Raw genomic sequence first — 288,358 nt, 5'->3', positions numbered from 1 at the left:
TTTTTGTAATTATATTCAATCCAATGAACCAACTGGATTTGCTCTACATTTTAATGTCTCAAATATTGCCTTGTGGTCTAACTCGTGAACCATCCAAAGAGTCTTATTATGTGGTTTCCAACCATATTTTATCAAGTGGACATTTGACATGACAACAAGGTTTGAATAATGAAGAATCTTTCTCTCTGTTTTCCAATCCTTGAATAACCACAAGTTGGGGTTCTTCATAAAATATCGTCTAAGCCATGTGTCAGTTACAACCACCGCACCTATATGGTACTCTAAACCTTCACCATCTATTACCTAAGTAATCCAAAAAAAATTGGCTTGGACACAATGATACAAATAATAATTTTTTCCTTCTTCATTGTCTTCAGGTGCAATAATAGCAAAAACATGGCCTGAAGTGATAAATGTATAAAATGTGGTCATTAATTCAACAAATACTTAGGCAAAAGTTATAAAGTTACATATTAAATTTACAAATATATTTATTACTGGGTTGCACTAGAGTAGACGAGTAATCAAAGTCAATGGATAAATCCATCTCTACCATTTTTAGTGCTTATGGGGGATGATAGGTGTCAATTGGGTCCAAAACTCGCATATCCCATTTGTCCACCCATTCAATCAACTCACACTCATCCCAATTTTCCTCTATAAATGATGGACAATAACATGTCATTTTTCATGTGCAGATACTCCATGAACCTGCACCAAAGCTTCTAAAAGAGTGCAACTCACTTGATCCTATTAGTGTGCAACAATCCTCATATGGTGCAATGTTAGTATTATCTATCAACAAAAAAAAATATACATACCATAGACTCATGTTCCTTACCTGGACCCATTGTAGCATTACACCACTGATTGATAGATTTTTCATCTATCAATATTGCTCCATCTTTTTACTTTAGTTCTTCATGAGCTAAGACTCTTTTGATGCATGTGCAAGCACCATCATGCTCTCCCTTTCCATGACCAGCCTCAGTGAAATTTCACATATATTGAATTCTAGACAACCTGTACATCTTTCTCAACCAATAGAACATTTTTGCATTCTTGAATTGAGATGTGCAATTGTATAACCAAATAATGTGTTGGCAATATGGTATGCCCCTATTAGCCAAATCTCCATAAAATAGTTGAAAACAACCATGTACAAACTTCATAGAATATGATCGATCATTGCTGATGTAGAAATGGTACTCCCTCAATATTTTAATGTCATCCTCTATACTTGAAGGTGAATGCATGAATGTTATTAGAACAAATATGGAAACCTATTGAGAAGTTTAATACTTTGCTTGCACTTAATTTTGTGGTTGTAGTTTGTAGTTCTCTACGAAGTCTATAATTGAAACAATGGTATCAAGTGGAAATGTATCCTTCCACAACTTGAATTGGAGATTGAGTCATCGAGCTCTATATGTATACTTTGCATACTCGTAAATAATCTTTTCATAAAAAATCTTCATAAACTCATACACTAGAATCTTTTTAATGACTAAATCACATCTTTTAACCTATTTCACATCTTTTAGAGCATATGTCGCTATCTTATATTTTTTATAATCTATTATTTCATTTCCAATTGCATGTGTACTATTCATATGTTCACAAGTTGATAAAAGCTACAAGAACCACACAATAAACATGTGGCATCCAAGCATGACATCTTGTAAAATTTTTGACCATCCCCTATTTCACATAAAATGTTGGATATGAATTCCCTTGAAGATCTAGGTGGCTCATTCATGTCACAATCTTTCAAAACAAACTTAGAATGCAAAAACACCATATATGCCTAAAAACATCAAAATGGTTAGATAATTCAATATGTATCCTACAAAAACAAGTTGTGCATCTGTGATTTATCTTCCTCAAAAGATCATTGACTTATTCAAATTTGAGGATACATACTAATAAATTTTGAAAAAAATTGTGTCTGAGTTTAGTCCAAAAAATGTTTCGCATGTAGGTCATGATTTCAGATACCAATCCTCCTTCTAACATCTCTTTGATTAGGGGAAATACATGTCTTATTTTTCCAAAAATCTTCAATCAATGATTTCAAAGCTTCCCTAATGTTTTTATCCTTTTATTGTAGTCTACCGCTAAATGTTCATAACCATTTTTTTGTTAGATCTTCCAATCTCGCATGCCTTACCATGGCTCTCCTTAGAGTACCTCTATCGATTTTCAATATTTTTCTTGTCTTTCCCATGAGTCAAGATTTCTTCATTTGGGTACTTACTATTGTCAATGTAAGTATGCGTCTTGTGATAATACTATCTTTGGTGCATGATTTAGAACCCACTTTGTGATATGCACTCATTAGATTCTTTACAATTATTTTTTCATTTGAATTATCCATCATTCTTAGTCCAAGAATCTTCATGATGAGCCTAAATTTCAAATTCCTCATCATTTCAACAAATAATTGGCATTGACCTATAATATTTAATTTTTCAAAGAATAATCTCCACATATGATTAACTTTTCTTTGACAAGTACACTTGCTAATCTTGTCAGTCATTGATTTCAAAATGTTAGTATCAATATCAATCAAATATTTTGGTCTTCTAGAATGAATTCTAGAAGGTTCTATAATCTCTTCCATTCCCTCAACATTTTGAACATCAACATAAGGTTGAGTGTTTTGTGTACCTTGAACTAAAGATGGTGTACCTTGGCAATAAGATGAAAAAGATGGAATATCACCTACTTTATATGTTGATGTTGTGCCTTCAACATGACATGATGGAGTGTGTACATCGTCAGACATAGAAATTAATGTTTCTTCAATATGAGATGATGATATGACTCCAACATTAGAAGATGGTGTAGCTTCACAATTCAATTGTCTTCTTGAGCATTGTAGTCACCTAAAAATGGGCATCTATACTATTAGCCCCTTCTCAGCATGTTGGCTAATTTAATTAATTATTTACCTAGACCAAATTGTTAATAATCAATTAATTTGATTATAACCTATAGTTTGACTATGCTATCCTAAGCTCATTATTTAATTGAAAGAACATGTCCCCTTTTAATTAAATAAAAGACCCCATTCTTCTAACCCCCTTAAAGTGCACACATTAAGTCCTTTTTCTAGTTTTCAAATTAAAAGAAAAGGCTTTATGACTTTTGTCTCATATGGAAAGTCAACTTATATTCTATTTGTTAACTTGTGTATGCACATGGATTATTCCTCTTTTCAAACTCCACCATTGATCATCCATCATCTTCACCTTGATCTCTACCATTCATACAACTTTAAAAGGGAGATAACTCTCCCCCTTAATGGATCCACGCTCTTGAGTATTGTTATGCTACAAGTTTACCATTCAAATTCTTGAGAGGTCTTTGTGGAGAACTTCTATTTCTTGTCTACATTCTCTCATCCATGGAATTTTAGCATATAGCATTTTAGCATAGTTGCATGTTAATGTAGTTTCTTTACAATAGTTTAAATCACATAGCATAATAGTGGGATTTATAACACTTGCATATTGCTTAGAATAGTTGCATTTTGAATTCTCATTCTATCTTAGCTTCCATCTTGCATTGCGTCATTGAGGAACTCCTTATGGACATTTGCACTCTTTCATATCATCTTTGGAACCTCTCATTATATGGTTTAGTAGCACAAAGAATATTCCTAAGGCTCAGCTGAGAGCTCTTATACATGAAACACACTCTCTTGCACTATGTCGATAAGGAGCTCTAAGATGGCATCCAAGCATTCCAAACTAATGGAATCCCTTAGATAGAAGGGTTTAGAGTGGGACACTTTCTTAGTGTACATTTTTGGCACCCACCGTAGGGAAAAATATTTAGTTTTGTTCTCTACTTTTCTTTTTTCATTGCATTTTTTGCTTACTATCTACACTTTCATTTTTTTTATAGTCACAATTTTTGAGCGACATTTTCCCAATTTCATATGACAGTTCTCATAACCTTTGGGCGATACTTTTTGGAAATAGTGTCACATGACTATACTATACTTTTTCGCACCAGTTAGAAAGTTTTGTCATTTTCCTTAGGAATAAATATCGCATAGGAATGTTATGTCACACACTCGTACTGAGAAGTATCATAAAATAATCCTCCAACAAAAACTATCACCAGACTTGAATTTGCTTGTTGTTTAGGGTGATTTTGTTAGTTTTTCAAATGTTGCTTGTTTCTTACTAGTTTTTACAAGTCCTTAGTTGTTTTATAGAAGTTTTTGTTTACAGATTGCATATTGTTTTTGAAGATAACTTGTGGGGCTAACAATTGTGATTGTAGGGTCTTATCTTGAAACACTAACATTGCATAAATTGTGTTTAAAAGAATACATATCAAAGATTCAAATGCACAAGGGCTACTAACACTTGTTTGCAAGGTTACCCAATGCATAAAAACCCAACTTGCTTGCTTTTCTTTATTTCATGTGTGACATCTACTAGTTGTTCATTTTTTGTAGGCACATTAAACTTGCAATTGGGATTCCTTGGTGATTGGAGAGTATGCTCTTCACCCTTGCAGTGAATCAAAAATTTTGGCCCACCTTTGGATTTTGAAAGCAAGTGGATAATTGAAGCTTCTTGATGTGTTTGGGGAAAGCAATCAAGATAGGAGAGTATGCTCTTCACCCTTGAGGTGAATCAGAAATCTTAACCCTTGAGAGTGGATCTAATCTATGGTAGTTAGAATCCTTTAGAGGGCCTACTCTTGGACAACCTACGAGGAACGACCCAAGTGGGGACAAGAAAATTACCCTGCTCTTCCAACCCACTATAAACTCAAGGCTATCAAAGACACAAAACATTGGAAGACATAGTGTTTGTCTTCGCTTAGTGTGATCACTTATGGGATGTCGACCATGAGGAAATCACTAGGCAAGAATGCTTAAGGTGCTCTTATGACCGTGAGGTCTATTACCCACCGTAAGGTGGAATGTCCCTTAATTGGGTGTAAGAGGAACATTACAAATAGAAGCCCTTTCTAAACACCTTAAGTTAGTATCTACCCTATTTTTCCACTCAACTTCTTGGTGCAAGGATCGATCCTAGTGGACCACCTGGATCACCCCAATATTTACAATCACCATATGTGTTCCCTTGGTTGTGCTTATAACACTTCCATTAAAAAGCCAATATCTCTTGTGGGTGACCACTTGATGTAAGGAAAAAGAGCATCAAGCATGGGCCAAGTTGTTGAGTAATGAACCATGACTCTAAGGTAGATTGCTTGGCTACTATTTTTGAATGTGTTGACCAATGTTAATGTTCTTACAAATAAAACATCTTAGTAGCATTGGTAGGATGGTTGTTCTAATATCACAAATGTGTGTTGGCAAGGTTTTTTTTTCCCTTATTCAATTTTTTGAGACATGTTAAAACCCCTACTATTTGCAAACCTTGCTGATAATTGACACAAACTGAAATCTCACACTATCTAATCTAAAAATTACCTGATTATCAAACTGAAACATAAAATTTTGTTGGTCTCAGAATGGTTTTGACAATTGAGTGTCAAGACACTTAACCAATTTTCATATAGAAGCCAAGTACACTATATATGTTGAGCCATAGTATGTGTCAAGCTAGAATTCCAATAGGTGTCGAGCTACTTCAAGTGCCGAGCATGATATAGGTATCGAGTGACTTCAGGTGCTAAGTGAACCATATGAGCCAAGTGATATATAGGTGTTGATCATACTTGATGCCGATCAAGCTAGAATGCAATAGGTGTTGAGCAAACCAAAATCATGTATGTGTCATGCACCAGTAATCCAGTATGTGGTGAGTAACATAAAATCAACATATGAGTTTATGCCTTCACAAACTCAAATGTAAATTATTTTTTTAGCTGACATAGAAGAATCTTGAAGGATATTAAGGATAATAACAAATCTTTTATATTTCCTATGCAATCAGCATGCAACCAATAAGAAAAATGAAGAAGGCATGCAACCAATAAATAAAGTGCAAGGAATGAGTAGGAAATAAAGATTCAATATGGATCGTAGATCCATACCTAACCCTAAGTCTTCATAATCCTTAAAAGGAGGATGAAGCCCCATTGTATGTGTGGATGAGAGCAGTGTAAGAGTAAACTATAAAAAAATTCAAAGGGAAGAGTGAAAAGACTTAGAGGAATAGAGTAGCATAGCAATATTTAGTTGATGAGAATAGAGCAAGAGCATCAAACAAATATTGGATCTCAGAGGATCAAGATTAGAGAAGAGCAGATCAAGTGCCTGAATTCGAAAATCAAGGATTGTAAGCTATTAGGTTTTTTAGTCTAATACTCTCTACCAATTGTATTAGAAGGAAAATCCTATGTTGATAGGTTAGCTTAATAGCTAGGTTGTAGATCCTTTGAAAAGGTGATAACATCCTTTAACAGGGTGACACTTCATGTAAAGTGCTTGTAAATCCTTTAAATAGGTCACTATTGATACAGTGTAAAGCCTTTAATAGGGCAGACCATCAAAAGTGGTCAAACATTATTGTTGCAGTGATTTTGTGGGTATCATCCCCACCCTAGTTTTACCTTCTCATTTTGGAGGGTTTCTAGGTTACCAAATTTGGTATTATGTGTTGTGATGCATGTGTTTACTTTATGGTTGTTTGATATGTTTACATGCATGAAGTTTATTTTCAGTTAAAAGTTTTTAAGGTTAAAAGTGTGATACTTCTGATTCAGCCCCCCTCTTAGAAGTATTCTTTCCATTTGATTATTCCAACAATTAGTATCAGAGCTCGGTTCTCATAAGGAGAAGCCTAACAACTTAGAGAAAAGATCTAAAGATGGAAGTCTTCAAACTTGAGAAGATTATAGAGAATCAAGTGATTGATGTGCACCTCACTCTACACAACTTGGAGGAAGCAAGAGAAGAATTGAGAAAATCCTTGAAAAGAAGGAAGGATATAGAAATAGCTGAAAATGATATACACTACAAGGAAGCTAATACCACAAAAGTGTTTGCCAATGGAGATTCCAAAGAGTTTGATGCAGCAATTGCAAAATTGATGGAGAAGAATAGATTTCAAGTAGAAGAAATCATAATACTCAAGCTTGAACAAGAATCATAAGCCATAATGCTTTGTGAGGTAATTGAATAGAAGAAAATAGCCATTGAAGAAAAGGCTATGACAGAAGATGACAAGAGATATGTTACCAATAGACTAGAGGAAAAGATAATTGAGTTTGAAAGAATTTCAAACATGCATCTAGACACCTTAAGCCAAATGATGAATGCACATCATGAGCTGAATATGAAAGACATTGAGATCTCTACACTAAAGATATAGAATGAACTACAAAATGACCTAAAAAGAGAGAAGGAAGTTGCATAAAGTTTCAACAAACCAAATGAGGCTATCAAGTACTTTGAGAAACTATTAAAATCACCAAGGGCCAGTAATGATACTTCAGGACATGGTTACACCAGCACTGAACAAGGAGAACCATCCAAGACTGCAGAAGAAAGGAGTAACAAAGGTAAGAACACTAAACCCACTTGTCATTTCTATGGTAAAAAGGGACATACTACTAATGTATGTAGGAGTAAGAATGCCCATCAGCATGATAAGCCTAAGAATGCAAGCTACTGTCACAAGTGCAAGAAGCAAGGACATCAAGCACATGAATGCAAGACTAGGACCATTAGTACACCAAAATTTGAAGGTCACTGCTACAATTATAAGAAGTATGGACATAGAGCTTTTGAGTGTAGATCAAAGCCTACGTAGACATCAAATTAGGCAACAAGAGAAGGTAACCATTGTCATCACTGTAATTGGGACTATAACACTATGTATAATTGTCAAAACTGTTAGGAATATGGACACATCCCTAAAAATTGCATAAGGACATATTTTAGAGGGAACTACAGCAAATAGCTAAGTCAAACCACATGTTTCAGTTGCTTGAAGACTAGTCATATCAACAAGAATTTTCCAACAAAGTCAAAGGTGCCCAAGTCAAAAGTCAACAAAAGAAAAGAGAAGGTAGATGTTAAACACACTAGAGGACAAATGAATAAGGCATGGAAGAAGAAAGATGAGTGTAGCTCATCAAATGAAGGGATCACTTCACCTAACAGTTCAAGTGGTCACACTTCATCCAACTAAGCATGAATTAGTTTATGAAACTAATACACAAAGCTATATCAAACATCAGTCCCAAGACAAACAAGCACTACAAAGAAGAAAACAGCATGAGAAAAGATGCCAAGTTAAAACTTAAAATTTTTGTCGAGTTGTCCTTAGATGTTGAGTAAATGTTAGTGGATGTTGAGTAGTTAGTTGCAACCAAGTTGATAGTTGATGTCGAGTTGGGAATTTTAATGGAAGCTGAGTGAAGAGTAAAACTAGTTGAAGCTGAGTGATGGAAAACCAATGGAAGTCGAGTTATGTTGAAATCTTCAAGAGCCAAGCGTACAGCTATATATGCACTAAGAATTTAATGCTAGGGTCAAAAAGAGTATAAGGTCAAAAAATTTATCATTTCTCATCAGTTCAATGCAAAACAAGAACAAGAAAAGCGCAAAAGTGATTGAAGAGCAGCATTGAAGCCTTTTGCATGGATTTCAACATAGATCAAGTATAGATTTCATCGATCTAAGGTATTCCTCAAGTTTCAAGTTTTGCAGTCATAAAGTTTTATATCTTTTGAAACCCTAGATTTACAAAATGGCATCTAGTTCTAAAAACCCTAAGGAAAAGGAAGGTTTTGAGGTTCAGTTAGTTAGTAATGAAGTCAAACAACCAGAGTTTAGGCCAATTCTAAAAGTTGCTTATAAAAATGACCCTACTGATGCATTATCCATGATTTCACCCAAAGTTGTAATGGTGTAGGATGTAAGGAAGTGTTACAATTGAAAAATAGGTGCAATAGGAGACCTTGAGATTTTTCAAGCATATGATAAACTGTGTTAAAATTGAGTGCTTAAGGAAGAATTTCAAATAGTTGAGAAAAACGGTTTAACCTATGCCCTAGTTTTCCCCATAGTTTTTAAAATTGAATGGATAAGAATTGTTCTAAGTAGGATACACAATGGTTGTTTATGGTTGGAAGGAGGACCTATCAAAAAAATGAAGAGGATAGTGCATAGGGTTACAGGTTTCCAACCCTAGATCAGCACAAGACCCTGTGTAGTGATTCAAAGGAAGCTATTGAAAAGACCACTAGGGCTAAATGGAACAAGAGGGGCATGACCATTGATACAATCAAAAATCCCCTTTTGGACTTTGCTATGAGAATCATTTCTCACAAGTTCTATCAATCAAGTAGATTGAATAATGTACCATGCATTGTTGTGGATGTGGCATATAAACTTGTCAAGAAAGATCATAGATATGATCTAGCTGAGTTTTTGTTATAGAAAATCATGGAGAATGTTGGAGCAATAAGAAAATCTAAAGGTGTTTAATGTAAGTTTGGATCAGTTCTTGTTTGCATATTTTCTATGTTTTGGAAGAATTCCCTTCTTTTGGCAAAGTTAACTAGAAATTAGATAAGTCAACCATTACTCAAATTAATGAGTATATTGAGAAAATGGGAGACAACTTTGACTCTCTTATGACAAGTTATTTTGAGGATTTCAAGAAATCCATGAAACAAAGACTAAGGATACTAGTTTCCCTAGTGGAACAACACATCGATGATATTTTCTTCTTAGTTGATATTGATTACACTTATATCCAAGTAACAGTTCCAAGGGTGAGATGGCTAAGACCATTAGGATATGAAATAAACATTGATGAAACATCAGCAACAATCATAGCATTGCTTGCAGAGGAAAGTGATAAAGAGGCACCCCATTTTGGGACATATGATGTTGTGCATTCCAAGGTAGATATGGAGTTGAAAACTACTTCCACCTTAAAGAAGAAGGATAAAGTGGTAAGGAAACTAAAGAATAAATTTGGAGAAGGTATTGAAGGGGCAGTTGAGGAAGAAGAAGAAGATGAGAGTGAAGAAGATGAATAGGGGCAAGGTCCATTGGAAATAACTCAAGGATTAGGTGAGGATAAAGAAAAGGAAGAAGATACAGAGGAAGAAGAAGTCAAGGAAGCACCAGCTCAAGCTAAGCTCAAGAAAAGAAAAGTCAAAACTCAACCTACAACCTAGCCCAAAGCCAAGAAGGTTGCCAAGGCAACCCAAGACAAGCCAACACCAATGACAAGAGCCACTACAAGGGCCTCAACTCAAAAGGCCAAGGAGCAAGTGAAAGAAAAGAAGAAGGCTACTGAGCAGACTGTTCAAGTGCAAAAGAAACCTAGAAGAAAATGTGTTACACAACCAGAGTCTAAGGATGAGGAAAGAATAGAATCAAAGGACATCAGCCAGTTTAGAGTGGTAAGTCATCCTCCCAAGTCACATATTGCTAAAATTTGTGAAAATGTTAAGAATGCAGACTTCTCTAATTTGAAAAGTATTAATTTCAATAAATTAAGTAGAGAAGATCATAATAAGGTAGAGGAATCAGTATATGTCATGATGATAGAATTCAAGAACACACCTCTTGAATTAGATAACACTAGGCCCAAGGATTTATATGAAATTATTGAAAATATGTGGCATTATTACCTGAAGATGGAAAAAGAAATAAGAGAATCCACATTGGCACAAGTGATGCTAGAATTGACTAGAGGTCAAATTGCTAAGGATAATAAGAAACATGGGGGCAAGTTTGCACCAAAGTATAGAGCCTTTAACATTTTACAAAATAAAATTGAAGAAGTTGTCCAGCAATTAATAAGATTGTGGAAGTCTATATATAACTTGACAAATGAAAATGATGAAGAGGAGGATGTAGAAGTAAATAAGGTTGAGGTCAGTGAGAAGAAGAAGGAAGAGAAACAAAAGGAGGAAAAGGAAACAGAAAAAGGAGAAAAAGAGAAGAAAGAAGAAGAAAAAGGAGAAGAAGAGAATAAAGAGGAAGAGGAGAAAGAAAAAGGTGAAGAGGAGGAGATAGAGAAACAAGATGAAATGGCAATAGCTGATGAGCAGCAAATAGATCAGAGTGTGCAAGACACACAATTGCCACCCCCTAGCCCTCCTCATGTCATCACCACATCTGCAGATACTATAACTATGAAGGATGTTCCTGACAAATCTTGTCAGAACCTCAATCCACTAACTACAGAGGATCTCAAGAAGATCCTTCAACAATCAATGCTACAAGTTCAATTATGCACAAATCCTATATTGATGAGTGTGGATGAGTTATAGAAAGTAGTAGTAGATCTAATTAGAGATAAGGTGAATAGATAAGAACCACCTTCTACAATCTCTACAACTACTAGTGGTCAACTCCTAATGCTTCTACCACCATTTCCAGCAATTGACACATCTAGAACAGGTGATACCATGCAACAAAAGCCGAGTGCAAAAGCACATAAAGAAACAACAATAGGACAAACATGACAAATTCCTACATCTAATCCTACATTTCAAACAAAAGGTACACCCCAACTAGTTGTAATTGACTAGGGGAGATCAGATGAGAAAATGGACACATCAAAAGAAGCGAAGTAGGCCACCATACAGACATTGGTTAATCTACCAACTACTAGCACTCCTACACAAGTCCTTTAGAAGCTAAGCACTAATGTAATGCCATTGTAAATTTTTGCACCAAGCTTGAGCTCAACAAAGGTGACAAGGGTACTTCACTATGGAGACCCTAAGCTAGATGAAGAGATAGTCATACCTAGTTATGACTCAAAAACAATAAGCATTGAGCAAATTACTGAGATGCGGGAAGCCTTGAATAGGAGAAAAAGGAAAGAGATACTCAAGAAGGAGTATAAACAAATGCAAGCATTACATGAGATAAAGGACATCTTTTTGGATGCTTTCAGCTTGCAAACACTTGATGAGACCAAGCCAATAATGGAATAATTGTTAGAAATTGTAGAACATGTGACCTATGAAGACCAAGAAACTAATGTAAAACTCATGGAATGGTCTGAGAAGAAATTCTAAGGAAAAGTCAATGAGAAAATAGCCAATGAAATAGCACTATCCCAAGTTGAATTGGCAAAGAATATTGACAAAGTGAAAAAGGTACTTGAGAATGTATTCTCATTGTACAAAAATTTGTGTGACTTTTCATACTTCACACAAGAGACAAGCCAAAGAATCCTGAGCTTGGAGAGAAATCTAAAGATTTCTAACACTCAACTCCCAAAAGATCCATCTCAAAGTGAGAAGCATTTTTCTCAAACACTTCACACACAGAAGGAACTAGTTGTGTTGATAGCAGAGGAGGCCAACATTAAGGCCAAATTGATGCAGATACAGTCTTCCATAACCCCACACTTGGAAGTACTCCATAAGGAACAAGCCTATGCTAAGAATGTGTTAAAGAAATATCCTAATTTTTCTACTTCAGATGGACTTGTACTTCTTGCTCCAAAGCCTGCCATCTAGCACAAGTCATTGGAAATTGCTTTGGCAAATTGGGATGTAGCTCTTAAGATGATTATGGTGATAAATAGTAAATTTTTGGTGAAATATGGTCTTAACCCTTACCACCCTTTGACATAAGTGTCAAACAGGGGGAAATTAATAACTAAGAGGAAGAATACTAAGTAATTACATTCTTTCATTCTTTTGAACAATAAAGGGGGAGATATGAAATAAAGGGGAGACATACAAAAAGAGTGAACAAAAATTTACGTGTAGAACAAGTGAAAATAGAACAAACAGAATAGGTTAGCAAGCAGGTACAAGAAACAGAAACAAGGAAAACGTAAAGCGTATTAGATACATTAGCATGAGACAAATTCAACACAAGAATTTTGATTACAGGAATAGAAATGGCACATCAGCTCCAGGGGAGTTATAAGAATTTTGAGGTATATTGTTCTTTATAAAATTTTGAATAACTTTTTAAAATTTTGTACATATGCTGAGCAGATTGGATAATGTACTCATAAGATCAAGCATAATGCTTAGCTAAGTATTTTTGACACTCATGTCAAAGGGGGAGATTGTTGGTCTTAGAATGGTTTTGACAATTGAGTGTCAACACACTTCACCAATTTTCATATAGAAGCTTAGTACACTATATATGCCAAGCCATAGTATGTGTTGAGCTAGAATTCCAATAGGTGTCGAGTTACTTCAGGTGTTGAGCATGATACAGGTGCTGAGTGACTTTAGGTGCCGAGTGAACCATATGAGCCAAGTGATATGTAGGTGTCGAGTCAGAGTTGATGCTGAGAAAGACAGAATGTAATAGGTGTTGAGAAAACTAGAATCATATATGCGTTGAGCACTAGTAATCTAATATGTGTTGAGTAACACAGAATCAACATATGAGTTTGTGCCTTCACAAACTCAGATGTAAATTATTTTTTGAGCTAACATAGAAGAATCTCGAAGGATATTAAGGATAAGAATGAATCTTTTATATTTCTTATGCAGTCAGCATGCAGCCAATAAGAAAAATGGATAAGGCATGCAACCAATAAGAAAAGTGCAAGGAATGAGCAGGAAATAAAAATTCAATATGGATGGTAGATCCGTACCTAACCCTAAGTCTTTTTAATCCTTAAAAGGAGGATGAAACCCCATTGTATGTGTGGATGAGAGTATTGTACGGGTAAAATATAGCAAAATTCAAAGGGAAGAGTGAAAATACTTAGAGGAATAGAGCAGCATAGCAGTATTTAGTTTATCAAAATAGAGCAAGGGCATCAAATAGATATCAGATCTCAGAGGATCAAGATTAGAGAAGAGCAGATCAAGTTTCTGAATTCAGCAATCAAAGATTGTGAGCTATCGAGTTTTTTAGTCTAATACTCTCTAGCAATTGTATTAGAAGGAAAATCCTATGTTGATAGGTTAGCTTAATAGCTAGATTGTAGATCCTTTGAAAATGTGATAAAATCCTTTAAAAGGGTGACACTTCATGTAAAGTGTTTGTAAATCCTTTAAATAGGTCACTATTGATACAGTGTAAAGTCTTTAACAAGGTAGGCCTTTAATAGGGTAGACCATCAGAAGTGGTCAAACATTATTTTTGTAGTGATTTTGTGGTATCATCCCCACCCCAATTTTACTTTCTCACTTTGAAGGGTTTCTGGGTTACCAAATTTGGTGTTATGTGTTGTGATGCATGTGTTTACTTTATGGTTGTTTGATATGTTTACATGCATGAAGTTTATTTTCATTTAAAAAAATTTAAGGTTAAAAGTGTGATACTTTTGATTCACCCCCCCCCCCCCCCCCCCCCCCCCTCTCAAAATTATTCTTCCCATTTGATTATTCCAACACTTTTGGAGTCAAAACTGGTCCTTTTTGCACAAAAACTGGCACTTTATTGTCTGTTCTCTGGAGAAATATTGCATGACAGTATTTTTCAAAAATTGTGTCACCCTTTTGTTGTAAGGTCTATTGCCCTACCATACTGAGATCTATCATCTCATCTTGTGTGAATTGTAGCTCAAAAGAAAAGTATTGCACAAATGTTCGTGTTGTATGACATATTATGATATCCTACTATTGCCTAGTTTCTAAGAAAGTATCATTTGAGATTATTTACTACCAAAATAGGGTCTGTGTTATGATTTTTTTGATCTAGGGTCTTGTCACTTCAGTCTTTCTTGGTCCTGGTTGCACATCTATATGTTAGGTGTTGTCCAAAGTTGAAAAGATAGGTTTAGTTCATTAGATTTAAGTCTTGAAATGTCTTTGAGGAATCACTTGTCAAAATCTAGTTAACATCCTATTCTAGCTATTTTCTATTGATCTTCTTGCTTGCTCGCTTGTCTCAAGTCACCTGTGTTGTAATTTCTTGAGCATTGTTTAACTTGAGCCATCTATTATACGTTGACAAGTGACTAATCTTGATTGTAAGAGCTTTAAATCTGACACACTTTTCTTGTCCTATTAAGCAAAGACAAATCCTTACATGCCAATTACTACTATATTTCAAGTTGGTAGTGATAGTCATACCCTTTTTGTCTTCAAGCAATTGGAGACACCACCTAGGCATCCTTGCAAACAACCTTTTGTGGAGGACCCTAAATCTACTCAACCACAAATAGCCAATGTTTGGCATAATCCACTTTACAGGTTTGAAAATCCATTTGATTTACCCTTTGAGACACCTAAGGGTGAAAATAGTTTGGTCACCATGGTGCACCCCATTAAAGTCCAATGTCACTTAGAAGAACAAGCATGTGAGAACCAAAAGACCCTGGAAGCAATGTATGCTAGGGAAAAAGAACATCAATGAGTTGAAAATGATAATCATACCCACCATGAAGGGAATAGGAGAACCTATTCTCTAAATTTTTTTTATGGGAATAATGGCAATAATACACCTCCAAGAACTCCTAGAGTCACCGCTGACGCATGCCTTTCCCATTATGAAAGTGATGAAGAAGTAACTAGTGAGGATGTTGTAAAATTCCAACAAGATTATTTTGCTCAAAAACTGATGCTTAGAGCTTTAGAAGAAAATGGAGATCAATACTTCCAATAGATGGTAGCAAGGGGATGGAAACTCCCTCAAGATTTTGATGTTGAATGCATAATTCAAAAATGAGAGCTCACCCAGGCTGAAATCTTAAGGAAAAAAATACAAGAACCGAGGAAACAATTTACATAATTGCAAACTTCAAAAGAGCCACCTAAAACTTCATTTTTTGAATCAATATGCACTCTTCCATTTGATAGGAGTCTGTACATGCTACCATTTCCTAAGGATATAGAGGTTCCTAAGTATGACAAATATGATGGAAATGGTGACTCTCATGATCATGTAAGGCATTTTATGCTCTTAGCATGGATTTTATGCATGAAGAAACCTTTCTTATGTATCTGTTTCCTAGGAGTCTAAGAGGGAAAGCTATGGAATGGTTCACAAAATTGAGTCCCCATCTTAAAATATTTGAAAAACTTGCACAACACTTTATCCAACAATATTCCTACAACATTCAACATCCTATAACTATGCTGGACTTATGCAACATTGAACAAAAATTGAGAGAAACTTTTGCAACATTTCTTCAACGATTGAGATCCTTATACTCTCGGTACCCTCTGCAAATTCCTGAGGCTGAAAATTTTGACATTTTTGTCAATATACTTGTATTTGAGCTATACTTTGATCTAAGAAAATAGTTATTCATATCCTTCAATGCCATGGTTGAGAGTGTGTATCACATTGAAGATGTTGCTATCAAAAAGTGTGACATTGTTATAAACAAAGACAAAAATAACAATGAAAATGGTAAAGACAAAGGCAAACCTTGGAATAAAAGCAAGTATGTTGTCAATGATGGAGTAGTGGACACTCCTAAGACCAAGGAACCTATGTTTAACCTTTCTACTTCCATCTATACTACAAAGCAACAAGAAAATGTGAAACCACAAACATTTGACAAGAGCTCTAAGTTTACCAAAAAAATGATGTGTTTAAACACCAATGGTTGAGCCTTATGAAGTAGTCTTAAAAACATTAATTGCAAACAATCTGGTTACTTTACCAGATAATTTCTAACCCTATGACCCACCTGTCAAACTCCCATGGTGGAGAGACAATCATATCTGTAGTTATCATTGAAGCAAGGATCGCAACACTAAAAATTGTTTCAAGCTCAAAGACATAATTCAAGATCTCATTGAGGAAGGTAAAGTTACCATGGATGGCCTCATCAAAAATGCTAACCATAAAGCTTTTAAACAACCCTTTCCAGGATATTAGAAAGGTGAAACCTCTAAAGCTGCTAAAAAGAATCATGATGCCAAGATTAGTTATGCCTATGCTGAGACAAACAATGTTATAGGCATGCTTGAGCCCGTTAAGTATTTATGCATGGCAAGTTCTAATGATGACAACCAACCTAAGGATGAATGAGCCAAAGTTGTCACAAAAATGTACAATGCTCCTAAACACCATAATGATATCAGACCTAAGGTGGTAATCCAAGTGGCTAGATCTTCCTCTTCACAAAGTGACCCACTTAATGTCATCACTAGGGGGCAATCTAAGGTTGTCCTAAAATTTGTTCATGATCTTAAGAATGCTTCATCTTCTAAACAATCAACTACTTCCAAGATCTCCAACTATGACCTTGTCATCCAACTACAATGTACCCTAGCTCAAATTTCCATTTTTGAGTTGTTAGAATTGTCCCCTTTGCATAAGGATATTCTCAAAAAAGTTGTATGTTTTGCCAACATTCCCATAGATATTGATGAGAAATGATTCCAAGCTATGGTGAACCATATCTCTTCACCTCACTACCTCACATTTGTTGAAGAAGATGACTGAGCTCTCAGTCATCCCCACAACCTTGCTCTCCATGTCAAAGTCTAAATCTTTTGTAGTCATGTTCATTGAGCCTTCATAGACAATGGTGTAGGGTTAAACATAATTTCATTCAATGTGATTCAACAGTTGGGCATGCCTAAATTTTCCATTGACCCTAGATGCAAGATCACTATAAAAGCCTATGATGAGGTCAAATGACCTTCCAAAGGTCTAATTGTGCTTCCAATCAGAGTTAGTCCAGTTGAGAAGGATGTCCTTTTCCAAGTCTTAGACATACCACTTGCATACAATTTGTTTTTGTGACAACCATGGATTCATGACATGAAATCAGTACCCTCTACATATCATTAGTGCATCAAGTTCCCTTTTAATGGTACTAAAATTGTTGTCCTTGGCAATAATTCCATGTCTATCAACATGTTATCTACTACTGAAACACTAGTTCCACATAATCGCTCTTCTCATGAGCTGGAACTATCCTTTACAGAGTGTGAATAGAAATTGAAAATGATGAGCCTTGATATGGGTGAATACACTCTAGACTGCATTTTTTCTCTACTTGTTTCCACTCGATCTTATGGGAAACCATCTACTAAAAAGAAGCCTTATGCTTCTACCATGACCCTTTTTGGCACTTTTTGTGTAGTCCTCGGTTCCCCTAGATGTAGAGAAAGAAGAACAAGAAAATAAAGATTAGATATTTAGGGAAGAGGAAGATGAGGAGGATGTCACAATCACTACTCACATTTCTCCTAAATGTTATAGTAAAGGCTATAAAATGCTTACAAACATAGGCTATTAGGGCCATGAGTCCTTAACTGGTAATAAAAAAGCTCTAGTCATACTCAAGGTCGTGATACTCGAGCTACTACTAGCCTAGGATTTGGGTTAGAGGATGATATACCAACATTTGATCAAAACATACCCATATCTAGTGAATCAGAAGATGACAATCCTCCCTTTGTTGCTACCACTTCACAAGATGAGGACTTTATGCCTATAACCTCTCTTCTTTAGGGAGAAGAAACACTAATTACTAATGATGATGCTAAAGCTTCTGCCTCTCAACAGCCAGAACAAGATGAATCTAACCATGAAGACATGAATAGAGGACAGATTAGAAAAAATATTACTCATCTGATTACTAGAGATTAGAGTATAGACTCTCAAGAGTATGAATGGGAAAACTTGTCAGATGCCTCTTGTGAATTAGGAGTGGATGTTATTCATGCCTAGGCAACTCATTTGAATGTAGTCAAAGAGTCTAGTATCGAGTTAGATGAGCTTGGCTCACAAAATGCTTTAGTGGATCACACTGGTCCCTTTAGGTCTATTCCTGATCTGGACTCCTTTGCAACATTCACTATAGGCTCCACTTCACATGTCACCAAAGATTACTCTTTTCACATCAACAACCTTAAATCTTCCATCTCACTCTCACTGATCCATCCCAAACTCATTGATTGGTCCATTCAACTTCAAAGACCCAAAATACAATCTTGTCAAAATGACTATGAGATCACTTGTTGCCTAAATCCCATTGAACTCTTCCACTAGTGATCCCATGGTTAACATGATAGAATCATATATCTAGTACCTTAGTCATAAAATTAAAAGAAAAATAAATGGTCATATGGCAAAACCAACATTGTGGCAATATTTGAACCTAAAAATAGTAAAAACAAAGATGTATCTAATGGTGAAAACCTCCCTGAGGCACTTGCGGATGAGGTACTTGGTAGTCTGCCAAGCTATTTTCAAGATAGATACTTGGTTCTTATCGAACCTACACAACCTATCAACTTCAGGACAGAGGAATCTCCTAAATTTATTCATGTGGCTCAATGTTATCAACTGAGGAGAAAGAATAGTTTGCCAAATTCTTTCAAGACAAGAAGATCAATTTTGCATGGATGTACTCAATTATGCTAGGGCTTGACACAGATCTTATCATGCATCATTTTTCTATCTCTCCTAATATGAATCCTATTAAACAAAAACTGAGAAAGATACATCCACATGTAGCCCTATTGGTCAAAGCAAAGTTAGAAAATCTCTTGAGTGCAAATTTATCTAAGCTATTGACTATGCAGAATGGATTTCTAACATCATACTTGTATCTAAACATGACAAATCTATCTGAGTTTGTACTGATTTCATAGACCTTAACAAAGCATGCACCAAGGATGACTTTCCACTACCAAATATTGAGATGATAGTGGACATGACTACGGGTTATGGAATGTATTCCCTCATGGATGGGTTTTTTAGTTATAACCAAATTAAGATCACTCCAGCTAATCAAGAAAAGATAGCCTTTAAATTGTGCATGGGGTACTTTCTACTGGAATGTCATGCCTTTTGGGCTCAAAAATTCTGGTGCTACCTATCAAAGAGAAATGACCACCATCTTCCACAGTATGATGCATAAAAATATGGAATACTATATTGATGACACAGTAGCAAAATCTAAAAAATGAGACACACATCTTGAAGACCTTAGTCTGATATTGGACCATATAGAACAAGTTCAACTTAGGTTGAGCCCAAAAAAGTGTGCCTTTGGTGTCACTTCTGAAAAATTTCTAGGCTACATTATCTCAACAAATGGTATTGAGGTTGATCCTAAAAAGGTCCAAGCTGTCATGGAAATTCCTCCTCTAAGAAATGTCAATCAACTTAGAAGTTTGCAAGGATGTATATAATGCATAAGAAGATTTATTTCTCAGTTGGCTAATAAAGCTCAACCTTTTAACAATAATTTACATAAAGGCTCTACTCATATTTGGAATGACGAATGTCAACAAAGTCTAGACCAAATCAAAGGGTCCTTGGCAAAACCTCTAGTTTTGATGCCAACCATTCCAGGAAAACCTTTGATCTTGTATATCTCAGCTGTAGCTTCTTCTCTAAGAGCACTATTAGCCCAAAGTTACGAGACTGGTAAAGAATAGGCTATATATTAAATCAATCAAACTTTGGTTTCTTATGAAATGAACTACACTAGTATCGAGAAAGCCTATCTTGTAGTGGTCCTTTTTTCTCAAAAACTCTGACATTGCCCATTGTCACATATAGTTCACTTGATCACTAAAATTGATCCTTTAAAATATTTGTTGAACAAAGTTGTGCTTGCTGGTCATCTAGCTAAATGGATGATGATTCTTTTAGAATTTGACATTTAGTGTGTTGAATGTGAAGTCATCAAAGGATAAGCTATAGCTGATCAATTGGCTGATTTTCCACTAGAGGATACAACACCCATACAAGTTGAATTTCCAGATGCTTCAATTATGTACATCATTGAGAGAACTTGGAAAATGTTCTTTGATGGTTCTCATACATAGAGTGAAGCTAGAGCAAGTGTCTTGTTTGTATCCCCTCATGGATATACGATCCCCAAATCTTAGAAACTCTTATTCCCTTGTACAAACAACATTGTGGAATATGAGGCACTAACAAATGAGATCAAAATGGCCCTTGAATGGAGAATAACTAAATTTCACATCTATGGAGATTGTCAACTTGTTAATGAATATCAAACAAAGGATGATAAACCTTACAAAAACTTGATAAACGCTCTAAGGAACTATTTCACTTTTGTGACATTCCAACAAATTCCTAGAGCTAAAAACAAGGTTGTTGATGCTATGGCCACTCTAGCATCTATCCTCTAACTACAAGAACATGAATTGCGATTTTAGTTCTTGATGGAAGAACTGCATCATCCTGCCTATGATTCCTTAGATAAACAAGTGATCTACACTATTGTAGGTCACAATTCCTCCTGCTACGTGGCTCTCTTCTCTTACCTGTGTGATCAAATTGTTCTTGAAAACCTCACGCACAACCAAAAATGCCAATTCCTCTGCAATGCCTCACATTACACTTTGGTCTCTAGTTACTTGTATAGGAAAAGTCTAGATGGAACATTGCTTAGGTGTTTAGAACTAGAAGAGTCTAAAAAGGCACTTTCAAAAGTCCATGATGACATTTGTGGGGCACATTCTAATGTCCTTGCACTTGCTCAAAAATTGCTTAGGGTGGGTTATTAGTGGCCAACCATGCAACCTGATGTTGTTCATTATGCCAAGTCCTATCATAAATGTCAACTTCATGGCAACTTAATTCATGCTTTTGGATATGATTTGATTCCCTCTATGACATATTGGCCATTTCAACAATGGGTCTTTGACTTCATAGGAAAAATTCACCCAAGTTTATCTAGTGGTCACAAGTTCATTATTACAACAACTGAGTATTTCACCAAATGGCTTGAAGTTGTGCCACCATCTGCTGCTACAAGAAAACATGTTGCCTTGTTTATACTAAACCACATCATTTGTTGATATGGTATTCCTTCCTACAGTTCAAGAATAAGGATCTCAAATAGCTGTGTAAGAAATTTTGATTCAAACAACATTGGTCCTCTATCTAATACCCTCAAGAGAATAGCCAAGCTGAGGCCTCCAACAAAACATTTTTGAAAATCTCACACTACACAATTCACAAATCTAGGAAATATTGGCACCTATAACTAAATCTAACACTTTGGGCCTATAGAACTACCATTCATGCTCCTACAGGGGCCACACCCTTTTCTCTAGTTTAAGGCTCTGAGGTCGTCCTCCCATTAGAAGTTGAGATCCCCTCCTTGTGAGTCTCCTTACATGGGTTGATAATTGTTGAAGACCATAGAGCTATGAAAATATAGGAATTAGACACTCTTGATGAATGTTGTAAGGCTATTTTTTATCACATTAGGGCTTATCAAAAGTGCATGTCTACTCGGTATAACAAGAAAGTTCACCCACGTGAATTTCAAGTAGGTGAACTTGTGCTTAGAGAGAATTTGAAAAAACCAACAGCATAGAGAGCAGAAGGAAAAGTTTGAACCTAATTGGTTAGGCTCATACATTATTATAGTAGTGTTTGGGTCTAGTGCTTATCAACTATCTACTCCTGAAGGTGAAGAACTTGTAGAGCCTATCAATGTCCTACATTTGAAGAAATTCTATGTTTAGAGGCTCACTGCTCATCTATCTTGTACATACTTATTGATCCTAAAAGAATCCTAAAAATTAGAAAATGTCCTAAAAAATGATCATCTTAGTGAAAACCTAGCAATAGGCACTTTGATGTATCACCAAAAAAATTGAAAAATACAAAAAAATTGAAAAACATCATGAAAAAAATTGTAAAATACAAAAAAGTTGAAAAACATCATGAAAAAATTTGCCAAGTGGTAAAAACCTGGAAACAGGTGCTACTTAAGGCCCTTGTAACTATGTCTATTAGTCTCAATCATCTATTTTACTATACATTTCCTAGCTTGGAATTGTCTCTAGTCCTCATCTTTGGGGCACAACTACTTAGCTTACTTGAGGTTTGTTGGAGTAAATAGATATTTACTATTTACACTTTACTTAAGTTTACTTAGGTTAACGCATTATTTTATTATATTGCATTATTTTATTATTTATTTTGTGAGACACTTAGGAGTTTGGGTACCTTTATGAGTTGTCATGTTGACAACACAGAAGTGTGTAACTCTAATTCAGCACATGGTGTCTACAACACTAGAGTTTGCATCATTCATTGAGTTGTCATGTAGACAACATAGTTATTTGCATTCCTAATTTAGCACATGGTGTCTACAACATAAATTTGCATGCTACACCATTGTAGGCTTATCCTCTCATCATCACACTTACTTTCATGCTTAATAGAGGATAACCCATATATGGTGGACATGTACTTGGTTGTGTGACTTATCATGATGATGATTCCTAGGCATTCTAGATGCATCTCAAAGGCCTTTATATACAGGCACTTCTAGTGTACTAGTACATTGAATTGAATACTATATAGCTATTATAATCATACTTTGGTCTATTTTGTGCTTGTGTTTGATTTCCTTGGTCTTGGGTGAATTTTTCCCTAAGGAAAATTCTTACATGGTATCAAAGCCAAGTTCAATCTTGGGACCTATGAGAAACCTTTAGCTACTAGTCTGGCCTTATGCTTATCCACACTTTCATCCACTACAAATTTGGTTTGATAGATCCACTTACATTGAACCACCTTTCTTCCTTTAGGAAGGGGAACTAAGTCCCAAGTGTTTTTTTTCATCAAAGAGTTATATTCTTCCTTCATAGCCTTGTCACATTCTAGAATCCCAGATGCTTCCTTAAATGATTGTGGATCTGAAGCAATGGCTATATATGCATGTGGAAATGACTTGTGTTGTGACCTTGTCCTCTAAGTGTCTGAAGGATTCCTCACCAATGAACCTATTGCATCAAGGGTTTGTTGTGCCCAACGAGGTTTAGTGGAAGAAGAAGGAATGTCCTCAACTATTTGTGGACCCTAGGAGGGTGGTGTCCTACAAGTAAAACTTAAAGGAATATCCTCTTCTAAGTCACTATCATCAGTATGATCAATGTTCACAAAGGAGGAAGGAGGAGGAATTGAAGAAGCCAAACTTGGACAAGTTTCTTCAAAGTGAACACTCCTCTCACAAAATATTTCATGAGTCTCTAGATCCATTAGTTTGTATGCCTTGAGATGGTCAGGATATCCAACAAATATACATGGTTTTGTTTGTGGTTCTAATGCCTTTCACTTTTGTGGAGGTATCCTAGCCATGCTAGACAACCAAAAACTTTGAAGTGCTTTACACTTGGTTTCCTACCACACCATGCCTCAAAAGGTATTATTCCATTGAAGGCCTTATGCAAACTTTTGTTTTGGATGTAGTTGGCATGACACATGGCTTCAGCCTGAAACACTTGATCTAGAGACTTATGTTGAAGCATACAAGTGGTCATTTCCTTAAGGGTTCTATTCTTTCTTTTAGCAACACCATTTTTTTGTGGTGTGTATGCAATTGAATGTTGAAGATCTATACCCTCATGAGTGTAAAATTCTATAAGCTTGGAGTTGACATATTCCTTTCCATTATCTGTTCATAGGATCTTGATGGCTTTCCCTAATTTTTTCTCAACTTGAGCTTTGAAGGTGATGAAGTTATCAAGCACTTCACTCTTATGAGCAAGAAAAAAGACCCAAGTGTACTGTGAAAAGTCATCAATAAAGGTTAGAAGATAGCGGGCCTTACCAAATGATGGTACTAGAAATGGACTAGCTACATCACTATGAACCAATTTAAGAATACCAGTTGCCTTCCAAGACTTCTCCTTGTCATATTTCTCTTTAGGATGCTTGCCTACTTCACAACCTTGACATACACCCTCTGAATACTTGACTTGAGGTAGACCAATGACCATATCCTTATTGTTGAGTTGGTGAAGGTAGTGATAATTAAGATGTCCAAATCTCTCATGTCATAGTTTACTTTGAGTATTTGAATGAGTCAACAAGGTAAGGGAAGTGGACTTAGGCACAAAATGTGAGAAAGAATAAAGTCTTGTCTCATGATTAGCCTTCTCAACTACCACCATAGAATCATCTTGGAGATTTTTCACCACAACTATATCAAGGAGGAACTCTACTTTGTTGCAACATCCATAATAAGTTATCTGATAGATGGAGAGAAGATTGGTGCTAAGATTAGGAACATGAAGAACATCTGTGAAGATGCCATTTTCTAGCTCAACATTTCCTTTACTTTCTACTTCCACTTGAGTATCGTTGCCCACATACATGTAAGGTAAATTTGATGGTTTCAAAGAGGAAAATTGCTCCCTTGAAGCACCCATATGATTTGTTGCTTTTGAATCAAGAACCCATTCCTTAGCATTGTTTGTACTTGCTACCAAAGCTTGTCCCTTACCCTTTCAAGTGTATGAAGATCCCTTATCCTTATATGCATTTGGTGCATCAATTTTTTGTTTCCTCATTATGTTGATAAATTCATCAATCTACTTATCCTTGCACTCATGTTCATCATGACCATTCCTCTTAAAATAGGAACAAGTTTTCTTCTCCTTTTTGTTGGAATTGTTCCCCTTTTGATTATTTTTGGAAGAAGACTTGCCTTTTTGTGAAGAAGATTGATTTGAGGAATATTTTTGTTTTTAGGAGGATTTTTGTGTGTCATCTTGTGCCTTAGCCTTCCACTACTTCTGCTTCTTGTTGGAGTTTTTAACACTCGAATTATTTTCATTTGCTACCAAAGCTTTGGTCTTGGATGACTTGAGAATTCCTATACCCACTAGATTGTCATGTTCAAAGATCAACATTTCTAAAAATTTCTCAAATGAAGGCTTAATATAGGCACTGCCCATTGTTAATTTGTGTGTATTAAAACTAGAAAAAAAAGGAGCATATTTAGGTGGAAGATGAGTCATGATGTGTTTTATCATCTTTCCATCCTTGATGGGTTCACCACAATTATTAAGTTGTGCCCTATACATGTCTACTTGGGTAAGATAGCCTTTGATGGTGTCAAAATTCTTAGGATCCAACTTGAGAAGTTTGTCCTCTATGTGTAAGCCATGTCTTTATCTACTATCCCATACAATGCTTCAAGTTTTTCCAAAACCTCTATTGGATCAGTAAGCTTCCTAATGTGAAATTTGATAGGATTAGAGATATTTTTCAACAAGGTTCCTAGGGCCATCTCTTGTTTGGATTCCCAATCTTCTTTCTGAGCTTCATCAACATCAGTAGGAGGTTTCTTTGCTTCACCAATTACATAACATAGTAAATGTTTTTCCACCAATGGTTCTTTAATGTTTTCTTTAAAAGTAGTAAAATTATGTGGAGTTAACTTTGAAACAAAATCCATAATGCAAGAGCACAAGATCAAGGAGACACAATACATAGTACACCCCCCCCCCCCCCCTTCACTCAATCAAAAAATCCCCCCCAAATGAATGATTTTGGCACTTTATATATAGTGCATTTACAATAGGCCACTTGTCAAAAAGGACAAAGTGGGCTTTTGATTTTGCTAATTACAACCTCTTTGTAGAGTACAAATCTAGAATTTCACAATGTAGCTCAAAAAATATAGCAATACAATGCAAAACATGACCTATCTCTAAAAGTGGTAATTTGTCCATACAATTCAACAATCTGACTATAGATTTGAAAAGTAGACAAAAAAATGCACTTTCAAAAAAATAGAACCTAAAAAGGAGTCCAAATGAGCCCGTATGACATGTTTGAAGTTGTAGGTTCCAGGTATTGACTATACAGAGACTTTTGCACTAGTCAACAAGATGAACTCCATTTTCCTGATACTAGCTATTGTTGCAGCTCATAGTTGGGTTGTACACTAGATGGATGTTAAGAGTGCCTTTTTGAATGGTGATCTTCACAAAGAGATTTATATGGAGCAGCCACAGGGGTTTGTACAGGATTCTACTATGATTTTTAGATTGAAGAAGTCTATTTATGGTCTTAAGTAGGCTCCTTTTGCTTGGTATGCCGAAATGGATTCCTTCTTACTCTCAGTAGGATTCACCAGGTGTCATTCTAACTTGAATGTCTATATTCTTCAGAAGTATGACTCACACTTGATACTAGTGTTTTATGTAGATGACTTGATCATTATAGGGAGCACTTCATCCATCATCACCAATGTTAAGACCTCTCTATAGGATAGATTTTCTATGATAGACTTGGGTTTGCTACATTACTTCCTTGGTATTGAGATCACACAGTCTTCAGCAGGGATCACACTTTCATAACCCAAGTATGCTCTTGACTTGCTTTCTCGATTTCACATGAGTGATTGAAAGCCTACTTCTATTCCCTTTCTATCAGGTGTCATGTTAGAGGCTAAGTGTACCACTCCACTTATTGTTGCTACATTATATAGACAGTTAGTTGGGAGCCTTATCTACTTGACACATACATGCCCTAATATAGCTTTTACAGTTGGCATGGTTTCACACTTCATACAAGAACCACATGAGCTTCATTGGAAGGTCACCAAGCACATATAGCACTACATAAAGGGTACACATACACATGGGATACATTATGCAGCAGGTACAGGACTACAATTGGTATGATACACAGACTCAAACTATGAAAGGGACCTTGATTCTCACAGGTCCACTTCAGGTTACATGTTTCACCTGGGTTTCAACCCTATTTCTTGGCAGAGTAAGAAGAAAAATAATGTTTCTCTTTCTTCCACAAAGCATGAGTATTGAGGAGCTATCAATGTAGCTATAGAGGCTCTTTGGTTACAACACATCCTAAAGGAGTTTGGATTTGATCTACCTAAGCCTATAGTTATTCATTGTGACAATCAGAGTGCTATTGAGATCTCTAAGCATCCAGTTCAGCATTAGTGGACCAAACATGTCAAGGTTTGTATGCACTACATTAGAGAGCTGATACATGAGCAAATTATTACACTACAGTATTGTCCTATAGCAGAGCAGGTCACCAATATCTTCACTAAACCATTCATCGAGGTCAAGTATACTCATTTGTGAGATCTCTTGGGGGTGCAAGATGTTGCAAAAAGGGGAGTCCCTTGACTTCTCTCTTCTCCTTCTTCTGGGAGGGATCTCTTCCTCATCTAAGGTCTTCTTCTCTATCATCTTCTTTATTGTACTTATCCCTCTTTTTGGAGGAGGGTTTTTCCCATGAGGTTTTCCCTCCTTCTCTGCTTTATGAGAGATTTCATTGCATCATTGTATGTAGAGCATTACTTTTGTACATGGGTACCTAACATGTCCTTGCAGCCAGGACCCATTATGCATTTGTGAGCTTAAGTGCATTCCCCTAAGTTGCACTTAAGGGGGGGGGGGGGAGGGGGGTGTTGGTGTAAATAGATATTTACTATTTACACTTTACTTAAGTTTACTTAGGTTAATGCATTATTTTATTATTTATTTTGTGAGACACTTAAGAGTTTGTGTACCTTAATGAGTTCTTTATTGACAACACAAAAGTACGCAACTTTAATTCAACACATGGTGTCTACAACACTGGAGTTTGCATCATTCACTAAGTTGTCATGTAGACAACACAATTATTTGCATTCCTAATTTAGCACATGGTGTCTACAACATAAATTTGCATGCTACACCATTGTAGGCTTATCCTCTCATCATTGCACTTACTTTCGTGCTTAATGGAGGATAACCCATATCTAGTGGACATGTGCTTGGTTGTATGAATTATCATGATGTTGATTCCTAGGCATTCTAGATGCATCTCAAAGGCTTTTATATAGAAGAACTCTTAGCATACTAGTAAATTGAATTGAATATTATACGGTTATTTTGATCATACTTTGGTCTATTTTGTGTTTGTGTTTGAGTTCCTTGGTCTTGGGTGAATTTTTCCCTAAGGCAAATTCTTACAAGGTTTCCTTGTGCATTAGGGTTTCTTTAACAATTCACACAAAAATGTTTCTCAACACTACCACCAACTTGACATCAAGTGTTTCTCAACACTTTTAAGATAGTTTACCTATAGTCTCTAGTGTCCTAATATTTCTCACTATCAGAATCAAGTCTTGAAGAAATGGCCAAGTGACTTCCACACACACACTTAAAAATTTAAATGACTAAACTATGTTGATCTTTATCTACTTTGTGTGCTATCTACAATGATTTCTTTGCTATATGTTCCCTCCCTAATAGTCTTTCAAGGATGTCATGGACTAGAAGACTGGGGGCATAGGGCATGTTTTCTTGATTTTTGCATGTGGCTATACTTTATTTGACTATAGTGTTTAAACCATTCATGTTGATCCTATTTGACACTTTGACTTGTAAATGTATCATCCTTGACTATTTCACAAGACCACACTTGGAGGTTATCCTAGCACTTATGCCTTGATACAAGTGTATCTTGCTATACTAAACTTAGGGAATCTAATCACATAGTCATCTTGACTTATATGTCTTTGATTCTTAGATTGGATTTTCACATACCTATATGATATTGATCATATTCATATCCCCATATTTATACTAGTGATGGTTGTATGATCTCATGATATCCCTAAATAAACACTCAATGATGAAATAAGAGTCTAAACGTTATGTGTTTCTTGCTGGTAAACCACTTTTCATATTAGCTTGCATTATAGGTCCATTCTCTAGTCTAGTTTTCCATTCATGCATATGGGGAGAGCTCTCTCTTCATCCTTTTGGTAGACATATCAGCTAACTGCTTTCACATCTTTCTTTGCTTTCTTCTTTATCATGTCTTTTCACCTTCTTGAGCTTTCACTTCATCTGTATCTTGCTATATTGTTATCACAAGAGGTTAATCTGAACATCACATTCGACCTATCCAAGTGTCACATGTTTTCAAAAACATAAGTCTATATCATACACATGAGAGCCAAAAACATAAGTCTATATCATACACATGAGAGCCAAAACATCATACATGAGAGAGATACATGAGCATATTCACATAAACATCAAAGCAATGCATACATGAACACAAAAACAAAAACTAAAACATCATATGAAAACTTAAAATGCTGAAACATCCATCAAAATGACACAAGTGCACAAATCTATCGATCAAAATCTAATATCTCATATATATATTTCTCAATGTGTCATAGTACATATATACAAATGTGAGATCCAAAGTCTAGATATCCATCTCAAAAATACATGGAGTACAATCAAAACTATCACAATCAGGCTATGACTGACTTCCACCCTCTCCAGCTGGTGGTGGCCCTAGTGCAAAGCTTATCTCATCTCTGGCGGTTGTACTGCACCCTCTAACCTACCTACCTAATCTGAATAGTCAAGAAGTCCCTAACTTGGTGGCACCACACCCCTATAGGTAGAATAATAATATGTAGCACATACACCATGGTGTGATGCCTCTCACCTTGCAGCATCTTGCTCCTTACAGAACTCATCTCCTCATGCCCACTCATCCATGATCATCCTGTAGCTCTACCTCTAGTGTGAAAATCCTCACCTCATGATCATCATCTCCCTTGGCTGACTATTATGCTTGCACCTCCACCCACACTGCTTGCCACTGCCTCAATGGCACCTCCTCCTCCTCCTCCTCCTCCCTAGCAGCTTGTATCATCCTCCTCCTCCTCCTCTCTAGCAGCCTATCCTCCAAAATATGGATATCTGTCTCAAAAAAACATGGAGTACAACAAAAACTATCATGATTAGGCTATGACTGACTTGCACCCTCTCCAACCGGTGGTGGCCCTGGTGCAAAGCCTGTCTCTTATTTGGTGGTTGTACTGCACCCTCTAACCTGCCTACCTAATCTGAATAGTCAAGAAGTCCCTAACTCGGTGACACCACACCCTTTTAGGCAGCATAATAATATGTAGTGCATGCACCATGATGTGATGCCTCTCACCTTGCAATATCTCGCTCCTTGCAGAGCTCATTTCCTTATGCTCGCTCATTCATGAGTTGCTAATCTTGCACTACAATAGTAACTCAGCCTGCCTATAGCTTTACCTCTAGGGTATAGATCCTGACCTCATGATCATCATCTCCCCTGACTAACTGCTCTACCTGCACCACTTGTTGTTGCCTCAGTGCTACTTCCTCCTCCTCCTCCTCCTCCTCCCTAATAGCCTATTCCCGCATCCTCCTCCTCTTAAATTGAGAACCCTCTCCAACCTCCATTTGTCTCCCTCCTTCACCTCTGCCTCTGTGTCTCCCAACTACAGGTAGCACATCAAGCTCTATAAACTATAGAAATGGATGTCTATGCATCTTATATAAATAAATTGGATCTACTCCTACATCTACCACATCTGGCTCCCTACTGTAATCAACTAGTGCTCTACAAACTACTGACATACCTAGCTAATCATGAACCTCTCTACAATCTCTAAGTGTCTACCCACTAATGGTCTGCTATAATGCATATACTCCAACTCCCAGGCATCTGACCATCTATGGCACTCTTGATATGGTTGCCATGTAAACGATGTTAGCTCATCAAAAATGTGTCAATAGTATGTAACATCCCCACTACGAGTCTGCGAGACAAATCCTGTATACCCAAAAATGTATGAGGTTGGCTCTGCTCTCGTGGCTACACCTATGATTAGATTGCAACAATGTGCTCCCATGCCTAAATCTGCACTAGCACTACCCCACATGCCCAGGAGTGACCACTATGGTACACTATCTCATGTAGCTCATGGTACATATCTGTCAGTATCACTAGCCCCCATGCCATCCTATGTGACTGTGCAATCAAGTCCACCACTAGTCTGTCCCATCCAAGTGGGAAGCCCTTTTGGCTCCTATCAATCACCAAGGCCTAAGCTACCAGTGAACATAATAAACTAGGTAGAGGGTAATATACACCATACTCATCGATGAGCAACTCCCAACTCAGATGTTGGTCCAGGATGGTAACATCTTGGAAAATCTGTTGCATCGTTGTTTGCCCCTCTGTCGAGGTCTGATCATAGTACACTTATGACCTATAACCAAATTTGATATTAGCATATCTCACATTAAAATAAAAACTTTCAAAAATATGATAGAGCAATCAAACAAACAACTTATCGGATCACCATAACAAGGCACTCAAAGAATACAATACACATCCTCTAATGTGATAGAAGCCTCTCTGGTTGGCAAATGGAAAGTGTTCTGCTTGCTATGCCACTGCTCAGCAAGTGCAGTCAGCAACCCATGGTTTCCCCATATATGGGCCATCTGTATAAGTCATCTCAACCCTGTAGTCGATATAGTAGCAAGCTCATCATCAGTCAAATGCTAAAAAACCCACAACCCCACCACTTTGGGGGCTCTAATGAGAAGCATAGGAAATGCCTATTACCACACAAGACATGCAAACATTAGTAACATATCAAAAACACGCTCAAAACATAAAATTTCATGAAAAAAAGCTCAAAAAAAGGGAGTGCGACATTTCTTTCTACTTGCAAGTGACATAAAATACTAGAATGATATTATGTGATACTTTTTCTAAACCAGTGTGATATAATTTTGTTGCATGATATTTTGCACCATTCTAGATGACAAATGTGTGTGTCCCATATGACATACCTAAAACTACTTGTGTGACACATTTTTTGGTGCAAAATATCGTATGATATTTTCTAAAGTATCGAGTGATATTTTTTAAAATATCACTCGATATTCTATTTTTCTAGCTTAAAATGTGCAGAAAAGTACACGAAAGCTTTTAAAAGTGGGGAAAAAAGTATATACTTACTGGCGCCTCGTAGTGGTCTGGTTGGTTATGCAACCAATTGCACTCAAAATAGTATCAGTGAGTTAGAATATTCACCAAACTATGATGCTCTCTCTCAACCACTCACAAGCTCTCAAAAATCACAAAAGACAAATGAATTTGAAAATGACACTTAGGCCCCTTTTATAACTTCTGACCTCATTTTGACCTAATTTTCAAACTCCTCGAAATTTTGCAAAAATTACACCCCTGGCTAATTTCAACATCCTGAATCCATTTTTGGGATTGAAATCAAAATCCAAGTTCATCTTGATAGTCAAAATTTCTTTTTAAAATTCTATCGTCTTTTGAGCAGTTAGCTAACCTTCTAAGGCCTAATCTCTGAATCATCACTAGGGCATCTTCATTTCTTCATGTCTTTATCATTTCCATGCTTCATATTTACTCAAATTCACCTTTTCATGTCTAAAATCATCTTTTTACTCGATTTGACCTAATTTTTATGTTGTATCCTTCGTGGTCAACTCTAGTCAAACATGGGCATTCTATCATTCCTTAATAGTCACTCTTTGGTTCTAATCATCTATTTTTCATCTTTGACATTGCTATATCTTGATTTGTTTATTTCTTGCTCATTTTTTCATCCCCTTATCTCATTTCAATTTCAATCCTGAGGGGGCAGAAATACTCTATCATCACCTGCTACAGCTATCTATTTCTTAGTAACATTTGTTTGATCTTTTCATTTGCTCTTAGTTTATTTGCTTTGCTAGGTCTTAGCATTCTTCTTAAATTATGACATTGTCTTTTTCCTAATATTCAGTACTGACGCTATCAGGTTGTACATTCAGGATGTCCTATCTCTATCTGCATTTTATTCTTCAGAATCCAATATCTATATTTATTACTGCCTACTTGGCTTCTATTTTCTTTGACGTAATGTGTTCCTAGATCAATCATACATTAGTCAAAGAAGGGGAAAATGTAATCACCTAAAAATGTTCATCTAGACTATTAGCCCCTTCTCAGCATTTTAGCTAATTTAATTAATTATTTACCTAGACCAAATTACTAATAATCAATTAATTTGATTATAACCTATAGTTTTATTATGCTATCCTAAGTTCATTGTTTGATTAAAAGAATATGACCCCTTTTAATAAAATAAAAGACCCCATTCTTCTAACCCACTTAAAGTGCACACATAAAATCCTTTTTCTAATTGTCAAATTAAAAGAAAAGGCTTTGTGACTTTTGTCTCATATGGAAAGTCAACTTATATTCTATTGGTTGACTTGTGTGTGCACATGAATTACTCCTCTCCTCTTTTCAAACTCCACCATTGATCATCCATCATCTTCACCTTGATCTCTATCATCCATATGACTTTAAAAGGGAGAAAGCTTTCCCCCTCAATGGATCCACACTCTTGAGTATTGTTATGTTGCAAGTTTACCATTCAAATTCTTGAGAGCTCTTTGTGGAGAACTTCTATTTCTTGTCTACATTCTCTCATCCATGGCATTTTAGCATATAACATTTTAGCACAGTTCCATGTTAATGTAGTTTCTTTACAATAGTTTAAATCACATAGCATAATAGTGGGATTTGTAACACTTGCATATAGCTTAGAATAGTTGCATTTTGCATTCTCATTCTAGCTTAGCTTCCATCTTGCATTGCATCATTGAGGAACTCCTTATGGATACTTGTACTCTTGCATCTCATCTTTGGAACCTCCCATTGCATGGTTTACTAGCAAGAAGAGTATTCATAAGGCTCAACTGAGAGATCTTGTACTTGAAACACACTCTCTTGCATTCCTAGATAAGGAGCTCTAAGCTAGCATCCAAGCATTCTGAACTAATGGAATCCCTTAGATAGAAGGGTTTAGAGTGGGACACTTTCTTAGTGTACAAGTGTAAGAGTCTCATTCTTTCTCCTTGTCTTTCTAATTCTTCCTCTTTGGCCCTTTGTATTGGTGGTTCTTGTTCCTCTTCGAAAGACAATTCTTCATTATTGCATTGCAATTTTCTTTATTCGCATGGTAGTTTCATTTTATCTCTTTTAATTGCCAAATCTCTCTCCCTCTCTTCTGTTGTTTGAGTTTTTGGTTTCTTCCTTGGCATGATGATGATTTCTATATGTCAAATTATTCAAACATTTGAATTACTTACAATTTGTAAATTATAAATCATTCAAATACATATACAAATTACAATTATTTCAATGAATACATAATATATATTAAACATGTCAAATTTCTAACCATTTCCAAATAACAATCCATTCAAACATACAAATTTCAATGAATTCACTATACATTAAACAACTTGTCAAATCATAATGAAATTTGTCTCTGTAGTAACAAATAATATTTAAAAAGGATTGCACTAACCTTTTCTATAGAAAGAATGTTCAAAAAGTCTTCAAATAGTGTATCCAATGATTGAATTTGGTGTATGCTAGCTTCCAATAGCATGAAAGAATGTTCAAAAAGCCTTCAAATAGTGTATCCAATTATTTAATTTGGTATCTACTAACTTCCAACATCATGAAACCCATTTTTGTGTCAAAAAAATAGAACACACAACAAACAAAAAATAGATTATGGGTCAGTAGGGACCCAAACTTTTGTTATAACCATTTTTTGGTGTTTTTATATAGTGTGTACACACTATGTAAAAAATCTATCTCTCCCTATCCCACCCTCCCTCATCCCCTACTCTCTTTCCCACCCCCTACTCTCTCTCTCCCCTATCTCACTGTCTCCCATACCCTACTCTCTCTCTCTCCCCCCCACCCACTCCCATCCCCTACTCTCTCTCCCATCCCTTCCCTCTCTCTCACTCTCTCTTTATCTATCTCACCCTCTCCCATATCTCTCTATCCCACCCTCTCCCATCCCCTACTATCTCTCTCTCTCTCTCTCTCTCTCTCTCTCTCTCTCTCTCTCTCTCTCTCTCTCTCTCTCTCCCCCCCCCCCTCCCTCCCTCTCCCACCCCCTACTCTCTCTCCCCTAACCAACCCTCTCCCATCCCCTACTCTCTCTCTCTCTCTCTCTCTCTCTCTCTCTCTCTCTCTCTCCCTTCCTCCCTCCCTCCCTACTCTCTCCCCTATCCCACCCTCTCCCCTCCCCTCCCCTACTCTTTCTCTCTCTCTCTCACATCCCATACTCTCTCTCCCCTATCCCACCCTCTCCCATCCCCTACTTTCTCTCTATCCCACCCACTCCCATCCCCTACTCTCTCTCTCTCCCATCCCCTACTCTCTCTCTCTCTCTCTCTCTCTCTCTCTCTCTCTCTCTCTCTCTCTCTCTCCCTTCCTCCCTCCCTCCCTACTCTCTCCCCTATCCCACCCTCTCCCCTCCCCTCCCCTACTCTTTCTCTCTCTCTCTCACATCCCATACTCTCTCTCCCCTATCCCACCCTCTCCCATCCCCTACTTTCTCTCTATCCCACCCACTCCCATCCCCTACTCTCTCTCTCTCCCATCCCCTACTCTCTCTCTCTCTCTCTCTCTCTCTCTCTCTCTCTCTATATATATATATATCTTGATCTTCATCTCCATTTTTCTCTAGCTAAATCTCTCCCACTCCTCTCTTTTACTATATATTTCACACACATCTCTCTCTCTCCCTATCACACACTCTACCATCCCCTACTCTCCCTCTCTCTCACTCTCTTCCTCTCCCATTCCCTACGCTCCCTCTCCCATCCCCTATGCTCCCTTTACCATCCCCTACTCTCTCTCCATTTCTTTATCCCTCTCTCCCATCCCCTACTCTCTCTCTCTCTCTCTCTCTCTCTCTCTCTCTCTCTCTCTCTCTCTTTCTCTCTCTCCCTCTCCCTATCTCACCCTCTCCCATCTCTTACTCTCTCCCCATCCTCTAATCTCTCTCATTCTCTACCCTCTCTCCCTCTCTCCTTCCCTCTTTGTTGAAATTCATGATTACAGAATGTGTGTGCACTATAGCATGTATGTGTGGCCTATATTAAAAAATACTTTAAATTGTGTGTGTGTGTGTGTGTGTGCTATGGCATGCACAGACTATTTAAATCTTTGGATTCTACCAAGACTAAGGCTTGGTTTTTCCTTGGGGATCCAACCCAAAGGTTTGGAGTCTCTAAACTAGTCTAAGATGTGTTTTGCAACAAACATACAAAAAATGTTTGATTTTTTTGTGTGCTCTCCTTCAAGTTTCCTCATGTTTGAGCATCAATAAAATTAGGTTACATGATATTATAGATCTCTGTGTTAGCTATATAACCATAAATATTTATTTTGAATTTGAACTATTTCAAGCCTTTCAACTATAATTTATTTTGAATGTATATCAATTTTCTGTCAAAAAACAACTTATACTAATTGGGGTGTAGATTTTAGCTCGATCATTGAATTTTGCAACAACCTAGTTTTTTAGAAACTAGACTCCATTCTACACACTTTGAAAAAAAGAAGTTTTGATTTTAGATTAGTTTTCAATTATTTCTAGGGGGAGAACATAGATATTTCACATTTTTGGCATGTGTCCAATTAAAAAATTCATAAAAAATACACATTATAAAATTACCCAAAAAATATGGGATAAAAAAATGATGTTAGGTAACTTTTGACCAGAGCGATTAAAGATTTTTTTTTAAAAAAGTTAAAATTTTAGGGGGGCACACTTTGCACTATCTTATGTTTTTTTCTAAAAAATAGTACCACTTTATGTGGCCCCCTTTTTTGAGGACCTAAAACTAAACCATTTTGAAAAAAAATTAGTAGTTTAGAAACTAGATTCAAAAGACTACTATTTTATTTTTGTCATATCTTAAAATTTTGAGCATAACTATCTTCAAATTCTTGTTGAAGTTTAAAATTTGTTGATTTCATAAAAAAGTGGCCACTTATACCCCCCTTTTAGCACCACAACTTGGTGCACTTACCCACAGATGGAAAATTTTTGTATTTTTGTCTCCTTCTTCGAGCCAAATAAATCTAGACCTTTGTCTCCAATAGGTCTCTTCTTTAGAAATTATGTCATGATACTCCACCAATTTCTCATTTTCTTCCTTCACCAATTCCATCGAGTATCCCTCCTTTTCTGTCTTGGATTATTTTAAGATCGTCTTTAATAAAAGATTTACTTTCAAAGATATTCCCAAAATGTTTTTTATTCCATTCTATAACTTTCTTTTTAACATGTCTAAGTTTTGAAGCCACACAGAATAAAGTTATTCCTTCTATGTTAATGTTCCACCATTCTGCAAGCCGATCCTCACACTATGGATGTTGCATCCACATTTTCTCAAATCTAAATAGGAATTTTTTCCTATTTTGACTAGCCTCTTCCATAAATAAAAGAAGAAAATGGTTAGAAGTTATCTTCTGGATTGCCTTCAGCTTACACACAAAATCTTTAGGCCAGTCTAGAGATATTAGGACTCTATCCAAATAAGCTTGGATGCTATCATTTCCCATTCTTGTATTACTCCATGTAAACTCAATCACTTAAAGATCTAAGTCCATTAATCCCTCCTTGTTTATAAAATCCATTAGATCTAGTCTCCCTTCTCGTTGACTACAATTTCCATCTTTTTTTTTGTGCTTATAAAGAGGAACATTAAAATCCCCCTAAAAAAGTCATTTTCCATAATAGTCAACACTCTTTATCTTAGATAAAGAATCCCAAAACTTTTTTCTGGAGTTCTTGTTATTTGGCAAATACAAATTAACTATATACCAATAGTTATTCTGGGCATAACTCTTTAACTTAACCACCAATAAATATTTATTAGTATCCAAAAAATTACTAGAGAATAAAGATTGTTTCCATAAAATCATCATTCCTCCAGAAGCACCTTTAGAACTACTTGCCATAATACAATAAACATTAAAAGATTTTAGCTTTATAGCTTTTTCTTTTTCAATTTTAGTTTCCTAGAGCACTAAGATATCAAGTTTGTACTCTCTAACAAAATTTTGAACAATATCAAGTTTATGAATATTGTTCATCCCTCTAATATTCCAGGAGATCACTTTTATTAATACTTTTTGGGAGAGAATTCATAATAGTTGCGTATTTTCCATCAACATTATTCTGTAAGCTTTCACTTTCTCTTTTCTTCCCAATAGTTTTCGAACTAGGTTTCTCTAGAGTTTCAACATTCAATGTCAATTTGAGAGAACCAATTTCCATTTTACTTCTCTGGGTTTTGACTCTTGAAGATATATGGTTACAGTTAGATTTTTTCTCTATTTTCTTCCTTTGACCCTATTTTTGTTTAGATTCTTTCTTAGCAAAAATCAAATCCATACATTTTGGCTCTAGAACATCTTCAAGAATAAATAACTCTTGACTTGAAGGTCTTGAAAGGGTCTGGAAATCTTCCTTCCATGACTCTTCCAAAACTTCAAACTCATCGAGTTGACCACTTCTTTCCTCAAGGATTTCTCCTTCCTCTATCTCCTCTAAATCTCCAAAACCTTCCAATTCAAGATCTTTATATTGGTAGATTACCATCTGGTTCATAGAATCTTCACACTCCTCTTTTTTGTTGGTCCTAGAATCTTCATTATTCTAAGATTTCTCCTCTTCTTCCAATAGCTTCTCCTTATTTTGATCATCTTGAACTACTTTTATTTCTATCAACTTTTCGAGGATGGTTTTAGGTTTCCATACACTTTTTTTTTTTGGGTTCCATCATTTTTTTCTATATTCACCATCTTTAGTTTATTTTTTATTTTCATCGGAAAATTTTTAGCCTAGTAGCCCTATTTTTTACAGACAAAGAAAGCATTAGGAAGGTCCTCAAAGACTATCTCTCACATCCTTTTTCCAAATTTTAAATTTAATTCCACTTTCTAGGGTAGGTTTTTCAAATGAGCAACTTTTACATAGATCTAGGAACAGTGAAGTTTAGACCTTGTAGCCATCCCATTATCAATAGCTATTAGCTCATCAAATGAACCAACTATCCCCTTAAATATGTCTTCATGCCAAAATTCAAGTGGGAGTCCTGGCAATCTAACCCATACTGGAGTAGTAAGAAAAAAGGCATTACATAGATCCATATTAGGTTCCTACTTCTTGATCGTAAGAGTACTATTGCCAAACGGCCAAGGACCACCACATAGAACCATATTTAAATCTTGCTTACATGTAAACACAAAGGAAAAGAACCCATTCATCATTAGCACAATATCCACTTGACCACATAGAGCCCATTCCCTTTTGACCATGTTTCTAAGAAAATCAACTTCTGGACGTGCCCTAAGAAATTTTCCAACTAGGGTAAACTCCATAGTTAAAATAGAATATTCAACAATCAAATTTTTTCCTAGCAAGATTTTGAAGTAACAGGAGAAAAAGATGACTTTCCTCCTGACTTTCTTCCAAATAATGAAGACCATTGCATTGACTTGTTTCCACCTCACCCTTCTTTTGGTCCTTTTCCCACATCCACCAAAATATTCCCCTCCTATAATGGGTCCCTAATCTGGATAGGAGACTCGGTCAGAGGGTCAAATAATAGTTATCAACAACCCCACATCTTCTAGAATAGACACCAAGCAACACTTTGTCTTCTTCTTGCTCCAGACCATTAAAACCCATCCTCAAGAACCTCACAATTCTTGTCAAGTTCCCCACATTCAGATTCCCTGCAATGCCAGGATTGGTTCCTACCACTAAATCCTTGCCCACCAAATTCCCCCCTATGTGAGCTCTCACCATATCAAATTTGATTATCTATGGATCTTTGTTACAAGACCTTTCACCCAAGGATCTCTATGGGATTTTTGAAAGATATAAATTCTCCATGAGGGGGAAATTGACAAATGAGTGCAATTTTTAATAAAAGGCCCTTTTTTCAATTCACAAATCTAAGTTTTAGGGTCGTCCAACTATGCATCCAAAATTGGATCTTGTAGAGAAAGAAGATCAGTTAACACATTGAAGTTTTCATGGAAGATGAATTTGATCAAGAAGTTGGTTTGGATCTCATGTTTCCTCAAATTCTATTGCATTCTAAAAGTGTCACTAAACTTGCTATGTTATAAGATAATTAAAGCAAAAATAAATAAAATCATACTAATGAAAATTCAAAAATCACACTTAGTACAATTAGAATTCAAGGTATTTATTGTAGTCTAGGTTTCAAACCTTAATTTGATGACCATATCAACTACTTTTAGGGATACCTATGTATAGGAAGATGGTTGCACAAGGAACTAACACATTTACAAATAATCTTAGCACAAGAAAATTTCTCTACCCTTGTGTTACAATTTTTTGAAGACATTTCATACAAGATTGACAAATTCAAGTGTAAGCTACATGCCTACTGTAAATATTGTGTGAGCAATATATATTGAATGGACATTATCAAAAATTACTTGCATCCATAAATATTCAATTCTAACATGTATTTTCTATAACACAAAAGAGTTTTCCAACACTTGACTTACAAGACATACTATACAATACAAACTACTATTTTAATAAAAATATTACTAATATAATAACATTAATGTGGACTTACCTTCTATGAGGATAGTAACAAAGTGGATACCTCCCCTATCACCATTTCCTTTCCGATTAAGGGGAAAATGAAGGTTTTTACTAACCTGTAGGTTTTGCAGGATGACAACCAAGTGGAAAAAACTAATGAGGGGGATAAGAAGGTGGAAATAAAAAACAAGGAGGAGGAGGAACGAAAGGATGTGACTACTCAGCTGGATCAAAGGGTCAAATTCTTAGAGGAGGGGTTCTACTCCTTCTCTAAATTTGCACTAAAGGTCACTCATGCTACTGCTACCACCCTCTAATTGCTAGCGCTAGAGAATGATGAAACAAGAATGGAAATGGAGGATAACAAGCTCCTCTATATGTTTTTAGCTTATGATTGGGCTCAAGTTCTACTGGCTAGGAAATGAAAGGAAAAGGATGAGAAATAAGATGGTAGTTCTGGGGGATCCTTGGATCCTGGTTGTATTTTGATTTTTTGCTGCTACTTGGTTTGTTGTCTACAGCTATTACTCAAACTTGGTTTGGCCAATTTGTGCCAACAGTTTTATATTATGAACTTAAGTAGTATGATTAGTACTATAGAACTCAACTATAGAATAGATGTTACTATATATGGTAGTGTGTTGTTTTTGGATTAGGTTGGTTTTCTTATGTCAAAAGTTAGTTAATACTTTGAACATTCATAGTATGGTTAGATCTATAGCTGTTAAGTTATTGTATGGTGTATTTGGCTGTTAGTTTTGTTTTATGATGTTGTGATGTCTTCTATTGGTTTTTGCTAGTAGTGTGCTAGTTACCATCTTTTTGTCTATAAGGGTTGGCCCCCTTGTTTTGGTCGCTTTATATTTCAAAAACATTAATGTGGACTAATTATAATAAATTGTTATTCATTTGAGATTAGTATATTTACTAAAAAAATTAAGTTTTGATAATATTATTTTTAATTGATATTCAAATTTTTTTAATTAAGACTATAATTTTTTTGGTTAAATTATTATATTACAAAAAATCCTCAATGAAAAACATATTTTGTTATAAAAAATAAAGAACAAAAAAATAACATTAAAATAAAATATAGTAAATATTAACATTTCAAAAGAAATTTTAATTAATAGTAATTATAAATACATAAACATTAAAAAATATATAGATATATTAATAGATTTTATTAACAATAAAATAATAATAATAATTAAAAACTTTCAATGATAATGTTGCAATAATAGTAGAATACAAACTAATTTTTAATAGCAATAATATAATAATAAATATAATTTTTTTATTGTAATATCATTTTTGAATAATAGTTTTTCAAATTTAATATTATTGTTGTAACATTAGTATAATAATAATAGACTTATAGTATTTTACTATTCAATCAAAATTACTTTGAATAAACCATTTATATACAAAAAATGGCTCTGCTATGCAAAGCAAAAAATTCAGCAAAAAAGCAGGTAGCACATTTTTCAAAGAGGAAATATGCCTGCAATACCCCTTTCTCAACATCAAATATCTTCGACGCCCTAAACAATCTTTTTATGGAAGAACCAAATTTGAAACATGAGAATGTTCATAACCCTAATATAGAATATGACAGGAATACCTCAGTGATGCAAGGGATCTATAAACCAAGGCAATTTGTACCATTAGAATGGAGGATTCTCACATTGAAGAAAACAACACATACAAAAAACCAATGTGGTGACAAAAACACTAAGCGAAATCAATTTTTGATACCTAGAAAGGAGAATTCATCATTAAATGCCAAGAGTCTCAAGGGGTCCTTTGAATCATTAGTTAAAGCTCATAATATCAAAATCAGAGAAGCCAACTAGGTGATAGGTAACCTAAATTACAAACTAGGAAAATCAAAGGAGGGATGGCTTCAGGTAAGAAATCACAAAAAGTGGCAAAAAATAGGTAAGCATGAAACTAGGACTAATGTAGATCTTATTCAAAAAACAGTCAGTATAGGACTTAGTAAGGATAATCTTATTAAAAAGCAAGAATCAATTTTTTGCCTGTACCAAATATACTCTTAAACATAGATCTCTAGTTAAGTCATTTTCTTCTAATTTATCAGTAGATCAGATCTTTAATCCTGGCTTAATTAAACCTTCCAAAACCTCTGTAATAAATAGAATACCTATTGGCTCTAAGAAATCCAAAGCCTATTCAAGATGGATCTCTAATTTTGTCAATCTTAATACCTTTACCAAAAGTCCCCAAGCATATATGCCTCCCCATAGGAAAGTAAATGGAAATGGTTCCAACCATAAAGATTTTAGCAACATACGGTCAAACTCTACCCATAACTCAAGAAAAATTCTACCCAAATTAGAGCAAAACTCTTATAAGGACATCATAATAATTAGTAATGAAGATATTGAGACCAGATGGAAGGATTGTTAAGAACTAGGTGTGTTTGCATATTGGAATGGTCCTCACGATAAATTCCAAAAACTGATGATATGGTTAAAGGATTTTTGCAAGAAATGGGTATCTCTATCCATTCAAATTATTTGTTGTATTTACATTGTCAAAATATAGAAATTCAAAATGAATTAATCACAACATCATATATATTCTATAAAGGATATTCTCTAAAATTTATAGTCTAGGAACCTAATTTTAGTGAACAATGCTTAGAAAAACTTGAATCTCCCATATGGTATGAATGCAAAAGCATTCCTCCTAAATTAAACCATATCTAGATCCTATATAAAATAGGACAAGATCTAGGTAGTCTAGTAGGAGTAGAGTATAACTTGAAAAAATCTATCAATATTTGTTTTCTCATTAACATAGAACTTGGGCATAAAGAAGCAATAAACAAAAAAATCATCACTAATAGATCTATTTATAATCTGACTTTTAATAGACACATTGGAGAAATCAAAAATATCAATGGTATCACCTCTAATAGCTTAGCACAAAAAATAAAAAGAACTTCCAACCTCTGAAACACTCTAAATAAACTTACAGACTAAGCAAGGAATCAAATTATGGGAAAGCTAAAGAATTAGAGAAAAGAGTGGTAGATATAAATACAAAAAATCAATACCAAGAATGTAGCAATGCTAAAGGAAAATTTGAGGTATTAGATGATCAAAGTAGAGATCTAGAAGGAAAATCAGTACAACCCAACATAATAGATCAAGGGGGATTAGAGAAATGGAAAGATTGTAAGCATAATGAGATCAAGGATGATATAGTCAATCAGTGTAATCTATGCTAGAGTAATAAGAACTTTCTTTATGACTTAAATTCCAATGTAAAAAGTTTTCATAAATTATGACATGATTTGCTCCTAACTTAGAACGATATATATGATCAAATATCATTAGGATATTCGGATCATAAGGAACACCTTTTCCAAAATCAAGGTCCAATGCTTGAAGAAAAATGTAGAAAGATCACCAGTCTAGAGGGCAGAACATCATATGATAGTTACGATAAGAAACCACAATGCCCAAAAGACCTTGCAAACTTCCAAAAGGATTGGGGAAAATATAATACATATCATATCAATGGTTGTACATTAACATTCAAAATGATAACTAACCAAGGCTCAAACATTCTATCTAACAACAGTGTGCAATTAATAAATGAGAGAGTTTCAAAAAAAGAAAGCAACAGAGAAAACATAAGCACAAATGAAGAAGTGTTGGTAGATCATAGTCTAGGTGTTACAGATTTGAAATCTCCAAGTAAGACCCAGCAAGTAGAACAGATGCCAAGCCTCAACAAAAATTGTCAATATTTTCTCTTATATATCCCTCCAGCCACATTAGAATAATGAAGCAACATAACCATATGAAAAAAAAGCCAAGAAAAGATCACTAAAATTATAACAAACACCAGATAATGGCAAGAACCCCTTTGAGGATTTAGATTTTTAAGCAAAACAAAGAATAAATGACATGAATAGTAGTGAAAATCTCTACATTCCAGTAGAAGTTGAGTCCTTTATTAATGAAGTGAGATAATAAAAATCAAAAGACCAAGATAATCCAAGAACAATTACATCAAAAGAAGGCTATAACCTTGAAAAAAGTTAAAGTTGGGAAGAATTTGGAGTTCTAGATGCCTTTGAGCAAGACCTAGAAGATGACAAGAACGCTAGAGATGAAAACCAACAAATAGAAGAAATTATATTAGACACCTTTGAAATAGAGATTGGAGAACAAATAATCCAAGATGATGGGACTCAAAATTACTTTCCCAATTTGAGTACCATTCTAAAATTTTGAGTCAAATTGAGCCCCTATAAGCACATTTAATGAATGAGTACCCGACTATCAATTTGAGGCCTATGATGTGTTTTATATTTCTAACACTTTGAATTCAATATATGCATTTGTCATATGATGTTAAACTGTCATTGTAAGTCATTACGTGAAGTTTCATTTTTAGCAATCTTTATATTTGAATTTTGCCTAAGTGTCAAACATCGATAGGAAGTCTAGTTTTCAATTGAATATCTTGCACTCGATAAATTTTCATGACTCTCTAGGTTAGGAGTATTTAGTATGAATATCAAAGAACCTATATTTCAGTTTTCAAGTCGTTTCAATATGTTTTGACTAGGTTTTGAATCCTTGAAAGTTGGTTTTTTATTGTTGTCATGATGATGGATATTGTTCAGAGTTCCAAGAGGCCCTATTTGACCAGTTATAACTTTGACCCAATTGACCAAAATGATAAAATTCCTTTTGCATTGTATTCTAGAGGTCAGACACTTGTTGTGTTTCAAATTTGAGCCTATGAAAAATATGTTTGACTAGTTATCAAATGTGATTCCAAATGTTATTTGTGAAATTTTACTAGTGTCTAAAAGTGTAGATTGATCGGTACCCCTATTCAAGATGTCATAACTCTGAATCCATGGTAGATGAGACTAAATGTATTGTACCACTATGTTCCACTCTAAAAATACTTTAAGTGTGCCATTTTTTGAGCCTTGATGAATCCCTTTGCATACTTTCCCAAGTACATTTTGTTTGCTAAAATCAATATCCTACCAATGTTCCCAGTTATGCAAATCTGAGTACCCCACTTTGACTGCTTTGCAAATGCAACTAGTTATTTGTCATGAGTTTAAATCATAGATTCAAACTTTCCTTGTGACATTAAACTAATGCCCCATTTTTTGTACTCCCAAGTGTCAATTTGACTTATTTTTTAAGCCAAAACTGAATGCACTTTACTATTTTCTGAATTTTTGTTTGTAGGCAATTTTAAGGAGGTAACTTTACGATCAATATCTTTTGACCTATGTGTCATCATGACATGAGATCTGATAGGGTAAGCAAATGTGGAACAAAGAACCAATATGTCAAGTCTCAGAGCTCAATTGGGTGTTATGACTAGTTTTTAAAGCCAGTCTATAGGCCTTCCTATTAGAAAATCATAGTTTGAAAAAAGAGGTAAAGTGAGTTTTAATAATCAATTAATGGTAGGTTTTTTTTGAGATCGAATCTAGTCAGTTCAAGGATTCATTTCAATATATTTTCAATGTTAGGTGTTTTAGTTCAAAAAAAAAAAGCTGAACCCACTATGGGGGGGGAGCGGAGGTGGGGGTTAGTTTTATTAGGTAGATAAAATTTTGGGAGATGGAAAGTGGCCAGGGTCAGGTCCTAGCATTGATTGCATTTATTTTCATATGCATATATCATCATTTGGGGCTAAATGGTTATATGGGATTATATGCTTAGTGAACAATGAAGAAAGGATTTCAACTTATCAAGAAGGATCCTAAGGTTTACACTTTTTAAAGTTTGTTCTATCATTGTTCTTTTTATGGTATAAATGTCTGAAGCTCTTCTTGTCACATGGTACATTATGAAATTTTCATAAATGAGATGAGATTTTGAAAGATGATGGACTGAAATTCAACATCACATTTAGTGACATGATCTTTGATGGATTTTTATGGATTACTCAAGAAGATGCCTTGTCATTCTTAATATATTTTTCTCTAACATTAAATGTTACTTGTGTGAGTGGTGACTTTCTTGGACTCTCTTATTGACTAGTTGTGGAAAGATTAAATGGTAGATATACAAATTAATTTTTTTTTTAAGTTTTTCCTTGGAATGAATATGACACAAAGAGTAGGAAACATAAAGAGTTTGAAGTTTCTGTTGGTGGCCTTGACAGGAATGCTAATGAAGATGACTTGAAGAAAGTATTTGGTGAAGTGGGTGAAATTATTAAGGTTAGATTGGCCAAGAATCCTCATACACAAATGAAGAAGGGTTTTGCATCACCAAGTTTTTTTTTGTTTTTTCATCTCTCTCCAAACAACCATACTACCACATTTCCATTTTAACCCTTATGGAAGGGCTCATGTTTAAATTCGAAGGGAGAAAGCTTATAGTGCAACAATGCTGCCAAAAATAGTAAAGTCTCTCGTTAGAGCAGGGGTGAAAAAAGTAGTGGCCAAAAGTGTCACTAAGTCTACTAAAGCCTCGACCAAGGTCACCAACACTCCATCCATCAAAACTGAAGCTAAAACCATAGAGAGGGATCAGACTTCAGCAAAACTTGATGCCCCTAAAACTGAAGAAAAACCCTTTAAGACAATAGTTCAAAACACCATCAATTTGGAAGTTCCTACAATGGATGTAGAAAAACCTACAAATGATGTTAAGGTTGAAGAGAAGTAGATTGAAGCTATCAAAGAAAGCACAAAACCAACTATTGGTGGCAATGAGGCCTCAAAAGAAGATGACTTAAAGGAAGAAGATGGCAAGGTCGAGGAGGAGTGGAGGTCATGAGTTGCAAAAGAGACACCATGAAAGCACTCAACAGGAAGGAAAGTAGTAAATAAATGTTAGTCCCACGTTGCTTGTGCAATGGAAACTTTGATGTTTATAAACCCCAATGCACACTACATAATGTGTCTTAAGAGATAAGGGGCTTTTGGAAGCCATAAGGCTTGCTTGAGGGGCTCACCATAGACCAGGACAACTGGCGATGATAGTAACCTTATTTTGACCCAAAATGCAAATGAGAAAGGGATGACATCATCGATAAAATATGGTAATTAGGCACACCTTCGTAGCAAAAACCATAGAGTAAGTAGATAATTGTGCGATGACACAAAAATCGTGGAGTTAATAGCATCATGCAGTTGCAACATTAAACGCCAAGTCTGATAAAACCATGCTGGCAGTGCAAAAACAAGCAATCACAACTTTGCAAAGCAAACTTGTGGTTAACAAGATAACTATGTGATGGTACAACAGGGGTTAACTGTAGGGTTGCTCAAATTAAGTTGTAGTTGAGTATTAAGGCTCTGATGTTGTGAGGAGTCAACATGTGGTAGAGCCTGATGATGTAGTGAGTGAGGTGGAAAATTTGGCCAATGGGAGGTTGTCATGTGGCACCTAGGTGGTGATGACTAAGCAAAGGTCAACGAATCAAATGTTGACGTGTGGCACCGAGGAGGTCAAAACAAGGTTTGACCCAGATCAAAAAAGGAGAAAAAAATATAAAATGATAAAAATTAATTTTATTATTTTTTCTTTTGATGCATGTGCATTCTTGAAAAATATTTAAATAGAAATTCAAATATTGTATAGTTTTGATGATATACTTTTTTCAAAAAATCATTTAAATGTGAGGACATGGTCATGGGCTTGGAAACTTCAAATGCATGCCAAAGGGGAATTTTTTAATCCAAAATACAGAGTATAGTATACGTTAGAATTGGAAGAAGATAAGCTTTCCAGATATGTAGTCAGAATATGCACATGTATTCATGAATAAGAGATATAGGTAGTTTTGTAAATTTTGGGGCATTCTCAGTAGAATGAGTGATTTTCATGATTGAGCTTTAGAATTAGTTAAAAGGAAGATATGGGAGTTTGTTGGCTCCATATTTGGGGAAAATGTTTCTAAGAATATCATTTTTCCTCTAAAAATCATTAAGAACTATTTTGGCCCTTTTTTAATATCAGATCTAGTATCTTTTGCAAATCAGTTACATGTTTTCCATCTTGAGAAGATATTTCATGCATTCTTCAACAAGGATAAGATTTGATCTTTTGGTTATAGGAAGAAGGTAGAGAGAGGATTTTTCATCAACAAGTGGAAGAGTTTTAAGTGGACAAATGACAACATCAGCTCTGATCTGGGAATTATTCCTGTCTTTTTATTCTCTTCTCTTCTCTTTCTCTAGAGTTGTTGATGGTTGGTTGTTTCTAGACTATTGAGTAGAGCTCTAGTTATGATCCCACCATTCATGCCCAACATTTCTCTTGTAATGAACAATAGTTAATGAATTATAGAGATAGTTCTAGTTTATTTAACTATTTTGAGAATTAATTTCATGCATCCTTTATGTATTTGTTTCAAGGAAATGAATAAAAATGTTGCAACAAGTTTATCTTCAGTCTGATTTCTTGTCTCCTATTCATGTTGTTAGTAATCTTTTGTGATTTGTGAACAAAGAGCACAAGTCCAATTGCAATTTGTTTTAGGTTGTATGTTGTGGTATGTTCTTATGATTCAAGGAGTCATGCAAATGCTTGATTTACCATAATAGGGTTGCAGATTTCATAAAGGGATAGGTCAAGTATGAGATCAGAATTGATGTAGATGTCTGATTCACAAGGTGAATGGATAGATCAGGAAGTCTTGATACATGGGATGTATCAATGATTTTCAAGGATGTGGGCTAGTGATTTATGGAATTTCCCAATAGATAATGTATTGATCAGCTAGGGGATCTATGTGTTTTGTTGTTCATGTCTTGGTTATGCTAAAATCAATCTATAATTAATTATCCTTTTCCCTTTTTGTTGAAGAGTTGAAAAGAGTTTCCCTCACTTAGTTTATCCAATTTATGAGTCTCGTTATTAGCTATTTCATGTCCATGAATGTTTGCATAAGAAATAGAAGATTAAGGGTTTTATCTACTTTATAAGATTTAGTTGTCTGCTTTGAAACTAGTACCATATGAAGAATCTAAGGTTCACCTGCCTAGGTCTTGCAATGCCTGAAGAAGAAGGAGTGTAGCCTTATAGTTGGCCTTAGTGTCTAAATGGGTATGTCGTAGATGGGAATTAGCTACCCCTACATGTATTATATTCTCATCATTAGGTTTTTAAAACTTGATGTTTTAAAACACCAACGCAAGAATTAGAAGATGGAGAAGAAAGAATAGGGGAAGAACTATCTCCAACAATTAAGGAAAATATTCAAGGGAATACAAATAATCTAGGCATTTAAAAGAAATTTGGAAGGTCTTGAGGTCCAAAATTATGGAAAACAGAAGATAAAGTGAGGTAGAAAGTCTCTAAAAGAATTAAGAAATGCAATAGGACAAGCTAAAAACTAGAAAAAGATCAATGAGGTTCTAAATGTGGTGAAGGGGAAGCTACTTCCCATAGAGCAATGAAGGTCACTACATGGAATGCTAGGGGTCTCAATGCTCCTAGTAAAAAGTGCTTACTAAAGCATAATTTAAACTTATTTGAATATGAGTTAATGCTAGTCCAAGAGATCAAATGTAATAAAGAAGAAGGAACTACATTGGAAAAGAAGTTAAGAAATTGGAAAATAGAATTGATAGAGTCAAATGGTGCTTCAGGAGGAATCAGGATTATGTGGAACCCTAAAAAAGTTGAATTCAATAAATCTATCTTAGCAAGGAACTCGATGTGTGTATGTGTGGGGGGGGGGTGTGGAATTAAGAGTTTTAGACACAATACCTAGTTAACTCTCATCAATGTTTATGGACCCACACAAACAATAGATAAAAAAGAACTATGGATGGAAATTAATAGAATCATAGAAAATAACCCCAAGGAGAATTTCCTATTAGGAGGCAACTTTAATGCAATTATAAGAATGGAAGAAAAATCTGGGGGTTCTCAAATTGTCTCTCAAGCAACTATAGATTTTAGGGAATGCTTGGATACTAATAACATCATGGATATCTCTACCAATAATGATGTCTTTACCTAGAACAATAGAAGATTAGGTTTTTTCAACATAGCAAAAAAAAAAGATAGATTCTTATTTAAAGGGGACCTCATCATGTTGAACTTATCTTTTCAAGCACATATTCTTCCTCATGCGGGATCAGATCAATATCTAGTCAAACTTGAATTTATGGACTCAGTTAAACCATCCAGAAACCCCTTGAAATGTGAAAAAATGCAATTTTTAGATGACAATTTCATGGAAAGTAGAAAAAAATGGTGGAAGGAGTTCTCATTCAAACATTGCAAAATGTACTATTTTGTGTCAAAATTAAAAAGACTCAAATAAAATATATTAAAATGGAATAAAACATGTTGTAATAACAATTTTAAAGAAAAAACTAGACAATGAAGAAGAACTAAAGAAATTAAATGAAGAAATCATAAGACATGGTAGGACAATGAAAAATATTTAAAAGAAAAAGAACTATTAGGAAATAGGAAAACTTATTAGCAATAGAAGAAATATTCTGTAGACAAAAATCATGAGAGATGTGGTTATCAAAAGGAGATTGAAATACTTAATTCTTCCATAATAGAATAGTAAACAACTAAAATATCAATAGAATTGGTAATATCAAGAATGTTGAAGGAGTTATCGAAGAAGAACCAAAAAGAATATTTGAAATATTGGTAGATTATTATAAAAATATTCTTAATAGTTATGAGAGTTCAAATGGGACAACACTAAAGAAAATGCTTGACGTTCTCTTTAAAATTATCATAGCTGAAGACAATAAAATGTTAAATAAACCTTTTTCAATGGAAGAAGTTAAAATAGCCCTACTTATAAAGAATTCGGATAAATTGTCTGACCCAGTTGCTTTTCAAGCCTTCTTTTTATAAAAATGTTGGGATGTAATTGGAGAGGATCTATGGGAGGCAATAGAAGCAACAAGAAATTTGGGTTCATTGCTAACATAAATCAATCATACTTTCCTAACTTGCATTCCCAAAAAAAATGGATTATGTGGAACTCGGTCATTTTAGACATATAGCACTATGTAATACTATCTATAAAATATTATCTACAGTTATGGAAATTGGATTAAAAAGAGTTCTTCCTAAACTCATATCAGAAGAGTAGACAAGCTTTATTCTTGATAGATCAATTCTAGACAATATTATTATTATTCAAGAAACTATACACTCAACCCATTACAATAAAGAAGCAAGTATGCTCATGAAACTAGACATTCAAAAAGCCTACAACATGGTAGATTGGAGATTCTTATGTAAATCCTTAGAAGATTTTGGATTTTCATATCAGTGGGTAAACCTCATCTTTAACTGTATTTCCACTCCTAAAATATTACTTCTAATAAATGGCACTCTGAAAGCTTTTTTTAACATCTCGAGAGGAATTAGACAAGAAGATCCCATATCTTCCTTCCTATCTATTATAATGGCAGAACCTTTTGAAAGAATGATAAAAAAAATTTAGGAAAAAGGAAAAATTAAAGGAATTAAGGCAACGGATAAATCCCTAACATTACTCATCAACAATTTGCAAATGATACAATCTTACCAGGAAAAAGTTCCTTTGAAGAAGTCCAAAACTTTAAAAAAAAATATTCAAGATTACAAAGAGGCTTCAAGGTAGAAGGCTAACACTGAAAAAACTAAAATCTTTTTCATTAATACTATGTCTACATTAGAAAATGACGTATGCAATATAATGGGATATAAGAAGGGGTCCTTTTCTTGTAAGTATCAAGGCATTCAATTAGAAAAAAAACTAGAAACCCTAAAGTTTGGGACCCAATTTTAGAGAGAATTCACAATCAAATCTATAATTGGAAAGGGAGATAGTTAACCAAAGCAGGTAGAGCTACAAAAATCAAGGTTCTCTCTGCCGTACCCTGATATCAAATTTATTGTCTTCCTCTCCCTAAAGATATTAATAAAAAAATTCAAGAGCAAACTCAATTTTTTTAAGGAGGGATTAGGATGAGAATCAGAAATTAGCTTTAATCAAATGGGAAAACATATGTAGACCTAAGAATCTAGGTGGTTTAGGAATTAAAAACTTAAGTTGGCAAAATGAAGCATTTAGAGCAAAGCTTATATGGTGCGTGTATCAAGAAAAAGATAGAAAATGGGCCAAAATCCTTTATTACAAATATTTGGGACAAGACAAGCCTACCTATCTTTTCCAGGTCAAAAGCCCCCCAAAGGGGTTTAGCATTTGGAACTTTATGTTAAAATAATGGTCAATCATTAGTAATAACATTACCTAGGACATTGGGCAAGGGGAGGAAATTATTTTTTGGGAAGATTCCTGGGACGATCTTCCCTCCCCAAATAACCACAACATAACAAGAAATATAAAAAATACTCTATCACTACTTTGGGCAAAAAAAGTATCTAACTATAGACATATTAAAGTAGTGAATGAAGAACCAATATGGGAATGGAGTTCCTTAAAAGAAATCAGTCTCTTTCATATAGAAATAGAGGACTTCTCAATTTTTTTAAAACCAAAATTAGTATCCTACAAGAATAGACATGATAAATTAATATGGGATCCTTCTAACGATAGGAAATACAATGTTAGAAAAGGCTATGAGATCTTTAAAAACACCCATAATCAGGAGGTAACCTATATTCCCCTTAATCTATGTTGGGATCCAACATGCTTTCCCAAAGCAGGAATCTTTTTATGTGCTACCATATAGAAGAGGATATTAACTGTAAATAGATTTACAAAATTGGGTTTCAAAGGCCCTTCAAGATGTATATTATGTAAAGAAAACTCAAAGAACATAGAACACTTGTTATATCAATGCTCTTACACCTCAAAATGTTGAGAGTTTCTTAGACATAAATTAATTTGGTCGGCTCTCTATCACAAAAGCTTAGAGAACCACCTAAAATGCTAGCCTAATTACAATAAGAAAATAGTATACAACATATTATGGAATACAACAAATTATGGAATATCCCACCATCTATTTTATTATGGGAATTATAGAAGGAAAGAAATATGAGATTTTTTTAATAATTTGAACATGGATATCCCTACACTCCTTAATAAAGTAGAGGAAAACAAACAATTGCCTAAGGCAAAACAACCCTAGAAGAAGGTTCTTTTTTCTGAATGGGATGCAGAGATGAAGAAAAAATGGTCAAACTCATTATTATATACCAAGAAGAACCTACAAGCATGAAAGAAATGCAAGTGAGAACCTCCCCCACTAGGATGGACAAAGCTCAATTTTGATGGGGCCTCAAAAGGGAACCAAAGAAAGGTAGGAATAGGTTGTATCATACATGTAGATAATGGAGATTAAATAGTTAAATGATCAAAACCTATTGGCACTATATCAAATAACATAGCAGAATTGGAAGCTCTTAAGGAAGGATTGCATCTTAGTCCAAAACAAGGCATAAAGAAGCTAGTAATAGAAGGAGATTCCCAATTATTTTGAATGCTTTGATAAACTGATCCACTCCAAATTGGCATATAAATTCCAAATTGGAAACAATGTTACCCCTTGTAGACTAGTTCTAAGAAATGAGATTCCAACACATATTTTGAGAGGGGAACAACATAGCTGATCTATTAGCCAATAATGAAGTGGTTGGCAAAGATATCACTTCAAAACCTAGTATCTTAACTTCATATCCTAATTCCACTTAACCATCTATATTACAAAAAGTTCCTATGTCTACCATTGTATTTAACTTATTAACATATACCCAAGTTAATTTTACAAAGTATTATCATTACCTTAATTAAAAATAATTCAAAAATCTAGTACTCCTTCCACCCATGTCTCTTTTATTATCTTATTTCATTTCTTTGGCTAAGGAGCAGAAATGCCTTAGCCATTCTCATGATATTAGAAAATAGTATTAAAATTTATCCTAAACATTTAAGGTTGGCATTAGCATAAGATATTGAAGTAATCATTTAAGGTACCAGGTACAGTAATGAGTTAATAATTGAAAGTTAGATTATTCTATACACTCTATTTTTGGGATATTAATAGATACTAATTACCCATGAAGCAAGCAATTCTCACTGCTCAATGATTTCAACAATATCTAGATGGTTTTAAGGGCTTCAAGAATGAAAAATATTTAGATGAGTAATCCTTCTTTTCCTAAATTTCAAAATTTGGCATATCGATTCATATCAGAGCCAGATGTACTTAGAGAATAGATTAGTATGTTGGGATGAAGTCTGCTATCAAGTTATTCCATACTATGGAAGTTAGGACGATGACTTTTAGGGGCTTGATGAAGCTAGAATGTTAGAATAGGCTTCTCAACCCTGTTGATGATATGACCAAGGTAGCCACTATTAGGTTGTTAGGGAAGAAATCCTTGAACTATGACTTCACCTGGTGCACTAATAGCTCCATTTTAGGCACCTTTATATCATGCCTAACTAATGCCCAAATTGTACATTGGGATATCATACGATTGTGTTACAATTTGTTTGATCCAACTTGGTTAGAAGGGTTGAAATAGGTGGTTCTTAGTATTGATAAGAATTTGAAAATCCCTTATGTTGAAGATTATATGTCATACCCCCCTGGAAGCTTCTCTCATGCCATTGTGCCTAGGCATCTTATATTATACATTAGGGACTAGTCTCTATTCAACAAGGAATGATCAAAGATGAAATCAAGCATTGCATTTATGCTTGGGTCAAGGGGTATTGTGGAAGATCATGGAGTAGATTGGCTTCTCAATTACCTCAAAATCTTCAACTCATACATTCAGCTGAGATTGACTTTTCTAATATGAACAAGCTAGATCTCTCTTTGCCAAACTTTAACAAATCTAGTTTGGAGAAACTGATTTTCGTGCTATCCCCAAAAGAAAAGGCACATGACATTAACGAAATTGACGATCTCATTAAGGTCTTTAGGAAAGTTGAAGATCAAGCTTAAATTTTATGGGTTGGTTGTTTTTCCTATCTTTGTCATCCTACGCTTATCTTATGTTAAGGAATAGTAGCAGACCCATTTTGGTTCTTGTCCCTTTTGATAGTGCAAGAATTTATCTTAGCTTCGTCTATCACTTTTCCTTTATACAAGAGAAATTCATCTGAATGTATCTAAGTATGTAGGCTCCCCTAGGGTTTTTTTGGTAAGATTCAGTTATTACAGGCCCCTTTTGGCTTTAACTGATCTATGTAAATATTTCAATGATATCTAATATAATACAATTAATGTTGTTATCTATTTCTTTGAGCGGACATCTCTATTGTATATAAGTTCAAATATTTCTTCTAGCATTATCCTTAATGTTTGCTTCCAAGGTTTATATCTTTCTTCTTTTGGCATATTTTTGTCATTTGTATTTCTTGTGTTTCCTTTTGTCTGCCTCATTTCCTTTGTGTCTTTTGTCTTGCTCGTCCTCTCTAACCTTGTCTCCATGTTTGGGTTTCTTCTTGCGATGTTTGTCCTATTTATTTTGCTTTCCCTTATACTTTTCCACTTGTTTCATTTTTTCTCTTCTTTGTCCTTTTTACTACTCTCTTCTCTCCTTCTCTCAATCTTTTTCATCTTTTTCCTTGTGGGCTTCCTCACTTCACCCCTTATCTTTGCTCGTTTGTCTTTCGACTTCCTCTTTGCTTTTGTTTTTTTTTCTAATTTCTCTTCGGGTTATCTGCTTTTTAGAGCTAGAGCCTTTGATGATGCCTATGTTCAGTTCCTTTGTCATCTCTAGTATTGTATCTAGTTTTTTGTCCTATTATGTATTTCTTCCCATCTTTCATTGTTTGTCCTTTTTATATATAATTTCTAATATTATATATACTTTTAGCTTGTACTATGCGGTCATGGTTTGGATTGTGTATTTGTCATTCTAAGTAAATTTTAAAACCTCCTCTCTAGTAAAAAGTTGTATGATTAGGGATATGGATTAAATTAATTACATTCAATTTCCAGATTAAATATATAATTGTCACAAAATTCTTCCAAGAAATCCTAGTAGAACGATATTAATATTAAATCCAAATTAAAAATTAATTCAAATCAATAGTATTCATACTAAAATGATATCACACATATTTTAGATGCATTTTAGATGGAATCTTAAGGTTATCAATGTTTGTCATACCAGATATGACAATAAGATATTTTCATTAGCACTTCTTAATGAGGCATCAACATGGTTATTAAATCTAGTAAAATCTTTCTTCAATCTCTTGTCTAACTACCATTTTAGATTTTAGATCATCTTTACTAAAATATTAGGCTAGATGAGCAAGAGTCCTAAATCTAGGAACTTTAGCAAAGTAGTTTTTATTAAGATTACCCAAACTCTGCAAATTGTTCATAAAAACTAATTACAGATGATGAGAACTTTCTTAACTAGAATCCTTTTGATGATTCCTAATCCTATCTTTATAAACACTCACTTTTAATTATTATTGACACTTCTAACATGCAGAGTGATTCTTATCCTTTACCCCTTAACATTATAGGAAACTATAGCACCTTTGCATCCTCTCACATCAAGAGAGGAGACTAAGGCTCCTCATCTTCTGAAGTCTCTTCAGGTTCTAAGATGGGTAGCTCCAATAGATTAGGGGTCAAGAGTTGATTTGTCTCCCATGCATCCAAATGATCTTCATGCATATACTCATCCATCTAGTTGTCTCTTGATGTTGGTCAAACATGAAAATATACCAACAAGAATGAAACATTCCTTCTTACTATAGGGAGCCATTTAAGTAATTGGGAAGTGTCAAATGTTGATACTAGGGGATAGAGGGATGTGAGTTGTTGACTATCTGAGGGAAGATCATAGTGACATGATCGATAGATATACATTCTAGTTTGAATATTAGCAAAAACTTTATCAATATTTCCTAGATACTCTGCCTTAAAGAGCCGCTTGCAAAGTATATTTAGATTAGTTTTGTTGGATTCAGCCAGGCTTCCCATGGCTATGAACATGGATGGGATATCACTTGGAACTCTATACCACTTTGAATTGTTTATAAACTCCTTGCCCAATATTTGGTAGATAGCCCTTAAGATCAAAAAATGGGTATTTAAGAGCACAACAAAAAGGTGAGGGCTTGAGATGGGGTCATCAAAAGCCATTTGAGGAACTAATCCCTTTAACTTTATCACTGTGTCCATGTTGGTTGCTCTATAATTGCTAATTAAATCAATAACAATGTCAACCAATAAAAGCTAGCCATCCACATGAACTAAGGGTAATCAAAACTCTCCTTGGTTATCAATAGATTAAATAATAATCAAGCAAAACCATACCTGTCATTTGATTCTAAGGAAGATGAAAAGAATGGGACCTTTTAGTTCCTTCAGGGTTATCGGTATATCTAGATCATGTATCTAACATTTTGCAGGGATATTATTCTACTCGTTTCTTGTCCTCCCTACTTTTAAGTTTACAACTATTTTGGATGAACATTTAGGCAAAGCAATATTTCTATCCCTCTAAATTTGTCCAATTAATTCTTTTTCATAATGTATGGAATATATCCTCTAATATATTAAGGGTCTCATGTATGAATTTTAATTCCATAGGTTTGGCATTGAACAACTTTCATTTTATATTTATCCACCACATTTCCCTTGAGTATTGTATGTCTATGAGTTGCAGATTAATAAAGGATGAAGGATATCTTTAAGAATCATTCTTGATAACCCCTCCAAATAAATGACATAAATACAAGGAAGAATATGGTTTTGAGCTGATTAAATTGATCCCCTAATAGCAAGATCCAGCATGTGAGAGGATATCATCTATAATAACTACTTGTATTTAAAACTTATTTGTACTTAATGGAAAGGGTATATCACTATTGAGACTTCATAAACTAGGGTATACCCCTTTTACTAATGTAATAATATAAGACTTTGGTCCTAGGAAAGACCTGAGGTTTTCTTCTCTATTCTTTCCTACCAGTATCTGTTTGAATAGAGATCCTTGTAATTTTACTTTTTATTTTTTTTAATATAAATTATAGGGCTTCTATCTTTTACCAATCAAAAAAATAAAAATCAAGAGTTATAGTACTACAAATATAAAATAGATAATATAGTAAGTGCATTATTATTTTAATTAAATATTAATTAATATAATAACATTAATATAGTTTAATAAAATAATAGCTCTAAAATTATTGTAGTTGGCTATTTGGAAAAAATAAATTACTCATTTATATTAGTGTATTGTAGTTTTAGATTATAATATTTTTGTTTTGAATACAAAGTGGACCAAGCCACATATATAAGTGAGAATCGAACTTGAGATGTCACCCCAATTCATGGGTGGGCTCTCAACTTTTAATAATAATATAGATTTTAATAATATTATTTTAATTGAATATCCAAAACATATTTGATTAACATTATTCAAATTAAAAATGTAACAATTAATATAATTTTAAAAAAATGAATTAAAAAACCATCTAAAACGAGCAAATCAAAATGTTATATATTTGAGTACAATATATTACTTAGCACATATCTTACAAGTACAAAGTACAGTAGTTTAAATTTATCATTTTCAAATTTAATTATAATATCAATACATTGCTAACTCTTATATAGTTTTTAAGAGTTATATTTTTAATAATGTGATTTCACGGACTGTAAAAATGATACTTCAATATTTTAAAGATTTTTAATATCATATTTTACAAAAAAAATTATTCAATTAAAAATATTATATATACTTATATTCTACAATGTTTAAGAAATACTATTATTATAAAAAATATTATCAAATATTTTTATTAATTTAAATATTCTATATAGTTTAATAAATTTATTAAATGACACTGTAATATTTGCCATAGAATTCAAAACACTTTAGTCAAATTTCATTACATGAATTTGAGTCAAAACAATGTAAGCTATCTCATAAACTAATTGTTTCTTTACATTGTAGAAAACACTAAGACAATATGTAGTAAACTATCATAGGGACTTGCTAGGTAAATTTCAATCGTTTATTTAACTAATTTGTAAATTATTTTCACAAGTTGTAAATTTGATTTTTAAAAGTTTTGAATTGTATTCTCCAAAATATTATTAAACATATATTTTACTATTAGTGAAAATGCTATAGTATAAAATAAAAGATTATAAAGAACTTGCAAAATAAATCTCAATCATTTATTTATATTTATTGTGGTAAATTGTAAATTATTTTTACAAATTGTAAATTTGATTTTTACAAGTTTTGAATTGTGTTGCCAAACAGATTTGTCAGTGTGATAGTTACTTCTGAAACTAACCCTGTTCACCTTGTGAATAGTGACAACTGTGCCAACAGTTAAAGAGATTGAAATCAATCATTACTAGATTATAATCTTCCTTTGCATTTGAGAGGGGCAACTCCCTTGTATGATGGGTGTATTTGATTTTTTAAACATAAATGAATTAAAACTTTGAAAGGTAGAGAGAAAGCTATTGATGATGAATGCACCACAGAACTTCATAGCTTTCCTGAATAACTTAAACTACTAATAAGAACGATCAAGAACTACGCTTGAAGGCTAACATTAGCTCAGTGATAATTTGATCATTTACTAACATCTACACCATACCTTGAAAATCTTAATTACAACTAGAATCAACACCCAAATAGTTCAGACTTTGAAGCAAAGAGAATACCAAATGCACGTTCCTTTATTTCCTTGCACTAAGAACATAAGAAGAAACTAATTACAAAGACAACCTCTATACATACTTTCCAAAAATTGTCTTATCATAAAAAACGTAAGTGTTCCCTTCTTCCAAATTCCAAAAAGTCTCTTCTTATAATGAGATTCAGAAATTTATAATCTGTTCTAGCATAAAAAACTTTTCGGGTTCATAACCACTCAAAATGTTAGAGTTTGGACTACCCTAAAGATAGTTTGTAACCAACTCAAACTCAAACTTTTTAGCTGTAACTCCTAAACTCTAACTTTCTAACTGTAACTCTCAAACTCTAACTTTCTAATGGCAACTCTCAAACTCTAACTTTCTACTTGTGACTCTCAAAAAGTAAAGGTTGATAGAAAGAGAGTAAATGTTAGTATGTAGAGAGATAAAAAAATTAGTATGTAGAGAGAGATGGTTTGAGTAAGTGGTGAGAGAAAACTTTTAGTAAGGGGAGAGAGAAGGTTTTAGTACAAGGAGAGAGAGAGTTTTAGTATGGAGATAGAGAGTTTTAGTACAGGGAGAGAGAAGGTTTTAGTATGGGGAGAGAGAAAAGTACGTAGAGAGAGATAGTTTTAAATAGTTTGGAATTAACCCCTGTCTCTCTCTAGAATTAATTTAACTAACTCTTTAGTAAAATATTTGGGTAACAACTGGCTCTATTTAGGGACAAGGACTGTGCAGGACACTAAATGAACCTAGAGTTAAGAAAGAGCAGTGCTTTATCACAAGGGCTATAAAGTCACCCGAAAAGGGGGTAAATACATGAAAAGGGACTGAGCATGCCAAATTTGGGAACATAAGCCAAACAGAAGGGAAGGAATGTTGGCAATATGAACAATCAATTAGATAAGGTAAGTTATGTGGTTGTCATTCATCACAACATATTTGTTTTGCAAATTAGTCATGATTATTCATGAAGGAAAATTATCTAAGTATTAGACAATCTTACAACATCATGACATATTTGATGATAGCAGAATATTCCCTTGGAATATTCTCTTGTGCAGTTAACCAGAGATGCATGATGTCATATTGATGATGTATACTAGTGCACATGTTCATACAACCAACTAAGTTTGAGTTATGAAGGAAATAGTGATGCAGTGATGATACAGTGCAAAATAGAGGATGTCAGCAGAATGTGTTAAATGACTTGAATAATTAGTTTAATATTAATTCTTGATGAGCTGACTCTAAGAATGATATGTAAGCCGACTAAGGAAGAATTTACCAATATGTTTGGTATACATAAAGAACTTCATTTGCGAAGTTAGTGTCTAATATGATGTTGTGAAATACATGGGTAACCAGTAATTATGAAGTAATGTGAATGTTGTGAAATATAAGTGACAAGTGAATGTGATGTTATGATTTATGATGCGAAGCAAGGTTATGCGAGATATGATGCAGATTGATATTTGCATAGTCACTCTTTGTATGAAGAATTGACAATCAAAAGATTTGCAAAGTACAACATGTGATCTAGTATTGTATGTATACTTATTCTCGTAAAGAACTTACTGTATAATTGCATGTTAGGGCAGTGGGCTCTTCTTGCACACATTTGTATATGATCTACCAACTCTTAACAAGGTTGAAGCAACTCCTAATAGGGTTGAGGCTTCTAACAAAGCCTAGTCTCCTAATAGGGACTCGAGACACTATACATTCTTCATAGACTCCTAACAGGGTCAATAACCTTAACCATATTCTTTATACAGTGAATCATCTTGTGGGTTCCATCCCCACTCGAGTTTTCCCTTGGCTAGGATTTCCCTAGTTAACAAAACATGGTGTTATGAGTTCTCTTCTTGTATGGTTGTTTATTTTGTTTAACACTATTGGTTCTCTTTCTTACGCATGTGGAAAAGTAATTAATAAAATTCAGTTGTGGGTAAAAAGATTGAAAATATTGATTCACCTACCCCCCTCTCAGTATTATCTATTTCTAACAATTGGTATCAGAGCCTACTTATTTAGAAGAGGCTCAATAACTTGAATAAGATCCCTATGGATATGGAACAATTGAAAAAGAATCTTGAAGAAGCACTTTAACAAATTGATCTCCTTACTAATGAAAGAGATGGCCTAAAAGATAGATAGCAAAAGCTTACACTGGTGAACTAAAAGACAAGATAGATGACCTGAAGCAAAAAAGACCTAGTGAGCAAACTAGTGATGATGATATTGAAGATTTAAAGAAAGAAAAAGAGATCCTAAAACATGAGTTAAAGATAGTTGAACTCAAGTTAAGTCTTAAGAAAAATGGAGGAAAGAATGACTTGGAAATAAAAGCTAAAAATGCAGATCTAAGATCCCAGTTAAGCAAGTTAACATCTGAATTGGAATCTATCAAGTTAAAGCGTGCAAAATTTGAAAAATACAATACTATTGTGGAAGGTGAGTTAGTACAAACCAAATAAAAACTTGAGAAATTATATACTAGCAATGAAAAGATTGAAGAACAGATATTTGTAAAAAGACCCAGTTATGACAAGACTGGACTTGGATTCTTTCTTGGACAATCCACCAAGAAATCTATTGAGAAAAAAGAACCTGATACTCCTAAAGTCAAGAAGGACCTAAGCAAAATAGATGATACATCTAAAGATAGAGAATGTTACTCACTCTGAGAAAGCTAAAGAATCTAATCAAGATGAGGTCAATAAAAGAAAGGAATCTCATACCTGGTGTGACAAACTTGAACACACTAGAGACAATTGCAAATGTAAGTATTTCAAACCTATTTCAAATTTTTATTATCATAATTATCATAGATATGAACATTTTGTAGTAGATTGTAAGAAAACTAAATTTGATAGTAATAATGCAAATAGTAGAATGTTTAGGAACACTAACCATGTAGGAAATAGAAGAAAATCTCACAACAATGAAAGTGGAGAAAAAATATAAATTGTTTGTTACAAATGCAACAATCTTGGACACATTGCAAGGAATTGCAGAGCATCTGATGACCAACAAAATGAGCAAAGAAGGAATGTACCTATATGCCAATTATGTAATAACTTTGGACACACAACAAAGTTATGCATAATGGATAGAAGAAACCTAAACAAGAATTAGAATTATAGAAGGAACAATAGAAGAAATGATGATAGTTTAAAGAAAGAAATGAAGGAGCAGACAAAAGAGTTAAATGAATCATTTGTAAAGGCAAAGGAACCAGAAAGTTCTCATACAATTCTAGAAGATGTACCTGACAAGATAATAAAGTCACTTATTGTTTGTGACTTCTACTAAAATTAAGCACTCTTAGTGGAACAGAGAGTCGATTATTGATAACTAATGTTAGAGAGAAAATTTTGGTTTTGTAGTTGACAACATATACTAGACATTGAGAGAAGTCTATAGTGAAGTGCACATTGTTTGATATGGTGTGGATAAGGTTATATAAGAATAACAAGCTCTCTATTATACAGAGACAGTATACTGAACTAGTGGCAGATATGCATTTAATGTGAAGTATAGATTGCGAAAGATTCAAAGAACACAAATTGATTTGCAAACATCATTTGTTCATGCGAAATCTAAGTGCAAGATGGAAGCAAGATTTGAAGAGTTAAAGAGGTCTATAGACACACAAATTTGTTGAAAACCTTGATACATGAAGTTAAGGTATTTTCTAAATTTGTTGAGCATAATTTTTTAGAAATGGAACAACAAGAAGTTTTTAATGTGAGCAACAGACCTAGATACAATTTCAAGAAACACCCATTTGTTTCTTTTCTTAATGACCCTATTGGAGCATTTTCGCAAGTTCTAGAAAATGTTCTTCATGTCGAGGATATAAGAGGTTATATTCATTGCAAAATTGAAAGCATAGGTGATATAAAAATTCATAAGGAATTGGAGAAAATATGCAAAAATGATTTGTCACTAAAACCAAAACATGGACACCTAGAGCAACCTAACCTAGGTAAGCATATGTTCTACATAGACTTCGACAATCATGAATGGACAAGGATAATTCTAAGCAGAGTACATGATGATCTTCTATGGTTGCAAGATTCTATCATATGTATTGATAATGACCTAATTCACAAGGTCTCAGGTTTAAACAATGAAGGATGCAATCTAGTGAACATTAAGAATGTGTGCAAGATAGTTGAGACAAATCTCAACACATGTTTTGATAGTAGAAACATGAAGGTCAACAACATTCAGGATGATGGAGTAAGACTAATTTGCAAAATTTTGGGATACAAATTCAATCATGGGTCTAGGATAGATTCAGTATCTGCAAGATTTCTTCATGCATCTTACCGGACAATAAAAGGCGAAGATGTTAATCTATTTGACATTATCCAAACATAGTTGTTGGATAATATATCAAGAATCAAGAAGTCTAGGAGTGTAGTTTTTAGGTTTGAATCCCTACTAAATCACATATTCTTCTACACAACTAAGAAGTTTCCTGGTATCATAAATTGGGATGGAAGTGAGTGTGCAATGCAAACAATCACTTGTGCATACAAAGCCAAACCTTAAAACAGTCAGAGACAGTAATATTGACAGTATAATGAAATATTTCCAAGCTGAAATGAAGCAAAGGTATAGGATACCTCCTATGCTAGTGGAGAAATACAAGGATGAACTGTGTTTCATGGTTGAAATATATTTCACTTGTATGGAGGTTGTAGTTCCTCGAGTTGAGTTTACTGAACCTATGAGTTACGAGATGAGTGAGGAATTAATTGAAGGATATGTGCAGCTAATCCTACACTTAGAAGTTGATTCTAAATGTCCTAGATGGGGGACATGTATTGAAAAGATGAGAGAAGTTAAAACAAGTCAGATAATAAAGGACTCCAAGAAGAAGGTAGAAAAAGTGATTGATTCTATTTTGAAGGAATTAGGAATGACAAGAAAGGAATTTGATGAGGTGAAAGGGATAGCCATGGAAATGAAGGCTAGTGGTCAATTTGAGCTATTAACCCCCACACCCATTGTAGTGGCCGGACCTACTGAAGACGTCACAATTGCCCAGACAAGTGTGCAAGCACCTATTGTATCATATGCATCAGTTGTGAAAAAATAGCCTTCAAAGAATCCAATGAAGACTAAGGAAGCACCAATACTTAGGAAATATACAAGGCATGAAAAGACCAAAACCCTTCCTAAGAAGAGAGTCAAGCAGACTACAAGTGGTCCAAGCAAGAAGAGAAAAGCCTTGCAGATTAGTTCTTCTGAATCTGAAGAAGAAACTGGTGACAAACTAGTAGAGCCGGCTGATCAAGAAACAAAGACCTTAGTTGGACAAAAGGCATGGAAACCAAAGGTAGAGAATCTCAACATGCAAATTATTAATGACAATAATTTTCTGCAATTAAACAAATACTACAATTTGTACAATAATATGGATAGAAGATAGCTAGAGAATGTTGTATTTAGGAATATGATTCTTAAAGATAAAAGGTTTGATAGTATAAGAGGTCAGATACTTGAAGACTAATACAATAGACTGAGAAACAAAAAAAGCAAAGTGATAGAGGAAGACAAGCAAATAAGAATTAATATGGTGAAAAAGTTATGTACTATAAATAATAAGGAGGAGTTAATATAAATTCTGAAAGGAATAGCACATCTATTAAGGAATAAAAAGAGGTACATTCTCCTCGTGGGAGGAAATTATGAAGAAGTAAATGAAGAAAATCAAAAGGCTATAGTCACATACATGTCTACTATACCAAATAAGAGTGCCCAACCAAAAAAGGCAAGCCCTATGTTAGAAAAGAGTGCGTAGCAAGAGAAGGCAAGCCCTATGCCTAAGAAGTTTGAGGAAGCAAGTCCTACTATAGGCAGTCCACCTCACAGTTTTGAGCAACCAGCTAGAACACCAATTTCTAGTGATTTTACCACATATCACCATTGGTAGTGAATCTATACAAGTAGATAACACTAATATGATAGTTGATAAAACTGAGGATCCATTCAAAGATTTTGGTGCCAACATTGTTGGTAATATTGTGGATTATAGCAACTGATCTGATAAAGAAGAAGATCAAGAGCCAAAGGAAGAAGATGCATCTTTTGTGAAGAAAATTGAATCTAGCATTGAAGCAACTACTTCAAGTGTGCCCTTAGCAATTGCAGTAGCAACACGCTCTATACCACCTACTCAAGCAGCAGTGGTCATAGTAGCAGCAGTTCAGTCAGATGAAGAAGATGAAGCACAAAATCTCATATCTTCCTTGAGTAAATTTCTTGAGAAGGACAAATTAGTCAAGTCCATTGAAAAGACTTTGACTTCAGTTATGGACAGAATGGACTAGACAATAAGCCCTATCGACACACCTGTAGATATTCAACAACTCACAATAATTTTGTGTAAAACTTTTGATGATGAGTTCATAACACTTACTAATGTGGCTACAATTCAAGCACAAATGGAGCATGATGGTAAACTCCTTAATACCATGTGAACAAATATAAGGAATGATATAGAAACTTTGAATGTATGCATTAAGGCATTAAGATAGAGTATAGAAGAAGGAAAATAGGCTTATGCTAAGTGCAACTTGGCATATATCCATCTTCAAATTTTTGATGATCAAATCAAAGAAAAGGTAACTAAGCTTCAAACACTCACTAACAACTTTCTAAAGTAGAATCAGAAGTTAGATAACATTGAGCATACAATGGAGACACTTCATGACAACATAAGGGAAAGTCAAGTAGAGAAAGAGAAAGTTCTGAAGAGATTCACTCTTTTGAGATATCACTTATCCCCACAGGTAACATTGCTAGAAAATCAATTGGAGGAATGCTTGGCAGCAAAGCCTTCATACGAAAAATTCGTGGCTACAGATTTGAATGTAGTAGAGTTAGCCGCATATGCCTTATGTGCGCTAATCAGTATATCTAATACACTGAAAGATAGTTGGAATAAACACCTTGCGTAGTTGAAGACTAACTTTACTGATTTTATTCCAAGTTTCGATGCAACTACCAGATTTTGATAGATTTTTTTTTTTGGCATCGATGTCATTGATGTCAAAGGGGGAGAAATATGGAAAATTGTAATTGTAACGGGGAGAAATAAAGAAAAGTGTAATTGATAGTTACATTTCAAAGTATAGTAGTAAGTTTTGCTTCAAGCTAACTTTGTAATTGAAGTTAGAAGGATTGTAATCCTTTCAAAACATGAATACAATATTTTTACTTTGTTATGGTTATTTATTTTGATTGGTATGACACCATGTTTGGGACTTAGCCAATTCTCCCAAAATATTGCCATCAATGCCAAAGGGGGAGATTGTTAGCAATATGACCAATCGATCAGATAAGGTAAGTTATATGGTTGTCATTTATGGAAACATATTTGTTTTGCAGATTAGTCATGATTATTCATGAAGGAAAATTGTTTAAGTATTAGACAGTGTTACATCAACATGATAGATTTGATAATAGTGGAATATTCTCTTGTGCAGTTAACCAGAGATGCGTGACATCATACTGATGATGTATACCGGTGTGCATGTTTGTACAACCAACTGAGTTCAAGTTATGAAGGAAATAGTGATGGAGTGATGATACAACATAGAACAGAGCATGTCAGTAGAATGTGTTAAATAACTTGAATAATTATTTTATTATTAATTCTTGATGAGCTGACTCTAAGAATGATATGTGAGCCAACTAAGGAAGAATTTACCAATATATTTGGTATAAGTAAAGAACTTCATTTTTCGAAGTTAGTGTGTAATGTGATGTTGTGAAATACATGGTAACTAGTAATTGTGAAGTAATGCAAATGTTGTGAAATATAAGTGACAAGTGAATGTGATGTTATGATTTATGATGTGAAGCAAGGTTATGCAAGATATGATGCAGATTGATATGTGCACAGTCACTCTTTGTATGAAGAATTGACAATTAGAAGATTTGCAAAGTACAACAAGTGATCTAATATTGTATGTATACTTATTCTCGTGAAGAGGTTATTGTATAATTGCATGTTAGGGTAGTGGGCTCTTCTTGTACAAAATTGTATATGATCTACCAACTCCTAATAGGGTTGAAGCAACTACCACCTCTCTAGAGAAAGGGATTCAACCAAATAACCAAGCTTCATAAAAAATCTTAGACTTCAAAATCAACTCTGCTTTCTGTGGCATGCCATTGATGACTTCATTTTCAAAGAATTGAAGTATAAGATTCTCAAGTTTCTGAATGCATCTTTGATCTTCTCTACTTCTTAGTAAGCCCTCTACTTGAATTTCTAAAGATTGGTCATCATGAAATCCTGAGCTGATTTTTGACACCAAGTACTCTTTTTCTCTCATTAGCAAGATTGTGGTTAAATCTTCAGTAAAATTAATCCAACCTAGATGCACATCTCTGTTAGATTGAATCTTCCCATGATCCATTTCTTCTTCTTTTTCTTCCAAAAGATCATCTTGAATCTTTAGGTCCTTCTGAGTTACATTGATACTATCTTCAACATTGTTGGTCTTAACTTCAAGTTCCCTTCCATCAATATTAAAATTCTCTATCTGAAGGGACTTTTGAGGGTTAAGACAAGAAGATATCAAACCTTGTATTGGATTGCCTTCATATAATTTGTGACATGAAGCAACTTGTGAAGTTATAGCCATTGAACCTTGTCTTTGAATACCAACTTGAGAATCATCAATAGAAATGCCTCCCTCTAAGAATAAAGGATTAAACATTTTCTTCATAGAGGAAATTATCATTCAAGGATTTTGAGCACAAGCTTGGAGTAAATACATCATAAGAGCTTCCTTCATCAAATTCCTCCATAAGATTCCCTACTAGATCATTACTTCTTTTATCATGGTTATTCTTCTCATAAAATATCTTTGACATAGGAATTTCTATTTGATGAGAAGGTTCAAAAAGACGATTTCTTTGACCTTCGAATAATCCATAGGATTTTAATTGCACTCCCTTTGGATTAGAGGAACTTGTTGCCATATCCATATAGCTTTGATTTTCAATATGTTCAATGATATCTATCTTTTTGAAGTATTGATTCTTCTCCAAGACATCTTTCATGAAATGCAAAAGGATGATATTCTTGTTGCATGCATGATAAAGAATGAAGGCTAGATGATTCATCTTCTTCTCCTTGAAGCTAATTTTTAGCTTTTTCATCAACCAATCTTTTAATCACAAGTTCATCAAGCTTATCAAATATAAAGGTCTCCATTTCCATAGGGAAAGTAGATATTTGTAGCAGTTCATTGGTGCTTTTATCTCTGTCAATGGTAGTGGTTTTAGATTGTGCCATAACATTTGAAGTATTGATGTTGTCAATAGATTCATCACCTTGAATAATCATGGAAGGATGACCAGGAAGATATTCTCCATGTAGGAAGTCATCATCTAAAGCATTGAGGCACCAAGTAGGAATAAAAGCAGTATGAAATTCACCTTGATCCATATTTCCTTCATCTTGAACCATATATTGTGTAGTTTCTTGAGATTTTGATAATTCTTTTTCTTTCTCATTAGGATTGAGATGATTGAGTACTTTATTCTAGGTTTGGAAATTTTCACAATGATGCCTTGATACATTAGTAGACCCTTCTTCTTTTATAGACACTATCTCTCGACCATCTCCTTGATTAGACATAGAATCCTTGTCTTCTTTCATGAATGAAGATTTAGATAAGTCCTTTCTAACATTTGGATTGGGAGATGTTTTGTTATCAAGAAAATAATTCTTGCATGGGTCTTCTTTCTCAAGTTATTGCAATGTTTGAAATAAAGAAGGATGTACTTTGTTAGGATCTAGGTGTTCATTGTCGTAGAAGCTTTTGAAAAACTCAACTTGATTGGGATAAGTGGAAGTATGATTTCGATGAGAAATAGGTGCAAGTGTTGGGACACTTTTTTTACCACTATTATCCATCCTTGAGTCACTTGAACCATTTTTCTGATCAAAGTCCTCCTTATAGTCGCATGTTGAACTTCTTTCTAAAAATGATTTGGGCTTGCGAGAGAAAAACTGACCATCTTTACCATCTTCTTCATCTATCTTTTGCGAAGTCTGGAGCAAAGATGATGAATCTTTTCTAGATCTAGTTTCCATCCACCATAGAAACTCTTCAAGAAGCTATCTTGCTTAGGATCGATGAAAATCTTATTATATTGGGAGACAAGTGAATGAGAGACATTCCCATTATTCTTCATTGTTGATTTAGATGAAAGACACTTTTCAAAAAGGCTTTTATCTTTATATGTTGAACCTTTTTCAAATAAAGAATCATGATCATGAGAAATAAACCCATAATGTTTTCCATCATCTTCTTTGATTTTTAGAAAAAATTGTAGCAAGTAGGGATGAACCATTCTAGGATCTAGCCCCTTGCCACCATAGAAATTCTTCAAGAATTTTTGTAGAGGCTCATCATGAATCTGTTTCTTTGGATATGGAAAATATTCATCATCACTATTGCTATCATTGTCACTTTCAACTTTTCCCTCATACCAAACCATGATTTTGAATTGCCACTTTCAAATAGAGTTGTGGATAATTCAATCTTAACATAGAGTCACCGACCTTCATTCTAGGGAACATACCTTTTATCAACCATGTTACTAGTTATTGTTCACTTGGTCTTGGATGTGACCAAGATTTTGTCTATTTCTTCTTGGAATAACAACTATTCTTTCAATCATTACAATGTTTTGACCGATAGGAGCTCTTCGCAAGATTTTGCCGAAATCTTCTTCTTCTTCTAGAACTTGGGTCACTTGATGATTATTGAGCACTTTGTCTACACCTCCAGGCTAGATCATTCAAATCTAAAATAATATCTTCTTGTGTGTCTTGGAAGCCAAGATTCAGTTGTAGAACTAGAAACACATTCTCATGCGGCAATATCATCTTGTTTCATTACAGGCGACTAAATAATCTTTTTTGTTTGAATCCCCAGTAGAGTCGCCAAAAATCTGTTGATAAATAGATTTGTCGTGCTGTGATAGTTACTTCTAAAATAGACCATGTTTGCCCTCTGACTAGTGACAACTGTGCCAATAGTTGGAGATTGAAATTGATCATTATCAAATTACAATCAATTTCAATCTTCCTCTGCATTTGAGAGGGGAAACTCCATTGTATGATGGGTGTATTTGATTTTTTAAACATAAATGAATTAAAACTTTGAAAAGTGGAGAGAACACTATTGATGACAAATGCACCACATGACTTCACAACTTTCCTGAATAACTTAAATAGCTAATAAGAATGATCAAGAACTATGCTTGAAGGCTAGCATTAGCTCGGTGATAATTTGATCATTCACTAACATCTACACTATACCGTGAAAATATTAATTACAACTAGACTCAACACCCAAACAATTTAGACTCTGAAGAAAAGAGAATATCAAATGCACGTTCCTTTATTTCCTTGCACCAAGAACATAAGAAGAAACTGATTAAAAAGACAACCTCTGTACACAATTTCCAGAAATTGTCTTATCATTAAAAACATAAGTGTTCCCTTCTTCCAAATTCCAAAAAGTCTCTTCTTACAATGAGATTTAGAAATTTATAATCTATTCTAACATAACAAAGTTTTTCATAACCACTCAAAAAGTTAAAGTTTGGACTACCCTAAAGATAGTTCGTAATCAACTCAAACTCAAACTTTCTAATTGTAACGCTCAAACTCAAACTTTCTAATAGTAACTCTCAAACTCTAACTTGCTAACCATAACTCTCAAAAAGTTAAGGTTGATAGAAAGAGAGTAAATGTTAGTATGTAGAGAGATAAAAAAATTAGTACATAGAGAGATGGTTTGAGTATGTGGTCAGAGAAAACTTTTCGTACATAGAGAGAGAAGGTTTTAGTATAGGGAGAGAGGTAGTTTTGAATAGTTTGGAATTAACTTCCCTCTCTCTCTCCAAAATTAATTTAACTAAGTCTCATAGTAAAATATGTGGGTAACAAATTGTATTCTCCAAAACATTATTAAACACATATTTTACTATTGATGGTCATTTTTTCTCACACCCATTCTACCTGTGCGAATGATATAAAATGATAGATTTTAATGACGTCCACGAGGCTAAAGTAGCCTATGGCACCCACACGATCACTCCCAAGATAGGATTGAAACTAATCTAGCTCAAGAGATTTGGTTAACTTGTCCAATCACTACCATTTTATTGCTCAAAGGGAGTTCGAAGGCAAAAGTTGTGGAACTTGGCTTACATCATATACGGGATGTGTTTTCTTGAAATTTCTAAGCTCCGCTCGACGCTCGACAAGTCCATCATACACTGATATGATATGATATGATAGATTTTAATGACGTCCACGAGACTAAAGTAGTCTATGGGACCCATGCAATCGCCCTCCCGAGTCAGGAGCCAAACTAGTCAGTTGCAAAGTTTTGGTTAACTTGTCTCTTCTTCTCTGAATTTTGATAATCAACTCCGCTGTTCTCTTCACTTGATCTTCCTCAAATAAATAGTTGAAGTCCTTGTTCTGCAAAATTTTTGTATAATCAGATCTGATGTCGTTGTAAGCCAAGCATTCCATGACAAAGTGTTGCTCTGTCTCCACTGTTCCCATATTGCAAAATAAACATGTTCTGTCTGCCCACTCTTCCTTTGGAACTTGCCATCTACCAGTTTCACATCGCAGCTGATGTGAACTAGTTCTAATTTGTGCCATCAACATTTTTGCTTTCCAGTTAATAGGTGCCCTTATATAGGCCTTTTCATCATGACTAGAAGTGGGATTAAATTCTTTAATGTAATAAGATTTTGTCCTCCCTATGTGTCTTGTCCATAGAATATTGCGAAATTTTTCATTGACAAACTTTTTTATTTCTTTAATGTTATCCGGGCAAGCTTGGATGTTGATATCCCATTTTTGCATCCATTTGTCATTTTGTTTCATCCATGTGTTTTTCCGCCTCACAAGTTTTTCCTCTATTACCAACTTGGGCCAACGATGTGTTTCTAGACCTTGGGTTTTCTTTAAATAGCTTAGCATTCGGATCAATGCGACGACTTCTAATGGAAAGGAACCCACCTCCGCCAAAAGGATTTCATACGGAACTGTGGTCTTGACTTTAAGATTGCATGTGATAAAGTGTTTTTGAATTCTTTCTACTTGCCGCCATTTCTGTTTGGACATACTACCGCCCTACACTTCACATCCGTATAGAATAACCGGAGTGACCAGCAAACCAAACAGAGTTTTCATGGTCGTCCAATCCCATAATTCTGCGTTCCTGCACTTGTTTTGTAAAGAGTATAACGCCTTCCAGCCCCCTTGGATTCTTTTCGATCTACAAGTATCCCAGTTGAGTTTGTTATGAAAATCGATGCCCAAGTATTTGTACTCTTCCACAATCTCAAGGGGGCTATTTTCAAACAGAAACTTGTCTTGTATGCCCCTATTCTTCTTTAGTGAGAAGATCATAATTTTGGTTTTGCTAGTGTTAACTTGCATTCCTACATCATGGCAAAAAAATTCTAGTGCTTTCAAGTGCTCTTTCAAACCTTTAGCTGTTCTAGCAAGAATTATGAGATCATCTGCATATAAGAGCAATCTTATCACGAAGTGGGCCAGCTGCACCCCCTCACCATTGGTCTTGTTTATCCACTCTTCTAACTTGTCAATATAAAGCCCGAATAGTGTGGGAGAAAGCGGACACCCTTGCTTAACCCCGATGTTGCTATCAAAATCTTCTGATATCCCTTCTGTCGTTCTGATTTTAGCTTTGACCTGCTCATATAATCTGTAAACCGCTGACCTAAGTTCTTTAGGGACATCTAGCTCTACCATTCTATCCCATAGTTTATTACGTGGCACTGTGTCAAAAGCTTTTTTAAAGTCCACGAAACAACAAAAAGCCTCATTCCCCGGAGTGTCCCAAACTTTCTCTATCAAATGCCTGAGAGTGATGCCATGATCTATAGTAGAGTGTTTTGGTCTAAAGCCTGCTTGCCCTTTTGCACGTTTGCCTTCTGTTTCAGCCCAGTTGCTGATTTTTTGTTCTACCAAACTACCAAATAACTTGCCAAATAGTGGATTGAACATGATGGTTTGGTAATTAGAAGGATTGTTTATATCTCCACTTTTGTGGAGTGGGATCACCACATTTGTAGTCCATTTTACAGGGAAACCCTCTCTATTGACACTGTTGAAAATCTTAGTGATGTGTGGTGTGAGGATTTCAGCACCCCATTTTAAGTATTCCTCTTGTAGCCCATCTATATCTTGTGCTTTACCAACAGCTAACCTTCTGATGCCTTGAATAATATCATTTTCACTGAATAACTCCCCTGTAGTCTCTGTTTCCATGATACTATGCTCTCTTAGATCACATTCGTAGAGAGTCTTGGCATATTCCAGCCATTTGGTTCCTGTTATGTTATTCACTATCTGAGTTTTTCTCTGTTGAAGCTCTTTCCAAAATTTCCTGGGGTTGTTTTTACCAAGATTAATCAACTCTATTCTTCTCTTGTTCACATACTCTTCTTTCTTCTTTTTAATCAGTTGATTATACTCTTTTCTACTTTCTTTGTTCATGTTCTTTTTCCAATTCCTTTTTGCCATTTTGCACTCCTCATCAAACCAAGGATTGGCCGGAAAAGTGTTCTTGGCTTCTTTTGTGGCCCTAGATCTTTTACACTCCTCCAATGCTTTAATGATAGTAAGAACGAGATTATCCTTGTCCATGAAATGTTGTGTTTCAGACTCTAGATGGTTTCCCGGAACCCTAGACAGCCGCAAAAGAGAGTCTTGAAAAGTATCATGGTTTTCTTGTGTCATTAAAACTTTGCCAGTCGGAATCATCTTCCTCTTCTGTAAAAGTTTTGGGACAATATGTTGATCTTTGAAGTGAGTAGTCACCCTTATCAAGATGGGGTTATGATCAAATTTTAACTCCATGGGGCAATCTTCTATGTCAAAGTTAATTATCTTTGCGACATAGTCTTGCGAGCATATAACATAATCAACAACACTTTGTCCATTGTGTCTTTTGCATGTGATGCCTCCTGATTTAGGCCACTTTTCCATACCATTGCATATAACCATGTTGTATAGGCAGCATAAGCCTAGTAATTCAGCACCAAAATGATTAATCTTTCCCATGCTATCCTGTGAAGATCTTTCCCATTTTTGTGTCCCTTCTTCTTCGAGCCAAACTGGATCTCTGCTTTCATTGTAACTCTCCTTAAGATTGAGAGTTTGGTTGTTTGCTGTTCTAGCATTGAAATCCCCTATTAACATTATTTCCCCTAAAGAGCTAAAGGCTGTTATGTCTTTTTTTAGCGCAACAAACGGATCTTCTCGATCCAACCTATGTTTTTTATATATTTTTGAGCCTTTTGGAGCGAAGTAACATATAGCCACCCTTGTAGAAATTTGATTCTCTGTTATTTTTATCCAAATATACTGCTTGTTTACATCTTCTTTTTCTAAGTTTACAAATCTGCTCCAAGTTTCTTTTATTAGAACGGTGATGCCTTCATGCCCCTTACCATTATCTATCTTTTCATTCCACAGTAATACCTTCTTATACCCTTCAAAATCTGGAACTCTACATCCATCATGCTCATGAGTCTCGGTAAGCATAATGATGTCATTATCTTTAGTTATCGGCCCTAACCCAGGTCCTCTTCTCCAAGGATAACCTCTACAGTTCCAGCTAACTATAGTTAAATGTTCCTGGGTGGGCCCGAGTTCCTATTTATTGCGTGTGATTTTGTCGCTGATTTGGGCTTTGCCATCTTGTAGCCACGCCCACTTGCCTTTTCCTCTTGCTGTTTTCACTTTTTCCCATTCCTTCCTCCTTTCTTCTTGCTGAGTTACGGTGAGGTCATCATCAAGATATATGCGTGTGCCTCTAAGAAACTTCCTCTTGCTGAAAATGTTATTTTTATCTCCTATATTCTTCATTGTCACTCTAACATGTCTATCTTTGCCTCCTCTAATCCATTTTTCGATTCTTTGAGCTTGTATGGTTGTTCCATGCCAATCTAATTGGTCTTTAAAGAGGTCTTTAACTAAATCCGTTGTTTTCTCCTGTTCTCCATAGTCTCGTAGCCCTTTGACAACGATATTTGTTGCTTTCTCATTTCTTTCTTTTTCCTCTCTAATCTGTCTCCAAACTTGTTTTTCTATGTTGTCAATAGGAGTGTTTGCTGGCCCCTTTACTATGTTGGCCCATGATCTAACTTTTTCAATCTGTTCTCTGAGTTGATTCTCTTTTATTTCCATATTGGCCATGGCATCTTGTATATTTTTCATTTGCGAGTTTTTGTCTGCTTCTGTAGCCTCTCCTTCTCCCATAGTACTTGCTGCTGTCCTCTTTTCCCCTACTTCTTTCTTCAACAATATTAATTCATACTCTCCTTTTTCCATATTAAATTGCAATTTTTGAATTTGTTCTCTAAGTGACTTGACCTCCGCTGCCAGCTTCCAGTTATCTTCAGTAACTCTTTTCATTGTGATACTTTCTATTTGGTTCCTCTCCTCAAGTGCCCACACCCTTTCCTTCATAGCTACTAAATCATTCACAAAAATGTCTGGATACCACGTCATAGGTGTCCTTGTGGGGCTGTAATTATTCGGTAGCCCATCCTCCACCATGTCTATCACCTGAGAATTATCTGGCTTCCCTTTACCGTTAATATCTCTGATATTATCAAACTGCTTAATTGTTTTAGAGATTTCAGTCGGCCTCAGACTTTGTTCTCCCTCCCTTGTGCTGTCTGGGGTTTGTGGAATCGATTTCGGAAGTAATGCTGCTAACTTCCCTCTTTTTGCATTTTTAAACTTTCGTATCTTTCTCCGCCTAATTATTCTTTTATATTGTTTGGCATTCACATAGATGTAGTTGCCTCCTGTGAGTGGTCCGCTGGCTTGTGATAAGCTCAAAGTGTTTGTGGATAAATTACCATTTGTCCCTCCAAGATTGAATGAACTCGTGTGTCCGGCTGAGGGTTCTGGAATAATGAGGAAGCTCCCTTGATTCCACTTGATGATGCTGCTGTGCATTAAACTATCTCCGTATGTCAGGACCAAGCCACTATTGCCAGAGATGTCGTGTTTCGTAGCTTCTTTCAAACTAGTTTGCTGTTCTGCTGTTACGGGTGCCCTGACTATCTGATTCTCTGCCACCCTGTTACTATCAGATCCTGTGTTATGTAAGGTGGACCCATCGAGTTCTGACTGTTCCTCTCTTATCTTAGGTTGATCAGTCAATGATACTTTTACAAGTATCCTATCTGCAGATGTATCTGTGATTTCCCCGTTTGTTCCGTCCATAAGGACCATATCATTCCCACCGGTGCCTTGTTTATATGTTTTTAATGGTGTTTTACTGTTGTAAACTTACCAATGCCAGGAGAAGAAACAAAGGGAGCCTGAACAGGTGCAAAATCATATGCAAGATAAAAGAAAAAGGCGTACCTGGGATTTGCCTGTCCGCCTATTGGAGGCACATATTGTTGTCTTCAAATGGAACCGAGCTGGAGCCCACTGAAAGAGAGGGACACCATATCAAGTAAAATCATCATCTGGAAGCCCGCCAATATCAAAGTCTTTAGTACTGGATGGTCCCACCGGTTGCTAAGACTACCGACCAAACCCTTAAATCTGCCCCTGCACTGATCCCGTGTCTTGTGGACCCCTCAATCAGAATGCTGGACCCCTCAAATTTGTATGTAGACCTTGTTACGTGACAATTCCAATCCCCACAAAAATAAACAAATCGCCAGTTTGGCTCACACCCGTTCTGTTCTGTTCCACGCTCACGAACCTGCAATGACGTGGAATACCTCTTACCTCTTCCTCTGAAAATGCGGAGAAATGGATTCGGACTTTAACATTCAAGTTTGTCACGCGGATCCTACTTCATCTGCATAGTATTCGTTTGAAAGTATATAACGCCTTTCATGAATCCAGCGTTTTAAGCCCCCATTTACTTACGACATTTGTGTTGAATCTTCTAGATTCTTTTAAACCCAGCCCAGTATAATTGCAGCCCGCGATGCTGGAGGGAATTTATATACACAGATGCTGGCTGTTATGCATTAAAAGTGAATCAAGTCTGAAGCCGAAAGACAGGGTGGATTGAAACATCACACCTACAAACGACAATCACCTGTAAGTTTTACTTTCAATTTTTATTGTGCGTGTTCTTCAATTTTAGAAGTTTCATGGCAGCGATTCGTAGCAAGGATAGCGTGTGACTGTGAAGTTATCTATTTGAGGATACACATTTCAGTTGCTTTGCTTTGTACTTTTAGTTGTATTCTGTAATCATCGCTCTTTACAATGGGGCTTTGAAATAAAAAAATAAATAGAACAAAAACAATAGGACCAAGACATTTCCTTAGTAAAAATCAATCTAGTCGAAGCATATTCTCCAGTAACACAGATTCACCATAAGTTAGAACAGATGTTGATTTACGTTCAAGTCAAGTCAAGTCATATCTACTGCAAATTGAACCATTGTGTGGAAAATTTTGAAGCCCTTAATTGCAATGGTTTGATTTAATGGACACCACTTTTCTGTTTGCATTTGTGCACCTGCAAATTTTATGTCCTTTCTATTAATCACTTTCGTTATTTCTTTTGAAATTTTACTCACGGGTCTTTGTTGCTATTTCTGTAAACTAAATGATAAAAAGAAAAGCTTGCACCATACAAATATTTTGTATTTCTGACTATCAATACTGGCACTCCAGTGAAAGGAGATTCGAACTCATGACCTAGATTTTCATACCAATCGTTGGAATTATTTGTTGTTGTGCCAAAAACTCTAATCATCAATGCTTGATAGAAATGCAAGATTTAACTTGGACCATAGGAAATGGTTAAGTCATGTTCAAAATCTTCAAAGAGGTGTTCGCTAACAAGACAAAGAAAGAGGAAAGGGGAAGATCAAGAAGAAGTGGAATAAAAAGAGAAAAAAGGAGGAAAAGGGGGGCGAGGCGGAGAGGGGGCGGGGAGAGGAGGGAGAGAGAGATAGGAGAAGGAGAGGAAGGAGGAGAAGCAAAAGGGGAAGATCAAGAAGTAGAAGGGGAAGATCAAGAAGAAGCAAATGATTGAGGAGGAGGAGGAGAAGAAAGGGAGGGAGAAGGCAGTGAAGAAGGAAGTGAAGGACAAGACCAAGAGGAAGGAGGATAAGGGGAAGATGAGGTGGAAGAAGAAAAAGAATAACAAAAAGAGAAGGAGGAAAAATAAAAACAAAGAAGAAGAGGGACGAAGGAGGAAAATGACAAGCAACAAAATGAAAAGAACCAAATGTAATATTCTCGTTATCAAATAAAAATAAAATAATAACTCTTATTTGGGGCCTTGATTGATTTATGTATATCTCGGGCCTATCTTTAATTTTCCGTAGGTGTAGGTGTTTGCTATGTCATGTGTTGGCACGTTGTTTCTCCCTTGAAAGTTTTCCTCCGACGGGGTATATATGTCCGTAGGGTTAGTTGTTGTAGGTATGCAATTGAGATTATTTTATTCTACTACGAATTCTTGTTGGAGTCTAGTGTTGTTTGCCATTTTGGAAGTGGAAGATCTTCTCTACTTGGCTCTTTTGGTCTCAGTGAGATTCAACCCTCACCCTATTCTGTGTTTGGTCTTTGTATTTCTTTTCTCGGATCTGGCAAATCATAACACCAATATTCTTTGCAACTATAATCTTTGTTCGGCTACCAATTGAAGGTCATTATCAAATTTAGTGTTTCATTCATCTTGCAACTTGAAGGTCATTATCAATCTTTGTGTTTGTGGCAACACTGTTGATCGATTTTGTAATACCCATTTCAGTTCTCCTGTTCACATTTGCACAACCCTTGCACTTGACTTTACAGTCACCCTTTGCACATTTCTCCCTTACGAACCACAGTCCGTATGACCACCTAACCTCCCACCGTACACCATAACTAACCTCTCCATCATCACTTCTCTTCCTATGGCTGCAACTTTGTACACCCATAGCATCTCCCTCTCCATGCGCTTTGCAACCAACTACTTCCCTATATGGTCTCACTCGATCATACCATATGGACCTTGTAATACTATATGACCATTCCTTGATTGCCTAGTCAATCCTTGTTGCTCCGTACAACCATTTAGCCGCACTTGTCCCCCTCACTCCATACTCTACCATTGTTCAAATTGGTGCTCATAGACGCCTAATGCCATTGGGAACATTATAGTGGTATCAAAGTCAGTGATTCTGCCAACAAGTGGATGTGAATGCAAGTTTATACCTGAAGAAGAAGGTGAGATCACTTCGTTGATAGAATGGGGATCCACTAGATCCTATGACAAAACCCATGAATCTTCTAAGAGAGCTCACCAAAAACCAAACTTAGATCAATGAAACCTAATGACTTATGTAGGAAACATTACAGAATCGGCCGAGGGAAAAGCAATCAGAGAACAAAATGGGCATAGTGACAACTCTGTTACGGGAAGGACAAACCCTCAACCCTTTCGCTCTCGACCTTCAATACCAATCTTCTCTCCAAGGGTGGAACCACCGTGCAAAGAAAGAGAACCCACCTTCCAGGAAATGCAAGAACAACTTAAAGAAGATTGGAGGAATGTGAATATGGAAGGCGATATATCCCACAAAGACAATGTTGATATGAGAACGAGATATTCAAGTAGGGGAAATCATGATTATTCTAATGATGACTTGGAAGATCAAAAAGGTGAATTTATCACCATTTGATGGATTTGGAGCAATCACCGCACTTGCATGGGTTCTGAAGGTGGACACTTATTTTGAGCTCAACCCGATGTTCGAAGAAGAAGCAATCAAGTTTGCCACACTCCATCTGGAAGGAGTGGTGCATGAATGGCGGCACCACAAATTGGTCACTCTTAACCACAACCAAGTGACCTCTTATGTTGAGTTCACTGAGAGACTCATCAACCGTTTTGAAAGGAAGGATCCTAAACTAAACTTCAACAATTTGGCACAACAAAGGCAAATAGGGATGGTAGACAATTACATCATAGAGTTCAAAAGGCTATTAGTATTAGTCAGGGACATCTCTAAGAGATGTTGGATCATGTTATTCATGGATGGACTGAGAGAACCCTTGAGAGGCTGGATCAAAGGGTTCAACCCGTGCACTCTCAATGAAGCTATTAAGAAGCTACATGACATGGTTGCATCTTCTTCCAAGACCCACATAGCTACTCCAACACCTCCCCGTAGGAAGACAAAGACAAAGAGCCAATTCCGAAAAAGTCTCCGCTGGATGAAGATTCTCAGGAAGAGCTCTGAAGGAGTTTTGCTTCACTTGTAAGGAGTCGTGTGGATTGAGTCACCACTGCCTTGGGAGGGGGATGATTCATTACATTGAAGTGTTCCCCGATGATGAGGAAGGTCAAGTATTTGCAATACCTAGTGAAGAAACTAATACTCGGTCAAAAAGGGTGTTCCATTACTACTTTCACTACAACGAATGGAAGTAGTATCGTCAGAGTCCATGGCACACTTCATGGAAAACAAGTCACAATCATGATTGATAGTGGTGCCACAATTTCATTAACTCATCATTGGTCGCTAATAAGGCTTTGCACATAGTTGAGCATGGAGGATTTGAGGTTAAGTTTGCGAGAGGAACTTTGTTACCTTGCACACACGTGACTCCACGACTCAACATTACTATGGAAAACTATACCTTGAGAGATGACTCCTTTGTCATGGATTTGGTTGACACATATATCATTTTGGGCATCCAGTGGATGGAGACCCTTGATTAGTATACCCAAAGCTTCAAGAAGGAGTTTTCATTTGAGACACATGGCAAGAAGGTGCTGCTAAGAGTAATGTCAAATAAAGGACCGAGGGAAGTCACAATCAAGAAGATAGAGGTGATTTTTAAACAAAATATGATCATTGAATATAACTTCGACAGTGCAGAGGCAAGTAAAAATGTGACAGTCTACGCTATACCTCATTCCTTCAATGATTGGCGGGCTCATATGTTGGTTGAATGCTCCACAAATACTTTTACATGTTAGTTGATGGATGGCTATATACAGGATGATAGATACTAGGTGATTGATGATGTCATTTACTACATCGTTAAGATCTACTTAGTGCCTGATTCCAAATTGGAGAAGTTGATCGCAAAAGGTTTTCCAGGATCAGATTTGCAATTGCTTGAGGGCGAGAAATTTTTGGCACTAGAGGACTATAATATTCCCATTATCAAATAAAAACAAAATAATAACTTTAATTTGGGGTCCCAATTGATTTATGTATACCTCGGGCTCATCTTTAATTTTCCGCAGGCGTAGGTGCTTGCCGTGTCATGTGTCAACACGTTGTTTCTCCCTCAAAAGTTTTCCTCCGATGGAGTATATATGTCCACCAAGTTTGTTGTTGTAGATATGCAATTTAGATTATTTTATTGTATTGCAAATTCTTGTTGGAGTTCATTGTTGTTCGCCATTTCGGAAGTGGAAGATCTTCCCTACTTCGCTATTTCGGTTTCATAGGGATTTAACCGTAACCCTATTCCGTATTTTGTTGCTGTATTACTTTGTTTGGATCTAGCAAATTGGAGCACCATCATTATTTGCAACTATAATCTCTGTTTGGCTACCAATTGATGTTTTGTGCATATTTAGTGTTTCATTCATCTAGCAACTCGAAGGTAGTTATCAATATTTGTGTTTGTGGCAGCATTGTTGATCAAGTCAGTAATACCCATTCCAGTTCTCCCTTTCATGTCCGTACGACCCTTGCACTTGAGCAAACGGTCACCTCTTGCACATATCTATTGTATGATCCACAGTCAGTACGACCACCTCATTTCCCACCATATGCCATAACCACACCTCTATCATCACTTCTCCCTGTACGGATGCAACTTTGTACACCCATAGCATCTCCCTCTCCGTACGCAACGCAACGAACCATTTCCCTCTATGGTCTCACCCAAGCATATCGTACAGACCCTGTAATACCGTATGACCATTCCTTGATTGCCTGTACAACCCCTACTGCTATGTACGACCATTCAGCCACACTTTCCCCCTCACTTCGTACGCTGCCATTGCTCATACTGGTGCATGTGGACGCCTAACTCCATCGGGAACATTACACTAAAAAGAGGAGGAGAAGGGGGGGCAGAGAGAAGAAGAAGAAGAAAGAGAGGGAAAAGGAGAAGATGAAGAAGAACACACAAAACAAGAAGCAAAAAAGGAGTAAGAAGCAAGGGGAAGATGGAGAAAAATGAGGAGGTGAATGAGAAAAAGGATCAGATTGAGAAGGGGAATACAGTTGGTTTTCTTTCCCTTCAATTCCTTAGTATATTAAGTAAGATATATCTTGCTATCGGTGTAACCATGACACCTCCTTTTGGTGCAAGTGTTAGTTATTCCTTCATCAAATTTAAATGAACACTTACATTTATCACATTTATTTTCCATTGGCATTGAGCCTAAGCTTCACTGATTTGCCCTTGACAAGTGATTTAAGGTACTGAATCTCATGCATTTGAATTTGCTACTTCTGAAATGAATCTCTGAATGAAATCAAAAGGTATCTAGAAGAAGAGTGGTTTTTCAAGAAAGATTTCCTTTGTAAGTCTCGATGATCTATTTAGCTTCTATATTATTTGATATTCTAAATTCATTTTCAGTATGGATTCTTACATTGTGTAACTTGTTTCTCACTATTGGTTGCTCTGATCTGGTGACGATTTTGATAGATTATTGGAAAACTTTTTTTCGTGTTACTTGTTGAGGCAGACAAAACCTGTACAGCTAAACTTTGTTTTCCTCAGCAAAACACAGTAAAGCTACGCAGAATATATATTGATTAACAGATAAAGTTTACATCGTCTGGGTTGGAAAACCGTTCATGGCTCCAGAACCCCAACCAAATTTCAAAATTTCCACTGATATTAACACACCTGTATAGTGTATACAAAATTCCTTAATTTTAGAGGGACCAAGTGAATTCATCTGACATTGTCATCCGGTGAGCTTCTAGACAGGGCATAACTATATGTTAGACAGCTCAATTTTTGGTCCATATATAACTTTTGTAGGAATTGACATTGTTTGTTTAAATAATTACTAAAATAGATACTCTATTTGGCAATAACACTGCTAGCAGTTTTGGCATGCCTTGTTGATCCTCTGCCTCTTGGTTGTTATGCATGTGATGTGCATATATATATATATTATATTGGAAACTGTACCTTCTTTTGTCCAATCAATGGTATTAGACAATTTTGAGTACTGTGATGGTAGAAATTGCAAATAAATTCCACCTCTGAGACATAATGCAAAATGTATTGGCTTTCATGTCAGATGAATCATGATGACACTGATTATACTACTCCTCTCCCAGAAATAACTACGCCACACAATGATGTGGATAGTCTTCAGATATAAATGAATACATTTACCCGGACCCCCTTAAAAATCATAAATAATGCTTTTAAATAGATGAAATAAGAAATTAAAATGCTATAGGTAGTAAGGAAAAAACATGCTACACACAGTTTGTATTATTTCCATTCTCTTCATGATAAATGTTCCATTCTTAATTTCATCCGTGTTTTGTGAGAAATATAATTCATGTATTGTTTTGTTCACTTATTTGTACTTCAGAGAAAAATAATTGATGGGTGTGAACATCTTGATTGATTTTTGGGGAATTGAAGTAGAGGATTTTAATCTTGAAGAATCAGGGAAGTTTTGTTATTGTCCTAATATTAGGTAGTTTCACTTCTATTTTCAGAATCCAATTAGATTATCAAGACTAAAGTATATCCTGCAAGGGATTTTGCACAAAAGAAAGTTCTGTTGAGGCCTGTAATTTGCTGGGATGAGCATCATTGTACGGAGTCTTTAAATTCACATGTGCTATAACTAGGCACTATCCAATACTTAATTTACAATTTGCAGAGCATGCAGCAAATACCTTGGAAACTGCCTCTGTATAAAGAGTCAATTGAATATAACTTTTTCTTTGTTGGAAATTATGTTGCCGACCTTATAATGTTGAAATTTGGCTTTGATTTAACCCTTTTTTATCTAAACTAAACTGGTATAGATGAGGACCTGCAAATAGAAATGCAATACAGTATTAGAATCTGCTTTCTTACTCTCTGTCAATCAATACTCAATGTGATTGCACCACCTTGCAGTCTTTGGTAGACTGAAAGCTGCATCTCAACCCGTGTTTTAAAAATGGATCATGCAAATGGCTTTCTTCTGGAGATCACATTGTTCTCTAGATGGCATAGTTGTTATTCTTGTTGTCCAATTTTATTATTAAGTCCCTAGAGTACTTAAAGTTAGCTTGAGAAAAGCCCAAGTGGATTGCATGGCAATCATACAGATGGTGATGTTCTGACACAGGGCTTGCAAGGCCTACTTGGAACAGACGGTGAAGAATTGCAAAGATATAGGGGGAAGAAGGTGGTCATTGTGAGAAGCCTTCACACTACTATCATTTTTAATGTTTTGAGTTTCATAAGTCCTTTGGATTACCAATGGATAATCAAGGTGGCATTCAAATAATAGATAGGACTTAGTTGCCGATTTGTGACAAGAATCCGATTCGGGCACAGAATTGGATCCGTGGATTTTTTATTTTCCCAATTATGATTCGTGCATATATATATATATATATATATATATATATATATATATATACACTAAAAAATAAGAGAAATATACATAATTCTAAAACTAAATCATTTCATAGTATGCATCTATGAATCTAGTATACTTGAAACTAAATCATTTCATAGTATGCATCTATGAATCTAGTATACTTGATCAATGACATTGATAATTAATCTATTTTCATGATTATAAAGAAAATCAACACATTCATGATTATAGATAGTAAATGAACTTGCATTGTGATTTAGAGTGTTGTTTTTAGGGTTTAGGGCCTTTACCAAAAAAAAATAAAAAAATAAAATGAGGCTGGGCCCACTTTTTTGCAAATTTTTTTGGACCCTGCTACGGATTCACGCGGATCCGCGCGTGGATCCTCAAGGATCCGTAATCTTGCTTGTGGATCCGTAAGGATCGCGCGGATCCTTACGGATCCACAGGCAAGATTACGGATCCTGCCTGGATCCTCAAGGATTCATATGCGGATCCGGATCCGAATCGGACCCGAATCCGGATCTGAGGGTAAATGCATGAATCCGGTAACTAGGAGATAGGATAATCAAGTTAGCATTCAAATAATAAAAGGTTCACCATAGACATTTTAGAAGCTCAATACAATGGATACATAGCAAATTAACAAAATTCAAATACACATAACAAAAATGCCCAAGTGCTCTAAGTTCCAGGCATGAAATCAAAATGACATAAATAGAAGTCCAGCTAAAATACTAAACACTAAATAGTAAACCATAATATAGAAGTTCAACTCCATAATCATATGTCCCTAATAATCAAATCAATACTTTTGTAGCTACAAATAGTATATGCCAAATATATGGCTGTCCTCTAGGAATTTAAATCAAAGTTAGAGTCAACCTCTGAGTCACTAGTAGGGTTAGGATGAGTGTCCTCATCCAATGGAACCCCGAGAACTCCTGGAGTCTGACAATACTAAACACTTTACTGATCCTATAGCTGCAATACACTTTGAAAAACCATTAACTTCTCCGACTATCTAGAGATAAGGTTCTTCCTCTTGACTGATTGGATGAAGTTATATGTGGACCAATTCCTCTTTGAGCTAATGTAGCTCTATCCATCTTCGCCTTTGGTCTAGTAAAGGTTGGACCAAAAAGGTTGACAAAGTCAAGCCACTATTGACGAATTTTACTAGCATCATCTGCATTGTATATTTTGCAAGGGCCTTGAAGAAGCCCTCCTTCAACTAAATTGAACAAATAAAAAACATATTAATTTGCAACCTTTACAACCTTTGCAACTTGCTACTTCACATTTTGATTTAACTAAACAATTTCAAATTTTAAAATTGAAAACTCGAGATTTCAGATTTGAGACTCGCCTTCTCATCCCTAGATGGAATCACTCTCCCAGATCTTGGTGCATACCATTTAGGACTGACAACATAGGCTGCCATATAGAGTGGAGTGTTATAATGTTCCACTGCATCACAATGGGCCTAAGATGCTCGTCGTAAAATTTCAAAGTAGGGTCTCTAGCGTGAAAAACATGCTTGATCTGCCCAAACATTCTATCAAATGTTTTATAAATCTCTCTAAGGCTAGGATAATTTGTATCAACATATCTAATGACCCACACAATGGGCTCAATAAAGGAGAAAATGTATTTTTCAAATGCAAGCAAGTTACAAGTTGGAAACATCATAAATATTAAAATTCTTATTTCTTAAATAACAAAATCAGCAAATGCTAAAACAAAAAATAATTTTATTAAATCAGCAATAACAATTTTCCAAGTTTGTTCTCTCATTGTGGTCCACCAACTATCATCAAGGATTCTTTTTTTCACACTTTTTCCATCCGAGGTACTAGATTCATGCCATCAATTCTACTCTGCATTGACCATCATGGATTGTAAGTTATTTTGGACCTCAAGCATCCTCTCCAACAAAACAAAATAGCTAGCATATCTAGTCTCCACAGGTTTGAGGAATTCTTTCTTGAAAAATGTCCTAAAAATGCAAGAGATATGTTATGATTACAAATAAACATTCGCCGATCTCTAGCCTCATACATCATAGCCTTTATCCAATCACTTGTCTAAAAAAATGTGCCTATAAGTATTCTCCACCATTAATGCAACTGACTTACACACTCAGGCTTAATGAATCACTACTTGCACAACATTTGAAGTACCAACTTCTTCTATAGAATCTTTCAAAATCTGAAACTGGAAGGCTGCATCCTTCCTTTCTCTTGAATAATCTATAGCTCTAGAAAAATAAAAGCATGTTGAGCTAGTGACAATAATATTGACGAGTGGCCAATCTTTGATATCGGTCTACCCATCCATGATGACGGAGCACCCTTTACTCATCCATGTCTGCTCCATATCCTTCATTGAAATGCTTACTTTTGAATATTCTTTATCAAGAACAGTGGTGTGGAGTTTTGTCTCTCTAGGTGATAGAAATGAGGGGCGAACATCATAGGTATCTTTGCACATTTATTTATAATATGAGGAACATGACACATGGAATGGTATGCCATGAGCACAAGGAAACCTACCAATAGATTCTTCAGCCTTCTTTTTTGCTTGCAAATTAAATAACTCAGCAACATTGGTTTCTCTTTTATTCTTCTTCCCTACTAGAAGGTTCTTTTCCTTTCTAGTAGAAGTGTAGGTAGGTGTGACTGTTTCTTACCTAGTAGAGGGTTCACTCAAAGCTTGCAATGTTTGCAAACTAGCTTGCACATGTTCTATTGAAGCCCCTGATCTTAATGCCTCCCCCTCTATGTGCAATCTAGTTGCCTCAATTTTTTCTACTTATGTTATACCATTGGAACTTTTGATCCCTTGACCACCTACCCACAAAAGATGGCAATAAACTCTAGTATAGCTGCCAAAATAATGTTTTTGCACAAATGGCACTCCCATTCCCTACTACCCTCAGAAATTTTGTTTTCTTATCTTTGTCTACTCTTATGGCAAATTGAAGGAGAACTTTCTTGAGGTTGAATGGGCCTTTTGCATGCTTTTTGATGGCTTATAAGGGCAATCAAATGTGGTAGAGGGTGCTGGCCCTAATACATTGACGCTGAAGTTGAAGACCCCCCATGGCATCCCTAGTATTACATTTGTTTTCTTTGAGGTTGAGTTTGTTGAATTTTCACTTCAATACTATTACTACTACCACTTCCCTCACTCTCACTGCTGCTCCTCATCATTATGAAATATATAACATTGCTGCAAGTTGAAAAGAAAAGAAAATTTATTCAAAATGCCCTCTTTATATGTTACACAATGCAAAACAAAGGTAAAACTAAAATGAAATGAAAACAAATGGCCATGGCGCATAACCAAATGGAACATGAAAGACATACTTGGAATGAAGAATATTTTATGTCAAACCCTCCTCTTGCAACTCAAAAATAAAAGCTTTCTTGCTGCTCCTCTATCTTTTTCTTCTTGCCAAGAATGGTTGAAATGAATGAAACTTCACCTTTTTAGCCTCCAAATAGGGTTTGGTAATTTTTAATTAAGACTAATACCCATGTGGAGCCCGCCCATTTAAAAAGGAAAAAACATTTTAAATTAAACAAATGACATTTTTTCTTGTTGGGAAATAGGGGAAGGATTTGGATACCAGGGACGATCAAGGGATGGCCTAAGCATCCCTGATACCCAAATCCAGGTCGTCACCAGTACCCAAATCTGCCCCCAAGTTTCTTCTGATGCCCAAAGCGGCCTTTCAAAAACATCCCAATTTTTGACAGAAACGAGACACTGAAATCCCACCTCCCTATCCCCATTTCATACTTGGGACAGGAGTGGGGGTTCCAAGGTAGGGGATGCATGCCCGTGAAACTATATCAAATCTCCAATGTAGCCTTCTCCCTTTATATACCCCAAAGTTTGTGGAAGAGTGATGGTATGTAGACAAGAGGTTTATGTGAGTGGAGTAGTATGAGAGAATAGAGTGGCACCAAAAGAAAAGGTACAGAGGTGTCTTTGGTCTGTTTAAGGACATATCTACTAAAAGAGGCAATTAATAGTATGAAGGTGTAGTTTCCTTCCTGCGCTGGAATTATAGGCAAACTACAAATCACCAAAAGAGGAAACAGAGAAAAGAAATGAGAAGAAAAGTTAGAGAAGACGATTTTAGGGAAACTACGGTGACTTTCAAATATATCTTTGCCTTTGGGCATCACTTCCCAGGTTATGGGAGGGTAATCTAATAGTAGCAAATATCCTTCTTTGGAATTTGCTAGATCACGGTGGGGTTCTTGCCACTAATAGATTTGCATTATACAAAATATGAATCTACACATTCAAATTAAATTCACTTGTGAGCCACAAAGGAAGTGCAAGAGTCACCACTTGGAATTCCACCTTTAGATGTGTCTATGGGGATTCAATTGTGGATCTCCATCTTGAGAACCCTATGTCCTTTCTATTTGAACATAACCCCATTGGCAAGTGTCTTGACAATGTTTCAATTAATAATTATGATCAGCAATATTTCCTATAACTTTGATGTTACATCCCAAAATTTGACCTAATTTTAAATTTATTCATAGCCGTTAGACTGAATGGATTTTTCTTTCATGGTCATGTGAAGTTGGTAGTTATTTATATCCATTGTATTAACTGTTAATGAAGATGGTCATTATCCATTATTTTTCATGTGATGTTTAGCAGTTGCTTGATTTTGGAATTATGGTTAATAATTAAATTCTTTAGAATTTTTTAATGAAAATTATTATGGAACTCGTTATTATCATGGAAGTATTGCATGGGTGATTGCAGGAGAAAATGAAGGGGGGAAGCATTGCTAAACGGAATCAATGGAATGGGATACTAGCTTAGTCTAGTCATTAGGTTGATAGGTATGACCTTAAATTGCCTTGTTAAGGACCTAGCGACTTGAACTTCAGGATACAATTGAAGGACCCGCATGAGCTATTAAATAAACAATTTAAAACGTAAATTAACTTAACTAAAATATAATGCGTACCTCAAAGGTTTTGATTGATCTTTTCACCATATTATTATAATATATACCTATGTACATACACATAGATATAAAATAAAGTGACACCATAATATATATATTTTTAATAAAATGATGCCACCTCACAAATATATCTACGTACATGTAGATAGATTTAAACCATAATTATTTTCAATTTATAACCTTCAAATCTTCTTCCATCCTTTTATTCTTTTTCTTGCTTGAAACCGATTGAACACTCAGCACATTTATTTGGGGTCCAAGAGCCAAGAGATTTTTTTTATGTTACGGCTTCTTGGAAGCCAAAAAGACTTATTATCTCTTTATATTTTCTATTTCCAAGCACCCGACTTCCATTTTCAAGCACTCGACTTCCATTTTCAAGCACCCAACTTCCATGTTCAAGCACCCGACTCCCATGTTTATCACCCGTCTTCTTCCAAAATTCCGACCATGTTTATCTTAGCACCGATATCTCTGCAGTTATCATTATCCTTCCACGATTTCCTAGTTTATACTGATGTTCTATTTTAAATCATGAGCAATCTTCATACTGGTATTTGTATTCAAGATCTCTCTTGCAAAGAGTGAGGCGGATTGATTAAGTGTCCAACAAGACATCATCTTTCTTTCCATATTATATTAGGTTATGTGGTTAACTGAAATGCAAGTATTGCAATATGTTTTCTTCATTAGTTGTTACTGCATTCTAATTATATAACAATAAGCTATAGTTTACAACATGATGCAAATCATTTTACTTAACATCATAGGATAGACCAACTCTAAGTTAGTGTGTTTATGGCAAATAAAAGCCAAGAAACCATGTTATGAAATCATGATTTATTTATGCCACTGGAATCAGAGTCAAATGATATTTTCTGCAAGTCTTGAAGAACACATTTTTCAAATCACAGATTGCGATAAGCTGGAAATATAGTGTTCATGAATCAACAGACAGAGCTGATTGCTCTGAGATCCGAGCACCTAGGACTCACTGGCTATATAGCCATGAAAATGGTGAAGAGGTGAGATGGAATATGCATTGACATAAAAATAAAAATCAGATATGATACAATAAATATAAAATAATTTCATTTAATAGCTCATGCTCGTCCATTTTATTGTTCCCCTATTGTCAAGTCGAGTGGTGGTGATCGGGTCACTGAACCCATCAGAAAACCTTGGCCAAGGTCGTTTTAAGGCATGTTTGCCATCTATGATCACTTGATGTCAGTGGTGCCAATTATTCAGACATGTCTGTCTATAACTGTGCGGACATTCTAAACATCAGAATGCTTAGGTGGCTAGACTAAAAGTATCCCAAGCCCGATTCTAGGGTAGGGAGGGTTTTTCTAATTCAATAAACTGTGTGGGGATAAGTATGGTCTGAGGTTGGGAGGTTAAGCCTAAGTCAATGCTTCTCCTCTTATCGAAAGCCAAGGCTTGCACAACCAACTAAAGACTCATCGGATATTACTTGTATGTTTTCCTTTTTTTCATGTTAAGCATTTACCTTACTTGTATGAAAGATAGTTAATCATTATTATAGTTATTTCAGTTGATCATTGTTACAGTTAATTCGGTTAATCGTTATTCTAGTTATTACAGTTGATCATTTATACAATTATTTTAGTTAATCGTTATTGTAGTTATTTCAGTTGATCAATGTTACAGTTATTTCAGTTAATCGTTATTATAGTTATCACAGTTGATCATAGATACAATTATTTCAGTTAATCGTTATTATAATTATTTCAGTTAATCGTTGGTAGTTAAAAGCAGTTAATGTTCCATGAAAAGGAATTCAGTTATTTATTCAATAATTTGTTGGGGAAAAACTCTTTATTGATCGTCTTATTTTGTTATGAAAAACTGTTTGTTACATTTGACAGCAGCATCAATGTCCATGTTAATTGTTAACGGTACTAGTGTCTAATATCTATGCTACTGAACATCATATTGATCAAGAAAGATACATATCACAATAATGATAGAATGCAAATGATCAGTGATTATATGAAGATTACTTATCACAAGTATAGTTATCTGAAAAGATAATAATGATGACAGCAATCTCTTGTGTTAGATCTTTAGCAGCTTATATGTAAAAATGAAAATTCCCAAAGAATTATTTCAAGAATACAAATTTGTTTCCAGATGGAGTAGTGACAACATCCAGTGATAAGTAGAAATGACAGCAGGTCAACAATGGCACTGACATTGGTGTTACAATAATAATGACAAGTCAAAAGATATCATAATTATTTGACATTTTTGTCTAGTAATGACTGCTAAGAATGCATAGATAGTGACAACAGAATTCTTAAAGGCATCAAGAAGAGTCACCAGTTATAAACAGTCACATTCCCTATTCACAATGTTCTAAAACCTGATTATACCAAGTGTCCTCACAAATTTTAGATAATTAGTTTTTTTTAAAAATAGTGACAACAACAATTGCTTCTGTCCTTTGCCATCAAATCCAATTGCTATTCAAAAGAAGGTTGATCAAATAATCACAGTCTGATGCTTATATAGTAAACAAAAAGCTAATATATTGTGATATTAGCAGTAATATATTGGTGAACATTTTGGTCGAAGATATTTTGAAAAACTTGTGATATTTTCAAGAAATTGTTTGGAATCTTGCCGAGAAATCTGCTTCTATGGTCATAATCTTGCCAAATTTCATGTTCGGTGCACTAGAGGGGCTTAAGAACCAACTTTTTTCTGTTATGTATATCAAATTCCTTGCAAATAAATTTAGTACTTGCAACAAAAAGTTCTACAATTACAATATTAGTCAGTTACTAGACAATAGGTTTGTTTGGGTCAGTATATAAACCTAACCCTAAAGCCTAAAAAATTTATGCTGTTAGGGTTACTGTTAGGACATACAGAGTAACGGAAAACCCTTACCCTTAATATCAGGGTGTACTTGCTAGCAAAATATCATAACCCTAAACACTAAAAATCATCATTTAAGGTTAGTGTTAGGGTGTATTTATTATAAAAAAAATCCTTACTTTGATCCTATATGTTGATTTATTTTTGAATATTTATGGTTAGGTCAGTCATATTTTAGTTGATAGTGGTTCAAATCAAATTGAACCAAAATTTGACCTAGATGCTTTTGATGAAGAGCAGTATAAAGACCTTTGAGTTGTTTACAAATCATTGAATTATGAATTTATGAGTATTTTCAGTTTTGCCAACTATGAAATGAAGTAATTGCATATTATGTTTATTTGCAATCTTTAAAATTAATAATTTCTGATTTTGAATATATATATCCAAACCTGAACTTGTACACAAGGGAAAAAAATGTTGTACTGCCATGTCTGGTAGCCAGTACCCATAACCGCACTTGTACTAGGATTGGTGTTGTTGGTAAAATCTATATTGTAGCTGACGGGTAGAATAGTATCTGAACAGGCACGCGTGACGCTTGAGTCACCCCTTCGGGAAGATATATGTACACCGTTCGAGATGGACTTTGGATCATCGTGTTAATCATTGTATTCGGATTGTAAACATTGAGTGCATATATGAATAAAGTATCTATTCTGCGTTGTATCGAGCTATACTACATGTGTAAAGTATCTCTACCATGTACGGTAAACATTTGGCATTGTCGCCAGACGTACCTGGAACGAAGGAATGTGATGAAGATTACTGCCGAATTTGCTTAACAAAGATAGGAACAAGGTAAAAGACAAAGATGAAATACGTACAACACAAGAAGTTTTAATTTTAGTACAGAAAGCAGTAGTAGAGGCACATCCGTCACCAATGGAGATAGCCGCTCCGGAGGTAACGATAGAGCCGACTCATGAGACTCTACTAGAGATGGGAGATGAGACATTGGTACTTGATATGGATATGGACACAGAGACAGTAGTAATGGAGGTACCGACAGGCGAGGAGTTGGGGGCATCAGGTCTCTAATTGGATGTAGTGGGTTCTGATGCAGTGGTTATGGTGGATACAACACTACTAGCATCACCGGAGTGAGACAGAGAGAGCCAAACCTAGAAGCTGAGTGCTTACTTGAGTACCTAGTTCCATCGAACCTCGGCACCTCGAGTGACGTACCTGCCGACACCCACACAAGAAGCAGTTCTAGAGGAGAACCCATTACAGGAGGTTGGGCAGACACAGGCTGAGGGAGTACCACATAGCACTGTTGAGCGTATGGCGGAAGTAGTAGAGAGGGCTATGGGTGTGTAGCAGGAACATCCAGTAGCGCGGGAGATAGGGATGAGAGAGACATTTCTTGTTGATGTAGTAGCTCCAGTGACTCAGGCTCGCCAGGTGTTAGCTTTGACAAAGACTCAGGCGTTGGACTTAGTTGTGAAGGAGCTGGAGGGAGTCATATCTTTTATGAGGTTAGGATGCCTAGCTACTTTTACAGTCTGTTTTGAGGAGCAGGGATGGCCAGATGTGGAGATTGCAGAGATGCGATAGGATTGGGCCACGACGAGAGATCTCGGTATGGAGAGCCGAGTAGAGGGTTTGACTCACGAGATAGTGAAGTTATACAGGAGGTGTATTATACTCTTCGGAAGAGCTAGGCAGATCAGGTAGTAGCGGAGAGGGCTCGGGAGGAGTCAGTTGCCAGGTTAGCCTGGGAATCTGAGAGGGCAGCCCTGTTAGACAGACAGAGTCAGCTACAGAAGTTGGCAGTAGAAAAGGAACAAGTGGCAACAGGAAAGGAGAAAGAGTTGGGAGAAATTGCAGAGATGATGCAGTCAGCCTTAGAGCTTCAAATGGAGGCAGAAGTAGAATTGAAGAGTAGGAAAGAGCAAATCTACAAGCTACGGGCAGAGCTGAACGAGTTGAGGGCGCAGATGGCCACTACGCCAAGGACGCATCCCTTTGTTTAGTATTTATGCATTGATGTACTTTGGTTATTTTGAGTTTTGTTGTATTGTCGTTCAGAGACGACTTTTCTTTTGGGGGGGATGATGTTGTCTGTAAAATCTATTTTGTAGCCGATTGGTAGAATAGTATCCAAACGGGCACGTCTCGAGTCACCCCTTCCGGAAGATATATGTACATCGTCCGAGATGGACTTTGGATCATCGTGGTAATCATTGTATTCAGATTGTAAACATTGAGTGCATAAATGAATAAAGTATCTGTTCTGCGTTTTATCGGGCTATACTACGTGTGTTAAGTATCTTTACCCTGTACGGTGAACAATTGGCATGCAAGGTTTCTTAGTAACAAAACAAGCAAAAATCTAATCCTCGCTGCTGCAAATATTGTATTATATATAAACTATGTTACTAAATTCTTCCCTGGCAACCCCAAAGTCTGGTCCTGTTCTTGCAAAAGTTTGGTCCTTGTCATATTCTTGTCAAAGTTTGCCACATATCTTTGAAATCTGCCCAACTTCTCTCAAATGAACCCAACATGAATTTTGCCAGTTTTATGGTGAATTCACAAATCTGCAACAGGACCCAAGCCAGATTTGCTCCAAAATGGTTTATTTTTGAGCTTTTAAAAGTTTTTTGGGTCTATTTTAGTTAAAGTAACGAGAATCAGAATCGGCTAGGCCGCATTGAATCGTGAATCAGCCATGAATTTGAATCGAATTGGCCATGAATTAGCAAAATTAAAAATAGCCTTGAAATTTAGAGATTTTAACAATTTAGAACTTATTTCGTGCACCCTTTATTGAATATAATTTAGACACATTATAACATCACCAAATAGAATCTAACATACATAAACAAAGAACATAAATGATAAATCCATCACATACGTAAAATATAAATTTTAGCTTAAGTAAATAGAAATCATAGGATCATAATGAGTCACGACATAGATATATAGAATTATAAATGTTGTCAAATCATAAATGTATGTAAGATGAAGATCCATTAAACCAATGACATCAAATTGTAAATGTATGTAAGATGAAGATCCATGAAACATATGTCTATCTGTAAACAAAATGAAAAGACAAGTCTATTTGCTCTAGCTCTAGCTCAAGTCTATCTCTCACTTTTCCTCTCTTTTTGTCATACTCAACAATTAAAAGGCCTTTTAGAGTTATAAGAAAGAGAAATCTGAAAAGAACTCATTAAAAAAGTTGTATTTTTTTATGTTTTAAAGTTGACCAACTGGGCTGCCTGATTTTTCCAGGTGATTCATGTCGATTCATGGCGATTCATGATAAGAAATCGTTGATTCGATTCACCAATTCACAAAAAATCACCTAGCTTGAATTAAACCGCCGAATCACGTGAATCGCCGCGATTCTCGTTCCTATGATTTTAGTCAATCCAACTCTCCAACCCTAAAATGAACCACTAAAAAGGCCAAAATTGTAAAACATAAGTCATTTGGACTAAAAGATTAATATATACGGCGGTGTATTTTGCTATGTTGTACGTTGTATGCATACACATACACACACATGCACGCACATGTATATATTTTAAAAAAACATGTTTTTGTATGGACGGACCCAAAAGGAATTCGAACCCATTCCGCCCAAAAAATTGAATGAATTCTGAATGCAAATCTCAAACTCGCATCCAAACCTGAATCCGAATCGGCAACTTAGTTTGTAAACAAGGTAATTTAAGAACAATCCATATCCAGGGAGGCTGAATGCTATTTGATCAATTTAGTTCTGCATGAAGTTGATACTGAAATCATGTGTTCATTCAAATGATAAGAAATTTTCAGAAAGCTGCTTGAAAAAGCTCTAAAATCTCATAAACTTTGCTATAATGACCAAAAAGAACAGCTATGTAAATTGAGAAAATTGCCACAAAGTGAAACATTAGAACTTTATGATAAATCGAGATTAACTCATATTACAATATTTTTGTGCATGATTTTGCAATATAATTGCTATTTAGTTTGTGAAATTGTGTAAAATCAGCAGGGCTGAATTCATTGGTTTGCAATTTTTCTCAGGAAAAAATCAGTTTTTGGACTGGTTTCCAAGAAATCTGATCCTTGCAACTTTATCCTGATTATTGCTGCTAATTATATGCCATAGGAGATAAGCCACCTATCGATGATGAGGAATGTCATTGTACGTGTTCCAGAAATTGATGCAAATGATGTTCAAGTGTTGTTGAACTAACAATATATTTAGAGATGTTTCAGCCTTAATTAACCATTTCCAGGTAATCCTTTGGGAGAGAACCTAGTTTATCTTCTCCAATTAACTTTCATGATTCAGATTGTTAGATTTTGGATGTTGGCCCTCCTAATTTTGGGCAGGTTTGATTATATATTCTCTCATGCTTATTCTCCACAGTTTTCATTGTTGCTTTTACTTTTGAAATTTGTTTCTATAGCCATGTTTATGTGAATAAAATGAAAAGTTATATTTTATCAGCTTTTATTCTTATTGCATATATTGTATGCCTAAATTGATATAGAGGCCCTTTGAACTCCCTTGCATGTGAGATGATGATTTACTTTTTTTGTTCCAGCAAGCTTGAATATTCAATATATTTATCATTTGATTTTGTTTTTTTTTTTGAAGTCATGAAACCTACAAGGGATTGCAAATATATCAAGGCCATAAGTCTTGCTTGGCCATCCTCATCTGGTGCAGTGAATTGAAAAAAATTAGCAAATGTTTACAGCATGCCGAGTTCATTCACCTCATTTATATACAGGACAGGACACACTCTTGCTTGGGCATTTCGAATAATTCATCCTTTAAATGCACATGTCATGGACAAATGTAGTGGCATGCTTTGTCTTTTCTACTTCTCTCAAGGCAGAGAGATGCATGTGATGATGACAGCAATTCCAGTCTGATGGACAATTCTGCTGTGTGCAGTTCTATATGTGAGCTAAATTCTTTGGCAATGTACGCTATATATTTATATTTGTAGTTACTGTAGATGAGATTGAGGGAAATGGGCAGACAGTTGGAACATATTGACTCCTAAATAAAGAATTAAAGAAAGATCCATGCTCTACTGCCTACCAGAAAAGTAAACAATAAAAATTGATTATCTCTTACCTCCATGATGGCTTCATTTCTATGATGGATGGGCAAGAATGCTGGAATATTCATCAAATAAAAAGATCCTATGCCAAGGTGGTTGGCGCCTCCTGTATGCAAGCCAGTCCTCTCCATAGCTAGAAAACACTATGCAGAATCCTCTGGTATGAAATAGTGTGCTCTAATAGTAAGAAATACCCTAGCGAAAATTGGGGAATGTAAATTCATTTTACATTCCTCTTGGGAACTGATTTTTGTATGACTTCCCTTATATCATTTTTTATTACGATAATAGATAGCTTCTATTATTAGTTATTGGTTATCTATTTGTAATCTGTTGTAAATATTAGAATGTTTCTAATATTAGTTAGTCTATAGTTATCTGTTAGCTTTCTTTTACCTAGAATAGAATGTTTCTAGTCTTTACGATCATTTCCCAGGGAAACATCATTTTATTCTTTTGTATATATTGACCTCTCGGTCTCTATTAATATCAAGCAAGTATTTTATCAATTACATTGTAATATGGTATTAGAGCCAATTCTTTGAAATTTTTCAAAAAATATTATAGTTTCTTGTTCGAAATTATCAAAGCAATATTTTTCGAAATTATTTTCTATGATATCTGCTTCTTACAACCATTTTTCTGCAACTACCGTCTATGTTTTTTTGCACATTTTCACCATTTTTTGTGGTTTTATTACAACAAGGCTATTTTTGTTCAGAACCCTAATTTTCTATAACAGATCAATTTTTTTAGAGATTCTTGTTGGGTTTTTCGAGATCTCAATTGGGTTGTCATATGTTTTTTCTGGGTGCCTCGATTTTTGATCTGGTGGATCCAAAAACTGACAACATATTCTTTTTAGATTTTTTGAGCTCTCTTCTCGATACCCCTTCAAATTTTTGGGTCTTCCGTTTTTTGCCTTGAAGTGATCGCCTTCACAAATTTTCATGATTTTTAATTGAAAAACGTACTATGGCATCTTTGACTAATATTGTGTTTGAGGGCAATACAAAATCCAATGGTCGGAATTATGGCACTTTGAAGCAGCGGATAATAGCAATTTTTGAATTTCAGAATGCTAATCAAATTGTTCTGGGTGTTACACAACATTTGATTGCCCTTGCTACTGATCATAATACATGGGATCTGAATAATTGGGAGGCGGTGATGCTTCTCAAATTATTTGTAGCTAATGATGAGCTCTCGTAGATTCCATCCGGCAAGACAACTGCTGAGATATGGGCACATCTCAAAAATCTTCATGAGACTTATGAAAAAAACAAAGCTTTCTTCTTGAAGAACATTGTGATTTCTATTATTATGGATGAGCACACATTGCTCTAGGCTCACCTGAATAAGATTTAGGAAATCCGTGATCAGTTGCTTGCCATTGGTTGCAAGATGGAGGAAGAGGACATTGTGATCATTACTCTTAGGAGTTTACCCAAGTCCTATGAGCATTTTATCGAGACTCTCAACATTACTTCTTCTAGTTTTGATCTGAAATTCACAGATCTTTGCACACTCTTGCTTCATCAAGATTGGTGGAAACAATAGTTCGGTAGGAGTTCCAGCTCCACTTCCTCAGAGCAAGCCTTTGTATTTAAATCCTTTTAGAAGAATAAAGACAAGTCTCAGTAGTCTTCTCAGCAGAAATCCTCTGCTCCAAATTCAAAAGGCTATCGGAAGAAGAACAATGCGTGCCACAAGTTTGGTCACATGAAGGTTGAATGTCAGAAATGCTTAGCTGCCCAATCGAAGCAATCAGGTTCACAATCCAAAGTGAACAGTGCAAAGCACACTGAGTAGACAAAATCTGCCTTTTATGCCTTCATGGCTAAAATACCAGTAGATCATGTGAAGTCGTTTGCCTAGTACATTGATTAAGGTGCCTCTTGTTATTTCACCCACTGTTGAGATTGGTTCACCGACTATCAGCCTTACTCAGATTCTGTTATTTTTGGTGGCGGAGAAGAGTACACTGTTGTTGGCAAAGGCAACATTCAGATTCAATTTGTTGGTAGGAATCTCATTTTTCGTTGATGTTTACTACGTTCCAGGGATGGAACTAAATCTACTCTTAGTCAATCAATTACTATGACATTCTCCACAACTGGATGTCACCTTGAGTTCACATCAGTGTACCATCATTGATAGGGCGACTTAGTCTATTGTTGCAGTGGGTCTCGAGGATTATGGTCTTTTCCAACTTATTGATTCTAGTGATTCGCAAGACTTAGCTATGGCTGCTTGGCGGTCTTATGTTAGCACACTCTGGCATCAATGATATGGGCACTTAAATGTGCATTATCTCTCTCATCTTGCTTGGGAAGAGCTTGTCCTCGATTTGCCAGAGATTCAGACTCAACAACTTGGAGTTTGTGATGCTTGCCAGGCCGGGAAGCAACATCGCACACCTTTCACCAATGACAATTCATGGTGAGCTTCTCAGGTACTTCAACTTGTTTATGCCGACATTTGTGGCCCTATGGCTACTCCTATTCTTGGGTTCAGGTATTTTCTGTTGTTCGTTGATGATTTCAGTAGAAAAATGTGGGTATATTTTCTTAAAAAGAAATCAGATGCATTTCCTATTTTTCAGAAGTTTAAACCTTTAGTTGAAAAAGAGTCTAGAAAATCTATTATTACTCTTAGGTCAGACAATGGGGGGGGGAAGGTGGAATTTTGTGGAATTTTGTTCTAATGAATTCTCTAGCTTCTTGGATACTCGTGGCATCAAACGATAGTTAACCACACCCCACGCACCACAAGAGAATAGTGTAGTTGAACGTTGGAACAGAACAATCACCGACATGGCTCACTTTATGCTCGAACACAAAGATGTTTCGAAGAAGTTCTGGGCAGATTCAGTTAACATTACAGTTTATCTTTTGAACCGGTCACCCATAGTGGCAGTCAAAGGTAAGACTCCAAAAGAGGCCTGGTTAGGTCCGAAGCCTAGAATTAGTCACGTGCAAGTTTTTGACTCCCTTGCTTTTGTTTGGATCTCTGGTATGTCTCGCACCAAGTTGGATGCCAAGAGTTAGAAACTCATGCTTGCTGGATACAATAGTCTTCACAAAGCTTACCACTTGATCAACACTGAGACATCGCTTGTCTTGTACAGTTGTGATGTAGTCTTTGATGAGTAGCGGGGACCATTCATGCTTGGTTCTCCCGTTCTTGATCCAATAGTCCAACCTATGAAGGCTCATGATTTGGGTGTTAGGCTTCCATTAGGTCCACCTAATGGTGGGACTCCAGTAGCTCCTGTGGCTCCAATTATATTAGTGATCCCTGTACAGATACCTGTAGCTTCTACTATAGGATCACCTAGATTTGTAGATGCTTCACTTGAGTTTGATCTAGATTCTTCAAATGAGGAACCTAATCATAGAGCATCTCCTAATGCCAATTTTGGTTATTCTCCTCTTCGACCTAAGTGGTGGGCTAAGACACTTGTTGATCTTCGTGATGATGAGCTCATTGATGGGAGGATTGCTCGGAAAAAGAGAAAACCTGCAAAGTTTGTTAACTTTTCTCTCATGGCGAACATTCACAGTGTGTTTGAACCTCAAACATATTCCGAGGCTAAAGGAATTCCATAGTGGGAACAGGCCATGACATCTGAACACCAGAGCCTGCTGAGGAATAAAACATGGGTTCTATCTGATCTTCTAGTAGGGAAGAAACCCATTGATGCAAATGGGTTTACAAAATCAAATACAAATCTGATGGTACTTTGGATAAGTAAAAATCTCGTTTAGTTGCAAAGGGCTTTTCTCAGCATCAAGGTTTTGACTATGAGGAGACCTTTGCTCCTACTGCAAAGATGAGCACAATCAGATTAGTCTTAGCTATGACAACATAGTCTGGCTGGAAGGTCCATTAGATGGACGTCAAGAGTGCTTTCCTGAATGGTGATCTCCATGAAGAGGTGTACATGACGCAACCTTCTGGTTTCAAGGTTGTTGGCAAAGAACATTAGGTTCTCAGATTAGTGAAAGCTCTCTATGGCTTGAAGTAGGCCCCTCGGGCATGGTACATGAAAATTGATAAGTACCTCACTGATCAAGGCTTTAGAGCAGTTCTTCAAACTCAAATTCGTACATCAAGACTATTGACAATGACATCATCCTTCTGGTTATTTATGTGGATGATTTGATCATCACTGGTAGTTTGACATTTTTGATTCAGGGAATTAAACATAATTTATGCTAGTCTTGACCTTAGGCTCATGCACTATTGCCTAGGTGTTGAGGTTTGGCAACAGTCTTCTAGTACATTCATCTCTCAGTCCAAATATGCTCTGTTAAACAAATTCCGTATGTAGGATTGCAAGCCTGCATCTACACCCATGGAGAAAGGTCTCAAGTTATTTGCCAAGTCTGATTCTCCTCCTGTTGTTGATACTATATATAGACAACTAATAGGCAGCCTCATCTACCTCTCTGCTACTAGGCCTGATATCAGCTTCGTGGTCAGCTATATGTTACATTTTATGACAGTTCCGAAGGCTGATCATTTGATGGCAGCAAAGTGCGTGCTTCGTTATGTGAAGGGCACTTCAAATTATGGACTTCTTTAGTCTCAGAGTTCTAATCCTAAACTCAGTGGGTTCATAGATTTAGATTGGGTAGACTCTGTTTACGATAAAAAGTCAACTTTTGGATATGTATTTAGTTTGAGATCCGGTGCCGTCACATGGACTAGTAAGAAGCAACATGCCGAATACAGAGGGACACTCAAGGTAGGTTGTGAAGCTGTTTGGCTTCGTCGTATGCTTGGGGATATGCAAATGTCACCAACAGGACCGACCACTTTGTTTGTTGATAACGAAGGCGTTATCATATTAGCACGAAATCCAATCTTCCATGAACAAACTGTCATGTCCCCTGTTGAAGCTGTATTGGGATACTTCCATCTGTCACACCAATTTTGTAAAGCTTTTGGGAGACAAAATTGAAAAGGTGGCAAGTAAAGAAGAGAAAATATAATCAATATAAATAAATAATAAATTAGTATAATAGATTAAATGATAATATATCAAAGATTATGATTAAGAAAAGATCTGAATATACGATTACTTTATACATATAATGTACTAAATTATAACAATATATAATCTATAATATATTATAGCATACACCTTGTGTATATTAATTAAAATTATCATAATATATATATCTGAAATTTAATTCAATAAAATATATACATTATTAATATATACATCAGACAATGAAAAATTTGAATATACTATAATTATTGATTAAAAGAGACATTCATTCCTATACAAATACTCAACAATTATATATTTTAATATTTTAGATAATAACAATATTTTTACCAATATTTCTTTTTCATAACAGTCTTGCTAAACATAATTAGCAATTACATTTGTAAAGACACTAAGCTTAATATTAGACCCGCCATAATTCCCTGCAATTGTATTACCAAAGATAGAAAACCATATTGAAAGATAACCATTTATAGTTATATAATAGGACATAATTAATAGAACAAAGCTAAACAAATGAAAAGTCACAAGCTAGTCCAAGGGACACACCCTAAAGAAATACAAATATAAATATATGGTCTTCCAACCAAGGAACGGGGAGAAAGGGATTTACTGGAGCATAAATGATTGGCATGGCTGGTAAGAATATAAGTATGGAGGAACTACTACATCATCCAGTGTAGATTATAGATAAATATATTGTTAATAATAATGAAATTAGAATTATATATAGAGAAAAATACAGAATATAATAAGAGCAGAATAGTATTGGAAAAACAGTAATAAGGAATGGCAGACTGCAGAACAATTATAATAAATTAAAGCTGCAGAATACTTACACAGCAGCAACAGGCATCTAGGAAGAAGATCAAACAAAGAAGAACAATACTCCAAAGAAGAATTTGGAAGAAACACAAAAGCAATAAAAAGAACGAAACAGAGAACATAGATGACAACAATAAGAAGAGATATACAACAGTTATAACAAGACAGGCATATTGCACTTTACAAAAAGAGAAGAATGTATGACTTATGATAAATAGAAGGAAGAAGCAATAAGAACTGACGGCTCAGGGTATGCAGGGAGAACATTAAAAAATGACAGTAACACAAATAAAAAGAGCAACTACAGTAAACCATCATCAATGATCAACAATCGGGTGTTGGTAAGAAAGGTCAAAATATTCACACAAACATCAGAAGAGTAAAACACTGACAATGAAGTATGTTCAGAGACATTAATAACAGTGATGTTAAATGCAAATGTAATTGATGATTTGGGATGTTTGATAGAAAACATTTATGAGAAGGATGAGTTTCTCATATTGAGAATTCAAAGACTAAGAGGACATTCATTTGGAATGTCGAGTTTCTCCAAAGGGGAAACTGAGAGATTAGAGGGCATTCTTTGTGAATGTCGGGATTCCAAATTTGAACCCAGAGAGAGATTTATGGAGAATTTCTTAGAGACTATATATTGTAGTGGTCAATCATATGCATATGTTAGAGAAAAGAGACTTGGTTAGAGGTGGGATCTCTACCAAGTAGTGTTGTAATGAGCATAATTATGACTAGAGATCCTAGAGGCCTTAGAGAGGCACTCTTCATATGACAATTGCCTAATCGAGAATTAAATTCTTGTTAGAGGATTAGGTGATTTGAGAAGAGTTCCTTTTGAAGGATTAGGACGGGTTAGTAAAGGGGTAGTATTTAGATTGATTGATTTATCATTTCTAACATATTTTAAGACTTTTATATATATTTTCTATCATGTACTAATGATCTATTGCAGGCTCCAACATTTATTCTGTGAACTAGAAGTGGGGACATTACACGAACCAAGCATGTGGATGTTCATTGTCATTATATACGACGGTTGGTTGAAGACAGGACAATAGACTTGCAGTATGCTCCTACAACGGATCAGACTACAAACATTCTCACCAAGCCTCTAGGTCCTGATAAGTTTGTTAAATTTAGAGGACAGCTTGGTGTTGTGGATAGATTAACTATTAAGGGAGGGTATTATGATAATAGATAGCTTCTATTATTAGTTAATGGTTATCTATTTGTAATCTATTATAAATATTAGAATGTTTCTAATATTAGTTACTCTGTAGTTATCTGTTAGCTTTCTTTAGCTTTCTTCTAGCTAGAATAGAATGTTTCTATTCTTTACGATCGTTTCCTAAGGAAACATCGTTTTATTCTTTTGTATATATTGACCTTTGTCATGTCCCCTTCTTGATTTTAGTTCCGGGCGACAGAATTAATCTATCTCCACATCCGGATAGATTAATATCATTTTCACGCAGGATGCTCTCCAGTCACAATGAGAAATTTAATTTAATTTATTCCAGAACTTTATTTAATGAGCAGAGCTAAGTCACTTTAATGTTTCAAAAGTTATTTACTTTATAATAGCTTTAAGTGACTACAGGACGAAAATGTCAATTAATCCCACATTCCTTGTACTCTGTACTTTCCCTCATTCCGAGGCTATTTAAGCACGTGCTTGCATTGGGATTAACACACAAGAAGAATTTATGAGCTCAGCATTTTAGCATTTCTGGTTGCTTAAATGTGACTGGTTGCTTTGAGGAGGAAAACCCTTGGAGCAAAATAAGAGACGTTGGACGTAGCCCCAGCTTCTCTTGAATCACTTATTTTATGGATAGTTTTATGGAGGTCTTTGAATAATCGTCACAGTCCTTGGAAGAAGGTACGAACTTCTTGCTGCACTATTTCTAAGTTCAGTTTGTTTGAAGTTCTATCAATATTAGGTGGAATCGGGTTGGATGGAATTTTAAAACACCAGTTGTAGTGGTCACGGAATTTCCATAACCACTCCTAACGTAACACTCAGCCCCCAGTTCTTAGCGTCACAGGAAGTTCAGGTGACTGGAAATTCAAGCTTGGGTATATGCATTTCTCAAGTGTATGGTAACTCGCAGTGGGTCGAGGTAACTGGAGTGAAGGTGTATTGGTGGTCTGCTAGACAGTATTTTTGCCATTCAAAAGCTACTGCAGTAGTTTCAAGTTGAGAACCCGTGGGTTTTATGTCCATTGCCAGTCATTTATGCATGAGGGTGGACATTCACGCAGGATAGAACACAGTCGGGTTTAAGCTCAGTCACGACGTTCTGGGTGTGGGAAATCTTTTACGTAGAAAAAACAACACTGAAGGAGGTCGGGTTCTGTATTCCGAGTGTGCAAGGGTCGCTGGACTGGGTAATGGTATGAGTTTAGACTGCCGGCGGATGAACAGGAGCTGTGCGCATCAAGTTGAAAGTGATGCTTTCCTAGTCGAACAGGGTAGTCAGAATATGAGCAGTAAACACCAGTAAGAGACGTGGAATAGTAGTCAACTTCTACTCCAGAAGGGTTTACAGCACAACAGTATCAAACTCAACAAGAGTCACAGGCAGACGGGAATTCTGCAACGCCATAAATTTATATACAGTCAGCAGATATCATCCTCTTTCTTGCAAACAGGTTACTGGGTAGGCGTGTGCACTGAGACTTCTCCTGGATGATTACAGCGACAGTGAGTGTTACCAACATATGTATGACCACGGTATGATTAGTTATTGCTAGCACTCATTGGGAATGTAAGGTATTATCTATCAGTGCATTAAGTTGCGTTGATTGAATCTGTATTTATGTTATAATCTATTAAGACTTTGACTGGGCTCCAGACTGCTTTGCATTTATAATAATCATCTCATACCAGCACTAGTGCATTAACAGTAACAGAATTTAAATCTCATATTTTCTATGGAAATAGCAGTAAATGAATTCTGGACAACTGTTTGTCAAAATGTTTATCTCTGTTATCTATAACTGGACTGGATTTTTAAATACATTGAAAGGTTTAGGCAGATTGGGAGTTACTATAGGAACTTGTGACTGTTTGATAGAATTACTTCACAGAATTAACACAGCATTTGCCAGACTTCAGGGTCAGAACATTTTGGAATTTATCTGAACTGCTGTAGGTAATAGCTCAGAATATTACAACCTCTCAGTCTCTGTTAATATCAAGCAAGTATTCTACTAGTTACATTGTGATATGTTTTGCTAAATAACCTACATGTGAGGTACTCGTTTTTTGGTTTCTCAAGACATAAGTAGATTTTCGAAGTTAAGAAATAGAGTTTTTTTAAAGTCATTTCGGAAATGTCTAGGTTAGTATTGGTGCTTCTAATCCTTTCCATTCCCATGTTACATAAGTATATTTAATATTTTAGTACTTAAGGAAGTGACTTATTGAGTGAAGTTTATTTATTCTAATTTCGGTCATTTCTTCTTATTGAGTTATTTTGTTATTCAATATTCCAAATGATTGTTATTTCAAGGTTTTAGTATCATAAAATTATTTGACTTCCCCCATTGTATGTTTACATGTTAATTCATAGTATATATTCCCTTATTTTATTGATTTGATAATATTAGTTGCCTTTGTTTAGGGCAAAAAGAACAAAACTTTTTTGGAATTTGATAACATTTCTTGCTTGATAATCTTCTTGCTTCTACTTCTGTTCTGAACATTTAGTTTCTTTGTTTTCTCTCTCTTTTTAATATTGATTGCATAGAAATGAATTAAAAAAACAGATGCACTGCTTTGTGAAATTATTCTTCATTGCAAATCCCTTGTTTTTATAGTGTATTTACAAATATTGCAAAACACTTAAAACTTATTTAATCTTGCAGAGGGAGCTTCAATTATGGTGGATTCATCAGTCAGTAGCCCACGGCGCATGCTTTCATTATCTAGGGAGAGAGCATTTGTCTCAATTTTGGATGATGACAAAGATGGGAAAGCTGTCTTATCAAACAAACAAGGTGCAAATACTTCAGAGGTGTATGGATTTGTAGGTTCCATCTCAGTTATTGTGGTAGTAGGTGTGTCAAATTCCTCCTTGAAAGCTTCTTTTGATGATTTAATGAATATCTTAGGGTGTGAATATGATCAGAACCATAGGTTACATATCAATTAGAAATATTACCTTTGTTCTTCTTAACCAAGCAATACACAGATATTTCAGTGTATTTCTTATGATCATATGATTAAGCAGATAAGATATCCTAGGGTGTGAGCATTGACTGCAACCCTGATTTGCATTTCAACAAAAAATGTTACCTTTGTCATTCTAACCAAGCAATAAATTTTAGTCCATGTTTACAGTTATTTCTAATAATGTGAACAAAACATCATTGAAGTGAATTTAAATTTATTTATTTGTTTTTAGCTCAAACAATGAGGGATTTATTGGTATCACTGACCTTGGAAAAATGTCCCAGTGCCCCTATTTTGTTGGACCTTTGACCAAGTTGTTAAAAAGACTTTACCATTTGATAGCTAAAACCAAAAAAAAACTGTTATCTTCCCTAGCCTTGTTGGCCTCTAATGAACTAATAAACTATGCAAAATAAATATTTTGAACCCGTCAACTGCTAGATTTCAAATATTAGGATGGGACAATCAAAACTCGTGGGACAATCAAAACTCACAAACAAAACAATGGCAAAATGGGGATTACACCTAGGGATTGTACCTTCTTTTGGGGATCACCAACCCAAGCCAATGTCAGGTCCAATGCCATTTCTTCAACCACCTCTAATTTTGACTGGGTTGGTTCCTCAATTTCCACCATTTGTTGTGGCTCCTATTGTTGAGGAATTGTTCTCATTCATAGGCTTCCACCACTAGCCTTCATGCAGCTTCAGACAACCACAATCTTCATAGTGCCACTTCTTTATTTGTTACTTCCTTGGCCTATTTTTGCTTTCCCTTTACCTAAAGGACTGTTTTCCCTTTAGAGTTGACAATAGCTTCTCCTTTAACATTATCAGATTTCCACACTCCATTTGTAAAGCAAGTTCTCTTCTGGATTTGATTGTGTGTATTTTTTTGCTTCTCCTTTCCTTTCTTTCATCTTTTCATGTTTTATGGACCATTGACACATGGTGTATTTTCTATGTACGCATTTCATCGAAGCCCCCATTCTTTGTAGCTTCAAGGCAGATTGATATTTACCCTTAATAGTCACTAGAAGGTTTGGTTTCTTTGTCACACATTGACTATGAGAAGTCATGGTACTTTGTGTTGCAAGTTGGCCTACTTGAGCCTTGTAAGGTGGTTCAAGATCATTTTTTCGCTCTTGATCCACTTGCATTTATTGTCAATTGTAATGAAATTTTGATAATGTTGCTTCAGTGCTTTAATTTTTTGTTCTATGGTTTTTAGTTTTTTCCTTAAATACTTGGCACCCACCTAATCTAGTTGTTATGCATTTGTTGGGTCTTCTGACACAAAAGTTTTGTTTTTTTGAGATTCCCACATCCCCTGGAAACTATCCTACATATGATTATTTATTCATCATCATCTCCACTTATTTATAAAAGGAGTAGTTTCTACCAAAAATGTATTTGTGTGTATAAATTCACACCCTTATATCCATAAATCCTCCTCTAGAATGTCACAAACTAGGTCCATGTTGTTCCTCTATTCTATTGTGAAGATAATTCATAATCTTTAGCAAGGTTTCTTGGTTGACTTTGCTTGCTCTCATGGCTACCTATTTTGTGACTAGATCTAGAGTTTCAAGTTATTTTGAACATACAAGGTGTAGTGCCTCTCCCATTTGATTTTTGTAAGTCATCTTGATGGACACAACCTTGTTGATCTTTCTTTGTGAAGTGATCGTGATTGGGACCATGAGTGATCTACACCCTTGAGGTGATTAGATTTATGTTATGGTATTAGTTGCTTTGATTTTTCTTATGGCCAATTTATGATATTATGATGCGTTAGATGGTTCATTGAGGTTTGTGCTAGTGGTTACCAGGATTGATGTGGTATCATGAAGTTGTTCCATGATTACCTTGAGATGTGTGCAGAGATTGTACTGTGTATTATTATCTTGCTACACTGGATTAAGTTCCTGTAGCAGTGATTAGTCATGTATTTGACCATGTTCACTTATGCATTTTAAGTGCCTTTTTATATTTAACAACCATTATTAAATGCTTTAATAGTTAGAAATGAATTGTCCACGTTGGATTCAGTAGTTATGTGCTACGGATATTTACCTTGTTCATTTCAGTAATTTATGCAAAATGAGCTATTTAAATAGATGATTTTAATGTGATTTAATGCATTTATCGCTTCAACTATATTATTATATACAGTTGCACTTGACTGTGTTGTTCAGTGTGCAGGATTTATGTCCTTGGCAGTGGCACATGGAGTTAGTGATTCAACTGTTCATATCTAGCCAATGTCATCTTTGTATGGTCGACGTATTTTATTTAATTGTTTAAATTAAACCGTCCGGTGATTTAATAAATCCAAACTCATTTGCATGATGTGATTAAACCCGTGAGCGTGTCTGTGCATTTAGAGGTTCGCAATTGTCACGAAAGTTATTAAGGAATCCTGTGATTTTGGTTTAAGGGAATTTTGGGCTTTATCTTATTTAATTTAATTCCCGACAACTTTTTCGTAGTTAAATTCCAATTACTTGGAATAGCCTGTTTTCGTTTGGGTGGATTTAGGGTTTAACTAGGTGATCTGGTTAATAAGTTTAATCGATTATTCACTCGAAAAATGAATATATATCCAAAAAGGAATTTAATTACTCACTTTGCTTTTTGAAATATAAATTTGAGAGCAAATTCCAAATCCTCTTCAAGAGGAAATATTGTTTTGTTCGCTGTAGGAGCTACAGGTGTGGGATTGTCGCGAGGTTGGTCTCGTTGGATCCATCTTGGGGAGACCTTGGATTGCTATGATTTTTGACACTTTTTGTAGGGTTTTTATTTTACTGTTCAGGTTCCTATTTTTGCCCTTTTGGCTGTTAGATAGTGCTCTCCCGTTTTACTGTTTCAGCTCTATTTCTACTTCTGATTTTGGTAGCCATTTCTTAGAAGGTTGAGAACTAGTGTTATCGTCTGTTTCTGATTGCTAACTCTACCCAGTTGGGCGGGTATGAGCATTCCCCTATTTTTCGGGATGGGGGTTTGGGGTTTGCACTGTTATGTTGGCCGTTTTTGCATACGGGGTTCAAACCCAGTTTTTATTGAATTTATGTGGATCATTTACCCAAAGGTAGAATGGGTTTTATTTTTGTTGATTTTCGTCAACATTGGGTTTTGAGGTTTTCACCTCGATTTACATGCTGCCCAATTTACTCGGGTTTTCTTGGCATGGTGTTGGTCGTGAATTTAGATTATCCGTATGATGTCAATTCGACCGCTGCTGCATCTTTATGTTTGCATTGAGATTCGCGTTGAATCCGCACTTTCGATTGTGTTCAGTTGAGTGATTTTGTACGTGGTGTTATTGTTTTTGATCAAACCTTTGTTGCTATTTCATAGATGCTAGGATTCATGTAGAATCCATATTCCTGGATTTAGGCCGGTTGAGTGAGTTCAAGATGTTTGGTTTGGTTACATCATTGGGATTCCTGTAGAACCCATACTCCTAGATTTAGGCCGGTGGAGTTAGTCATGATGTTTGGATTTATTGTTCATTGGGATTCGTGTAGAATCTGTGCTCCCAAATATAGGCTGGTTGAGTGATTTTGTTATACTTGGTATTTTGCTTGTGTTCTCATCCAACCCTTGTTATTTATGATCTTTGTGTTGTTGGTGTGCCCACACACGAGCATGTGCGTGTGCATTTGTTGGGTGCTTACGAGGCCTGATCTCCCGGTTATCATCGGTAGAGTTACGTTCATTGAGGTTGGGTTGGGAATATGCATTTCCTATGGGTACTCATCGTGTGATGAGCATGGGTATGTAGGGTAGAACCATGGAGGGGCTTCTCTCGCAACCTTGGTGACTATTTCCCAGAGGGTCGACTTGAAGAAGCTTCTAAATAAGTGATAACTAAATAAATTACTGGGTAATAAATCTAAAATAATAAAAAATGTGAGCACTCGGAGTTGATTCGAGGACATGGTGTGATGGCCTCCCTGGGGAGTTTGATTCCACACGATATTTAGCTTGGGCTTTATGATGCCAAGTGACTTACCCTCCATCGAGTTTGTACATAGTTGACCCATAGAGTGTCTGACCAGGACTTGTATTTGCATTGTCTAATGATCTTGGTTTCAGTCCTCTTTACTGTCTGGCATGAGTGTTAGCCATTGACATATGCTTTATGTGTGTTTGTGGTTGGATCATTATCTCCATTAGCACGATGGGAGTGGACTTGCGGGTTCCACGTGGTTGGGAGGCGTAGCTACCTATACCCCTGCTAGGGACCGGTGTACAAAGACAGTCTATTTCCAGTTGAGATCGATGCTTGATGTTCACTTGGTATTTTGGGTTTCTGGAGAATGTTCCTTGTGATTTATGCTTTAATTGGAATGCTTGGATATCATGTTTAGATGATGTTAGTTTTTATTTGACGCATTCCTTTGTTATGATGTTATAACATATGGTTAGATGATGTGATTCACTACTAGTTGGAGTATCTAAGCTTTGATGGATTAGCATGTTAGATCTTCTTGTTCTTATGATGTTATTTACGTTTGTAGTAGTAACACCCTCATAAGATAGCTCCAATTATCTAGTTGGCAGTTTGGGATGTTACGCTCAGGGGATGGCTAGGGCCTTTGAGGTCTCATGGTGCTATTATGGTTGGGAGGAATCGAGCATGAGTTTAGTTGCGTTGTTGCTTAGATTTTTATTTTTTCCTTCATACAATGTTTGGTTTATTTACCATGTATGTACATTGCGATGTTGCCTTCCACATGTTCTTTCATATGCTGTTATGGATTGGATGGATAGATGTTTCTCTTTCCTATTGCATGGTGTCTTGTATTTCATGTTTTCATGTATTTCATGACCAGGACTTGTATTTGCATTGTCTCATGATCTTGGTTTCACTCCTTTTTAATATCTAGCATTAGTGTTAGCCATTGACATGTGTTTTATGTGTGTTTGTGGTTGGATCATTATCTCCATCGGCACAATGGGAGTGGACTTGCGGGTTCCATGTGATTAGGAGGTGTAGCTACCTATACCCCTGTTGGGGACCGGTGTATAGAGACAATCTATTTCCAGTTGAGACCGATGCCTGATGTTCACTTGGTATTTCAGGTTTCCGGAGTATGTTCCTTGTGATTTATGCTTTAATTGGAATGCTTGGATATCATGTTCAGATGATGTTAATTTTCATTTGACGCATACCTTTGTTATGATGTTATAACATATGGTTAAATGATGTCATTCACTACTAGTTGGAGTATCTAAGCTTTGATGAATTAGCATGTTAGATCTTCTTGTTCTTATGATGTTATTTACGTTTGTAGTAGTAACACCTTATAAGATAGCTCTGACTATCTAGTTAGTAGTTTGGGATGTTACGCTCGGGGGATGGCTAGGGCCTTTGAGGTCTCATGATGCTATTATGGTTGGGAGGAATCAAGCACGAGTTTAGTTGCGTTGCTGCTTAAATGTTTATGTTTTCCTTCATATGATGTTTGGTTTATGAACCATGTATGTACATTGCGATGCTGCCTTCCACATGTTCTTTCACATGTTGTTATGGATTGGATGGATAGATGTTTCTCTTTCTTGTTGCATGGTGTCTTGTATTTCATTTTTTCATGTGTTCAAGCCTCGATTTTGTGGACCCGGTACTCCTCGATGTGGAGGTTCTAACTCTTTCCCTTTTGATTGTTTGTCGGGCTATTTCTTTAGATTTTTAGGTGATAGTGGTTTAGCATTGGGTGATATTGGAAAAGTATCACACGCCTCAAGCAGAAATATCGTACGATACTAGAAAGTATCGCACGACAGTTATAAGTTCTATCATACAATATTGGAAAAATATTGCACAGTAATAGTAAACTCTATCGCGCGGTCCTTGAAAGTATCGCCTAGTAGTTATGAGAAATGTCATATGATACTAGAAAAGTATCGCCCGGTAGTACTATGAAATGTCGTACGATACTAGAAAAGTATCGCTTGACATCTTTGCAAAAAATCCTGCTTGGGTAAACAACAGGTATCTCTGGACTTGTTGGTCAAGAGTTGAAGGGTTTTGGACGTGTTAGCAAGTAGTGACGCGTTAGCAAGTAGTGATGCTTGGAGATTCGTTGGTTGCCAAGATTGGTTGGTTAAGTCATCCGTTGCGATCTTATGGTCGATTGCACGTTGATGTTGTTTAATTCCATGCTTGTTAAAAATAAATATATTGGCTTTTATTTATCCTTGTTGCAAGGATCTTCGGGCGGGGCATTACACAAGGGAGAAGATGAATTGATGATAAGTGTTTGAAATGATCTAGACAATCCATAGTTGTTGTTGGAGAAATCAACCTTTGCGGAGCACAACTTGTAGGATAACCTTCATAGAGAGAAATATTTCACTAGGAAGATGAATAGTGATATTGAGATGAAGTAATGTACATATATGCCTTTCTTATTAGACAAGGAATGAATTGGCAGGCAGATGAAACCATACAACTACCAATAAACTAAATGCACGTGTTAATTAATTATTAATGCCAAACTTAAGCATGAGTATATATTAATTTACTCCAATAGTTTTCTCTTGATGCATTACCCTATTGTTAGCGTAGGCTTCTATTTTCCTCATATTTTGGTATATTTATTTTTCTTACAAAAATTTAAACTTTCTTAGGTTAGTGCAAACGATATTTTTGAGTATAGAGGGCATCTTATATAATTCGTGTATACCTACCACATATTATTGGTAGTTGGAGTAGTTATTGTAGTGGGTTTGGGGTTCTTAATATTGCTACATTTGACCCCTAGCTGCAAATTCCTTTGCAACATTAAAATGAAACATTAGCTTATCACATGCCCTCACAAGATCTTAGTAATGCATTACTGCCTCATTTTTTAATATGCCACAAGTCATTCAAATGAAAAGATTTGGTCAAACATTAGAGAACTCGATGGGGTGGTGTAATGCGCTGCCAGGAAACCTGAGAGGACAACCACAAAACTACTAAAGAGCATAGCATAATGTAAAAAAAAAACAATACAAATCAGCGTAAACATTATGATTTTATTTACACACCAAAATAACTAAATTAAGGACATTAATAATGATTAATTACCATGCGTTAATATCAAAACATCTAAACACTAAGCTACGTCCTCTAGGGTTCCCCAATGTTTCTACTAGGCAACATACAAGTACATAGCTAAACCATTTGAACGATAATGCAATGATTCTAAAGAACATGATTAACATCCAAACTAAGCTCATTGTATACACCAATTCAAATTCTCGTATCTTATTCCAAACATAGCAAGATAACATATGAACTCATAATGATATCTAATTTTATACTATCGAATGACATAATCCATTTTACATGATTATGATTACATCCAACTCTTCATGGAGTATACAATCTCAACATCAATACAAACATCAACGATACATAGCATGATACAATGTCCAATGAAAAACATCTATCCACATGAAACATAAAGCTACAAAGAACATACAAAGCCCATTTGTTGCACTATTGAACAATCCACCAAACCTCGATGGAGAAATGCAGCTACCACTTGACCATGTGGAACCCTGAGGCCCACCCTACCATGCTAGGAGATAGACACAAGGCTCTACACCAGACATACAAACACAAGGATGCGAAAACAATGCAATGGCAAAGGAATACCATAATGATCATCACAGGGGATACCACCAAGAGAAGCCCAAAAGGATAACATAAGGGATACCAAGGGCGAACCACAGGGCTAAATGGTGGGTATTCTAAGATACATTTAGAAGAGTGTCATCACATAGCTCCCCACTATCTTGTGCTACCTTGGAAGTCTCTCTAGACTTCAACCTTGAGGCAAGGATTCATATGGAACCAACAATCCTTCTATGAGGACAAAGAAGTCGATATGCTAGATCAATGCGCCACAGACTTCTCAAACCCATCCTTAATCTACTTGAGCACTCAAAGCCATGGGTGAGGAAAAATATTTATTTTGATTAATGTTTTGTTCCTCCTGGTTCATTTATTAGGTTATCACTTGATTATCTACTTCACAATGGGGTGTCCTTGCAGCCTCTTAGGGCTCAGACCCACATTTCAAGGTACTATCCTAACAATGCTCTTCAAAACCCACCCCAATGCTAAAACTGAAAGCCAAAAGAGCACAACTGCTCAAAATCTAGAATAGAATCCTCATAGGTCCATCATATCAACTAAGACCCCAAAATAAAAGTAGGAATATCATTTCTGCCTCATAATAATAGGGTTCCAAAAGCATAATCCAAATTCCAAATTTCTCGTAACATCATAACTCATTGCATATTATATCACTTGGATCCATTCCATCAATTAGGAACCAAGGAACAGAAATAGGATCCTCACGAACCATTAATTGCATAAATATGCCAAACTAATGTATAACAATGAAACTCCACAAATCAACTTAGGAAATAATAGTACCATGAAAGGCCACATCAAGATGGCACTTAAATATATGCAAAACTGAGAACACAACCACATCCCATGCCTCTGGTATTCATAGGAAACCCAAACGCCAAAATTCTGAAGGAAACAAAATGCAGATTTGCAAAAGCAGCACCAATGTCACACAAGATGAAAAAGACAAAACAAAGATGTGAATGATAGAAGTAGAAACACAAAGACACAATTACAACTATATAATAGATTACAGATTACACTAATCAGATTGACTTCACATATATAATTGTTCTTGCTTTTTAAATACTTATTCTGGATACCATGGGAACATTCGATGTTATGGTATTCCGTAAAAAAACTTAATCCAATATAGAAATTGCCAAAGAACTTAAACAACTATCACAAAAAGAAGTGATCTATAAATTAAGAACCCATGACCATTACTAACAGATGACATAAATTTGCCAATTAAGGTTATTAATACAATATTTACATCAAGAGTGTGTGGGTAGGTATTAAAAAAATATTGGGAGGCTCTAACTGTGCCACCGAATAATGCTTTGAACGACTTGCAAGCTTTCCTTTTCTGGTTCACGGTCAAGATACTTAAATTGTGTGTGAGTTGCAAACAAGTAGCTGGAGTCTAATAGTGCTAGTTCAATTTTGGACATTTCAACAAAATGTGAGCTAATTGGTATGCTACTAACTCAAACACCAACCATTGAACAATCAATCTATGGTGTATGTCAACTTTGATGATTAGAATGAGTCAAATGCTAGGTGAATAATCTATATGAAATGATGCCACTGCCAGGAAGACAGGTATGCAGACATATAATTCAAACAATAAACAAAGCTTCCAAAATATGTATACCTATTGCAGGTATCCTCGTCAGTTTTAAAATGGTCCTATGAGTAGTTGCGCAGGTAAAGAAATGGTTTCTCCCATATATAACTGTTACATGACAGTAAGCATGTGAATGCCCAAGGGAAAGTCTGGGAATGGTCTAAAGCACTGGTAGAAGGGGATTAAAACAACATCATTGAATTGGGAAAAAAATAACAACACAAGGAAGAATGTAATGACTGAAAAAAAGCAGATCACAATGTCAATAAATATGCACAAGAAAAGAAAGGCTTTGTTGGCAGAGGTGACACGAAGCAAGAGAAACCAAATGCAGATCGTAATGTTGATAAGTCATCAAGAAAAGAGAGGGCAAATGCTGATGGTTGCAATGGCACGCTTGCAGATTTATACATGTTTATGCAGCATTTGATTGGAACAAATTAAAGTTTCCCAGTAACGTGTTGAATCAAAGAACGGAGAACATAACCATAGAGAATGGAAGCATTAAACAAGAATCTAAGATGGTCACAATTCAAATCATAGGATAAAAAAGATACTAAATTCATTATCACAACAACTACTTAAAGAGATGCAAATCCATTCAAATCACAGAATAGAAGATATGATTACACTTCTAATTCTATTTTAAATACAATAAAACAAATCCAATATGAAGGTTCGAGTCCATACTTGAAGTCTTGCAAGTAAAACGGAGAAGAAAAGATGGAAGGGAGAATTGATAACAACAAATGAGTGCATATTAATCTTCTGACATACAACAACAACCTCAGACTAAATTAAATTCTAACCACCTCTCCTTCCCAAATCAATTCAAGATAAAATGAAGCCTCAACAAAGCTACAGAGAATCCACAATAAATCCCCCAAATCCAAACTCAAAACGTCTTGAAAAGACATAGAAAGAAACTCTTCATTTCCACAAAAGCTCCAAAAATCATACTAAAAGGCAACCGATAGAATTCCCTGAAGGATGGACGAGAAAAAATCAGTCAAATTCCCACTAATTGATAAAAGAACCAATTAAAACTCTATATTTTGAAGTTATAAAATCACATATATTATGCATATATAAATATTCATTTGTATTATATTTGAATGATAAACTCCTAATCTATAGTAAAAATCCCACAAAAGACATTATTACGTGCTTAATTTATATCAAAAGAGCAATTTAATGTCATAATACTAAATAAACATTAATAATAAATCAAAGGTGATTACTGTCACCTTAAAAGCTTATTTAAATTGTAATTAAATTACATTAGGGAAATATAATATTATTATTTTAAAATATTTCAATAGTTAATAAAATCCAGTAATTGAACACCATAACCTAAAACCATAAAAAAACCCATGATGAATAATCTACTGTAAGCATGTAATAAATGTCATGCAAGCTATAGAACAAATAAACATTCTCACAAAGACATCAAGATCAAACACAAACTCAAACCAATTGCAAGCATATGATCAAGAAGAATCTGGAGCTGTCTACGTGACAATTTGAGGAGATGACATAAGATATGATTGTAAGGCTAGGCTAGGTAGATTGGGCCTTAGCACCATCTCCCTTTGCAACCTCTATCAAGAATAAGCAAGCACACTCAAACTTGTAAAACCAGGTGAAGTCGATGCTTGATAGCTGCATAGCTGCACTACAACAACAATACATGTGCGCATACACAAATGTATCATATTAATCAATAACAACCAATGAAGGGGGAATCAAAACATTGTATGGGTCTCACAAATGGGTAATATGACATCCTCTTCATGCAAACATATCATACAGAAACATGAATTAGTTACATAAACATAACAAAAATCCAAACATCTCTTTATTAGAAAGTAAAGTCAAGCAAGATAACTGGGGGGGAGGGGTGGTGGTCAATCAGTTATCTGACTATTAAAACAGTTATCAACCTTATTAATCCTTGAGCATGTGCACAATATAATTAGCAACCATAAGAAGATACTCATAGGCAATAACACTAGATATGTTACTTAGGGAAACTATTGATCAGAGGGAAAACCTCGGTGGGGATGGTACCCACAAAATGATTTCTAATATAAATGTTCCTTGTTAGAGGATGGACTCTATTAGAAGCCAATGAAATAATTCAGTACATATCAGTTCTTGTTAGGAGACTTTTGAATCCCTGTTAGGAGATTCCAAGCTTGTTAGGAGTTATAGAAGGCAGATGGACCCACTATCCAAATAGCTTTAGGGGCAAGACCACTGAACTCATTGTCCAATTGATCTTTGTATTATTCCTTGCAGAATAATAAAAATTGTATAGCGCCTTCCCTGTCCTCTGACTGGACTTCTCTTTAGATCTCGATACCAGATCACCAACTTCACATCCAATAATCCATTGGATTTCTTACTCGCATTTACCAAATACTTCGCATATCACACTTATAATACATACATCACAACAAGGAAAATAACCTTCCTTTATACCATATCCTCAAAATAATTCCTTGAGTCAACCATTAGGCTTTCCCAATTAATTATAATAGGACCTCATTAAGATATTGCAAAACATTACATTTTTTCATGATTACAAATCATTGTTGTCTCATAGTCTTTACGACTTCTCACACGTGTGACCTTTGACCTTGCACACTCACTGACATCATCATTTGGCTATCTACTATCATAGTCTAACTACGCTCATCTCAATTCTATCTCAGTTAATAGATACAAATCAATCATAAAGAACCACTTATCGGGTACTTTATTTGCTTATTGTCTTCTATAAATCAAGCATATCTTTTGCATGCCTTCGACTCTCTGTATGCACACTTACCCACATCGTCAGGATATGGTGTAGAATGCATCCTTAACTGCGCTCCAAGCCTTTTGGGGTCTTTATATATCTTCACTATTATATGCGTGCAAAATATATAAGGCCTCTAAGATGTTGAATTAGAGAACCATTGGGCATTGACCTATGATTGTGTATAAATAACTACAAATTGAAGTTTTTAATACCTTTTCTTTTTGTAGCTAATTAAATTAAGTCATTTTTTTTTGAACATGGCATGTTGATTCTTGACTATGGATTTATTTAGCTGGTGAAAGTGTAGATTCCCATCCTTTTACTTCCTGAACAACTCTATGATTTCCTCAAAGAAAAACTGGTTGGAAAAACCCCTACATCAATTGCATCAACTTCATCATCAAAATCTGATATTGTCTTTTTTGTAATGACCCCATCTTTTTAGCATCTTAGTGGAGTTCTTAGCCTTTACATTCTCCGAAGGCTAAGTGGAGAAATAAAAAGAAATTGATTAAATAATTAAATAAATTAAAATTAAAAGGTGATTTTATATTTAATTAATTTAATTTTCTAGAAGCACGACTAATTATTGTATTGGAAAGGGGGGAGCTTCTAGAGAGTGCATTTTCTAGAAGTACAACTAATTATTACTTTGGAAAGGGGGAAGCTTCTAAAGAGTGCACTTAAATAATATTTTATTTCCTTCTAGAAGGGTGAAGGAAAAGAATAAATAGGGAGGGAAGCCTCATTGTTGAGCATCGAATGTGTTGCCATCTACTCTTCCGGATAGCTTGCGGAGCCAATTGGTTTCTGTAGTTGCTATATTGATCATTGGGAACAAACACTCCCATTGACTTGCATAACTGAGATGGTGAAATATCTTCCAAAGGGTTGCGACTATTGGAGAAGACAAATCAGTCTTTTCATTGTGCCAAATTTGTGGCCTAGGGCCAACTTTGTGGAGTAAGGAATAAGTTGGAATTTGCTACTTGATTTGCTACAGGAAAATTCATGTTTTTAGAGCAATTCTAAGTTTTTATGTGCTACATTTTGCATTGTTTGAGAGTAGATATTTAGGGAATTGGTAGGATTTGTAAAATCTATTGTAATCTGATTTATATTAGAATTTGTTGCCCTAATGTCTTATTGATGTAGATGCATATTTTCCTATTTATAATCAGTGTTATTCAAAAACAATTGCACCTTCATTGTTAGTTGTTTGGTGTGTTCTTAGAACCATATTATTAAAGTTTGGCATTTAGAAAGCAATCAAAATTTACATATGCAATGTATCTCTTGCTTGCAAAATGTTTGACAAAATGTCAAACAATTGAATTTGAGAAGGATTTGGTGTTTCACGAAGTTATAAATTGTTGGGGTTATTACATTGGTATCAGAGCTAAATCTTGCCATCCCGAGGGTTTAGCAATCACATGCAACCACCTAGGGTTGGCTTTCACAGATTTTACACTCGCAGGCAAACTTTGTTTGACAGGGAACAAGATTTTGACAAGTAGCCAGACACCATGGGTGACAGGCAAGAGCATAGCCCACCTAGAGACAATAGGAATAAGGATCAGGAAAGAAGAGAATTTTTCAGAGCAATGGTTACAGGACAAGAGCGGATGGCTCAGGCTTTGCAGACACTCACCACCATGGTTGAGCGCATGAACCCACAAGACAGACGGAATCAAGAACAAGGGGATAATAGGAGTGCAGTGGGATTGCCTAGAGCTCATAGAACTCTTTCTAGAACAGTAGATAGGCCTACACGTCCTACCTTTGTTACAGAGGAATTAGTACAGGAGCCAGTAGAGGAAGCTGAGAATGGGACATTTGCAGATATCCTTATGGTTGCTAATGATGAATGGGAATTATTGACACCGTAGGTACGGGAGAGTGACTTTTAAGAGGTTTGTGAACCAAAGAAGAGAGTACTACCATGCAGTTAGATAGAATAGGAGACCTCATGGCGAGGATGATGAATTAAAGCAGGCTATAGGGAAGCTTTCTTTGACTACATTTGATGGGAGTAGCAAAGTGACAGCGCAAGCTTGGATTCACAAGCTTGATACCTTCTTAGCACTGAGAGCTATGACAAAAGTGGAGGCAATAAAATATGTCACGCTACCTTTAGAGGGAGCTGCACATGATTGGTGGTACCATGAGATGGTTACCCTTCAGCATAACCAAGTGACTTCATATCAAGACTTCATGGACAGGTTGGTAGAGAGGTTTGATAAAAGGATCCAAAAGTCTACTTTAGGGATTTGGCACTGTTTAGATAGACAGGTGAATTGGAGTATTTCATTAGTGATTTTCAGAGGCTATCCGTTATGGTACCAGATATATTAGATGGGAGATTGGTTGTTTTGTTCATGGAGGGATTATCCGAACCATTGAAGGGTTGGGTAAAAGCCTTTGATCCATTCAATTTGTAAGAAACGATTAAGAAGGCTAGAAGTATGGAACAAGCAACCCTGGTAAATAAATTTTAGTCAAAGGGAGCATCATCTAGCAAAGACAAACCATTCTTCAAGAAACCTGACAGGAATGAAACAAAGGTTGAAAATAAAGATAAATCATTCGCTCCTTTGGATAAAGAGACATTAAATGATTTAAGAAAGTAAAAACTTTGTTTTATTGCAAAGGACCCTATGACATGAACCATGACTATCCCTTGATGCCAAAGGGGAAAGAAAACAGTGTTATGTGGGCATATTATGAGGATTCTGATTCTGAAAATTCAGATCAGAAATTTGAAAATGAGGAATCAATTGAAGAAAAGGAAGGCACATATGATATAGGTGATGAGAAGACTGAAGGTAGACTTAAGGAGGCCCATCTCATGAGTGTACAACAAGAGGAATCATTTAGGATGAGAGGGGTATTAGCTGGTCAGCGAGTTATTACTTTGCTTACTACAGGTGCTACTTACAATTTTATTGATTCTAGATTGATTGAGAGGTGTGGGATATAGATAGAGCAATTTGAGGGTCTGAGAGTGAGGGTAGTTGATGGCTACATCCTCAAATGTGATAGGAAGATTACAGGTCTGCCCCTAAAGATCAACAATTTTGATTGCAAAGCAGATTTTTATGTTGTTAACATGGGTGACATAGATTTGGTCTTGGGTATGACTTGGTTACATGACATAGGGGATTTCACTCTCAATTTGAGAGATACGGAGATGAAGTTTCAATTAGAGGGGAAGACCCATATACTTAAGGCTATTCATGATAGTGGGTTTAGGATGATGTCTTGCAGACACATGGAGAGCTTATTGAGACCTGACCAGGTTGAGTGGGCAACCTATTGCACTTTAATGCCATCATAGGGGCAGCAAAAATCAGAATATCACCTAGACATACAAGAACTGAGAATCAAGCACTACAAGGTTTTTAGTGAAATACCACCACATAGACCTATAGATAGAGGTATTGAGCATATTTTTGAGTTAGAGGAGGGTGCTAAGCCCATCATGATCACACCCTACAGGCATCCAAAGAGATTGAAGGATGAGATCGAGAAAACCATCAAGGAACTACTTGGTATGGGGCACATTAGACCAAGTAAGTCGCCTTTCGCTTCTTCTATGGTTTTAGTGAAGAAGAAGGATGAAACTCTTAGGATGTGCATAGATTTAAGGGTCTTGAACAAGAAGACTATAAAAAATAGGTACCCCATCCCACAGATTGATGAGTTATTAGATGAGCTACATGGAGCATGTTTCTTCTCCAAAATTGATTTGAGATCATGCTATCATCAAATCTGAGTTAGAGAACAGGATATAGAGAAGACGACATTGTGGCCATTTTGAGTTTGTAGTTATACCATTTGGGCTAACTAATGCTCCAACGACTTTTCAATCCACAATGAATAGGGTTTTTTAGCATCATTTGAGGATTTTTGTGTTAGTCTTCTTTGATAACGTCCTGGTGTATAGTAGGACATGGGATGAGCATGTGCGACTCTTAAACACTGCGTTGAGCATTTTGAGCAGGGAGTCCTTGTATGCAAAGGAGTCCAAATGTGATTTGTGATTATCAGAGTTATTATATCTGGGTCACATTATCAGTGCTCAGGGAGTACGCATGGATCTTGAAAAGATTCGTGCTATTATTGAGTGGCCTACTCCAATGAACCTGACACAGTTGAGATGATTTTTGGGTTTGTGTGGGTTCTACAGGAGGTTTGTTAGTGGATATTCCAGGCATGCATCACCCTTGATGGACTTGATGAGAAAGGGGGATTTCTTATGGACTCTTGAGGCACATGAGTGTTTTGATAAATTCAAGGAGTTGATAACTTCTTGTCCAGTGCTAGCATTACCAGATTTTTTCAAACCTTTCGAGTTGCACTATGATGCCTCTGGCGAAGGTGTTGGAGCGGTGTTTATGCAGGACAAGCTCTTGATTGCTTATGAGAGTAGGAAGGTCAGGGGGCCTAAGAGGAGCTTCAGCATTTATGATAAGGAAATGTTGGCCATAATTGCATGCTTTGGCCAAATTCAGGCAGTATTTAGTGGGTAGCAAATTCAGCATAAAAATCGACCATAATATATGGCCTGAAACATTTCCTAGGGCAACGAGATCTTAATGACAAGCAATAGAAATGGGTATGTAAATTATAGGCATATGATGTTGATATTACCTATTTCAAAGGGACATGGAAAATAGTAGCAGATGCCTTGTCATGAAGACCCCACTTGAGCTTGATGACAAATATATTAAAGGATTGGAGACATTTGATCCTTGCAGAGTATGCAAAGGATACATAGCCATTGGGATTCATAGATGGATTGATCCAAAATAGTGATTTCACCCTTGTGAATGAGATCATCATTTACAAAGGGCACATTTATTTGGTGCTAAGGTCAAAGGTGAAGAGGATGGTGTTGGGAGTTTATCATAACTCACCTATGGTAGGACATCCAGGTTTTTACAAAACTTGCTGGCAAATTCATGAGCATTTTTTGTGGAAAGGGCTCAAAGATGAGGTGTTGCAATATGTTAGAGAGTGTCCTACTTGCGAGCAGAATAAATAGGAGCATTCTTACCCAACCAACTTACTTAAGCCACTTCTGATTCTTGATAGGAAGTGGGAGTGTTTATCCATGGACTTCATCATAGGACTACCGAGAGCCCAAGGTAGAGACTATATATATGTTGTTGTTGATTGGCTTACAAAATTTTCTCACTTCTTCCAAATCAACACTACATACTCTGCTACACAGGTGGCAGATTTATTCTTTAGAGAGGTATTTAGGTTGCATGGTTTACCTTAGAGCATTGTCAGCGATAGGGATAACAGGTTTATGAGTCACTTCTGGTAGGAGTTGTTCAGATTGTGCAAGATAGAACTCACTTTGAGTACTAACTACCACCCCCAAACAGATAGTCAGATAGAGATAGTGAACAAATGGGTGGAGGGATACCTCAGGAATTACATAGCAGGGCAATAGAAGGCTTGGGTTAAGTGGATATATCTATGTGAATATTGTTATAATTCCACTTATCACATGTCTATCCAGATGTCACCATTCATGGCATTATATGGATATGAGGCACCCAGTTTCATAGATTTGTTGCTATCAGATAGTAGAGTGACCAGTGCTAGAGACATATTACAGGAGAGTCAGGACATTGTGAAGGCTCTTAAGGATAATATCACCAAGGCATAGAATCAATAGAAGCAGTATGCCGATCAAAAGAGGACTAAGCGGACTTTTGAGGTAGGTGCTATGGTATATTTGATGTTGCAGCCTTACTGTCAGTCCACTCTTAAGAAGAGTGGTGCCAAAAAACTTAAGCCACGTTATTATGGGCCTTTTAGGGTGATCAGGAGAGTTAGAGAGGTGGCTTACGAGTTGGATTTACCAGCAGAGAGCAGAGTCCATAATATTTTTCATGTGTCACGTCTCAAAAAAGCATTAGGACACCAGATTGTTCTTTCTATAGTGCTTCCACCCTTGGACGATGAGGGGAAATTGGTTTTAGTATCAGAAGCTATCATTGTATTCAGGGAGAGGAATTTGAGGAGACGTACTATCAGGGAGTACTTGGTGAAGTGGAAGGACCTGCCAGTAGAGGATGCCACTTAGGAGAATGAAGAAATTATGCAGCATGCAGAGTTGAGATTGTTTGAGAACAAACAATTTCAAGAGGGGCGGACTGTAATGTCCCCACCTTTTTAGCATCTCAGTAGAGTTTTTAGCCTTTACGTTCTCCGAAAGTTAAGTGGAGAAATAAGGAGAAATTGATTAAATTAAGCTCTTATAAAGTCATTAAATAAATTATAATTAAAAGGTGACTTTATATTTAATTAATTTAATTTTCTAGAAGCACGACTAATTATTGTATTGGAAAGGGGAAGCTTCTAGAGAGTGCATTTTCTAGAAGTACAACTAATTATTGCCTTGGAAAGGGGGAAGCTTCTAGAGAGTGCAATTAAATAATATTTTATTTCCTTCTGGAAGGGTGAAAGAAAAGAATAAATAGGGAGGGCAGCCTCAGTGTTGAGCATTGAATGTGTTGCCATCTACTCTTTTGGATAGCTTGTGGAGCCAAGGGTTTTTGCAGTTGTTATATTGATCGTTGGAACGAACACTCCATTGAATTGCATAACTAAGGTGGTGAAATATCTTCCGAAGGGTTGCGACTTTTGGAGAAGACAAATCAGTCTTTTCACTGTGCCAAATTTGTGGCCTAGGGCCAGCTTTGTGGAGTAAAGAATAAGTTGGAATTTGCTATAGTGATTTGCTATAGAGAAATTCATGTTTTTGGAGCGATTCTAGGTTTTTATTTGCTACATTTTGCATTGTTTGAGAGTAGATATTTACGGAATTGGCAGGGTTTGTAAAATCTATTGTAATCTGATTTATATCAGAGTTTTATATTAAAATTTGTTGCCCTAATGTCTTATTGATGTAGATGCATATTTTTCTATTTATAATCAGTGTTATTCAAAAACAATTGCATCTTCATTGTTAGTTGTTTGTTGTGTTCTTTAGAAGCATATTTATTAAAGTTTGGCATTTATAAAGCAATAAGAATTTACATATGTAATATATCTCTTGCTTGCAAAGTTTGTCAAACAATTGAATTTGAGAAGGATTTGGTGTTTCACGAAGTTATAACCTGTTGGGGTTATTACACTTTTTAATAGTTCCGAACACTACTTTCAATTCTATGGTATATACATGTTCTTCTTAAATGGCATTCCAAGTAGGTAGCCCATTTGGGTATACTTTAAAGAAGTACTTTAATGGCAGGAAACCTTCAAGTCCCAATGTATTACTCTATTAAGGTGTAATTAACAAGTTTATACACAAGTGCTAATATTTGATATGTACTTGTAATGTGTGTGCTGTTGTCTTGCATTTTGTCACCACAAAATGCAGGTAACAATATGAAACTTTTTCAAACTAGTTTCGCATCTCTTTAAGTTGAATTTGATATTCAATTGCTTAATGTTGATCAATCAATCAACTCCAATTCGCATATCAAATTGTTTTATTGAAGTCTTTTGTCAAGTCTTTTTCGTTTTTTCTGTCTTTCGAGCCTATGCTTGATTTTTGAGGCCTTCACCATCATTTTTTTTGCTTTTGAGTGTGCGTTTGTTGATTTTTAGTCCTTTGGTCTTGCTCAAGTCATGGCTTTCGGTTTCCCCTTCGATTTGATCTAACTTAGAGCATAATTGAAGTTGTTAATCAAGAGATATGGCTGTTTTAGTGCCCCAAAAGTGGACCTTTTTGATGCAACATGAATTAAAAATATCATGTTATATTTATAATTCGACATTTACTTTTTGAAAAATATAACTTAAATTCACTTTATGTTATGTTTTTAAGTTACTTTATCATTTAATTTTTCACTTAAAGTAACTATAGTGCACTTTATGTTATATTTTAAGTTGAGTTTACTTTTTGATTTTTCACTTGTGACTATATTAAATATATATTTCAATTTAATTTTTAGCATTTAAATCAAATGCTCTAGTAAATATTACTTTTTAAATGATATTTACATGTTATACTATTAATATGATATGTAAATATAATTTATGTCCCACTTAAGTAATGTTTTAATAAATTGAAATTGACATGTGCTTATTAAATCACTTAAAGTCATCAAAAGTGGACATATTATGTCATTACATGTAAAATCCATCAAAAGTGGACCTTTTACATGCCATTGCATATAAAACTCAACTTAGAAGTACAACTCCATCAAAAGTGGACCTTTTTCATTTCTTTGCATGTAAAAGTCATCAAAAGTGGACCTTTTTTATGCCATTGCATATAAACTCACTTGAAATGTGCAAAGACATCAAAAAGGTGAATTTTATAACTTAAATATGCTATTGCATAAAAAATGTGAGTTTTCACTTAAAATATGCAATCACCTCCAAAAAGTGAGTTTTCAAGCTGAAGGCATGTATTAAAATATGCAATGACCATGAATAGGTAAGTTTTCAAGCTAAAAACATATTTTAAAATATTCAATGACCACCAAAAGGTGCATTTTGCATCTTGGAGCATATTTTAAAATATGTAGTCACTCCTAAAAGATGTGTTTTGCACTTTGGAGAGATTTTAAAACATGCTATGGACACCAAAATGGTGCGTTTTGCATTAAAGTTCATGTTTTTGCTCTTGAGAAACACGTTTTTGAAGAAAAAACACGCAAACAACCTCCAAGAACCCGTTTTTGAAGATTGTGATTGATTTCCTTCATGGTTTTTCACGAAATCTTCTCCAATAAGGTCCTTTTTGCCAATCCATGGGTTTTTCAACATTGAAAATGGATTTATCTTGCTAAAAATTGGTATTTCAAACTCCTTCCAAGGGAACATTTTTGGGAAAATCTTTAAAAAACTCTATTTTTGGCTCACGTTTTGGCCCAAAGAGGAATTGATTTGGCATTTCTTAGTGTTCTTATTGCATTGTGATACACATTTTGGCTTTTGGAAGCCAAAACGTTTTGATCTCTCTTCTAGAGAAATACGTTTTTTATTAAAACATCCCAAGGGCATGTGCATATCCAAAAAAATGGGGATTTAGAGCAAACTTAGGGCATGTTTTTGGCATTTACCTTTGAAAACGCCTTTTTTGCTGCCTTCTCCAAATTCAGAATTGCATATTGAAGTGCTTTGCTTGTTGTCATGTTTGAGTCATTTGCCAAAGGTACGTTTTCTTTTGGAGTTTTTGTGTTTTGTGTGCTTTCTTTCCAATTTTCTCCACTTAGAGAAGTTACAAGTTCTTTCCCAATAACTTGTTCTGGTTTCATTTCATGAGAAAGCGTCATCACATTCCATTTCCATCTTCCATGTCACAACATTTTGCATCTCATTTGACAAATGCGATTACATGTTTTCCATCTCATTCACCATCCACATGTGCATGTAATCTCATTTTCCACTTCTAGTTTCAGTCATCTCACTTTCCGCATTCCCTCGCATGACACGATTACATGAAAAAGCTTTATGTGTATTTGCATCTCCAAAACCCGTTTTTGACTTGAAGTCACTTTTTGAAAAGTCAAAAATGTTATTTTCATTATCCATGTACTTTGTCTTCACCGTTTCACCAAGGATGACTATAAAGTTCATTTTCCCTCTTCCATTTTCCATTTCCATCTTTCCATATGCACTTACGCCTTCATGAGCAAATACGTGTTTTTCCATTTTCCGCGTCTTTCCATGCTTCGCATCTCATCTGTTATCCACACTTGCATGTAAGCTCATCCTCCATCCGCATTCACATCTCATCTCATCTTTCATCCCCTATTACATGTTTTGATTAGGTAAAAGCAAGTTTGAAGGGGACCCGAAACCCCAAACAAAAAGGAACCAAAGACAAGAATTAGTTTTATAGAGACCAACAACCCATAGAGACCAACAACCCAGAGTATCAAAGTCGAAACCAAGTCAAGTTGGTTTTATAGGGACCAACAACCATCATAAGTTAACAAAACAATAGGGACCAAAGACCAAAAAAAATCTAGATAAAAAACTTAGATCAGGTCTTTTATAGCACCCGTAATAGAAGTACCTAAGACAACCTCTTTGAGAGAATTGTGAATATTCTTAACAGGAAGCTGGAGGTCAGCTTTCTGAGTGCTTTGTTTGGTTTTTCTCGGACCACCAACCAACAACGGAGCTTGATCGGTCGAATTGGCTTCGTCCAAAGAAACTTTCCCAAAAGAGACAACAACAGCTAGGATGGACGAAGTAACATCCTGCATACCCATCTCACTTTCCTTAATCAATTTTTTAAGGGAAGCTTCGTATTCGTGGAGTTTGGTTGGGATGTTCCCAACTGGAGAATCTAGCTCCCTCTGCTTCTTACATTCCTCATCCAGCTTCACTTGTAAAAAAAGGGACTTTTCCTACAAGGAAGAAATAGATAATTGAAGTTTTTAAATTTCATTGTACATCCATTTGTTCATCTCCAGCCCAATATTAGCTCTGTTAGTGGCTTTATTCAGATATTCCAGAACTTTATCATCGCTCTATAAGTCTTAGGCATCCTCAAAATCATCAATTTGTCGAGGCTTTTCCTTAAAGTCTTGGGTTTTGGTCTTTGGCTCATTATCTGTACTAGGATAAATATCACCATGACCACATTTGGCCAGAGAATTAGTAGCGGCCTTTGGATTAAGGGAAAGGGTAGTATTAATAGGGGAGATTTCAGAACGCTCCAAGTCCAGTATCTGGGTAATCGGGTTGATTAACCCATCTTTGTCATTAGTTCTAGTCTTCTTCCAAATTTTGTTTTCATGCAAGACCTCCATATTCACCATCTTTCCACTATCCTTTTTGATGATAACATCCTTGTTCTTAAGACTAGAATTGTTTCTTTTTATTCTTTTACACTTCGAGGAAGGGACATTATCCATAATATTATCCTTACTGCAAGAGTGCTTACCTCGCTTGCTAACAATAGTAGAGGAAGAAAGTGGAGAATCATGGGTCGAGATATCATCCAAGTTGAGAGCAATATCCTTGTTCTCAGAAGAACAACCGTCACTCACAGTTTGGGACATGTCATCATCTAGGGGAGCATCAATGACCTCCAAATCTTCGGAGCTCTGATCAGAGTCTGTTTCCATCGCTAGAGCTTGCTTGCTGCTACTTTTGTTTTTCATCGAATAGTCACCAACATTTTCCTTGTTGTTGGGCGTGTCTTCCACTTCCCTTTTCCGTTTGCTGGTAGAAACAGAGTGAGTGGGGGTACTATCTCAGCAAAACTCAATGATAAGCAGGATAGGTCTAGAAGCGTTATGCTTATGGGCTTTAAGCACAGTTAGGAGAGAATTCACCAAGTAGTAAGGGAAGGAGATTCTTTTCTTATAATGGAAATGATTCAGAAAAACAAAGTGGTATTGATAAACCCTAGAAATCCTACTATCCAGAATGAATACAACTGCACACAGGTGAGAACCTCTTGCCAGATATCCTTAATTGAGCAAGATCATAGAAGTTACCAACCTTCACTAGTCTCGCATCCTCCTGGTCATTTTTGGGAAAGCGCTTGACTGCCTCTTCTAAAGCTTTTTTCTGCTTGAAAAATCTAGTGCCTTCATTCGGCAACCTGGTAACCTTAGCAATGAAATCAACATTAAGGGTAAACTGTCTACCGTAGGAGCGTAACCTTGTCACCATCCCAAGCTTTCTAGAAACTGTCCGTCACATGAGGTTTGTAACCATGAAGTTTTTCAATGTAATTGGTCATCTTCCTTTTCTCGAGCTGATGCCAAACTTCTTTTTTCAGTAGTGGCACTTCTTAGGTTCCAACTTTTTTCACTTCCCCACCTATATTCACAGAAAGAACACCACTCTACAGAATGTGATTGAAAAAGCATAGAGAAAAACTCCAAGAAATGATCAGCGTATTACCTCTTGAAAGCCCAAATAATACCCACAATCCATGTGAAGTACTGACAAACATGCATGCACGAAAACTATTCCATTTAAAACAATAAATGGAAGCATTGATGAAATGATAAGTGGAGGTTGCAAGCATACCAAATATTGATTTTACCTTCTTGAGATATGTTTCTTTCATAATTACATTTAGCTATTAGATTGTCATCCATGCTTAGGTGCTCAGTCCGTGTGATGATATCATTGCTTTGAGCTGCCAGGTTGGCCATCCAATCAGCCAACGTGTCCATCTCACAGTAGTTATGAGAAATGAACACATTTTGAATTTTTTTTAGGTGTTCTTTACTTTTGCAAAGAAGGTTAGAAATATTCCAAGTAGGGTCATGCTTGTTATTTAGGATATTAACAATATTTTTGGAGTCCCCTTCTAGCCAAAGGTTCCTGCAACTAGTATCCTTAGCCAGCTTGATCATATAATGTACCCTTGCCATCTTGTCTTTATGGCTAGAAGTAATACCAAGAGGAATAGCCTGAGCTCGAATGATATTGTAGTTACAATCCCTTATGACTCCCCCTTAGTCAGCCTTACCAGGGTTCCCTTTGGAAGCCCCATCAAAATTAGCCTTAGTCCAACCATTGGGAGGAGACAACCAAATGGCATTCTCCCTCAAATTATCCTTTTTAACTATGCAGTTTTGACTAGGATGCTCCAAGTTGAGATTTGTAGAGGGGCCACAATGTGATATAAAAGTCTCCTTTATGTTTCTAATAATTCTTTTACCAGTGACCCAGGAGGGGGTACTGGCATCTTTGAAGATTTTGTCATTTGTTTATTTCAACAAGCCGCATCAAATGTGGGGAAAAGAATACCGCCAAAGGATGCAAGCATGTTCTCCTTTGAAGGGGCTACTCCAGCTTAAGAAATTGGTAGCAAAATTCTCCTGAAAAGTCCAATGTATATCCCATAAATTCAATATTTCCTTCCAAACATCCCTAGCATAACAACAGTGCAAAAACATATGATTAACAGATTCCATATCCTTTCTGTAAAGACAACACTGGTTGGTTATGATCATCCCTCTTTTTCTAAGATTATCTAAAGTGAGAATTTTGTTCTGTAGAGCAATCTAAAAGAAAATCTCAATCTTAGGGGTTAAACCTTTGGTCCAAGCTTTTACCCACGGGAGGTCAATTTCCTTTTCGTCAAAGAGGGAAGAAAATTTGAAGTTGCCACTCGGATGCAGAGCCCAGATGACCATGTCTAGGGAGTTGAGATTGATACAAGAAGAAAAAAGAGATAGTTTAACAGGCTGAAGATTGATATCTAGAGAAGTTAGGTCCACCCATCTGTTGTTGACCCAATAGTTATTGACTCTTTCACTGAAGTTGGCTTTGCAGTACTCAATGATCTGGCCATTATTGTAAAACAAGTTCAAGGGAGAATCCCATAACCAACTATCCTCCCAGAAACAAATAGTTTTACCATCACCCAACTTCCATTTACAACCTTTGGTCAGAATACTCTTCGTTTCTTGGACAACTTTCCAAATGGAGGACACATTATCTAAATTGTCTGCAAAGAGAAAGCTATTCAGGGAGGAAGAGTGCTGAAGATATTTACCCTTCCAAATCTTACTCTAGTGCCTATCATCATTGAAGACTCTCCAACCTTGTTTAGCTAGGAGGGCTTTATTCATTTCTCTGATAGGTCTAATGCCCAACCCTCCAAGATTCTTAGGCTTGCAAACAGAGTCCCAAGCAATAAGAGAAGTCTTTTTTTATTCTCAGTCTTGGACTATAGAAGAGTTCTTTGAATTCTTTCCATAGCATCAACATACTTAATCGACATTTTGAGTAGACTAAGAGCATTTGCATTGGAGATAGAAGAGGGACAGAGGCCATGGATACAACCTTGGGCATTGAGGTGGTTAATGTATCTCCCCAAACATTTAGCCATAATAATAAATAAGATGGGGGAGATGGGATCCCCCTGCTTGAGCCCTCTTGAAGGATAGAAGAAATTTGAAGAAGAACCATTGACCAGGACAACGATAGAAGCTGTCGAAACAAGTTGAGAAATGAGCTGGATACATCCTTTCCCAAAGCCAAAGGACTCCAAGATCTTAAATAAGGAACTCTTGTCCACTCGATCATAGGCCTTGGACAGATCCAAATTCATAAGAAAACCTTGATTTTGAGAAGCCATCGTAGAATGGATGTTTTCATGAGCAATAATAACCGAGTCTAGAATTTGATGGCTAGGGACAAAGCCATTTTGTTCAGGGGAATGATGTCCAGAAGTATAGCAAGGATTCTCAAGTTAAGGACCTTGGAGATGATCTTGTAAACAGAGTTACAAAGACTGATAGGATGGAAAGCATTTGGAGTTTCAACCCCTACCTTCTTTGGGATGAGAGCCAAAAAGGTGGCATTAAGCTCTTTCAAGAGGCATCTGACACCAAAGAACTCCTTGACAACATCACACACATCTTTACCAACAATATCCCACTGTTTTTGGAAAAAAACCATCGAGAAACCATCAGGGCGTGGCGCTTTGTCACCTTCAAAAGAGAAAATAGCATTGTGGATTTCAAAAGCAAAGGGGATTGCAACTAAAATAGAATTCTGATGGTCAGAAATGATAGAAGGAATATTTTCCAGCATTTGTCTTTGGCTGAAAATACAAAGATTCTTTTCAGAGGAGAGTAGGGAAGAGAAAAAGTCCTTCATTTTAAAACTAATATCTTCCTCATTAGTGAATTCTTCTTGACCAATCTTGAGATTGGAGATTCTATTAGTAGCTCTGTGCTTCAAGGTAGTGATATGAAAGTATTCAGAATTACGGTCCCCTTCCTTGAGCCAGATAGCCCTAGACCTTTGTCTCTAGTACAAATCTTCATAGGAAATGACATTCTGGATTTTAGACAAAGTCTTATTTTCTTCTTTGATAAGCTTCTTCGAATAACCAACAACTTGAATTTTTTCCCGAGTCATTTGATGTTCCTTTTGAAAAACTTCATTATTTTTAAATATGTCACCAAAGGAAGACTTGTTCCAAACTTTAACTTTGTCTTTAACAATTTTGAGTTTTTTGGCAATTCTATACATGACGGTTCCATCTACTATAGTTTTCCACGAAGTGCTACAGACATCATTGAAATCCTTGTGCTGCATCCACATTTTCTCAAATATGAAGGGAAAATGTCTTTTCTTACCAATGGGATCAGCAACAAAGACCAGAGGGAAATGGTCTAAGGCAATCTTGGAAATAGATGAAAGGGAGCTATTACAATCTTGAATCCAGTTACTAGAAGCCAACACTCTATCAAGCCTGGCTTGAATGCAATTCTGACCAGTCCTTTTATTAGACCAAGTAAACTCAATCCCTTTTAGATCAAAATCAATAAGACCTTGATAAAGTCCATAAGGTCCATTCTGCCATCCAAATGGATAATATTACCTCCCATTTTCTCATGGTCATATAAAGGAACATTGAAATCACCCATAAAGATCCAGTTGGGTTCATGAAAATTATTCTTCAAATTCTTAAGATTAGACCATAAAGTCTTCCTAGCTCTTGTTAAGTTAGGAGCGTAAATGTTGACTAAGATCCAATCATAGTTAAGTATTAACCATAGTAAAGTTGTTATTCTCCAAGAGGGTAGTACCAGAAATATAAGCTTCATTCCAGAGAATAAGAGTCCCTCTAGAGGCTCCTTCAACACTACCTGCCTGACCACAATTCTTGAAAACTTCAAAATTTTTTGCCTTATCTTTAGACATTTTTTTTTCCTGAATAACAAGAATGTCGGGTTTGTGATCTTTAGCAAGTTTTTCGAAAACATCCATTTTATGAGGACCATCTAGTCCCCTTACATTCTAGATGATGAACTTCATAATTCACTTGGGGTAAATTGAAGGATGGTAGTCTATTTACTATCTACAATATCCTGCAAGCTCTCCTGAGCTTAGTCAACCCTATTGCCTTTTCAACCTCTTTTCTTGGGAGAGCTGGTCGAGACTTTGAAGGACAAAAAACCAACATTTGCAGTTTTACTTCGAGTAGTTCTAGTAGGAGTTAATAAAGTCACGCCCAATTTCTTAGGATTAGCCTTCCTTTCAATCTTGATAGGCTTAGAAACCTTCGGTGATTCATCAATAGAAATTGGGGATGAAAGAACTAGAATCGGTTGGGTAGAAAGATCGATAGACACAGAGTCCTGCACAAGTCATTGGTTCTCTATGGAAGGAGGAACGTCCTCCATTTGCCAAAAGTCACAAGGACTAGACACACCAATACGCACAAGTGAGAGCTCTTGCTCGATACCCAAATCCGACTAGTTAAACCTAGCTATAGGAGAAACCTCCAAGCTTGCCCCAGAAGGGACAGATTTGATTCCTCCTGAAAAGCTTCTAGTTCTAACATTGTTGTTTTCCCCATAGTGGAGATCTGGGCACACCCAACAACATCGAGCTCAATCATTTTCTGGGAAATCAGCTTAGGGGTCATTGAGACCTCCTGATATTCCATATCAAGGGAAACATCTCCCTCCATAAAGTGCCGGTCCTCAATAGAGGGTATGGCTAAAGAGGTATTCACCGGTTCAAAAACCTTAACAGGAGCTTTTTTTTGGCCTCCATACCAAATTATGCTTTATTTCCTTTTTCTGCTTCTTCTGTGGCCATAATTCTTCCTTTTTTGAGTAGTCTTAGAGTGAATACTCTTAGATTTAGATTTAGGACAAGCCTTCGCCCAATGAACCACTTTTCTACAGTAAAAGCAAGCACCAGGCATGTCTTTAAATTATAGATCTTGTGACCATTTGACAAGTTTGCAAACAGTGTCTATCTTAGTCGGGATATCTTTCATTTGATTGACTTTGACATAGATACGAGCACAAACTATTCTAACTTTGGAGGCTATTAGTTCATCAATCACAAGGAGACTCCCAAAGGACTCTACCAAACCATTGAAAATATCTTCATTCCAAAATTCCATTGGGAGAACTAGAAGTCTAACCCATCACGAAGTGGAAAGGAAAAAGTTATCTGAAAGATCCATATTGGGTTCCCACTTCTTCACAGTAAGAGTGTTATTACCAAGTTGGTAGGGATCCCCATGAAGGACCAAATCTCTATCCTCATTGCATGTAAAAATAAAGGATAGGAATCCTCTTTGCATGACTACAATGACCATGTGACCACGAAAGCCCCATTTTTTCCTCACCAATAACCTAATATTGTCAATAGTTAGTCTTGGGCCCATGAACTTCCCCACTAGGGTTAGATTCATCAAAGAAATGGAATGGTCAACAAGGGGGTTAGGGATAGATATTTGAAAAAGCCCTTTATCTTGGCAAGCACATATCGTAACAGGGGAAAAGAAAACTTACCCAAGGGAATCTTACCAAAAAGTGAAGCCTAGGTTTTCCTTTGTTTAGGTACTTGATTCTCCATGCTAATAGGTTTTGTATCGGTAGGTCCCTTGGTGGACAAAGGTGGTGCCCCCCATGGAGAAGGGGGACCTGCAAGTCACATTAGGAGCTCCCAGCTTCCGAGCCAAAAGAGTTCTTAGGAAAATTGACGTTTCCCAATAACCCAAGCTGCTCTTTTTCCACCCCTTCCAGTTGTTGAGTGATCGGATTCTCCACCAAACTTTCTTTTGTCTGACCATTCCTCTGGTCACAGAGTGAATCCCCATGACCATTGCCCAGAAGCTTCTTCCCGCCCAGATCGCCTAGTTCGCTCAGACCGCCCATTCAAAATATCACAATTTTTCTATCCCTTATTATATGTTGTATTTACATGTCATTTTTCATGCAATAACACCTTGAAAACCCTAAGTCACGTTTGAAAATCAATAATCTTCATTCGCACACATTCCCATGCGTTCCACCTTCACACATTTATTTTCTTTTCGTTTCATTCCATCTTCCATTTTCCATCTTCATGACACTTCATTCCACATTCCATTTCCATTTCATCTCCATTCACTGCATATGCATATGATTTCTTTTTGAGATCATTTCATTGGATCTACAAAGTCTCCAATCCATATTCGAACCTTTATTGTTGACTGAGAATCAACTTGTATGATGATTCCCTTTGATGATGTGTTTATGTTTTGGGCTGCAGCACAAGCGCAAGAGATGCCCTCACCATCAAAATCCAAAGGCAAGATGAAATATCAATTTGATAGAGTTGGCTCATGCAACTTTATCATTAGTCATATCTATTCTTGATAACATGCTGGACACAAAGATCGGTCATGTGGACGTGGTTGATTTTTTGTGGAGAGTAGAAACTCCTATTGGCCACAAAATGAAGCACATCAAAAGAAGTCACATTCACTTGGTGTCTGCATTTCCTATGATTGCCATGGAACTTGATTTTGTTCTTGGATGTGCAAGACGTTTCAGCTCGAAATAAAAAACAATCAATGATGCTGATGGCAAGGTTATCATTAGTCTTGATGCAGAGGTCATTGAACAAATCTTCAAGGTACCACATTATGTAGAGTGTGCAAATTTGACCAAAGAATCATCTATGGCAAGTTGGAATGAGAAGAAAGGTGATTATCAGAAGTACGTTAACCAATATTGGTTAGATAATAAAAGGAACAACTTCTCAAGATGGCCAAAGACCGTTCACTGGTCTAACTTCAAACAAGAATACAAAGATCTCATCATTCTTTTCAGCAGAGTTTGTGGTCTCAAAGACTACTAATTTCGAGCCATGGATGTACAAATTCATCTTCGAAATCATGGAAAACAGAGAACACATCTTTTGGGGAGAGTTGATTAGCACTGCCCTCTGCCAACAGTTCCTTAACTTCGACACCTTTTTACATGAACTATTACCTCGTCTACATTGCTGCTGCTATGGGATTTTTCTCTGGTCTCTCAACCAAAGGAGATTGTCTTTAGATTCTAGTTTGGGATTACTATAATCAGATTACTCTGGCTAATAGTAAATTTCATTATAGAAGAGTCCAAGATGCTTTCTCTGGGCATTTCCGATGCTTGTTCGATAGACAGTTGTCCATCAAGTGGGTATCAGATGAAGCCTAGGAAAAGGTGAATCAATACGGTTGTATCTTCATTCAGTTTCCAACTTTTACATACTTGAGAGTTGGTTATTTTAAAGGTGACCCGTATACCTTACCTAGGTATGCTACTGATAGGATAATCCTTGATGGAGTTAGCCAAACAACTCATGGAAGTGCAGAGTGATTGACATACTTTGCATAGGCCTGGTTTCGGTATCACTTCTCCCAAACCCTTGGCAATTGGTAACTATTTGATCAACTCTGTGCATAAAGCAAAGAATATAGAAGCAAAATTCTAGTTAATCACCTTGAAGAAGTTCAAAGCTAGAATCGACTTTAATTATCGAGAAATGAATTCTCAAATCAAAAGGGCTTTCACACATGTTCATTGCGTTGAGGATGTCTAAATTGATATGAGAACAAAGCTGGATATAATGAAAATGGACTACTACAGATTGACTTTGCAGCAGATAATCGATCTTAACATGCTGGAGATTCCTTCAGATTTCCAAGTTGAAGATGGTGGCAACATCCTTGATCCGGAAGTTCATCAGGCTGGTTTTGATAAAAGGTGCCCTTTTCCTATTTAGTGGTAGCAGAAAGAAGGTACATCTATCTTGGATAGATTTCAATCCATTTTGGCAAACACCAAGAAGTGGCTGAAAATTAAAGGCCTAAAAAGAATTAATCCTAAGTTGAGTTTGGATTGTGGAAGCTTTGGTCCTCCTAAAAGGAAGTTACAGCTGGAAATTAGAGGGAAAGATGGTGCCTCCTCTTTTGATGTGAAGAGTTCTCTCAAATTCAAGTTAAAGGGAGGAAAGGGATCTAAGTCATCTTTGATCTCTAAACCAGTTCAAGAATCAGAGGAGGAATTGGAAACAAAATCAGACGAAGAAGATGAAGAAGGGGAAGTCATGATCATATCTCCCCCAAGGCTTGCACAAACTCATGCACCGTCCATGCATGAAGCACCTTTTCAGGATGAAGTAGATGATGACGTGGATTCATTCTCCACTGTTTTCATACTTGTTCCGATTTCGGAAGTCAATACAATGACTTCCTATTTCTTCTGCCTCTCCTCTCATCCTTGCAAATGAACAATATGAGCATTTGGGAAGCGTGTTTGAGGATTTTCCAACTCTTACAAATGGTCAAATTTCCCAACTTAATACATCTTTGACGGGTTTTGAGCTTTTTATGACGGTCATCATGCACCAATGAATTCAGCTCTGTAGATTGAATCTTGTTCAGTCATGATGGAGATACAATCTGGATCAATGCCAATGGTCTCCACTGTACCTGCTTCTACAGATGAAAGTTTTAGCTTGCCTACATGGTTGAGCAAAATCACAATAAAGAGAAAAAAAGTGGTTGTACCTCCGGATAATCTCCCTATCAAGAAAACCAAATCCAAATCTTTGAAAGATAAGATTGTTTCAAGGATTTTGGTTGATTCGAATAAAACCAAATTTGTAGAAGTTGCTGAGGCACTGGTGGACAAACCTGTTGAAGAACTAACTTATTCTAATTACAAGTTCACTAAGGTTGAAATTGGGAAACAGTTACATCTGAATTGCTTACAAGATGCTCAAAATGCATTAGCTAATGTATCGAAAAGCAATCATGAATTATGGGAGAAGAAGAATCAACTTAAACAAGAGGTTACTCGTTTGAATGAGGTCATTCAGCAACAATCTTCTCAAAATGCTATTGTTATGTCTCAGACATCTAAGGAAATAAAGCTGATTGAAGTCGCCAAATCTTGGATAGGAGAAATCATCTCTGAAGGAGTTCGAGCCATCACAGAAACATTTGTAGTTCTTAGGCGTGTCAAGGAGATGAATGAAATAGAACAAAACCTGATTTCCTCTTTGACTGGAGAAACGGATGGTTTGAAGGAAATACTCAATGATTGGGATGAAATTGCAAAATTTGATCTAGATGCCTTGGTCTCATGTCACATTCTTCCGTCATGTGAAATGTTCTTCAGATTTCAAGGACTTATAGGCTACAAAGAGGAAACATTGAAGAAGCTGATTACAAAGTTGCAGGCAGCCCTTGGAGATTGCCAAGCAGTTGAAACAAGTGTCACTTGTGATTTGGAACAAATGGGATGCCAGGCATTGATGGACATGGTAATCTCATTGCAGTTGAAAGGGTAAGTTCAAAATATACAATCAGGATCAATGCTGATTTGGATTTTGAAGACTTTGGTTCTCACACGATGAACAAGTTTGTCTTGTATAAATCCTCTACAAAGCACTTGTTAGATTCTCTAGCAACAAATTCCAAAGTTGTACAATCAGCATATGCAGATGTAGTGAGGATAGAGGCCATATCAAAGACAATGGAGATTGCCAATTTTCCTACAGTGCGTGATGTCATCATCAAGTTCAAGGCATTGAAAAACAATCTTTAAGATTGTTATTTTTGTTTTTATTTTTGTTTATAGGTCTAAGAGGATGCATTGCATGAAAAATTGTAATTACATGTAATGCGAGTTGCATGTACAGAGAGAGATCTAATGCAACTTGCATGTAACCTACTAATTTCTTTTTTAGTTAGACTAAGTCAAAGTTGGTTGAGTTGCTCCCACTTTTTCCTCCATCTTTTTCTCAACTCTTGTGCCTATATAAAGGAGTGCCCCCCTCATTGTAAAATACTCTTTTATCATATATTGTATGCAAAAGAGCTTTGGAGAAATTGTGCGAGCAGAACTTTGTTTGTGTAGCACTATTTTAGGAGAAAAGTGAATACAAAGGAGCAATTTAGACTTAACTTTGATTGAGTGAGATTGTTACTTGTGTGAATTAGAAGCTTTGTCTGTAATTCGTATACATTATCTTTGATTCATGTTATCTTGTGTTCTTGATAATTGAATATAAAAGAGTTAAGAAGCAATTTGATCCAGAGCTCCAGAGCTTTGACTAGGAACAAGTGTGGAAATATATAGCTAGAAGCTTTGTCTGTAGTTTATATTTCTTTCTTAATTCGCAAAATAGTTAAGATATCTTTACTTTTAGAAGTCTTTGTGCCCCATTAGTAAAGCATTTTCCATATAGAAGTACGATCGGACTTAGAGCCAAACTGGTACACTTGCAGCTTGCATTTGAGTTAGTGTTAGTTTATCAGTATCACCATTTCCAGCTTTAGATAGAAGTGTAGTTAGAGATTCACCTTGCCCATTATTCGCTCCATGAGTAAGTGGATTCTTTCTTGAAAGTTAAGAAGAGAGAATATTGGTAACACCCCTTTCACAAAATCTCTCAACTTCTTGCTTACCTTGAGTTAATCCAAGGAACGGTGAGAAGGGGGAGCCTTCCCTTTAAGGTAGGAGAGACTCTGTCTCACACGTTGTGGCTGGTCATCCTATTTTGTGATTCGATTTTTACCCAAAATTGTCGGTTGCAAAATATCCACCCAACACGCGCATTATCAATTATCCAACTTTGACGTGACATGATGTTATTTATTAGAGGCCAACCCTTTAACAGCTTAAAAGAAGCCATATAATGCTCATGCGTATACAACACTTATGTTTGAATTATAATGCATTGTGTAACTACCAATTAGGTTACAAGGTCTTAAGGGCTATACTTTAGAAGAAATTTTTAAAATAGATTATAGAAGACAAGTACTTTCAAGGATGATTAATATATACTAGTAAGAAATATGGAGATGCTTTACTGTAATGGTGAATGTTGTTTCAAGATGAATATCATTTTCAAAATTTGAGATTAATTTGACTTCTCTTAATAATCCATAGCAGCCCGACCAAACAGCATTTAGTGTTTTGATATATGCTTATCCATATTTGAATTATATAGTGTAAATTTTTTTGTTATAAAATAGCTAAAAGCCTCTCTCTTCTGTTATCTCAATCTCAATGCAAATCATAATTTTACAGAAATGCAATTCACCAATGGAGCATCAATGTCTGTTATGTGATATTTCACATGCTTTTGGCTACAGGTTTATTTTTCTTATGGGCATATTTGCCAGAACCTTGGCTTCACTACTTGGGGATTACTTACTATCCCAGCAGGTTGGTTTCAGTTTATGATTTGTATTGCAATTGTTTCTTTAGATCTAAGCTATGAGCACACTGCATTTATAATTTCTTATAAATACATTTTTCATTGTCAGGAAAGATTTTGTGATGTGGCTGGTCTTTTCCACCATAGTTTCCTTGGCAGGCAGATTCTAGAATGAACTGATTTCTACTTAAACTAGTTTATAGGTCTCCTTGTATTTGGTTCAGCATATCTAATCTATGGTTGTCAAAAATACGTTTTGTGTGTGATATCTTTCTCCAAAATTGTTGCAGTATGTGTGTGATGAACCATTGTACTGTTATGCTTTATGTGTAAATTGATATGAAATAGGTGACGGCATCCTTTCTAAGCAGAATGGGAAGAAACATGAATAACAATGGAGATATTCCAGAAATCTGTTTCTTTCCTAATAAAAGGAGATGTAATGTACGGATACATCAACGTGAAGGGACTCACCACAACATGAACATTCTATTTTGATATTGTTATCAGGATTTAACTGTGTAGTTTTTGAGTCAAATTCATTGACCCATGTTTAATGAGTAGTGATGTAATGTCCCCATTTTTTTAGGCTCTTGGGATTGGTCTATCATGTGACCCTGTAGGCTAATAAGGATGGACAGAGGGTCTCTTTCAGTGGGCATCTACTTCAAGATTCAGTATCCTATGGTTTGGCTTTCGTTTGGCGTCATTCGGACTTAATTTGCTATAGTTTTGCCATTTTTACTATTTATAGTAAGTCTGATATTGATCGAGGACCCTTTCTATTTTTGGAAAGTGCATTTGGTCACATGGGGAAATAATAAGTGTGACTCCTATTTCAGACGACATATTAAAAGGATAAGTATTTTAGTGGCCAAATTATTATTAAATCATTATATGGCTTATTATAAAGTTATAATTGTTTACCGTACTGGTAAAGAAATCAACACATACAGACAATGGAACAGAATAGCAGAATTATATTCGCATATGCCAGACATTACATTATGCTTCATAAGATGAATGATAGAAGATGATGATTTACAATGATCTCAGACGGAATATAAATACTATCCGCCGAACTTTATCGAAGGAGTCCATTGGCCACAAACATTATGTCCGCTACAAACTATTTACCCGTCGGCTACAGAATACAGAAACACCTACGATAATCATTCCGTCCGCTACAGAAACACTGTCGGGACCATCCAGTCGGCTAACACCATCCCCCCCAAAAAGAAAAGTCGTCTCCTGACGACTAACAAAATTAGGAGACAACTTACAGACAACAAAAGAAATACTAGAGAGAAGGGGGCATCCCAGAAGAGTGCTGCTGGCGACGTAACTCATACACCTGCTCTGTCCTGATGCGGAGATCTGTCTGAATCTGAGAATTAACCTCGACCGCCTCCTTTAGAAGAAGCGCAGCATCCATAGCCTGCCTCCTAGCTAACTGCATCTTGTGCTCCGCCACATCCTTATCTCGGACAGCCGCTTCTGTACCTTGCCTAGCCACGTCCCTCTCCTGCACCACTGCTGCCATATCTGCCAGTAGTGTCGCCCGCTCTGCGGCCCATGCTGCCTGCTGGTCGGCCAAGTCGGTGGCTAGCTTCTCTCTAGCCTCTCTCTCAGCTGCCAATGATGTCTTTGCTGCAACCCTGTCCGCCTCCGCACGCCGACGACCATAGTAAACATCCTTGTACAATCTCACAATCTCATGTGCCAGCTTCATCAGAGGGTTGTCACTGGGTCCCAACTCCGGCTCAGTAGCCCAATCTGCCAACATCTCAGCTTTCTCCACCGTCGGCCAACCCCTATATAACAAACAAGTTTGAAATCGTCGAGGACAAACCCCACGAATATATGCTCGAATCAAATGCCACTTTCTCCGCCGAGTTAGAGCCTGAATTGCCACATCGTGCCCATTCTTCAACGCAGACTTCATAGTCCTGAGGTAATCCCTGCACCTGTCCTCATCCGACCCGTAATCCTCCTTGGCAAAGTCCTCCAATGACCATTCCGCATCACTCTTCTCCTCCTCATCAGCGGGAGCCATGCCCACATCCGGTGCCGCCTCCTCTGTTGTTGGCGCAACCACGACATGCGACATTCCCTCCTCCTGAAGTTGAGGCTTTGGTATTGTCGATGATGTTCCTGAACGCCTAGGAGACTGAATGGACGGACCTCGCTTGGCAAGAGTGAGTCGGAATTGCTGCCTCAAAAACACACTAGCTCTATCCATCACCTCCGGTTGGTCTGATTGCCCGAGCTCCATGTTCTCCGATACTGGCTGGGTTGACTCGGCCTCTGCTAAAAAAGATGATGAAACAGTGACAACTGCATCACAATCAATGACATCCAACCGAACCTGAGGCTTAGGCTCCGGCGATGGCAACTGTGCTATTTGCGATATTGCGATGGTAACGACATCTGGTTGTGAAACTTGCTCCGCTGGTACAACTAGAATCACCTCTGCTACAACCGTCGACAATATCTCGACGACCGTCCGCGGGACAACATTTGTTGCTATTTGTGGGAGAACTTCTGTTGCTGTTCGTGGGACCATCTCCGTCACTACCCGTGGGACAACTTCTGCCACCGTCGGAGGGGTCATCACAACGAGAGCATGGCGCTGGCCAAACCGGGGAATGATTGACGTGCAAGTAGTCAAGTGTGCCGAAGTTAACAGCTGAGGAGGGGTAAAGAATGTGGACTCACTACTCGTTGCCTCACCTCCAACTTCCGCCGAAGTGCTCTCCTCTTCCACGGACTTAGCCTCGTCATTTTTCGAAATGTCCTCCCGTCCGCTATCTGTATCTCCGGAAGTGTCCGGTCCTCGGAGTACTCTCTTGTGGCCTGCTGCAGTTCCACCTGTATCTAAATAGCGCCAATAGAATATGGGAGGCTCCCTGTCCACCAACTTGCCCCTCGGAGGAGCCTGAAAATCATCTAGTGGTATCTGGCTAGCTGCAGCTTCCAGGAACAGTCCAATGGCATGGTGCGGCATAAAAAATGTACGATGCTGAAGCGTCATGAATTCCTCCATCCTGTCGGCAAGCACTGAGGCCCAATCATATACCATACCCTGCATGATGCCATTCATGAATACCACCTGGGGCAACACTATGTCTGAAGCTCGAGTGGCACCAATCAACCTGCTCTTGATGACGTCCATAATGCACCTCCAGTGACCCGCCCGAATAAAGTCCCTGTGAAGCCCTCTACACTTTGACCCCTGAACCGCTGCGTTCCTCTCGATGGGTGTAAGATCCCAGCATACTAGATCTATCCAATGCTCCTTCTGTTCCCATGAGAGTTTGTGGTTCTTAATTTCTACTTTTTTACCATCGGGACCAGGGATGCCGAAAACCCTAGTGAAATCCCTAGGTTTAAAAGACACCATCATCTGCTGCTTCTTGTACATGAATGTACTTGTTCTGCTCCGGGGGTTATATGTCTTTATCATTGTTCGCAATACTGATTCGAACAACCGGATGGAGAAGATGGGAAGCTGGATGGCCCAATGCACCTGTGCCCATATTAGAATCTGCTTAATTTGGTCTGCCTCCGGGGTCTCCTGCCACCATCTGCGGCATTCGCTTCCACTAAGACTTTCCAACTGGACGGTGAGATAAGTGAGTTCCTCCTTGGTCTTCTGCTTCTTGCTATTAGAACTCGAGGGACGTGCAACACGAATCCCAGAAGCCAACACCCTTGAATTTTTGTCCATATTTGCCGCCAGCTAACTCTTCCACGGCTTTCATTTGCTTGCCGATTCCATATCAAGGTGGCCTCTTATTTCTTATTTCTTATATAGTTCCGCTTACCCCCGCGGCAACCCAATGAAGTGCTGGCTAAATTAAATTACTTGCGTGGAAACCGCCTATCCAATCCCCTGCAGCCCGTCCGTGGAAGAGAAATATGTGCAAAGTGTATTTGCAGTAGCTGGCGAAGAATCCCGTTTGGAGGAGAATGTGAACTCATCAATTTTATTGCTATTGTGAGGTCCAAATTGAATGCCCTGCTCTCCCACCACAATCGTTTGTGCTTCCCTGATGCCTCTGAAACCCTCAATTCGTGCACGGTCCGGCAACATCCAGTCTCCACCGCCACGTAATCTCCCTGTGTTGTCACAAAAGCTTCCTTAATATGCTCTCCATTCTCCTCTTTACTCCTCTCCTGCCGAAGTGTGTTCTGGTGGTGACAAAGTCAGCTTCCTGTGGCCCTGAAAACACCTTCTGATGGCAATTGAGACCTCCTTGCGCACGGTTAGCAGTGAAGGAATGAAGAAGTTTTTGCTTTGAATTCCGCAGACGGCGAAATTGGAGAAATTTTAAGCTCGCGGACAGGCTGCCTGCGGGGCCTTTGCTTTTTTACACTTGCGGATAGACTGCCCGCGGGGCCTTTTTTTACACCCGTGGACAGACTATCCGCAGGCCCTTTTTTTTTTTTCAAATCAATATATATGAAGCATCTCAATTTGGCGTTGAGGTCCCGCCACTTTCGAATGACAATGACGACAGGGTCATCCTCTGGGCATTCGACGACGACAATGATGATGGCATCTTTCTAACATGGTAGAGCTTTAATTTGGATCCGTTGACTGCCTGAGGGACCTCTTCCCCATTCAAGGTTAACAAATTGACTGCTCCATTATCGCCAACCTCTCGGATCTGGTATGGTCCAACTCACCGAACCTTGAACTTCCCTGGTTTTATCTCATTGCGTCCGTCGTATTTTAATACTAACTGTCTTGGCTGGAACCTGCTGCGTTTGAGATGCTTATTGTGCCAGACCTTGCGTCTGTTCTGTGTGACTTATGTCGCCCATTGCGCCAGCAATCGCTTCTCCTCCAGTTCATTCAAATGATTTAGCCTCTGCTGTAAACTTTCCAGGTCATCCAGTTTGTTTTCTAGAGCTACTCGCAAACTCAGGATCATGAATTCTGCTGGGATCACCGCTTCCTGTCCAAACATTAACTGAAATGGTGTGTGCCTTGTCATCACTTTGTACGCCGTGCGGTAAGCCCACAGGGTGGCGGGTAAGTTTTCCTCCCAATCAACACCTTCAACCGCACAGGATTTGTAGATGATGGATACTAAGATTTTATTGGTAGCCTCGGCCTGTCTGTTTGCTCTTGGATAATACGGACTTGACAATGAATGATAAATCTTGAACTGGGTGGTGAGCAAGTGGATGACATGATTAACAAAATGACCTCCCCTATCACTTGTTAATTGTAACGGGATTCCATACCTGGTAATGATCTGTTCATAAATAAATTTTGTAGTGCTGACGGCCGAGTTATCTGGTAACGCACGTGCCTCCGCCCACTTGGTCAGGTACTTCGTTGCAACGATGATGTACCGGCACCATCGAGTCTTGCTCACCCTTAGTGGTCCAATGAAATCTAATCCCCATCGCTCAAAAAGTTCCTGGGCATGTGAGGGGTTAAGTGGCATGAAATGTCTCTTCAGCGGCTTCCCGGCCCGTTGGCAAGTGTCACATCTGATGACCCATTCCCGCGTATCGTTGTACACCGTCGGCCACCAGAGACCTGCGAGCAATATCTTCCGGGCAATGGTGTCAGGTCCCATGTGTCCGCCAACGGGACCCTCATGTGCTTCTTTTAACACTTGCGATATCTCCTCTTCCAACACACACTGCCGAAGAATATGATCCGGCCCCATTTTATACAATAATCCGTTGATCAATTGAAAGTACGGCTCCTGATTATCAACTTGCACCTTTCACTTGGTGGCATCCCCGTGGGAAATTGTTCTGTTGACAGGTACTTGCTGATACTCCTGTACCATTCTGGTAGTACCCCAATCTGAAACAGTTGTGCGTCAGCGAAGTCGTCATTCATACTCTCCGTTGGTTCCCCTGTTTTGATCCGCGACAGGTGGTCGGCACTGACATGTTTTTTTCCTGGCCGAACAATGATTTTGAAAGTAAATTCCTGTAACAGGAGTAGCCATCTGCTGATCCTCGCTTGGATGACAGGTTTATTAATCATGTAGAACAGGGCCTGGTGATCAACATAGAACACAAACGGTGTAGCGAGCAAATAATGACAGAATTTTTGCACAGCATAGACCATTCCCAATGCTTCTCTTTCAGTCGTGCTGTAGTTTTGCTCGGCCTTTGATAGCAACCGGTTGGCAAAGTATATTGGATGATCCAGTCCGTGATTACCTGTCTGTGCTAGGGTCGCGCCGATCACATAGTTGGAGGCATCCACATGAACATGAAACTCTTTATTCCAGTCCGGATATGCTAGGATGGGTGCTGTAACCATTCGTACCTTTAGCCCTTCAAATGCCTCGTCCTGCTCTTTATCCCATCTAAATGATTCTTCCTTGCAGGTTAACTTATCTAACGGTTGGGACACCTTGGCAAAATTTTTAATAAATCTCCTGTAATAACCTATATGCCCGAGAATCTTTTTTACCTCCGTCACATTAGTAGATGGATGCATTTCAAGAATGACTCTTACCTTGTCGGGATCTGTCTTTAATCCTTCCTTACAGACAATGTGTCCAAGCAGTCTTCTGTGCGGAACCATGAATCTGCACTTCTTGGGATTCAATGCTAGCCGGGCTCTGCGACATCTCCCCATACATTCACCAAGTGTTGCCAGGTGTCCGTCCTCTGTGCTAAATATTGACCAATCATCCAAGAAGGCTTTGAAGTTTCCCAAGGACATCCTATCGAAGATATGCAGTATAATCCGTTGGAATGTGGCCGGCGCGTTACACAACCCAAATGGCATCCGGTTGTACGCGTAGACCCCATCTTCGACGACAAACGCTGTCTTCAACTTATCCTCCTCTGCTATAGAAATCTGATTGTATTTGGAGAACCCTTCCATAAAGGAGTAAATTTCATGTCCCGCGACCTCTTGCAAAATGCTATTTGTGAATGGAATTGGAAAAGGATCCTTGATCGTCATTGCATTCAGGCATTTGAAATCGATGCATATCCGGATCTGAGTAGTATCCTTCTTTAATGAGATGACTATCGGCGACACCCATTCGCTGGTTTGTACCTTGAAGATAATGCCAGCTTCCAGCATCGGGTTGATTTCCTCCATAACTCGTGCCGCATAGTTCTTGTTCATCCTATAGGGTCGCTTTTGTACAGGTACGACTCCCTCCACCAGCGGGATGCGGTGCACACACAATTCCGACGGTACTCCCTTGAGGTCCTTGTATGTCCATGCAAACACATCCTTGTATTCCAGAAATATCTTGAATGTCGCGGCCTTGAGTACTGGATCCCAGTTATCTCCGACTAGTATGTTCTTGGCTCTGCCTCGTCCTCCAAATTCATTGTTTGCAGCGTAGCTTCATTATACTTGATTGTCTCCCCTTTACTAAATGCATGGGCGGGTGTAACATCCAACGGTGCCTCCCCCTCCTTTACTTTAGTAAACTCCTTCGGATATTCGTTCTCAATCGACAGAACATTGTAGCTGTGAAATAATTCATAGTCCTCCATTTGCCAGTGGTAGAGATCGTTGACGGAATCCAAGTCGTCATCCGTTGATCCTCCGTCCAATCGGAGGACGCCTTTCTGATTCGGTTTCATCCGTTGTCTACCTTCATTCTCCTCTCCCTCAAAATTTGATGACACGGCCTCTTCCCCTACCATTTGGGTATGCAGATCGATGACAAACCGGCGGCCTTTACTTTCCAGTGATAAGGTGTTCTTCTAGTCGTGTTGGGCTCTTGCTTCGATAAGCCACTCGTGGCCCAGGATGGCGTCATACCCTTTCCTCTTCAACGGAATCACCACGAAATCTATCAGGAACGGCTGAGTGCCAATGGTTACCATCTGTGCCATGAGAATACCCAACGGTTTAATACCATGTTGATTAGCTGTCAGTAGTTGAAATCTCGGAGGCCACAATGTCGGCTGTCCAAGTTTCCTCCAGGTTTCTTCTAGCAATACATTTACGCCGGACCCTCCATCAACTATTGTGTCTGTGAGAACATGTCCAAGGATCCCCATCTCGACGACGACAGGGTGCCGTTCGGATGTTAGCGCCAGCAACATCTGATCTTCTTCTCCTATAGCAATCTCCTTTTCCTTCCCTGGACTTGGTTCTCCCGGTGACTTCCTTCCCTTCACTTGATTCTCCTGCAATATTTGAAAGAGCAGATCGAAGTTGAGGCATGGTGAGAAGCAAATCATTTACCTTTACTTGCACCTCCGTTTGCAAAATTTGCCGTACTATGTTTTGTTCTGCGGAATTCCTCGCGGAAGTGCCGGCAGTGTCCGAAGGTGTTGCTGCTTGGGATACTTTTTCAACCTCTGCCCATACTTCTGCAAATTTTCTCTTTTCTTTGGCGGGATCCAGGTATTCTTTTGCTTGTTTCCGCGTAATTGCCAGAACTTCTTCCTCCTTCGTCCCGATGGTAATCAGGTTAACTTCGGATTTTGGGCATTTAGAGTCATCGTGATCTCCGGGTCTGTACCATCGGCACAATAGTTTGGGTGTACTCGTTGTTGGACACTCCCGCGCAAAATGCCCCCACAAGTTACATGCGCGACATTGTACGATTGGTCGTTCGTTGGCATCATACTAGATTCGACTTTTGCTGGTATTGTTATTGTTATTGTTGTTATTCTGTCCACGCCGGTTATTCCTGTATCCTCCGGATGTAGCACCGACGGTATTCGTGTTTCCGCTACTATCCGATGGGGAAGCTTCCTAAGCAAGGAGCACCTGTGGGGATCCTCTTGTCTTCATGTTAAAGGGACAGTCTTTTGTTGAGTGGCCCATGATCTGACAAATGTCACAAAATTGGTTCTTTGGACACGATCCTTTAGTATGACTGTTGGTCTTACATTCTGTGCACCACAGTTCACTTCCTTTTGGCTCCTTCTGCATATTTTTAAACTCCATCATGCGAACCATATCCTTCTGTAGGGCACGAACCTTCTTGCTGCTACCTTCGTTGTCGCTACTATCATCTCCGGCAGGCTTGTCGTCATCAGAATCAGAGGAGCTAGTTTTTTTCTTCTTTGTCTTCTGCTCACTTTCAAGGTCCAATGCTCTATTATACGCGTCCGCATATGACGACGATGGCACAATTTTCATTTTCCTCCGCAACTTCGAGCGTAGGCTGTCCACGAACCATCTTTTCTGCAATCCGTTCGCCAGCTTGCTTTCCATTTTGTTTATTAAGTCTTTTAATCTCCTGGCGTAGACGCAGACAGTTTCGTGTTTCCCCTGTTTGGTATTGAAAATCTCTGCTATGATTTCATTATCATCCCGCAAGATTTAAATTCCGCTAGGAACTCCTTTTTAATGTTATCCCAGCTATTTAGCTTTTGTGGATCCGTATTCGAAAACCAATCAATCACCACACCTTGTAGGGTTGCCAGAAATTTCCTGACCCATTCGTTGGCATCTGTGATTCCATTTGCCCGCCAGATTGTCTCACATGTCTTACAATGTCGGATGGGGTTGGCTGTACCATCGCCCTCAAACTTCAGTAGCTTTTCTTTGGGTCCTGCCATCACAACTGAATTTGGTAGAGGCGTTACTGGGTCCTGCAACACTGGCGCTGTTTACTGCAACACCGGAGGTCTCGACAGCTACGAACCTTGGTGAAGAAGAAGGATCTTCTGAAGTTGTTTCCTGCGGAAGTCTATCCCGGACGAAGAGGTCACTTCACGCTCGTGCTCCCTCGACACTGTGAGCTGTGCGAGTTGATGCTCTTCCGTCTGAATTTTCTTCCCTCGGCGAACACAAATTCAAGAACTCCTCCCGTGCTTCTTCCACCAACTCCACCCGCTGCCGAGTCTCTTCCAACAATTCTTCGGCGCTTCGGTTTTCGTCGGCAATCGTCTGAAATCTCCGTCAGCATTCGGCTTGTTGTGGTAAAATTAAATTCTCTTGCGCAGTACAGATTCCATCTTTTCCTTTGACCTTATTCCGATCCTTGTTAAGCTGATTTGGCATTAATCTTCATTCCTCCCACCTTCCAAGTTCATAAGGCAACGGCGCCAAATGTTTACCGTACTGGTAAAGAAATCAACGCATACAGAGAATGGAACAGAATAGTAGAATTATATTCGCATATGCCAGACATTACATTATGCTTCATAAGATGAATGATAGAAGATGATGATTTACAATGATCCCAGACGGGATATAAATACTATCCGTCGAACCTTCTCGAAGGAGTCCGTTGGCCTCAAACATTATGTTCGCTACAAACTATTTACCGATCAGCTACAGAATATAGAAACACTGACGATATCATTCCGTCGGCTACACTATCCGCCGAACCTTCCCGAAGGAGTCCGTCGGCTACAAACATTATGTCCGCTACAAACTATTTACCCGTCAACTACAGAATACAAAAACACTGACGATAATCATTCCGTCGGCTACAGAAACACCATCGGTGTTTCTGTATTCTGTAGCCGACGGGTAAATAGTTTGTAGCGGACATAATGTTTGTGGCCGACGGACTCCTTCGGGAAGGTTTGGCGGATAGTATTTATATCCCGTCTGGGATCATTGTAAATCATCATCTTCTATCATTCATCTTATGAAGCATAATATAATGTCTGGCATATGCGAATATAATTTTGCTATTTTGTTCCATTGTTTGTATGCGTTGATTTCTTTACCAGTATGGTAAACAATAATATAACTTTATAATTTCACTTAAGTTGAGGGTTGAGTCATTACGGGAAGGGGCCATTTATTTAATTAATTCATGGAAGCCTAAGCCAAGGTATTAATTTAAAGTATTGGAGTAAATGAATTATTAAAAAGAAAAGTATATCTTTTTGTCCCACATTGGTAAGAATTGTGTTTGAGCTCTCACAAGAAAGAATAAGAAAGGACTTGAGAGCTCATTCTAAGATATCCATTGTTCATTTGATGAAAATTTATTAAGTTTCTTGGCTATGAGAAATGGCTAGGGTTTGAGGACTGATTCCTCTCTTGGCAATTTGAATCATCACTGATTGATGATGAATTTTGCAAACTGAATTTTCAGAATACTATTTTGATTCTGTGGATGCAAATTTGGTGCTGTTGTATACCAAATTTGAAGAGAACTATTAAATTGCTTGCCTCTTCATTAGGGACTCAAGGCGCCACCAAGCTACAGGTTTCTTTGGATATTTCATGCATTTTTCATATCATTTAGATGCATGTTAGAAGGTATGGCTGTAGGTGAAAGTTTGTATCAGATTTAAGCATTATTCTTGCAGATGTAAGCCAAGAGTCTTGGTATTTTTTCATTGTCATCATTATAGGAAAGATAGCATTACAAATTAAGTGTCATCCTTTGAGAGTTATATATTATTGTAATGATCATTTGAATATTGTATGAGGATGTATGCCAATTGTATGACGAAAAGTCACTTGGCTGTAGGTGGTTAGTTTGATGATAGAATTCATTATTATGCATAGAAAGGATATAAAAGACTTGCATAAGCATCCTAGGTGTTTGATAGAATCATTTAGAAGTGAACTTCAAAGCAATACTTGCAATCACAAGTGCTGTTATAAGTTATTAGAGCAAACTGAAATTTATATCAGTCATATGACCCTTGTATGCAAAGTGTTTGATGAAATTCCTTGAGCCCTTATTAACATTTTGAGATCAGATTTGAGCAAGGTCATTACGGTGGTATCAGAGCTTTGATCTTGCCATCTTGTGGGAATTGATTTCATTATTTTTGAGATTATTATCAAAGTGATCAGTATTTCTATTTCCCAACCATGGATAGATACAGGAGGTCGAGTTCGGGAAGTTGACACAGTAGTAGAGGGAAGAGAACAGGGTTAGATGCTTTGGTGGAAAGTGTAGAGAAATTAAGATTGCATCAGCAGCGACTGGCAGAGAGATTGTTGGATCTGGCTACAGTTGACAGGGTAGCTAGATATTTTACTTCTGCCTTTGCTAGGCCTTCATCGGGTTCGCAAGGGAGAAGACTTGAGTTTTCTCCGTCCGCTGATCATGATGCTGATGTACCATTATCTAGTTCAGCACCTGTTATTACCATCCGTAGTGCTGATGAGAGTTTTGTTGCACTAGACTCAGTGGATGTTTTTGTGCCACTGGAGGATAGTAGTGTCGAGTATCACCGGGTTGAGGCTCCCAAAGCAATTACTGTGGATTCTATAGAGGTAGTTGATGTTGTAGTCATCTTTGATCATTCAGATTCTTCTTCGGAGGGAATTGTCATTGGGGATGTGTATGTTAGCTTCAGTAGCGTGGCTCCAATTCAGGAGGCAGTGGCTTCTTCAGATAGGCACGAGGCTTCTATGGAGTCTCCCAGTGGTGTACTTGGTGATTAGAGTATTACAGAGGGGACACTTGATTTCAGTTTGGGCTCCAGCATTGTTGGTGTACAAGTTGATGAGTCATGTGTCCGGCGATCCGTGTCTGCAGTTGAGATTCCTGCGAGTGATGTGAGAGTTGTCAGTATGGACACATCTAAGGAAACTTTCGAGGATGTTGTGAGTTGCATTGGTGACGATGCCCCCTGTATGATATTGAGTGATGACTGCGAGGAGAGTTTGAGCTCTGACAGTTTTGATATTTATGATAGCAGTCACAGTATGGGTTCCGTACAGGAGATAGTGTTATATTCTTGTGCTGAGGATGTGAGCATGGAGATTTCTAGTGACAATACTCAGGATGGGAGTGTTATAGATGTTTTGTTTGATGACACTCCATGCTACAATATAGCTTATCCATAGGTCAACGTCGAGTTGTGTACATAGTCAGAGTCGATAGAGATGTAGTTAGAGGATATATACACTAGCATTCCAGATTCATTCGTTGTTGTGAGTGAGGATGATGAGTGCTGTAGTGTATTTGGATTTTTATTTCTGACTTTGGGCATAGATTTAGCGTCGACAGTTGGTGGAGATGGGTTCCTTGATTTAGTGTTGCCGGAACCCATAGATGAGGATGAGACAGAGTCTGAGTGGTAGGAGATTGTTTAGCCAGGGCTACCTTGTCAGTTGAGGGAGTTACTTTATCAGTGACCCTTGATGATATTTGTTAGGATTTGGACTCTCAGTTAGTTACAGAGGACGAGAGAGTTGGAGATTGTGATGATGGGATAGTTTCAGTAGTAGCTTCTTTGGAGTTAGATGAGGATGAGTTTGATGCTTGCGTTCAGAGTATGGAGGTGTACTCAGATGTAAGTACACTGAGTGTTGGTGATCTTGAGGGGAGTTCGTTTGATTCAGCTTTCTCTCATAGTGTGGACAGCGTATTTGAGACGGTTCATAGGAGGCCCGTAGTGTAGAGTCACCATGTGACCGACCAGTTGAGAGTTGGCGAGAGAGATATCACTATTGCTCTTGAGCATTTTGATACCGTTCGTCAGTTGTTGGCCGTTACTAATTGGGGTGCTTCTATGACAGATGAGTCTAGTGGTGGTTACCTTTCTTTGGCAGAGGTTCATGCCTTGTGTGAAGTTGTCAGGGTCTTGAGATAGGATTACTTACAGTTGGTAGCCAACCGTGATCACCTGGTTGAGTGGGGGAGTACAACCTATGAGGCACTCTTGGATCGTGAGGAGGTGAGTGAGCTTACCCAGGAGCTCACAGCAACTACTGAGGCTTTGGAGGACACACAGCGAGATCTATAGGAGTCGCAGTTTCAGTTAGAGGAGGTGACTATGGAGTTGGAGCATTTGCAGTCTACACCAGCCCCAGACCCAATTCATTTGTATATTGAGGTGGTTGGTGGTGAGTACGCTCCTGGAGTTGTTACTCAGGAACATGTTGTTGGGGCTGACACACATGTTCAGGATTTGGGAGTACTTGGTCCTGATGAGTTTGGGATACCAGTGGAATCGAGTCTCCAGATTGATTCTTCTCACATAGATGACAGTGTGGTACAGTTGGCTGTGCCACCTTTACAGAGGGATCAGTTGTGGTGTGCAGGGGAGTATGTTGATGCTTCCTCGTATAATTTTTACTGCACTAAACCGTTCATGGAGTATTTGCTGGATAGTGCAAGTGTTCGTATGGACTCGCATAAAGTGTTAGAAGGTGTTCTCATCCAAAGTACTAGTGCTATTCGCAAATTGGTTGGGGAGATTATAGTGATCCTTTCTACTATGCTACCTCACAGGGATTTTGAGGTGGGGTTTGTTGAGCGGATTGCACAGGGTCCTATCCAACCTACACCCACTTGGAGTTAGAGATTGGAGCCATTTGTTGATTCCTAGTTCAGTGATGGTGAGCCAGTAGCGGAGTTTGGGGGTTCCTACTGGCATTATACGGTGGGGTATGCTCATCATTTTTCTTTTCACCCAGAGATAGAAGATTTGATTTCATGTAGGTGTAGATCGGCTCCAGTTTCTTACCATCCATTATGGGATGGATTGGCACCATCTTTTGCAGATGGAATTGGCAGTTGCAAGTTGCACAACGTGCAGTATCGACACACCCAGGACAGTTTATCAGAGATTGTATTTGGTGGCAGTGACTCAGGTACCTATGGCTGATGTCATATCCACAGTGCAGTTGGGTGTGAGTGTCAGTTACACAGGGACTTGAGTTTTGACAGAGTCAATGTTTCAGTTGGCTTGAGTCTCGCAGAGTGGTTTCTTCTATTGGCATCTACAGTTGGTCTTCAAATGATTTTGTCAGTGATGTCAGTCGTTTGGGTGTTGAGTGCAATTTCTCAGTTGCTGATTTTTGTACTGTTGATGCTGATGATTTCTTCACAAGAGTATGGTGAGTATTGGGACATTATTCATGACCATCCTTGGGATCTAGGTGGACTGTGATGTTGCTTGTTTTTCTTGATTGCTTGAGGACAAGCAATCTTGGGAAGGGAGGACTGTAATGTCCCTATTTTTTCAGGTTTTTGGGATTAGCCTATCATGTGACCCTCGTAGGCTAATGAGGATGGATAGAGGGTCTCTTTCAGTGGGCATCTACTTCAGGATTCAGTATCCTATGGTTTGGCTTTCGTTTGGCATCATTCAAACTTCATTTGCTATAGTTTTGCCATGTTTACTATTTATAGTAAGTTTGATATTGATCAAGAAGTACTTTTTCTATTTTTGGAAAGTGCATTTGGTCACATGGGGAAATAATAGGTGTGACTCCTATTTCAGACGACATATTAAAAAGATAAGTATTTTGGGAGTTATTATTATTTTGGTAGCCAAATTATTATTAAATCATTAAATGGCTTATTATAAAGTTATAATTTAACTTTATAATTTCACTTAAGTTGAGGGTTGAGTCATCATGGGAAGGGGCCATTTATTTAATTAATTCATGGATGCCTAAGCCAAGGTATTAATTTAAAGTATTGGAGTAAATGAATTATTAAAAAGAAAAGTATATCTTTTTGTCTCACATTGGTAAGAATTGTGTTTGAGCTCTCAGAAGAAAGAATAAAAAAGGACTTGAGAGCTCATTCTAAGATATCCATTGTTCATTTGATGAAAATTTATTAAGTTTCTTGGCTGTGAGAAATGGCTAGGGTTTGAGGACTGATTCCTCTCTTGGCAATTTGAATCATCACTGATTGATGACGAATTTTGCAAACTGAATTCTCAAAATACTATTCTGATTCTGTGGATGCAAATTTGGTGCTGTTGTATACCAAATTTGAAGAGAAATATTAAATTGCTTGCCTCTTCATTGGGGACTCAAGGCGCCACCAAGCTACAGTTTCCTTTGGATATTTCATGCATTTTTCATATCATTTAGATGCATATTAGAAGGTATGGCTGTAGGTGAAAGTTTGTATCAGATTTAAGCATTATTCTTGCAGATGTAAGCCAAGAGTCTTGGCATCTTCTCATTGTCATCATTATAGGAAAGATAGCATTACAAATTAAGTGTCATCCTTTGGGAGTTGTATATTATTGTAATGATCATTTGAATATTGTATGAGGATGTATGCCAATTGTATGATGAAAAGTCACTTGGCTGTAGGTGGTTAGTTTGATGTTAGAATTCATTATTATGCATAGAAAGGATATAAAAGACTTGCATAAGCATCCTAGGTGTTTGATAGAATCATTTAGAAGTGAACTTCAAAGCAATACTTGCAATCACAAGTGCTGTTATAAGTTATTAGAGCAAACTGAAATTTATATCAGTCATATGACCCTTGTATGCAAAGTGTTTGATGAAATTCCTTGAGCCTTTATCAACATTTTGAGATCAGATTTGAGTGGGGCCATTACAAGTGATTCACACGAATCCATCTCTCGTGAGAATAAATGGAACACTTAGCACTCATTGGATTTAGATAATGCTCACAGAGGTGAAGCACCAGGACTTCTCGGGAGGTCACGCATCCTTGTACTACTCTAGCTTGAGCGTGCTTAAGTACGGAGTTTCGTCCATGGTTAAACCCAGTCTGCTTGCAACCCCATTTGCAAAACCCTCACCAAGTGTTGTGCCTTGTGAACCATTCATTAGAAAGCAACTTAAGCTCTTCAATTGATTTACCACATCCTACTTATCAATGAACATTCACTCTTTATATTTTATTTTGAGTTTGTGTCACAAGTCAGACATATAAAGGATGTATATTTCAAAAGCCCATTGGATATAATGAAGGGCCAAATTTGTTGGGATTAGGGAAGCATAAACATGGAAATGGGGAAAAAGCATTCTATTAACGCTTAGTTATTGGATGCACGCCCTAGTTCTGCATACTAGATTCGGATGCGCTTCATTTGTTTCCAAAATGCACATGTTGGACTGTGGATGCTTTAGGGTGTGCACTTGAATGCATCCACAATCCAGGGTGCGCATCCAAGATGCATCCAGAGCACATCCGAATGCATCCGCAGAACCAAAAGACTTTGTTAATGAAAAAACATAAAATTGTGTTTTTAAATAATTTTTTTTGCTAGAAATCCTAAAATGACCCTTTGGTATTTATCGTTAGTATTTGGCATTGATTAGTGATGAAGTATCAACTATCAAATGATGTAGTTTTTCAAATCTTTACATTTCTTTAATTTTTTTGTACACACAGATGTACCTAAAAGCATCCAAAATGCCTAAAAAGTTTTCCATGCATCCAATATTGGGTTCTCATAATGACATTTGAGCTAGTGACTAAGCATTTAAGGTCCAAGTTGTATCAGCAAAGACAAAGCCAATATTGAAACAAGAAGTAATGCATGACATGTTCATATTTTTGAAACAAAGCTTACACAAAGACTTGGAAGACTAGGGATGCATAGGTTAGTCCCAAAACCATCCTTAGAGGAAACTAACTTAATAAACCATTTTTGTGATATAAGTTAGTTTGCTTGAGTTAGAGAGATGACTAGGAGAGAGTTCTTGCTTCTAGAAATGCATGCCGATTTTCTTCTGAAGATTGTTAATTTAATATTCACTATATAAATTAACACACTTAATGTGGCATGAGAAAGCATCACATTACATAATAGGCAAAAGATGGAATTCTAATAGAGTATTTTTCAATAGGCTTCATTATTTACTATCCAATCTTCTCTCTGAGATACACATACAATTGGAGTCTATATCATGAAGATGCACTCTAGACTAAAATCTAGTGAATACTTCACACCATATATCAGATTCTACTAGGAGGGAAAGGGAGTGGACAACTATGTAATCTACACCATCCTAACCATGTTGCTTGTGCTAGGAAAGCCTTGTCTGTGGCAGAAGTTGGTGGATTGTCTAAAGTTGAATGCACATTTCCTTTGTTACGCCTTGTGTTCCATGTACTTTTTTCAAAATCTTTGATCATTAACATGGAATCTTGATTATTTCCTTGATGACTATATTGGTGTCCTTGATAGTTCCTTTGCATACTTTGTAGCTGATCATTTTGATTTCTCAAATATGTAACATTGGTGGATAGTTTTTTCACTTGCTCGATGAACTCCATCTCATCTTTCTCCTCAAGTCCTTGTAGATGATGTTGCACCTTGCGTTGATGATTTGTAGCTTCCCTTGGTTAAGTCCAATCGATGAAATTAAATAATTGAGTAAAAACTTATTGTTATCTATCATTTTCCTTTTATGTGAAATATTAATATGTATTTATTAGATAATCATATATACAAACACACATATATTTATTTATATATTACTCTTGCATTATTCATTACCTAATAAATACATATTAATAATCACTCACTGTTTATTGCAGATTATCGAACTGCGAAATCGATTATATTAAGTGATTTTGTGAAGTCGATACTATTCGAATAAACATGAGTATTGAACCCAATAGAATATAAGTCTCTGTGTTTCCTTGCTGGCACTGTCATTACCGACAGCAACTGAGATTAAATAACTAACTTATCACAATGCATACTGTTATGAACTTATGAATGGGTGACACTGGTTGGTGAGGGAACATGCCTCACGTAGAGGCACATCCTTACGTGAAACATGTTCACATAGAGACATGTCTCTACACAAGTCATGTCCCATAGGGGATGATATATACACAGTACACACACACACATTGATCTCTATTGAATCTTGGAAAATACAGAAATCAACTAGTACCAATACAAGAAAGATATATATATATATATATATATATATATATATATATATATATATATATATATATATATATATATATATATATATATATATAAAATTCTCTACTTATAATCAACTATATCATACTTACAAATTGGCAGCCTTGTTCTTATATATATATATGCAGTTCTGCAAAAGAAGAATCACATTAGTTGAAAGGAGATCAATTCAATAAGACATTTCAGTCAACAGTTACTGAAAGAAGAAATGAATTAAAATTTCCTTATGAAGTCCGGATTTGAGAAATTGAGAACTAAATCTAATCACCATTAAAAGATTCGTATAAGCAAAATGGTAAGGGGAATTAGATTCGAAGATAGACTTGAGGGAACCTCTAATTTTGTCTCCTGGAAACTCAGGGTAATGATGGCACTAAAAGAACAAGAATTAAACACTTGTGTAGAGAAAACTATACCTATACTAAATAATTATTATGAGAAACTTCTACGGGCAAAGACCAACAACAAAGCCATGAAGATTCTAGTGGATGTAGTAAAGGATCATATAGCTCCTATCATATTAAAATCAGATACTACATATGACATTTTTACATTCTTAGAGAACACGTATGAGAAATAATAATACCAATTGAGCCCTTGCCTTGAAACAACAACTGCACCATGTGAAGATGATCAAAGGCGAAAGCATTACATAAAAACTTCATGAGAATAATAGAGTTAAGGGACCATCCACCATTGGTCGTATAATTGACAACAAAGAATTAACAATGCTAGCCCTCAATGGACTCCACACATCTTGGGAATTCTTCATACAAGGAATAAGTGCTTGATGAAAACTTCCAAAATTCGATTGATTAAAGACTAACTAAATTCAAGAAGAGTCGAGACTAATCACTAGAGGGATCGAGTTAAACAATTTCAATGGAGAGATCCAAGAATTGAATATAAATTCTCACAAGAAAGGGAAGAAAAGAAATTTCAAACGAAAGAAAGAAAAGGACTTCAACAAACAATCATTCAAAAGAAGGAAGGACATATCTAAAGTAAATGCTTTAGATGTAACAAATATGGACGCCTTGATGTAAAATGCCCAGATAGACTAAAAAATCAAGCTTCAATAGCAAAAGTAAGGATAAGGATGCATAAAGAATTGTATTCTTTTCAGCTCTATCAAGTGAAATATTCCGCAGTAGGAATACTTGGGTTATTGATAATGGAGCATCTTGACATATAATGGGATTCAGGGAACAACTAGATAGTTTAAGAGAAAAATCAGATAAAGAAGTCACCATTGGTGATTATTCCACATACCTTGTGAAAGGAATAGCGGCCTGTGCAATTCAGCTTAAATTTGGAGTTTCTCTTCAATTGATAGGAGTATTGTTTGTACTAGGCATCAAATGCAATCTAGTCTCCATCTCAGCTCTTGAAGACACAGGATATGGGATCGCATTTCTAGATGGGAAAGTTCTAACATGGCCTACTCAAACATAAGGAAGGCATACACCATAGGGACTCGAGATGGATGCCTATACAAACTTTGCGCTGCACAATCTCAAGCCCTAGTCCATGATATCTCTATTATATATGAAATAAGGCCTAGAAGGTTAGGACATCTTCATTTTCATGCTCTACCTTCTATAAAAAGCTCGTTACAAGTCTACCTAAATTATATCAAAATCATAAAGGAAAATGCAAGGGTTGTGCTCTAGGTAAGAACACTAAGGGGACCTTTCATAATAGTGAGAGTAAAAAAAATAATGTACTTGAACTTATTCATACAGATTTTTGTGGACCAATGTTAGTAGCCTTCTTGGGGGGATGCTTGTACTATGGTACTTCTTGAAACTTAAAGAGTCTAATGTAGTTCTATCAAGATTTAAAGAATTCAAGCCCTTAGTTGAAAACATGTCAAGGAAAAGAATCAAAACCTTAAGGTTAGATAATGGGGGAGAATATATCTTTGAAAGCTTAAAGAATTTTCTTATATAACTAGGATTAAGAGGAAGTACATTGTTCCCTACAACCCACAACAAAATGGGGTAGCCAAAAAGAAAAATAGGACCATAGTCGAAGTAACCAAAGCTATGATGCATGATCAAAACCACACAATTCGTTTTGGGCTGAAGCCTCTAGCACCACTGTTTACATACAAAATAGATGCCCTCACTCTCTCTTAGACAACATAACTCTTGAAGAAGCATTTACTAGAATTAAGCCTGATATAAGCCATTTTAGGATATTTGGTTGTCCTGTTTATATCTACATTTCTAAAGAGAAAAGGTAAACTAGAACCGTTTGGGAAGAAGGGGATATTTGTCGGATATATTGAATCATCTAAGCCTATATAATATACATTCTTGGTAAGAAATTAATTGAGCCTAGTAGAGATGCAACTTTTGAAGAAGTCATTGCATTCAAAAGATCTAAAGACATCAATGAAATAGATGATGACTCTCCTCACAACATGGAAGAGGATCTTGGTCCTAAGCTTCAGAGGGAGATACTTGTAGAAAATAATGAATCCATGAACCTTACTCCTGAACCTAGTGATGCTACTGCTACTTGAAAAAGGCCCCTCTGGGAAAGGAAAATAATTGAAGAGGTAGAAAACTATGCAAGTGCTAAGGGTATCTGTAAAGAAAGCAAGAAACCAAGAGGTTACTCAAACTATGTTACCCTCATGAGTAAACTTATTAAGTTTGGACCTTCTAATGTTGAGGAAGCACAACAACATTAAGTTTGGAAGGATGCCATGATCGAAGAATATTAATCTATTCTAAATAATGATGTTTGGGATGTTGTGCCTAGACCTAAAAACAAGTTAGTTTTCTCATTCAAATGGCTCTTCAAAATCAAACATGCAATAGATGGAAGCATTGAAAAGCATAAGGCAAGCTTTGTCACCAGAGGGTTCTCACAAAAGGAAGGAATTGATTATGAAGAGACATTTGCCCCAATTGCTTGTTACACTTTAGGTAGAGTAGTAATTGCCAAAAGGGTGAAAAATTCTCTAGATAGATGTGAAAACCAAATTTCTCAATCGGATCATAGAAGAGGAAGTTTACGTAGGACAACCAAAAGGATTTGTTGTTCATGATAGTACTTTTAATATTTGCAAATTAAAGAAGGCTCTATATGGCCTCAAACAGGCCCCTTGAGCCTAGTATGAGAGAATAGACAAATATCTTGCCAAATTAGGATTCTCCAAGAATGATGCAGGTCCTAATCTCTACTTGAAGGTAATAAATGGTGATATGTTAATTCTCATTGTTTATGTTGATGATTGACTAATCGTAGGGGAAGATCATCTCATCATCAAGTCAAGACCTTACTTTTGAATTTGACATGAAAGATTTGGGTATCCTACACTACTTTCTTGGCCTAAAAGTAGAGTAGAAAAATAATTGCATTAGCCTAAATCAAGGTAAATATACTATTGATATTTTAAACAGATTCAGAATTGTAATGTCCCTAGAGGGATTCTTCCTCTATTTGTTCTAGGATTTCTACTTGTGATTTTATTTGTAATATACTTGTGAACTTTCTAATGTTTTCCATTCTTCCCTATGATTGTTACTGTGACGAGTTCTATCTTATTCAAAATATTTATATATATGTACACACTCCATCTCTTAAAAAAATATAATATCTGCATTCATGAAACTAAAGATAATCTCTGCTCCATGTATATCTATGCGTACCTCAGCCCTTGATAGAAAGTATCTTCATTCTTACTCTAGTGATTCGCTTATTGCTTCCTTCTGACCAAGAATTCTGATCGATTGCTGACTGGATAAGATTTTTTCTGTCCGTTATATTCTGTGCTTTGGGGATCTTATTGTTTTTTCCTGATTGGGTTATTATCTTCTTCTTTTTCCTTAGCAGCAACTTTGTGATTTCCATAAACTGCAGACAGACCATTCTTCTCTTATCTGACGTATCTTCTGGTTATACTCTTAAGCATTTTGCGTAGAGTGTGAATGACCTACGCCAGGAATAAGATTATCTCGCTGATGTAGAATGATTCTCTCAATAGCCTTTGACAGTGATTGACTCTCCAGTCAATTAATGGATGTCTTTTCTATTCATAATGGTTGGTTTGGAATAATATTACTTTTTTCTAATGCTTCGACTTCCAATGTAGAGAAACTACAGTTTATGTAGATGAGTATTGGATGTTGAACAATCTCTGAATGACGCAAATTATACTGTTTATGGGTTTGCAGATTACTCTCCTATGGTTGATGATGCCTGCGCATAATATATGTGAATTTGATTACTCTTATTCATGTTTGTAGTTCCTTGCTTCTGTCTAGTCAGATATATGGGGTTTGAATGGCCACCAACATCTCTGGAATCTGACATTTATTATTTACTGTGTGCCTTTACCAATGACACCTTATTTCCATCGTTCCTAGTATTGAAAAGGCTATATAATAATTTATATATCAATGCCTGTTAAGTGACCATCCCAGCATATAAAAGAATTTATTATTACCTATATATTTCCCCCTCCCCTTGGTGTTTGATATTTGGTCTCTTATATATCCTGTTGAACGGTTGCATCTTCCAATAATATACTAATCTAATTTTATATTATAATATATTATGTTTAGTTATTACTTCTTTATATTGAATTTTATTAGTGTCTACATCATACTATAATAATAATAATACAATATTGACTCATGAATATATTTAGTTCAATAAATGTGATTATCATTTATCATTTTATTTTATTGGTATTAATTATTGGATAAGTTCAAATCTTATCTAATTGTGAAGTTATATTATATTTAATCATTTATTATTTATTACTATTAATCATTTATATAATTACTACTACTTGATATTTAATTTATAGTTTAATAGTATGATATATTTATTAAATTCTATTTGGGAGAGGGGATATTACAAGAGTGATGGACAACAAGCCCATGTCAACACCCATGGAGACAAATCTACATAAGCTAAAAGAAGCAGTTTCAGAATTAGAATTAGCAGATCCTATTCTCTTGATAGACAACTGGGTCCTTAATGTACTTGGTGAATACTAGATCAGATATTTGGTATGTAACAAATGCACTCAACCAGTTTATGTGTAAACCTAGAAAAATACACCTTGTTGCAACAAAACACATAGTGAGACATTTGTGTGGAACAATTGGATATGGATTAAAACACAATAATGTAGACCTAATCCACATGGATATTTAGACTCAGATTGAGCTGGAAGTGTTGTTGATCAGAAAAGTACCTTAGGGTGTTGTTTCAGTTTGGGAACAATCATGATCTTTTGGTTCAACACAAAGCAACTCTCAGTTGAACAAAGCTCCACTAAAGCCAAGTACATTGCTGCATCCATGGGAGTACGAGAAGCAGTTTGGTTGAGAAAACTATTGGTAGGGTTGTTTAGACAAGCCACAGACTCCACAATTATACACTGTGATAACTAGAGTTGCAGAAAGCTTTTTGTAAATCCTCTATTTCATGATAGGTCCAAGCACATTGGGATTTCCTACCATTATATCAAAGACATGATGGAGAGAAATGTTATACATTTGAGATACATTAGTACAATTGAGATACATTAACACAGATGAGAAGATTGCTAATATTCTAACCAAGCCTATCTCCAAGATAAAAGTTGATCACTTTAGAGTTAAGCTTGGTATGGTAAACATGTAGAACATTGTTTGAGATTGAGTCTCAATAAATCTATGACACTAATATTGAAATTTTATATAGATAAAATCTTTTAATAATGTGAGTTATTATGTGATTTATAGAAACATCATGAAATGTGATGATATTCAAAATGTTTATTTGTGGTTGCTAATATACTATGATGACTTTAGCAATAGCATAACCTACTATCATGATGGCTATTATATGGTTGATATCTTTAGTTATACCATGATAATATCTTGTACATAATGTTAACTAAGCAATGTGCAAGTACAATGAATTATATTATTGAGATACGTCATGGTGGACATTATGAGATGTAACATTTGTGGATATTCCATGAGCAAATATCTTTTTTGGTAGGCATCATGAGACTTGATGCCAGTGCACATACTAGAAAAGATATTATTATGGTGAATATCATATGGTTGATATTCATAAGCATACCATACTCTTGATGATATTGTGATAATATTCTTCTCTCACGATACATTGTTTGTCTAGGATAGAAAACTATCCTTCCTAGCTAAAAGGCAGTGTTGATGATTTGTAGCTTCAGTCGGATAAGTCCAATCGATGAAATTATATAATTGAGTAGAACTTTTGCTATTTTCATATTATGTGAAATATCGAGATATATGTATTAGATAATCATACACACACACATATATTATTCTTGCATTATTCATTATCTAATAAATATATATTAATAATCACTCACTGTTTATTGTAGGTTATCGAACTACAAAATCGATTATATTAATCGACTGTGTGAAGTGGATACTATTCAAATAAACATGAGTATTGAACCCTATACAATATAAGTCTTTGTGTTTCCTCACTGGCACTATCGGTTTCAACGATAGTTGAGGTAAATTACTAACATATCATAATGCATATTGTTGTGAATGGTTGGCATCGATTGGTGAGGGAACATGATGCATGAGCATCTCGGGTGTAAGGGCATTCTTGCATCACCCAAAAATATTTCTATTTCTGTCATTTCAATAAGGGTTGTTTCAATGTAGAGTTGCTATTGGTGGAAGCTTACTATTTTAGTAAGTTGATCATTGGAGCTCAAAATGTTCTAATTTCACAGGTGGCGGTTCATCTTAGATATATCAGCTTGCTAGATGAGTTTCATTGCCATATTTTATGTATTAGTGAAGTTATTATAGATTTTCGGTATAAAAACTTTGAGCTTAGTTTTGAAGGCGTAAATGACTTCGAAATGAGGTCAAACCTTGGCTGATGGAAGATTGCGAAAATGAGCCATTACAAAATAGAGCTGCCATTTTTGAAAAGGGGTTATAATAGCCAATTGGGTCAATGGTTTGTAAGTTATGGTCTCCAAAAATTGGGTTACCAAAAAATGTAGTTTGTAACTTGTCTTGAGCCAATTCTATGTAATGAAGTGTAATAAAATAATATAATTTTATGTTGGTCATGTCATGTTCTGTTCTAGAGTTGCCTTGTGAAGTCCGAAATTTTTGCTCTAGACCTTTGCATGTTGTTTTCTTTGTCACTTTATTTTCTAGCCTTCTAACAACATCCTGTAGTATGCTTTAGGTAGTCTGGGCGTGTGCTCTAGGTGGTATCCCTTAGTGCTTTGGGTAGCCAGTGCTTCAAGTAGTTCTCTCTTATTGCTTCGATTAGTCTTTCCCAAAGCTTCAGGGAGTCTTCCTCGATGCTTTGGGTAGTCCTTTTCAATGCTTCGGTAGTCTTCCTCAATGCTTTGGGTAGCTAGTGCTTTAGGTAGTTCTCCCTCAGTGCTTCGGTAGTCTTTCTTTATGCTTCAGGTAGTCTTCCTCAGTGCTTCAGGTAGTTCTTTTCAATGCTTTGGTAGTCTTCCTCAATGCTTTGGGTAGCTCGTGCTTCAGGTAGTTCTCCCTCAGTACTTCGGGCAGTCTTTCTTTATGCTTCAAGTAGTCTTCCTTAGTGCTTTGGTTAGTCCTTTTCAATGCTTCGATAGTCTTCCTCAATGCTTTGGGTAGCTAGTGCTTCAGGTAGTTCTCACTCAGTGCTTCGGGTAACCAGTGTTTCAGGTAGTTCTCCCTTAGTGCTTTGGGTAGTCTTTTTTTATGCTTCAGGTAGTCTTCCTCAATGCTTCGAGTAGTCCTTTTCAATGCTTCGAGTAGCTAGTGCTTCAAGTAGTTCTCTCTCAGTGCTTCGGGTAGCCGGTGCTTTGGGTAGTTCTCCTTTAGTACTTCAGGTAGTCTTTCTTTATGCTTCAAGTAGTCTGTATTGTTAAGATCATAAAGACAATATGGCCATATGGCCTAAGGGTGATGAGAGGTTTCCATATGCCTAGTTGGAGATGGTTGTGGGGTATGGAGCAAGATGGTCATACAACATGCAAATGGACATACGGTATGTGTGCAACATAGGAAGTCGTACGGTATTGGTATTGATTGAGGTGTTTGTACGGTTTGAAATATAGCCATACGATGAAGTCTGGGAGTTGTGCGGATGGGTACACAAGTCGCAAAAGGCTGTCGGGGTGATGGGTTGAGCTGCTGAGATGCTAGAACAAAGTGAATATATTTGCCAGAAATGCCAATTAATGCCAGTACAAATATTAAAATCCAATCACGGATATATAGATATTTTTGCAAACAAAGATGGTGCGCGGAATTGCCAGATCTGAGCAAGTAATATTGCGACAGTGTAGGGTGAAGGTTGAATCCCATCAAAACTGGATTAACCAAGTAGGAAAGATCTTTCACCTTCGAAATGGCGAACAATACTGAACTCCAACAAGAATTCACAGTACAAAGAAATAATACAAATCACATACCAACTACTACCTACATGCCGTGCTTAAATACCCTTTGGAGGAACTTCCCGAGGGTTTACAAAGATAGCTGACAACTACACCTACGGAACAATTAAATAAAAATGGGTCCGAGATATACTAAATCAATCGGAACCACAAATACAAATATTATTCACTTGGGCCCCATTTAAAAAAAATAAAAGTGACTAATTAAAGGTCCTTTTATTATATTATTTAAATTCTGGGACCAATTAATTAATTAATTAAATTAAATCATTACATTAAAATTTGGGGACATGATAGGTCGGCCTCAAGAGTTAGGGCTGAGTGTCTAGAACCTTCGTGAGCAGTGGAGAATGCCTATATAAGTAAGTCTTGTACATTGTCCAAAGCAGTTTTGGGTGGTGGTTCGCAGCTCTATCTTGCAACAAATTGTAAGGAAGGCGCCCATGTGGCTTTGCAAATTGTATTTCTGAATTCTGTAATTCCTACTTTTAGATATAATAAGATGCCCATTTTTAATTCTTGTGAAATTGTTGTTGTTTCTCTATTTTTTGTTGTCTGTTTGTGGTATTAAGGGGAGCACCTTTCATCAAAACATGTAGAGACATGTCTCTACGTGATTCATGTCCCATAGGGGATGATATATATATTGATCTCTATTGAATCTTGGAAAATACAGAAATCTACTAGTACCCATACAAGTTAGATGCAAAGATAAAGATATTTATCTATATATATATATATATACAATTCTGCAAAAGAAGAATCACATTAGTTGAAAGGAGATCAATTCAATAAGACATTTCAGTCAACACTTATTGAAAAAAGAAATAAATTAAAATTTCTCCATCTCTAATCTGATCACTATTTTAACACCTTGAAGATATACAGGTTGTGATGAGAATGTTTGAGAAAGAGGAACTCCTGGATGAAGTACTAGCTGATTGGCTGGAAATGGAGTTTGATATGCTGGTTGAGGAATTTGATTCATGACTGGTGCATTGTGTGTCAAATCCTAGTTGAGACCATAAATCTGATTAGTCCCTGCATGTGGTCCCATATGGAGCAGTTGTCCAGGCGCATTCTGACCCAAACCTTACTCGCTTCAATAGCTTTAGTGTATGCTACAGTTCAGTCCACACTAGGAGGATGAGATTATCTGACAAATGCCCTAGCGAAGTGATCCATGACAGAGTAATAAATTGCACTCGCTGATGCATCATTAACAACATAAGGAGCTTGCAAGCTCATAAAAGCCTTTTGAAACCAGTTTTTAAAGAAGCAAATTGTTTAATATTCCTGCCTCATGACTTCGATGAATTACCTATCAATTCAAAAGATGTAATTGGGATGCCAAACTTGCTTGCAAATGCTTTCTTTAATGCTCTTAACAAGTCTATAGAAGATGTGGGCAAATGGATAAACCGGTAAAAAGATTCCTCCCCCAAGGAATAAGTTAAGAGTTTGCATGCCACAATCCCCATATTCAATCTAGTTTTTGCATAATGCATCTTCAAAATTCCTGATGCACTTCAGCTGTTCGAATTGGATCATTTACTTGAAACTAGGTACAAACTTAGGCATTTTACAACAGTGAAAGTAAGTGGAGAGGGGTTTTTAACCAACCATGTTGCAATATTAGGAACTGGTTGAACCATTTCTGCATCAAGTACTGTAGGGATTTGTTGAAATAAAACTTTTTGAATTACAGCCTCTTGGTCCTTCTGGTTTTTAACCAACCATGTTGCAATATTAGGAACTGGTTGAGCTATTTCTGCATCAAGTACTGTAGGGATTTGTTGAAATAAAACTTTTCGAATTACAGCCTCTTGGTCAGAAGGACCTGATTCACTTGGATCTGCAGTATGATTATTTTGTCTATGCTTGTAGCTTCAACTCCACCAAACTTTGTTGTCTTGGAGTTGACCTCAAGATCCTCTCAAACTTTTTTGGGAAAATAAATTAATCTTTTCTAGTTTTTGGCTCTCATAGACCAAATGTTGATGCGTGTCCAGAGACACTCACCAACACAAAATAAAATACTAGGAATTCTATTCGCTCTTCAACAAGGAAACCTCAAATATTAAGCATGTGATCAAATAAGGCAATCCCAAGGTTTAAATTGTGAACATGTGACTTTATGATGGATAGACTCAGTGAGTTGATGTGATTTTGCTGATTCCAAAAAGGGACTTACACAATTGTTCAGGACTTCATCATTTCTTTGCCCTCAAATAATGAATGATTTTACAATGAGGCTCTTCAACTAATTCTAATAAAGGTTTTTTGAATTAAAATGCAAAAAGAGATAGGTTTAAGAATCCAATTTACTTCTAACAATGCAAGAAACTATTGCCGCCTTAGTGAAATCAAACCAAGCTTTGCTTCACCATGAGGAAACAACTATGCAACGACGATGCAATCTCTAAAGGGTATGGAAATGATTTTCAGATCAATTATACACATTAACACCATAAACATGCGAATCAATGAGGATAAAGCAATTGAAGTTAAGCTTTTGAAATGAGTTCAGATTAAATGTATACTACCATTTGCAATCAAGAGACTCCAAATGGTACAAACATGAGGGTTTCGGTTTCACCATGAATCAACTACAGTATCTTCCATTCAACTTTTGAACTCAATGTAAACAAAAACTAAACTAATGAGAAGTAGGAAACCATGCCAAGATTGCAAAACAACACAAGTTCTCGCCAAGTTTCAATGAGTATATTTATTCTGGCACTGTTTCAACAACAATTTCGCAAGAAGTCTGCTATAAATGAAATGAGCATACCTTTATAGAGAGCTTTCAATTACAAACCATGGGTTCAGATTAATTCTAAGTCAACGACCAAGATAATTTAAAGGGAACTCTAATTGGGCTAGTTACAACTACCACCTGAATGCATTTTATGCCATCCAATGATAAAATTACAAATCCTTAAATACGTATCCTTTTAAGAATGAACCAGTGAGAAAATTATTATAATTTTGCATTAAATGCCTTCCACATGTCTAGTTGTTGATGAGTCAGGTTTGATGAACTTGCACATGTTGACGTGGATTGTTTGGTTGAGGATGAGTTGGCGCTATCTCAACTTGCATATCTTGTAAAATTTCATGACAAAGTTCTTTAAAACTTTGATTACCTCTTTTGAAATTATGTATGGTTTGTGAATTTCATCTTCATCTTCAATGGCTTGGAATAGTAATCCCTCATTGTTTTTTGGAACTCCTTTCCTTAGATATCATCTGGTCTTGATCTTCTTGTAGTAATTGAGCAATTCTTCATATTCCATTTGTAGAGCAACCCACTTCCTTATCTTGATTTCCCTCTCCCAAGTTTTGAAATCTTGTCTTTACTCTCAATGTTCTTCATTCCCTTTCCTCAAACTTGAACACCTTGAACCTCTTTATCCTTCTTGATCAGCATCCACGCATCAATCCCAAACAAGAAAACACACATTTTGGATCATGATAATTTACAAATAAAAATGAAATGCAAGTTGAAGAACTTAAAATATTTTCATGACAAGTAATTTTTTAACGGGATCATGGATTGGAAATTGATAGTTCTGAATTGGATTGACATTTGGATTTGGAATTGGATGAGGAAATCTGATTTCATCCTTTACAATCTTGAACATTTGACTTAGGAACCCTCTTGAAATGTTTCTCACAAATCTGGAAATTGCTTCTTTTGATGAAGGATTTGCTTTAATTCTTCTCTAAGTTGCCTTTTCCTTCACAAGTTCACACCTGATTTTCTCTTGTTTACATCTCTTAATTAATTCACATTGAATTCTGACTTGATTTGCCCTTTTAGGTTTAAATTTATAGTCTTGGAATTTGATTCAAATTATACATCTTCTGGACAATTTTACTTGATCCACTTGAGTTCACACTGTTGATATGATTTGAATGGATTGAGTAATGGTTGGAAATGATTTTTCTTACGTGAATTTGATTGACTCTGCCTATATTTGCTGATGCAAATTCTCCTTCAATTCTGATTTTTGACTCTTGAAAGCTGGGATTTGTACTTGAATTGCTTTCTCTTCATCAAAATCTGATCTTCTTGGTGGGAATTTTGCCTTCAGATCAAATCAAATTCACTTGATTCTGCTGGAAATCACCCTCTATCTGCTAGGATCACACTTAGAAAAGTGATTGAATGATGCTTTGAAATGATATCTTTGAACTTGTGTATATAGAATGACTCAACTTGGATTTGCAATTTATGTAGTGTGAGCCGTCCCAAGGATTATGTTTGCCTATGAAACTCATGTTCTCCCTTGATATGGATGACCCAATAGGCATTTGTTTTGGTTTTCAAACTTGCATTTTTTATACCCAAGTTGGCTACCTTTGATGTTTTTGCATTTTGACTTTATTTCTCTTTCTAGTGCTGAAATTCACACATTAGCCGAACTCTTGAGCTTTTGAGCTAGAATCCTTGTTTAGCCAAATCTTTTGGTGGAAATATAATTTTCAACTGCAATTTTTATTTTTGACTTGGACTTATTTTAGTAGATTCAATTTTAACTATTAAAAGGAAATTCAATTTTTAGCTGGACTCCTGCAATTTTTAGCTGGATTTTTTCATTTTTTAGCTGGATTGTGAAGTGAAAATTTGATTTTAAGTTGAACCTTTTACTTCAAACTTGGAATTCCATTTTTTTTATTAAGGTCTTACAATTTTTTATTTTGGGATTCTTTGTTGTCACTAAGGATATTTTATAATTCCTTATCTCACTTAAGGATTAAAAGAGAAAATGTGCCTTTGACCTGGATTGTCGTTGAAACATAGAATTTCTATCAAGAACTTAAAATTCTAAGGGAAATTCAAAAATTTAAAGGGAAATTCAAACTTGATGAGAATTTTCCATGGAATTTGAACTTCATCGAAGGATTTTTAGATCTTTCTTTATTTTCCCTTTCTCAAGCTTGTAATCATTCTTACTCGCATCTTTCATTTTTCCCAAGTATTAAGTCAATATTTTTTCCACATTGCAATTTTCTAAAATTTACAATTGACTCCTTTTCTTGACAAAATTTAGACAACATTTTTCAACTTTTATATTATATTTTTAGAAGGATTTTATAATTTAGATTTTGGATGGGAGACATTCAAATTCTTTCTACATGTGTAGATTTCAAGCTCCATGGAAAAGGTAATTCATTCTTTTGCCAAATATTCATAACTGTTTTGTGAATGATATATGGATATAAGGAAAAAGAAGGAAGATTCAAACTAGTGCTTTCTTTTGTTTTCGATAGTCCAAAAAGTGCAAAATAGCAAAGACCTAATTTACTTTCTTGTGCTTTTATTCTACAACAATCCATGGTATCAATTATTTTTGCAATTTTTATATCTTACTTCAAGAACAAATTAGAGTGCAAATTATTTTTATTTTTTCTGTCTGTTGTGATTCTTGTGGGGAATTAGAGGATGTTTATTTGAGAGGGAGAACTCTTTAGAACATAATGTTCTAAAATTTGATGTAATTGTAAATATCTATTTTACATGGTGGGATTATTTTTATTAACTTTTATAATTTTATTTTTATCAGATATTGGGCTTTGGCACTACCAACCTATGCTTTGGTGACAATCATTTTTATTGTGTCATTTTACATAAGCCTAAATTGCATGGCTACAGTTCCTGCGACCTCATGGAATTCTCTCTTTGGTAGGCTGAACTAGTTATTGGTTTTAAATCTCCTATATTTGTTTTTTTGCATTAATCTTAAGTTCTTATAATGCATTTCTAATAATAATCATGCATTTTTTATATCTTAAAATGTTCCAGTCTTCTAGTTCTTAGGGTATCTAAATGAGCATAATGATCAATTAAATTTTCTAGAATTTGCAGGCATTTTACGTTATAGAGGGTATTTTCTTTGGATTTAATTGAGGCTTAGAGGACGTACTGAATTTCTGAATTTTCTTAAGTACTTGATTAACACATTTTCCAAAAACCCTTGCTAGACCTTGATTTTACCTAATAGAAGGGAAAAGGTATAAAACACATCGTACCAAGTTTTTGGGATGATGACGCCCTTTTACAAGACTCAAAAATGACAAAATGATCTTTGACTTGGACTCGACGCTTAGACTTGACAGATTGACAAATTGTAAGGATTTAAAAACTTATTTTACGCATCCTATAATAAATAAACCTTAAGTATAAATGCAAACTTTAGTCGAAGTGAATCACACATTTAGATGTATAAATATTGTCAAATATATGCAAAACTCACAGAATATGAAATCCATGCCATCAAATATTTCAAACAAATATCAAAGAAAATCTAGAAGTCTATGGACCACCTTGCACCAATTGACCTTTCTGTGTGGGCATCTAAGACAGGCCTTGGATGTTGATGCAATCGTGATATTTTCCTGTCTAGATGACATCCACATCAACATCTTAGGTGTCCGTTCACACTCTATCCTCTACCATGGTTATTGCCTCTACCTCCTACCTGTTCAACCTAGTCAATGTCTTCATCGCGAAAGGTAGGATTCTTAGCTTCAGTGATTCAATCTAGTTGTAGATCGACCTCGTCTAGTGTGATGGGTGATAAGACAATGCCCAAAATCTATGTAGGCCAAAGGCATAGGTTGTAATGGACGTACACTAAATCATTCAATATCTAAACTAGTATTCTATTGCACTTCTAGGAGTATGTTCTCAAACATACTCCAATTGCACACACAACTTGAAGCACTGTAATGTTGTCTCAATACTCGAATTGCAATTGCCTCAATATTTTGTACCTTAGCACCAAATCCTTCCCATCATGAATTTGAGATGTGAAAAAGAAAAGTTAAGGAAAATGCAAAAATGAATCTCATTAGTCAAGTTTCAATATTTAATAATTTATATAAAAAGAGAAGAAGCCTTGATTTTCAAACTTAAATTATGCCCTTAATAAATTTTAGTCTGGCTGCAATGTTAACCAAGTGGCTTTGCATATATCTTGTGCAAAGAGCTCTTCTTGTGCAGTTCTGAAGATCTCAATCTCAGTGACTTTGTCCTCCAACGCCAAAATCATCATCATCTCTACAATTGTCTAGAGCCCATTCAAAACCTCCTCGTCTTCCTTGAAAATAGGGTAAAATTGGAATGCTGGATTGAGGAAAAAAAGCAGTAGCAGGTAGGGGCTTGTGAACTTAGAGTTGTCATCATCTATCAGTGATTTTCCCCATGGCATGATGCTTATCCTCAACTCGTACATTAATGGATCTAATGGCCTCCTTGGCCCCATCCGTGCCTTCATAAATGTTTCCGATTGCAGTCTTCTTCCATTAGCAACTTGTAGGAGAACCATTAAAGGCTTTGTGGACTGCAATTATTGTGAAACATTAACATAGTATGTGTGGACAAAAATAAGAAAATAAATGAAAGATATGAAATTAAATATAATTTAGAATTTGATTTAATTGTACAATTTCAATGATCAGGTACCTACAGGCCTTTCTAATTGAAAATCCAATCTTCCACATGAATCCATGCATCGGTTTTAGCATGTGATGACAAAGTCCACGCCTCATTAACTAACATGTGCCTTAAAGCTCCCTTTTCTTGAAGTGGGGATTGTAATGTGATGAAACTGGTTGCAGATTGGGTTATTCCGGCAAGCCAATTCCTTCCCTATGAATTGTCTCATTAGGCTGAGGATCCATGTATGATTGTGTATAAGTTTACAAATATTTTTTGCTTTCTCCACACATGCTTTGATCCATGGAACCTTGTCAAGATCCTCCAATTTGAGGTTAAGGCAATAAGCAACACAAGGAACCCAAAAGAATGACAGGTGCCCATTTATCGTTAGTCTACCTGAAACAACACAATTTGTTGCATTATTTGTAATCACTTATGACACATTCTTTTCACCCACCTCCACCTAGACTCCCTCCAAAAAAAAGGAATTTAACATTTGTGATGTTTTCTAAAACATCAATAAATTTGATGAATACTGTACTTCTTGAGAAACATACAAACTCAATGATTGAATAACGGATAAATTAAAAATCTTAATCACAAAATCAATATAGCTATCACTTGAGGAAGGAATGAGAAGTCTTAGCTATGATCTGTTTCTTCTTTTCAGCCAACCATCAGGCATAAAGGTGCATCCCTTCTTCCCCCATATCTTTCGTTGCTCCTCTATTGTGGCTCATTTAAAAAAAAAATAGGAAAAAGAAAAAAGAAAAGAAGAAATGTAAAAGAGAAACAAAATTTCTGTTGAAAAGAAATGTTCAAAATACAAATTTACCTCCTAAAATATTTCTCAAACTCAATGGTGAGTTTGTTAATCTTTTGTAGACTCCTCTAGATGCACCAAAATTAGCTAAAAACCTGCCCAAAAGTGATTCGAACACATAGTTTTGCTCGATCTCCTTGCTGGTTTCCCTTTAATGCAATCCAATTTTGGCTCAAAACTCTCTTATTTCCTTCTCCTTTTGCTTGAACATGAAATGAAGTTTTTTTTAGGGTGTAAGTGGCAAATATAAGACAAAAAATGAGGGAATTGCTTTTTAAATGTTTTTGTTAGATCTTTGGGGTACATAGTTGCAATTGGGTTAGTGTGTTGACTTGCCTAGAATCAGCGAGTCTTGTAAGCAATTGGGCGCTGAGTCGCCTAGGCTTATCAAGGGTCACTTACCTCACTCCTAGCAATTCTTGTAACAGTGGATGATATGCAAAAATGTCTTTAAAACCCCTAAAACAAAGGAGATAAGCTAGGGATATATCAGGAATGCCCATCCCTAGTCAGGAATTCTCTATGCATGCCTTGATCAAATGGATGCTCAAACATTTTCCTAAACTAATATGTGATATCTTGATGTTGTCTACAATTTTTTATAAAATTGCAAATATAAGGAAACAATGGATGAGTTTTGCAAAATAGTTTGTTTTTGTGAAACAAATCTTTGTATGGGTGTGTCTTAGTGTTTTATGCAAATTGTAGGTTTCTTGTTTTTTAATGTTTTACTTTTAATGGTCACTCACCTCAGCCCTAGCGATTCTTGTAACGGTGGATGATGCACAAAAATGTCTCTAAAATCCCTAAAACAAAGGGGATAACCTAGGGATATATCAGGAGTGCCCATCCCTAGTCAAGAAATCTCTATGCATGCCTTGATCAAATGGATGCTCAAACATTATCCATAACTAATATGTGATATATTAATGTTCCCTACAATTTTTTTACAAAATTGCATAACATAAGGAAACAATGGATGAGTTTTGCAAAATAGTTTGTTTTTGTGAAACAAATCTTTGTATAGGTGTGTCTTAGGGTTTAATGCTTTACTTTTAATGGTGAAAAAAGTTTCAAAATTAAGGTGTTGATGTTTTATAAAAAAAGCTAGTGTGTGGCCACAAGGAGTATTTAGGTGCAGTTGCATACCCGTAGCCAGTACTTGGTAGGGTTGTGAATTCATTGCTCCTATTGAAGGGTTTGTACTAGTACCACAGTGGTAGGGCATTGAGACTTGGGGGGTATTCCTCACAACTTAGATTACAAGCCTTGTGTTTGTTAGATATAAATCTCTGGCTCTCATTTATCTCACAACACTTTACAGGACGTTGACAATGCTATCTTTAGCAAAGAGGACTTTGTATGGTGGATTTAGAGGTAGAGGTCTATCCTAGTAGAGGAGGATAGAGCATGAGTCTCTTCGATGATGTCAAAAAAACATAGATAAATATCATGGTCATATCATCATCAAGGACCCACCTTAGATTCTTATGTAGGGCGTGTTGTACAACTATGGATGTTGGAGTGAGTGATATTGTAATGTTCCCAATCCCGTAAGAGGGGTCACTGAGTTTGTACGAAGGTCAAAGATGTCGTATGGTGGAGGCAAGGATGTTGGACGTATGGACTGGAGGAGGGGTAGGTGTATGGACTAGAGGAGAGGTAGGTGTATAGATTGGAGAAGAGATTGGTATACGGATTGGAGGAGAGGATAGGTGTACGGACTTGAGAAGAGGTTGGCGTACAAACTGGAGAGGATAGGTGTATAGATTGGAGGAGAGGTTGGTGTACAAACTGAAGAAGAGGATAGGCATACGGACTAGGAGTTATTTGGTTCTTGCTAAGAAGTTGCCTACTCTCGTTAGGAAGTTGCGTGGTTCCCGTCAGGAAGTTGCTTGGCAAATGGTATCCAAAGTGGAGGTGGTTCGTGTGGGGTGTTTGCGTTGTAGAGATTAGATCAATATGGAGTTTAATATCCTTCATTTACGAACTAGAGAAGACATCTAATTGCTAACTCACAGATGTACACCATATAATGGATACACGAGAAATTCTCAATTTATCATAGAGACAATTTAGTTGCAAACAATGATGGTACTTGGATTTGCTAGATCCAAGTAAAGTAATATAGAGAACAGAATAGGGTGAGGGAACCCCACCGAAACTATGATAGCCAAGTAGGGAAGGTCTTGCACTTACAAAATGACAAGCAACAGTGAACTCCAATAGGAATTTGCAGTACAACAAAATAATCCAAAACACACTAAAAATCATCCTACACGTCGTTCATAAATACCCTTTGGAGAAAACTCTTTGAGGGTTTAGAAAAAGATGCCGACATGGCAAATACCTACCAATAATTATTAAAAATTGGGTGCCTTTATTAATAATTGAAGGTTCATTTATAATATTATTTAAATTTTGAGAGCATTAATTATTTAAAATATTTTATTAAAATTGGGGTCATTACAGATCCTCGCTGCACAAAGATTGCTTGTCCTCAAGCAATGCACAAACTCTAGGATCCCAAATCATGTGTGGACGTTGATAGCTATATTTGCTGAAATCTCCATGCTTCTTTAGGATCTCATGTGCATGTGCATAATGGGAACCAATTGAGATGAGTAGAGTGCCAACAAGCCTCCGCTGTGCCACTCTGATATAAATGTTGCTATGTCTCAAAGCACTAAGATCCCATGGGAGCCAATCAGATAATGCATTGATGCCTCGATCCAAAACCTTCATGAGATTATGTAGACCAACCTCATGTGAAATCTCATAACTCAAATAAATCTTGTTGCTTTCGTGAGGATGGTCATGTATTAGTGCAAATACAATGCCTTCATTGGATGCATTGCACTCCAACCCAGTTAGTAATGCCATAATACTTGCACCATGGTCGTGTATGAACGTAGATACAATGCCTTCACTGGATGCATTACACTCCAACCCAGTTGGCACTGCCACAGTACCCGTACCAACCAATGTTGGCACCATGCTAGATGACATTTCCACTATGCCAATTGGCATTGACATGATGTCAGCCAACACTTCCATCATACCATACTAGTTGACAACATGCTAGTCAACACTACCTAGAGCAACACTGTCATTGAACTTCTACCAATAGATTCTACCATGCCAAAAGATACTTTCATTATGCTAGTCAATGTTGCCATATAACATTCAACACTACCAGCAGACTCGTACCAATAAGCATCATGTCAGTCAACACTTCCACCTTGCTAGCTGGCACTGCCACATTATCAATTTTCATTGCTACCATACTTGCTCTAGTTGACATTGCCACAAGGACAAGTGACACTTCCACCATACTTATACCAGTCGACACTGCAACTATACTAGTTGACACGACCATTGTACCCGTACCATTTGGCACCATGTTGATCGACACTTCCACTGTACTAGATGACACTTCCATTGCACCTGTACCAATTGACACTATGCTAGTCAACGATCCCACCATACCAATCAACACTACCATTGTACAGGTGAAGAGAATCTCTTCATAAAGCTTCCATTGCTTCACTCTAATATAAACTTTGTTGTGTTTGTAGTCACTAGGATCCCAAAGAAGCCAATCATAAACTACATCAATATCTAGATCCACAACCTTCATGTAATGATGAATCTCCTTACGACCCTTGCAGCTCATATAGATCGTATTGTTTTTATGAGGAAGCTTTTATCATGGGAAAATTGCAGTCATGCAAGACTTAGGCACAACCTGAAGGATAAACTCCATATTTAACCAATTGTGGTTTCTCCTGTAAGGAAACATCAATAGTATCTCCATTTAAGTTGAACATGGCTGGTAGAGCTTGCTCATTCAAAAGATCGCTTATAGGACCCGAATTTTCATTGAGTTGATCGACGAGTGTTGGTTCGATGAAATTAGTGTAGGCATCTCCTTCACCTTTTTCATCATCTTGAACTTTTAGGTGCTCTCCACTTGTAGGCATAGCAATAGATTCTTGGAAATCCTCACGTGACTTCATTTTCTGTAATGGGCACCCCTGGATGTCCCAAAAAACTAAACCAAATTGCTGAAAGGAATTATGTCAAACAGTTTGCATTCAACTTCTTAAAACCCCTTATAACTCCAGAAATCAAACGTTTTTATGGAATTGGTATCATACAACATAAACAAGAAAGAAACTACAATAATATGCAAAGTGGAAATGAATTGCTGCTAATAAAATGTTATTTTCAGAATTCATAAAACCAAATACATGGCAGATTTATCAACTCACTAATTACTTCAGCAATATTGTCATAATACTCCAGCCCATGCTTACGAACTTGCTGCTACAATACTTTGTCCTCCAATCAGTCCACTACCTTCATAATACCATTCCCTCCAAGCGGCATAAGCGTCGGACAAGCAGTGAAGAAGATATGAGCAAAATATCAAATCTGCCTGTAGCCGAAAATGCAACTAAACTGCCTGATAATGAAGCCAATAAGAAAGAATTCCAAAGGCCAAACCCCAAGGGAATGACGTCTAGAATGTTACAAGAGAGGATAGACGTCCTCAAATGCCAAGAACAAAGCTGCAACTCACACACCAATTTCTTCTCATATTCAACCTGCCTAATGAAGCCACAAATGCTTCCTTTTATTCTATTCCCACGGGTCCCCTCAACTCATATGGGCAATGTGGGATAAAAGATGTGTAATATAAAACATATATTAAAATACCCCTTATGTCTCCCTTGGGTACACATCACCATAAAATAAATATTAAAGTAACACTTTAATATTTTACAATTAAATTAGACGTTACTTTAATAAAACTTCAAGCATTAAAATGTATTAGCAATCGGACTCCGAATAATGCGAGTGATAGCTCATCGGAAAGCTCTCACCGAGGAGTATCGAATCCAATCACCAAAATTGACCTGCACTGTGTCCTGCCGACTTACTAAAAATAGTAAGTATGCCTGAAACTGAGTAAATCAACTTCGTTTTGGCCCAAACTGGAAATGACTAGGCCAAAACACTCCAAGATCCCATTAAACCCTTCATTAGCCCTCGGGACCATGTAGAACAAGGCTAACGCACACACACTTGGTCAACTGCTAAAATGGGGACATTACATTTTCCTCATCACTTTGACTGCCATCAACCTCCTTAGCCTTGTTCAATTGAGATGTCAATTTTTCTTCACAATGCTTGAATACGTTATTGACCAATTTACATGCTGCAATAGAAGGAACAAATTTGAGATTGGAACAACCCATAACATAGATGTAATAGGTTGGGGTATTATCCTCCATTTCTTCAAATGCATGAAATCATAAGTCTCTCCATAGCAATCAAAAACATAGTATCATGATACTCCTTGATGGTGACCAAAAAGTGATGAAACATATCATGGATCAAATCTTCCAACCCTAGATCTAGGAGAAGGTTACTTTGACATTTGCCCAATTATTCAATATTGCAAATCTCCTACCAAAAAGATCACTGTTGATGTCATCTAGGCTTTGAAAGCTGTCAACGATCAAGTACAATACCTCGATTAGGGTGTCATCATCATACAGTTCTCGAGGAGCTGAGATTCTCAAAATCTCACTTAGACATGTTGCAATGGCTAACTTGATTTCCATGTCATGGTGTCTCAACAATCTGAGGTGACTCAAAGCCATCTTAATTGGAGCAAGGATCCCCTAAATAAAGCTTGACGACGATTGGTTCACTTGGCTCAAACATACTTGTAATATGTCTAGAGGAAGGTCAATACCATCACCGAGTTCCTTACCTATCCTCTTTAGTGCCTTCAACCATCACTCTCTATCGCTAATGGGCGCCATAGTGTGATTCAATTCCCAAAGTCTCTCAATCATCCCAATAGGATGACAAGATCACCAACTTTGATACCACTGTAACGTTCCCAATCTCACAGGAGTACTCACAGAGTTTGTACATAGCTCAAAGATGTCATACGGTGGAGGCAAGGATGTTGGACATACGAACTGGAGGAGAGATGGGTGTACGGGTTGGAGGAGAGGTAGGTATGCGAATTGGAGAAGAGATTGGCATACAGACTGGAGGAAAGGATAGGTGTACAGATTGGAGAAGAGGTTGGTGTACAATTTGGAGGAGAGGTTGGCGTACGAACTAGAGAAGAGGTTGGCGTATAGACTAAAGGAGAGAATTGGCATAGAGACTAGAAGTTGTTTGGTTCCTGCAAGGAAGTTGCCGACACTTGTCAGGAAGTTGCTTGGTTCTTGTCAAGAAGTTGCGTGGTTCTCGTCAAGAAGTTGTTGGGCATATAGTATTTGAAGTGGAGGTGGTTCGTATGGGGTGTTTGCATCGTAGGGAGCAAATCAATATGGAGTTTAATATCCTTCATTAACAAACCAGAGAAGGCATCTAATTGCCAACACACAGATGTACACCATATAATAGATACACGAGCGAGTCACAATTTATCATAGAGAGAATATAGTTGCAAACAATGATGGTACTAGGATTTGCTAGATCCATGTACACTAATACAAAGGAAAAAATAGGGTGAGGGAACCCACCGAAGTTGTGATAGCCAAGTAGGGAAGGTCTTGCACTTCCGAAATGGCGAACAATACTGAACTCCAACAAAAATTTTTAGTACAACAAAATAATCCAAAACACATACTAAAAACATCCTACACGCAGGTCATAAATACCCTTCAAAGAAAACTCTTGAGGGTTTACAAAAATATGCCGACACGACAAACACCTACCAATAATTAATAAAAATTGGCTGCCTTTGTTAAATAATTAAAGGTCCATTTATTATATTATTTAAATTTTGGGACCATTAATTATTTAAAATATTTTATTAAAATTAGGGACATTATAGTCATAGACAACTTACTGACAAAAAACCTTGCTTGAAGTACAAGGTTTTATATTTCGTTATATGTAGTTAACCTTAGTGTGATGCAAGAAATATGAGACCTACAAGAAATATACATAATCACATTATTTGATTGTATGATACTTCATCATTGATCAAGATAAATATTAAATGCCAGTTGATAGCTCACAAATATTCAATTAAGCCATATCATATACGTCAATATTAATGATTCCAATGAAAATTAGAATATCATTATAATGAAGGTTGAAAAACTTGGATTCGGCTATAACTCAGCTGACACAATTTTTTGAAAAACTTGGAATTGCCAAACTTTCAATGAAAAAATATTGAAAATGTATTCTCTTAAAATATTCTTAAAATATACACCAAAGTTTTAGAGCTTATACTGATTTGAGATGTCTGCCATGTAGTAATCAAAGTTTTCAGTTAAGTACATAGCAAGCCTTACTTATCAGATTAACTTAGAATCATATGCCAAAAAAACAAGTGTAGCTTCTGAATAAACATAAACTTAATACATATTGAAGTCAAAATCCATAAAACTACAACTTCTGAATACAAATTAAGTTTTAGTATCAATGAAAACTATAAGTAGAAGTCATAAATTGCATCTATGACTAAAGCTCAAAAGAGATCATTGCTGCTAGAGGGGTGGTGCTGTGAAGTAGTTGCAGCATCCTCAATGGGTGCTTGAATAGTTATCTCAACAAAATCCTCTAATGGATGACCAAGCTCATGTTCCTCCTCACGTGGTGCCACTTTTGCATCCTAGTCATCTTTTTCCATCCCAAAGTCAGCTAGTTGATCATTAGTCAAGAAAGGATACGCATGCACATCTACATCATCTCCACTAAGAGGAGAAACCCAATTTGCTGAATATGAATCAATCTCATCCAAGTCAAGTGCTTGTGAAGTTTTCCCTCGCACCTTCTTTTCGTGCAATCAAAGGTTGTACCGCACAGAAAGCAAATTATTCAAGCACTTCTGAGTCAACCTATCGCGCTTCTTTGTGTGTATCATAGTGTCCACTAAACTTAATGAGGGAAATAAATGGTATAATAAAACTAAACACATGTTCTTGTTTAACTGGCTATAGGGTGTATCTCCTACATTTGCAATTAGGTAAACAAAACAATGAACCATCTTCCCTCTTGCAGCTCTGTTACTCATCATGTACAAGGAAGGTACAAATTGTCGTCTGTAAATATTGAGTAGCCAACGGATTGATTTCGTCGGTAATTGTTATCTAGCCGATGGGCCCCTTCGGAAAGGTTCTTCGAGATGGTATATGTACAACTTTGGATCATAGTTGTAATCATCATTAGAAGCATGATGTAATCTCTTTGGCATATATGCAAATAATAAAAGGAGTACTGTTGTTACATGTTCTTGTTTAATTGTCTGTATGCTTTAATCTATTTACCACATGTGGTAAACATTTGGCGCCATTGCCCAATGGACCTGGAACGAAGGCAAAGGAATGAAGACTAATGCCAAATCAACTTAACAATGATAGAAATAAGATAAAGGGAAAAGATGGAATACACATCGCACAAGAAAATTTAATTTTGGCACAACAAACCGAGCACAGATGGAGGTTTCAGCAGATTGCCAACGAACATTGAAGCGCCGAGGAATTGTTGGAAGAAACTCAACAGCGGTTGGATTTGGTGGAAGAAGCAAGGGAGGAATTTTTGAACTTGTATATGCCGAGGGAAGAGAATCCAGACGGAAGGGAATTAACTCGCACAGCTCGGAGTGCCGAGGGAGCACGAGCGTGGAGTGAACTCTTTGTCTGCGATACACTTCCAGAAGGAACAACTTCGCTGGAGGAAAACTCTTTTTCACCAAGTAATGCAGCTATTGGAAATAAGACAATTGTTCAAAACAACGCCGGTGTTGGAGTGTAGAGTGCCGGTGTGGGAGTACAAAGTGCCGGTGTGGGAGTGTAGAGTGCCAATGTTAGAGTACAAAATAGCGCCTGTACACAAAATCAAGTAATAATGGCAGGACCAAAGGAGAAATTGCCAAAGTTTGATGGTGATGAAATGACCGATCCAATCCGACACTGCAAGACATGCGAAACAATTTGGACAGCAAATGGCATAACTGACACAAATGAATGGGTCCAACAATTTTCGGCAATCCTAAGAGGTGTAGCAATTGATTGGTTTGCCGACGCGGATCCCCAAAAATTAACTAATTGGGTAGGAGTTAAAAAGGAGTTTATCACCAAATTTCAATTGTTGCACAACGACAATGAAATCGTAGCAGAAATGTACACCACAAAGCAAGGGAAAAATGAAATTGTTCGTGTATATGCCAGAAAGCTAAAAGAATTAATAAATAAAATGGAAAGTAAGCTGGCAGATGGGTTGAAAAAGCGATGGTTCATTGAAGGACTACGCCCATAGTTAAGAAAGAAAATGAAGATTGTGTCGCCATCATCATACATCGAAGCATACAATCGGGCGATGCACTTAGAAAGTGAACAGAAAACAAAAAAGAAGAAGAAAAGTAGCTCATCCGACTTAGATGACGCATCTTCAGAAGAAGATAGCAGTGATGAAGAAAAGGGCAGCAAGAAGATCCGAGCTCTCCAGAAGTATATGATCAGAATGATGAAGGAATTTAAAAATATGCAGAAAGAGACGAAGGGAAATGAGCTATGGAGCACAGAATGCAAGACAAAAGGTCACACGAAGGGATCCTATCCGAAGAACCAGTTTTGTGAGATTTGCCAAATTATGGGGCATTCCACAAAGGAATGCCCGTTCAATATGAAGAGAAGAGGGCATCAACTAGTGCTCTTGACGTAGGCAGCTTCCATGTCAGGAGGGAACGAAAACACAAACAATGATGATGCCACTTCGGGTGGGTATAGAAATAATAGCAGAGGGCAAAACAACAACAGCAACAACAATACGAACAATAATAATGGGGGCCACAGCCGAATTTAGGACGATGTGAACGGCCGCCTGATGGCTTAATGCCGAGCATGCAATCTGTGGGCCACTTTGCACGGAACTATACATCAACAAACACACCAAAGTTGTTATGTAAATGGTGCGGTCTTGGAGATCATGAAGATGCCAAGTGCCCGAAATCAAGAGTGAATTTGATCAACATCGGTGTGGATGAAGAAGAAGTCTTAGTAATCACCTATAAACAAGAAAAACTGTACTGCGACTTGACGGAAGAAAGAAGAGACTGGAAGAAGCATGGGTGAAAATTGAGAAAGCAACACAGGCAGAGAAATCACAATTGAAGGACACTACTGGTACCTCAATGAGGAATTGTGCTGAGCAAAACATAATAAAGTAGGTGATGCAAATGGAAGTCCCAATCAAATTAAGTGACCTTCTCACAATGCCCCAGTTACGTATGGCCATTCTAAATATGACACCATTTTTGAAAGCAACGGAGGAAATAGGAAGGGATGATAGTGGAATGACGGCAACAGACCCAATGCTTCTAGCACTCACAACGGGAAGGCATCCGATAGTAGTCGAGATGGGCGTTCTGGGAACTGTTCTGACAAACACAATTGTGGATGGAGGGTCAGGCATGAATGTGTTACCAGAAGATGTATGGAAAAAGTTAGGACAACTTACGTTGTGGCCACCAACATTCCAATTGCTCATGACAGACCAACACAGGATCAAACCATTGGGAACCTTGATGGCACAATTGATAACTATTGGAACGTAGCCATTTTTATTGGATTTCGTGGTCATTCCACTGACAAGAAGAGAGTATGACGCTATTCTTGGACGGAGTTGGTTGGTACAAGAAAAAGTAAAACATGACTGGAAACGAAATACCCTATCAATGGAGCACGGAGGTAGAAGATTCATAATTGACTTGTACACACAATTGGTAGTTAGAAGGTGAAGGTGAGAGTGACGATGAAGGAAAGAAGAGAATGGAACCGGATGAAGGAGTATTGAGATTAGGAGGATCGAATGAGGATGACCTAGACTCGGTGAACGACCTTTTCCATTGGTAGATGGAGGATTACAAACTCTTTCCGAGCTATAATATGTTAAGGGTTGATGAAAAAGAGAGGAAAATGAATGTCCGAAGGAATACAGAGAAGTGGAAGAAACAAAGGCAATTACGACTGAAGCTAAAAGCAACAAAAGGAAAGATTCCACCATTCGGTACACGGTAAATGGACCGCGCGGAAAGAACAGGTTACACCGCACCATGAAATTAGTAGAAAGATGTTGACAGCAAGGAAAACACATCATATGGTTTGCACAAGAAACAAAGAAGGGCTTAATAAAAACTTCACCAGTACAAAGTGAAGGTTCTAAAATTAAGAATACAACTATTGACGGCATGGAGTGGCAATCGACGAAATTTAGGGTACGCGATATGGAAAACCAAAGGGAGGGATCGTGTTTTTAAATAAACTTGATGAGCGACAATTGCAAGTACAATGGGCCATGGAGGTGACATAGAACAGGCGCAAAGCGTGGCATGATAAACACATGAAACTGAACAAGTTCCAACCAAGACAACTAGTGTTGAAGTATGACGGATGGAATGAAATCAAACCAGGAAAGTTTAAAGTCAAATGGGTCGGGCCATACCAGATCCGGAAAGTAGGTGATAATGGAGCAATAAAGTTATGGACACTGGACGGATAGGAAATTCCAGAAATGGTGAACGGTTCCAAGTTGGAAATGTATCATGCGCAACCTATTTCGTCATCAACGAATAGTGAGGAGCAGTAAAAATTAAAAAGAAAATCAAAGGAGTACTGCTGTTACATGTTCTTGTTTAATTGTCTGTATGCATTAATCTATTTACCCCATACGGTAAACACAAATTAGCATCCAATCTTCAAATATGCGTGTCCATGCCAACTTGAACCTTTGCTTCTTCTTTGAAAGTGTTGGAGAAGTAAAACTTGGGGTTCAAGTAGGAGTTTACTTAACATGAATATGTTGGAGTTATCGGTTCAACGTACAATTGATTATGTTCCATATGGGTTTATATTTGGTCTCATTTGACCTATACAAATGTTGAATGGCCTCTTTTTCCCTATCCATGGCCTCATATAGATACCACAAAGGGTTTTTATCCCCATCCACTATTTGTAGAACCCTCACCAATGGTTTTGACACCTAGGCATAATTTTTAACAAAAATAAACGAATTGCAATATTTGAAAATTAAATAATAAATCATTAATCAAGGTTTGAAAACTTGCGCTGATGATCTCCTTTGTACCTTTCCAAATTTAACTTCAAACACAACCTTCACAACTTTCTCTACTTTAGGCTTCTTAGCATATGTGATTCTAGATCAACATTGTGACATTCCTTCCATCTTCAACCACCTTCTCCACCCAACTTAGTTTCCCTAGGTCCTCAAGGAGCAAGTCAAGACAATGGGAAACATAAGCGCTCCAAAGTAATGTGGGATGCCTACCCATAAAAAATATATCAGCTGCCATAATGCAACTCCATTATCGGTCTCAATATAGATGACATTACCTACTCCCACTTTTGCCACCACCTCATCCAACATGTTGCACAAAGTCTTTGCATTTTTCACTTGATTAGAGGCATCAACTTATTTAGAAATACTACTTCTCCCCTTGAAGCAACTAGAAAGTTGATGAGTGTCTTATTCCTACCATTTGTCAACCCATTGGAAAAAATACTGCAGCCTCTCTGTTCCCAAACTCTTCTTTTCTCTTCCACAAGTTGATGAACTCTTTGGACCTCATCTTGTAACAATGATCCACTCACCTCATAATGTGTTGGGGGATTGAACCCCTTAGAAACAATCGTTACAGCGACAAATTGATCCCAATATGGACTATATAAAGCATTGAAGGGAATATCGTTGTAGTACCAAAATCTTGCAACTGTCACCTTTGTCTTCGCATGCATCTCTTTGTCCATGCAGTGCCTTGCAATTCAGGTTGAGCACTAGGAGTATTACTTAGAACCCAAAAGTTTGATATATGCCCACCCACAATTCTCAATCCTTGTATCTATGGCCCAATGGAAGAGGAAGCCTTTACACTTGTTTGTGACCCTTAAGATCTAACATCCCCACTGGGGCTTCCATGACCTCTAATGTCCTCTTTTTTGCTGCATTCTTTTGTGCAAATGCTTCAAGGCTTGCCCAAGCCTCCCTTGTAGCCTCTTATGGACAGCCACCACATGATGTAATATCATTGTATGGATGTAACAGCTGGTTTTCCTACAACTACTTTCTTCATTTATCTAATTCGATTACATTATAAATAAGAAAAACCAATCATTGAGTTTACATTGTTTCATAACCTTCTATAATTACATAATCAGCTGAATTTAAATACTTAAACTGAAATTGAATCTGTTCTAATTACTAAATTTAAATCTATCTAAGTTCTGAAATTTAAACTAATCTATATATTGAAATTGAGAACTAAATGCTAAAATTTAATTCTAGACTAAAATGCTGGAATGAGAAGATGCAGAAATCTAATTAAATATCTTTGATAATGTCTATCTCAAGAAAAATCTTTCAATTGAAAAATAAAGAAACTAACTTGAAAAGCAAAAAGATACATATTGATTTATTTGAGAGACTTTTCCAATTAATTGCCCAAGCTCTGACTTTGGTGAAGCATTATCATAGGCTTAACCTCCCAACCGTGGACCTTTTTACTTATCCCCAGAGGTTCTAAATTAATAGAATGACCCTCCCTACCCCGAGGTCGGGCTTGGGACGTTCATTGGTCCAACCATTGGAGTATTCAGGTGGGTTGAGGTCCCAACAGCTATTCGGTTGAATAACTGAAGCATCAGGACAACAACGCGATCATTTTGGTGTGGCAAATCTGCTTGTTATCGCCCTGGCCAGGGATTTCAAAGCTGGGTTTTACAACCCAATCTCCACCACTCGGCTTGACAATTAATTATCAAAGTGGGATTACATGAGCTAATTGTATTGGTTATAATTATGTATGATAAACTTCTGATATCATTCTTGTTTTTTTATTTTACCAGGTTCATCTACACCTCACACCATCAACAGGTCATCAGACCGGTGTTTCCTGGGTGCCTAAACCATTACATCATGTACCTATTTATATGATTATGACTTTTACATCCTAAGAGATTTCCTTGGTATTCGGAATTGATTATTTTTATTGATTACTCATCTGAAAAGAAAACATAGCACTTCTATATATATTATCTACAGATTAAATCATGCATGGTTTGCTTAAAGAAATAATCTATAAGCAAAAGAATTTCATGACATGGTATTCAGTATTTTGGTCAAAGAAAGGTAAAAAGAAAACATATAAGCCTTGGTACTTCCACAGTTGGCTTTCATTTTTGTAAATTCCCCAACTGCTTCATCAGTGGTCATGCCTACAAATTCTAAGGCATCTCATTTGTTCAGAACTATTGGTAAGCATCATAACTTATGCAGTGAGTTTTATTTAAGAGTTGGACCAACCCAACTTAGATAAGACAATACGTGCATTGGATGTTGGAAGATAAAATAAAAAGAACAAAATCCAAGATAAATCGCATCCTTATGTGACTTAAGGCTTTTCAATAGGATTCTAGATCTCTTGCACGGTTACCTCTTCAGACTCCCGCTGATACAAAGGCAAGTGATATGCAAAGAACGTGGGAATTCAGTTAATACTACACCGCGGTTGAGCAAAGGATGAATACGTTTTTCAGAGAGGATATACGTATAGCAGGGTGTTGGATATATAGCAGAGTGTTGGACGCTATGCAAGTTAAATCGAATTGGATTTCCTATATGCCCGATAGAGGACAAAGCCAGCATATATAATAATTCAAATGTGTCCTTACGGCTTCCTTCCGTTACAAGATTTATTTCGACTTCTAGATAGAAAGGAGAATACGGGAAGAGGAAAAGAAAAAGAAATGAGGAAAGATGAAGGGTCAATAATATAATATTATTTCATATTGTTTTATGGTCTTTGTTAACGTTACAAATGTGTACGTACAAGGTGGCATTATTGATTTTATAATTCTTAATGTAAAAGTGTCATTTTGTATTTATATATTTGTGATTTTAATTAAGAGAATAAAATAATATTAAGTGATATTATATTCGATAAATTTAATTAAGGTAAGAATTTTTTATTTATATTTATTGTTTATGTTATTTTTAGTTTTTAAATTTTAGCTCATGCAATTCCACCAAGATATTTGTTGTCAAGTCCAAATAAACTTGCCAAGGCAATTTTTAGGGCAAACCTGTCATTCCTGATGACTGGATCTTGTTGAACATCCCAATCCGATGACCTCGTTTCGTAATGCTTCCCCTATTGCTCCAGTCTTCATTCTGCAACCTTTTAAAACAACATTCTTGCCAACAAAAACATCAATTTCATGATCCGTAATTTGTTAGATAATATCATTAGGAAATTTCATCATAAAATACTACTGATTCATCATAAATGTACAATGACTAAAACTGTCTTCACTTCACATGAACACAACGGCTAAATTTAGCTAACTCAATTTCATATGGTAATTAGATCGATGCAACGGCCTAAGATGACTGCTTCAATTTCACCTGAACATGAATAAATAAAACAACGGCTATAACTACCATGATAAAAACAATGGCTAATTTCACTTGAACATGAAAAATCATTTTGGTTCAACGACTATATTTAGCCTAAAAATTTTTAGGGCAAAAATTGGGATGTAACATACCCACCCCCTTAGGTTTTTCATCGTCCACAATGAGATAATATCAATTTTTTTTAAGGTTTAAAATAAAAGAAAAAGAAATATTCAATTTCCAGTTTCTGAAAATAGATAAGGGTATTTTTGAAAGATATCATGATAGTCTTCCCACATAGCATTGTCCTCTGTATACTGGTCCCACTTGACCTTGCACTGAGTTACTTCTCGATTTCATAAGCGCAGCTTACGCACCTCGAGTATTCTGAGCGGCTTTACCTCTACCACCCCTGGTTCTTGCACTTGCAACAATTTCCAGGTAATTATGTGCTCATGATGACTAATAAACTTCTTAAGATAAGACATGTGGAAGACATTATGCGTCTTGGCAAGGGTTGGAGGTAAAGCAATCCTGTAGGCAACTAGGTTAACAACCTCCAAAACTTCAAAAGGTCCAACATATCTGGGGGCCAATTTAGCGTTTTTGCCGAATTTAATGGTACTTTTCTGTGGCTTAACTCTTAATAACACCTTGTCCCCTACTACAAATTCTCTGGGTGTTCTTTTCGCATTTGCATAATTTTTTTGTCTGTGATTAACTTCTGTCAACCTCTAGCGGATCTGCAATACTTGTTCTTCCAACTCTTGAAGCATTTTCGGTCCAACAATGACCCTGTCCTCTAATCAATTCCAGCTTACTGGGGTTCTGCATTTACGGCCATACAAGGCTTCAAAAGGTGCCATTTTAATCGAAGATTGGTATGAGTTATTGTATGCAAATTCAACCAAAGGCAAATACGTTTCCCACTGATACTATCAATGCATGCAATAAACCCTTAGAAGATCCTCTAATACCTGATTCACTCTCTCTGTTTGACCATCTGTTTCAGGATGATAAGCTGAACTTATATTTAATTTAGTACCCAAAGCTGAAAATAGAGTTTGCCAAAATTTGGATGTTATTCTTGCATCTCGATCTGAAATAATTTTCTCTGGAACCCCGTGTAATCTGAAAATTTCTTTAATGAACTTATGGGCTATCTCAGGTGCTCCATCGGATAAATTCCCTAGAATAAAATGTGCAACCTTAGTCAATCTATCAACCACGACCAAAATAGTGTTATGTCGATTCCGAGTCATAGGCAACCCCTGCACAAAATCCATGGATATTACTTGCCATTTCCATTTGAGTACCTCATTTGGATGCAAAAGTCCTATTGGGTATCGATGTTCCGCTTTCACCCTTTGACATTCTAAACAGCTTGCTACATAATTATATCTCTTTTCATTCCTTTCCAAAAATATACAGGTTTTATGTCAGATAACATTTTCGTTACTCCTGGGTGTCCTGAATATGGAGCTGAATGATACTCCCCTAGAATTAATCTTCGTAATTCAGGATGATTGGGTACATAAATCCTGTGGCGATATCTCAACAATCCATCTTCTTCTAAGTTAACATCTGAATACTTGGGGTCTTGTGGGTCTCTAATAAGTGCCAAACTAATTTCTGCATAAAAATCATCATGCTCCAAATGCTGTAAAATTTGATCCCTTAATTGAAATTTTACCTTAATCATTGCTGAAATATGTCTTCTTCGACTTAAGGCATCAGCAACCTTGTTTTCTTTTCCCTTAATGTAACTTATTTCAAATTCATAATATGCTAATAACTCTAACCATCTTCTTTGTCTAGCATTCAGATTTTGCTGAGTGAAAATATATTTTAGACTTTGATGATCAGATCGGAGCTCAAAGGGTTTTCCAATTAAGTAATGTCTCCACATTTGCAAAGCATGAACTATGGCTGCTAATTCTAGATCGTGAGGTGCATAATTTTGTTCATAATTCTTCAATTTCCTAGACTCATAGGCAATGACTTGTCCTTCTTGCATTAACACACCCCCTAATCCTTCATCTGAAGCATCAGTAATTACCACAAATGGTTTCTGTGGATCGGGTACCCTTAAAATAGGTGCAGTAGTCAGTTTTTCCTTCAGAAACTCAAAAGTTGATTGACATTTCTCTGTCCAAACAAATTTCTTTTCTTTTTTCTGAAGTGATGTGATTGGATAAGCTATTCTTGAGAAGTTTCTGACAAATTTCCTGTAAAATCCAGCTAACCTTACAAAACTCCTGACTTCAGATACGTTTCTAGGTATGGGCCATTCCTTGATCGCTTTAATCTTAGATGGATCTACTGCTACGCCTTGTACTGAGATTACATGCCCTAGGTACTAAATTTCTTTCTAGTAGAAATCACACTTTGATAATTTCCCACATAATTTATGTTCTCTAAGTCTCTGTAATACTATCTCTAAATGTCTCTGATGTTCTTCCTCATTTCTAGAATAAATAAGAATATCATCTATGAATACCAACACAAATTTGTCCAAGCAATCGTGAAATATACTGTTCATTAAGTTCATGAAGGCTGCAGGGGCATTAGTTAATCCAAACTGTAATACTATAAACTCATAATGTCCATATCTAGTTTTGAAAGCAGTTTTGTGTATGTCCTCTTCCTTAATTCGCAGCTGATGATATCCTGATCTTAGATCAATTTTTGAGAACACAGTGGCACCCTTCATTTGATCAAAAAGATCATCTATCCTGGGTAATGGATACCGATTTTTGATGGTGACCTTACTAAGCATCTGGTAGTCTATACATAACCTCATAGTTCTGTCCTTTGTTTCTTACAAATAATACAAGGGCTCCCCACGGTGAGACACTGGGTCGAATCATTTTCCTGTAATTGAATCTGCAATTCCATAAGTTCCGTGGTGGTCATCCTATATGGGGCTCTGGATATAGGTCCTACTCCTGGTACTAAATCTATGGAAAAATCAAATACCTAAGAAGGAGGTAATCCAGGAAGTTCCTCAGGGAATACATCTTGGTAGTTCTTCATATAGGGATATTTTTCTTCAAATGATTCTTTTAATTTTTGCTTAATTTCCCCATTTTCATAAATATAATCATCTCTGTATGTGGTTTCCCTTAAATCTTCAACTTTTACTCTGAATATTTCACAGCCTTTACTTCCATACCTCTTAAGCTGCATAGCTGAAATCTACTGGGCTCTTATTTCATGTTTGACCCCTGTAATACTTGTAGGCCTGCCTCGGTCACCCTTACAACTTATTGTTTTGGCAAGGCAATCTACCTTAGTTTTGTGTTCGCTGAGCCAATTTATTCCTATGATAATGTCATAAGATCCTAATGGTGCTACATATAAATTCAGTTCCGTGGAGAAGTTTGGAAAATCAATTTGGGCTTCGAATAGGCATTGCTCTACCCTGGCCCTTGTTTGGTTTGCATATTCGACTATCCACGGTTTTGCCATAAACCCAGATCTTTTTGGAAATTAACTAAATAATTTAGGTGAAATAAAACATTCTGTTGCTCCAATACCAATAAGAATAGTTACAGGGTTACCATAAATCTTACCCGGTGTTTCGATTGGACCTAATTGTTGTTCTGTTGGTCTATTATCCAAGGCTGCATGAATTCTTTGTTGAAAAACCTGTTGTTGCTGCGGCAAGGATGGGCGTTGTTGCTGATTGAGGGTGGGGCACTGTCTTTTAAAGTGGTTTCCTTTGCAAATGAAACAACCTCCCGGTGGTCCTCTTTTCTCATTATTCCTGTCATTTTTGTTTATATGAAAATTTCCTTGATTATCTCTGGTTCCACTGCTTTTGTTTTCAAGTTTGTTGTTCTTAAAGTCCCTAAACTGTTTCCTTGGTGGTCCAGATTCAACACCTTCTGAATTCCAATTGGTTTTTCTCTTGCTGTCCCTAATAGAATCATAGAATCATCCTTTTTAACCTTATGCTCTTGGCGAACAGCTTTTTCCAAAGCTTCTTCCATGGTTTATAGAGCTAGGACATCTACTACTCCCCCTATTCTGTTATTTAATCCCATGATAAACTTTCTTACTTTTAGATTGGTATCCTATTGGTAGGGTGGTACGTACTTAAGTAACCTGGTAAATTTCTCCTAGTATTTATGAACTGATAATTCCCCCTATTTAAAATTTTGAAACTCCATGAGTTTTTGGTCATAGAAGGTTTGAGGTAGCCACCGTGTTCTAAATATGTTAACAAATTTTTCCCAAGTAACGTCGGTAGATCTAATGTTCAATTCCACCTTGGTGTTTCCCCACCAAGTTGTTGCTTCCCCAGTGAATTGATATATACCCCAAACTGCCTTAGAGGTCTTTGAAAAGTTCCGGATCTCAAAATATTGCTCCATCTCTGTCAGCCATGCTTTAGCTTCCTCTCCAAAATCAGTTCCAGAGAACTTAGGAGGCTTAATTTTCTTAATATCAACTGATAAGTCAGCCACAATTTCTTTTTTTTTCTGTTTATCAGTTTTCTTAGGAGAGGGAGTCCTATTATGTTCCGAGACTTCAGTCTCAGCCCTGGGTGTTTCATGTATTTCCTCACGATGTTGCCCCATCTGGGTTGCCATTTCACTCATTCTTCTATCCATTGCTTCTAATTTTAATTGTGTTTCTTGAAAAATTTGAAGTAATAGCTCGTTAGAGGTTTGATGGTTCTCTTGAACTATCTCTCGGTTTTCTACATTCTCGTTGTTATTCATGTTGTATTTTAGGAATTGCACCTATTAGTTTACACAGTTAAGTTTATAATTTAGTTTTTGGTTGCTCAAAAAGAAAATTTTAATCCCCTTCGTTTGTCACAATCAATATATATATATATGTTTTATTGCTCAACTAAGCAATTCCTTATTTTTAAAAAGAAAATATAAATCATATTCCTTGCTCGACAAAGCAAATTTGCAAAATTATTGCTCGGCAAAGCAAAAACATATCCATTGCTCGACAAAGCAAAATTATAGAATGTATATCTATTGCTCAATGAAGCAAAAAGTTTTCAGTTACAAATTTTTTATTCATTGCTCAACAAAGAAAAATTTTTAATTACAAAATTTATTGCTTGACAAAGCAATTCTTTATTTACAAAATTTCTCTAATGAGGTTGCCTACATTCATAGAATATGTTTATTTTTGTTTTACAACTTCTGACTCTATTTGGTACACGTTTGGTACCATCCATGATTTATAAAAATGGAGGGGATTGCTTTGCTTTAAGTTCCAAATTTGAATCAGTTTGTTCTTGTACGCTGCCTTCTTGGCAGGGGTCCATCGAATCCTTTCCTTCTTCATTTGTTGTATGGCTTGATATAATGTTACATCATCTCGAGGCTCGGAGCAGCAAGAATAGTCATACTTAGTCATATTTTTTATGAGGTAGGGAAATATAGGATGTCGTGTTTTGTTGCAGGGCATTCTACGTACTAGCATCCTGTATTTGTATTCATCCTTATTAGATTTCATGAATGTGATGTGCCCTAGGTTCAGTGTTGAACCCAGGGCTCTGATATCATATGTAACAGCTGGTTTTCCTACAACTACTTTCTTCATTTATCTAATTCGATTACGTTATAAATAAGAAAAACCAATCATTGAGTTTACATTGTTTCATAACCTGCTATAATTACATAATCAGCTGAATTTAAATACTGAAGTTAAACTGAAATTGAATCTATTCTAATTACTAAATTTAAATCTATCTAAGTTCTGAAATTTAAACTAATCTATATATTGAAATTGAGAACTAAATGCTAAAATTTAATTCTAGACTAAAATGCTGGAATGAGAAGATGCAGAAATCTACTTAAATTTCTTTGATAACGTTTACCTCAAGAAAAATCTTTCAATTGAAAAATAAAGAAACTGACTTAAAAAGCAAAAAGATACATACTGATTTACTTGAGAGATTTTTCCAATTAATTGCCTAAGCTCTGACTTTGGTGAGAGGAGAAGCATTATCATAGGCTTAACCTCCCAACCGTGGACTTTTTAACTTATCCCCAGAGGTTCTAAATTAATAGAACGGCCCTCCCTACCCCGAGGTCGGGCTTGGGATGTTCATTGGTCCAGCCATCGGAGTATTTAGGTGGGTTGAGGTCCCAACAGCTATTCGGTTGAATAACTGAAGCATCAGGACAACAATGCGATCATTTTGTTGTGGCAAATCTGCCTATTATCGCCCTGGCCAGGGATTTTAGAGGTGGGTTTTACAACTTGATCTCCACCACTTGGCTTGACAATTAATTATCAAAGTGGGATTGCATGAGCTAATTGTATTGGTTATAATTATGTATGATACACTTCTGATATCATTCTTGTTTTTTTATTTTACCAGGTTCATCTACACCTCACACCATCAACTGGTCATCAGACCGATGTTTCTTGGGTGCCTGAACCATTACATCATGTACCTATTTATATGATTATGAATTTTACATCCTAAGAGATTTCCTTGGTATTCATAATTGATTATTTTTATTGATTACTCGTCTGAAAAGAAAACAGAGCACTTTTATATATATTATCTATAGATTAAATCATGCATGGTTTGCTTAAAGAAATAATCTATATTCAAAAGAATTTCATGACATGGCATTCGGTATTCTAGTCAAAGAAAGGTAAAAAGAAAACATATAAGCCTTGGTACTTCCACAGTCGGCTTTCATTTTTGTAAATTCCTCAACTGCTTCATCAGTGGTCATGCCTACAGATTCTAAGGTGTCTCATTTGTTCAGAACTATTGGTAAGCATCATAACTTATGCAGTGAGTTTTATTTAAGAGTTGGACCAACCCGACTCAGATAAGACAATACGTGCATTGGATGTTGGAAGATAAAATAAAAAGAACAAAATACAAGATAAATCACATCCTTACGTGACTTAAGGCTTTTCAATAAGATTTTGGATCTCTTGCACGCTTACCTCTTCAGACTCCTGCTGATACAAAGGTAAGTGATATGCAAAGAATGTGGGATTTCAGTTAATACTACACCGCGGTTGAGCAAAGGATGAATACGTTTTTCAGAGAGGATATACGTATACCAGGGTGTTGGATATATAGCAGAGTGTTGGACGCTATTCAGGTTAAATCGAATTGGATTTCCTATATGCCCGATAGAGGACAGAGCCAACATATATAATAATTCAAATGTGTCCTTTTGGCTTCTTGCCGTTACAAGATTTATTTCGACTTCTAGATAGAAAGGAGAATACGGGAAGAGGAAAAGAAAAAGAAATGAGTAAAGATGAAGGGTCAATAATATAATATTATTTCATATTGTTTTATGGTCTTTGTTAAGGTTACAAATATGTACGTACAAGGTGGCATTATTGATTTTATAATTCTTAATGTAAAAGTGCCATTTTGTATTTATATATTTGTGATTTTAATTAAGAGAATAAAATAATATTAAGTGATATTATATTTGATAAATTTAATTAAGGTAAGAATTTTTTATTTATATTTATTGTTTATGTTATATTTAGTTTTTAAATTTTAGCTCATGCAATTCCACCAAGATATTTGTTGTCAAGTCCAAATAAACTTGCCAAGGCGATTTTTAGGGCAAACCTGTCATTCCTGATGACTGGATCTTGTTGAACATCCCAATCCGATGACCTCGTTTTGTAATGGTTCCCCTCTTGCTCCGGTCTTCATCGTGCAAGCTTTTAAAACAACATTCTCGCCAAAAAAGACATCAATTTCATGATCCGTAATTTGTTAGATAATATCGTTAGGAAATTTCATCATAAAATACTAACTGATTCATCATAAATGTACAACAGCTAAAACTATCTTCACTTCACATGAACACAACGACTAAATTTAGCTAACTCAATTTCATATGGTAATTAGATCGATGCAACGGCTTAAGATAACTGCTTCAATTTCACCTGAACATGAATAAATAAAACAACAGCTATAACTACCATGATAAAAACAATGGCGAATTCAACTTGAACATGAAAAATTATTTTGGTTCGACAGCTATATTTAGCCTAAAAATTTTTAGGGCAAAAATTGGGATGTAACAATGGAATCTTTGCAAGAAGATATTTTTGTTGACTTATGCACCCATTCATCTACTTAGGGCAATGGTTACATTTGATATCTCCTCGAGTTGGTCCTAGTGTTCCATATTTTCATAAAGGGTGCCTCTTTCTACCACCAACCATTATCAACATTGCAAATCTACAAGTCCAAGGATAAATCTGAGATCAAATATTAGTCAAGTCTATGAGCATGAAGTTACTGTATGATCAATCCATTAGGTTATTTACAAATGTCCAATACACTGACAGTCCTAAAGTAAGCTCCTTATTATTCATTTTTTAAATTGAACTAATAAAATATATTTACATTACATATACAAAAATTTATTCTATGTAAATATATTTCAACTATGAGCAAACTTTAAGTTTATGTAATACTTTTTATTTGTATTAGATAGTATAAAAAACCTCTTTACTAGTATACTAGAAATATTAGTAAAAAAATTAATAAATCTTGTAAAAATTATTTTATAAATTTATTATAAAACTCTTAAACTAATATTGCTAAGAGTTTTATAATAAATTTATAAAATAAATTTTACACAAGTTTATAGCATTTACCATAATCTATAAACCCAATTAAAACGTAACTTTTACAATGAAAATGATAAAGGATGAAATATTAATAATAAAGGATCAATAGATGCTTACAAGGGATAACTTGCCTTCGTGGACAATTGATCAAATAATAAAGGAGGAGAAGCCAATTTTGAGCACTTTTGATAATGTCTACACCTCCCATGCATATCTTGAAACAAATAAGGCGGTGGACCACATTGCTAACCTGGTTGGCCTAACTAAAGATATCATTACTTGGCATGAAGGAATAAAGCACGATAAGGAGTTAAGAGATATAATCAAGACAGATGTGATACATAGCTTTGTGGGAAAAATAATTGTTAAAGATGGCAGTGACAAATAAGTACTTTAGTTTAAGATTTTTTGTTACTATGAGTTGGGCCAAGTACAACTATCTTTTTAATTGTCTTTGGCATGTTTTATAGGTGTTTTGTAGTGTTTTTATCTCCAAAATTATTTTGAAGGGCAGTTTGAATAGCGAGTTCAATTATAGAGCCATAGGAGGTGATCCAAAGAGGCAAGAACTAGTTTCTTCCAAGGAATGGAGGAATGTTGATGAAGTTGGGGAGCGACTCGAGAAAGGGAAGGTGATGGCGTACCTTGAACATCTCCATGGCTTTAAGAAGGAGATTACCCGCGACTTTGCCAAGGGATGGCAAGGTGAGATTGTGACCATGTATGGTGTTACTGTGGAGTTGAATGTTAGGTTTGTTTCTGAAATTACTGGTCTCCCTTGCAATGGGAAGGAGTTTTACAAGGCAAGGAAAATTTCTGAGGAAGTAGTTTATAAATTTTCAAAGACCACTAAGGAGAAAAATATGTGGGTGAAGGTGGGAGAGTATTACAACATTCACCAAATAAAACCCATTTGGCAAAAGGTGCTCACTTGCATCATGTCATATTTTACTTTGGATGACAGGTATTCCAGAGTCCATATACCATTTTGTGTTGTTAAATCACTTTCGTTATAAAGACACAGTTTCTTTCTCTTATTTTTAAAAATGCCCTGTACCATAGCTTGCTTGAGCATAAGAAAAAACCCAAAAAGCATGTGTTGCATGAAGGGCTTATTTTGCTCATTTTGGAGTACTGTAAAATGATGACTCCGAAGCATGCTATCAAAGGTAAGAGAAAAGGCAAGAAAGATGAAATTGAGGAGGTTGTTAGTAAAAATCATTGGGGTTCCAAAGAGAATTACAATACTACCTATGCCATCCAAATAACTCATGACAATGATAAAGGTATGGAAACTAAGGAAGATATCGATAGGAGTGTGGAGGATAATGATAGGGTGTTGTAACTACTTGTTGCGATGAAGCTATAAAGTCATGGAGATTGAGAGCAAGGATACTTCCACTGCTAATGAGACGACCTTAGCAAATAAAGAGAAAGTTTCTCCTAAGGTTTCTAAGGAGAAGATTATGTTTGCACTTATCCTAAGGAATCCCAGTAGGATAAAGGTAAACAAAAGAAGAATATTGGTAAAGAGGACAAGGACAAGACTCCGAAGAAAAATAATGGTAAGATTCCTACTTTCAATTTAGTTGGTTACCCTAGTTTTGCTTTTGTTGAGGGTCATTTTGACCCTAATAAGATTAATGAGGATACAATTGTTGGTTCCTTGGGTTTTATGTTGGGTAGGAAGTATAACTCCAACCATCACTGCCCTAGGTTGCCAAGTGGCAAAGTTGGGGCCCAATTGGAATTCTTTCACAAGGCACTTTAAGGCTGATAATTCGCTTGCCATGGATAGTTGGACTTATAATGAGATCCATAGCCTTAAGGCTAGGGTTGGGAGCTTGTAGGATCAGTTGGATGAAGAAATTAAGGCTAGGAAGAATCTGGAAGAGAGGTTCGGGCAGAGTCTTGATAAGTTCAAGTCTTATGAGGTGGTATTGAAGAGAATCCTTCGTGATAGTGAAGGAAAGATAAATTGTTTCATTCAGAAGCTCAAGAATGTCATTGGCCAGGTTGATATGAAGGGTGCTCATTCTCAGGCTGGTTAGGGTAAGCAGGCTAAGGAGAATGTAATGTCCCCTGTTGGATTTCTTTATAATGTTAGAACAATGTTTTTATTACTTTGATTTGCAAGAGACTTTCTCCTCATGACTCTATAAACAATTCAGTGATCAACTATAATTGTATAAAACTTGACTTATAGATCTTATCTCAATGGGCCTTGCATATGTAGTACGAGAAAATATTATTTGACATCCTTATGTAATGTACCCTAATTTAAAGGTTTTATTTCTTCATTATCCCTTTGATCATTAAGCACGCGATACATATGGCTCATTTTCTTGTGACATTCCTTCTCTTTAAATAATATCAGATAATAATTAATCTCTTATTCCTTTCATTTAAATAATTATATTTCATGATATTCCCAATCCTCCAAGGCCACAATATATTTGTACTCCCATGCATATCAGTTATTGTTAAATCATGTAGCTTGGGTTTGACATTACTGTGATCAGCATAAATGTGTGTGTGTGTGTGTACAACAGTATGATGCACATACTGTTATACATATATGCATACATACTTGCTGTATGTAAACAATGCACAGTTGAAACCGATGATATATATCTTTTGAGATCATTCAAGGCATGATCAAAACATATTCTGATCCCTTTGGTATTATATCTCTTTCGATCTACACTTTATATCGGGCCATAGATCGTAATGATTGGTATTACATTGTTTTACTTGTGTTAAGTTCGTAACAAATTGTGAATGATTAGTTACTTCTAAATAGGTGTAAGGATGATTGCCCATGTTTCCATTTGGAGACATGACCATTCATCCCCACACCCTTTCACTCAATATATACTTGATTTGCCCGAGTAAACAAGGCGTCGAAATCAATTAATGCAAGCATATCAAAGGATCGAAGGACATTCTGAGTTCAAGAATAATATTTTATCTTTGTTATTTCTGCACTAACTTCTATAGATTTTGGAGCAAATCAGTCCATTGTCAATAGCGTTCATACCTGCAATAAAATTGTGCATCAGTCTGCCATCAAATTTGAAATCTGGTAAGAAACTTTACATGGTATTAGAGCCTTGTTGAGGAGAGATCAAATTAAGTTTAAGAGACCAAATTTCACATTAAATTGCAGTCTATCTTTCTCTGCAAGATGACAAACATGTTAAGATTCGAACACCACATTGCAAGTGTTGATAACCTTGGATCTTGGAAACTTCGTATAATGATGTTATTAAAAGAAAACAAATTGGAATCTTTTGTAAGAGAACATAAGGAAGAACCTAAAGATGATCTAGAGAAAACATTATGGATTGAGAATAATGAGAAGGCCATGAAGATAATCGTGGATGCTCTTCAAGATCACATAGTGCCTATTGTGGCAAAACATGCAACAATATATTGCATGTTTCGAGCTCTTGAAAATGCATTCATAATAAATAACACTGGTAGAAAACTTGCTCTTAAAAGACAAATGAATAATATTAGCATGAATAAAGGAGAAACTTTAAATGCTTTCTTCATGAGAATCATAGATTTGAGAGATCAATTATTTGCAATCAGTTATGAGATTGACAACTAAGAATTACCTCTAATAGTGTTAGAACTTCCAAATTCTTGGGAATCTCCTGTACAAGGTATAAATGCTAGATCTAAAATCCCAAAACTAGATCGATTAAGATTTGGTTGTCTTCAAGAAGAATTGAGATTGATGATTAAAGGAAAACATAAAACCTTAGATGAAGACATTCAAGTTCTTAAGAAGAACAAAAGGAAAAGAAACTTTCATGGAAAAGGACAGTCTAAACAGAAGAAAGACTTGTCCAAAATTCAACATTTGAGATGTGATCTATATGGACATTATGTGATAAATTGTTCCGATTGATCTAAACCTCAAGCATCATTTGCCAAATTTGATAAATCAAATGAAGGTCATGAATATGTGAAATATGCCTTCTATTCTACATTGTCCAGTCAAATATCAACCAAATCTAACACTTGGATAGTTGATAGCGGATCTTCAAGACACATCACTAGATATTAGGATGACCTAGAAAGCATGCAAAAAGAAACAAATGAAGTTACAATTGGTGATGATTCTGCACATTCTGTAAAAGGGATTGGGACTTGCACCATCAAATTGAAATCAAGAAATTCTATTCAGCTTTCTGGAGTTCTTTATGTACTGGGTATTAAAAGGAGTTTAATATCCATATCTGCACTTGAAGATGATGGTTATAGAATTGCATTCATGGAAGGTAAGATACTAGCTTGGCCTAAGAATTCAACCATAAAGAAGGCTCTAACAATAGGAGTACAACAAGGACTATTATATTAGCTATGCACTAAGACAAACTTTGCACTTGTGCATGAGACGTCAGGGTCAAATGAAATATGGCATAGAAGATTAGGTCATATCAACTTTCGTGCCTTAACATCTATGGAGAAGTTAGTAACCGGAATGCCCAAATTAACCGATATTCACAATGAATCCTGTAAAGGTTGTGCCTTAGGCAAAAACACTAAAAAGTCATTCCCTCATTGTTTGAGCAAAACTAAAGATGTGTTGGAACTAGTGCACTTTGACCTATGTGGACCCATGCCTTTACCATCTATAGGACGGTTCCTGTACCATGTGATATTTGTTGAATTTTCAAGGAAGACTTGGATATAGTTCCTTAAGTGCAAAGAATCTGAAGAGATTCTTTCTAAGTTTAAAGAATTCAAAACAATCACTAAATACTCCTCAGGAAAGAAAATTAAAGTTCTAAGAACAGATAATAGGAAAGAGTACACTTATTGAAATATTTAAAGAGTTTTGCAAACTTGCTGGGATTAAGAGGGAGTTCACAGTCCCCTACAATCCTCAAAAAAATGGAGTTTTGAAAAAAAAAGAACTATTGTAGAAGCTGCTAGCGCTATGATTTTTGATCAAAACTTGAGCATGTCATTTTGGGATGAAGCATCTAATACAATAGCCTATATTCAGAATATATGTCCTCACTCATATTTGGACAATAAGACCCCTGAAGAAGCATTTTTAGGAAAGAAACATGACATTAGTCACTTAAGGATATTTGGATGTCCTGTGTATGTTCATGTACTTAAGGAGAAAAAGACAAAGTTAGAACCTATTGGGAGAAAAGTAATTCTTATTGGTTTTATTGAAACAGTAAAAGGATACATGAGCATGTCATTTTGGGATGAAGCATCTAATACAACAATCTATATTCAGAATAGATGTCCTCACTCATATTTGGACAATAAGACCCTTGAAGAAGCATTTTCAGGAAAGAAACATGACATTAGTCACTTAAGGATATTTGGATGTCCTGTGTATGTTCATGTACTTAAGGAGAAAAAGACAAAGTTAGAACCTACTGGAAGAAAAGGAATTCTTATTGTTTTTATTGAAACAGTAAAAGGATACAGAGTCTACATACTTGGATAGAAACAAATAGAACTCAGCAGAGATGTCATTTTTGAAGAAGATATTGCTTTCAAAAGAGTCAAAACTTCTGATGAATTAGATACAGTTGACTTATCCCAAGAAGAGGCTCTTGCTTCTGAGATTTAGAGGGATTACCTTGAAGAGACTTCAAATGAAATTGAGATCCTTCCTAAGACTCAAGAAGAGAGTCTTGATCATTCTAAAAGGCCACTTTGGGCAAGAAAAATTATACAGGAAGGAGATGGATTTGCAGCACCTTCAAGGACTTTCCAAGAAAACAAAAGACCTGGAAAATTGACATACAATGCTTTCATGTGTGAGAGTCCAAACCTTGAACCTTCAAGTGCTTTAGAAGCACTTACACATCAAGCTTGGAAAGATGCAATGGTGGAAGAGTATCAATTGATAGTAAAAAATGATGTTTGGGATATAGTTCCTAGACCTAAGGGAAAATTTGTTGTTTCTTCAAAATGGCTCTTCAAAGTTAAGTATGTTGCAGATGGTAGCATTGAAAAACATAAAACTTGTTTTGTGGCTAGATGTAAAGCTCCTAGTTGACGATCCCAATTTTTTTTGGACAATTACTAATTTCTACTTACTTATTTCCTTCAAATAATCCCAATTAAACTCAGCTAAGATAACAATATCAATTGTTTATATATATATTTTGATGTAAAGGGGTAGCAATGTTTAATTTTCAATAATTTAAAGTGCTATGGTGTTATGGATACCCTTGCACATCAATATGTATTAGTAATTGGACTTTTATGTATGCAGATATTATTTTAGCCTGTATGAATAATCTTGCACTTCTATGATGGATGGTATACCAGATTTGTTATTTTCTTCCCATTACACAAGTTTGAAAGGTTCTGATTCTCTCAAGAAGAATATTCGATAAGTTAAAAAAATCTCCTTCTGGTAATAGCAATAATGCTATATAATGTTGTGTCTGATATGTTGATATGACTGAACTAAGAATAAGCTGCTATGTCTGATATATATTGATATGAATGTGCGGCTATGAGCATACAGCTTTAACGTTGGGTTGTTGTTTCTTGATTTCGATATGTATAATCTTACAATGATAATCGACTATGTTGATTCTGAATGGACAATATGAGATGATCCTTAGATTTATGCAACCCTCTTCAAAACTTGGTCAATTTGCTCAATTGAGTTATCCAATTAGGATTTAATCAAAGATCAAGGGTTTTCTGAGTCACAATCTTAATCATTCCTTTGAGATAATTATTTTACTTGTAGGCTGTAATTGATCCTGCAGAATGTCTGTAGAATGGTATATTCACCCTCGATCACTGTTTTCTCCTCTATATTATTGTGTAACTGGTCTGTGGCAGAATTTATTTATATTGCTCTGTTGATGCTGATCAATATCAAGACAACCCACGTGTATGAAAGGTGCAGGACACTATTCTTATTGCTTCTGCAGTCTGAAACACATGTCGCTGATGATTTGGAGTTGACAGTCAATTAAGGCTCGTGCATCCACTTAAGAAGTTAAATTGATCATAGCTGATTTGCTTGCCGTAATACCTCTTCCTTTTCCCGTTTGTCAAAAATTCCCCTTATGATCGATGGGAATGTCTCCTTATAGTCTTCCATGAAAAAGTTATGTGGTAAAGATGCATGTCATTACTTTCTTAATGGCATCCCTTTAAAGATTAATATTATAAATTAAATATGATGTTATCATCTCATATATATGTATGTATGTATGTATCAGAAAACATAAATATTGTTTATCACTGACCATGAGATAGACACAAATTTTTTTATACAAGGCTCCTTAATCATCAATTATGCCTATACTTAATAAATTATAGTTGTTGTAATATTATAATATTATATTGTTATAATAATAATTATATCATCTTTATATCAATTTATATATTATAATATATTTTATTTTAATAATATATATTTATTTATATATTATTAAGTCTTTGTTAAATCTTTGATGGAAGAGAGGGACATCACAGTCCACCCTTGCTCAAATTGCTTGTCCCCAAGCAATACGATCCTTTAGTGTATCTCCGATCCTGCAATGGAAATTTCAACATTATGTTAGAACTGTAATATGTTGATAAATATGAACATATCATTTTGAAAATGTCTCATCAAATTACTTAAATTAAAATTAATTCAAATAGAACTTATCTTGATATAGTGTAGCACTCTCATGCTCATTGATATGCATTTCTTAGTCAATGTTGAGTCCTGACGAGTGATCCTTATAATCTTTGATACATATTATACCCCTTCTTTATAATACTTAGTTGAGATTTTATCCCATCCCAAGATCTCTATGGATATAATACTTTCTCTATAGTGGGGCGCCCTTAGCAGTTCTCCCATAATCACAGCATAGTAGGGTACCCTGCTAGCAATTCTCCCTTTACTATCACTATGTTAGGGTGCCCTTAGTGGTTCTCCCTCAACTAATTCTGCAATAGGGTGCTCTAGCGGTTCTTCCTTAATTACAGAGCAATAGGATGTCCTTACCATAGTTCTCCCTAACATACTACTACAATAGGGTGCCCTAGCTATTCTCCCTTGATTGCATTCTTAGGAAGGTGCTAACAACAGGGTGTCATTAGCAGTTCTCCCTTAATTGCCACTCTTTCCTTTTTATTTAAATTGAATCTTAATGTTATATTAATAATCATAAAAATATGTACATATATGTATTGTTTGAAATTTACATTTCCTAAGTTGCACTTCCTCAAAGCTTCAATGATTCTCTATTCCCATATCCTCCCTTAATCACCGTTCGCAATTTTGTTTGAAGTCTTTTCATTATTTATTTCATGTGTTGCTTCAATTTTATGGAATTGACTTTTCTTGTCACACTTATGTCTAGGTTCCCAAGGACCTCTACATCTAAAACATATACCTTTCTTCAATGTATCCTCTTTTTGCTTTTGGGCTTCCTTACTCGGGCATTGGTGTCCTCTGCTCCATTTCCCTTTGCAGAAATGACATTCTTTCTCTCTTTGGTCTTTGCGTGAGTCTTCATTTCTGTGCTGTGTGTTTGTCAAAAAATTCTTAGATCTTTCTTTTGATGAATTTGATTCTACCATTTTTTTCTTTTCTAATGGCTTCTTTTAGGTTTTGTGGTTCATGCGGTTTAATAGAGTGCCTAGTGGAGTCTTTTAATCCTTCTATAAATATATGAGTGAGTCTCTTTTGGGAAAGGTTTGGAACCATAAATGACAACTCTTGAAATTTGCGAGCATAGTCTTCCACTGTTCCAGTTTGTCTGAGTTGAGTTAGTTCTTGGAAATACCATTCGATGTCCTTATCATCAAACCTATTCATGAGCTTTTGGGAGAATTCTTCATAGGATTTTACATCTTTATGTCCCAATGAGATACGCCCATGGGTCCACCAATCATGTGCTGCTCCCTCTAGATGCACTATATCGAATTGCAATGCATCTTCTTCCGTCATGGGATTTAGAATAAAAAATGTGTTTAATTTTTCTAACCATTGGCGTGGTGTGATATTTTCTGAACCATCAAAATGTGGAAGCTTTATTTTGTTAATTTTATGATTGAGTTCTTCATTTATAGTCCTTCTAGATATCTCCCTTTGTTTAGCATCACAAAATTCTCTAAATGATAACACTTCTCTAATGTTACGTTCTAAAGTAGCATATGCCCTCGCAATATCTCCCATACTAGTTAGGGGTTGCTCGACCCCTTCCTCCTCTCTTAGGTTTACTCTTCTAGGTAGGAATGTGGGTTGGGGTAGGTTGGAGCTTGAAGTTACATTGTTATTTTCAGAATGGACTGAATTAGTTTCTCTCCCTATGTTGGGTTGACTTCTCAAATTATTGATCGAGTTTCCCATGTTTTGTAATGCTAGTAGGAGGGCCTAATTTGACTTCTCCATTTGATTCAATATAGTTTGGTTGGTTTGGTGGGTTTGCTCCATAAATGTTCTCACTTCATTTGCTAAGTCATTCATTGTAATTTTATTTGTCTTTCTCTCGTAATTTTTCATAAGTCTTCACTCACAGGATGGCAGGATTATGCTCTGATACCACTATAATGTCCCTAGTTGGCAATCCCAGAAAATTTTGGACAATTACTAATTTCTGATTACTTATTTCCTTCAAATAATCCCAGTTAAACTCAGCCAAGACAACAATATCAGTTGTTTGTATATATATATATATATATATATATATATATATAGATTTTGATGTAAAGGGGCAGCAATGTTTAATTTTCAATAATTTAAAGTGCTATGGTGTTCTGGATACCCTTGCACAATCAATATGTATTAGTAATTGGACTTATATGTCTATAGATATTATTTTAGCCTATATGAATAATCTTGCACAATATGATGGACGGTATACCAGATTTGTTATTTTCTTCCCATTACACAAGTTTGAAAGGTTACGATTCTCTCAAGAAAGAATATTCGATAAGTTAAAAAAATCTCCTTCTGGTAATAGCAATAATGCTATATAATGTTGTGTCTGATATGTTGATATGATTGAACTAAGAATAAGCTGCTAATATATATTGATACAAATGTGCGGCTATGAGCATACAACTTCAATATTGGGTTGTTGTTTCCTGATTTCGATATGTATAATCTTACAATGATAATCGACTATGTTGATTATGAATGGACAATATGAGAGGATCCTTAGATTTATGCAACCCTCTTCAAAACTTGGTCAATTTGCTCAATTGAGTTATCCAATTAGAATGTAATCAAAGATCAACGGTTTTCTAAATCACAATCTTAATCATTCCTTTGAGATAATTGAATTACTTGCAGGATGTAATTGATCCTACAAAATGTCTGTAGAATGGTATATTCACCCTCAATCACTGTTTTCTCCTCTATATTGTTGTGTAATTGGTTTGTGGCAGAATTTATTTATATTGCTCTATTGATGCTGACCGATGTCAAGACAACCCACGTGTATGAAAGGTGCAGGACACTATTCTTATGGCTTCTGCAGTTTGAAACACGCGTTGCTGCTGATTTGGAGTTGACAGTCAATTAAGTCTTGTGCGTCCACTTTAGAAGTTAAATTGATCATAGATGATTTGCCTACCGTAATACCTCTTCCTTTTCCCGTTTGTAAAGATTTCCCCTTTATGATCGATGGGAATGTCTCCTTATTGTAACAAACGGATTTATATATCTAAAAACAAGACAGTCTAATCTAAAAACTTCCAACATTCATAAATAGATAATTGGATCCTTATCACATGGCATTAACTGCTTTGAACAATTAACAAAAAATAACTGTATTCACGTTCAATTAAAATAACTAGATTAACGATTAACTATTCACAACTGTATTCATGATCAATTGAAATAAATAGATTAATGATTAACTAGCATAATTGTATTCATGATCAACTGAATAACGAAACATACAAGTAAATGCTTAACAAGAATAGAAGCAATAGAATATACAAGTATCATCGGAGGATCTTTAGCTGGTTATGCAAGCCTCGGCTTTGGCAAAAGGAGGAGCATTGACATAGGCTTAACCTCCCAACCTTGGATCATACTTATTCCCACACATTCTATTAAATTAGATTGACCCTCCCTACCTTGGGATTTGGCTTGGGATGTTCTTTAGTCCAGCCAATTGAGCATTCTGGTGTTTTGAATGTCCACTCAATTATGAAACAAGCATCCTTACATAATTGGCGCTACTGACATCAAGTGATCATTAGATGGAAAATATGCATATAAACTACCTTGGCCAAGGAATTTCCTATGGTTCAATGACCCAATCACCACCGCTTGACTTGACAACAAGTTTCATTACAACGATGAGCATGAGCTATTAAGTATATTATCATTTAAGTTATCCATGTCTGATTTCTCTTTTGCTTTCTTGCAGATTATTCCACCTCTTTACCATTCTTAGCTATACAGCCGATGAGTCCTCGGTGCTTGAAAGATTATGAGCACTCTACCCTTCCTGTTCACCACATCATGGCTATATTGCCGGTGAATCCTAGGTGTTTTGGAAAAGTTATGAGCAATCTGCTCTTAATATCTTTTATCATAATTTGTGACAACATAAAACTTGTTATTGATATCAGTAACATTCATGAAGGTTCTTATTACATTTTGAGACTCCTTTTTAAGAGATACCACTCGACTTCTTTTAAGATGGTTCTGGATACAATGAAATAAAAAGAAAGGTCAATATAATTCACAGGGAATATTCAGCAAGTTAAATAATATGATCACTATCATAGAGAAAGGGACTCCTAAGCTTAGCCAACTACAATAGAATATGTATTCAAAAACATTGAAAGGTAACTCATGACGTGGTAAGTAATGCTTGAGGAACTTGCAATTTGATCGACTCCCTCTCATTGCTTAAGACATCACCTTCAGCTCTTATACCACTGTATTCTAATTGAAAATACTTGCTCGGCTAAGGTGAAATCGCACTGTCTGATTAAGATTTAAATCGGTAATTACAAGGGATGTTGGCGGAAGTAAAAAAAAATACTGGTAATGATATAGAGTTCGGTGCTATAGAGGCAAGGAGCTTGAAAACATCAGCAGAAAGAAATTCGGAAATGTGGACAGGGGTGTCCGACTCCCCTCATGGCTTCCATTCAAAAGTCTAGCCATGACTTCTTGGCTTCCATCAGTTAAAAGACTATATACCATTTGAATTTCCAAGTATTAAATTGATTAAGAATGGGAAAGAAAAATAAAATAAAAGGTTGGAAAGAAGAGTTGGAAAGATTATAATTTTCACATGTTATTATAATATATACTTATAAACGTTCATGTAAGTATATCAATGGGATGATATCATTAAATTACATTATTATAATTTATTGGTGCCATTTCATTTTTATATTTATATGTACATTTGTAAATATTTATTATAATAATATGATGAAGATCAATTAAAAATCCCTTGAGGTATGTTTTATTTTTTAAATTAGATTATTTAATGTTTTCTTAGATTATTTTCTTAATAGCTCATGCGAGTCCCAAAAATGTATCTGTGATCAAGTTGTTGCGTCCTTTCCAAAGAAGTTTAAGGTCATACCCGTCGATCCTAATGATTGAACTAAGTGAACATCCAATTCCGATGATTCCATTTAGCAATGCTTCCCCCCCTCTTCATCTTCTCTTAGCAATCACCCATGAAAACACTTCTACCATAATAATATTTCTATAATAATTCATAAAAACATAATTCGTTATTTTAAATCAAGCAACTGCTAATCATCTAATAATAGTTCATGGTTAACGACCATTTTCATTAACAGTTAATACAACGTATATAAATAACTACCTATTTCACATGATCATGAAAGGATAATCTGTTAAATCCAACAGTTATGAACAAGTTCAAAATTAGGTCAAAATTTTGGGATGTAACACTTATAGCTTCCATGAAAGAGTTACGTGGTAAAGGTGCATCTCATTACTTTCTTAATTGCATCGCTTCAAAGATTAATACTATTATTTAAATATGATGTTATCATTACATATACATATATATATGTATGTATATATCAGAAAACATAAATATTGTTTATCGCTGACCATGAGATAGACACAAACCTATTTATTCAAGGCTCCTTAATCATCAATTATGCCTATACTTAATAAATTATAGTTGTAATATTATAATATTATATTGTTATAATAATAATTATATCATCTTTATATCAATTTATATATTATAATATATTTAATTTTAATAATATATATTTATTTATATATTATTAAGTGTTTGTTAAATCTTTGACGGAAGAGAGGGACATCACACTAGAGGTTTTTCTCAAAAGGAAGGAGTCGACTTTGAAGAAACTTTTGCACCAGTTGCTAGGTATACCTCAGTTAGAGCTATAATAGCCATTGCGGCAACCAAAGGTTGGAAAATCCATCAAATGGATGTAAAAACTGCTTTTCTAAATGGAAAATTTGAAGAAGTATACTTGGAACAAACAGAAGGATTTGTGACTCATGATGCTGCCTCTTATGTATGTAAATTGAAGAAGGCTCTATATGGACTCAAGTAGGCTCCCTGAGCCTGGTATGAAAAAATTGACAAATACCTTATAAGTCTTGGACTCACCAAGAATGTGGCTGATCCAAAATTTTACTTTAAGGTAACTAAAGGTGATATGCTAATTCTAATTCTTTATGTTGATGACATTCTGATCATAGGGGAAAAACATCTCATTAATCAATGTAAGAAAGACTTGGCTTTTGAATTTGAAATGAGGGACTTAGCAACTCTTCATTACTTGGTTTGGAAGTGCATCAGAAGTCTGGGAATATTTTTTTGCATCAAAAGAAGTATACATTTGATATTCTGAAAAGATTTAGAATGTGGGTCTGTCGACCTATGTCAACACCTATGGAAACCAACTTACACAAGTTAAAGGAAGCAAGTACTGAATCCAGACTTGTTGATCCCACTTTATACAGGCTAGATAATTGGGTCCATGATGTATCTTGTAAATACTTGACTTGATATCTGCCATAGTTGGAAAACTTGCCAAGCCCCCCAAAAGTTTAATCGAGAAAAACTCGGCAATTTTTTAAAAAAACTCGGGAAAAACTCGAGAACCTAAAAAACCACTAAAATTTAGTTAAAAATACATTTATTTTGCAAAATTTAATGACAAGATGCACCTAATAAGTTAATTAAAGACAATACAAAAGAAACAAGCATAGTTTAGATATATATAAATGCATAGTGCATACAAAATTGCATTCTCATGCGGAATGCTCATGGTAGGAAGCAAAATAGTAAATAGTTTCAATCTGTCAAACTAGAAGTAAATACTAAAAGTCTAAATACATCAATGATCAATACAATCACATCTTCCTCTTTCCACTTGCACTAGTAGGAAAGCGAGGGGGTCTAGTCCTAGAAGAAGTGCTCCGCACTGGGATAGGGCATGAGCTGCGTGACTGTGAACTCTGTGGCTGTGCCCCCTCGCTCAACTGGCTCGGGTTCTTGGAAGAGGATGCATCTCCTCTTAATGGTAATGCCTCATCCTCTAAGCCTAAATCATCATTCTCCTCGTCCTCATCCTCAATGTTATCCATTGTGAACTGAAAATCAGTTTCAGCATCCCCCTCCATGGCCTGCCTCTCCAAATCAGCGATCTCATCCAGTGTAAACAATGGACTTGGCTCCTGTGCTGTCCAATCAGAATAAGGATCTATCTCATCTAGATCAAGTGGACTAGGTAGTTCTGAGATTTGTGTCTTTTTTATCTGCAACTTAAGATTATAGTGCACATAAACAAGGTCATTAAGCCATTTTTGAGTCATTCTATTTCTTTTCTTTGTGTGGATGGACTCAAATAAGCTCCAATTGCGCTCACAATGGGATGAGCTACAAGGTTGGGATAGGACTCTGAGAGCAAATTTCTTTAAATTGGGGGTATTGCCACCCCAACTTGCCCACCAAGAATCTGCAAAACAAAATATAAAAAGTTATAAAGCAATAAAAAAAGATAATCAGAAGCACAACTTATCAATTAGCAAAAGTTTTAAAGTTTGACGCTTTACCTAGTGCTTGAGTAGATCTTGCTCTCGTTGCTAGCATAGAAGAGAACAAAGGACCCCTCGATTCCACAAAGATTTGTTGTTCGGTCACAATAAGGTCTCTCTCCGCTTCACTGGATATCATTCTCTCAATGCATTTAGAGAGACCTTCCATGACCTCTCCATTAGGATCTTAGTAGGAATCATCAGCCCTACAACAAATAAAAAATGATATCAAGTCTTACTACACAACCTTAAAAAGTAGAGTAAAATAAAGTCTTAGTAAAATCCCAACTTCAAAGATAATCATAGTACCTGAATTTGGGGTTGAGGAAGTAGCCTGTTGCATGAATGGGTTGGTGGAGCATATTGTTCCACCTCCTATCAATTATTTCTCAAATGGGGTCAAATCTGAGACTGTCCCCATGATAGTAACTTCTAACAGCCTCTTTCGCCCTTATCTATGGCCTCATAAAGACCTCCCATTGGGAATTGCTGCCCATCACATATGCGCAAGACTAGAACCAAGGGCAGAGACATCTAAATTTGAAATTGAAAAATACAAATTAGTTAATAACATAGTAAGTTATGAAATAATAATGAAACTTGAATAAACTAAAAATATAATGTTTTGATTCTTGAAGTTAAAGTTACCTCCACAATCTCCATAGCCTTTGCAAAAAAACTATCATCAAAGACTATTCGTGCCACAACCTCTCCTTTGGGCTTCTTTGAATAAGGTGAAGCAACCCAATCAACACACAAACATTTGTTTCAAAGCCAATATGTGGTCAAGAATACTTTGCAACGTCAAGAAGACTGTTGCAAACCTTGTCATAGCAGGTCTCATCAAATCTTTGCCTTTAGTGGTCTTTCTCATCAAACTGAGAACCCATGGGTGATTATAGATATATTTGGTGACCCGCCTAGCATCTTCCACAACTGAACTCACCCAATCAAGTTTTCCTATGTCCTCCAAAAGAAGGTCAAGGACATGTGCTGCACAAGGTGACTAAAAAAGTGTGGGATGCCTCTCTTGAAGGATTCTACCTAAAAGATTAGCAAAAAATCAATAATTAGTTACAAACTTTCCATATTTAGTATTTACAAATTACATCAAATTTAAATTGAATAATACCATAGCATTACATTCATGATTCATATTGATTCGAACATAAAAAATTTAAATTTACCTGCTGCCACATATGCTGCTGCATTATCTGTGATTATTTGCACCATATTCTCTATTCCCACCTCCATGACAACATTCTCCAACATTAAAGCCAATGTGGCTGCATTTTTCACTTTGTTGGAGGTGTCAACAGATTTTCAAAACACCACATCATTTTTGCAAGCAACCAAGAAATTAATGATGGTTCTACTCCTTCCATCTATCCACCCATCGGATAAAATGTTGCAGCCATACTTCTTCCACTCTGTCTTTTGGTCTTCTATCAATACGGTTGCCCTACCAACCACTTTGTCAAGCAACCTACAAAATTTAGGTGTAATATTAAATAAAGTGTTAGTAAAAAATAGGAAATAAGTTATAACAATTAAGATTTAAAATATAACAATGAACTAAAGTGAATCACAATTATTTACAATAACTAAATAGTAAAATACTAACCTTCCACTCATATCTTTGCGATTAGGTAGCTTGTACCCTTTGCCCAATATTGTCATTGCATTCACCATATTGACCCAATAGGGACTATCAGCTACATTCATTGGCATATTGTTGAAAAACCAAAAAACAGATGCTGCAATATCAGTTTGCTCATGCACCTCCTTGAATCATGCAGTGCCCTCTAATGATGGCTATGCTCCAGGTGTGTTCCTGGGCACAAAATAACCCCTATCCCTGATGTGGATGGTGATGAAGAAGTAGGAGATGTAGAAGAAGTGGAACCGGTAAAAGAGATATTTTGTTTGCGGATCCGTGAGCCACGAAGAGATTCTGGTATGTTCTCAAGTGCTTCTTCTTCCTCTTGCATATCAAAAGGAGCTCTTTCAAATTCAGCTATGGCTGCCCTCATAGCTAATTTTGTCCTCTCCCTATTCAATTTTTTCTCTTCAGCAGCTGCAAGTAGGGCATTGATGAATCTTTTTTCTTCATCAGTTACCTTGAGAGAAGGATTTGAATCATGTTTCTTTATGCTTGCAAGGTGGTATTTGAAGCGGTTTATGCCTCCAGAAATAATTCTCTCACATGGAATGCATATCACTTTCCCAACATCATTTGGAGCTTCATAGGCATACCGCCATGTCTTATCTCTTGCATTTTTAGGCCGAGTGCCTATATATCCAGATGGGCATGGTGTTTGTGGCCACTCTTCTTGCGGATTTGTCATGTTTTCTTAATGCTTGTCCGCTGCCTTACACATAAATAATTAAATTTATAGAAAAATGAATAAACAAAGTTATAACTTAGAGTTAGAACTTAGAAGCTAGAAGTTTAGAACAACTAGGGTTCCAACTTTCAAATGATTTGAAATCATTTACAAACAACAACAAAAACAATAAAAACTTTGCTTAAAACTATAAAAAGTTTTCAAACAATGATAAGATGAACATACCTAGAAAGGAATTTCTCTTCTAAATTCGATTAGAATCCTTCAAAATCCACTCCAATCTGCCTTGAATCACTTGCAATCGGCTAAAACCTTCTTTGCTCCACACAAATGAAAGAAACAATGCATTTTGACCTATTTAGGCGTCACTGGCTGCGGGTTCTCAGAACCGCGAGTTTTTAAATAAAACTCGTCGAGTTTTTAAATAAAACTCGTCGAGTTTTTAAATAAAACTCGTCGAGTTTTTGGACACCAGCTGAGTTTTTGAATAGGCAAGTTTTTGGCCCATTTACTCGCCGTCCCAAAATACTCGGCGAGTGTTTAAAACTCGCCGAGTAACCGGCGAGTCTTCCATCTATGATATCTGCTATGCTGTGAATTCATTAAGTTAGTTCATATGTGAACCTCGTGATATTCATCTTGTTGCTTTGAAGCATATATTAAGGTATCTCCAAGGGACTATTGCGTATGAGCTTAAATATGAGAATACCAGCTTGGAGTTACATGGATATACTGATTCTGATTAGGCTGGAAGTGTAAAAGACCAGAAGAGCACATCAGAATCTTTCAGCTTAGAATGAGCCATGATCTCTTGGATTTGCAAAAAGCAAGCTTTAGTTGCTCAAAGTTCTATTGAGGCGGAGTATATTGCAGCACCAATGGGAGCTAGAGAAGCAGTGTGGCTTTGAAAGTTGCTTTCTAACTTGTTCTGTGAGCCTATGAAACCTACCACTATTCACTGTGATAACCAAAATTGTATCAAGTTATCTATGAATCTGGTATTTCATGATAGATCCAAGCATATAGAAATTCCATACCACTATGTAAGAGACATGCTAGAAAGAAGAGCTATTCAGTTGGAATATATTAATATAGGTGATCAAATAGCTGACATTCTCACCAAGGCTTTTCATAAAGTGAAGGTTGATTATTTTAGAAATAAACTTGGTTTGGTTGAAATGTAAGTTTATGAGATTTAGTCTCAACTTTGTAAATTTGTATTATTTTAATAAAAATGTTTGTAGTGTAAACTCTTTTGTTATATGTGTGACTTTATGACTCATGTGCCTACCCTATGTACATTATTAAAAGGTGACAATCTTTTATAATGGATTCTAATAATATAAGGTGACGACTTTATAATTATTAGATTACTATCATGATGAATATCATGTGACTTGATATTCATGGAAGTTAAAAAAACATGTTGATGGATATTATGTGACTTGATATCTGTTGAAGATCAATATGTTCAAACTCATGGTGGATATTTTGTGACATAATAGCTATGGCTATACCATGATCTTTTATGGTAGATATCATGAGACTTGATATCTATGTACACACCATAACTGGAAAGAATATCATGAGACTTGATTTTCTTAAATGTATCTAGAGGATATTACTTTTCAAATAAGAATTTATATGTATGCACTGTCTTCCCTAGCTAAGAGGGAGTGTTAAAGCATGTAGCTTCGGTCTAACATTACTGTGATCAGCATGTGTGTGTGTGTGTGTGTGTGTGTGTGTGTGTGTGTACAAGAGTATGATGCAGATACTGTTATACATATATGCATACATACTTGTATGTAAACAATGCACAGTTGAAACCAATGATATATACTTTCTGAGATTTAGATCTCTTTCAATCTACACTTTATATCGGGCCGCAGATATTAATGATTGGTATTACATTGTTTTACTTGTGTTAAGTTTGTAACAAATCGTGAATGATTAGTTACTTCTAAATAGGTGTAAGGATGAATGTCCATGTCTCCATTCAGAGACATGACCATTCATCCCCACACCCTTTCATTGAATATATATACCTAATCTGCCCGAGTAAACAAGGCATCAAAATCAATTAATGCAAGCATATCAAAGGATCAAAGGACATTCTGAGTTCAAGAATATTATTTTATCTCTGTTATTTCTGCACTAACTTCTATAGATTCTGGAGCGAATCAGTCCATTGTCAGTATTGTTCATACCTGCAATAAAATTGTGCATCAGTCTGCCATCGAATTTGAAATTTGGTAAGAAACTTTACAGCTATAAATAGCAATTCTTTACTAATCACTTCTGACCCTTTTCCCATTTGTTTGTATCGAATATTCTTTAACTTTGATATCACTTAATATTGTTATAGGTGCATAGCTTCTATCTATTGATGGAAATTGAGCCATATCCGTGGTACCATAGTCTTGTCCCGTCTCATTATATTCACTGCTCATTACTGATGTTGAATTCTCCCTCTCAGTCAAATTGACCTTCATGTAGCGATGAAGGGTGTTCCATATTGTTTGTGTTGGATATGATGTCTCTTGGTATAAAGGAGATATTGATAAACAACGTTATCTATTGATGTTGAGTTTACCACTGCTCAATATCCCAAAGTGTTCATGTCATTGGTATTTTAAATATCTTTCTCACATCGTCTATTCTTCCTAGCCTTATTGTGGCTGTTTTTTTGACTTTCTAAGCTTTGTGTTGTGTAAGTACAATTCCACTGACTTTGTGTTAGATATGATGCTGACTGTAACATAAGACCCTTGCTATTATAATATCCCCCCTCTGTTACAGTTTCTACCCTTGTATGCTGAGAACACCATTTCAACAGCCAACATATAAATATTCGCATCTTATATGACAACTCTAGATTGGATTATCGTCTTGGGCAGCCTGCTTCCTATGTTGATCCCTCTCTATCTTATGATTTAATCATTATTGACTTTTAACCTTCTTACTTATGCGTCTTCAATGTTCATGTATTTACTATTAAATTCTTATATAAATCGGATCAAGGTGTTTTATTATTTCTTGTTGAAGTTACCATCTAGATCAGTAATTAGCTGATTGTAAGCACATGTGAATGTTGTAATGTAACTGCTGAGCAATATGATTTGTGATTGGAAATTTTAGTTGATGTGGTTGGTGTATGAAAATGATTAATGAGCGTTGCTTATGATATTGTCTTCTCCCTTATAGTCTGCAGTAATTCTATCTTTTTATCTCCTCCCTATTTCCTTTTAATTCCCCCCTCATGACAATATAAATTTTTCTATATACAGCAATCTCTCCAATTGGAATTGTAGATGCTGCATTTGACAAATATGCTCACTGGGTTGTATTCTCCATAGATAATGATTTAGTGTCATGTCCCCATTTTGGAGGCAATTTGATTTAATTAATTTAATTAATTAGGTTGTCCAAAATAATGAATATTTTATGAGAGGAAGGAGGAGGAAGTTGACAGGCTTTCTCGCGAGCTTGAGGACACTCGAGCTTCTTTGGTGAATACTCCATTGGCATTACAGGACTGGGAGAGACATGGGGATAAGCATGGAATGGAGTTGAGTTTAGTTTCATCTTGCACTCCTGATACTCAGCTTTCTGCGGCACGTAAATCATATGTGGTCGTTGATAATGTTGTGAGTTCATCTTGCATTCACATCCAGGATACAGGGACAATGTCAGACAGGTATGTGGAGTTAGTTGGTATTGGTCATATTACTCAGCTGAGGAGTTTTCTTGAGTTACCAGCTGATTCTAGTTTACGGATATGGACTCAAGATTGTTATATTGGCGTTTGGGATTCAGTTGACTGGAGATCTTTAACACTTTTTGGTAGCAGTGATTGTTTGGGTGCTATCATGGATTTGATTAGCAGATTACACGGTGTTGTCTTTTCTTGTGCCAGCAGCTTGTCCGATGTTGGTATTAGTTTTTATACACCGATGTTGGGCTTTGTTCATATATCTAGTCGACCATTATTGCTGGAATGTGTTGATAATCTTTCATATTTTGCAGTGTGTACAGATGAGTCCCAGGATCATATTGTCATTGATGATATCCAAGAGGATGCAGTGGGCAGTTTTAAAGACTTAGTTTCCTTGGCAGTTTCTTTTGGTACAGAGGAGTTGGATAGCGGTGCTACAGTATTTGATACTCCGTATGTTGATATGAGCTTTGGAGTTGATTCGCAGGATATGGATGGTAATACTCTAGAGACCAATAACTTTGAGGATACTCCTTTAGACAGTGCGTCAGAGGAGGTTGGTAGGAGATAGTCTAGCCAGTGCCATCATGTGTCTAGTCAGTTGAGAGTTAGTGAGCGAGACATTGCTGTCGCTTGCCAACATTTCAATGCTGCTCGTCAGTTGTTAGCAGTTTATGGATGGGGTTCTCCTACTAGTGATGAGCAGGGACGTAGTTATCTTTCCTTGACAGAGTTCCACTCTTTATGGGAGGCTATTCGGATTCTGAGACAGAGTTATATGCAGTTGGTAGCCGACAGAGATTATCTTATGGAGTGGGGGAGTACAGCATACGATGCATTATTGGCCAAGGAAGATAAGGTGAGTGAGCTTACTTAGCAGCTCGAGGTGACTTCTGAGATTCTTGAGAGTACACAGTTGGCTTTCGAGGAGTCACAATTTCATTTGGCTAAGGTGACCGTGGAGTTAGAGCGACTGCAGTCTTTACCAGATTCTGTACAGTCACAAGCTGTGGTGTCTGGTGATCTGAGGATGTCCATGGTCGAGATTGTCAAAGACAGTGGAGATGGGGATGCATCCATCCTTGATACTAACATTGGCATATCGGGTTCGTTCCCACTAGAGTCAGGTTCAGTTGAGTTGGGTGTTGCAGCAAATTGTTGTGGTATGCCTGACATGGTGGTGGCCTCTAGTACTGATGGCACAAAGATTAGAGATGTTGTATTAAAGATCATGTGTGATGTTGGTGAGCCGGCAGTTGGCATGGTTCCTGCTAGTAATACTACTCCCTTGGTGATATCTTCGGAGGTAGTAGTCAGTTCCAACATGGTTAATGATCCATTGCAGTTAGTTTCATCTGGATTGCAATCTGAGCCACTGACTGAGATTGGCGCATTCTATCAGCATTACACTGTGAGGTATGCTCATCAATTTACCTTTGCTGACCATGTTGATGAGATGATGATACAGAGATGTACTTTGGTTCCTAGTGCTCGTCATCAGTTATGGAACGGTTTGATGCCTCGGGATGAGAGTTGTGATGGGCATGACATGGCGATAGATTCTGCGGTTGACAGCTTGATAATACATGACTTAGAGCAGGAGTTTGGGAGTGATGCTTCAGTGGTTGTTGTTATTGATTCTACCCCTTTGGCTATGACATCTCCTGACTTAGCTGGTGATCAGTCACAGTGGGTTGTATCACTTGTTCATGGTGAGCTGTTGACTGGGATTGGTTCTTTTTATCAGCATTATACTGTAGGGTATGTACATCAGTTAGCATTTGATCCTTGTGTTGAGGAGTTGATGGCAGTGAGATTTGGTTTGGGTTCCATTTCTTGCTGTTTATCTTGTGATGTCTTTTCGCCATCAGCGGTGCATGGGAGTTATGGTTATGAGACAATGGCCGGTAATCTGTAGAGTTGTGTTAACTGCAGTAGATGTACAGTGTGTGGATTCTTTGTATTTGGTGCAGTTTCATGTGGGAGTGGTCACCATTGTTGCAGAGTGGGATTGTACATTCTATATAGGCCAGTGGGATGCGTTGATGGTATTTATTGTGTTGGCAGCTTGATTTGTCCACTTTACTTGGGTTCTGATGTTCTAGAAGTTTGTGTCTCATGGTTTTCTGACTGTGGCAGTTGTGATTTTGGAGTTTGGTTGAGCTGTAATTGTCAGTTTGATTATGGATTCCTCTTGGTTATATTGCAGAGGATATTGCAGGAGCCTGTGTTGATTGATAGCAGTATAGAACATGACTACATTTGGGATCCAGGTGGATTGATTGGTTTATTGTTCAGCCATTGCTTAGGGACAAGCAATTTCAGGAAGGGCGGACTGTCATTTCCCCATTTTGGAGGCAATTTGATTTAATTAATTTAATTAATTAGGTTGTCCAAAATAATGAATATTTTATGAGGATGACTAATTAATTATTTTAATTAAATAAATAAGTGGTATTAAGTTAATTATTTATAAAGTTATCAAATAAATAAATATTAAAAGGTAACTTTATATTTAATTAATTTAATAAAGTGACTTGAATTATAAAATATTTTATAAAGTCACTAATAGATAAAATAAAATAATGTTCTAGAAGCTTCTGGAGAAAGTGGAGAAAAAAGAATAAATAGGCACCCCGGGGCTTCATTCTAATCATCCAGATTTGTTGTTGTTGATGTGCATTGTGGAGCCTAGGGTTTCTGCAATAGTCACAACTGGCCATTGAGAACGAAAACTCTCAATTGGTATGCAATTTTGAGGGTGTGAAATATCACTTGAATTATTGCAGCTGGGAGGAAGATACTTCAGTCTTCTATTTGTGCTACATTGAGAAAAAATATTTGTGGCCATTGAGAACGAAAACTCTCAATTGGTACGCAATTTTGAGTGTGTGAAATATCACTTGAATTATTGCAGCTGGGAGGAAGATACTTCAGTCTTCTATTTGTGCTACATTGAGAAAAAATATTTGAGTACAAAAAGTAGGCTGAAAAAGCAATTCAAAAAAGCAGGCCGAAAAAGCAGTTCGAAAAAGCAGGCCGAAAAAGCAGTTCAAAAAAGCAGGCCGAAAAAGCAATTCGAAAAAAGCAGGCTGAAAAAGCAGTCCAAAAAAAAAAAAGGCCGAAAAAGCAGGTCCGGAAAAGCAATCCAAAAAAAAAAAAGCAATCCGAAAAAGCAAATTTGAAAAAGCAAAGAAAATTATTACAGCCATCTACAATCAGGGGCGGCAGCTAGAGAGGCACGACTTGGGCACTTGAGGAGGTTATTTTCTGTTCAGTGGTATTGCAATACATCTATTCTCTAAGGCGACTTCATATGCCAGGTCTGATGTGTATTTTCATAGTTGCCTTTCACTATAGAGTGCCGTTGTAATTGTCATTTCGTATCAGACCTATCATTCATTAATAGATATATCATTCATTTTTACATTCCTCCCAATGGTATCAGCAATCCATGGCTTTAGTTGTATTTAATCATGCATGTGATTGACGTACTGCTGTAGGGGAGTATTGAAGTTAGATATTTAGTGTTGCATTAGTTTTCATTGGCAGTTGTAGGTGCATATTACTTAACCAACAATCATCATATTTTGATATCTTTGTAAACGCCAAGAGTCTTGGCTAACTTAGTATGAATATTGTATTGGATACTCATTCTCAATTAAGGAGATACAATTGCTGGTTGTTAATAGTTGTCTTTGAGCGTTAATATATCATTTTTTATCAGCTAGTTAGCTTGCATACCAACTGTTTGTTAAAATACCAGTTGGCTGTAGGTGATCATTTTCATGATTAGAACTCATATATGCATTCACTATTGCCAAAATTAGTTGCATATTTATGTTAGGTCATTGTTTAGACAATTTGGAGTCTCTGTAAGCATTCTCTTTGAGGCAAATCCAAACAAGAATCACTGCAGCAATCTGAAAAGTTATATCAGTCAGAGGACCCTTGCTTGCAAAGTGTTTGACGAAATGTCAAACAACTAAAGTATAGAGATTTTTGGTGTTGGAAGAAGTTATAACCTATTGGGGTTATTACATTTAGTGAATGGTAATCATGTTTATATATGCCGCTGTCCCCTCCTTACTCCTTCTGAACAACCCATTTATTATTTTTGGAAGTCTGCAACACTTCACAGAAACATCTAATCATTGGAGCTCAAAGTGGCGTGGCTTTACTAATTATTATTCATATGTTAATTAGGCTCTCTTTCTTTACATTGTCAATTATCATATCTTTTTCCTCACATTACATTGTTAAAACATACCCATTTATTGTATAAGGTATATAGAAGTCAACAGTCTATAAACAAACTATAGTTGGTGGTCACGAATAAGATTTTTCTTATTTAATAATATATTATTAATAATAGCATATAAGTTATCAATTCTATTATATTCATTTATTGACAGTATTATGTATAATATATTCTTTCATTAATATAAGATTAACTTAAATAATTACATATTATAGGATATTATTTATTTAATTTAACCACTATAATTATAATTATATATATTTATTATTTAATCTTTATTTTAATTATTATTGTAAGATTCCATTTTAGAAGGGGACATTACAGAGAAGGATATCTTGATTGACGCAGAGGAAGGTCTTGGGAAAAGGACTCGAGTGAGTTTGAAGAGGAAACTTCTAGTCTCCGCTAAGACTATCCAGCATCTCCAGGACATTGTGAAGGAGGTCACCATAATTGAGAAGCAGGCTTCTGATACTCTTCAGGAGCTAGCTTAGTCCTTTTGTGTCTGTGTTGTTTGGTCTCTATTTCTTTTTTAGTTACTGTTTCTGGTTTAGTGTATGGGTTTTTGTTTGGTTGCTAGTTGGTTTGCTGGGTGGTCTTTTGCCAGCAGTTTTTTGTTACGTTACTCCTTTTTGAAAATCTTTTGTAATGCTATGTAAGGGGTTTCAGGGTCCCCTCTAAAACTTGTTTTTACCTTAATCCAAAAACTTTTAATGAAGAAACTTTTTTGTTTCCCCTCTGTAAGAAATGTATTTTAGTTTGTTGTTTAGATGTTTCCTACTTTTAAATATAAGTAGAGTATAATATATACTATATATTATAAATTTTATAATATAAACTCATACTATCATATAAACTTCATAACATAAAGCTTAGACTATAATATAAAACTTAAAAATGTGTGTCCGCTTTGTAATTATAAACTCTATAATATAATTTTTAAAATACCTATGCTTGCCATTGCTTAATGACTTTGACTAGGGATTCAAACAACTGTCTTTGATCAAGAAGTAATGCGGTGTCTTTGCAGGAAGTAATGCAGCATGTTCTGTCTTCACAAAAGAAAAAAAACAAAGGTGTTCCATCGGCAAACAAAACAAACTTTTCATCTGCCAATTTCCACTCCTTTTAAATATATTTTTAACTTACTTTTCAACACAGATTTCAAAACTAAATAGTCGCATGTTTCGGCAAGTTATATATGTTAATCGCACTGTGATATATTCATTAAACTGACAACAATATCATAAGTGATAAAATTACATTTGAAAATTTGGTCCAATATATCGCAAAGATTTTCCACTATGATTACAATTACAAAATCAAAATCTTGTTCATCAATCAGGATTCACTAATCAAAATCATAAGGATTCTCAAAAAATTCCTCTTCATCCTTAGGTGTTACAAGTTCAAGAGCTTTTCAACCAAAAGTCGTTCCACTTGTACTAGATGCACGATGTGCCGGGAGGTATCATCTTCATTATAATTTGCTATGTCGCTGGTTCGGATTCTATTACAGATGCGAGTTTGAGATTCGGGTTCAAAATTCATCTAAATTTTTTTGGGCTTAGGTTTGGATTCATTTTGGGTTCATCCCTACAAACACATGTTTTTTTAAAATATGTATGTGGTTGTATGTATGCAACAAAAAATAAATCCATACTTGAATCTGCTAATACTACAGGAACATAGCAAAATACACCACCAAATCTATGTTTCAGTTCAATAGGACATTAATTACATCATTTAGCCACACATACAACTTGATGCACTTGCTTGGTCACATGCATAGAACATATTTCCATATCAAGGGGACAGTTTGAGAATGAAAGGAATTGTCAAAAGATAAGTGCAGTTATCTGAATTTTCATTTCCTATTGGTTAGAGCATTTCTGACCAGGCTATATCAAAAGTTGAGATACCAATTTGAAGTCAAAGATTCAAAGATATCATATCTTTTTAAAGACATTCCTCTATAATCATAATTTAGATGTCACCTTTTGTCAATTTGAATTTCCTTTATAAGCGATTTTTCATTTTCATACAGAAATGCATAAATGTCATATAAACATCTTTTTTGGTCTTTTTAGTGGTCACCATAGGGTTGAGAGGTCAAAAAAACACATTAAAAAGTCTAAAAAAAAGTTCCGAGACTGAATTCAACCCAGGTCTAGACAGCAAATTCTTCAAAATTCGCTGCAAATTCTGCCTAGGTTCCTCTGACAGAATTTACAGCAAATTCGTAGATCTGCAAGAGAATTTGGAGAGAATTTGACAAAGACCAGACTTTGTACAGAATTGAACCAGACTTTGAGGGTTGCTGGAGAGAATCTGGTAACTTAGATAATTTGTAGTGAGTCTAGTAAGATCCTAACGGTTGCATCCAAGTTGTAACACTAAGGGGCTATGTCCCAAGCTTTGCTGCCCCATCCTTGTAGTATTCCTCCTTATGTGACAAAAGACACAAGTTGCAATGAATATAAACCAAGTCTTCAGTTTTTTTTTTCAGTCCAACTGGTTACACTTCATTGACTGGATAAAGAAGTATGTACTCCAATTCCTTTCATCGACAAAAGAACTTGCAACTTAAAATGAGATCATCTACGTATAGGAGTAGCTTCTTCAATTTTAGAAATTAAAATGAGATCATCCATGTATAGGAGTAGCTTTATCACGAACTTAGCTAGCTGAACACCATCACCATTAATTTTGTTTAACCATTCTTCTAACTTATAAATATATAACCCAAACAAGGTTGGTGAAAAGGAGCATCCTTGTTTGACACCTATATCCCTGCCAAAGCGTTCTGACATTCCATCCATAGTTCTGATTTTAGCCATGACCTTCTCATATAGTCTATGTACCACAGCCCTGAGTTCAATAGAAATTTCAAGTTCTTCCATTTGATCACATAGCCTGTCTCGTGGGACTGTGTCAAAATCCTTTTTAAACTCACCAAAGCAGCAAAAAGCCTCCTCACCCCATGTGTACCATTCTTTTTCAACCAAGAATCTAAGTGTAATGCCATGATCAATAGTGGAATATTTTGGTCTAAAACTAGCCCTTCCTTTAACTCTTTTACATTCTATTTCAGTCCATTTTCTGATTTTGCATTCAACCATGCTACCAAAGAGCTTCACTAGGCGAGGGTTAATCATGGTAGTGTGATGGTTTGATGGGTTATGTATGTCACCACTTTTGTGGAGAGGAATCACCACGCTAGTCGTCCAATTTTCAAGAAATCCATCCTTATTGACATCATTGAGGATACGATATATATGAGGTGCCAGGACATCAATGCCCCCTACTGATCTCTTTATGCCTTGAAGGATATCTTTAATTGTGAAAAGCTCATTTGTGACCTTGATTATGGGGGGTCTATGTTTATCCTTCTCACGCTCATATAATTTTTTTGCATTTTCTAACCATTGGGGCCCTGTAATGTTGTTTTCTATTTTCTTCCTCTTTTGTTGCAATTCTTTCCAAAGATTTTTTCAGGTTTTCTTTTCCAAGAGCAATCAACTTCATCCTTCTCATTCTTGCATATGTTTCTTTTTTACCTCATAACAACTTTTCATAATCTTTCTTTCCTCGTTCTCTTTCTCAGATTTATTTTAGCTAGCTTGCACTTATCATCAAACCAAGGGTTTGTTGGAAAAGTATTTTTTGCCTCTTTTTTGGGTTTAGTTTTTTTACACTTTACTAATGCCTTGTGAATTAGAGGAGCTAAGGTATCTTTGTTTACATTTTGCTGCTATGTGTGTTTGAATTCCCCCTTGGAGCTCCAAATCAGCCCTTTAAGAGCACCTTCAAATATTTTCTGATTTTCTTGTTTCATTAGAATTTTGCCTAGTGAGGGTGCTTTATTTGGCTTAAGATAATTTTTCTCCATCTGCTGCTCATTTAATTGAAATGCCAAATTTACATAAATTGGGTTGTGGTCTGATTTTAGCCCTATAGGGCATTCTCCTATCTCTATCTCTAGTTTACCCTTGCAATGTGATATTGGGAGCATACGACATGATCAACCACACTTTGTCCATTGTATGTTTTACAAGTAATGTTTCCAGAATTTGGCCACATTTTAATACCATTACATATGACCATGCTATACAAGCTGCATAAGCCCAATAACTCTGCTCTGTAATGATTAACATTCATTTGTTTTCCTCTTCCTCTGAAGACCTTTCCCAAAATTGATCATTCTCCTCTTCCAGCCATAGCGGATCACTTTTTTCTTCATAGCTTTGTTTCAGGTTGAGAGCTTGGCTATTTGTTGTCATAGCATTAAAGTCACCTATTATAAGGATTTCACCACAAATTATTAAAATAGCAATGCCCATTTTTTGTGATTTGTAGGGATCCTCCTTGATTGAGGTTACTCTTCTTGTATGTTTTTGATCCCTTTGGAGCAAAGTAGCATGCTGCCACTTATGACAATCTGTTTCGCTGTGATTTTCAGCCATATTTACTATTTGTTTCAATTTTCTTTCCCTTTATTTATAAATCTGCTCCAAGTCTCCTTAATTAAAACAGTGTTTACTCCATGTCCTTTGCAACTATCAGTTCGTTCATTCCAAATAGTTTTTTCTTTTGTATCCCTCAAACTCTAGTACTTTACATCTGGCATGCTCATGTGTCTCTGTGAGCAAGATAATGCCTTTACCTTTAGCTATGGGTCCTAAACAGGTTCTCTTCTCCAATGGTATCCTCTACAGTTCCAACTAACTATAGCTAAGTGTTCCTAGGGGGCCCTGAGTTCCTATTTTTAATGTTTCATTCTTTTGCTGATTTGGGCCTTACACATCTTAAACATGCTCACTTTCCATTATCTCTTGCTGCCTTTACCTTTTCCCATTCTTTTTTTCTTTCGTCTTGCTGAAATATTGTATGATCCTCATCTATAAATATGTGTGCGCCTTTGAGGAACCTCTTGTTCCTTAGTATCATGTTTCTTGTCTTCTATGTTCTTCAAAGTGAACCTTACATGTCTACCAATCCTTCGTGCTTGCTGAACTATTCCATACCACTCTAGATGGTTCTTAAGAAAGTATCTTGCCAAATCTTTTATGTTTTCGTTTTCTATAGTCTTGTAGCCCTTTAATAATGATATTCTCTGCCTTGTCATTTTTATCTTTCTCTTCTCAAATCTGCCTCCTTTCTTTTCTTTCTATAAGCTCACTTAGTGAGTCTGATGGCTCTTTCACTACTTGAGTCCATGATTTGACGTCTTCTATTTGTTCCCTTGGTTTTATTTTAACTCCATGTTCACCATTGCGGATTGAATTTCTTTAATTTGTGGGTTGTCTCTTTCACTTCCACTTCCTTTGCATCCTCTTGTTGTACTTATTTGATCTAATGCCCCCTTTAACAAGATCAACTTGTATTCCCCCTTTTCCATTAAAAGCTGTAGTTTTTGCACCTGCTCTTTGAGTGATTAGTTCTCACTTGTTAGCTTCATATTATGATTGGTTAGTTAATTTAACCCACTGTCCTCCATATGACTCCTTGCTTCTAAAAACTGAAGTCTCTCCTTCATGAACATCAACTCATTTACAAACAAATATGTACACCATGCTAAGGGTGTCGAGGAAGGGTTGTATGACTTTGTGGGTCCATTTTCTCCAACTTCCATCTTGTTTGCTGCTTGAGATCCCACCTCAAGGTTTTTGGAGACTAGTGTTGAGTGGGTTGCAACATTCTTATTTTCCCCTCCTTTATTTTGTCTTTGCTCTTTTTGCTCATGTTAAGATTCAATGATTTGTAATGCTTTCATAATAGTTCTTGGTAGTATAGCTGCAAACTTTTCCCTTCTTGCACATTTAATTTTTCGAATCTGTCTACGTCTGAGGATTCTTTTCCATTTCTTTGCATTTACATACACACATTTCTCTCTTAAGAGTGTTGCAATATCCTGAGGGTGACCTACCATTCAAGTCCTCTATGCACTAGCTTCCTCTACTTGAAATTTTAATTTAGGATTCCAAACCACCGTTGTCGCAACTATTGAAAGATTCCCTTAAAAGTTGAAAGTGATCCAAAAACCCTTGTGTTATAACCCCAAGGTCTTTGTTTGTGGTTATCTCTTTGAGACTATTCATTTGCTTGAACACTACTCATTCTGATGATGTTTGATTGTATCTTTTTTTTTACTCCAAATGTTGCTATTTTTGCCTTTGTACTTGCTATTTTTCTCATTAAAAAGGTGACAAACTTTCCCATGCTTTGCTAGTGTTTCTAGGGTCTAATAATTCTTGTTTCCCCTTTTCAAGCATATTCTCAGAATATGTTTACTCACATAAGTAAATTAGGGTTTTAATGTAGACTCAAGAGGAGAATCCAATGATTACCTGAGATGCTTAGATCTCCTTTGTGGAAGCTAGTTGACACCCCATAATCGATCCTCTTTGGAAATAATCATTTGCCCTTCAAAATGCCAAAATGGAGACCAAACAAGAAGAGAGAAAAATAGAAAAGAAAATGAGATGCAAAAACAATGAATGGCCTCTATTAGGACCATTTTAGGGTTTAGTGGTGAAAAAAAAAAAAGATGTATATTTGCACATGCTTTAAGTGATTTTTTTTCACTTTATTAAGTTTTTTTGGTACTGTACGTCTTGGTGACCATAGATTATCTTGGGTGCATTTGGAAGCCCGTAAGGTACATAAAATCTCGTTGTGGATACCTTCCAATGCATAGGGATGTGCATCTGAAGGCATCCACAGGGAAATTTTATGCACTTTGTGGGCTTATGCATTTGAAGGCATCCACATGGAAATTTTACACACCTTGTGGGCTTTTGAGTGCCTTTGCCTCGCCTCTGCAAGCATCCACTTTCCCCTTCGACGCCTAATCCTTGCACCTTTGATAACTTAGGTCAATAGCCATAGGCAATAGACAACTATCTCACGTAGTTGTTCTCCTTTTCTCTCCTCTTCATAGTCTTTTGCCTCTTTCGTACATTGCCCAATCCTTTTTCTAGTTGTTCCTCATGTGAAGTTTCATCATAATAGTAATCAACAATTCACAACTTCCTCTTAGGTCTTCTTCTTCTTAGTTTAGGTTTCTCTATTGCTTGCCTTTTATGCCATGCTTTTTTTAGCTTTGAAATTCTACTAATCCTTCCTGTTTATCATGCCCAATTTAGAAAACTAACATTACGTTGCAAAACTCAATTTTTTTTAAGTTCTTCAATTTGGGCATAAGATTGTTCTTCTTGTTTCCTAATTTTTGATATGTATCAGAACATGGGTCTCTAATTGGATTCTCTTTATCTCTAGCTTACTACGTTTGTAGGTTGTGCAAAAATCTTCTATATTCACCAACTCCCATGTATTTCTTTGATCTTCTTGTTGTAAATTACAAGAACAAGGAATGCATTTTTCCTTTATTTACTTTGATCTTCTTGTTGTAAATTTCAAGAATGAGCATTACATTTTTATTTTGTCGATTTTTAATCTTCTTATTATGAAATTTAATAATGAGAAATCCATTTTTACTTTGTCACTCTTTGATCTTCTTGGAAAATTCAAGAACGAGAATAGGTCATTTATCATGATACACCTTAGTAGCTTCCCTAATCAAGGGCAGGTCCCTTGACTGATTTTCTATGTCTGGACCTAAAAGTTTAGAGTTGGAAGAAATCCTCCAATGAACTTCCTGTGTCTTGTCTTTCCCTATTCTTGATTTAAATACCAAGGTGGAGAAGATAATCTTGAAGTCCTATAGAATAATCAGACCCATTTTACTTGATTCACTATTCCAATTTTATGCAATGCACTCTATGTTAATATGGATCAGAAGCTTTTCTATAAGTAGGTATCCTATCATAATATTTATAATCCTTGATATATCTACATTTTATCAAACTCTTTACTTCGTGTCATGTATGAAGTCAACACTTATGTGTATTCCATCACATTGCAGCATAAAATATTAGTGTACAATTTACGGCTTCCATAAAAAACTCTTCATCTCTAGATGAATCTTCGATTTCCCTTAGATATGCTTCAACATCATTATGCTCATCAAAACAGGCCATTTCTGAAACTAAAAGATTACCTCAACAATTTCTTTAATATCCCTTTCCTTAGGCTTTTAATGTAGTATCCTATAAATCGCTGTGGTACTAAGTTTTGGCATTTTCCTCATGTTTCTCTCGCTCTCTCCCTATCACTTTCTTTTCTCTTTACAAAGTATGTTATCAAGTCCTTTCTTTTCTTTTCTTTGTATTGTTCCATAAGTGGCACTAGGGATGGCATGTGGTCAACAAGGGTCATTTCCATATTATGTCTGTTGGTGTAGGAGTCTGCATCCTTTGGGAAGTTTGTTCTTATATAATCCTAGTTGATTATAATACTATATTTCTACTCGTCCCTTTATCAAAACTGTCACTCTTATATTTCTATTTCCAGTTCCATATCATAAATATATAAGGTGTTGGCATTCCATAGAGTTTCTCCATAGTTTCCTCACAATCCATCAATTCCAAGTACTTTTTCTTTTCTCTGCTTCTATTTAGCTGCAGCCCCTTTGGCATGTTTTATTTTTTCACAACATCCCCTTGGTGCAATCAGAAACACCCTCCTCGGTGCTCTCTAACTCAATAATCTAAACTCTTATTAATCTTCTACAAATCCTTATACTACGGCCTCAGTAATTTGACATATTGGTGGTCTCTGAACATTATTGCTAGGTATCTCATTCTGTAGCATTTTTTTTCTTCCTCTATTTTATTCTCTATATCTCATTATTTCTACTACTTTATTCATCCTATTCCCCTTATCCATCTTTTTCCAATCAATGTCCCTAACTCATCCTAGCAATTATATCTTTATAGGTCCCCTCTCTTGTCTATGACATCACTTTAGTGCCTTGTACCCTTAGGTAGTGCTTATTGTGTATTGCCCCACCTCTTCGTAATAACTATTTTTACTATGTACGATTTTTCTTTCAAAAGAAAGTAAAAAATTTCTTCTCAAAATTTTAACACAATTTTTTTTGGTCTTATCTCTCTCCTTATGGAGCAACTAAGGCCTCGCAACATATCCAAATGTTGGGAATGAAAACCTTGATTGGTGTCCAAGGTTTAATATTCTATTAAATCTAGTAAACCTCTGTGTGATGCAACAAAAAAGGAGAAATTAGATATATAATTAGTATTAACCAAATTATAATAAATTGTGTGTGTGTGTGTGTGTATACACACCCAAAAAGTAATGTGATATACTTAAATGGCTTCTACGTGCCTCATAATGTATTTCTTCCACTTTACTCTCTCACATCATCATCCTTGTCCTCACATATACTTAATGTGTATGATTCCCCTTGATTCCACACTCTATCACTCACTTTTCCTTCATATACCCTGTTAATGTCTTTTTATGATGCCTTTCCATTATATCCTTTCATAATCACATTTAATTATCTCATTCTCAAGAATGCACTTTTCTCTTTTTTGATAATTTACACTTTCATATCTTATTTAGGCACATTAGATTTGTTTTAAGATTATTTATGTAATGCCCTGATAAGGAGTCCTCAAAGTTAAAATATCGATTAGATTTATTAATTTAATTGTCTTTATGAATGTCTTAGGACTTCAAGTATACCTCTATATCAACTTAGAGACATCATACATATATTCTTATAAACTAGACCCTTAAATAGTCCCTTACATATATATCATTATAATTTCATTTATGGTATATTCCTTAGATATACTTCCTCTCTCTTAATAGCGCCTTCATAATGTGCTTGAGTTATTATTCTAAGTATCGGTGTCCGATCCTTATATATAAACAATGCAAGATATATCTTCGGTGTGTATATTTAATCTATCAAGATGTTATGGTGCCCAATATATTTATACCCCCTCTATATCTTCGACAATGAAGATAACCCTAACATGTAAAACGACACACCTATCGGCATAGAAGGATAGGACAAAAACGTGCCACTAGGAACTCGACCATCCATTAACAAGGAGCTTAATATACATAAAACACCGAAACCAATTTCTAAGGGAGACAAAAGAATATGCTCAACGATACCCAAAGACATAGAAGGATATAAAGTATGCTTTTAATATATAATATATTAAATGAGCATAGCTTCAATTAAATATATTAATATATGAGTATATGAATATTAAAATAATATTATGAATCTTTTAATCAAGATGTTCTTTTTATGGTATATGAATAATTTATCTGAACGAAGCTATAAACATTAACACTCAAACGAGCAGGAAGTGCATTATAAAGAAGGTGGTGCAATACACTTTGGATCCATATGCAAACTTGTACGCCAGTGCTCAACAGTGACATATCGCGCCACTTGACCATGTGGTACCTGTAGGTCCACCACACCATGCTCAAAGAGATAGTCATATGACTCAAACAAGATGCAATGCACACAAGGGAAACAAGCTAACCCACATGTTATAAAAGTGCATACAGGGCAACATAGAACCATACTGATTGCAATGCATGCTAATGGATGGGAAACACACCCAAGCATATAATTCCAAGCCCATACTCAAAGCATCAAACATCCTCTCAAATGAACGAGAATGGAAACTATGCAAGAACCAATGCTCCATGTGTGGGCATACCACTTCTAGTAAGAAAAAAATGCCTACATGTGCAGGCATGCAAACATAGACTAATAGGGTTTCTACTCAATTTAAACAAGGTGCTAGACTCGAGAGTGTTGAGTAGGGAGTGTCATTGGATGTGCTCACACGTACACACCATATGGAGCCATTGATTCTCTCAAATAGACAAAAGTGGTGATCATGCAAGTCCTATCACTACATGGATGGGCATGTCCCATGAACAAGTCATTTTGCTCCATAGCAAGCATGCCTTCCCAAGTCACCCATAGCCTCATGATAGTACTCATGGCATGCTTGAGGAATCTTGTTATTTAAGTAGTGTTTTACCCTAAATTTTTTACTATATCATTACTTAATTAGACAACACTACAAATATTATTGCCAAGCTTACCGTTTATGGGCCACGGACGTAAGAGCCAATCCATAGACTCACTCTAAAACCTAATTGTAGGCTCAAGACAACCCAAGTACCCAAATATCACAATACAATAAGAACCTCAGTACATAATAATCTAATTTTTGTAATAGCACTTGTCAGCTATGTTCACAACACACTCGATTGGTCTCAAGTTTCAACCAAGAGTATGGATCCAAGAGTGGTCCCATAAAAAAATCTCATATATAATATAATTGTTTGATACCATAGTAATATCTTCAACTCATAAAATTCCACTCTTCAGAATTGCAAAACTTGTCCAAAAACCAGTCATGGAGGCCATCACCATTGATGGACCTCTAAAAGCAGTAGAATTTTAAATATTGCAATAGAAAATATGGGAAAGCCCATTGCTTCCCACATACAAAGAACACAAATATGTGATAAAATCCACAATAGGCCTATCCATAAACTAATAGATAGCATAACAGTATGGAAACCCTCATTTTCACATTCAAATATGGAAAACACCATAATCTCACTTAAATTCATTTCTACAAAATGGAAACATGATTGCAATCCCCCAATAAACCCTCTGCAACTCACAAACAATAATTTAATTGAAGAACTGGCGAGGTATGAAGATTCCTATGTCAAAACTTAAGGAAAAAACCCCAAACTGAAGAAACCTCCAAAGACTCAATGGAAGGAAATGAAATCTGGGTAGCCAGTTGCAATCAACAAGAGAAATCCGTGAAGCCAACACCCACAAAATGCAACCCGATCAATCTCCCAATACAAGCCAAAATTGAATTCCAAGCATAGAGGGTTCGAAAGCCAAGAGCAAATTAAAAATAACAAGTTGTTCAAAATGAACTTCATTTTCAAATAAAAAGGCTCTAATTGAAAATAAATCAATAAATAATATAATGCCCACAAGAGTCAAATTATAAAATAACTAATAAACTGCCACTTTAAATACTTAAAAATATATTGCTAAATTTAAATAACTCAACCATAACAATTTATAGACATTTGACTATGCCCATATACTTGTTACTGGTCTTTCATAGTATGCAAGAGGGTAATCGGTCATTACCAAAGTGGTAACCAGAGGGACAAAGATATGCAGTATGGAATTATAGCCTAATCAGGAATAATAATTCTGTTGGGTAGTATGAAAGACCAATATGACTATCTCTTGTAACTACCGTTGGGGATGTGGGCACAATCCAATTTGTGAAGCCAAGTAAAGTCGATGCCCCGTACTTGCTTGTACCAAAGCATTCCCATGTCAAGTGTACCTGCTCATTTATATAAAATAGCTAAAGCACATATATAATTAATCAAATAACTGAAGCTATTGAAGGGGAATTTTAACAGCGAAGTTATTCTTATGTGTTTGAATGTCATGATATCATCCCTTTTACATTTAATCATTTCTAAAGGATAACAATACTAATCTCTTCTAATTAAATGCATCAAATATCATTTTATTGCAATAGTGAGCATATAACGAATCCTTGAACAAAATCAATAACAAAACATGATCGGTGCGATAACATCAAATCAAATCATTGGCACATCATTCGTGTGTCGACATGGAAGTACATCAACTCACTATAAGCAAGCAATTGTCAATACACACATACAACTGTGTGTGTGTATTGAGATGTCATTATATAACATCATGTCACATCATTGTAGAGCCATCGTGCATATATGATCATCTGTGAAATCACAACTACTATGCACATCTGCAATGATATTACAAGAATGCCAATACAAAGGAATAATATACGGACAGTCACAGGAGTAAATCATATACAGAGTCTAACTTGGATAAAAATAAAGCAATGACAAAATGTAAACATGGGAGGCACTATAATTTAAGTGGTACACAATGGATATATGGGTCTAGAAATGATGTAAGTTACGTTTGTGATGCCTTGTAGCCCTCTGTATCTTGCCAATACTCCTTGATGCCATAAACTTGCAGTGTTAGTTTTGATGATGAGTTTAGTATACATCTGACAATATTCATATATAACTAAAAAGTTGTTTCCTTCAGCAAAAATATACCTTTATATTCATGTGATTGATGTATTAAAGTAGCTTCTATTTTATTAGTATCTTAGTATATTGTCTTTGAAGTTTACTTATTAAAATGTGCACGATACAGGTTTAAGTTCTTAAAAATATCTCTGTTTCATGGGTTTTCAATTTGCCAAGTCTTGGTCATGTTTGATAACTGAGTCTGATTCTATGTCAAAAATCAGCTTGCCGAGTTAGAGTTGTGTCTGTTTCTTGCTCAAAAATCAGCTTGCCAATTTTGAATTGTTTTGGGGTCTTTAACATTGTTATATACGGGTTCTGTGTGCAAGAGACGTGGATAGCAAATGTTTTACTTGAGGATATGTGGCTACCTTTTTTTGGTGTAGTTGGTTGGATGGGGATGGGTAGATTGTGGTTAGTCTTTTAAATGCACGTTGAAAGATTAAGTATATGTTTGCTCCTCAAGCCTTTTTAAAAAGTCTGGCGTTGAGTAGCATGTTCAGATATTGGGCTAGAAGCATGATTCAATGTCATGTTAGGGTGTCACTAGCATAGCAGAGAAACTTACTTTTCATCACCAGTTGGAGCATATAAATGTTTAGTTTGAGATGATGCATGATGGTTGTGAAATGTCTTGTGTAATAAGCTTGTTTATGGTTGGCCCTTTATACGTTTTTCTCAATGTGCTATTGTACAACAGTTGGCAAACATTGGAAAGATGTACATCTTGCATTTTCTAATATTTAATATTTTGTAATTGGACAATATTTCCTTATTGGAGATTGTATCTGACATCGGAAATGTATTTGATGTGGTTGGCAAACTGAGTGGGCCATGGTTATAAAAACATGATCAGGCGGGCTCATTGGAGGAATGCATTTAATGTTTTTTGGTTAATTGTAAAATGCATTCAATATTGTGAAAGCATTTAATGCTTGGAGTACATGTTTCAATGCCACTTTCTTTGAGGGAGCAAAGGGGCCACCATGGAGATTTGTGAGTATGTTTGTTTGTGTGTTGGGTACATTGATTATTTTTTGCTTGGGGCATTAAATAATGGTGCGAAGGTGGCTATGAAGATTTTGACCAGTTTCCTCTTGCTTGTTGCTTCCTTACCTATGAATAGGAGAAATGGGAAGTTTGTCATTGAGCCAATTCTCACTTGTTAATCCTTCACATGATCATTTTGTACTTGCCAATTGCTAGTGAAGCTTGGCTTGGCTTGCTTGTTTGGGAGGTTTTGTATGGAATGGGAAGTTTGATTCTCATTTGTTATTCGATCAGTTGCATGGGGACAGCAACAATGGTTGTTCACTGTTGTGAAGGTTGCATCATGCATGGTTTTTCTCTTGGTTGAAACTGTAAGAGGTGAAGTTTGTGGGATCCTTATTTGAAACGAGATGCTTCTTATTGATATCATAAAAGAAGATTGAGCAATGGCTTTTTTAACTTTTTCATGATCTTGATAATGGGGTTTATGATCCAAGGTTTTATAACTACCACTATTGGTAAGAGGGTCAAATATCTTGGAGCCATACATTTGTTTAATACCACTTGATGGAGCCCAAATTATTTCCAAAAATTTATGGCCTCCATTCAAGATACGAGAGGCTCCATTTAACAAGCAGAGGGAGCGATGGTAATGAACAACATAAATAAACACTCTCAATAACAGAAGCAACACAGAATATGACTCCATGCCTTTACACAGGCGACTTTCGAATTCATGCAGCAACCTGCATAAGCATTGTATTGTAAAGACAACAATCTGATTAGAAGAGTAATCTAGCTGTAAAACATTCAGAAACGATGAAGGGAAGATGTGTTTATAGCAGTGATAAATACTTCTCTGCTAAACCATGGGAAAAATGTGAGTGAGTACATAATGGAATAATGTCCATGGTGTTGCTTATTGCAATAATATGTATCAAAATCTGGATAAAGACATTATGGAGAAGATATATTAAGGTAGCAATTCTGATAATAAGAAAAGGGCCAATAAAATAAGTTCAAATGTTATCAGGAAGTGCCTGCCTGTGCTTTGAAGATGCCGTCAATACACATAATAAGCAATAGCAACAACTATATGGTGCACAAGAGGGCTATGGAATGAGCCCATATGGATATAATTCTTTTGAGTCTCACCCTATGATGTCGTCTGAAGTTATCCAGTTTCAAAGAAATAAATAAAGGATTAAACAACTAATTGCAGTACCATTCAGCAGATGAATCGATATTGTTGTACAGCTAACATACTTGTGATTTATTTCAGGCAGACTCTTCCTTATTCCACACAAAGGCACCAGTCCATAGCACTTATTCAGAATTCTTCTCAGATTACAAATGAAGAAATATGCACAGCTTGATACAAATGAACAATACATGACGCTGCATACATTGAGACCAAAGCATAAGACAGTGTGATGTGTAGGCAGTGTGTATCATCAGAGAAATTTGCTATTGGTACAATGACTGCTGGAAATCTCAAAACAGCGAATACAATCAATCAGCCATTCCAAGACTGACAGTTAGAGATGTCAAAACAAGATTTTATTTGACTATGTAATGCTTGCCGGATATAGAGAATCAAAGCCATCAAGTATGGAATATTAAACATATGAGCATTTTGATATTTCAGAAGTATGGCCTATTATTTTGAACGATACACCAGTAAAAGAACAAGAAATTTAAGCCATAAATTTATTCAATACTTTATCTATTAACCATGGACAGTCGCTGACAAAGCATGGGTCTTTTTATTTTGGATATCGAATGAGGAATATATTTTTGGTTGCTATTTGATAATATATACATATCTAACTCTGTGTTTTTGGGGCAGGTGTACACGCGTTTGAATGAGGAGGCGTCATATAAGTTGTTGTGCAAACCACGCTGAAGGGTATCATTATTTGAAGGCATAAGAGATGTATCCGCATGTCAATAAGTCCAGACTGGAGAACGATTTGAAGGAGTTGATATTCATGAAATTATTGCGTCTTCTATATATCATTGGAGCTGTCAGAATTGTGAGAAATAAAAATCAAACTTAAACTCACAACCCTAAACCTAGAATTTTGCTCGGCACTTAAAAACTGCTCGGCACATGAAGGTGCTGAGTGCCAGTTTTGCTCGGCACTTGAAGGTGCCGAGTCACAGATTGCTCGGCACTTGAAGGTACCGAGTAAGCTCGGCACACAAAGGAAAAAGTTCAGCACCAAAAAGATGCCGAGTGAGCTTGGCTCTCAAAGGAAATGCTCGGCAACAATAGATGCCGAGTGAGCTCGGCTCCAACTGAGAAAGAGGATGCCGAGTGTTCTGTTCAACTGAAAAATTATAACTGAGAAATATTCTAACGTGAATGCTTTCACCATTAAAACCAGAGAGCCAAGCTTTAACCTTTCAACCAAGTTTCTCAAATACAATAAATAGAAGAGGAAAAACAATAGATTCAAGTATGCCTGCTTGCATTTCTATTCAACTGAGATTTAAACTATTACAAAATCTGGGAGCATTCGGCTTCAACCAGAAAACCCTAAAACAACCCTAAACTGGTAATACTTCAAAAAAATTTGAACCTGCAACTCTAATGGCTGCATACAATGGTGCCTGGAGCAATCACTGCTTCAACAGGACAAGTTCAACAATAACAAACTTACAGAGAGAACAGGGGAAACACGTGCAACTGCAGGCACAAACTTCTTTTCTTCTTCCTTCTTCTGCTCTCTTCTGCAACTACTGATCTGCTGAAAACTCTATGAATGAATGAATAAAACATTCCTTTTGTCTCATTTCCAAATTTGAAAATCTCACCTACCCGTATTAATTTTTTCTGGCTGTTCTGCTGGTTGTCAGGGGGTAGGTGGGCATTTGGCTCTAGGGGCAAGACAACCACCGTATTAAATATTCCAACAAGAATTAGAGAGTACGCACAGGAGAAAGAATGATGCATTAGGTGGCCTTTTCACTTTGTGGTGCCGTCAGGTTTGGAGATTTATGTGTGAACCAACAGGAATAATCGGAAGTCTCAGATGGACGCGTAACATGATATAAGTGCTTAGCAATATTGAAATCATATAAAGTCTCACATGGCAGATAATAAAGTTGTGTCCAAACAAGCCAGTCGTGTGCAAGGGCAAGCAAAGATATCTTTTAATAATGGCATATGTTGAGAGTAGAAACCTACGCGAATGGGAAATATGGAGATAGAAATATATTTTAATTTAACCTTTCAAGATTAATTTTAATCACCATTGAAGGATAAATAGGCAGTTGGATTATTCGGATATCAATCTTATGTTTAATATTTAGTTATTTGTTATGTAGGGGTGTCTTGCTTGGAAAGCAATCGACAACCTTTGCTTGTCTATAAATATAGGATGTAAAATCTAACAAAGATGAGAGAACAATATTCATATTTTTAATTTTTTACCTGTGCTGTACTCTATGATATATTATACTTTTTCATTTGAAAAGAAAATGACCTTTTGAACTAAGCCTGTGGATGGTGGATTATTGGGTGGATTTGTGCGGTCCAGATACATCTGCAATAAATTGATCATCTGTAAGGAGCGTCTTTGTTGTGATTTATTTCTGGCATAATTATTTATTTTATATTTTGGAGTTTAAACTATTATTGAGTTGTGTCCTTTATAAATGTTTTTTATTATTTTCTATAAATATTTTAATATTCGAATAAGTGGACTGGGTCATTATTGCATTTTAAATTTGATAAACATAAATATTGTGAAATCTTAATTATTTTCGTATTTATGTCTAGTTTGTCTCCACAAGAGTTAAAGTGCATTTTAGACTAGTTTAAATTGCATTTATATAATTGATCCGTCGCATCTGAAATATTAAAATTGTTTATAGTTTAAATATATTACACTTTATAAAGTTGTACGTCTCAACTTATAATATGGACTCTAATTGCCCATTCAATTAAGCATTGTTCTTTTACTCTTGGTTCACAATCCATATGCCGGCAACTATTTCATTTCTTTCCATTGAAGAATTAATATATTCATTCGTTGCAGTCACCTATAATAATCACTTTTATTTAAAAAACATTCATACAATTATTTACTTTTAGTCTTAATTCGTAATTTGCTATCTTAAAGCTTTCTATAATTCTTGCCATTTGGAAAACTTTTATTGTATTCACATTCGCATTTTTATTAATTTGCTTTAAGCGTCTTGGATCTAAGTGTTTCATCCAGGATCAGGTACACCCGCCTTGGTTTTGCAGAGCCGGAAGCACAGGGGATTTGGATCACATTGATCAATCCCGTCAAGTTGGCCTTAACTGGTTGGATATCCTAGCATTGAGGAGGCAAGGCTCGTTGGATTCCAATCTGCGGTTTTGGGAACCAACACCACTATAGCATTCCCTTTCTCTGCCTAGACAATAGCTTTATTTCTCAATATTTTCTATGTCGTCTTTTACCTTAGACAACAGTTCAAAGAACTCTTTTCTTTTTTGTCAAATTCTGAAGTTCTATACTTCGCTGATGCCAGTTTTCAAAGTCATTATCATTTATATTTTCTTGATTATTTTGTTTACAAAAATATTCTTTCTTCTGCAACTGCTTTTTATGTATATAGATTGCTTCTGTGAAAACCCACTAAAGGTGTTTGTTCTTCACCATATACTCGATTTCTTTGTCTTTCTGCATCTGGGATGAGTTTTTGTTTCAAACATTTAGAATTCAGGAAAGTTTGTTTGTACACTTTATAGAACATTTTAGTGTTGGTGCCTGCTGCATTTTCATTGCAATGTGTTGCTGAATTGCTTTCTATCTTAAAGTCTCCAGACAACGTGTTCTTGGTCTGCGTGTTTTCATGGTGAAAAATGCAGCAATTTTTAAGTTTTTTGATGGACTGTTTTTTTTGTTTCAAATAGAAATGAAATTTGTTTGATATTCTGAAATGAAGTTCGAAGAATAAGTTCATCCACAATCCAAATGGTTCTTTTAATTGCTTCATTCTTCCATGATTGTTTATGATCCTGCACATTTTGCAGTTTCATGGTTGGCATGTGAATTTGCAGATGAACACACAAGAGAATCTTCAAAAAAATTATCTGGACATGCATCAACAAATGAAGAAGATCCTATTGACCCCATTTCAGATATTCGAATTACAGAAATAAATGCTAGGATGTTTGGAACAAAATAGTCAAAAGTGTGGTACTATGATTCTTGTACATAGAATGAAATAACCAAATTATTATGTTGTACTGGCTGACCAAATGAAACAGTTGCAGTTAACATTTACTGGCATTCCTACGTGGTTAAGTTTTGCAATTCTCTTGATTTTTTGTATTTAAGATTTGTAAGCCATTTATCTTAATTGGAGTCATGGGCTAGAAAGTTGGTAATATGGGGCTATGTTACATCCTTATTGGTGGCTGCAGTGGATTTTGAACATGAACCGAGATGTTACAGTCAGGTTAGAAAGTAAAAGAACTTGCACATTGCCTACAGTCACTGTGAAAGCATTTATCCAGTAGTTTATTGGAGTTATTGTCTACTTAGTTGTGACAAATGGTTGTCTATTGCTATTTCATTGACTTTTTCAAGTTGTCCACTTTAAAAATAAATAAATACTGGCCTCTAATTGTTTAAGACTATCGCTATATCTATATTAGGAATATACAATCAGAAGTAACATCTAAAGGACTATGGAATTTCAACAAACTTCAGTTGGAGATGAATTGCTATAACATATTATTATTCATTGCTTTTACCATAGCTTAAAAATTAGGTTTCCGCAATATCTCAGCCAATCCAAAAAATTTGAAAATCTCAGAATTGGTAAAAACTTGGCGAAAAAATTGGCAATAAATCGGAACTTTTATCAGACATTTGAAAATATACAGTTTCTTAAAATATTTTTAAAAACGCACACACACACACCAAATTCATAGAACATATAATGATTTGAGATATCCACCATATATTAATCGAAGTCTTGAGTTAAACAGTAATTCATAGTAACTAAAACTTAGTAGATTGAAATGGTATCATCATATCTAAACCAATTTTGAATTCTCTTGTTTCTTACTTTTTATCCAGCCATCAAATACACATCTTACTTTGGAGTCTCACGAGTAATTTCAAATAACTTTGCACTGCCTTAAAGATAAAATTACATCTTCCAATCTTATTATTAAGAAGAGAATTCCCATTTATATCATAAATTGGGAAAATTCCGCCTTGAGCAAGATTTGATAATGAAATGCATGTTGGAATTACTATTCTTGTGCTTGTAAAGTATTAATGGTTTCCATATAAACGAGTTCTTACTATTTTTATAGTACTTCAGAAATTGACCTACATATTTTACTAAGTTACCGATTTGGCTTCGTGGAGGTTGGATGCGGAAGCGGATACAAACGGGTGCTGGAGGGGGATGGGTGCATTGTGGGTGCCATCGGGATGCCACTCATAGGCATCAAGATGCCGACAGATGTCTGTTTTCAACATCTGGACACATCTAGGTGCCTATGACTGGCATCTAGATGGCACACACAGGCTTCCTCACCCAGAAAAGAAAGACAAACATTTTTTAATAGTTTTTAAACATGTGGTGTGGTTCTACTAGGCTTAAATAATTAGTTAAATGAGTGAAATAATTAAACAAATGTAATGAAAGATAAGAGCAATTTGATCAATGTGTAGAGCAATGAGACATTGATGCCTTAGCAAAACTCTCTGTGCGTGAAAACTTCAACCAAATAATACTATATGTTGAGTGCTAAAAAATGACTTACAAAACTTATTCCATAGCTCCTTTTGAGTTGCAGTAGGTTTCTTTGCAAGGGTTTCTTTTCGGCTGCTCTCTCGTTTAGCTTATATGGAAATACATTTTGCAAACCTTTTCAAGTTTGAGAGTATTTTAAGTTGTAATTTTTGTAACAAATAGTGAGAGGAAATTCTCTATTCAAATTATAGGGCAGGAAAATTGCAGATTATGTACCTTGTACAAATAACTTTCTAGGGGTTTTGCATCTAAACAAAATACTTGAAAGAAACGATGTAGATCATCTTTTGATTTTGAAGGTAAGAATACAAGACTGAAATTATATATATATATATATACATGCATCCCCATCTACACCCCCCAAGAAAAAAATTGTGCACATTGTACCTGCTTCTCACATCTGAATGAGTAACTTAGATATTTTATGTCTTTGTGTTCATCGTGTCTTGAAAAGGTGCAACTCGTTTTAAGACATTTGACATTTTACAAATCCATATAGTGGATTATAACTTGAATTTTCTCACAAAATACATCAGCTAAGTGTGAAAAGAATAAATGTAGACCAATCCGGTTGTAAACATCACACACTAATGACCCACTCTTATACTAAAAGTGTTAATCAATGTCAATTAGTCTAATTGTAAACATCACACACTAATGACCCATTCTTATACTAAAAGTGTTAAGTAGTCAAAATTGACTTACTTTTATTAAGCTTAGGTTTTTTTTTATACTAAACACTTTAAGTAGTCAAAATTGACTTTTATTAAGCTTAGTTTTTTTTTTCTTAGTGTGGTGTTAAAGGGTGGCCACATATTAGAGGAATTATACTTAACAAAAACCCTAATTAGTAATTTTAGGATAAGTCAAGCAATGTCCTAGGTGGGAACATTACAAGTGTACATTATCCTATGATGGACATTGGTAGGTGGTCAAAAGATGCGTTTAAGTACAACCATACCATTAATCATGTTTATCAAAGGAAGAATATAATTACAATTATAAGATCTTCAAATTTAGGCAATTTTTTTCCTTGGTTGAGTTGGTGTATTTCATTTTTGTTTAGAAGGATCTAATATGAATTTTACTAATCTTTGCAATTGGTGATATGAAATGGGGTAAGAGTGGAAGTTGACTTTCAATTAGATGTTTTGTTGTCATAAGTGGGTAATAATTTCCATTAAGTTAAATATTTGCTTACAACTAAACATTGTAAATTACTAGTGTCAACATATTATTATAACTACCAAATATGTTGGCATTAGTAATTGTATAATCACATGCCTTTGAGGGAATTTGAATGAGGTTGCAAAGAACTAATGTAGCTCTTCATTTATCTTGATGATTTTGTGCAAACAAGAAAATTTCTTAACAAGAAATCAACCTAATCTTTGTGTTATGATATGGATCATATTGAATTATGAATCCTAATGGTGTTTAGGTCTAAATTGAGACATTAGTGTCCTTATTAGGAATTAAAAACAATAGAAAATTATGTTGAAATACAACTGTAATCAATAAAACCTGTGAGCTACTTATTGTTTTGTGATTGGGGATTAGAAAATGGTGGTATTACATCTTTTGAATTTAGTCCCTTGTATGGTGTTATATTGCATCGTATAAGACTCTATATTCACATTCCTTGAAAGATTTAAATGAGAATAACTACATGATACTTTAATTTCATTTGGAGGTGAGCATGTGGACAATCCTTGAGTAAAGGATGCCCTTTTGATTAGAGTCTACATGGAAGCATTTCATGGATATTAGGGTTTGGGATTGTTCCTAAACTTGTCCAAATTTCTTTTTTTACTATGATTTCATCAAAGGGAAAAAAATGCATTAGATGGTTATGAAGGAGTTAAATCTTTTTGACAACTTATACATAATAGATAATGTGCTTCCAATTTTGTCTAAACAAACTCAATGAAGTGAATACATTTGACTAGCTTAGAAGTTATCATTTAGTTGTGTTTGTGTTGGGCAAAGACCTACACATGTTGATTCAATGTGATTATATATGCTTGTAAAATTTGGCTTCATATTTTAGGACTCTATGCATAAGCTAATGAATCATTTGTATAACATATATATCTAGATCCACTTGACCAATATTTGTGAGCCCATTTGACATGTAAATTATGTAAGGTAAGACCCCTACTATCAAAATTGAGTCGGATGCATGAGCACAATTAGTTGGTTATTACTAGTATCATCTTCATGATAGATCCCCAAAGATATAAATCACATCTTAAGGAAAAGTTATCTTTCACTAGTCGCACAAGGTCAAAATGTCACAAGCTATCTACTTTATGACACGAGCAATTAGTCAACTATTATAAGTACCATACAATTGACATATTCTTATATAAATCCTTCGTATTTTTGGGTTTGCCCATTTGCCAATAGTAGCGTTAGGAAAATGGTGTCTAAGTGTTGTCTTAGCCTTGAATTTACATAAGGTTACTATTTATAGTGAGTTTGCATTTGAGCATGAATATTTCCTAAACTTTCTGCAAGGCTTTGGATGGGTTACATGATGATGCTGATAATTTTTTGTCGCAAAATCACGTCTATATTTGAAGATATTAAAGTTTCCATTTTTGAAGTTGTTAAATAAAGTTTATGAAGTCAAATTTGAAGACCTTAGATGCTCCTAAATGGATTGAAATTATTTGTATTTGTCACATTGTGTTATATTTAGTAGAGCATGTCATAAGCTTTCCAACACTTTAAGCAATTTGCCAGTCATACATTTGGTTCAAAGGGTACAACCTTTGGAAGTTGGGATTCTTAAGATAGGACATCTTAGGATGGGTGCAACTTTTCAAGTGGTGTTATTCACATGGTCTTGTAACCTCCTTTGATGGTTTGATAAATTGTATCTGTTACATATTAGGTGCATTAGATGGAGGTTTTTATAAGAGCATGATAGTTTAGATTAAGGTAAAAATAGGTTTTGAAGGGACCCAAAATCCTTAACAGAAAAGCAAAAGATAAACTAGTAAGCACAACCAGATTTTATAAGGTCCTGAAACTTGTAGTTTAAAAGTTACAAAATCAAGTTTTACAGGGACCTAAAACCACAAAATAAGACCATAAAATGAAACCAAGTTTTACAAGGACCTGGAACCTAGTTTTTAAACAAAATGAACAAAAACTAGATAAAAAACTTAGACCAGAGACTAGTTACCGGGACCACCACCAGAGCATAGAGCAGTTACCAAAAACACTACTAGCTTCTATTGCAACTCTTTGATCATTTTCACCACCTCTTTGCTCGCCTCTATAGTGCTTTGGATGGTATCAACAACATATCCCCCAATTACCTCAATCGTCTTCTTTCTTTAGCTTTGTCTTGTTCTTTTACTTAGACCACCAGGAGACATGATTTCTTCATTATTTCTCTTCCCTAAGCTTGCAACAACTGCACAAATGCTGGAAGTAACCTGCTTCATCTTATTGCCAGTTTCTTTGATCAAAAGACAAAGTTTGTGTTCATATTCCTTTAATTTATCTGGTATATTACCAACCTGAACTTCTATTTGAATGATCTTTGCTCAGTCAACTTCCTGGTCTTGCTACATTTTTCCCACTTTTCTTTTCAAATTCATTAACTCATTATACATCCAAGAGTCGCCTTGAAGAGAGGAATCAACCTTAAGCTTAGCAGTATGTAGGAAAGAAAGCATAGTGTCCTTACTAGTAGATTCATCCTTCTCCTTTCCTGTTCCTTCCTTACCAGTAGACTCATCCTTCTCTTTCCTTGTATCTTCCTCTACATTCATAGCATCCTTGCCAGTGAAGTCCTCCTTTTTCTTTGCCATTTAAGAGCATGATAGTTGTTATCTCTAGATCATTGTTTGGTGATACTCTTGTGAGAAGCTTGCTCTGTAAGTATAGTGAAATATTTTTTTATATTTCTAAATAATATATTGAGTGGCTTTTGGAGTGTCGGGTTTTTTCTATTGAAAGGGTTTTCCCACACAAATCATCATGTTGTGTTATGCATGTTATTTATGCTCGTTTTTGTTGAGTTTTTAAAATTATTTTTATTAAGGCAAAATTAAGTTTTGAAGGGGCTCAAAACCTTTTACAAAAAACCTACAAAAGATATATCATGGTAACCCACCTAAATAGAAAAGAACTAAAAAAAACCACATGGGTTTCACTAATAGACTCCCACAACTTGAAACAAAAGGATGCACAAAAACCAACAAGAAACCCAAAACTAAAAAAAGACTAGAGAAAACTCCAACCTAAGAATCCACATCTAGGGCCCATCAAGATTTACCTTTAGTATTACCCTTGGGGGAACAATGAGTCATGTCAAAAGAGGGTTTATACATCTTAGCTTCTTACCCTTAACATTTGTCCAACCCTCTTCTACCTTTGTGACTACATCATACCAATATGATGAACCCAACTCTAGTCCATCATGATCCTAAGAAACCATACATGTAGAGAGAACACCCCCAGCTCACCATTTCTCCCTATAGGAAAAACATCACTATGGATGGAACTAAATTTGATAGCCATAGTACTATCATTGGACTTAGACATTTGGAGCCCAACTCCACAGACATGAGGAAACAACAAGAGGGACCTGCGATTGTGAACCAACTTCAATAGACACTCCATAAGAAATTGGATCAGCTAGAGAGGAAACCACAATATCCTATGTTTCCCCATGAGTGGAGCTCTTATGAATTTAGATTTGTTTACAATCATGTAGTGCTTCTTTGAGGTGTCTTTCCACCATAAAGCTCACAAAATCTTCTTTTCTAATCCACAATGCTTAGTCTTATGATCAATTTTGAAAAATCTTCTACACTTGAAGAGAACCCCTTCCTATTCCAAAGGTTGAACACATCTGTTATTAGAAGACTTGGTTAAGATCTCAGCAAGCAACCCTTTAGAATAATCCAACTCGACTAAAATGCAAGCATAGGTGGAGTGAAGAATACCAGACAAATCATCATCCACCATCACAAAATCCCCAAGAGTATTTTCCATTTCCTCAAACAGAGAATCAACCAAAGATGAAGGGGAGATAGGGAAGCCAAACCCAAATCAAAACCTTACCAAAAATTGCAAAAGAAGGATTGAAATATGAGTGCCAAGGTTTAACCATTAACAAAAACTTGCCCAAATTCTAGCTAAAAATATTATCACGCAAAATTTTATTTCTATCCCCTACGTTCTCAAAATTTTGTAGTAAAAAAACCTTTGGCCATAGGGTAAATATGAACACAACCAAAAAGAAAAGGCTACCAATAATGGGAAGTCCAAGCATGCAACATAAGGAGGCCAGGGAAAAAAACCCCTAAAATAGATAATATCGTGAGAGGAAAAACCAAACACATTATGTTTTATTTCCTCCTTTGTAACTTATTTAACTTCACTAAGATATCACAAGAAACAAGGATACGCCTAATGTAGAGTGACTTTAGGAACCAAAATGACTCCTATCCCTCGTAAAGCCTTTATCTTCCTACTACCAATCACTAGCCTATCCAAGATGCACCCAATTCCCTCCTTGCTCCTTGTTTCCAGGAGCAACATGTAGAATCCAAGAATCCTATATGCCCCCTCTAACAATCCATCAACTCAAAGACTCCACTTTCTCATTTCATACCCTTAATCCCTTCTAGTTCCATACAAGTAAACCAATCTTGTCACTTCCCAAACTCCAAAACTTCATCATGATGCATTGATCCCCCCCTCCAACATCTATTGGTATAGGGACTATAACTTGCTAGAGTTTTGACTTTCATTTGACCTCTATCCCCTTTGATGAGTTATTATGTCTTAAATAGGCCTAATACTCACTCTCTTTGCCTAGTTTTTACCCCACAACCCTAGATTCTTCCAAACAACTTTGACAAATCAATTACAAGTTCAAACAACCTTTTGGGCTCTTGATAACATACCTCAAACTTGAGTTCCCCTTTAATTAATATTCCACCAAACTAATAAAGTTTGAATAGGTCTAGTAGGTTAATTATATCTATTTCCAAAGAAACTACACACAAATGGACTTTCCTAACTTGATAAACTCGTGGAGTGCCCCTTCCCCTTTACAAAACCTCCAAATATACACTTATTCCTCAATCAACTCATTCATAACCCCTTCTAAAGCACACATTTGCACAAATTATTAACTAGTCACATAGAGATGCCTAGTTAGGGTATATAGTTCCTTGTAAATCCATCCATCTCATGGTCTAAAACCAAGTGAGTTCTATAGTACATTTCTAGGGTTCACTTTCCACCAAAGGTCATAATTTTCCACTAGTCGAAAGTGTAAATAATCAAATTTGTTCTTCAAACCCTAGAAAACTAAGGGTTTCAACATTGTATTTGAAAAATTGTTAATATCTTGCATTAGGAAAGAGATCTAACCTCCAAACCAATTGAAATAGAAAATAGATTCACTCCTCTAACCAATCATATTAGGAATTCATCGGCATCAATCCGTACAGAGCCATACAAGTCTAATAATCATGAAAACAAGGAAATTTCAATGTTTTTATTGCTTTAAACTTGCCAAATCCAACAAAAACCTTCACCTTTGATCCATGAAGGGTTTTTAATGTTTTCCAAACCTTGTCCTAATAGTTCCCAACTTCCATTTGAAGGTAATAACTGTTGGGACCAAAAATGCTCCAAGTTGCATAAATGTTGTTAATGATGACATTGACAACTTTTGCCCCTTCTTCACAACTTTTGCCTATTCTTGGTTTCTTATTACAACATCACTATTCTAAGACAAAATATGGACCAAAATATCCTACCAACATTCTTCTATCCTTCTTGGACCCTTAATGTCCTATTGACCAAGGTTGACCATGAAGGCTTATAAACCACCTATTGGGCCAATGGTCTTACAAATGGGCCCAATTGAATCCCAAACATTCTCAAAAGGTCCTTAAGGCCTTATTACATCCAATATATGAGAATGAACCTTCCACGAGTTCTTGGTACATCATAGGTGCCCCTGCACCATACTCCTTGATAAAAAAATCTCAAGCTCCTCTTCATATGAGTTCCTGCAATGTGGTATCATAGTTCTTGATCACTTGTTCATCCATCTGTACTACTTGTAGGTAGGCAAACCCTTCCATTTCATCAAGTAATGTTTGTAATCATTGCTCCTAGTCTTCTTGATAACCTTAGTGTCTAGTATATATTCCAACTCCATAGGTTAATTAAGTGGTAGTTCCCACTCCTCTTCACTCAGTGCTCCATGTTCACCTTGGATACCTACAAAGACATTAACTTTGAATGACATAAGATCATATACATTAAATAATGGAGAAACCTACAAAGACATGAACTTTGAATGACATAAGATCATATACATTAAATAATGGAGAAATTCCTTTATCAGGAGGTAGCTCTATTTCATAGGCATTAGGTGCAAATTTCCAGAGGAGTAAGGTCTTATGTTTTTCATAAGAAGCTTAGTGTTCTTCCCTTTTGGTAATCTTTCCCTCTTCAAATGTGCCCATACTACACTAATACATTTGGACTCAAAATTCAATGAAGTTTTCGAACAAACAAGTCATATTGTGTCAAATGTAATTGCTCGCTTCCATCTGAATTCTGACGAACACATACATTATATTTTTAAAATCATAGCAGATTCATTTTAATCACAAAAAAAGTGCGCAAGTGAGGATCTCTGCGACAATCCTTTGCAAAAGGTATGTCTCAGTAGCAATCACTTTAATGTTTTGTTCGATGGTTTGAGTTCAGGGAATAAATTTTCAATTGGGTCTTAGTAGTCCTTAGAGTTTTCTACTTTGATTTCTTAAGCAATATTTCTCATTGTAAATCATTTTTTAAGCATTGCATGCTACATTCACTTCATTTCCTTAATCAATCAATTGTTATTCCTTTATGATTGATTGTTTTGTTTTACATATTTACAATATTTTTCTAACTAATGACCAAACACAAGACGAATTATATGTACTCTAATGCATTAGATCTTTGATATCATTTTTTCTTTTATGTTAATGATTTTGCATTCAACCATTTGACTGCTTTTGCATTTGCAACGATTGGTTATTTAACACCCTACTTGACTTGTGAAAACTTGCATCTTTGATAGTTTTTCAAGTTGGTATTTTCATTTTCCAAATGCATACTCCAATTTAATTACTGTATAACAACCATTAGACGTCTTTCATAGGTTAGGTCTTTGAGAAATTGATCAAATCCATTCTTGCTTTTGGCCATTTCTTGGGCATCCATATGTTTCTAGACCATTCTAGGAGATGAGTTTATCTAGGCTTATCATAGACACTGCATGAACATGAATGCGTTAATTCTTTTTTACCACTTTATTGAAAATGGTGGATCTACAAAAAGAATCCAATGTTTTGTGTAAGGTCTCTAAGAACGAACTTTTGGGCGAATCTTTGAGTATCTATTGGAGAATGTGGATAGTAATAAGAAAATCATATGTTGTAGGACTATTGTATGTTCCATTACTATGGGAAGGAGGTGAAGGAATTTTCTTTATTGATCACATCAAAACTAGATCAATTTAAAAGTAGAATGCCCACTATTTCTAAAAACGTGATCTTTCTAAACAAGAGTTTCAGGTTCATGCTCAATGATCCAATATTTGAAGTGAAGGTCTTTCTAATGATGAGGTGAATGAGTCTAAACTTGGAGGTTCCATTAAAAAAGAAGGGAGTTGGATGGAACTAAAAATCATCTACTTCACATGGATGAACCAGTGGCTTATGACTATTTGAGTAAAGACAGAGGCATGAGAAAGATGAAGACTTTAGATGTCTAATAGTATTCTAGTTTATCCAATTACTTTTTTTCATTACATGTATCGTTTGTTAGATACATGGGGGGGTGGGGGTAATTGGCTTGATCCCTTTATTAATTTTTCTCATTTACTTCATCATACTCCTAGACACTTCTTGATCAATCCTTTTTTTTTACCAAATGTCAGCCTCAAATTGCTTCTTCCAAAAAAAAAATCTTATTTCCCTTGCTCGGTTAATACCGTGCTCGCTCAATCAACACTATGTTGGGTTAACACTATACTTTCTTGGGTAATACTCTACATTCTTCACTTAATCATATGCTCAATGACTACTATAGTTACTTGTTGACTATTAGTCCATTTACTAACCTTGTCTAGCTCGGTGTAGCTCATTGTTTCTTTATCTTTCTACTTCACAAATGCTTTTCTTTCTTACCAACCAAAATAATTTTCTTGTGTTTCTTATCAACACTTAATAATTAATCATGTAAAACAATCAAATCAATATTATCTTTTCAAATTCTAACTCATTAAGTGCCCATCGAAATTATACTTATCAACACTTTCTTCCATTCTATTTTATTCTTTATCACTCAATCATCGTTATCTTTACCAACTTCTTCGTCAATCAACAGAACATTATTCATATGATTTAGAAATTTACTTAATCAGCATAATGTCTCAACTTATCAGGCTTGACATCAATGACAACATATCAACTAATCTAACTATTCTACACACAATCTCTCTTTAGTACAATCAGTTGAGGCTAACAATCTCTCCCTTTGGCATTGATGGAAACACATCCTTCAACACATTCTTTGTATTCCTTCAACAATCATCATGCCAACAATTCCAATTATTCTCTTTATCTTTTGTAGATCTATCTAATCAGGTTCTCTATTATGCTCTTCTCACTTTTGATCTCTCTATGGATAATCTCTCCATAGATCCATTCTCTCACATTTATATTTAATAATCAGACAATCACTCCCCCTAATGAAGTAATTTGATCTCCCCCCATTAGGCAATCAATATTCTCCCCCTTTGACAACAATACCAAAGGCCAAAAACCTTTCTCTTCCACCAATACTAGGTCAACCAACCTTGTAACTGTATTTTTCCTTTTCTATTTCTATTGCATTTTCAGTAGTTATACCGTGTACCTTGCTTGTATTGATTACATTTGTTGCATTACAATCATTTTCATAACTCTAAGATTGTTCCTAAAGAGAGAACTCCTCTGTCAATTTCCAAATAGATATCCTCATAAAATATGAAGTGATGCTAGGACTGCATCTTCCTCTAATGAATATTGGATAGCAGAAGGATGCATAGTTTACCATTTAATAACTTAAAAACATCCTTAGGTAGTGGCTTAGTAAAAATATCAGCAATTTATTCTTTTGACTTCACATCTCCAAACTCACTTGTTTCGTTTGAACTAGCTCTCTTAAGTAATTATACTTGATAGATATATGCTTAGTATTTGCATGCATCATAGGATTTTTTGATATGTTAATAGCACTAGTGTTGTCACAATAGATTGTTACAAGATATGTGAGCTCTTCTTACATACCTTCCAATATTATTTTGATCCATAAAATATTTGAATAATTGATTGCAATAGCTACATAATTAGTTCCAACAATAGACTATGAGATACAACTCCACTTCTTGCTTATCCATGTCACCAATCTTTCTTCTAAAAAGAAGCTCCTCCATTATTAATCTTTCTGTCATCAATATTTCTCGCCCAATCAACATCAATGTAGACTCTTAGCTCAAAATCTTCATCTTTCTTGTATCATAATCCATAATCTTCAGTTCCCTTTAGATATGTAAGGATTATATTTACTGCAATTATATGTTTCTCCTTAGGATTAGCTTAACATCTTGCTACTATTCCAATTGCATGTGCAGTATCAAGTCTACTATGAACTACATACTACAATTTCCCAAACATAGATCTATACAGTGCCTCATTCACTTCTGTTGAGTTATCTTCCTTGGATAATTTACGTTTGGTGACGATTGGTGTAACTACTCATCTTGACTCTTCCATACCAACGGTATCTCTTTGACGTATTTGGATTGAGTAATATATATTCCCCCTTTAACTTGTTGAACTTGCAAACTACTAGGGAATTTTACCTCACCAAACATTGACATTTCAGAAAATTTCCTCATTTCATCATCAAATGACTTACTCATCAATTTAGGTCGGGCCATGCTACTAGTTTCCACTTTTCTTCACAAACAAAGCAGATGAAAAGTGGGAATTTTTTCTTTTGGATGCTTCGCACGAAGCATGGGCTTCGCCCGTAGCATTCACATGGTTTCGCGTGAAGCCCAACATGCCCACTAGCCCATTGGGGCTTCATGCAAAGCCATAAGTGCTTCATACAAAGCCTAATAGGCTTTGCTTGAAGCCTCTTGCAACCCTAGAATGCTACTAAAACCAGCTTTATAATTATCATTTTACCATTTTTGAGTTCATTGTTACAGTGACAGATTTGCAGCAAGGCTTAGAGTGAACTTTGTGACATCTTTAGTTGCATCATCATTCCAACTTGCCATTTTTTACCTCCTTTGAGCATTCAGTGTACTAGGTATGTTCTTTTTTGTATTTTTTAGTGATTATTTAGTTGTTTTTATGAATATTTAGTTGTTTTTTATGGGTATTTTGTTGTTTTTAGTATACATTAATTAGTTTTATGTTTATATGTTATATTTTAGTTTGAATGTTAGAAAATATTAAAAAAACATAGTTAAAATTGTAGCCAATGGAAGAAATAAAATGTTTAGAAATATATAGAAATATAAAGTGCTAGGTAGATAAACAATAAAAACCAAAAATATGATTAGATGTAGAAAACAAAAAACGATTTAAAACTCTAGATGAATAAAAAATAAAAACTTACTTGATATTTAGAAAAACTCTCTCCTCACTTTCTCTCTCTTCTCTAGTGTTCTCTCTCTTCACACACTCTCTCTCCTCACTTTCTCTCCCTCTTCTCTCTTTCTCTCTCTCCTCACACTTTCTCTCCTTGAACTTTCTTTCTTCTCACTTCTCTCTCTCCTCCCACTTTCTTTCTCCTTAATTTATCTCTCTTCTCACTTTCTCTCTCCTCACTCTCTCATCTCACTTTCTCTCTCTTCTCACTTTCTCTCATTTCTTCTCTTCTCACTTTATCTTTCCTCACTCTCTCATCTCTTTATCTCTCCTCACACTCTCTCCCCTCACTTTCTCTCCCTCTTCTTACTTTCTCTCTCCTCACTTTCTCTCCTTGAACTCTCTCTATCTCTCCTCACGCTTTCTCTCTCCTTGAACTCTCTCTCTTCTCACTTTCTCTCCCTCTTCTTACTTTCTCTCCTTACTTTTTCTCTCTTCTCACTTTCTCTCTCATTACTTTTTCTCTCTTGTCACTTTCTCTCTCCTTTCTCTCTCTTGTCACTTTCTCTCTCCCCACTTTCTCTCTCTTCTCACTTTCTCTCCTTTCTCTCTCCTCACTCTCTCATCTCTTTCTCTCTCCTCACACTTTCTCTCTCTCCTGACCTTCTCTCCCTCTTCTTACTTTCTCTCTCCTCACTCTCTCTCCCCCCTCTCTCCCTCTTCTTAATCTCTCTCTTCTCACTTTCTCTATCCTTACTTTCCTCTCTCCTTGCTTTCTCTCTCTCCTCTCACTTTATCTCTCCTCAGTCTCTCATCTCTCTCTCACTTTATCTCTCTTTTCTTACTTTTTCTCTCCTTACATTCTCTCTCTCTCCTCTCACTTTATCTCTCCTCACTCTCTCATCTCTCTTTCCTCACTTTCTCTCCCTCTTCTTACATTCTCTCTCCTTACTTTCTATCTCTTCTCACTTTCTCTCCTTACTTTCTCTCTCCTTTCACTTTCTTTCCCCTTACTTTCTCTCTCCTCTCACTTTCTCCGTCCTTACTTTCTCACTCCTCATGTTCTCTCTCTCTTATCACTTTCTCTCCTTTCTCTCTCTTCTCACTTTATCTCTCCTCACTCTCTCATCTCTCTCTCCTCACTTTCTATCCATCTTCTTACTTTCTCTCTCCTCACATTTTCTCTCTCCTCACTCCCCCACTTTCTTTTCCTCTTCTTACTTTCATTCTCCTTACTTTTTCTTTGTTTCACTTTCTCTCTCCTTACTTTCTCCTCATTTTTTCTCTTTTCTCACTTTCTCTCTCCTCACTTTTTCTCTTTTCTCACTTTCTCTCTCCTTACTTTCTCTCTCTTCTCACTTTATCTCTCCTTTCTCTCATCACTTTCTCTCTCCTCACACTTTCTATCTCTCCTCACTTTTCTCTCCCTCTTCTTAATTTCTCTCTCCTCACTTTCTCTTTCCTTGAACTCTCTATCCTCACACTTTCTCTCTCCTTGAAATCTGTCTCCTCACACTTTCTCTCTCCTTGGTCTCTATCTCTCTCCTCACTTTCTCTCCCTCTTGTTACTTTCTCTCTCCTTTCTTTCTCCTCACTTTCTCTCTCCTCTTATCTTCGCTCTCATAACTCTCTCTCTCCTCACTTTCTCTTCACTTTCTCTCTCCTACATTTAATTTATTATGATTAATCTTCACCTAATATGACTTATCAACACCTTAGATTACTAATAAGATCTAATAGGACCTTATACATGACCTCTTAAGACTTAATAGGATCCCTTATGACCTTAGATTAATGATAGAACCTATCACGACCCCTTATTGAATACATGTTCTTGTAATTATATGACATCCCCTTATTGACTCCCTATGTTGTTGTAATATTAAGTTAACATTTAGTTTGTATATGTTGTACCCGTAGATGGCATCCCACGATCATGGACAACCTCATTCTCAAGATCAAGGATAGGGAGAGGGTCAAGGACAGGGACATGATCATGGGCAGGGGGAGGGGCAGGGATAGGGATGGGGACATGGACAAGGATAGGGACAAGCTCAGGCTCAGGGGTAGGGATAGGGAACACATGTTGATGTACCACCTGTCCACCCTTGTGTTCTTGATGCGACGACCATATTCCAGTTTGTGACCACAAAGATTGCTAGACTGAGATCAACTATTGAGAGATCTCAGGATCATCTATATAGTGGTATATGTCAACAGACTTTGACTAGTCTTGAGGAGCTTACTAACATGCTTATATCACTTATTGCATTTGCACATGTAATGAAATAACATGCACAAGAGAAGAAATAATATGAAATATTATATAAATACTTGATAATAACTGAGAGTAATTGGCCACTTCAAGGGGGCAACCTCCAAATATCTCCAATGAGAATACACTTAACAATATGATCTTGAAATAAGACTCACAACCTCCTATATATATCTAATTATGCTTAGGTTGAATAAACACAACCCTACATAACACCTAGGCTGACCTACCTACCTAAATAATAATATAATAATGATAACATGACTTAATTAAGGATTAAGATAACCACAAGTTGACTATTCATAACCCTATATACACCAATATTAAGGGTGTAGCATACCCCCTCCCTTGAAAGAAGCATTGCCCTCAATGCTAACCAAATGTGGATTCGTTTGAATGAACTCCTCATACTCCCATGTGGCCTCTTCAACTAGTAAGTTCTTCCATTAGATAAGATACTAAGTGAAGGTTCTATTCCTCAGCTTCTTCGTGCGTGTTTGAAGAATGCACTCTGGTTCCAAAATTATTCTTCGTTCTTCATCTAGCTTTGGTAGTACTGTTTGAGTAGGAGTATTCTGCCCAATTACCTTCTTCAAACAAGAAACATGAAAAACTGGATGTATCTTTGTCATTGGTGGCAACTCAAGCTTGTAGGCAACACTACCAATCTTTTGCATGATTTGGTATGACCCATAATATCTTGGAGACAACTTATTATTCTTTTTTTATTGCTTCAATGAGATTTTTTTGTAAGGCTACAATCTCAAGAAGACCCAGTCCCCAACTTCAAAATTTCTTTCACTATGATGTTGGTCCACTTGTTGTTTCATTCGATTCTATGCCATAGCTAAATTCTCCTTGAGTCCTGAAACTACCTATTGTTGATGAAGCAAGTGGTCCTCTACTACTTGAACTCTTGGTGACACCTTTAATGATGATGTGATGGAAGGAGGATGATATCCATAAAGTGCCAAAAATGGAGACATTTTTTATGAGCTATGAAAAGAAGTATTGTACCACCATTCTACAAGAGGTAGCCAATCTACCCATTGAGATTATTTTGAAGTGAAACAACATAGATATCCTTCCAAACATTTATTAACAACCTCAGTTTTCCCATCTGATTGCGGATGGTATGAAGAACTATGAGCCAATTGAGTAATCAAACATGAGAATAAATCTTTCCAAAAGTGACTTGTATAGATAGGATCATGATCACTAACAATAACCTTAGGTGTACCATGTAGCTTTTGGATATTCTCCAAGAAAACTTTTTCCACTATACTTGTTGTAAAAGGATGTGATAATGCAATGAAATGTGCATATTTAGTGAGGCAATCAACTACTACCATGATGACATTATGACCTTTCGATTTGGGAAGCCAGGTGTGATGAAGTCCATGGATACCTCTTACCAACGTTGGCTAGGAATATATAAAGGCTGCAAGAGACCTGGTGTCTTAATTGTTTCCCCCTTATTTCTTTGACAAACCAAACATTCAACACAAATTTTTGAACATCACTTTGTAGCCCTTCCCAAAAAAAATCTTGCTTGACCCAATGATATGTCTTCAAAAATCCTAAATGACCACCAATTGGGGACTCATATAGTTCTTTAAGAATCTTGTGTATAAGAGTGGAATTCTTGCAGAGATACAAGCGCTCTTTATACCAAAGAATATCCCCCTTTAAATAAAATTTATTTGAACTACTATGGTCACTTTTTATTTGCTGGATGAGATTACTTGTTGCAACATCATTTTTCCACTCTTCTTTGGCTTCTACCACCCAAATTTCTTGTAATATTGAAAGGGCACACTATAAGGCTTCATCTTTTTCATCCTTCCTAGAAAGTGCATCGACCACAATATTTTCCTTCCCTTTCTCGTATACAATTTCAAAGTTATATACCAACATCTTAGTGACCCATTTTTGCTGCTCTTCTGAAGAGTCTTTGTTCCAAAAATTATTTTAGGCTATCATGATCTGTCTTAACCTTGAAGTGTTGACCCATTAAATAAGGCCTCCATTTTTTAACTAAATGAAGGATTGCTAGCATTTCATTCTCATAAATAGGTTTGAGTTGATTTTTACCTTTTAATTGACGTCTCAAAAGTAATTGGTTGACCTTCTTGCATGAGAAATGCTCCTATCCTATTTCCAAAAGCATCATATTCCATAATGAATTCCGTGGTGAAGTCTAGAGTGGCAAGCACTAGAGTTGTACACATAGCCTTCTTCAATTGCTCAAATGCTACATTAGTAGATTCATTCCAATGAAAAGAATCCTTCTTCATTAAAGTGGTAAGGGGTGCTTCTATATGACCATAATTCTTCACAAATCTTCTACAGTATCCTATCAATCCCAAGAAACCCCTTAGTTTCTTAATGGTTTTTGAAATAGGCCATTCCATGATAGCCTTAATTTTGTTAGGGTCCACCTTTGCTCCTTCATGTGAAAATATGTGTCCCAAATACTTCACCTCCTTAAGACCAAAAGCACATTTGGATGGATTAGCATAGAGTTGATGATCTTCAAGTAATTGTAATCCTTGATCTACATGCTACAAATGTTCTTCCCAAGTCTTGCTATAAATTAATATATCATCAAAAAAAACTAACACAAACTTTCTCAATAACTTCTTAAAAATGAAATTTGTCAAACTTTGGAATGTAAATGGTGCATTGGTAAGATCGAATGACATCACAAAAAATTCATAATGACCCTCATGAGTTCGAAATGTTGTCGTGCAAATATCTTCCTCCTTAATCCAAATTTGGTGATAACTCGATCTAAGATCTAACTTGGTAAAATACATAGCTCCATTTAATTCATCTAGAAGATCATTGATGACTGGAATAGGAAACTTATCTTTAATGTTGTACTTTTTGAGCACTCTATAATTTGGACACAGGCACCAAGTTTCATCCTTCTTACGCACCATCACAACAGGTGAGGAGTAAGCACTTTGGCTATGCCTGATAATTCTTGTCTCTAGCATTTCCTTTAAAAAAAATTATCTCAATTTTTTGTACGTGTGGGTACCTATAAGGCTTGATGTTTGGTGGCTAGCTCCCTAGAAATAGTTGTATGGCATGGTCATGATCCCTCTTAGGAGGAAGTCCTTTGGGCATATCTCCAAGAATCACTAAGTGATGATCAATTATTGCTTGTAAATCTAAATGAGTAAGAGCATTAGATTGAGAGACTTCTAATGAACATAATTGGGCCACAAATCCATCTGCTCCTTTCTTAAGAAACTTTTGCATTTGATGAGAGCTTACCATTTGTGGGGATTTTGTCGTCAATCCCCTTAGCTCCACTACCTTTCCTTTTGATTGAAATCATATGAATAGTTCTTGGAAGTTCATCTCAATTGTTCCCAATGTAACAAGCCATTGTACTTCCAAAACGATATCCATCGCACCCATGGATATCGCATACATTGGGGTATCAAGTTGATAATCTCCCATGGATAATTTGATGCTATGACACTTCCCTAAACAACTATGCTTCCATCTGTAATCAAAACCTGAAACTCTGGGGCTAGATATATAAAACAATTTGAAAGTGTTGCCAACTTTTTGTTGATGAAATTATGAGTACTACTTGAGTCAATCAACACTATTACTTTCTGCTTCTTTAAGAAACCCACTACCTTGAGTGTTTGTGGTGCACTGAAACCTAAAAGTGCATGAGAAGAAATGATTGATTGAGAATCATGTGATTCCTCACTTGACTTCCTATCCTCCTTTGATATGGGCTCATCATTTTCTTCCTCACTTGGACCTTCAATATAGAACAATTTATTTTTACTACATTTATGTCCTTGACTATATTTGCTATCACAATTGAAACACAATCCTTTTGCTCTTTTCTCCTCAATTTGTTGTGGAGTCAACCTAGTAGGTTGAGGAAGATAAGGTGTTGAATAACCTTTTTATCTTATCACATTAGCCCCTTGCTTTCTAGGAATCAAGAAATTCTCCTCTACCTTGTGTGTCAATATAAAAGGTTCATTTACTAAGTTGGGACTAAACATGCGTACCTCATGTCAAATGTGATCCTTGAGGCCATGTAAGAATAAATCATTCAAGTTCTCCTCTGTAATTGTATCCACTTTTAAGGATAGATTTTGGAATTTTTGAATATAATCCTTAACTAGTCTTGTTTGTTGAAGCTTAGTAAATTGGCTAAAGAAGTTTTCTATCACACTACTGCTATATTGTGCTTGGAGTTCTTCTATAAAAATTGACCATGATATGGTGAGACCCTTTTCCCTCCTATGAATACAAATCCAATGATACCAAATGAATTGATCTAGTTCTAGATATAAGGAAGCCACTGTGACCTTCTATCCATATGGGTTTGATGTACCTCAAAAAAATTCTCCTTTTGATGTATCCATGTTAGAGAATCCTTGCCATCGAATTTGCACATATCCACCTTGGGAAAAAAATTCCTAGATCACCTAGGAGTATTAAATTTTTGTCATTATTAGTCGATTTGAAGGTTTCACCTTGATTTCTTGACAACTCCTTCCTTGTTACATTCATATAGGTGCTTAACATGCTTCATATATCTGATATATCTCCCCATAGGTCACACATATCCCTCTTCACCTCCTCCGTGAACTTACTTATTTCCTCATTGGGACTATTATCCTCTGTTGTTTCCCAATCTTGATAAGAAGATTTCCTTGGTGCAGTAGCATTCTTTTTGCTTCTTGTTGGAGGCCATGTCATGATGGAAACCAATATTTTTGAAATAAATAACACAAATGAAATATAAATTCTCTAATTTATTTATTTATTTTTTATTGTAACTTGCTAGGGCCAAGATATCCTTTCTCAAGAAAAATCCAAAAAATTGGCAAATTTGCTACCTTCAAAGAAAATTTTCCTAATTTTGGAATAAATTTCTTATTTTTGCTTCAATTTCTCCAAGCTTTGAAATGTAGGCTCCTCTACTATGTATTCAAAAACCCAATACAAGTTATACTCCAATTCGACAGGATGTAAGAGATATGTAGATCTCAATAAATTGTGTAGAAATAGTAATTCTACAATAATTTACTCAAATTTGCTTCAATTCCTCTTAATTTTGGACTATAACTTCTTTAATATAGTCTTCAAAAATCCTTTAATTTTTTTTGAAAAATTCACTAAAATTTGAAAGTTATGCTCTTCCTTAAATCGCCCCAATGTTGAGAAAAAATATTGTCTCTATGGTGCCAAGATCATGCTCTGATACCACTTGTAATGAAATAACTTGCACCATAGAAGAACTAATATGAAATATTATATAAATACTTGATAATAACTAAGTGTAATAGGACACTTGAAGGGGGCAACCTCCAAATAGCTCCAATGAGAACACACTTGACAATATGATCTTGAAATAAGACTCACAACCTCCAATATATACCTAATTATGCTTAGGTTAAATAGACACAACCCTACATAACACCTAGACCAATCTACCTACCTAAACAATAATATAATAATGATAACATGACTTAATTAAGGATTAAGATAGCCACAAGTTGACTATTCATAACCCTATATACACCAATATTAAGGGCATAGCAACACCACAGTTTGTACATAAGATTTTTGATGAGCTTAGAGAAAATATCTCAGTTGGTATATCCTTAGAGTAGGTTCAGAGCCTGGTTTCTAAGGAGATTATCAAACGAGAGGTCTTCCCATTTTATGAGGGGAAGACCAAGGTTAGGGAATATCAAGTTACTAGATATGTTGTGCCACAAATTGCTTATATGATATACCTATTGGAATCACCATTGTCGTTACACCAAAACCTCAAGGTTTCATTGAACATCACAACAATTAGAGACAAGGATCCATGGGAGGAAGTTAAGAACATGTCACAAATCCATCAGTCTATGTTGAATGATACCTTTACCTAGTGGGGAGGGATTCACCAATCTCCCAACAATCCCCCCCTCAGCATGACCTAAGGGATTTGAACCTGTAACCCAGTGCTCTGATATCACTTTTTGGAATCACCATTGTTGTTACGCCAAAAACTCAAGCTATCAATGAATGTCACAACACCCAGAGACAAGGATCCACAGGAGGTGGTTAAGAACATGTCACAAATCCATCAGTCTATGTTGAACACTACCTTCACCTAGAGGGGACAGAGGTACCAACCTCCCAACAATACCCTTGATTCTTAGTAACACATGGTCGTTATCCTAATAATAACTAAATTCCATTATATTTTGCCCAGCAGTTATATGCAAAGATCTATTTCAGGCACCACATCAACTATATAGATACTCCAAGATATTATGGTCAGGGATGCGGTAGATTTTTTGATCGTTATGCGAACCGTGAGCCAACTCCTGTTGTTCCTCATCATCATGCATTGGTGGGATCTAGGACCCCACTAGTGACTCCAGTGATGGATACTACTATAGATAGGGTTTTCATTGCTTCTTAGAGGGAAGCAATTGATCAAATAGGACACTCTAGCACTCTAAGTAGATATCTTTTGAGTAAACCCAGTCATAGCAAATCATCTTCCAAGGCATCATCAAGTACTACATTGCCTACTAATGAGATCTATAGAGTTGCATGTATTCCTACCATAGGAGATGTGTGGCCTCACTAGAGAGCACACACATATGGAGATGGCCTTGTATCTTCTAGATGATCTTTTATAGGCATATTTGTACATCACAAATACACAAGGGATGCCTTTACATTGTATCACAGAGACGATTTCATAGAGGCCTATATTTTGAGTGACCTATGACATGCCATTAGGTCATGTACACCAGAGTACACAACACTTTGCAAAAAACTTTGGCATTGAGCACTCTACATAGCACTCAGGCACTCAATAGTCTAGCGCTCAACACTAAGATGTACAGTAGTCTATTGCAGCTCCACCTGAGGGGACCTTAGGAGTTGGTTGAGGTATTTATATTTCTACTAATGGACTTGATGTGTTTGATCAAAAAATATGAGATTTGAGACAGATTCATGTTCCCACTAAGATAGGATCATAAATGGACATGCTATTTTAGTCTACTGACTCTACACTGCTTCCATCCCAACTTTTTATTCCTTTGCACTCCTCACTATTATAGTAGGTTGAGACTATTGGAGATGGAGTTTTTGTTGATGACCCTCTTGCTCCTCAGACCTAGGTTCACCTCATTTAAGTTTCATTTTTACAATGATGAATTTCTATTCACAAATATATATTTGTGTACTCATATTTCCAAATGAATTATATTTTTGTAGGCACAAGTAGCAGAGCATGCTTCTTCTAGTGTTGGGTCTAATTATAGTAGGAGGAGAGATGTTATTGATGCAACACCTACTACTCATGGGGGTACAAATATGATGGATGTGACACCCACTAGTGCTTAGGTGATTTTTAAATATGTATAATTCTAACTCATTGTTGTATTTTAATTTGTAGGGCTTAGTTGATACTCAATAGACACCTGATCCTCATGAGCTTGATCAAAGGATCTCTTTGTTCATATGCATCTAGATGAATCTCTAGTTTAGAACACATGCACATCTTTACTTTATCATTGACCTTATCAAGAGATATGATTTGACATTTATATATACGTATTGATCTTTGCACATGTGTGTTTATGATTCAATTTCTATTAGACACATGAATGGTTCAATTTATGATTAGACATGTGATATGTGTTTCTAATTTATAATCCATGTGATATATGTTTCTAGTTTATGGTCCATGTGATACATGTATTTAGTTTATGGTTAGACATGTACATGATTGGTTCAATTTATGATTAGACATATTATATATGTATTTAGTTTATGGTTAGATGTTCATGATTCAACATTAAAACACATGATGGAAATTATTTAAAGAGACATGATTGATGAAAATGTATATGTACACATATAGACTCCAAAACTTATATAAAATTGACTTGTGAGTATTAACATGAAATGACTTTATGTACAATTTGGTATAAATCCTAAGTAGCATTAAATGAGTTCATCTACAATGTATACACATTTAAGTCCTACGCAATAAACACATACATACACTTCATATAAGTCCTTCAAGTTATGTATGAAATGTACATGTACACATGTCCACATATAATTGTCCTAAGTTACATGAAATGAATACATATACATACACTTGATATAAGTTGTACAAGTTATGTATGAAATGACCATGTACACATGTCTGCTCATATAATTGTCCTAAGTTACATGAAATGAACATACACACATGAAATGTATTAAATCAAATATGAAATATCTAAGCAAGTGCTATAAATATGCAATATTAAATGTTGCAAGTCCTAGAAATATGGAATATCTAAGCAAGTGCTACAAATATGAAATATGTCAAGCAGTTCCAAGTGGTTCCACACATTCATGTAGAGCATTTAATATTCTCTCTTGGTCCTCAGTATCTAATCTCCACTTGTGACATCCACCTTTATGTTTAATTGGATGTAGAGAAATGGACATAGCAATAACATGGTGGCTATATTGAAACACTTTATTGCTAGGTTGGAAATCAACAAAGTGAATTCCATGTTTCACTAATTTGTGTTGGCTAAGATATGTTCCCTCCAAAACAACTAAACTTTCATACCATGCATTTAAAAGTTAATTTAATGCATACATGTAATAAATAAATTCATCATTTAATAATAAATGCACATAATTTATATATAAATTTGAAAAATATACCTGTAGCGAATAACATCACATCACTTTCTTCAGGTTCAGTTAACTTCATCCTTTCTACAATGCAACACAATAAATAGTAACTCACTCCTACATTTCTAGGCTCATCAATAACTACAAAGACTTCACCTACACACAATAAGTATCATACATGTATATTTGAGCTCTAAATTTTCTTTGTGAATTTAGTATATATATTTATTATTTTTAAAATTTTACTTACCAATTCAAACTCCTCCAGATATATGGTTGTAATCAGTAGAAATCAAAGGAATGTCATCAAAGTTTTCATCTTCATCTCCATTAACTTTATCAGTAACATTAAGTGGCACCAAAGTCTAGAGACCTACATATCCACGATCCTAATTGATGCATTCATTGTAATTCTCAGCAATGCAATAACACCAAAAACATGAATAGTCTCTAGTGTATTATATCAAATTGCGATGATTGGTACTCATAACAGAATTTAAGGATCATGTTTTGTCTATCCTCTTGAAACCATGCATAGTTTGTCTATCCACACCTAAAGACACATTTAATATATACAAAAAAATTAAAGACAAAAAAATATATTCACATGTGTGTCTAACATAAATTAGATAAGAGAAAACAGATACATGTGCATATAAATTTGCCTAATATCTCTCATAAGAATCTACATGGTACTATTTGACTCACTCTTGATGATGCACCAACCTCATTTGATTCAAAATGTGTCTTGTACCATTCAACAAGGTCATGTGCATTATTTATACAAACTCCCTTATAATTTATTTGATACTTTCATAGAGCACATTTGATACACGCTCTAGCACCATCATGTTCACCTTTGCCATGTCCACTTTCAAAGAAATTTCATACACGTGGTATGTTTTCATTACATTGATATTGACAAAGTGCATAAAATGGTCAAGATGATTTGAATTATGCAACACACCCATCTAACCAAACATAATTTTTATTGATACTTATGCCTCTTTCTTTGATATATGCAACAACAAAAATTGAAACAATGTTCTACATAACGAATATTATGTTCTTTATCATCACTTATGTAGAAGTGAAATTCTTTCTTGGTGAATCATGCTCCATCTATGCTTTGAATACCATCCAAATCTAATTGTGCATGATAATAGTGTACACTTATACCATAATAGTAACCTGATCTAAAAAATAGTAGTATGATTGAATAGCCTTTTGAAGAATGAATGAATAGTTTTTGTTTTCTGCAAAGTCAACAACTGATAAAATGGTTCCAAGTGGAAAGTTATCTCTAAGTGTTTGAAATTTTTGTGCTTTCCACTTTGAAAAAAAGGCATGACAAATATATGGTTATATCAAACTTTTAAATTTGTCCATAAATGCTCCACGGTCATCTGCTCTTCAATATATTCTAATCTTTTCGATCCTTTCCCAAATTTGGTTTCATTCCTTACATACTTGTAACCCTTTCAAGTTATCATTTTTTTGACATCAATATATCTTCATTGTTCAAAGGAAAAAAAGCCAAATTAGAGCATGTGCCACATGTTCCTCTAATGTAATTAATTTGACCAACATGGTCATCTATTTTGTCACATAAAACAAATGAGATGAACTCACTTCGTCTACTAGGAGCTCAACATTTTTATAACCAAAATTTTCTTCTATAAATTTTTGATAAACTTGATAGTGGAGATCAAATTCAATATGACAAAAACAACAAGTTTCAAACACTTTGTTTCTCTTACCATAATATGGCTTCAATCTTTCAAATAATGTCTTTACAATCTTTATATCAAGATTTGAACTACAAAATGAGACATGCATTTCATATTGTGTAATGTCCAACCAATGTTTTGTATGATGTTTGTAAATGTTATCTCTAACCCTATGTATGAGAACATCTCTAGTATTTGATGAAGGAAGAGTATTATCATTTCAAAATGGTATTACCAAATTTTTGGTTCTATCATCAATCCTATCACAATGATGAGCTCTACACATAATTGCCCAATTACCTTCCAAAGTGCTATCATCCAAAACCATTCTCCTCTTAATATATTTTGATATGGTTTTTCTACTAAAACCAATATGTGATGAAATTAAAGATATTTGTATATTTTGGGGTATACTACTACCAAGAATAGATTGTAACATAACTCTTCTTATAGTGCTCTCATCTTTACTTCAAGTCTTCTTCTCTATAAAGCTCAAACCTTTCTTAACATTTTCAATAATATCACTTTGCATGTTAGAAAAATTTCTCTTTTTTGATGTTGTGTCTACACCTAGCAATTTTAATGACTCTTCCAAGTTTTTTTGTAAAAGAACACGAGAAAGTACTTGAGTTTTTTCAAGTGTTTCCAAAATATCAAATTTACTTGTTATTTCTTTTACTATCTTATTCAAAGCTCTTTTTTTTGGAAAGACTTAACACTTTAATATCAGCAAGTAATTTCAATTTATCCACATGCATTGTAAGTAAATGATCTAAATTTCTATGAGTGATGTTTTTCTTTACACTTGTGGCTCGTCGTATGCATTCATCCATACCAATTTGGGCAAGTGATCCTAACTCTTCTCCAACTTCAATTGCTTCATGTCCTAAATTATCATGTCCCGGATTGTCTTGTCCTAGATTGTCATGTCTCAAATCTTCTTTAACATGTATTTGCTTGTCTTGTGATTGTTTATTAAGACCTACATGTCTATAAATGAATAAATTTAGAAAATTAATTATAAAATTGAAAATATACATGTCCATATGAATTTACACATGTACATACCTTCTCTTTTTTTGTGATAATTTGCTAAAGTTTTTTCACGATTTCTTTATTTTGACCCAGGTAATCTATTTCTTGCAAATTTACTTTTCCTTGTTGTCATCCCATCTTTGATTTTCAAAAAATTATCAAAATATTTTGAATTATCTTCGATCTTCAAAAAACTATCAAAATATTTCAAATTATCTTCAGTCTTCTTCCTTTTTCTTCAAAAACAATGAATTCCTTATAAGATTGTTTTGTATTGAATTAGAAAATAAAGGGAAAAAAAATTATATCAAACAAAAAAAATTAATTTTTTTTTAGGCCGATAGGCTTCGTACAAATACCCCTTCGCCAAAAAGTAGGCTTGTCGAAGCCAAGAGCATAGCCAAGGCGATTCAAGTGAAGCCCCCAGGGTAGCCAAAAGGGCAATATGGGGCTTCAAGTGAAGCCCCCTATCTACTAGGGGGCTTCACTCAAAGCCCATGTCACCCAAGGGGCTTTGTTCAAAGCCCTCTTGAGTCTTCCCCTACAGCCACTGTTATGGCCAGGAAATAAGCATAGGGGGCTTCACATGAAACCCTAGTCAAAAGGTGGTAAACCAGCTTGATGGTGTGAAGCCACCATCAAAAGGTTGTAAGCCACCTTGATGGCTTTATGTGAAGCCTCTTTGGGAAAAGACCCAAAAAAGGGCTTCACGCAAAGTAAGCCTCTAAAAATGGAAATTTTCAAATTTGTTCTTAATTTCTGTTTTTTTTTTCTCTTTTAAGGGCTCAAACAAGGGCCAAATAAGTTTAAATTCTGAAACTAAAATTGGTTTTCCTTTCAATAAGCATTTCAATGAATATATGTTTAGCATATATTGTGTTTATTGTGATGTTTTATTTTTAGTTTTATTAAATATAGGTTTTTATTGTCATTTTAGAAATCTCCATTTGAAGCTTCAAGAAAAATATTAAAGTAGAGAATTTTTTTTTAAAAATATGATCATCAAAGCTATGTGTGTTAGCTTTCTAGTAAGTCAAGAAAATTTTCATTTTGATAAATACAAATCAAGTTATATTGATCAAAAGAAAGCTATGTCCAAATTATCGTTAGTGTCACTTTGTTACTAAATAAAATCTATTTTTTTAATGAAATTGAACAAAAGAAAAGACTTTTTAATGTCATTTCCTCTAAATATAATGACATTAACAAACATCTCTACAATTAAGATCTTATCTTCAGCGTCACTCTTCAAGTATACATTACAATTGCCACTAGTTCTAATAAAACCAATTGTGATCAAATAGGAGTGTAATCTTTTATACCATGCTCAGGGTGCCTGCTTCAAGCCATACAAGGTTGTGTATAGTTTACATACCATGTTCTTCTAATCCTTTTCCCCAAATTCTTCAAATTTTTCAATGTAGACCTCTTCCTCCATAATCCATTCAAAAATAAAAACTTGACATCCATTTGATAGACCTTAAATCTTTTGTATGTTGTGTTGGCTCCCAAAACCATAGATTGGAAAATCCAAGAGCTTGTCTTGATTCTTCAACAAGATTCCACAATCAGTTCTGGCCAATGAATGAGAATGACTTCAATTCCCCTACACTTTAGGCTTTACTACACCTAGGTGGGTAAGCCTTCACTCCAAATCTGATTGCTTGATCCGAAGCTTTTCTATAGAGAATTTAAGCTTTGTGAGTTCTCAAGTTGGCAAGGTCATCAAATTCAATCAAAATGAAATTGAATGTTGAGTGCTTAAAATGGTTGAATGTTGAATGTTTGAATTGATTAAATATTTTGTATAATGTTATCAATAATTGATTTAATGTTTGCAAGAAGTATATAGATTTTTGACTTCGAATATCAATCCAATAACTACAACTCAATGCCTTTAAAAGACCAATGCCTTCTCTTATTCGAGAAAAAGTCAACATCAACGAATATTTTTAGGTACAAATTTCTAATTTTCTATGCACTTAAACTATAAACAATTTAATAATCAAGACATGATAGATCAAGTGTGGTGCAGGGGCACCAAGTGGACACAGGAAACTACAAGGTACACTAGGACCTATGAAGGAGACCATGAAGGTACCAAAGGAAATCAATGCCTAATGAAGATATGTAAAGTCATTTGATGATGAACCATGGCTATTGAAGCCATCGAAATGTAAGGGAAGCATGAAATTGTCAAATTTGTAATTCATTGCCAAGAATGGGCAAACTTAGGCCAAAATGGCACAAGTGAGGTTTAAGGAGTTAAAGGTCATCTAATGTTAATGTCAAAGTCAAATGTAATGTATTTGGTTCATCAACATCATAGTATGGAGGATTCATAGGTCATTCAAGGTTAAGATACAAGATATGCATAAATGTTGCACAAAAAGATGTAAATTGCAAAATTGACAAAATATTGTCAGGAATGCCAAAAATGGCTAAGAGAAAGGACTAATGGATATGTTTAGAGTTTTCATTTAAATAAGTCATTTTTATGTCATTGTTGATAATGAGGAGTCTACAAGTTGTAGGTTGTCAAGTTGACAACATTTTAAACAACTTTGTGTTTGCAGAATTGTAATAAACCTGTAACAGTTAGTTACAGTCATTAGTTGGTCGATCTTTGTAGAGGTTGAGAGTTAGTTTCTTGAGTAGAGGTTATTTAAGTTGTATTGAACATTTTAATGAAGGATGGGTCAAAGGAGGATTGGAGAATGCAATGTTGAATCAATAAAGAAGAACTTTTCTTTGCAATTACTTTATTGTTCTTTGTAATAGTCTGTACTATTGGCACTTCTATTGGGTAGAACATGTTTGTTTTGATTTCAAGGAATGGAGTTTTGTCCCTAGTATGATATAAATGTTCTTCAATTCATTTGATAATATTCTTTTGATTCTTAAGAAGCAAATAACCTTTGGGAACAAATTGACTATTCTTGGGCGTATATGTAATAGTTTAGACTTATTTTGGAAACAAACATGCAAAGATAACCCCTCCCACTTTCTTTGGATGTTGTAACTTGTGGGAGAGGGCCCCTAAATGTATTATATACCATTTTTAATGTCTTGAGTCAGGGAATTGCAGAGGGAACAGGGAGAAGGAAAGTTATTGCTGAACAATGTGGGGAAATGAGACCACAAACAACAACAGTCATTGACTAAGAGTATTTATTTGAAGGATAGGGTGTTTTTATTATGGATCTCATCTAGGGGGATCCAATTGATGGTTTTGGATCCATAGTTTGGGTCTTAGAGTGTTTGTAGGGGTCTTTTCAATTAAGCCCTAGTTGGGATCCCCTTAAAATGAGGGTTTGGTGGAAGAGTGCATAGATATGCATGGATACTTAAAAAAACTTGAAAATCCTTGTATTTGATACATTTCCTAAGACCCTTTTTGGGTTATGGAATTGTTATCACTGAGGTTTGCACCCTTTTCCAAAGCCTATGCATGAGGACAACCTAATGAAACATGAAAACAACCTCCAAGCTGTGGGACTTGAACTGTGAGGTTGAGTCTTCAGAGAAGGTTGGCTTCCTCTTACTATCAGGGTGCACCTAACTATTCTTAGAAAGAAAAAGCGAGAAGGAATGTATGGAAAGAAAATCTACTTATTCTAATCTAGGGAGGCGATGCACCAAAATAGAGTGTTCGGACCAAACTCTGCCCATATATGCACTATTGAACTAGAATGAAACTAAGGATATACACATTCAAACTTTATTTAATCTAATAATCACATGCAGATCAGAAAACTAAGATGAATGACACAAGGAAAGAGAGATTCACTTATATTATCATTCATAGGCCAAGGAGATATAGTCATGTAGATCAGAGATCTCTACAAAACACCAGTAAGAGGCAAAGAGTTCTTGCACTTTCATACCAATTTGAAAGAGATAAGGCATAAAATCATGTAGTTCAGAGGCACAGGGGAATTTACATTGAGAATCTATAGAGCAATAATAGAGAAAATAGAGAAAGGTCGACCCTACAAAATTCATAAAATTTTGCCTTTATAGCTTAGGCATAAATGGGATGTCCTCCAACTGTAATTACTTCGCAACAACCTACCATTAAGTCCTACAGAGAACAATCATGGAGAAAATATGATCTGGATACGAATCTAGATACAATGATATCTGATCTTCTGTGTCAAATAATGCCTTGAGAGGATCGAAATGGTGCCATTAAGCCATTCTGACTAGGTAGATGGATCAAAAAATGGGTAGTGGAGTATCCCTCTCATTCTGCACTCATTATGGGTTGGTCAAATTCACAAATAACCCTGGTTTTCCATCATTTTGGCTCATGAATCAGCAAGTCAATGAGTCAAACTGAAATTGCAAGTAGGACAAGCCACGTGGGCCAATAATTTCTTTCCTTTTTTCCACCTCACAAGGTCTTCCCGAGTTGACCACCTCTTTCATTACTAACCGTGCCATCTTCTTTAAAAAATCTTGACCGCAACATTATACTAACTGCCGACCACTAACTGTCAATACCTTAACTACTATTTATACCTTATCCGAACCTTGTGATCCTAACTAGCACCAACCAACAATTTCATAATACTTGGCCCCAACCTGCCACACGTCGCCGAGGTGCTATGTCACTATGTGTATCCTTCGAGAAATTTCCCATAGCGAGATAGCACCCACCGTGGATCCAGACTGATCTGACGATTGTGAAGACTCACCGTATTACTGCGCTATCTCCTTTTAAAAAACTTGAAAACTTGATCCCATGAACCACTCAACACACCTGGCATCTTCATCTTGGCATGACTTAGCCCCATTGATCCATGTGGCACAATGGCGCTATGTTGCTATGGATAATATATTTGCAGCTTTCCATAGCGAGATAGCACCCACCGTTGATTTTCCTTAGATCTATGGCAAGCAAGAAATTTGCACAACTGCACACCAAGTTGGCTAAGTGGACCAAAAAAATACCACCATTGTACTATGACCCACATGACAATTGCCACCGAGGATGAGCCGTAATATTACTTTGGAGAAGGGCGGGCCCATGATGTCATCTATGCCACGCATCGTCGAGGTGCTATGTCGCTATGGCAAAACAACGTGCAACTTCCCATAGTGAGATAGTGCCAACCATAGATATCTTTTGATCTGATGATGGGGACTTGTGAGTTCGCAGAAACATTAAAATGCGCAAGGAAGAAATATCATAAGGTTAGCATATGGTATTTTGTGCCCCCTTTTGAATATTTGAATATTTAAAACTTGTGAATGTTACTACATCAAATTCAAATGCGGTGATTCTAGCAAGAGGGAAAAAATGACCAATAGGAATCATGGAAGTAAAGGGATATAGAATTTCCTTCTTTGAGCAAGGGCTAATTAGGCTTAATTGAAGGGTAGGTTGTGAAGAAGTCTTCACCAGTCTAAAGGTTAGAAACTGAGAATAATATGAATTTAATATCTTTGAAAAGAGTATTCAAAAGTGTGAAAACATTCATAGGTTGTTTGAGAATCTTGGGAATGAAATGTTGATTTCAGTGTTGGCATGCTACTAGACAAGTCTAGAAGGCCATAGTTGAAGAATGGTAAAAGATGGGTTGATAGGAATGAATGGGGAGTTGGAACATGACAAATTTATTATGTTAAGATGGTCTAAGGTGTTAGGATCAAGGATTAAGTTTGAAATTGAGTTTTGGTGTGTTGGAGGCACTAAGTACACTAGGTGGCCTATGATGGAGTTGTTGAAATGAGATATTGGAACAAGGAAGTGGGAAGGTGAACTTGATTGGCATGGTTGTGGAAGTTATTTAAAAAGTCAGAGAACATTGTTTGATGTTTGAGTAGGACTGATTCCTTGAGTTGATTCCAAGTTTCTTGTTGAATCCTCAAGTTTAGTTAGCCTACTTAAGGTGATAATGGAGGGCTCTGCATCAAGTGGTATCAGAGCATAGTAAAAGATCTGGTTTGAGGTGAAGATCTGTGATTTTGAAGACCAGGAGTCCTTTGTTGATGCTTGGAGTTGAATCATCCTCCAGGAGTGTTTCAAAGTGGTGATTCCAAGTTGGATAGATCTTGGATTGAAGGTGGTGTCTAAGGTTGATGTTTGAAGAAGGTTGATAGCAGGTCATCATGGTAGATAATGATGGTACAAGGTACATCTATGATTCATCTATATTCAGGAAAAAATGTAAGTGCTAGGGTAAGGTATGCAAGGTTATTGTTTCCAGTGGGTCTATTGCTAATCTTGTTTCAGATCAAATAGTTTCCAAATTGAATTTGAAAAAGATAGCACATGGTATTCCTTACAGTGTATATGGTTTCAGTAATGATCAATGGATTGATATTAGAGAGAAAGCCTATGTTTCATTTAATATTGGTCCATATGTTGATAAAATATTATGTGATATTGTACCTTTGGATGATTATCATTTGATTTTTGGTAGAAGATGGCAAGTGAATGTTAAGGCCATACATTGTGGATTGAAAAATGAATATGCTATTAACAAAGACGGAAAGAAGTTTGTGATGAGTTCATTGTAGGATGATAAGGAGACATAAGGAATGTCTAGATCCTGGTTGTTTGGAAGAAGAGAGTTCCTGAGACAAAAGGAACATGAAGATGTGAAGATAGAGATGAAGAGTCCACTGAAAGGACAAGGAGGCATATTGTAACAGATAGTATATAAAGAAGATGGTGAATCTCATGGTGAAGAGGTTCAGATTGTTGGGACAAAAATAGAAGAGAGAGTTGTTGATGAAGACATGAAAAGAAGAACATTTGAAGATGAAGGTATGATATTGATTGGGGATATATTGTGCCCACTAAAAGCAAGGTAGAAAATGGGTCAAAAAAATTTCACAAAGACCAAGAGGGATGAAGATGATAGGATAACCACCAAGGAAAAGGTGGAATGCAAAGGTAGAGGGAAAGGTACCCATAAGAAGTTGCGGAAGGTTGCAAAGGTTTTAGATCATGAAGAGGGCAGCATGATGGTGAAAGATGAAGAGAAGAAAAAGAAAAAAAAAATGTGTACTCCAAATATGGAGATGAAATATTTCAATCTAATGGATTGTTTTTGTTTTCCTACTCTGATTTTGTTGTAGGTACATGGGGCTATGGTGGAAATGCCTAACATGGTGAAATTGTTGGAGTTTGGTAAAGGTTACATGTTGGAAAGCATATGCTACTGCTTGTTATTTCTATTGATTTGGCTTATGGGTACTATACCTAAAAGCAAGAGAAGAATATGTAGGAAGAAATCCGAGGATGTAGACCTCAATAAGATGTATGAGAACATGAAAAATAAGTCTAAAAAGGTGAATTCAAACATAGATCAGCATATGAAGAAGGAGAGGATAGTCATGAAGAGTTTCAAGGGAAAATAGGACACAAGGTGTCTGCAAGACAAGTACAAATGCATAGGGAAGAAGCACACATTTCCAAAACATGGACATACATTTTCAAATGCTTATTTTGTAGGTTCACAATTCTTTAGAGACTAGGAAACATTTGAAGTCAGGGAGTATTGTGCAAGGGCACCAAGTGGACACATGAAACTATAAGGTACACCAGGACTTATGAAGGAGACCATGAAGGTACTAAATGCAATCAATGCCTAATGAATATATGTAAAGTCATTTGATGATGAACCATGGCTATTGAAGCCATCAAAATGTGAGGGAAGCGTGAAATTGTCAAATTTGTAATACATTGCCAAGAATGGGCAAACTTAGGCCAAAATGGCACAAGTGAGGTTTAAGGAGTTAAAGGTCATCTAATGTTAATTTCATAGTCAAATGTAATGTATTTGGTTCATCAAAGTCATAGTATGGAGGATTCATAGGTCAGTCAAGGTTAAGATACAAGATATGCATAAATGTTGCACAAAAAGATGTAAATTGCAAAATTGACAAAATATTGTCAAGAATGCCAAAAATGGCTAAGAGAAAGGACTAATGGATATGTTTAGAGTTTTATAGTTTAAATAAGTCATTTATATGTTATTTTTGATAATGAGGAGTCTACAAGTTGTAGGTTGTCAAGTTGACAACATTTTAAACAACTTTGTGTTTTGCAAAATTTTAATAAACCTGTAACAATCAGTTACAGTGGTTAGTTGGTCGGTCTTTGTAGAGGTTGAGAGTTAGTTGCTTGAGTAGAATTTATTTAAGTTGTATTGAAAATTTTAATGAAGGATGGGTCAAAGGAGGATTGGAGAATGCAATGTTGAATCAATAAAGAAGAACTTTTCTCTACAATTACATTACTGTCCTTTGTAACAATCAGTATTATTGGCACTTCTATTGGGTAGAACGTGTTTGTTTTGATTTGAAGGAATGAATTTTTGTCCCTAGTATTATATAGACATTTTTCAATTCATTTAATAATATTCTTTTGATTCTTAAGAAGCAAATAACCTTTGGGAACTAATTGACTGTTCTTGGGCGTCTATGTAACAGTTTAGACTCATTTTGGAAAAAAAAATCCATAGATAGCCCCTCCCAGTTTCTGTGGATGTTGTAACTTGTGGAAGATGGCCCCTAAATGTATTATATACCATTTTTAATTTCTTCATTTAGGGAATTGCAAAGGGAATAGGGAGAAGGAAAGTTATTACTGAACAGTGTGGGGAAATGAGACCACAAACAACAATAGTCATTGACTGAGAGTATTTCTTTGAAGGATAGGGTGTTTTTATGATGGATCTCCTCTAGGGGGATCCAATTGATGGTGTTGGAATCCATAGTTTGGGTCTTAGAGTGTTTGTAGGGGTCTTTTCAACTAAGCCCTAGTTGGGATCCCCTTAAATTTAGGGTTTGGTGGAAGATTGCATAGATATGCATGGATGCTTAAAAAAAATTTAAAATCATTGTATTTAATACATTTCCTAAGACTATTTTTGGTTTTGGAATCATGGAAGTAAAGGGATATAGAATTTCCTTCTTTGAGCAAGGGCTAATTAGGCCTAATTGAAGGGTAGGTTGTGAAGGAAGTCTTCACTAGTCTAAAGGTTAGAAATTGAGATTGATATGAATTTAATATCTCTAAAAAGAGTATTCAAAAGTATGAAAACATTCATAGGTTGTTTGAGAATCTTGGTAATGAAATGCTGATTTTGGTGTTGACAGGCTACTAGACAAGCCTAGAAGGCCATAGTTGAAGAATGGTGAAATATGGGTTGATAGAAATTAATGGGGAGTTGGAACATGACAAATTTATTATGTTAAGATGGTCTAAGGTGTTTGGATCAAGGGTTGAGGTCAGAATTGAGTTTTGGTGTGTTGGAGGCACTAAGTACACTAGGTGGCCTAGGATGGAGTTAGTGAAATGAGAGATTCGAAAAAGGAAGTGGAAAGGTGAACTTGATTGGTATGGTTGTGGAAGTGATTTAAAAAGTCAGAGAACTTCATTTGACCTTTGAGTAGGACTAATTCCTTGAGTTGATTCCAAGTTTCTTATTGAATCCTCCAGTTGAGTTAGCCTACTTAAGGTGATAATAGAGGGCTCTGCATCAATGTGTGTGTGTGTGTGTGTGTGACCAATGCCTTTTCTTATTTGGGCAAAAAGTCAACATCAATGAAGATTTTTAGGTACAAATTTATAATGCTCTATGCACTTAAACTATAAACAATTTAATATTCAATACATGACAGATCAAGTGTGTGTGTGTGTGTGTGTGTGTGTGTGTGTGTGTGTGTGTGTGTGTGTGTGTGTGTGTGTGTGTGTGTGTGTGTAATTTTAAACTAGTCTAGATTGTAGTTTAACTCCTAAGGTAGGGAGACAATGTGGACATTGATATAGAAACAATTCAATATTTCACTATATCTATGATGATCGAGTTTAGAATGTCATAAATGGTTGTGTCCACTTATCTGACATTTAAATTTTTTACGAATTTTAAAGATGATTATAAAGGAAAAATTAAGTGCAGTTTAAATCTTCATGCCTTTTAAATAAATAAAACAGAGTATTTTATTTTTTATTAAATAAAATATATGAATCCATATTACAAAGCCATGATTTAAGCTCCTTATCCTCCTTACAAATATTTTTCTTTTAAGTACTTATTTGAATGTGTCTTGTTTTTTTTCTTATTGAATATCTTGTTTCATCTTTTACACCTTGTACATAGGTGAAAAGGTGTGAGTATGAATTGTCATATCTTTTCAACATATCTAATTTTGTTTAACAACATATGCGGACGGCTTAAACATCACACACTAAGATTCATTCTAAAAGTAAATGTGTTAAATAGTCAAAGTTGACTTATTTTATCTAAGCTTAATTCTCTCCTTAGTGTGTGATGTTTAAGGGTAGTCATTCACATGAAGCCAAAGCCTTTTTGAAATGTGGTTGTTGCTACTACTTTGGATGACGTCTTTGATAATTCTCATTGCTCCAAATGGATATAAAAATGTCGAGTCTCTCAACTCCCAATACCTTAATTTCTTTTGTCTCTTGTTCACACCTTCATGTTTTTCATTTTTCACTCCAATTTGTATCGGTATAATCATGCAGGTGTAAAGTTATATACATACATACATACATACATACATATATACATATATATACATATATATATATATATATACATGTACATATATATGTATATATATGTATATATATAGATGTACATATATATATGTATATGTATATACATATATATACATATATATATATATATAGATACATATATATATGTATCTATATATATACATAGATACATACATATATACATACATACATATATACATATATACATATATATACATATATACATAGATATATACATATATATATTTACATATATATATATATATACATACATATATACATATATAATATATATGTATATATATAGATATATATGTATGTATATATATATGTATATATACATATATATATATGTATATATATATATATATACATATACATATATATACATACATATATACATATACATATACATATACATATACATATACAGTGAATAAAATTTTTTCTTTCTTGTTGTGTCCCCATCAAGTGGTATCAGAGCTGGTTTTCCTGAGTGTGTAGACAGAGTGCCGATTGTGACGCAGTTTGCACCAGGGCTGTGTGGTTGTGGGTTTGAGTTAAGAAGATGCCTCCATGAAGAGAGTGTGGTGGAAGGGTCAGAGCTATTAATCCTGAGGAGGTTAGAGCCCTCCAAAGGCAGGTACAAGCATTGCAGGAGGAGCTCCGTAGAGGAACAAATGTTGCTGCAGGTGACAAAAGTAAGGATGACAATGAAGAAGAAGAAATTGGACCAAAAGGGAAATTTGATAGGGAAGTTCTAAATCAAGAAGAGGAAAGGCTTTTTAGGGCCATTACTAAGTTTGGGGAAAGACCTACAATTGATGTGGGTGTATTTTTAGGAAATTTGAAACCAGATGAGTTGATTGATTGGATCAATGAACTGGAAGAATACTTTGAGTATGAGGATATCAGGGACCCAAATAGGGTTAAGTTTGCAAAGGCCAAACTGAAAGGACATGCCAAAATCTGGTGGCAAGAGGTTCAATTGGAATGAAATAGAAGAGGAAAGGATAAGATCACAAGGTGGGATCATATGGTGGACAAATTGAAGAAGCAATCCATTCCTGTTGATTATGAGCTTGATTTGTTTAAAAAGATGCATGGGTTAAAGCAAGCATAAAAATCAGTCCAAGAATATACAGAGAAGTTTTACTAACTTCTTATTAGAGTAGGGCATGTAGAAGCAAATAAGGAGAAGGTTGCTCATTATATCAATGGTTTGCGACCTAGCATCTAGGAGGAATTAAGTCTGGTAAGAATGACCAGCATTGAAGAGGCATACTAGTTTGCCCTACGAGTTGAAGAGAAGCTAAATAAGAGGTTTGAAGGGAGACAAAGAGGGCATGGTCAAGGAGGAAGGGGTAGTGGTAGGTCATCTAGAGGCTGAAATGGAACCCAAAAGAAAAATGAAGATGTGGGTACTAGCAGGAACCAGAGGAACAAGGGTTTCAATCACTCTCATGATCAAGACTTTGGAAATCGGAGAGGAAGAGGTAGAGGATGTGGACAAGGAAGAGGAGGCTTCCATGGTACCTATTTCCATTACAATGAAGAAGGTCATCGAGCCTTTGAATGTCCACAACAACAAGGAAGGATAGATAGGAGAGCTAAGGGTCAAGCTAGGGTTGCTCATGTGGATGAGGATGCACAATCATCACATTCAGAGGATGTAGAAAGAGGAGAGACTTTAGTAAATGAAAGGGTCCTACTAAGTGGTGAGATTGAACTAGGACAAAGGAGAAGTTTATTCCGTACTAGGTGCAAGTGTGAGGATAAATGTTGTGATGTGATCATTGATGGTGGTAGCACTAATAACTTGGTATCAGAGGAGATGGTCTCTAAGCTGAAGCTCAAGAGGGAGAAACACCCCCAGCCCTATCAGATTGCTTGGGTGAAGGATGATCATAAGGTCCTGGTAAGTGAACAATGTTTAGTGAAATTCAAAATTGGGAGTTACCATGATGAAGTTCTCTGTGATGTTATTCAATGGATGTTTGCCATCTATTGTTGGGTAGACCATGGCAGTTTAATAAGCATGTAGTACATGATGGTCATGCAAACACATACTCTCTAACAAAGGATGGAGTTCACCGGAAACTGAAGCCCATGAAAAAGGAAGGCGAAAAGGTATGTAGCAGTGCTAGGATTTGTCTTGTTGATGGAAGGAAGTTTTTAGATGGCATGAAACATCAGCATATGTGCTATGCTTTGATTCCTAGGAAAGATAAAGAAGGTAGTAGTGAAATACCACTTGAAGTTTTAGATTTACTAGGTGAGTTTGGAGATATTATCTTTGATAATGTTCTAGAAGGATTGCCACCAATAAGGCAAATCAGTCATCAAATAGATTTAATCCCAGGAGCTAGTTTGCCTAACAAGGGTGCTCACAGGATGACTCCTACTAAAACTGAGGAGCTAAATAGACAAGTCCAAGAGCTATTGAGGAAGGGGTTGATTCTGGAGTGCCTGATTTCATGTGCAATACCTGCAGTACTGGCACCAAAGAAGGATGGAGAGTGGAGGATGTGTATAGATTCTTGAGCTATGATTAGGATA

The 288,358-nt window shown here is 35.9% G+C and overlaps 1 protein-coding gene across 12 annotated transcripts; it reads left to right on the top strand.

Moving 5' to 3' along the window:
* Window positions 1-78,329: 78,329 nt before the first annotated feature.
* On the top strand, window positions 78,330-248,605 carry LOC149548289 (phosphatidylinositol N-acetylglucosaminyltransferase subunit P-like). 12 transcript variants are annotated; one of them, XM_089792361.1, is made up of 7 exons: window positions 78,330-78,436; window positions 78,556-78,709; window positions 98,157-98,371; window positions 108,945-109,136; window positions 144,235-144,307; window positions 176,877-176,995; window positions 247,267-247,607. In XM_089792361.1, exons 4-7 carry the CDS (start codon window positions 108,959-108,961, stop codon window positions 247,338-247,340), a joined length of 444 nt encoding a protein of 147 aa, XP_089648487.1. In that variant the 5' UTR covers window positions 78,330-78,436; window positions 78,556-78,709; window positions 98,157-98,371; window positions 108,945-108,958; the 3' UTR covers window positions 247,341-247,607. The 12 variants fall into 12 exon arrangements, with proteins under 12 accessions (XP_089648487.1, XP_089648481.1, XP_089648488.1 ...); XM_089792355.1 differs by lacking the exons at window positions 98,157-98,371; window positions 247,267-247,607 and adding an exon at window positions 248,109-248,605; XM_089792362.1 differs by lacking the exon at window positions 247,267-247,607 and adding an exon at window positions 248,109-248,605 and having other exon boundaries at window positions 78,330-78,709; window positions 108,945-109,076.
* Window positions 248,606-288,358: the final 39,753 nt, after the last annotated feature.

Source organism: Cupressus sempervirens, chromosome 7 (genome assembly GCF_028749045.1).
Source record: "Cupressus sempervirens isolate cs-2001-9-10 chromosome 7, ASM2874904v1, whole genome shotgun sequence".
NCBI classification, from domain to species: domain Eukaryota; kingdom Viridiplantae; phylum Streptophyta; class Pinopsida; order Cupressales; family Cupressaceae; genus Cupressus; species Cupressus sempervirens.
Note: the sequence above shows the minus strand (reverse complement) of the source record. Positions and strands in the feature narration are given on the sequence as shown.

Excerpts from the sequence above, each read along its gene's own strand:
- LOC149548289 (XM_089792351.1), top strand. Across the intron at positions 109,137-144,234 it reads CTCAGTTATTGTGGTAGTAG|GTTTATTTTTCTTATGGGCA; the intron begins GTGTGTCAAATT and ends TTTTGGCTACAG. Across the intron at positions 144,308-176,876 it reads ATTACTTACTATCCCAGCAG|ATATTGGGCTTTGGCACTAC; the intron begins GTTGGTTTCAGT and ends TATTTTTATCAG.